Source organism: Apus apus, chromosome Z (assembly GCF_020740795.1).
Source record: "Apus apus isolate bApuApu2 chromosome Z, bApuApu2.pri.cur, whole genome shotgun sequence".
NCBI lineage: Eukaryota > Metazoa > Chordata > Aves > Apodiformes > Apodidae > Apus > Apus apus.
The window spans coordinates 52,246,303-52,534,660 of record NC_067312.1 but is presented as its reverse complement, the minus strand read 5'-3'; the positions used below and the strand labels follow the sequence as shown (position 1 = coordinate 52,534,660).

The following is a 288,358-nucleotide window of genomic DNA, read 5'->3' as shown; positions in this document are numbered from 1 at the left end:
GTCTCATCAAATGGAAAACCAGCCATATAGAAATAGATTAAATAGATGAAAAGAGAAAATACTTGTCCTGGGGTTTAAAGGACCTAGCCTCACCCAGCTCTGAATATTCCACCTAAGTGTGATCCAGACAACATGAGAAACAAGCAACATGCAACATTTTTGCCTTTGGTCAGGATTTGCCAACCTGGATGTTTCCCAGGCACAGCCTGCCTGCTGTTCTGTATGGCCATTATCTCTGCTCTGCTGGGCATGACAGAGGAGCTCTCACACTCCTGCCCTCCTACCCCCAGCACAGGCTCAATGTGTGAGAGGGAATTGCTGCTTGAAGGCTGTGACAGGCGGGCTGGCAGCAGAGGTTCTGCTAACAACGACGTGAATACCACCTCACCTCTCTGCACAGCCAGGGAAAAGCTGACAAAGAGCCAGGTTCAGAACTAGAAATTACACTGAAACATTTAAACAAACATTTGCAGAGAAGTAGTTACTTTTAAAGACCAATTAAGACTGGCTTGCATAGAAAATCTGTATGCGTGACTGCCATGGATTTGAGAAACACCTTTTAGTTACTGTGTGTAAAACAGATTGTGTTCTCAGAACCACTGTTTTGCTTATTTTTAACACAGAGTGTTCAATAATTGACTACTGTGACCTAGTGGTTACAAGAGTGGGAAGATTCCCTTCACTAACAGTAGCAATCAGGGCTACTTAAACCTCTAGACCGTGGAGCGGCATGGACTGAGGAATGCAGCAAGTACTGCAGCACCTGCTCTTCAGACAGCTGTGACTTTGATCCAGAGCATCTCTGCAACCGTTGAATGTTGCTGGGAGGTGGGAATTAACCGTACAAAATGCAGCATTTTGAGATCCTTCTAGTCGTCCCCATTGCGTCCTGCAGAAGAGCTAAGACTTTTCCTGCCAAGGTCAGTATGTTATTTCATTCTCCTTTCCTCACCACCTGGCCTATCAGCATGATGGTAGCTCTGATATTGGGTCTGTTTGCTGGCTGAGGTAGGAACTTCCTATCCATGCCTTGCACCACAGGTCATCATCATCACTTTTGGAAACAGGAGACCAGTAAAACCCAGAATGGAAAACAAATCTAGCTCTACGTTTATAAGCAGGAATGACTAATCAATCAAAAAAAGACAGAGGTAAGTAAACATCTGGAAAACATAATGGAAAGTAGATTTTAAGATGGAGAAAACCATTTATTGCCTCAGTTTATTACAATTTTTTGCACATACTAAGCAAGTGACTGCCTGCAAAGGCTCAGATACAGTTTTTTGCATTAAATACTCTGCTTGAAGAATCACAGTTCCTGTTTTCCAGTCCACATTTCTCAGAAAGACTGAATTAATCACATATCTCCAGAATTCCATCACTGTTTTGTACATTAACTGTCCTGGAAACACTTAAGAATGCTGAGAGCAAAATTACCAGGCCTTACAGCCCATCAGCTCCAAGCACACATTGCTGCACAAGAAGGGCCCTCCAAGCCCTGAACCAGTATCACTGCAGCTTTCCTGTTGTGCAGTGCTTGCAGCTGGAGTTGGAACAAAACCTTGGACTGGCAGATCAAAGGAGAAGTGCTAGAAAAAGGCTTGCATTAGTCCACTGTCAGTATGCAATCCCAATAGCAAGCTACACCACTGGGCTCTGAGCCTCAACATTCTTCCCATGAACAGAGCTGTTGTCCACCAGGACTCCATGATGCTTCTTCTGTATCAGAGGTATATATATCAGAGGTCCAAAGGTCCAGGATGTGGATTCTCATTTCACCTTGAAGGCTGACATTTGCTTCACTCAGGCCTATAAAGTATGGGTAGTAAAAGAGGATGAGTCACCCAGGGACACAAACAGAACAGGATCACAAAAATGCCAATCCCAATTTTAATTATAAATAAATAAATAAATAAATAAATAAATAAATAAATAAATAAATAAATAAAATTAGTCCCTGTAGGTCTCACCTTTCCCCTTATCTTCAGAGAAATTTTCTCATATTCCAGTCCCAAGAGCTATAAATCCATTTTGCCCATTCTTTAAAGTCTAAATTCAGACATCAAGTACCAGAAGGCTGGCAGTTACACTGCTAACACTGACAACACTGTGCTTCTTGGTGACTATCCTTGGAAGCAGCCCCTGGCCAAACCCAACCCAAACCTCCCCAGTGTAAAAGACTCAGCTTGATTTAGGTGAACCTGCCTACAGCTTCCCTTGATACCTTGCCTTCCTTCCTATAGCCTGTCCCTTCATCTTCTGGGGAGGCCATGTTTACATTGTATCACCATGCCCATTTTGGCCTGAAATGCTGTACCCATAGCAATGAGACAAAGAGCTGTGGTGGAGTCTCCCAGGAACACCCCATTAGCCTATGCTGAGCCATGTTCAGCCATGTCAAGAGAGAGGTAACCATGACAGAGATAGCCAATTTAAAGGGGACTTGGCTTTCTCTACTTAAAATCACTTATTCCTGGTCCCTTCATTGCTGCTGCAGATTAATTTGCACCAAAAGGACCATTTTACTCCACTAAACCACTTGTTGTGACTAGTTATAGAGCACTTTGCATTGACAAGGAAGTCCACTCCCTATCCTATCACACAGCATTTTTCAGAGGCAATCTTTCCCTGTAAAAGGCAGTAGTAAGATGTCCGTGGCCTTCCAAACTCTGCCTAAGCCTAGTCCATTAAGGAATCACTGAAGGACTCTCTTCTTCTTGCAACTTTTAGGATACAGCAGCACGTTTCCTCTGATGATCTCCTTAGATCATAGGGTCCTTATAGTCTTAGGAAATGTGTTTGTGTTCCTCCTCCCAAAAAGAAATTGGGCTCAAATGAATTGAAAGAGAGCAACTGAAAGCAGACAGAATCCCAGATACTTTATTTTTATTCTCTTATTCCCCAAAAACTTAATGGAGGATTTTGATGCCATGCATTTTAGAATGTTGTCATTCCTAGAGAGCAAATCCCTCCCTGATCGCTGGTGAAGGATGTAATACTGCTGTCCTGAAAGATGTATTGAAAGAGACACATTAAAGAACAAACACAACAAACCTTGGTTAAGGTATTGATTGACTAACAACAAACATTCCGGTGCAGATCATCTGTCGCTGCTGAAATGGAAAAGTGAGTCTCTTTCTTTGGGACAAATAAAACTTAAGGCCCTAGAGACAAGTTAATAAAAGATGACTAAAAGGAAGTTTCTAGTGCCAGTGGACATAGGATGTGGAAGGAAATGAAATAATTCCTGCTCCCACAGTCATTATTAATTACCTAACCAAATCTGGGTCAGGAGTGAATTATTTTTTCATTTGAAATGGAAAGACAATATCAAGACTTGGGTGGGGAGAGATGAGCACAGCATCTCCTGTAGAAGTGTGGTGAACAGCTCCTTGTGTTGTGTCCCCTGGGAGTTTTTAATTAACAGATCTCCGACTGCTTTTGACAACTGAGGTATTGTATTCTATGGTTCTAAAAGTGTCTATAAGTAGAAAACATTACTATTAATTCTGAAATGAATGCTATCACCTACCAATATGTTCTTCCCTGTGAACACAGTGATAAAATTGCATTAATAAGGCCATGTTATGCATGCACCTTTTTCTTTGTGCGTTTCAAGACCCACATCCTACAGTCACCAAATGGCCTTAGGAGGAGAAACCCTAAGGACTAAAAAGGATATGTAGAACTAATGTTGTAAGGTGTTCCCACACCATAGCTTTTCAAAGCTTCCTCAAAGAAGAGAGGCCCAACAGTACAACTAAAATGAAGATGAGTGAGCAACAACAGCCAGCAAATAGCAAGGTATGGATTTACTCCATACTAATTTCAACAGGAAATACATATATGCTTAGATTCAAGTAAGTTAAATTAAAAAGACTTCTACTCACTAAATCCAGCCAGCACAACTTGGACATGCAAATGCATACAAACTGGTGTCACAGTGATCTAGGGTTTGCTTGCATATGTGTCTAAACTAGGTCATAAGGACTAGCTATGGCAAAGAACAACCCCCTGTATAGTAGTGGTGGACATCCTTGGTGTGATGGAGAAGTGGCTGGAAGTTACCTGATCACCAGCAACCAGAGCAGGACATCTGACCACAGCCCTGCTCTTTGACCTGCCCACTCCTGAATGCTTGAAGCAGGTTCTGTGAGCTGTTTTTGACTCAGCTGTATTTTCCAACATGAGAAAGGGAAAAAAATGGTTTGTGTGAAGTATCATATGCTGCAGATTTTAGCCAAATAGTGGCAATCTGAAGTTGTTTTGGAGCTAGGCATGCTGCTCTTACACAAGTATTACAGCTTTGCTTATCCTTTGCTGCTCCTTTACTGACAGAATGACGCGCCTTTGAGTTTTGCAGCTTAAACAGAGCCCTAAGAAAAGCCAGCCATATGCAGGGAGTAAAAGTAGACCCCACTCCCTTCTCGTCTGTGTCATTAGACTGGCTGCAGAAGATGTAACAGCAGTTTGCTAAACACAGTGTTGCTGTGGGACTACATACCCAAGAGGATGGTGTTTGGGCTTGGTATGAGAACTGTTAACTCTTTGTAAAAGAAACTACATGACCTAAAGGAAAGAAGAGAGTAAATGTGCTGCTCGCCATGCTCTGTCTCCTGCTGTGTCATGACATGCCACCCCTGAAAGTCCTTTGACACAGAGGAAGAGGCAACAGCCCACACAGCAGATGCCAAGTCTCAAAGTCCTGCCAGCCCTTCTACAGGTTTGTTAATACTTCCCCTACCTTCAGCCAGGGCTGTAGTCCAGAATGACTACACCCTCAGTTTCTTAACAGCCTTAGAGCTCTCAGCTTTAGGGCAAAGCTGGACATGGCACCAACAGCTTCTCAAATACACTGCAGTCCCTGTGCATGGAGGAAGGTCTTGGTTGAGTTAGAACCCAATTGGCTATGTACTGGGAGGACAGGGAGTTCTGCATGTCAACACCTGCCAACACATATTGAGAAAACCCAGTAGTGTCCTTCTACATTTTAAGTGCCAAAGCAGCTTTAAAAAGTTATCCTCCCCTGTATAAAATTCAGCAAGACCTGGCTATTAAAAATGGCTTTCAAAACTAGGCTGAGGAGAATTCAGCTAGGCCTGCAATGTGTTTCAGCACCTCTGATTTCATTTGTTGTGCATAACTTGCTTAAACAAAACCTCTCTCAGTCTGAAAAGTTCTAGTCTGCTCTCTCAAAACTGATTTATTTTCCTCCTTTATGAAGTATTTCAGTTTGGCTATTTTGGAGTAATTAAAATACAAGGAATAAAACATTTTTAAAAACATTTTTCAGATACCAGAAAGACCATACATGAGCAATTACAAATCATATGAAGCTCTAAAATTTTTCAATAAGTTTAATGCTAGGAATGCTTGAAATTTGTGCACTCTACAAACGCCTTCTTATCCTCTCTAGAAGTACGCATGACATTTATGAAGATGGACACCCTGGGGCACCGAGAAGAGTCTCTTTTGAAGGCTTGGAGGGGGATTTACTTCAGGACTCTGTGCTGTTGCCAAAGCACTTTCCTGGTACGTTATGCTGTAGTTTGGATTAGCAAAGTGCAGAACTAAATATGGACTGGACTTGTTCTGGAGGTGTACTCAAAACAACTAGCTTCAATATGTATGCAAGATTTGCCTTTTCTGTGTAGAAGAGTTTCAGTCACATGCCTCACTGCAAATACCTTTGGCAGAACAGAAGGACCTACTCTGTCCTCTGCTCATCTCAAACATAAAGTATGAACTCACCTTCAGGGCTGCTCTCACACAGTATCATCAGTGCTGCTGCCCTTGCACTTAGTGCAAGAATAGTGACTTGCAAGAAGATGGCTCTGCCTTTCTGTTTTTAAAGGAAAACTTGTTTAACTAAACAAGTAGTCCTTTGAGTATTTATTCTCCCTTCTGCATAATACCCACAAATATGCCTACTCCATCCATTACACACAGGAAATCTGCATCATCTAGGGCTGCTTATTTTCCTACTCCTGGATTTTCAAAGATCTGTTTGAGGTGTAGACCCAGCACATTTCAGATCCAACACATTTCAGATTCTCACTTAAACTCTCATGACAGAATTAGGCCTTCTATTTTTTGGGCCTGCTCCAATAGTAAAAAAATATCATGAAAGGAAAGCAGTCCTGTCAGTCATAGTTTATACCTGGAAAAAGACCAAATCAATCAAAAAACTAAACTTGTCCACTGAGGAGAATCCAGTAATGTGGTATCTATTCCAGCAGCTTTCTGTTTCAGTCTAGCTTATAGTCAGGAACAGGCAGGATGACATGGCACTTGATCTAGGATGGGAAGACTGTGTGCCTATAGGCAACTGTAGCGTAATCCTGAACATTTTCTCTCATCAATAAGGGTTTTTTTTCTGCTATTCAGCAAACCCCAAATCCCAAATGACCCCTAACCTAGCCCCTCAGCTTAAAGACACAGTGCCCAGCCCTGATTTCAACTCTTCTATCAAAGTCTCCTTGCCCAGACTTCTCTCCAAAAGCATCGAGTACCAGACACTTGGCTTTGAGCCACCAAGACTGTAATCTCCACCTTTGAAGTATCACGCAGCAAAATGCAGATCTAGAAATGTATTTAGGCTCCCAGACCTTTTCTGTATTAATATTTGAGTTTCAGACTGTCCCTCACCACCATAAAAGCTAAACACACATCTGGTCCTACAAAGATCCAAACCACCAAACAATAGAATAAAAACCTGACCAAGAAAAAAAATACTAAAAAAACAACAATGTAGAAAGTTCATGCTTGGGGGAAAAAAAGCAGAAATTTCTGCAATGTGTCATTTGACACACCAAACAAACCAACACCTCTAAGTCAAATATCTTCTTCCTTTTCAACAGGATCCACATCCTGCCCCTGCCCTTCCACATATACAACACTCAGTGGAACAGGTTTGCTCTGTGAAGAAGTTACTGCCAAGACACACCCAAGGAGTATTTCATGCATTTAAACATTTCACACATTTAAATCATGTCTGATATAATTTTAGAGACCTTTAAGCATCCCTCATGGCCTTAAGCTGCCAGTACATGACCTGTACGATCTTTTTGCACATTTTTGATACTTCACAACATCTACTACAAGATCACAGAACACATGAGATTGGAAGAAGTTCTGGAGGTCATCTGGTTCAGTCACCCTGCTCAAGCAGGGCCACATAAAGCTGATTGCCAAGACTGTGTCCAAGCAGCTTAAGGAGGGAGATTCCACCAACTCTCTGGGCAACCTGTGCCTGTGCTACATCACACTATCTCAAATGTTCAGAGGGAACCCCTCATGTTTCAGTTTGTGACCAATGCCTGTCACTGGGCACCACTGAAAAGAGCCTGGCTCCCTCTTCTTTACACCCTCCCTTCAGATATTTGTACACATTTATGAGATTTCCTGCCCCTCTGAGCCTTCTCTGAGAGAGTACTTTTCTTCATATTAAAGATTCTCCAGTCCCTTAATCATTGTTGTGGCCATTTGCTGGACTCTGTCTCGTAGCTCTGTATCTCTCTTGTACTGAGCAGCCCACAACTTGACACAGTACTCCAGGTGTGACCCTATCAGTGCTGAACAGAGGGGAAAGATCACTCTCAACCTTCTGGCAACACTCCTCCTACTGTAGCTCAGGATACTATTTGCCTGCTTTGCCACAAGAGCACATTGCTGGCTCAAATTCATCATGGTATCCATCAGGAACCCAAGTCCTTTTCTGCAAAATTGCTTTCCAGGCAGTTGGGCATACTGGTGCATGGGGTTATTCCTCCTCAGGTGAAGATCTTTGCACTTCCCTTTGCTTAATTGTATAAGGTTGGGGTCCAGCTAAACAGCAACACAACCCTCTGGTGTTACCAGCTACCCCTCCCAGTTTTGTATCAGTAGCAACTGTGCTGAGAGTGTACTCTACCTCATCATCCAGATCATTAATGAAGATGTTGAAAAAGTATTGGACCCATTATTGTCCCTCTAACCACTAGTTACTGGCCTCAAACTTCATACTACTGATCACAGCCCTCTGGGCCCAGCTGTTCAGCTAGTTCACCTTACTGTCTGTTCATCCAGTCCATATGTCATCAGCTTTTTGGAGGATCTTGTGGGAGACAAGAAGCCTTACTGGAGTCAGCGTACGCAACATCTACTGTTCTCACTTCATCTACCAAGCCAGTCATTTTGTCATAGAAGGTTATTGGCTTCCTTAAGCAGGACTTCCTCTTGGTAAATCTATGCTAAATGATCCAAAAAAAACCTTCTTTCCAGGAATGAAAGCTTTCCAGGACTAGCTGTTCCATCACCTTCTCAGGAGTCAGGATGAGGATCACTGGCCTGTAGTTTCCTGGGTACTCCTTCTTGTCCTCTCTGAAGGCAGGAGTGACATTTGCTTTCCTCCAGTCCTCAGGAACCTTCCTCAATCACCATTATTATTCCAAGATAATTGAGAGTGGCCTCGCAGAGGCAATTGCTAGCTCCCTTAGCACACCTGGGTGCACCTCATCAAGGCCCATGGCCTTAGGAATGTGAGATTTACTTCAGTATTCCCTAACCTGGATCTCTTCCAACAAGAAGAAAACCAAGTCCTCCTTCCTTCAGATTTTTCCACAGTTTCCCAGACATTCAAGCCAAATCATTCCTGCAGTGCTTGATAAGCAAACAGCCAAACTAAAGCCAAACTGTTCCTTGCAAGCAATAAGGCAACCATTGTTTACTGAAGACAGAGAGGGGGGTGAATCCACAGGTCTGCTTTCTGACTGTTGATCTGTCAGGGAGCTCTCAGACCACTGCTAGAGTTCTCTCATGCTTAGTTACCTGACCACGGTGGTTCCTTTATAAAGAATCAACTCTGAAGAAAGAGGGTTTATTGGGAAGTGTTGGATCTTGGCTGATCTCCCTGCTAAATCCCATCACAGCAGTGAGTAGAAGGCAGGTAAAGGTATCTTCCCCAAGGCTAGTTAAGGCAGAGGATGTCCAAGGACCATCCTCTAACAGCCATGTACTGTAACAACCAAGTACTCTGTTCTGTGTGGGTTTTTTCATCAAAAATCACATGCAAGCTGGCCTATCAGTCACATGGACTGATTGCCTGGAGGATTAATTAGATGTTATGACCCCTGCGTATGGTCACAGGCCTCCTTAGAGAACACTGCAATCCACATGGCTTTCCCTGAGCTAATCACTCAACTCCTTCAACATATTTTTTTTCATATTTGCCTTTACTAGCACCACAGCAAGTGTCAGTCTGAGTCACCAAGGTATATAGAGATTTACAATCTTCCCAGATAAAAATACGTAACCAAAATGTGACCCTTTTTATAATACAGGACATCAGATGGGGCGTTCTTGTTTTCTAGGTAAACATCCCATGGCATCTCCAATGAATCCTACTTCCAGCCTGCTTCCATACATATTTAGCAATATAAACCTATTGTTTCTAGACTCCTGCTCCACAATAATGTAGCAAGAATCACTGTTGAATGCTCTCTGAACAGTCCGAAGACAACCAGCATTACCAATACTTCCCTAAACTCCATCTGTGCACGATCCTGCAGGTCAAGCAGAGCTTGAAACTTTTGAAATTAGAAAAGCAGGAGTAAACATGCTTTCTTCTAGCACCACATAGCTTGTGTACTAAACTATTACTCTGAGAACCTTAGTACATACAAACACATTACTGGGATTACAACAGAGGACGTGGCCAAAACTTGACTCAGGAGTAAAATCTGATTTCACCAAGTGTTGAAACTTGCTGTGGACATGTAAATAAATGTGATGTTTTGCTGTTGGTAGCAGAGAGGTACTATTATATTTCAGATGCTACTGATTTTACTTTCAATGAGTTGTGCCTAGCTAAATGTATTAGCCATTCACCACACTGTATGCCACTAGCCACTGAAAATAAGTGCTTTTTCCATGTCAATACCCTTGGACTTTTGGGTGGAGCTTTGACCTTTTTTTAAATACAAATGAGCTAATATTCATCAGCCATTTGAAACTGAACAAACTGCTTGGTCTTATTAAGCCTGCAAGCCTAGAGATTTTCCACACAGACCTTTCCCATTTGCTTCCCTTTCAACCCAGAGTCCCCACTGTTGTGGACCCAGGATCCCCTTCCACTCCTCTCAGGCAGTCTGGCCAGACTAATCTAATATAGGGAATGGAAAAAGGACAGTGGAAGGCTCCAGCTGGCCTGAGGAGTCCACAGTTTCTAACTGCAGTGATTAGCAGAAACCATCTCTTTTTCTGTCATTCTGGAAGTTCAGGCCTTTCCTTCCTCCTTCAGTAACTTTACTGTCCTAGTTGTTACACAGAATTCCTGCAGTGTTTGCAGTCACATTTTTGTAACTGAGCCTGCATGAACTACATTAAGAGTGTCTGCTCTTTTCTGAGTGGATTTTGCTTGTGTGCCATTTTCACAGGAACAGCCTGGAGGCAAATAAAGGGACAAAGAGGAGGGCAGAACAAGAAAAGCTAGTACAGCAAGGTTAATTGTTTAACCAGAGATTGCTTGAAAGGAAGTGCCTTCTATCCCTCCTTGCCCCAGAGCATCGAGAGGTAAGTTTATCCTAGAAGGGGTCAGAGGAGTTAACATTTACTCTCAGCTTCCTGCTATACCAGATCAGTACTCTGAATTCCCACAGAGGAGCAGAAAAAAACCTGCAAAGCTTCCAGGTACACATTTCAGTTTCCTTCATGCCCACTGCCTCCTCACTTGGTCAGGGCAGAGGACTGCAGATGGTATGAATGGCAAAAAGGAGACCAAGTAAACCTGCTAGCTGTTGTTGAAAGACCAGGCAAAATTAGCAAGGAAAGGGTGATGCAATCTGCTGCCTGTCTTCCAATAGGAAAGGCTGGTGGCATGGATGTTTGAAGCCATCAGTGTATATCCTATACATCACGGCACTATCCCTCATTTTGATATCCCATACAACTACTGTACAAAGGCAATGCCTTTTTTCTCCTCTCTCGTTACCTGACAGCCAGGCTGCTACCAGCTAAGTGCCAGCTGCCTGACCTGGTCAGCAATGCAAGCAGCACAGTTTGAGTTCACCAGGCAGCCTGTTGCTCAAAAGAACACCCTTGGTCGCTGGGGTTATCTCCATCCCCAAGCCACTGATCTGATCAAACGCAGGGAAGAGAGGGAGGAATCGAAACTTCTGCCAACTTGATAAAAAATTATCAGAATATTATTAAAAATGTAATAATTTCTTAGACTGTAGACTGAGAGGACATTGAGCAATAACATTTTACCAATATTTGTTCCCTAAAGGAGAGGCCAGAAGACAAGGCCAGATACGGCACTTTCTGTGAGAAGACAGGCACCCGGTTAGGCCCAAGTAACTTGTAATTCCTTAGGTGACTCACAAGCCCAGTCAAAATTAGGAACAATACAACCCTCTCCTCTTTGTCAATTGTGCAGAGAAGTAGTGGTGGACATATGACATAAATGACCTGTGGCTATTCTGAGGGAAAACCTTGTCAAAAGTTGACTTCATGCATCCAGCATCCATCCCCCTGGATGAAGCCTCACACTTAGGTGTCGCCGTGCCAAAACAGGCAGATCTGCAAAGTCTGCCTGAGAGCAGAGACCCAAAACAAAGGCACATAACAGTGGGCTACTTTGGTGCAGAGCCTCAAACACCATGGGGGTACTTTACTGCACCTCCAAAGCCTGTGGTCCTATTTTCCTGCACACTTGAGAGCAAGAACCTCTATAACTCATATGGCACAAGGGACAGGGATGAGAACACTTGACTGTCCCTGCAGGTACTTGACTGTTCTCATTTGTCTCAAGGCATTTGGTTATTTTCCAGAGCAGGCTTGAGAATGTCTCAGGCCAGTATCTGTGTTTTGGGGCTCCTGCTTTTGCAAAGTTTCAGGAAAACCAAAAGACAGAGACCTTATGCTGGGAGGTAAAGCTAACAAGGAAGTGTCCCAGCAGACACAGTTCCTGGCAAACTTCAAATATCCACAGTGCTACACAATACAGTACTAAAGGAACACCTGAGTTAAATCAATTTACTTGTATTAGTATTGAATCAAAACAAAGCCTCGTCATTCTGGAAGTGAATTAATCGTAAGGATAGTAGGAAGTAAAGATCCCATGCCAGACAAATTATCAATGAAATTTGGAGAAGCAGAATGCAAATGTCTGCTAAAGTGGAAAATTACAGTAAGAAGGGAATTGAGCTTGGGGAAACCCAAGGGAATTTGGGGTTTTCTTTCTATTTAATGTGGTCCCAGGAAAAAAACAGAGCCTAAGCTCCAAATTTAATGTCTTTTTTATTCAACAACAGAGGAATGTTAGAAGCTACATATGTAACACAAGGAAATTCGAATAAAGCTTGTTTTCTGAAATGTCCTACTGCTGGCAAACATGTTTAAAAACATATACCTATGTATATATTTATGTGCATGCATACACATATGCATATATATAATGGAGCCCTGGGAGAAGAAAATCTGTTAAGTTTCAGTGCTGAGAAGCAGTAGGAGCTGCAAACGTGTATGGAGGATGTGACTTCAGTAGAACTGAGTGTAACACTGGTGGGTTTCAGATTAGATTGCAGGCAGAAAAAAAAAAAAAAACAGCATTTTTTTTCGAAAGCAGAGAACAGCAAAATAACTCAGTTAAAATACATTGTGAAAGAAGAATCTGCAGATAGGTGAGTATGTGGAAAACGAGGGAAAATGCAACATATGGTTCACAGCAAACAAATGAAGTATCTCCTTGTTCTCTGATTCTACAAGTGCCAACTGATTTGAAGTATTTTGTTGCTGCTTTGTTGTTTGTCCTTTTCTTCTAATACTTTACTTAGCAGGCTACCTTGTAGGTACATAATAGGAAAAAATGAGCAGCTAAAACACACTGTGCTATGAGAATGTGGAAAGTTAAAAACTACAATGACTACAAATGGATGAATTAAAACATTATCAGCACAGCATGTTGATCTCTCAGCAATAGTCATGGCCACTACTGTTGATTTGTTGAATTGTGTACAGGCATAAATCTTCTCAAAGGGGAGTAGCCCATCAATAAAATGTACAGGTGATACCTCTTCCCAAGCTCCTTGTCCTTCAGACAGCTGAGGGTTCCTGTTGTTCTGAATGGATCTGGGTAGTCTTGGCAATGTTAAAAGCACAAGTGATATTAGCTGGTAATACCCACAGAGCAGTCTTAGCAGCAGTAAGGCTGCCTGGATCTCCTACCTGCTATGTGCATGAAGGTGGTACCCAGCAGGGAAACAGCTTTCTGAGGCACAGGAGCACACCACGAGGCAACACCTTGCCCTGGGCTGCATTAAAAGAAGTGTGACTAACAGGTCCGAGGCAGATGTTTCTCCCTCTCTACTATGTCCTTTTCTGGGGCCCCCAACACAGAAGGGACACGGAATCGAACCCAGAGAAGGGCGACAAAGGTGATCAGAAGGCTGGAGCACCTCTCCTATGGAGACAGGCTGAAAGAGTTAGGACTCTTCAGCCTGGAGAAGGCAAGGCTCTGGGGAGACCTTCCAGCACCTGAAGGGAACTACAGGAAAGTTGGGGGGGGGGACTTTTGACAAGGGTATGCAGCGATAGGATGAGAGGGAACAAATTTAAAAAGGGTAGATTTCTGTGAGGTATTAGGAAGACATTCATTCCTGTGAGGGGTGGTGAGATACTGGAAGAGGTTTCACGGACAAGCTGTGGCTGCCCCATCCCTGGAGGTGTTCAAGGCCAGGCTGGATGGGGCTTGGAGCAACCTGGTCTAGTGGGAGGTGTCCCTGCCCATGCATGGGGGTTGGAACTAGATCATCTTTAAGGTGCCTCCCAACCTAAACCGTCCTGTGACTCTATGAAATACCGCCCAACATACTGGGCACCCCGAGCACTGTTCCCCCGTTTCCCACCTTGCCCTGTAGGAACTCGGCCACGGCCTTGGCCACCGCGCTGCCCAAGCCCTGGTCACTGCCAGCGCCCGGTGCGGGGTCACCCCCCAGGAGCCGGCACGTCCCGACACCAGCCCAGCACCCCGCACACGAGACCGCCCCCACCCCCATCACGCCGGCGGGCGGGCGGTGCTTGCGGCGCGGGGCGGGCCCGGCGCGGCTCCGGCCTCGGGTGCCGCTCCCGCGGCTCCGGTCCGGCGGCTCCGGTCCGGCGGCTGCGGGGCAGCGGCTGCGGGGCAGCGGCTGCGGGGCAGCGGCAGGGGCACCCGGCTGAGCACCAGGAGGTCACCATGGGGACCAACGCGCCGCCGCGCCGGGAGCCGCTGGCCCGCGGCCCCCACGTAAGTCAGCGGCTGCGGGGTCCCGGGGGCAGGGCCCGGCGGTGCGGGCGTGCCCGCCGTGCGGCGCCGCCCTTTGCAGCGCTGTGCCCCGGGGGGCAGCGGCCGCGCTGCGGGCAGCGGCCGGGGGGCCGCGCCCTGTGCGGGGCAGCGGGTGCGGGGCAGCGCCCGGAGGGAGCAGCTCTGCCCGCTCGGCGAGGATGTGGCGGCAGGTGACAAGGCGGGACACGTCTCCGTGCTCCGCTTCTTCACCGTCCGGCTTCTGCGATTTGCGGCCGTGCGGGGCTCCTGGGCTGGGCGTTGAGAAGTTCTCTGGAGAGCGGTGCTAAATGGTTGGCTGTTTGTGCCCCCGTTCTCCGGATTCTCCTTGCGTTAGCTAAAGTCCTTAGCAAGCCACGGGGAGCTGCTGACCTTCCTGAAGCTAGCACTCTTCTTGTCGTGGTGACTTCCTTCCCGGTTATCTGGGAGATGAGAGGTTAGGTTTGGACGCTCCGACGTGAGGCTGTTGCCTGCGGGAGGGTCTCGGCAGGGTTTTAGGATTTTGATCACTCGTGTATAAGTGGCAGTGAAGACTGGTCCCACCACACCTGGTGCTGTACAGGCACAGTGGGGTGGAAGGCATGGTCCCTCAAAGGGTTCACATCCAAGCAGGGTATGGACAGGCAGTGAGAGAAAAGACATGAGTGGAAGCAGGGTTAACAAGGGGGCTTAATCTCAGTGGGGCAATTTTCTAGGTAGCTTTTCTCAGAGGCATTCATCTAACAAGTGAAAACGACATTGAGGGGGAGGCAGAGGAGAGGCAAGTTCAGAAAGGTTGGGAAGGTGGCATTGGAGAGGCCCGAAGAGCCAGCCAGGCCTGCCGGGGGTGGTCCTGATTCCTTGCCCCTTAGCCAGCACTCCCGTTGCAGGAAACAGTTCTGCCGATGCAGTTGCCCCAAGCTATAGAGGTAGTTTCGTGGCTGCCTGTCAGTTGTTTATGCTACCAGGGAATATGGTTGTGTGGACTGGAGGTTTGTAGGAAGGGCATTGGAAGTGATGTCTGCCAAAATACAAAACAAAAGGTGTGTGCCTATTACACAAAGGCAGTGATTTGAATCTGAATGTCTTATCATGTCAGTTGGACACGCCTCCCTTTGTGAAGTGTTTCTTTACATATCCTCTTCTTGCCTCCCAGCCATCTTCGGCTTCAAATTTGGCTCCAGGTCTCCCTGAGATCTGGAGGTGTTGAGAAATAAGATCACCTTGGATGTTCTCCAGTGAAGGCTTCCATCTAGGACCCTGATTTAGGCTTTAAAGAAATGGATTTCCAACAAGCACTGAAAATAGGTCTCTTGTCTTTCTTTATGTAAGAAATTAATCATTTTTGCCCCCTCTTATAGTAGTGATTCCCTATGGTGCTCTCAGTCTAAATGTGACACCATTGTGTCAGGACATCAGATGCTAAAGAGTAAACCAGCTTAGGGACAGACGTGAAAATAAACAAAGCTCCCCCTTCAATTTAAGGAAGTCAAGGGCATCAATGAAATTATAAAATGTTTGCATGTCCACCAAGGCTTTAAATTATAATGTTGGTACACAAAAACTAACTGGACTTTTTTACTTGAGAGCACTTTCACCTGAAAAGTTCTCACCTCTGCTCCTTTAGCATATCATGTTTAACAAGTCTGCCTGCAGCCTGGAAAACTTCAGCTAGTAAGAAGGTTGGTAGCCCACACTAACAGAAGTAATTAAGGAAAGGACATTCTCATCAACACTGTGCTGCTCAGAGAAAGGGGATTTTTGTGAGTTATTTGAAATGAGACTAGGGCAGAGTCAAGGATCCCTGTAATATTTTCCATAAAGCAGCATGATTTCATGTGGTAGAAGCCAATCACAGTGATTTTCCTGCTGACTTAGCTTCAAAAATACAAAATGCTCTGTTGAAAACCCTGTTTAAATTGGATCCTTTTTCTTACCATTTCATTGTAAAAGATGAAGATGGCTCATAGAACTTTGTATGAGAAGATAACAGGCGTAAGAGCCTGCTACACAACGTATTTCATAGGTGCCTTTTAGAGATACACAAGGAAGTTTCAGAAAGCACAGGAAAGGTAAGAAAGAGAGCTTCACAACATGGAGTCTCAGTAGCCAAATGCCAGGGACATTCAGGCAGAGTTTCTAAAAAATGCTGTTTCAGAAGCCAGGCCAGTCAGAAAATTATCTGCAACCACATGATTTTGAGTAACCTCCAGTATCCTGGTATGTAGAAGGCCTTGGGAACATAGACTGCTTGTCTCTCAGTGTTGCATGGTCTTTCCTGGAGGGACTTGGCATAGCCTGTGGTGGCGTGTGTTGAAGTTAGAACATCTGTTGGGAGAGCTGCCCTTCCTGCAAAATCAGAATATTTTAGCATTGCTTTTATTTCTTTGTAATTGTGCATCACGTTCCATTATCTAGTACTAAGTCAAAGTTTTAATAAATGAAGATGGATAGCAAATCCAGCTGAGTAAATTACACTGTCCTGACTTGCAGGACGCAGCAGAGGCACTGAGAGGAAGCCTCCGTTTTAGGAGATTCCTTAGTAGAGGCTGAGTGGGTGAGACAGTATCCATCTGAAGCCCACACAAAGCTCTGGAAAAAGCACTGGCATCCTCAACAGGATTTTTTTTTTTTTTTTTTTTTTCCAGTTCATTCAATCTCTGACAATTTCAGCAATAAAAGCTTGCTCAGACACTCTTCACATGATTTTTCCAGATAAGTACCAAAAGAAAGAAGGAAAGAAGTTAAATGGCCATTTAACATGAGGGTTTCTTTCTTTCCTCAATGTCATCCTGAACTCCACAGATTTGCTCTTCATCATTTACAAGGTCCTGGCTTTCTGTCTGAGTAAAGCACATTTACAGAAGGTTTGTTGGTTGAAGGCTTTCTATGCACTCTTTAGAGACAATTCCTCTTTTAAAGTTGTGTGCTTTCTTTTACTTTTCCTTAACTCTTGTTTCTTGTTTGGAAAAAAAACCCACAACATTTCTGGAGATTGCTGGTAATGGAAATAAAAGCTATAGATACTCCAAACAAAAAATGAGGACATTTTATTCTTGACTCAGAACTAAAAACAACTACGTACTTTTGTGTAATGCCTGATACAGAAGACACCGTGCTTTTGACTGGCATTGACCTTCTGCAAGCTTCCTAAAATGAAAATCTAAAATTCTTTCAAGAAATTATAATAGCCATGTAATAGTTAAGAATTTGAGATTGCTGTACAATCACATTTGAATAACTCAGCTAATGATCCTGGTGTCTTACAAGCTTCCAAGACAGGAGGATTTACCCCTAGTGAACAGCTTCAGCTACACTTCTTTGTCCATTTTATATTCTCTGCCTCTCAAAATTTCCTCATCTGTCTTTGAAACTGTAAACTGACTATATGCTTTGTACTGTAGCTATCTTTACAATGATATATTCTTATTTAATCATATTTTTGTCTTAGTGCAGTTAATAGCCAAAGTAAAAGTCCACAAACTACACACAAACCAAATTATTTTATTATGGAAAAATGTGGAAATACATGCTTATTATTATAATCCTTTAGTCCTGACATTGTATCTCTGTTTAACAGATTTCTTTGGTAATTATGTAGTAGCATTATTAGCCCCTATAATTAGAAATTAGGAATTACCAGTGGAGACATAATATTTCAAGTATTTGTCAGCAGACAGTCACATTGAAAACAGAGCTGCATGCAAGTAGGATGCCTTACAGCCTCAGAAGGGATAAGAAAGATGTAAAAGAGATACTAGTTGGTTCAGAAGAGCAAATAGGAACCTCTAGACCTGTTTGCAACACACAAGGTATTTACTAGTAGTGGCAAGAGTCCAGAATTTGATCCTAACTGGCAGCCATTTAACTTTCTTTTCAACACTGTAGGTCAATTTTCAGTGGAAAAATTAGGCAGTCTTCTTGCTAGATGTTAATCTGTGACTCCTTCCCTCCTTTTTTCCCAGCACCTGGCCTGCTAGACTTCTTTCTCCCAGACAGCAGAGCTCTTGCACCTTTGTTAGAGCTCACAAGCCTCCACAGACCCAGGTGCACTGCTGCTCCTCTCTGGATTGACAGCACAACCACCCTTAGTTCTCCTTGCAGCTACTGAAAGGAAGACTGACTTGAGGGCAGGGAGCTGCATGGTGCAGAACAGAACACTCGATTAGAACCACAGCACTACCAGAATACAGTAATTCTGGTATCTTCCATCTTTAAAAATGTGATAATACAGTAGGAATGAAGCAGAAACAATATAAGTTTAGCTGCTGCTGAAACCTAGGTAGAGAATTAAGCTCAGTCTTGCAAACTTGCCTCTTTAAAGAAAGATAATACAACTTGTTAATGTGATAAAAGCCCAAAACCGCTTAACGGAACTTACTTGCTTTCTAGCCTTTCACATATGAGAGCCATTTGAATTCAGATAACTTGGCTGTTCCTTCTGCATTGTCTTCTTGAACAAGTACACACAACAAACAACTCTCCCACCTGTAGCTGAGGTGGAAACTGTGATCTGGTATTTGGCAAACCTACCCACTGTTCTTACCTAGTGATGACAGTGTCCAGTCAAGTTGATTCCTCACTGGCTTTTGGCCAAATACTCTGAGCATATACGGCAGCTCTATTAATTCCTGTTTAAACATACCCTAAGTTGTTCTAAGTAAACTGTGTTGTCTGCTGATCAAGGGGTTTCAATGCACGGCACAGGTATCAGCACAGGAAGAATTCCATCACAAGAATCACCCCAGCCTACGCTGCCATCACTGTTCAAGACCAACTGGTTTGAAGGCAGCTTGGGTATGTTGAACTGTGTCATATTCCCCAGTGGGTTTTCAGTGTGTGTCAACAATCAGCAGTAGTAATCATGTCCTCTCCAGCAGAACCAAACAGAGTGGAGCTTCAGAAGAAACAGACAAACCATACCCTTAAGAGTTTTTAATCCAAGTAAGGAAAACAGACCCTTTTGAAGGACTAAACATCACATAAGCAGTGTGAATCACATGATGACAGCAAAAACTGGGTCAGTTCCACTATTTTATTTTCAGAGAGAGAGAGTGGAAAAGAAGAGTTTTGTCATTCTTTTCAGCTGAAATTAAGATAAAGGCTCAAGTTAGAGATTGAACAAACAGAAAAAAATCCTGTTGAGGTTGCCAGCACTCTGTGTAGGTTTGAAGTGGATATTAGCTCACCCTCCTGCCCCCAACCAAGGAATCCCCTAGAATAGAGGTTGCTTTTCATACCATGCCTTTGTTGTATCCTACAACTTGAACTGCTACTGGAAACTTTACTCAAATTTTATAGGATATAGGCAAATGCAATTCTCTTGAAATACACCAGGCATCAGTGTATGCCATCTTTCCAATAAAAAAGAAGCTGTTAATCTGTCAGAGAAAACTGACAGCTCTAAAGAAAATCCTGTGGGGTTCTTTTTTAGCTAATTCCTAATTATTTCAATGAGATTCACAACTCTGCTTGTTACCTGGAATTTGATGCACCTGGTTTTAGCATAAAATCATAGGATCATTTAGGTTGGAAAGGACCCTTAAGATCATCAAGCCCAACTGCTAGCCTAGCACTGCCAACTCCACCACTAAACCACGTCCCTGAGTACCACATGTACATGTTTTTTGAATAACCTCCAGGAGTGGTGACTCTGCCATGTCTGCACAGCCTGCTTCAATGCTTGATAACCCTTTTGGTGAAGAATTTTTTCCTAATATCCAATCTAAATCTCCACTGGTGCAACTTGAGGCTGTTTTCTCTCATACTATCACTTTTTATTTGGGAGAAGAGACCAAGCCCCACCTCACTACATGCTCCTTTCACGTAGTTGTAGAGAGCAATGTTTCCCCTCAGTCTGCTTTTCTCCAGGCTAAACAACCCCAGTTCCCTCAGCCACTCCTCATATTCCCCATCTTTGTTGCTCTTCTTTGGACACATCACCTCCCTGAGACAGGTAACACATTTTCACATAGTTTTGTATTTCCTTACCCTTGGCTGGGAATTTTATGCCCAACAGTCTTACCTACATGCAGGTCCTCTTTTTGTGTTAGAATAAGACACTGACCAAAGGTTAGTATGGTGGTTGTGTCTCTGTCATGGTGCAGACAGAATAAATCCCTAAATTTCCCTTTGTATAGCATGTATGTAATTGTCATATCTTCCATCTCTTCCCTTTCTCTGAAACGTCAGATACAGGCTGTAAGCTTAATTAAGCTTATATCAATGTTATACTGGCCTATCTAACACACTGCTGTGGTTGCTTGCAGTTACTATTAACTGCACAGCTCACCTGGTAGTTTTAACTTGGAAGAGCAAAGAAGAAAATGCAGGAAGTTAATAACTTGTTACAGTGTCCCTACTGCTTATATTTTCCTTACATCATATAGAGTGTGTTACTTGGTCTTTTCCTAAAAGGGATATTCATAGTTCAGTGCACTCATGGCAGCTGAGCACTGCTGTGCCAGAATCTTCAGAAGTTCTTAATTTGGCTGTGTCAGAAGGACCTGCTCTTCTGAAAGCACTGTGACCCTTACCTTTAAATTCAAGATGCTTTCGAGTATGTAATTGACATGGACAGCTGCTTCTAGTTCTAGTTCCAGTTTTGAAAAGCTAAGCCTAAGTTTTCACTTTCTCACTCAGCAGCTGGTTTTGACATAAATAAAGTGGATGTAAATGAAGAGTTAAGGAAAGAAGTAATTAAAGCTCTACCTCATGTAGATGTTGTACATCTACATGATGTACATGTAGACATACTCCTTTGCTCTCAGGAGGGAAGAAGTAACACAGTTCATTGTCTCTGAGCAGAAGATCACAGTCCTACTGACTCTTGTCTGTCCACTGTCCATCTCCTGGACAACAGTGATGCACTGACAAATCCCTTCAGACCAGTTTAGCACCTTTCATTTCTTTCAGGATGGGTTTCCAAAGAACCAGCTGCAAACCAAACCACATGATCTTGGTCTTTTTGTTCAAATCTTAAGCAGCATGATCGCTCTAGAAGGAAGCAATATCCCCTGAGAAGTGGGTGTGTTGCAATATTTTCAGAACACTGAGGTTTTCAGAAGCTATGATTCAGTAGACCACAGCTGTCAGGGCTTTCTGAATGTCACCATAAGATGTTTTTTCTGTCTCTCTTGGGAAGCACTCCATTCAAAATTTTAAATTACCCAGGGCAAGTCTTAATATTTTTTACTTTTTAAATTATATTTCCTCAATTGGCTTTTAAGATTTCTTCTTTTAGTTTAAAACTTTAGCATTTGTTTCTCAAAGTCTTTCTAAACAAATACTTGTAACTGCTAGAAAACTCAACATTTTCTTCCTAGTAAATGACAGGAATGCAACCATTCCCATTTCTTGCATCTGTTTCCTTTTAGGTGTCAGACACAGGAGTCAGTATTAAGGCTAATTTTTCAAATAAGTAGAGAGCAAAAGCAAAAGGGAGTTGAGACACATTATATGTTATATGGATGAACAAAGATACACTTTGGACTGACTGTGTCAGAACACAAGTGCCAAATAGCTAAACATGGCACAGGCTTGATCAGATGGGTGGTCCTACTGTATTAGACTGTCAGGTTTCAGCCACACTAATCTGAGATCAGAGGGAGAAAAATGGATGAAGAATTCTTATTTTACTAGGCTTGTGTGGCAGTAGCTGTGAAGATGCTTTCTTTAGGTGCCTTCATAACAAAATATAGTGGGCATAGGTTGCTCATGTTGCACATATTCAAACTCATTGCACTAATTAGAGACCGCTTTGACCCCTGAACACACCCAGTGTGAGAAAACAAAACTCAACTCTTTTGCAATCAACTGAAACACATAGATGATGATCAATACTTGGCAGCTGGTTAAACATCTAATTACATTGCATGCCAATGAAGTCAACAAGATTTAAGGAAATGCAGGCATTCTTGGTTGAATTAACACCAAAATAGTGTAATTCTGCAGCACACCCAGAAGCAATTCATGATTTGCAGGTGGGTGCTCCAACCGTAGAGGCCTACAGTTCCTCACAGCCTGCAAGTTTGGGCAACCTCCTTATTCTTTCATGCATTCCCACGGGATGTTTCTGTCCTCACTTTGCATCACCTGAAGGCAACCTCATAGTTTTCAGACAGCCCTCATTTTAAAAGCTGTTAATAGGATGGCCATCTCCACTGAAGCTGTAAGATCATTCAGCCGCTTTAACTGGAGTGATCTGATGCCTGTTGCATCAGGTCATTCCGTTCCACTCCGCTCTGGTGAGACCCCACCTGGCGTCCTGTGCTCTGTTAGGGAAGGACACGGGGAGGACGTAGAGCTGTTGCAGGAAGCCCAGAGGAGATGATGAGAAGAGGCTGGAGCACCTCTCCCATGAGGACAGGCTCAGCTGGGGATGTTCCGCCCGGAGAAGTCTTCAGGGACACCTTATAGTGGCCTTCTGGTACCTGAAGGGGCTACAGGAAAGCTGGGGAGGGGCTTTTTACAGGTGCATGAAGTGATAGGACGAGGGAGAACAGTTTTAAACTGAGAGAGGGTAGACTTAGGTTAGCCCTGCGAGCCCAGCGAGACGCTGGCCCAGGGAAGCTGGAACACATCCCTGGCAGTGCTGAAGGGCAGGTAGGACGGGGCGTGGAGCAGCCTGGGCTGGCGGGAGGTGTCCCTGCCAGGGTGGTTGGAGCGAGGTGATCTTTAAGTTTCCTTCCAACCCAAAACGCCTCACATCCTATGACAGTACGCTGTCCTGATACGAGGATGCGGCCCCTCGCTCCGGGAGCAAACCTCCCTGCCGCCGCCTGCCTCAGGCAGCACCAGCGCGGCCCGGCCCGGGCTGCGGCCGCGGCCCCGGCTCTGCGCAGCCGCGGGGCCTGCCTGCCTCCCTCCTCGGCGGGGCGGGCCGCCCTGCGCTGCGCCGCGCCGGGCCTCGGCGGGAGAGGTGACGGCGGGAGAGCTGACGGCCGGGCGGGGTGAGGGCCGGGCGGCCCGCGCCGGGTGCCCGGAGGGAGCGGGGCGGACCCGGAGGGCTGGGGTGTCGGGGCCGGGGCGCTGCGGAGGCGCCGGGAGCCACGCCGGGCCCGCGGCGGCGGGAGGGAGGGAGGAGGCGGGAGGCCGGGGCTGCGGGCGGGGGAGCGGCCCTGGCGCGGCCTGCGTGCTCGGGAGGCGCGGGGCTCTGCTCTGCCTGCCCCGGGAGGCGTCCGTGGGGGTTTGGGGGGGGGTGGGTGCGCCGGGAGGAGGGAGCGGTTCTCCCCACCCAGGCACCACCTGTGCGCCGTAGGGTCGGGGGTGCTGAGGGGCTGGGCCTGGCACGCCTGGGCTTGACAGGGCCGTGGGGGAAGTTATCGTAGACTCAGGAGTCGGACCTGAGGAGATTATCTGGTCCAAGCCTCTGCTAAAGCAGTTTTGCCTTGAGCAGGTTTCACAGGGCTGCATCCAGGCAGGTTTCGGGTATCTCCAGAGAGGGGGACTCTGGGCAGCCTGTCCCAGTGCTCTGCCGCACTTAAAAGAAGTTTTTCCTCGTGTTCAGATGGAGCTTTGTGTGTTCCAGCTTGTGCCCCTTTCCTCTGGTCCTGTCACTGGACACCACTGAAAGGAGTCTGGCCCTGTCATCTTTAGAGCCACCCTTTGATATTTATAAGCGTCAATGAAATCCTCTCTTGGTCTTCTCCAGGCTAAACAGACCCAGGTCTCTGAGTCATTCATAGAACCATAGAATGGTTTGAGTTGGAATGGACCTTAAAGTTCCTCTAGTTCCACCCCCCCTGTGTGGGCAGGGACGGCTCCCACTGGACCCGGTTGCTCCAAGCGCCATCCAACCTGGCCTTGAACACTTCCAGGGATAGGGCTTCCGCAGCTTCCCTGGGCAACCTGTTCCAGTGTCTCACCACCCTCATGGTGAATAATTTCCTCCTAATGTCTAACCTAAATCTTCCCTCTTCCAGTTTCAATCCATTACCCTTTGTCCTGTTAGTACAAGGTATTATAAAAAGGTCCCTCCCCAGCTTTCCTGTAGCCCCTTCAGGTACTGGAAAGCTGGAAAGCTGCTATGAGGTCTCCCTGGAGCCTTCTCTTCTCCAGGCTGAAACAACCCCAACTCTCTCAGCCTGTCTTCGTAGGAAAGGTGCTCCAGCCCTCGGATTGTCTTCGTGGCTCCAGAACTGGACATAGCACTCCAGGTGGGGTCTCATGAGAGCAGAGGGGAAGAATCACCTCCCTTGACCTGCTGGCCATACTTCTTTTCATGCAGGCTAGGACATGGTTGGCTTTCTGGCTTGCAAGACATTGATGACCTATGTTGAGCTTCTCATCTACCATCACCCCCAAGTCCTCCTCAGGCTGTTACCCATCCATTCTGCACCCAACCTGTGTTTGCTTGGGATTGCCCTGACCCAGGTGCAGAACCTTGCACTTGGCCTTGTTGAACCTCATCTAGTTTGTGCAAGCCCACTTCTCAAGCTTGTCAGAGTCCCTCTGGATGGCATCCCTTCTCTCCATCTCTTCCCTCATAGGAGAGGTGCTCCTGTTCCCTAGTCATCTTCATAGTCCTCCACCAGACTCTCTCCAGTAGCTCCTTGTCTTTCTTCTTGGGAGCCTGGAATTGTACTGAGCAGCACAGGTCCTGCACACAAACATGGGCACACATACATCTTGCACAGCAGAAGGGTTTTCCATGCAGAGGTGTGTGCTAGTGAATATTGGGGTGTATAGCAGGAATCATACTTTGCAGGTGTGGAAAGAAAGGAGGTGCAGTTGGGCAGACCCTGCACTGGCGTAATGTGTCTATGTGCTCGAGACACCTAAAGAGGGTGATCCCAAACACTCAAAAGGAAGTGGAGCAATAAAGAGATACATCCCAATCATTGGGGGGAAATGGTGGGAAGGGTTTCTCGCCTCAGCACGGGGTGATGTGTGCACAGGGTTTGGGGCCTCTCGCTGTAGAGACTGTAAAAAGAAGTGCTCCAGGTTCTTTGATTTTGAAAACCATCACTTTAGAAATGTGAATGTAGAACATGCAGGTGGTATAATTTATTTTTGAAACACTGATAAAGGGATGTCTCAAGCACTTGAGGCTGATAACAGTAGCTACTTGGTTGACGTAAAACCTGGTCCAGAATTCCCCAGTCATAAAAAGTCCTTGAACATCTAATAGTCTAAAAGCCTTAAGATGGAATATAGAAGAGCAGTAAACAAAAAGAAGAGATTAATTATTTCAAGGAGTCTTTCATGGAGTACTGTTTTATTTATTCTCCTTTCTGCTGAAGATTACCAGTCCCAGCAAGGTGGAAGGGGTAGAACACAAGGTCCCAGACTAGAGAAGACTGTAGATCAAATTCAGTATATTGTCAAACACCTGTAAACTAAGAGGAAACTGTTGGTGATTAATTATATTAAAGAATTTTAGTGGACAGGTCTAAAAAGAGATTATTAGCCTTCAAAAACTGTTAATAGTGAAATAATAGTGGCAACAAACTTAAAATTACATAGCTTAGACATTACAGCTCTCCTTGAAGGAATATACTGTTAATGGTTGAAGGGACTTCGCCAGTACTTGTTGATAGTGGATGCTGTCTGAAAATGCAGAATTATTTTTGCATTTACAGGCTCAGAATAGGTCAGAGTCAAGATAGGATTCTGTTTTTAAACTGTGATGTAGAAATACACCACAAACCTCTTTAGAAATCATCATCCAACTTAACCTGAAAAGCAACAGATCAGTTTAATTAGTGGTACATTTCTCTGTAGGTAACACTTATATTGGACTGTTATCAGTCCTTTTGCTAGGGTAAATATTTTGGTTCTTCAGAAAAACAGGTGTTAAAACTGAGAGCAGTAGAAAAGCTTTGCACCAAGGCCTGTGTGTGGCTTACTTGCAACTTTTTGAAACTTGCGTTTGAGAGGTTTAAGGCAGTACTAAAAATAATTCTGCTGTGAGGCTTACTGAAACCTTTTGTTAACACAAAGTAAAATGCACAAATAGCATTAATTCCTTTTGATTTTGGTCAGTTCACATGTCTGTGAACTGTCATCTTCACATCTACCAACAAAATAATTTCAAGAGACCAGTAGCAACTGTAGTTAAATGTGATCTGTGTGGCCTGAAAATATAGTAGTATTTTAAGAGATGGTATTTTCTGGATTTGGATTGAAAGGTTCTGGAATTTTAGACACTGTTTGAAGGTCAAGGAGAATGGAAAACTAGTCTGCTTTTTAAAAGCCTGCTTTGCATATATGCAAAGCTACCTGCTTTGTCAGAGGGAAAGTAATGGTTCTAGTTCAGGCAGGTAGGTAACTTGGAGTAAGCAGACTCTGAGCAGGCTGACTTTGTCACTTCCTTTTTCTGTGCCCTTTTACTTTTGCTTCTCAGTTTATACAGTTTAGAAATGCATGCAGCAGTGGCTGACTTGGAGAGGTTTGCTTCTAACTATACTAACATTATTCATGAAGTTTTAAAGACAAGCTTATAGGGAGGTCAGAAGTGGTCTTAACATCTTGAATACTATTTTGTTTTAACTGGGAGCGGTTTTTACATATGCAGTGACAGGATGTCCTGCTCAGAACCATCTCCAAGAAGAGGTTGGCTTAGAAATGGAAAAAGCAAGCAGTGGTTCTGTTAGATGTGAATCTAGCTGCTGTGATTCCAGGTTTCCCTCAGTGATACAGGTGATGTGCTCTCTCACCTACCTTTATATAGCATCTAAAATCTTGCAAAAGTCTCTCTCCATTTTCAACATGAGGTACTGAGTTGCTTACATACATTTAAAATATTTCAAGACTGTTGGATAAAAGACAAGATTAAATGAAAACAGTCATCATAGATGCAGATAACTGCAGATGTTTTCAGCATGAGGAAATAATTAATTCGCCTCATATAAACCAAATAATACCTATTACTTTATGGCTGGATCTGTATAACTAAGCCTAATTTGTCAAGATAGTAATCAAAGGTTGAAATTCCAGGTTATATCTTATCTACCACAGCTGGATTGCATAGCCCTATCTGCTTTCCTTGAGGAAATGGGAAATGCTATTTTTAATGAGCTTAGTCATGGCAGGCATCTTTGTGTTTTTGCCACTTCAGTTTTGTTCTAAAAGGCAGTGTAAACTACTCTCTCAGGAATCCTGGTTGTTGGAGTTAAACTAGAAAAAAACATCACTGCCATAGTTTTGCAGAGCAATAGTGGAGTGAAGGCAGAGACTAGAAATGTCTTTGACAACGTGGGATAGATTCTTGACCACCCTGTCATGACTGTTATACCAAAACATTGTTTCATTATGTGTAATAAAACCTAAGCTAATCTCTGTTAAAAATAGGGAAATCTTTGAAAAGGTGATGAATTTTTAAGTTTCCTAACAGTGGGATGTCACGGTAGCCTTTCTTTTAAAAATGTACTGAAAGAAATGAAGTGCAATATAAAAGGACTGTGAGATTAGATGTCAGTTTTTCACACTTGTGTAACAGCAAACCAGCAGGGGAATTGATACTGCTCTGTATGAGTCAGAGATGAGCAATCCCTATGCATTAAATCTGGAAAAAGTTTACTTCCCATTAAATAGAAGTAAAAATCTGACATAATATTAGATTTCATACCAAATGGATGGTACTTGCTTAAAATCCGGCTATTTTCAGAAAGAGAAAACCAGAAAACTATAAATAGCTGGTCTGATACCCTCTACTAACAACTTAGTAGTTTCTCTTTTTGGGGGACAGGACATTTGGGCTATTTTGGGGGAATTATTGATGTATTCTTTTTCTCAAAAATGTTTTTTCCAATTGCTAAATGAAAAAATACCTCACACTAAAAACAGCAGGGCAAAAGAGTATACATTAAAAATTATTAATTACATAGTTTAATAATCTACTAAACAAGCTGTAAAATTGCATTAGAGAAAACACTTGTTACAGTAACTGTTGATATTTCTTGTAAAAATACTGAGTGTCTGGCATTTCAATTTTCAGAACTTTTTTTTTTTCAATATCCGCCAAATTGCCCGATTCTAATAATTGTCCTTATTTCTCTACTTGTCTCCTAAAGCTGTTGCCTAGTAAGACAACATTTAAATTACACATTAGGAAGAATTCTTTAGTGTGAGGGTGGTGAGACACTGGAACAGGTTGCCCAGGGAGGTTGTGGAAGCCCTCTCCCTGGAAGTGTGCAAGTCCAGGTTGGAGGGGACTTTGAGCAACCTGGTCCAGTGGGAGGTGTCTCTGCCCATGCAAGGGGGTTGGAACTAGATGATATTTAATGTCTCTTCCAACCCAAACCATTGTATGATTCTATTGTTGTAATATTGAACATGTTTCTGTACTTTGGCCTGTGAAGTATGGAAAGGTTTAGAAGTCAATGTTTAACTCACGGTAGCTCACCAAAGTGTGTTTAACAGAAACATAAACTAACTTGAGCAGAAGCTTTCTCTTTTTGTTCACAAGGTCTGTCAGTGGATGCATCTTTCAGCAGTTTTTCCATTGTGTTGTTTTGGAACATGAGAATTTTTTTCTTTCATTTATGAAGGCATTGATAATTTTCCCACTTACACAGAAGTTTTCATCTGAATAGGGAAAAGTAATTTTACTGTTTTAATTACACTTGAGCTTCATAATACTTGAATTTTGTTTATAGAGGATTTGTATATATTATTTATAGAAATAGAGGTATGAAAAATAAGTGAATTTTAAGGAAAAAAGTATTAATAAATCTGTCATTTTCTAAAATCTTCTCATTTTAGGTACAGTAAGGTATAACTTGTCTGTTAACGATGGATGAGTTAGTATGTGTCCACATTTCTGGGCTGCACTTCTGTGAGCTGATCATGAAGCATACCATTTACTTGCTATAAAGATTATTACTAATGCACTTTTTCCCCCACCTCTGTCAATCCAGGAAGTGTATTTCAAGAATCTTTCAAAACAGAAACAAAAGGAAGTCATGGAGAAGAATGGAAACAACCAGAAACTTCGTGTTTGTGTTGCTACTTGCAACCGTGCTGATTATTCGAAATTAGCTCCCATTATGTTTGGTATTAAGGCAGAACCACAGTTCTTTGAGCTGGATGTTGTAGTGCTTGGTTCCCACCTGATTGATGATTATGGGTAAGGTGAATTTTTATATCTCTGCCAGTAGTCTGTTTTCTGGGTGTTAGCAAATAACATCCAGGTTATTGAATGTTATTGCTAAATAACACCAAAAATGCAGTCCTGTTTGTTCACTTGATTTTGACCTTTCAGAAAGAAAAGAATACAGGATAGAAGAAAGTTTTCTGAGTTAAATGCACATAGGGAAAAAGGAAGGTCTATGAAGGGTAATTGTAAAAGGAGTTTGAATTGTAACACAGTTTACGCTACAAAAATCAGAGCTACTTCACTCAGTTGCATGAAACGGATTTACCTTTTAAAAAAAAAAAAGTTGCCTGACAAGTTACTTGTAGGAATATATGCTGTGTTCTACAGTAGTGAGCAGAATTGAGATTGCTTCTTTACTTAACGTGGAGCACTTTACAGTCTTTGCTGTCTTTGCTTATCTTGCAGATAGTGAGATTTTCATTTGTAGAATCTGAGTAGCAGAGTGGATTTAATGAAAAATAAATCTGATTTAAATCAGTGAAAAAATGTAATCTTTTGAGTAAGATAATTAAAGTGTCAGATGGGTTGTGGACAAAATTTGAAACCTCTGGGGTTTTTTTCTCTCTTATTCCAGCCAGAGTGTGCAGACTACTTAAGTTAGGTTTAGTGAATGTGAAAGACAATCTTATACAGACATATGATCTTTCATATTTCAAGGATGTAACTGTAAACAATAATCGTTCTCAGACTTGAAGGAATGTTTTAATTTTCTCATTATGGACTGGAGCTTATAGTAGTTGTGGAAAACACTTCTTTAGTGGCAAAGACTGTTTCCTCTGAATGCAAGGCCTGTCTGTGCGGTGATTTCTTAAGTCTATGATTATGTAAGATGATGCAATTCAAATACAGAACCTGAAAAATGGATGCTAGCTGCATGATGTTTATCTTGAACATACAAGCTTCTGCTTTGCATCATATGTGTTGTATTTACATACCTGTCCAGTAAAGTCAATATATTTGTGAGGAGTCAACATAACTTTCTTGAAATTAAATCATGCCATACCTGTTCTCCTGAAAGCTCTGCAAACACATGAGCAAAAGGTTTGATTTCTGAGGGTTTCCAGAACATGTTCAGCAAAGCTTCTCACTAAAGTTGTCTAGAAAAACTTAATGCTTTAAATATGAGGGAGGACCTCCATATGAATGAGAACATTCTGTTAAAATCTTAAAACCTAGTTTCCTCAGTGAAGGAGATGTGGTAAGTGGGCCTTTGTTCAAACCCAGTACAAGTACTCTAGTATACAGTTACTTTGTCAAGCTGTGTTCCTGTAGAACCAAGTTGTATTTACTCTAACTCTTTTCCTCTTACCTTCAGTAACACCTATCGCATGATTGAACAAGATGACTTTGATATTCATACAAGACTGCACACCATTGTGAGAGGGGAGGATGAGGCAGCTATGGTGGAGTCAGTGGGCCTTGCCTTAGTCAAGCTACCAGATGTCCTGAACCGTCTGAAACCTGACATAATGATAGTTCATGGGGACAGATTTGATGCTTTGGCCCTGGCCACCTCTGCAGCCCTGATGAATATTCGCATTCTTCACATCGAAGGTGGGGAAGTCAGTGGGACCATTGATGACTCTATCAGACATGCTATAACCAAACTGGCCCATTACCATGTGTGCTGCACGAGGAGTGCAGAGCAGCACTTGATAGCCATGTGTGAAGACCATGACCGCATCCTTTTAGCAGGCTGTCCCTCATATGACAAGCTTCTCTCTGCCAGAAATAAGGACTACATGAGTGTTATACGCATGTGGCTAGGTAAGCAGTCCACCTTTTATGATTGTCATATGACTTTCAACACTAGACAAAGTCAATAACTAGGTTATCAGTCTGCAGGATCTGTTGACCAGTGGCTCTGAGAACAGTACAGGAGAGGAATAGATGTACTTGTCACTATTAAGTTTAAGTTTACTTAACTGGAGGTAATTATGAAGCATAAGTCTTTTTCTTCTCAAAAAACTAGTATATTTGATAATAGTATATAGTATTTCTTTCTTTCTTTCTTTCTACGTTTTTCTTTTGATCTGTGTTCTACCATATATAGTTGGAAAGCTAAAAATCTGTCCTAGTAAACACATCTGATCCTTTTGCCAAAAGAAAAAAATAACTCCTTGGAGGGGTAATTTCTCAAAGCTAAACAATTTAAAAACAAAACTGTTACAGGAACAGATTATTTTTGTGTAAATGATATATTTAAATAGAATCAGAGTTATTCAGGGCTAATCTAAAAATATCAAAGGGAATTTATATAGTGAACATTATTTTGAGGAATGCAGTGCAACAGGGCAGCACACAGCAAAGGCTTTTGACTTACAGATAATTCCTGTAAGCAACAGGGATTTGTGTTTGTTTTTTATGTTTCACAAAGCAGTCTCCTCTGTGGCACATTAACGTGTAGTTGAAAGCTAAAATCTTATATCAGTAGGTGATATTCTGCAGATACTTTTTTTAGCCAATGTACTAAAACATTGTATGACTGACTCTTTTATAGCAGTGGGAATTAAGTTTTTGCTTGAGGATGGAGAACTGACAGAAAAACTGAACAGCTTCAGGACTTTGATGTTATTCCGGCTTTACACTGGTATGAGAACAGGCTCTGACCCTGGCACAGTGTTGTAAAGTCTTAGATGTAGACCTGCCAGTTAGCAGTTTGTTAGGGTAGTGGTTTCTAAAGTTACAACACTTGCTTAGAGAGGCAGATAACAAGCTAGATGCTCCAGGTCGTCCCTTGAGTTTTATTTTAACCTTGAAATTTATGTGTTAGATATCCTATTCAGATCCTTCACTGTTCAGGCTTTCACACTAGTAGTTTCAAAATTATGTCCTCCCTTGATTTTACTATCCTATGACAATAAAAAACTTTTCTTGGGCTCCATTTGGACAGGTGAAGATGTCAAAACCCGAGATTACATAGTTGCTCTGCAGCATCCTGTAACCACAGATATTAAACATTCCATAAAGATGTTTGAGCTGACGCTAGATGCACTCATCTCCTTCAACAAGAGAACACTTGTTCTATTCCCTAATGTGGATGCAGGTGAGTAAAATACCTTCATGACTGAGGAATGCACAACAGATTGTCAAGCATACATTGGTTCGTATGGAGTGCCAGAGCATCCAGCCAGATGGGAATAGCTGGATGGTCTCAGCATCAGAGGTGCATCTCTGTTCACATTGCTGGAGGATATTTCAGCTTTTCAGTGTGGAGAGGAAAATGAAGGGAAACCATGTGACATGTAGAAGCAATACTAGTGCTTCTTACGTGAACTAAACACTACAAGAAGGGCTTTTGCAGTGGATTTGGGGATCAAACTTGGGCTTACATACCCAGCTCTGTAACTTACTCTGTGAGGATAAAAAGAGAACAAGAACATAGCAGAGCTGGCAACTCAATGAGCAGCTATTAGCTTCTTTGTGTGCTTGGACTCTCAGATTAACAGTAGAACTGAAGCATATATTCTACCTCTTGTTTTTCTGCAGGAAGCAAAGAGATGGTTCGGGTGATGAGGAAGAAGGGTATAGAACATCATCCCAACTTTCGGGCAGTAAAGCACGTCCCGTTTGACCAGTTCATTCAGCTAGTTGCTCACGCTGGCTGTATGATTGGTAACAGCAGCTGTGGTGTCAGAGAGGTGGGAGCATTCGGGACACCTGTAATCAATCTGGGGACACGTCAGACAGGAAGAGAAACAGGTACATGTTTGCTTAACTATAATTTCTTCATGGTTCTGAGGCTCTTGTTCCACAGGAACAATGAATGCTTGAGAGACTATCTTGCAGGATCAGGGCAACAAATTTTTCACCCATTTTACAGCTTCACTGGCTATTCCAGTATCATGTTAGTGCTGCTTGTGTGTTTTATGTAAGATGATGAGGCTTTTATCTAAATAGAAGGTAAAATTTGTCTCAATTTGCAGTGGATTCCATTTAGCAGAATACGCAACTAGTTGTTTTCTTCTGCAGCTAGTCTGGTGCTTGACATGTATTAAAATTTCACTTAAAAATATCTTTAAAAACTCTTTACTACTGTATTGTGGTATTTCATAGGTGCACAGATATTACACAAATAGCCACTTACCTCCTGTTTCCACTTGTGAATTTCAGAATTAATAATAATATTCTGTTGAGGGCTAATACTCTGCTCTCTAGTGTTTTGTAATGCATGACAGCTTATCATAGGAGTCACCATTGCTTTATTGGGATCAAGAGAAGGCACAGAACTGATGAAGAGTGATGTCAGTCTAGCTGAAGTCTTTCTTGCTGAGAGGAAACCAAAATAATTATTTCATTTCTAAATCATTTCCTACCCTCTAAGGTAATTTGAGGAGTAGGCCTGTCCAATTACATTAACGTTTGTCATCTAGGTGAAAATGTTCTTCATGTTCGTGATGCGGATACACAGGATAAGATTCTGCATGCTCTACAGCTGCAGTTTGGTAAACAGTATCCATGGTAAGTACATTCATCCTCCTTCATTGCAGGGTATGTTGAAGCAATAGAGTAAAAGGCATTTAATCCTGAGGTCATGATATTTGATTGGAGTGCTTTTAGTGCACTAACTTGAAGTTACAAATTATTTTTCATTTCACATGTCTCATTCAGAATAATAGTTCAATACACAGTATGCAGATTAGTATTTGTAGAGCAAAATATTACTGGTAATATTTTGATATAACTAGTAATTTAACAGCAAACAAAGTCAAGAGGATAAAATTCCTATGTTAGCTTAGACTAGCATGATTAAGAGAGCTTGTTCCATAGCAACAGCAGCAAGACATCCTGTCTTCCTACCTCTGCTTGTGCCTGAGGGACACATTCCTTTATATAGCTGGATCAACCTTAGGCATGACAGGTAGAAAGTCCTGAGTGCAAGCTTCCAGGGGAGCTGCAGGATTATAGCAAGATTTTTGTTACTCTTCAGCCATTCAGTAGTGAACTTCAGTTCTTCCACGTGTAAGTTCATAAAAATTTCAAGAGATAATATTTGTCTAAGTAAGGACAAGACTCAAAAGTATATTTCTTGATAACCTCAGTAGCGTAGTAAAACTGTTTTCTCTAATACTAAATGTCTGAAACCATATTTTAAAACCAGACTGATGCTTGAAACTCATGAAGGTACCATCAATATAGTGTCATCTGTGTGATGAGTACATCTTGTCTGGACATGTAGCACACACATAGACTTTCTGTCATTTGTGAGCTATATTATGTGGGTCCTTCCAATGAACTCTTAATTTACTTATTTTTTGGCATAATTAGCTTTCCAGTTTTATAGATTCTATGTTTCATGTTCCAAAATGGAGCTAATGCCCAACTTGCACAATCTACTGTTTGATCTTCAAACTACTAACACTATGTACCATATCCCATGACAGACTCAACTAGTGTGAGCAGTATTTTCCTAGTAGACATATCATGATTTTGTCATGACACAGTGCTACAGCCTTCTGTCATATGAAGAACTTTATAGGTTGCAGTGTTATTTCAAATTAAATTAATTTTTTTTTTCATATTCTAGCTCAAAAATATATGGAGATGGTAATGCTGTTCCAAGGATTTTGAAGTTCCTCAAATCTATTGACCTCAAAGAGCCACTGCAGAAGAAATTCTGTTTTCCTCCTGTCAAAGATAATATCTCTCAAGATATTGACCATATTCTAGAAACACAGAGTGCTCTGGCTGTGGATCTAGGTGGAACAAATCTCCGAGTAGCCATTGTCAGTATGAAGGTAAATATTCTGTTGTGCTTTTAGGTATTCTGCAGACTACTTAGGGCTTTGTGGTTTTGTTCCTACAGTTGCTTGTGATCCAAAAAAGCTGCAAAAGAAAGCAGTCCTATGGGCTTTTGCTCTTGAGGGGTAAAGTAGATTTTCCCTCATTTGCTGCACCTCTCATACAGTCCTGATGCAATCTGCCTGTGGATTTGCTATTCTAAGGCTGCTGTTAAACCAGCAGAGCCCATTGCTGGTGCAGGATCTTAGCTGCTCCCTCTCAGTGGGAAGTCATACAGGCCTCAAAGAAAAGGCTAACTTTCAGATGAGTTGGTTCCTTGTAAAAGCTGATTCAGTTTACCCGGTAACTTTTTATATGTCAAGCAAAAAAAGGAAAGGATCTAAAAGCAGTCTTTTTACTTTCCCACTGCTTTACACAGCCGTGTAATGGAGCAACAATTAGCATCTAGCACAGCAGATACTCAGGGAGAGTGATGGGATCATGCTGGGTGGGTATAGGATACAGAATTTTTAATCTCTTCTAACAAGAGAAGAACAGCCAGTAATCAAAATTCTCAGTATCTTCCTGCATAGAAGCACAATCAGTAAGACAATACCGAGCCTCAGCCAGAACAGTGTTCATTGTAATGCGTCACACCAGAGATACAGACCAGTTGGAAAGAGAATGAGGAGAAAAACAACGGTAATTATTGCAGACATGGAAAACAGATAAAAGTTGAAGAAACTAGAATTGTTTAGTCTAGAGAAGAGGAAACTGACTGGGGCATGGGAGTGGGAAGCCTTCAGCTATGTAGAAGCCTTTTCCCTGAAAAGAAAAAACAGATATACTTGCACATGAACAAGTAGTAAAGTATTAAAACAATAGAAGGGAAGATTATTTTAAAGTTTTTCTTATTATGCATCTTCACTGTCAATGCAAGAGAAGGCTGGACTAGATAGTCTGGAAGGGTTTGGTGTCTTCATTGTCAAAATATCAGTAACCATTTTAAAAAGGTGTCTTAAAACCAGCTGAATTATAGTTTGTTGATCTTGCATGTGAAAAGAGTGGTGAATTTGAGTTTTATGATGATCTTAGTCATGATGATCATAATCAGAACAGGTAGAATTTGATACATACACTTAAAATTCACAGACTTTAAAAATTGAGTGAGTTTTAAGTCTGAAGTGCCAGTCTTACAGTAGAAGTAATCACTTTGAAATACTGTGTGATTTAATTAATGGTCTCCATGCTTAGAAGTTCCTCAACCCGTATGTCTGGTAATGGCACAGCAGGAAGCTTTCCTTTGCCTGTATCATATCACTAAGAAGTATGCATTGCTTGTATAGTTCTGCCAGTAATAGACAACGTATTAAAAATGTTTGACAGCTAACTTAAAAAGATGACAGTTTATACTTGGCAAACATAACAAAAAAATCTTAAAAAACAGCAAGGGAGGCTACCAGATGGCATCAGTGTCAGTCTGGTGCCAGATCTCTTGCAGAGGCATCATACAGTGAAATAAGGAAATACACCCATGACCATCGTCTAATTATCAAGAAAAATGAAAAAAAAAACAAACCCACAAAATTTTAAATTTGTGAGCTTCAAGTTTATGGGATAAAAATTACTTATTGGTGGTCTTAAAACATTTGAAATCATTCTTAATCCAGGTTGGTAAATGACAGGACAGTTAAAACTGAAGAATTTTAACTCATTTAGATACCAGTCTTCCTGCCTGGGACTAGGGGGGAAGGAGAGCCCCATAAAAATTCTAAATTCTGCAACACCTAAAATACGTGAATAAAGCTCATGTTGAGTAGTCTTTGGCTTTTATTCTCATCAGTATTGGACAACTACTCCTACCATTACGTTGCATACTTTCAGATGACTAATGAGTTAGACATAGTTATCCAGAAAGAAAAGTAAAATGCCCTCAGAAAGATAAAGTGCTATGTGAATTGACCTGATGTGGTTCAGAATTTCTGCTGTCATTTAAAAGGAGATGTCTGGCATATCTTTAAGGTCTTAACTTTTTAAAATACAATTTTATTAGAAGTAAAATTGACACCCCATTTTCTGCCAACACTTTCATAATAAAATTTACACAACACATGTAAGCATTTAACAGGGAGTGGCAGAGGTGACGGCATGGTTTCCTTTTCATTAAAAAAATGAATTTTCAACAGCTCCCTTTAAAAGGTGTCTTCTGATAGTGTTTACTGCTGGCTTCCCTTCCAGAATAACTGCCTCTGATTCTCCACCCACCCGTAACCAAAATGAGGAAGAAACTATCATTAAATATCCCCAAACACTATTGCTGATGTGAGGCTGAGATGGTGGGATCTAAGAGTAAAACCATTGATGTGGTGGAATTTTCCAAGTTGTTTTTGGAGCAGTGACTCAGCCATGTTGCATATAAACTGTCTTTGTTCCTCCTTTTTGCTTACTTCTATTAATAAACTGCTGTTCACCTAGATGCATTGTAGAGTATTGGGTATTTCATAGGGAGAGCATATTTTCTGCAGTTTCCTGGCCTAATCCTGCAATATTAACATTACATTATTTCCTTAGTACCCACAGATTCAGGCACACAAAATGAATGCTTTCTTCCAACTGCCTGACTCTTAGGGCTGAAAATAATCTCTTCCTCCTGGAACCTCCCTCCCCATACATCATACATCTCAGTAGACAGTACTCCAGAAATACTTCAAGTGACTCAGAAGTATAATTGTGTGCAAGTTATTTCTGAAGGATAGTCTGTGTAGCCATGGAAAACTTCAATGTAGTCAAATTAAAAACATTTTAGGCTTCAAGCATTATGGATTTTCTTAGCAATTGCTACTCTTTTTTTTAACACTTCATAGTATTGAGCTTAAGTTCACTGCTGTATCATAGTTTACTCCTAACAACAATTCCAGTAGCTTCTGTGAGATTTCCTTACACAATTCATGTGTTCCTTAAAATAAGTATTTTATTCCAGACAGGGGAGGTTGATCACAAAAGCAGAATGTAATGCCTAATCTTGCAAACTTGTCCCCCAGACTTGTCAGGAATCTTGCACTGAAAAGCCTGTGGGACCAAGATCTAAGGCACGCATCCATATTTTTTTTTTAAAGAGAGACTCTATTTTCAAGTTGACCTCTGGTTTAAACTAAAGAGAAACTTCATCATGAAGTATATTTCTATAGGGCGTATTTTGTTGCTTTTAATTTCTAGGGTGAAATAGTTAAGAAGTACACCCAGCTCAACCCTAAAACTTATGAAGACAGACTAGAATTAATCCTGAAGATGTGTGTAGAGGCTGCATCAGAGGCAGTAAATGTGAACTGCAGAATTTTGGGAGTAGGTAAGTTAACAAATACTAACTTTGCCTTTTCATCTAAGTTTCATGGAATGAAACCACTACTTAGTTCTTTAGAACACCTTTCTAAAAAGACTCTTGAGTATTTTAAACTCTTAAATTATATTCTTAACACAAAAACTTCTTTAAATGTCTCTGAAAATGAGAAGCTGACTATAAAGACTGACAATGCCCCAGTCTGTAACAGCCATGAGAGCAAAGCAAGCTGCTAAGTTGCTCTCTAGACTATAGATTGCTTTCTAAACTGTATCTAAAATGTTAAGTTAGTTTCAATTTTGTTGGTTTTGTTGGGGTTTCCTCATGCAAAATATACATACTATAAACAGCTTTATGAAAATAAGAGAAAAGTAAAGACTATCAGTCCCAAAAAACAGTAGCAGCAGTTACTGAAATTATTTTTCACTCCTACAAAACACAAATCCTAAACCAAAGGACGCCTAGATCTATAAACAAATATTATATAGAGGTAGTTGTGAAAGCTATCTACTTACCATTATTAGGCAATATTTAAGTTATCTTTTTGGAACTGATAGTAGAGAAAAGAGGATGAAGTTACAGGTTCTGCTAATTCCCACAGTGATGTACATCTGTTAAAGAATTCTGGCATTTAGAAAAAGCAGACATGTTTTACTAAGCTATTGCTGAGTTGCCTACTAAGTACTAAGTAAGATTTCATTGCAATAAACATTTGGTTTTTAATCAGTGTCCAGTTCTGGAGCCCCCAACATAACAAGGAGATGGAGCTCATGGAGAGGGTCTAGAGGAGGGTCATGAAGATGATCCGAGGCCAGGACCACCTCTCCTACATGGCCGAGAGAGTTGGGGTGGCTCAGCCTGGAGAAGAGAAGGCTCCAGGGAGACCTTAGAGCACCTTCCTGTATCTGAAGGGGCTACAGGAAAGCAGGGTTGGGACTTTTTACAAGGGCTTGTAGTGAGAGGACAAGGGCTAATGGATCAAAACTGGAAGAGGAGAGATTTAGATCAGACATTAGGAGGAAATTCTTAAGTGTGAGGGTGGTGAGACACTGGCACAGGTTGCCCAGGGATGTTGTGGAAGCCCCATCCCTGGAACTGTTCAAGGTCAGGCTGGATGGTACTTTGAGCAGCGTGGCCTAGTGGGAGGTGTGCATGCCTATGCAGGGGGATTAGAACTAGATCATCATTTGAAGTCCCTTCCAACTCAAACTATTCAGCGATTCTATGAAAATCCTTGGGAGGCCTTCACAGATAGACAATGAGAATGTCATTTCGTTAAGGAATTTTGTGACAGGTTCTCAGATTATTTGCTTTTTACAAAGTGAGGTTTTTGGGGATCCTACAGCTTTGATGTTCAATTCAGCTGCTATTCTTACAGCTTTTGTGCTGCTTTCTATTATAAGGTTAACCCTGAGACTCTTTTTCCCCCCTGAATATCCTTAGATAACGGACACAACCATATAATACCTTTACAGGAATAATAGATAAAAATTTCAAACTTTGTTCTTTATACCTAAGTATCTCTATAATTGAGTGGCCTACTTTTCAAAGGTCCTGGCAGACTTCATGAACTTTGGAAGCCTTTCCAGACAGAGAAAACTGGTTTGGCTAATTGTGCCTATTACTAGCCGTTATTCCATTTGGTAGACAAATCTTTGAACACAGGCTTGATTTTTCTGGCAAACAGTGTAATTTTAAGTAGAAATTTCTACTCGAAAGTCCAGTGATTATTTTTAGTCATTATAAATCTTAAGAGTTACAGAAAATTTCAGGAACTTACACAGTTTCAGGGTTTGAACAATATGTTTAGTACAGTTTGCTACTGTACGTCTTTCCTATGTGACTAAAGAGAAATTCAAGTATTTGGTAACTTCACAGAATCAAAGAATCACAGAATTGTCAGAGTTGGAAGGGACCTCTAGAGATCATCTAGTCCAATTCCCCCACTAAAGCAGGATCACCTAGAGCACATTACTCAGGACTGGGTTTTTAATATCTCCAGAGAAAGGGACTCCACAACCTCCCTGGGCAGCCTGTTCCAGTGCTCTGTCACCCTCACCATAAGTTTTTCCTCATATTTAAATGGAACTTCCTGTGTTCCAGTTTGTGCCCATTACGCTTCATCCTGTCACTGGGAACTGCTGAAAGGAGTCTGGTTCCATCCTCCTTGCACCCACCCTATAAATACTTACAGGCATTAATAAGGTCTCCCCTCAGCTTTCTCTTCTCTAGGCTAAAGAGTCCCATCCTTCTCACCCTTTTCTCATAAAACAGATGCTCCAGTCCCCTGGTCATCTTTGTTGCCCTCCACTGGACTCTCTCCAGCAGTTCCCTGTGTCTCTTGAACTGGGGAGCCCAGAACTGGATGCAGTATTCCAGCTGTGGCCTCACCAGGGCAGTGTAGAGGGGGAGAATGACCTCCCTTGACCTATAGGCCACACTCATCCTTATGCACCCCAGGATTCCATTGTCCCTCTTGGCAACAAGGACACACTGCTGTCTCATGAATAATTTACTGTCTACCAGGACTCCCAGATCCTTCTCAGAACTGCTTTCCAGCAGGTCCACCCCTATCCTATGTCGGTGCATGGGGTTCTTCCTCCCCAGGCGCAGGACCCTACACTTGCCCTTGTTGAACCTCATTAGATTTTTCTCTGTCCAGTTCTCCAGTCTGTCCAGGTCAAACTGGATGGCAGCACAGTCCTGTGGAGTGTCACCAGCACTCCCAGTTTGGAATCATCAGTGAACTTGCTGAAGATACAGTCTGTCCCCTCGCCTAGGTCGTTGATGAATATGTTGTCAGGGTATTTGCTGCAGTCTTGCCTGAAGTCATAACATTAGCTCTCTGACTAACACTAACCATTACCCATCTAGTTAGTCAAGCTATTGGGTGAATTGTGATTAAAGCAATGGAGTTCTATTAATTGTCTTTGTAAGTCAGAAATTGCACTGCCTACTTAGAAATTCTTATTTTAATGTTCTGCTTCAAAGCCTGGCATTAGAAATAAAAATACTTGTCATCATGCATATTAAAAATGGATCTTTTACTTAAAGTATTACACTGACTTTGTTTTGATTTTTCCCTTCTGTATTTCTGGGACTTAGGTATTTCCACAGGTGGACGGGTAAACCCCCGAGAAGGAATTGTGCTTCACTCTACAAAACTCATTCAGGAGTGGAGCTCTGTGGATCTCAGAACTCCAATATCTGATGCTCTGCATCTGCCAGTCTGGGTGGACAATGATGGAAACTGTGCTGCTCTAGCAGAGAGGAAATTTGGACATGGAAAAGGAGTAGAAAATTTTGTAACGCTTATCACTGGTACAGGTGGGTGTGTTATAGTTAAGTGAAACTCAAAGTCAAAACACCAGGACGATCATTCAGAGGCTCAGTTGATCTTAAAAGCATAAACACCACCACTGTGCCTGGAAAACCCTAATACATTGCTCTCTTAAACCAAAATTCCTTTTGCCACTATATCTATTTGATTCTTGTAGGGTACTTTTTTATTTATTCAGGCAAGTGAAACTGTTTGTGCAGTATAACCTTCCTGATAAAATAATTTCTGCTGACAGAGCTATGCAGGCAAACTCTTTTCAAAATAAGGAAAGTACATCATTAAAAGATCTCTTCTGAAATGTGGAATTTTAAGGCCATTTGAAAGGTTAGTTTTGTGCATTTAGAGCATGACTCATAAGCTTAAAAGATCTGTCCTCAAACTTCAGTACCATCCCTAGGAAAGGAGAAGCATTACATACCATTTTGATACATAAATGAATAGGAGGGAGCTATAAGCTTGCTTATAAGGTGTGCCAAACAGGAGAGTTCAATAACTAGTCGTTTCTGGTTTCCAGCATGGAGGACCACTAATGCATATATTTTATCTTGTCTGTATTAAAATAAGCAAATACCAGTGTCCTGCAGAATAAGAGCCTTTGAAAACTGCACTTTAATTGTTGAAGATTTTGTATCTTTGCAGGAATCGGAGGTGGAATTGTTCATCAACATGAACTGATCCATGGCAGTTCTTTCTGTGCTGCTGAGCTTGGGCATATTGTTGTATCGTTAGATGGACCCGAGTGCCTGTGTGGTAGCCAAGGATGTATAGAAGCATATGCTTCTGGAATAGCATTACAGAGAGAAGCTAAGAAACTGCATGATGGTATCTACATACTTTATTTTTGTAAGCATGATGACTATAAATTGCAGTATAGGAAGAAATTTGCAAAGATGATATTAAGAAAAATAGAATTGCCGTATTTTTATGGGAGGAGTCAAAAGTAGGTGTACAGGCAACCAGGTAAGATTCCTGTGTATGGCCAGGGCAGGACCTGCCACAACCTGTGCAGTACAATTGAGTTCTTTTTCAGTGATGGCAATACCCAGGCAAAACTGTATTTGGAACCACTGGTCTGAAAATTGCCAGAAACATGTAGCAGAGTGTAGTCTCTTTAAGTGTACTGTAAGGTAATCTGACAAGCATTCTGTGAGTTTGATTTCACAGTGATTGTCTTTCAGCAATAGCCTCTCAGATAAGCTTGAGAACATTTATACTGTATTTTTTTAACTTTTGGGGCTGACAAGAATAGTGAATTACCATCCTGTAACTGTTCAAGTTTGATGCTCTGCTTCAACAAGTAGTTCCCTGAATAATGTGGATATGACACTTCAGTCAAACTCAGGGTTGAACAGGTTCTTCAAGATTCAGGCTTCAGTGTGCACATGAAATAAATATAAGGTCACCCTCCAATTACTGGCTTAACCATCCCACCATTAATTTCTCTTGGTTTTCTCTCCTCCTCTTCAAATAGAGGATCTGCTTTTAGTAGAAGGAATGTCGATGAAGAATGAGGAGGTTGTTAGTGCTGCACATCTCATTCAAGCAGCTAAACTTGGGAACACAAAAGCCAGCAGCATTCTCAGAACAGGTAAGAACATAGCCCAAAGTGTGTAACCCTCCCATTATGAGATTTTTGGGTATACAGAAACAGTAATGCAATGTGACACAACAAACACAACCGCATGTTGACAACCTCTCTCTGTAAAATTACTACTGGTAATGAAAGGTTAAATATAAATGTGGGAAGAAAGGTGAGTAGAAGTGTGTATTAGAAGTTCCTGTTCCAATGAATGAGAAGATGAAAAATGTCTGCAATGATCAGTTTGTATAAAGTGAGGTCTCGACATTCTCATACTGGAAATTTTGGATACATTTCTTTGTAGAGAAGTGAATGGCTTGTCTGAGTAAGCAAAGGCAATTTAGATGTTACTTTATATGGGATATTTTACTGTTTTGCTAGCTTTAAAAAAAAAATGGTCCTTGTTCTCATACATAGCTGATAGCACTAAGATGGTAGAATCATGCTTTTCCATTTTCTTTTAGCTTACAAGAGTGGTAACATATTGCTTTGTCTTTCACATCTGTATCATTGGATAATGCCTTATTGTGCAATAAAATTGTCTCTTTTTTTCTTTTACTTCTGAAAGAAAAAATGATATTGTCTGATAACAAACTCAAAACTGTCTGCCACATGGAATAGAATAGATTACTGACAGTGTCATTTGCTGCTAACAGACCTATTTCAACAACTGATGCTTGGACTGCTTAGAGTATTCTGCTTAATTTATTTTTATCTTTTCAGCTGGGACAGCATTAGGCCTTGGAGTTGTGAACATTCTGCACACCGTGAACCCCTCTCTTGTGATCCTTTCTGGAGTTCTAGCTAGCCACTACGTTAATGCTGTCAAAGATGTGATACATCGACAGGCTCTGTCCTCTGTTAAAACTGTGGATGTGGTTGTCTCAAATCTAGCAGATCCTGCTCTTCTTGGAGCTGCTAGCCTAGTACTGGATTATACTACACGTAGGATATACTAGGAACCTGGAAAAAACACAGAAATGGACTATTCAGATTCCTAATGGGTGGAGGGAATACTTTGCCCAAAATTTTTCTTTGATGAGCGCAGCTACTGAATCAGAGTAGTGTTCTGAATAGTTAGTGACTAATAGGGGTATGATCTTTTGTATTTGTATTTCCTAAATTTCATCTGACTTCATAGTAACTGTGCAATTCTGTTGTTTTTAATCACCTCTGTTGGTAAGGCCATATGTTGCTTTTAGTGCATTTGAATTATTTATGAGCATATCTTGATGCATGGTGCAGAATATATGTATGGTTTGTCAAACCATGGCTATCATTTGGGGATCCACATCTCATTTCCTGCTTGGGTGAAATGAGAAAAGTCTACAATGTGACCAGCTGCTCAATTTCCAGGCTTCTACCCACAAAGTAAGTATGATGTAATCATTAATAGCAGGTGGTAATTTCAGTGGGTAGAAACAAGAGAAGTTGCCTGTACAATCAAAAAGGCTGCATCTTAAAATTGTGGTTCATGAAGGACTTGGTGGAGGCAGTTACTTATTACATCATCTTTAGTTGGCAGAACCTCATTTTAGAAGCTTTGCATATGAAGGAAAATGAGCTTACAGCCTGCAGAGCTGTCCAAGCAAACTGACAAGTGTAGCATTTAGCATCTCTGTCTTCTGGCTACGGCCAACAGTAAATTATTTTAATTTTATTGTTTGGGGTTTTCTCAAGGGACTTAATCTACTGTTTTGTCTGCCAAATTAGCAGAGAGGGAACTGCTTATTCTTTGGTAGCCGGTTAGCTGAAATTCAGCTCTGTGGCATGTCTGAGCCTCAAGACTACCTTTCAAGACATCTGCCCACTGCAGGAAGACTTAGTGCATCTCCTCAGCAATTCTGGTTGCTGCGGGTACACTCTTGTCTTGCATTTACCCTCAGTTCACAGGATGGAAAGTCAAATCTGAGCCTCACCTTCAGCTTCCAGACATCTGGAAGCAACCAGGTGTCAGGTATGTCAAATACCAGTGAAGGCTTTCCTAGGTAAACCTAGTCCTTGATGTATAACTCGGTTATATATCTGTATCACCCAATTGCTTTTTAGCACACTTTCGAGATACTGTAGCAATGACAATAATTGGATGCAAGGAGAAACTGAAAAACAGACCCATCTAGCTGATCTGCTATCCCAGAAAGAAGAGACCTGTGGAGGAACAGTCACAAAACCATCCTCTGTCCTGCAGTTCATGGTCTATTTTGACACCTAACTTGGCCACCACTGATGGTACTCTTAGAAGGCCAGTAATCTACAGAATAAAAGGGGCCTTGAACTTACCCAACTAAAATGAAGCAACCTTCTGCAATCAGTGCTCTCTGATATACAGTAATCTTGGGCTGAAGACCTCCTGGTATAGTGAGCCACTCTACTGGCTAATGCTGGGATATAATCCATGAGTTGCCTTCACTTCATCCTGTCTTTAGCAAGGAATGCTTACTGACAACTCACATCTTCATAGGAGACTTTAAAAATACCACCAGGTCATTTTGATGTCTCCTGGGATAACTGCACAGCCTCTATACCTTAGTTTTTCTCAAAATCTGCAAATGCTGGGTCTTAGCCGTTTCCAAAGTTGTAGCAGGCTTTATGTCACATGGGTTCTTAGTTCCTTTTCCTGTGTGCCTTGGTTTACTTGGTGATTCCCAGTAACTTAAATACCAGAGCAGTAGCTCTAAGAGCAGGTCAAGCTGGCTTTGCTCTATGGTGATAGTAGCTCAGGTCAGGAGTAATAGTAGTGAGGCTCTAATACAGAAGCTGTCTGTCATTTGATCTTTCCATCCTCTAGCATCACAAGGAATGCCTGACTAAAAGTGGGACCAGGCTTTTGCTTTCCTCCTGAAGCTAGGATATTTCTGGTATCTCAGACTGCAGGTATGATTTTCCCTAGCAGGTCAAGGGAGGGTGTGGGGATAGAGGAAACATGGAAGACTGAAAAACACTTGAAAAGTTTACTTTGAATGTCTTTAATGTCTAGTCCTGTTACAAAAATGGTTCTTCAAATGCTTTTGAAAATGTATTTTTCTGTCAACTGGACAAGAAGCTGCTGTGTATGTGCAAGTGGTACAGAAGTCCTTGCAGTTTTCCCTGAGAAGTTTGTGGGTTTATAAAATAAAAAAGAATTTTAAAATCATATTTAAAGCATCATAGTGATTTTACTTGTTTGTTTCTCCTTCCTACCCTGTTCAGAAACCTCCCTCATGCTTCAGGCACTTTATTGTGGGCCAGAGACTTTATGGACACTATTTCCCAACTGTATCCAGTCCCAAGGGGAGCAAATACCAGATGTTTACACATTGGTAGTACTGTGCCATTTGGGTACTTGACACTGGCCCTGTGTCCTTTAGAGCAACCCATACTATGAAAATCATGGGTTCCAATGGGGGCAAAGCAGCTTTTATATCCATTACTGGGAGAGAAGAAGGAGACTGCAAGAACAAGACAACAGCTGAATGTCCTTTCCACGGCAGTTGTTAGCATTTCAGAGGCAAAGAAGCAGTACTTAAACTGCAGAGTGCCAAAAGGTTGGAAAGTGACTTAAAACTGGAATTCTTAATGCTGTAGCATATCATTCACATAACCAATGTATGTCCTTTATCAGTCCCTGTACCACATTGCTCCTCATCCTTGCATCTGATGGGGAAAAAAAACAAACTGCTTTGCCCGTTACAGCTCTGCCTAAGCATAGAAACCACCACCCCAGGCAGGACCTGGGCGGGACCATGAGAAGACCAACTGAGTTGTAGCTTTTTACAGAGCATTGCTGGTGCTTTTTGAGTGGTCATCAGTACAGCATCAAGGTTTGGAATTTCTTTTTGGTCTCCTGAGCAACAAACTTTAGTTATTCAGTAAATACTGAATTTTGATTCTTTCATCTGCCATCTAGACATTGAAAATAAACAAACACCTCAGCCTTCTGGTGGTGTTGAAGCGCTGTCCTTTGTCCATCTAAGTGCATCAATTGCCGTATTACCAATGGAGGCACTCTTAAGTTTGTATCACAGAAAATACATCACAGGTGCAGACAAGTTGATACTGTGAATCTGCATCAGCAAAATCTGATCACGGTATCCCATTCAAATGGTGTGGAGAGCTTAATGGCATTAGCAAGGGTAAAACACTTGGACTCTACACCCCTTGGACCATGGCAGATAATTGTTTTTAGAAAATGGTTTCTTCAAAAGCACTTTAGAACTTGTGCTTTGGCAGCTGAAATGTAGGTGCTAAGGCCATTTAGTACAATTTTTATAGACTGGCACCAAGCCCTGCTTACTCTAATTTGAAAGCAGATGCTTTGCACTGTGGGCACATGATGTGTTTTAGTAACTAAAAATTCTCATGAGATTCTGAAGAAAACAAGGCCAAATTTTTCTTAAGCCAGGTTTCAGTAGCACTTGCGGGTTGGTTCATTTGGCAAGTTCACACAAAGCAAGATCAAACCTTACATTTCACAGTGGTGCCCAAACCACCCACTAGTTGTGCATGGCATTTTGGTATAAAATCAGAAAAGAATGACTGCTCTTTCAAATTGAGCAAGGCAAGGAGAAGTGATAGAGCCAGTTCTTTCTGCTGCTGTCATAATTGCAGGAAGTGTTTCTGCAGGTGTTCTGAATACTAGGTCTTGCAGCCTGTTGGGTTTTTTGCATGAAACACATTACATAAATATTTTAAATGCAAATACATTGTGCCAAACTTGTGCTTAATTAAATGGAAAGTGAATTAAGACTGTATTTTGAAGAAACATCCTGATTTTTTTTCCCAAGATTCCTTTATTTTTAACTTCACATGCCTTAACTTTTTAATTTCACATGCCTGCTGTAAGTGTGGACACAGCACTTCTATAAAAGCTAGTAAGATTTTACTTCATCCATACCTCATGCCTTCAACCAGGTAGAATTTTTGCACATAGTAACCAGCTGTGACCAGTAAACAGCCACAGAGGAAGATTGTGTGTACCTGTAGCCAAAGGCATTGCAACACTAATCTTACGTGTCAGTGACAATTGCATCACTGATGCAAGACCCAGGAAACCCTCCTCTGTTGAACAGCGTTGAATAGCCCTTCCTTTCTTGGGAACACACCAAGCAGACAGTCAGATGACAAAGTTCTCAGTTATCAGTAACCTAACATCTGAGGATCCTGCAGACCTGGTGCAGCCCAAAAACACTACCACCCAGTGCCACAGTGTGCTGCTGCAGCACCACCCTTCTGAGGAACAACCCTCCCCATGTGACAGGCACTACTGAAGGAATCCCCTTTTGGCAGTAATGACACCCACCTTGTCCATTCTGAAATACAATAAACTATAAATTTCCCTCTTTACCAGCTGCTCAGAAAATAAGCATCAGCAAGAAACAAGAGAAGCTACAGCATGTTAGTTTATGGCCACTTGAACTGTTGCCCACATTCCTCAGGCTAAGAGGATGAAGCTGCACTGCTACTGTTTTCAGGCTCTCTGCTTTCTAATGAAGCCATGACTGTCTCTTCACGCCCCTGCTCTACAAATGCTCATTAACTTTTCAGACTGGCTGGCTTCTGGCTGCCATCTAATGACAAGCTAAACAAAGCAACTTCTCTATCACAATGATCATCTGTATCAGCAGAAGTCTGCAGCTTCTCTCTCAAGTGCTTCTGCACATAAGCCCCTCGGGTTCTGTTTGAAGGATAGGAAGTTTCAAGTTTTTCTCCTGCATGTCAAGGAAACACTTTTTCCACTGTGAGGGTGACCAAGCATTAGCACAGGTTGCCTAAAGAGATTGTGTAGTCTCCCTCCTTGTAAATCTTCAAAAGCTGTCTGGAATCGATCATGGGCAACCAGCTCTTAAGTGGCCCAGCTTGAGAAGGTGATTGGACCACATGACCTCAAGGTCCCTTCCAAACTCAGCCTTTCTGGGATTGTGTGACAGTACTGCTACAGGAGGTAGGGAGGAGACAATGAGATAGCATGTCTGAATATAAAATAAAGACAGAATCTACAAAATCTCAACCCAAGAGCTACAGGAGGTAACCAAAACACACAGAGCCACTTAATAAGTGTTCCAGCTAGACTGTGTACACACAAAAAGTTGCAGACATTGTTAGCCCCTACAAACCCAGGTTATAAAAACACTGCTTTAACTTCAACCATTTTCTGGGATTGTAGCTCAAACCCATGTCCTTAGCACAGATAAAAAGTTCTGTGAGACAGGACAATGTGATGGTTAATAAGTTCAATAACTTAGTGTGCAGGAACCCCTCTAATCTGCTGATCTGTCAAATTACAGTACATATTAACATTTTAAACATTATGTATTTAATACACTGGAGCTTTCTTTTTACCAATTCATTCTAGAAACCTTTTTTTGTAGAGGGTTGAGTTGAGTGGAAGGAAGTTTTCAGTCAGGGTGAATGCATAATTGGGCAAGGCTAGCACTGAGTATCAGTGTTCCATGGACTTGCTCTGTGCTTCAGCCCTACCAAACTTACCTGGGGTATTCCTGTGCAGTTCAGAAAATACTGTTCCTGCTTTAATCTTCAATAGAATTAAGCTTCCAAACCTGTCATATGTTATCATTTTCATCACCACTCATCAGTAGCTTGTAAATACACTCGCAAAAATTAAAACGGCTCCAGTCACTATAGACAACATCAACATTCAGCTTAACTACTGCAGCCCAAGGAGCAATCACTTACTCAGTATTTTGTCCACCAGACACAACTGCTAGTAAGACTGCTGGTGTACAGCCACTCCCTGAATCTTAGTAAATTCTAATCTGCATCTGCAGCGCTCTTCAAACTGTCTGGACTAACATCCAGACACAAAAGGTACTAAAGCAATTCTGCTACACAGGAGTTAAGCTACTGTCTCTGTGATAAAAATGGTGATATAGATGTGTGAGACTATTTTTACAAGACAGACAGCTAAGGTAAGTCTTACCAGAGAAAGGCTGGAGTACAGCCCCTGTGAATGCTGGGTGAGATTAGAGAGCCAAGGAAGCAGCAGAACAGATTTTTCTGGATCAATTTGTTTAAAATTCAATCACCAGACAGAGCTCCAAGCCAGAAGATGAGCAGCAGTAAGAGCAAGTCTTCCTTTCTCTTGCTCTCCAAATCCCCACTTCACTACCCTGGTGGGAGAAAGTGTCTGCAAGATTCAGTATGGACAAGGACACAGTTCAAAAACATGCAGACAGCCTCCGCACAACAGGACTTGGTGTACGAAGCCAACACTGAATGCAAGGCAGAGTGGAACATGCAGTAGAATAGCAAAGGCTTTAACTGTACAGTGCCCTGTACTGCACTTCTAGCCTAAGATGTGCAGCTGGAGTGACAGCAGGAAACTGCACGGAACTGCTTACCCGCAGAAGCCAGTGTCCTCAGTTTTACTAGAAGTGAGATAAGCTCCTTAACAAGCCTGCTGCTCCAGTTTCATAGAGCTTTTATCTTATGTGATAAATTGGATAGGGAGGCAATTTTTGAAACTAAAGCTCGCAAGAGCTTTAAGAAAGCTTAGAGAGACAAGCAGGACAGCCTCTCAGAGACTTGGGAGCATTGCTGGCTGGTCAGTCACCAGCAACATGAAATCACTGGCAATTAAGAGAAACATTTGCTCAACACTCAATTCAAACATCCCACGTCAAAAGGGAGCAGGAGAGCTTCTTAATTCATCCAAAGTCAACACATTTTGCTGTTTAACAGATCTTTAATATCAGTAATACGGGAAATGACACCTCAGTGCACAACAGCACAGAGACTACAGTTTTGGAGGTTCTCCCATTTCAGACACAGGAAGAAAACATGAGGAAGAACATGCAATCAAACAATGATCAGCTCTAGGTACATCATGAGTTTGGTCCAAAAAACAAAAACAAAAAGATCCCCATATTGAAACAATTAATCCAATTACTGCACATAGCTTCTCTGAGTAAGGTTAAGATATTGCATTTGTAGTGTTTCCATTATGTTTTCCTTCAGCGAACCAGCGGAGCCTGCTTGAGTGAGATGAGGACTGAACGCATGCGGGACACGTCTTTTGCCTGCTTGCTAGACTTGGGATTAAAGTCACAAAGCTGAGCCACACGTTCCCACTCAGTGCCTGGAAAAATGTCTTCTGCATCATTCACAAAGGCTTCTTCAGCTGCCCTAAAAGTAATGCAATGCACCTTGTGTTAATGCCCCAACATTTAAGGCACACCTTCTCTCTTACAAGATGCAGTTTCTTGCAGCATGTTTCATGTGACCTGACAGCTGCTTGTGAACATCATGGCTTCTTAAGCTCCCACTGCCCCAACCCTGGAGATGAAAGTTGGTTGCAGTAGTATGCTATGCACAAGCAGTGCAGAGGATTGCTGTGTAAAATGTTGGAATACAGGTGCTTGGTTTTAAAAATACTTATTGAGTATTTGCCTAAGGAGCCACCACACAAACTGCCAGGAAGATACTCGTATGTAGGTATTTTATTTATGGAAAACTGCCCAAGTTGGAACTAGTTATGCCTCTGCCACTTGATGGCTTATATTGGACACCTGCCAACTGGAAATTTACAGCTCCCTGCAAGCATGTCAATGTGAGCATTTAAATCAGCCCCAAGGCCTACAGGCCACCATAAAACTATCTGCTGATTATTCCCAATGCTGTAGTGAAGCAGCATGATTCAAAAGGAATTTATGTCACGAATCCCATGCTTGTGGGTGCTATAGACTAAAGCATAACTTGGCAGAGGAGATGACTTTTCTGAGGTTAGGTCACAGGATAAATACATTTCCCCTGCTCTCACCCTAAAGAGACTTTCAGGAGGCTTTTTACATTATGCACAGGTTAGTGCCAGTGGCTTCACAGCTGTATTATTTTGGCACTGCTATGCTGCCAACAGCATTGCTTCAATGCATGGATAACACTCCAGCATCTAGTTTATGTGAACTGTGGGGCCCTGGTAGCTGCCTGAGTGCAAGAGCAGTAAGCATCAGGAGATCAAACCAAATCCATCTACTCCAACAAGCAGTACAGAAAAAGCAGTGAAGATGAGTCTCCCATGGGGGTTCAGCACTGTTCACAGGGATGGAAAGGTTACAGACACCACTGAAGACAAGGGTCACTACAACACTTCTACTTTATGTGACATGACACTTTTAAGGGGCAGTGAAGATTTTTTTACTTAACTGTTCTAGGCTGTAGCAAGGATGATTTATGTTTGTGCTTAAAGGTGAAGAGAAGAAACAAGGAGAGAAAGTTTAAGTCAGATATAGAAAATGAGAATGAGTTTAATGCAGATGATCAGCTTGCTGAACATGCACTAGTAGCTTAGTCTACACTCAAGAAACAGGCTGCCAATTTCACTCTGCAGCTCTTATACTGCACATTTGCACTGGATGTATGAAAATAAGGGTTCTATTGGAAAAATGTATTAAAATCAACTCCAGAAGACTTCAGAAAAGTCAAACACCACCTGTAAATCCAGCATGTCATAAGTCTTGATTTACATCCACCTACAGTTATAGGTAACAAATTCCACACTGGACCTTCAATAGTAATACACTCAAAGCCAAACCATGGCTCACCAATACACCTTCTAAAGGTGTCACCTTAGAATCTGTGACATGGCCATCTTTCAATTCAACTCTACAAATTAAGGGAAGAAATTAAAACACATGAACAAGTCAATAAACATTGCAATCCTCCAGTCCCACAGAGACTAGCATACTCATGGAGGCTTGAAAGTCATGGCTGTATTCTCACTGATCCACAGGCTGGAAAAATTACTACACAAAGCTGAGCCTAAATCTTCTCCCAGCAGCTAATGCTGATTTTCCATTATCAACTTCTTGTACTTTTCATCTGTTCTCTTATTAGCATCCTAATTCTATATGCACACACCTCTTCTACCCTGATTTATGACAGATGAACCCTTTCCTTTCCTTGGCTTGCAGAGCTTTACCTGCAAGCACTGCTTGAATATTTTTCCAATTACATAGGTAAATGAGCACAGGTCAGGAGCTCAATGCCTGTTGCAGAGAATGCAGACTTAAACATCATGCCTCCCTGTGGAAGCGACTAGGGCTAAACACAGCACTCATACAAGACTGCAGACACTAACCCACAAACCCAGCAAAGCATCTTGCTAAGCAGTGTTCACTGCCCTGGAGGCAACTGTAAACCCCAACATCAAATGACTAATGAAGTCATTACCAAAAGTCCAGTAGTTTGTATACTACCTGACTTGATCTGAAAGTGCTGGATGTTGTGCAGTGTATGGGATTCTTACAGGAAAACTGCACTTAATACTGCAGATCAGACTCAGTCCAAAAAGTAAAGGCTACTTACGTATCTTAGCTTATACTGCCCTGAAACATTCAGAAGTCACCTTCAGACATTCAGCACTATTTCTGATCCTCCTCATTACCTAGTTGACTAGCAAACAGAATTAGTAGTTAAGCAACATACACATAACCAATCACGTCAGCGAAGGGTTGTTTGTAGAAAGCTTCATCTGCCACCCTAGGTAGCAAGTAGTCCAACAGGCAGGCAGGCAAGCAGGCAGGAGAAAAGAGATAAGGATGAGAAGTACGGAACAGAGCTGAAGGCAGTTCTAACAAGCACATTAACCTTGTATTACCTCGACTTACTGTAACAGGAAAGCAGCTACCACATGGAATGTATCAATTAGACCACTGACTTACAGGGGCAACACAAAAGCTCTGCTAGATCCTAGAAGCTGGGACCAGCTGGTTCAGGACTAGAGTCCTGGTGTTAGCATTAGGCTAGTTCCAGTGGACAGATACTACCAGCAGCGGAGAGATCTCACCGGGCTGATGAGAATGACAAATACCTTCTGTGCAACATTTGTTAAATGGACCCTTCTCCAGAATGCATACGCTGCACTCGCCACAATGAAGCTATGGGTGTATCATCATCTCTGGTCACCAATTAGAAGTGTGCCACTCCTGTTTCCAGGTCTGGGCCCAACCAAAAGACTGTATCTCAGTGAATGGAAGCATCAAATCCATCATTTTGTAGGAAGCGTGGGCCTCCTTTCTTCCTTTAGTAAGACGGAGAGTATGCCTAGGACTTTGCTTAAGACAAATCTGCTGGCCATTTTGAGAAGAAAAATGGTGTTTCAAAAAAAAAACAGTTCATCTTGAAGTCTGTGGGTTCCCAAAGTACAAACCAGCCCCGATTATTACCTGGACAGAATGACACTGGCAACCCTAGCTCAGAAGTAGAAATCTAAGCTGTATTAAGTCAGTACTATCTTACTTTATGTAGCTGGAAGGCAAAATTCCACAGGGAACCTCTAAGAAAGTGTAAGAGCTTATTAGGCAAGAAGCCAAATCATCAGTTTCTGCCTCAGGGCCCATAATTAGACAAAACCCAATACAGACACAGCATTTAATTCTTTAATATCAGAACTGAGTCAGGGTATTTCTGAAATGCTTCCAAACTGAGCAGACAAAGGTTTTAAGATATCTAATGAAATAACTTGTAGGAAAGACTAACTAGAAGGCCACTTCCATGTGTTCTAAAGATAACAAGTAAAATTGCTAGTCTCAAGGTAGGCAATTATAGTCACTGAAGACCTGTTCACCTAGTAGCGTGTAAACAAGTGAGGAGACTAAGGCTCCTTCTAGCAACATTCAAACTTCATGTCTTAAGAAATATTCAGTAATTCTGGTTCATTGTATTAATGTTTTCTGTTGCTATTGTTGGACATTTCATCTAGATTCTAAGAAAACTCCAGGAGACAGTGTACCACTAGTGACACATTTCTTAGTAGGAGAGGCTATTTTAATGACCTGAAGGATCACTGCCTTACGACACACTAGAAGTATTTTATCCTCTCTGTCCCTCATGACCTTCATATCCAATACCATAACTCTCCAGATGGCTGCAGAAACCTTACCTGTTGCTCGCTTTTGTTTTCTGGAGCTTTTCATCTTGCCTGGCATACCACTCCTCCAACTCCTTTATTGCTTTCTCTTTCCATTCTGCTTCCTGTTTTCGTGAGTTTGCATCTGAAGATTTAAGAACTGATTTGTCAGTCACATCTGTTCCAGCTGCATCTTGCTAACATTTCAGGTGATGGCTCAGAGAGCAATCTAGTGCAGACAGTTGCTTCATCTACAGATAAGGGTAGAACTCCTGATCTAGGTCATGAGAACTCTAAATACCACGAACATTCAGATAATTAGTTAAACAGAATGCCTGCAGAACCAGGACAGTCCACTTCGGTTTAGGATAGGCATTTGTAGACTTACTCAGATTAATAAGTCTGTTGGCCTGCAAACCGTTCAAAACCAGAAACAGTCACTTTGCTATGCTAGTGCTAAGACAAAGCTCAGTGAAGTCTCTCCAACGTGAGAGATCATGGCACTCAGCATGCTTTTACACTCAGCCTACAGCTCAGGACAAGCTCATCTGCTGTAACTAGCTCAGAAGAGGAGCTCTATCCAGAATCACACTGTACAGAAGGCTCTGCCCTAAGCAAAAGGCTCCTCCCTAATGCAAGTAGAAAGCATACCAGTTTGTAGCCTCTTAAATGCAGTGACACTCACCTGTGGACAGCTTCTCATAGCTGTACTTAGTTTAGTTACTAGTCCACTAGTAAGCTATTAGGTAATATCCGTGTGACAACAGTCTCAGCAATTACAAAATGAGCAACCTTTATCCTTTGAAAAAAGTACTGATTGGTATTTGTTCACTCTCTTCTGCTAATAAAAGCTGCTCATTTTCTGTCAGCTTATTTGTAAGTAAAGGGCAGGCCACAGGAATACTCCTGAGGTTCAGAGAGCCACTTGCTTGCTGATTCCTACGCCAGTATTAAGTCTGCTTACTGGAAGACTCATCCAGACTCACTGCTCAAACTCAAGAAGCGTATTAGATTCCCAAAAGCCAGAAGCCACAGTTAAGAATTCTGCTGCTTAAGAAGCTGCCGCTAAGTTACTCACAAGAGCACTACTGCAACAAAGAACCTCCTTACCAAGTTGCTCCAGGCGCTCCTTTTGCTCTTCTCTCCACTTACGAATACTCTCTGGTTCTGACTGCAGTCGGTCAGCTTGGGATATGGCAGCATACGAGTCTGTTGGACCATTACTCTCCTTCAAGGAAGGAACAATAACAGCATTTATGTATGACAACTGAGTATTTCAGATAACTGCCTGCAAGACAGATAAAATTTAACTCGATATGAACAAAGCACATAAAACATTCATCTGATGTTACACTGCATTTCATCACAATTAACATGAAGAACTTCTTGCAATAAACTACAGAATGACTGAAGCAAATTCATACAGGACTGCCTCTAGCAAGCAGGGATCAAACACAAATTCGAGTTGACTGGCAAGTCAGTGCCAGAGATTTATGCCTGAAGAAAACAGTAGACAATACCTAGCACCTCCCTATGCAGTTGTAGGCCTAGTTCATTTCACCTTAAGTATTTGCCATGAAAGTAATTTCTTTTTTTTACAGTTTTGTACATAAGACTTTAAAGTGTTCTCTGTAATAATTACCTCAGGGACATTTGCAAACTGAACTGATATTAAAAGCCAATGTCCTTTAAAGAATTCTTAAATTCTTTAACATACAGAATTTGGATTGCTGTTTGCAATTTGGAGCACAAGAGGCATTTCAATATTTAAGCATCAAAACAGTGTAAACTGTTTGCATCTTGCCCCTCTTTGGACCTCCTGAAGCCCTCCACAAAGGAATAATGCAAAAAGAAGGAGCTAGGCTGGAGTTAGCTTCACATTCAATCCAAAACAAAATAAACTGGCTGGTTGCAGACCCAAACTAGTTATAGGTAGCTAAAACAGAAGTTACATGTAGCCCACTCAGTCTGTTCTTCTTCTTTAGGAGGAAGCTGTATCAAACAAAGCAGCTGGTCACTTAGAATTGCAAACACAAAATCAAGGTATTTCTTTTACTTTCTGTTGTATAAGGAAGCACAAAGGGCCAGTAAGATACAGTTTTCCCATCAATCTCATAGCAATGGTGAGGATATAAAAATGTTAGCAGGAGTGCAATCTGCTTCTGTCTTCACAAAGCTCAGTGTTCAATTAAAACTGTGGTCCTCCACAGCTCCTATGCTGCCCACTTCCCAAGCATTCATTTAATCAGGGCTATCCAGCCCGCTCTGATACCAGGCAATGAAATGCCTTAGCCAGACTGGTGTGAAGTTCAGATACAACACAGTGATTGCTTTAGCATACCTCATTCGTCCCTGATGATTAAAAAGCAACTATCTCCTCCTTTTGTCATCACCATGGCTGACTAACATGCTTTATGTCACTAAGTATATAATGCCTTCAGTCAGTTCCTTGTAAGACACATCTTGGTAAGACAACCAGGACACATTAATTATCCTTAAGAAACAAACAATTTAGAAAACTCTGCTTTAAACTAGGTAGTCAGAGCATGCTTTCAGTTTATTAGTCAGTGGCAAGTCAATGTTAAGCCATACCACAGAGCCTGTCAGTCTGCTTATAGCAGTTACATCCTATTAAGCCCTGTAATTCAAAATGAACCAATGCTTTAAGTTGCCTGTAAGTTCAGAGGAGGGGCACATAAAGAGCATTAACAGCTTTTTATAAGATGAGCTATCAGAACAGAAGTCCCTCTTCAGAGATGAGACAGAAGTACATTAGAGGCAAGAAATGAGAAGTATTAGTCTAAAGTTCTCAGAGGAAAACACCACATTCCAAGTACAGAATATCTCTACCTTACCTCATATGCATCTCCATTAACCACTCCGTCAACAGCACCTGCAAAGAAGTGACTGTAGTTTAGCCATTTGAGAGAAGACAGAACAGCCAGATTTACTGATTTCAGTAACTTGTATGGAAAGCTTCACTGCAGTATCTAATGTGGGAGTTACAGAAGCTAGTGTTACTTGATACTCTGCAGGGTAACAAGACACCAAGTGAGCCGTTATTCTGCAAAACCAGTAAGACAAGGTAATTCCTTCATCATGAGATGGTGCTTCAGACTACCTAGCCAGCAGAGCTGATATTGCTGAGAAGCGACTACCGACAGTGTTCTGAAGTCACTCCCATTTTCTCCTCCCTGTCTTAGAAGCTGACTACTAGACAACTGTTCTGAAGTTAAGAAGCATGACTCTCACTGTTTTAACCTCTACCTGGAAAATTAACAACCCTGCAGCCAATACTTTGTAATTATTATCCTAGTTTGGCTGCTTCCTAATTTCTGATCAGCTCAAAAGCTACAGCTAACATTCCTAGCAAAGTGTCCTTTCTGTTACCTTCTGTGAAGGTATGTTTGATACCTCTCTACTTCAGCTGCAGCATTACTCCCTCTGAAGTGACACTGGCAGGAGAGCCTCAGCAACAGGATCAGCCAGGATTCCTTGCCACAGAACCCCAAAATTTATTCTTTTCCAAACACAGCTATAAGGAACATGTCAGTTATGAGGGAAAAAAAACAACAAAACACAACTGTGTTTGTGAAACAATTAAAATCTACAGACTAGACAAAACATGCAAAGATGTTTTTAAAACTGCTACATCTCAGCAAGGCATCTCTCTGAAACAGTGATACATAACATCTGCCTGCAAGATACAACAAATCCTGTTACTACTTCTGTCTCTCACCCATAATGCTACCATGGTTAAACTTCAGTGTCTCCCACCATGTTAATACACTCTTCAATGAAAGAACAGACTGTTACAAAGTCATCTAATAGCAGGCAAAAAATCAAGTTTGCACCACCCTCTTAAATAAGACAGGTAATTAATTTAAAACTAAGAGCATTATGCTGCTTGTATCCTCTATTTCTTTGTGGGTATGTGTGGCCCAGCTTCACACTAGTGTTAATGGCACAAAGGAAGCTCTTCATACTCCTTTATCATGGAACTAGGCAAGTATTAAGTCCTTATCTAAGAGCAGTGAACAGCAATAATTAACTGTGTTACGTAGAGAACAGTGAAGTCACCAATTCAAATATGGCAGTTCAGTTGGAAGATACTAGTCTCCAAGAACATTTCTACTGCCTCCAACAGGGGAAACTCAAGTTAAAACTAGCTTTTCAGTTACAAGAACCTAGCGTTTTATAACTAGACTCCTATGTCTGAAAGATGGTAGGTAGCTACTTCGTACAACTGCTACTCCTCCGCAAGTTGCAGTAGCCAAAAGAAACTGGCTTGAGAGGCACACAAAGTTAAAAGCATCTGTCTACTTCACAGCAGCTGCCCTGCACATCACTTAACATCAGTTTGGAAACACCCTCAAAGCAGAGTTGTAGAGAGCACTGAACATTCATGGACTCAGGCAGTTACAACTACAATTAACACTTCGGCTAAATAGGTTTATGAAGACTAAAGCCCACAAAGAAAACATGCTTACACTTCACTCTCCTTCAGTTTAAGCCCATCTGCACTATGCAGGCACACTGCAGCTGTCCAACCTTGTTTTGACAGGGCTGGAATTAAAGCTAAGCTGGGGTCTGTAACTCTTACTGACATTAGCAGCTTGAATAAGCCAGGTGCTCACTCTGCCTGCCTTGGAAGAGCAGAGAGCAACTAACATGTTCACAGAGAACACGTCTCTCAAGCTGGAGACAGTTTATTGCTACAATAGCCAAGAGAGGCTACCCTTTAAATATACATAGTTCTTTTCTCCATAAGGAAATCAGCTGCTTCATGGAAGAGATGTCTTGGGAAGCACTGACTAACCAGCTAGGTGAGGCTAACAGATCTTGCAGATTCTTCGAAGAACTGTGATAACAGGATTATGGTTTCTTATTAGACAAAAAAACAAAACAAAACAAAACAACATTAATTAAGGTCTTCAGTACTCAGGCTGGTAGTCTGCTGAGGTAAAAGGAACAACATCATTGCTGAGGGCTGCAGCTGAGTTAAAACAGATGTGTTTGTCTTCAGGTTGCTTTTCTTCTGAAAAGAAACAGTCCTAATAGGCACAGAGCTAAGTGTTGCCAGAGGGCACCCAGGTCAGATTCATTAGAAGTATTACAACAAACTTTCCATCTGTTTTGAGCTCCCTAGAACTTACGATTAAGATGCAGAGTCAGCATGCTGACTGAGCATACTGCACGCAGAAGAGGAAATGGCATTGTACCAGCATGCTGACACATGCCAATACAAGTATGCTAACTGGAATCAGATAAATAGTTCTCTCATTTCAGCTCCTCAGTCTAAGTATTTGTGTAATTCAGCAAGTCTAGTAAAACTATCTGCTTGCCAGCCTTCGTATCAAAAAACAGTGCTAGTTGTGTATCAGATCTCGTCCACAGAAAAAATGTACTTTTGTACCTGACTTCCCATGGAAAAAGCCTAAATACTGTTACTGGTACCTCCTTGTTTTCATTGGACATGAACAATGATATTTCTCTACTGGTTTCAGAGTCAATCCAATCCATCACTCCATCTTGAATCTCCTAAAGTCAACACTGTACGTTTAGAACTATTCTAGTTAGTAATGATCCATACTGCTTGGTGTCTGCTTCTGAACTTAAAATAAAGGTTTATTTCTAAGGATACTGTTGCAAAAGACATGTCCAAGCATCTATAGTTTTATAACATATGCTGACAACAATGTAATAATGATCTTACTCACAGTGTTGTCCCAAAGCAGAGTCCATTTACCCAGTGTGCAATACCAAACCACACACAGAATACTTGCTTTACTCTCGTGCAGAAAGCAGGGGCTAGGTGGTAAATCCACAAAGCTAGCAGACCTTCCCTGTAACACAGGACTTCTTTTATACACCAAGAAATGAAAAATCACCTTATATCTAAGTATACTAATATAATTTGCCTACATGACTGACTCAATAGTCCTTCTCCTTCCCTTAAAGTGGTATTGCTTCTACATTTTATGATGCATACTCAGAAGGTAGGGGACTATAATATTAGAGTAGAAGGTTCTTCCAGCCAAAGGCAAGGCATTTCAGCACACTAATGAGGTAAGTTCACATAGCCAGTGCTTTTTACTATCCATTCTACTTCTTATAACTAGTACTTAAGACTAAAGACATTTGTGATTAGTATATTTTATCCAACTCCTCTTCACACCAAGATAAACTCAGTAAACACTCCCTTCCATCAGTCATGCTGACCTGTCTTTGTCACCATCAAGAGCAACTCAGATAGTTTTTAGAGTCTGGAAGGGTTCAAAGAGGATAAGCCGTATCAGCTACCTTGCATTCCCAGAAGACAACCAACAGCCAAGCTTGTCAGAAACAGACAGCTAGAGTTAGTGCCCTCCACATGTATTACAGCTTACAACACAAAGTGCTGAGTAGCCTGAAGATAAAGACAACAGTTTCACCACTTCAGTCCTACAAGTCAACTTGCTTCACAGTATGACTTCAGAGGCTTATCACAGTGATCATCAACTACTCTGAGGGCAACCACTTGGCACTGATATTGGACTCAGTACTGCTTGGCATTAAAGGAAGTTTGCTTAGCCTTGTTCACTAGCCTTTCTGAAGTCCTACTCTCAATGCACAAGAAGAGGGCCATCAGAACAGCCAGAGGGAGGACTTTGCAGAGGTAGCTCTTCTAACACAAGTCCAACCATTTCCTATTGCATAGACTAGCTCCTCGTGAGGTCCTTCTGTCCAGGTATGCTTTGGACAATGTCCTCAGGCAGGAGAAAATAACCCCAGTATCACCATACCTTAAAGCATTTTTACGGAGCTACTTTCAGCACCTCTTCTAAATAATGAGTACACTACTTCTTCATTGCTACTTTGAGCAAACTAACTAGTAGCTATAGTTAAGCAGCCGAAGGATATAACCAAGTTTAATATATTCTAGTATAAAGTTATTTCACCATGCAAGGCCTTCCCATCCTTCTTCTTTTGGGCATGCTTCCCTTTCACCTACCTCTCATTCATAAGAGGATGAGAAAGAAGAATCTTCTCTAAAGTTTTTGTTTAGATAGTCATGCAAGAAACTGAGAAATAAATACTTTTCCTAGCCATAACTCATTCTTACACCTGTGTGCAAAATAAAGATAAGCAGGTCAGGAAGAGTGATTTTTCCTGGTTTATTTCTAATCTGTTGCCACATCAAAAGCCTCACTTTCTGCTATCTGCAACAATTACACCTTCTGAAACTTCACAATAAATGGAGTATTCTCTTGTAAACAGAAAATAACTTTTTCTGCTATGAGCTTCAGAATAATGCAGTATCACCATGAGACAGTAAAAACAAGTTAAACAGAAGCCATCCCTTTATTATACCTTTTTCAGTGCTACCTGAGCATGCTCTGAAGCCTTGAGCTACTGATTGTATGGCAAACCCCAGAACAAGGCTGATCAAACAAGAAAAAGTATCAATAGCCACAAGTAAATCTGTCTGCAGTGCTAACTAGAGAGACAGGAGGAAACAACTATGTCCTAATGGTATTTTCCAGATAATTAAGTCTTCAAATGGCTGTTAAATCTGGTTTATGGACAAAGCACCAAAGCAACTGAGTTTCTTAATTCCAAAAGAGGCTCATGAGCCTTTTCAGAAGATGGACAAACATCATTCATTCAAATTCATATTAAAATGACAGAACATAAAATTGTGAAGGCAACGCTTAAGACCAGGCAGCCTACATTAAACTTATGTGTACTTCCACGATTGATAAGACACAAAACTGCCTGTCTTTGAATGCAATTCTCCATAAGAAACAACCTGACAAGTTGTCACAAGGCTTTTATATTAACATACAGGTTCTAGAAGACATACGGTGCAACCTGAACCCACCTACTCAGAAGACACAGCAAGTGAACTGCTATAACCTGAAGATCTAGTACTGTCAAACTGGACAGAATTTAAGAATTTGACTGTAAATAAATGCAGGAATTGATTTATCACTGAAAATGAGATGCCATAGAAGACCAAGTTATTAACAACTAGGCAACAACACAGTATTTCTTGACCTATTCAGTTATCTTGGTTTGAGCCAGGATCAATTTGAAACAATTTTATTTTTAGTAATTTTAGTTTTCAATTAAGTCCCTTCTAAGTAACTTGCATTTCTCTGGTTTTTGATCAAGTCAATTGCACGAACACCTAGCTTTGCAGCTCTCCAGCAGCACATACCAGTGTTCTGCTTTGACCCAGGACAGAATCAATTTTCTTTTTAGTAATTTTACTTCTCAGTTAAGTCCCTTCTGCACTTGCTGAAATTAACAGCATGTTTTCCAAACAATGTCTGCTTCTAGCACCAGTGAGGCTCGATGTTTATAGTTCTAGCTGGAGAATGGTATGCAGAACCAAGGCCACGGGTTGGTTCTGCAAAACATCTCATGCTTATGAAATAAAAGGGAGTAAAGGGGTCACACCTGCAGCCCTCCTGCAGAAAGGAGCTGACAGGACAGGTGACCCAAAATTGGTCAAAGTATTTTGTCCCATACACATCACACTTGGTGTAAAGCTGAGAGATCACAAGCGTCTTTTCATCATGGCTGGCATACTGGGAGGACCCCATCAGTTCATCTGCCTTTGATCCCCATCCCTGTGTTCCTGCAGCCAGCTCCCATCTGCTGCTGACTCCAGGAGTCCAGTCTGGGACTTTTCCAGGGCCTGTCTGCAGCCTCAGTGGTGACATGAGTGTTATTGTCAGAGAGCACGATACTGGTTTTGTACATATTTGTACATATTCCCTCATTTTCCTTTTAATCATTATTGTTTCACTAAAGTTGTGCAGTTTAGCTTCCAACCCATAAGTCTCTCTTCTTTATTCTCTTTCCATTCCCTTTCTGGGAAGGGAGAGGGGTTAACAAAGAGCATCCATCAGCTGTTTAATTGCTGGCCCAGCCTTAAACCCTGACAACAGCATGTCCTGTCTTCTGAAGCAGCCATTATGCTTCACCATTCAAGGGCAGCAAGATTAGTTTTCACATGCCCAGAGGCTTTAACAGGATGGCTATTTACATAATAAATTACCTGCTGCTTCAGGCCAGTATTCCAATCCAAACCATGCCAAAATGAAGTGATGCAGAGTGAGACATGCAAGCCTGGCAACATTCAGCCATACTCCCCATATGCACCCAGTACCCACCATTACTGCAATTACCAGAAATACACACTAATACCAGTTTCCTGATATTAACAGTTCATGGAGTTCACTACTGTCCATGTATTTGACCAATCATTTTTTTAAGAGGCTGGAAGTTAAAAACTGTTGTATGAGACACCACATTTCTTACAAGTATATTTCAGTAAGTTGGTGACTGCTTCTCACAATATTTGAAGTTAAGATCTTCAAACTTCAGTTGAGAGCTGCCTGAGTTATGACTTTTGGCTGAGTATTTGGAAAGCAAAATTATCCAACAGACCTGGAAATAGAGAGTTCAAAAAGGTTACAGTTAAAAAAAGTAAATCCACAAATCCCTGACCATGATGCTTAAGGATTTACATAAGAATTTGTATTGCTTCAGGAAGAAATCTGCATTTAACTATTAACTTCATCACAAAGCAGTTTAATAAACTAATATGCACAAGAGACTAGAGCTGTCTGGTATTTGTCAAGACACTGATCAGACAATAAGAAATCTCAAACACAGATGGTAACAGAATTCATTAGTACATCTGTCACCCTGCCTGAGCCACTGTATTTTGCACTGCTGCAGTGTGAACTTTGTAACAGGCTCTGACAGTCAGAAATGCATGTTTTGTTAGAAAATGGGACCACCAAAAGTTGACAAGCACAATCTTCTAAGCTTATTTAATAGGCTACAGCATAAAAGCAATCCCAGTACATATAAGAAAGCAAGATTACCCAGAAATCACACCTAGACTTCCCAGATCGTATTATCAGATTGTTTTATGACTCTCTTTCTAGAGAGAGCTCTACAATAACAGTTTTAAATTCCATGGCAAGTGAACTCAAATAGATTAAGAAAAAAATCTCGAAAGCAGGTTAAGAACTCCTTTTCTATAAGTACTGGACAAGTTGAGTTTCTAACAAGGAATTCCTCTGCAATAGCCACATTGCATGCACATAGAGAAGGTATGAATCTAGCTGGTTCTCCCACTCTGTGAGAAAGACCAATATCAGAACACAGAAATTAGTCCTCAAAAAGCTACTTTAATGTTCCAGAGTGTTTGAAATGCAAAGACCGTACAAGGCATAATATATGCCTGAGGCTTTCAAAAGAGGGAAGTGTCCACTGTGCCTGTTTCTGGATTATACATAGACTGCAGAAGTCATGTCTGTTATGAAAACAGGATGGTGTTCTGAGAATTACTATCCTCATGTTCCAGTGCCTGAGCAAGTTCCTCCTCTGTAGAAGGAAGTATGTAGTCAGTCTGTTCTGAACTTCACAACCCAGATGACTCTAAGGGCTGAGCTACCACTGAACAAGCACTGAAAGCAAGAAGCTTCCAATACTCAGTTTATCTAATTGGGCTTTATTACAAGAGAGACTATAAACCTGCATCCTCTTATGTAAGATATGTCAGTAATGACAGAAATCAAATAAGCTTGAATAACGAAAACTTAATCCTAAAGATGTGAACACTACTCCAGAAGTGAACGGGGGAGCAAAGCTACTGAACTTAATCCGAGGAAAAGTAGCATCTTCCTGAAGTGACAAAGGAATGTCACACAACAGCAAAATGTGTTCCTACAGACCCAGTGACACACAAATACACTATTCCAGGAGTGCTGGAATATCAGTGAAGCACAGCATCATCCTACATGCACATCCTTTCCACACAGACTTCAGTTAGAGACCCCAAACCTTTTGTAATCAGAAGTGTTAATTCAGGGCTGCTGCAGCCACTGTCAAGGCTAATTGAAAACACACGAACCTCCGGTTGCCAACCCCCTTAGCCATTCTCCTCTGAACCAAGCAGGGTGCTCTGCCGTGTCAGTTTTCTCACATTCAGGACAAAGGTTACCGGGGAACAAAGGCTAGAGGCTCACTGAAATTAAATTAAACATTAGCTCAACTGCCAGCAGACTTCAGGCCGATCCCTGCCCCTGCAGGCAGAGCACAACGCATCGGCTCAGCCTACGCGCGGCGGCCCTACCCTGCCCTGCCCTGCCGGCAGCCCCGGCAGCAGACGGGACCGGAGCTGCTCAGCAGGCTGCACCCGGGCGGCCCGGAGCCCACCCGCGCCGCCGGGCCGGGCCGGGCCGGGCCGGGCAGGAGGCGAGACGCGGGCTCCGGCCGCGGAGGCCGCGCCGGGCCGGGCCCCGCCTCCCACCCCCCCGCCCGCCGGGCTCCGCGGCGGCAAGGCCCGGGGAGCGGGCCCGCCCTCCCTGCGCGCCTACCCGGGTCGGCGCCCGGCGGGCCCTGCAGCGCCGCCGGCACCTCGCCGCTCTCCAGGATGCTGAAGCCCTCGTCGTTCTCGATGCCCGCGATCTCGTTCTCCTGCTGCGCCAGGAAAGCGGCGGCGGGGTCCTCCTCGGGGCCATCCAGCGCCCCGTTATCCGCGGGCTGCTGCCCGGCGCCCAGGAGCTCCGCGTCGGCCATGGCGGGAGCGGCGGCAGCGGCGGCGGGAGCGGCGGCAGCGGGGGCGGCCTCGGCGCCTGCGCCCGGAGCCGCGCGGGGGGGCGGGGCCGCGCCTGGGCCAATGAGATCCCGGCAGCCCGGGCGGTGAGAGCCAATCAGCGAGCAGAGAAGGCGGGGATAGCGGGGCTGCGTGGGCCGGTCCGGCTGGCCGAGCCAATCAGCGCCGAGAGCGTCGCCGCACGCGGCGGGAGCGCGAGAGCCGGGGCGGGGCGCCGCGTCGCTGCGGCCGCCGGGGCAGTTGGGGCGGGCGGGGCGGCGCGGGCGGGCGGGGCCGCTGCCGCTGCCGCTGCCGCCCACGCTCTGCCCGGGGTCCCAGCCCTGCCGGCTGCTCCGGGCTCCGGCCCTGGGACCGGGACTGGGGCGTGCCCCGGGCAGCGCCCGGCCTGCCGGGCCCCGCCGGTAGCGCCAGGCCGCTGCCCCCGCGCCAGGCAGCGAGCAGCCTCGGGTCTGCCGCAGGGGCCGGTGCTCCGCGGCGTCTGTGTCGGCCCCGCTGCCCGGGGAAGCTGTGCTGCCTCCTGCCGCAGCAGGCAGCCCTCTGCAGCATAGCCCGGACCAGGCAGGGCTGCAGCGTCGAGCCGTCCGGGTGCTGGAACCAAGAGTCACCGAAGTCCGTGCAAATACCGGGTGCTTTCCGGTGTGGTGGTGTATGGCTGCTGCCTGGGGCTGGGAAGCTTGGATTGTGGGGACTTCACGTATTATACTGATCCTATATTGGCACAGGTGTTTATTGGGAAGGAAATGCTTTCTGATACACATTTTTTGAGAAAGTTACTTCCCATCAGTTTCTGTACCGAGTTTGTCGTACAGATCTGTAAAGATCTTACTGGCACAGTAGGGAGTAAGGAGAGGGGAAAATAACGGTGTAAACTGGTACAGTTGCTGCAAGAGACACTTTCTAAACCCCACTTTGCTGTTGCCCTCAAGCCTGTGTGTGTTTCATGGTACATTAGAGATGTGCTGTTCAGGTTTGCATTATAATCCCATCCAAACGTGTTTCAGGATGTGGCCACATCAGCAAGTGTAACTTTGCAAGTCGGTTGTTCCTATGTGAGTTTAGTAGTGTGAGATAAACAGCATCACGAGTCAAACTTTTTTTTCCTCCTCTCTCAACAAAAATTGCTAGAGAAAAAAAAAAGAGGGAGCAATCTCATGCTTTGTGACACAAGCTCTCTTCATCTCACCTAGTTGATTAGAAGACGTGCTGGGTTTCTCCTGTGAAAACTTGGACTCCAGTATGGCAGAAATCTGGACTTCCCAGAATTTTCTCTTCTCAGAGAAACACAGCAAAGGTGTTTATTTTTAATAACCTCCAGCAGCCACAGGAACAGTAAGGACTTAAAAATAACAGCAGTCAACAGGCCTATAATTCGCAACAGGAGAATGTAAAAATGAAATATTGCCATGAAGTGCATGCCATTGTCCTGGTTTGAGCCAGGATGAAGCCAATTTTTTCTTTTACTGGTTTATTGAAAGTAAGCTTTCTTTTAACTAGTAGCAGAGTGTTCCAGCTTGAAATTATAAAAAACAGTGGCATGTTTTTGTAACTGCTGGGTCTTCACTCTGCCGGCTCAGACACTACGAGGAGATCTATGATCCCCCCATAGGAGGTTGAGTTAGACTGCCAGCAAAACTGGCCAGAGATATTCCATTCCATGTATCTACGTAAGCTCAGAGGAAGGTCAGAGATCACAGAAGACAACTTCCTCCCTGCTTCTTCTGCCCTTCTCTTCTGTCCATAGGCGGCATCCAGGGAGGACTCCGTCCATCCATCACCACCGACCCCCAGGCTCGAGCTCTCCTGACCCTCATCACTCTCCGCTTTCTCCAGCAGCTCCGGGATTTTTCAGGACTGTTCCAGCTCAGGAGATGCTGTGGAAGTTACTGGGGGTGGGGAGAGGCAAGAGACTTTTGCACATACTGAACGTATTTGTATATAATTGTATATATTTTCTTATATCATTGGTGCTTAATTAAAGCTGTGTAGTTAAGTTTTCAATCCAGCCAAGTCTCTCTTTTTCTCTCTCTCCTTCCCTACCTGGGTGGGAGGGGGAGGGGATCAAGAGCGTTGTTGTCAACCTGAGTCAAACGGTGACAGCCATGCTCCCACTGAAACTTCCTGGCTTTGTTCCATAATTTCCTCTAACAACACACTTCCATGTGCATTTTCATCACTCTTCTTTCCTAATATGTAAGCAAAAGTGAAGTATCTCCTCTTTGAATAGTAAATTTTGGATGACAACCTAGAAACTTCCACTTTTGCTCTTCCACTCGTTTAGCCATGTGGTGGATTTCTGATGAGTTAATGCCACAAACACAAATACTGAGATTTAAAATGAGAAGCAAATCCGGTTAGATGCCTGCCTTGAAGCTGCAGAATAGGAATGAAGGCATATGAAATATAAGCAGAATTACAAGTTTGCAAATGGCCCAAGAAAAATTGTACCTGTATTCCATCAGAATGGGTAACTTAGTGTTATGGGCTTTAGACATAAAGGAAAATTAGATCTGTTTTGATAATGAATTCCAAATTATTTTCTTTCTAGAATTTAGGTGCACTATGAAATTCTTTTGCACTATCAAAACCATTATTTATTTCCTACTTTCTTACTCTGCAAAAGAAGTTGAGGTACCTCTTTTTCTAAAGGCCACTGCTTAGACACCACTACAGAACATAAGAGTAGTTCCCTTTGTAATTTGTCCATAGTGGTTTGTTGATGCATCACTCCAGATGTGATGAGTCCAGAGGAAGGAATACTTTCCTTGACATGCTGGCAATGGTCTTCCTAATACAGCCCAGGATGCTGATGGCCTTCTTCATCAGCCTTCTTCAACAGGCTGCCCAGGGAGGTTGTGGAGTCTCCTTCACTGGAGACATTCAAAACCCACCTGGATGCGTTCCTATGTGATGCACTCTAGGTGACCCTGCTCTGGCAGGGGGGGTTGGACTAGATGATCTTTCGAGGTCCCTTCCAACCCCTAGGATTCTATGATTCTATGATTCTATGATCAGGAAGGCATAATGCTGGTGGATGATCAGCTTCTTGTTCCCAAGGTCTTCCTTTGCAGAGCTACTCTTCAGATGCTCAGGCCCCAGCTGGTACTGAGGCCTGGAGTTATTCCTACCTCAGTGTAAGTCTTTGCATTTCCCATTGTTGACCTTCACGAGAGTCCTCTCTTCCCAATTCTCTACCTATTGGGATCCCTCTAAGTGGCAGCACAACCCTGTGGTGTAACAGCCACTCCTGGTTTTGCATAATCTGTGAATTTGCTGAAATGGCACTCTGCTCCATCATTCAGGTCATTAATCACAAATGTAAACAATATTTGCCCCAGTATCCATTCCTGAGGTGCACCACTAGTGACTTGCTTCTAACTGGACTTGGTGCCACTTATCACAACCTCTGGGCCTGGCTGTTCAGCCAATTTTCAACTCACCTTGTTGTCCATTTTTTTAACCCATATTTTTGTCAGCATGTATACTAGGATGTTGTGGAAGATACTGTTAAAAGCTCTTCTAAAGTCAAGGTAAACAACAGCCCACTGCTGTCCACTTGTCCAACAAGCTAGTTAGCACACTATGGAAGGTTATCAGATTGGTTAAGCATGACATCCCCTTTGTAAATCCATACTTACCACTCCTGGTGACTTTATTGTCCTTCCTGAGACTGGAAATGGTGTCCAGAGTTAGTTGTTCCAGCACCCTCCCACAAACTCATGTGAGGGTGGTTTGCCTGTCATTCTCCTGATCTTTCTTGCCCTTCTAGAAGATAAGTGTGACTTTTGTGCTCCTCCAGTCTGGAGGAACATTCCCAGTTGCCATGGCCTTTCAAAGGTTATCCAATGACAGCAGTCAGCTTTCTCAGCACTCATGGGTGCCACCCATCAGCCCCTGGGACTTATGTTTCTCATTTGTTTAAAAGCTCCCTACACCAATCCTCCTCCATCTAAGGTAAGCCTTCCTTGCTCCAGACTTTGTCTCTGGTTGCAAAGGCTTGGGTAATCTGCTTCCTGAACCTAATAAGGTGCTCTGAATTTATTCATAATCCAGAATGGAGTGTCTGATTTAGAAGCACACAAATCCAGTATAGAGGGATGTGTCTTCCTGATAGTGAAACAATAGCATGTGGCTCCCCACAATTCATATTTCCTGGCTTTTTTATGCCATTGCCATCTATTTTCTTAAAAACATCCACTTTTCTGAAAGAAGGAGGCAAAACCAGAGGAAATACACAGAAAATAAACCTACTCCTATGGCATGTTCTGTTTCCATAAAGACTGAAGTTCAACATTTTTATGCTGCTATTAGAGAGCTATACAAAAAAAAAGGTAAGACAGATTGAGGTTAAAGGGTCCATTTTAGTTCTTGATACAAAACCAATAAATTATCATGAAGAAACAGTATGTAGAGACAGAAGAAAATATTACTTATTTGCAGGCATTTCTGTAACACATTGGCAAGTCAGCTGACTGATTCCCCTTTTCAGGCTAAATGCTCTACGAGGAGGAAAAAAATCTTACCATGTAGAACAGCTGAAGCCTGTAAGAAGCCCCAAATCCTTGGCCTATTAATTTTGCTTAGTCTGCTCTCCTCTGGCATCCATGCTAACAAGGAAGATCACTGATGTCATTATGAAGCAACTCAATCTGGTGTAGTAATAAGGTATTTGGACTGAGAGAATATTCCTGAGGTCACCTTTCATCTGCGTAAAAAATGCCTCCATACAGGAGGGAATTCCTTGTGGTCTCCAACTGAGCATACTGCATGGAACAAATCTAGAGTGTGGGTATTTGGTAATATCACAATCACGTTCACTGATTTGCTGACTTCTTTTTCTAGAAGTTAATATCCAATTTTATTTTTTTTAAGCTGTTGTACACTCAGGATGTTTTCCTGCAGAAAGGCAACAACAGATTTATGGTTGAATTCAATACAGAAGGTGAGGTATTGTGACACCTTCCCTGTCTGAGTGTCAAAGTAACCTACTATCTCAACATACAGGAAGCACCCATTCAGCTGCCTTGTCACAATATCATTTAACTTCAGTTTTTCCTTGGTGATCAAGGCAGTAGCATCCATGGTAATTCTTATTTTCCCCATCAGAATCCCTTTCTCTTTCCTACCATCACCTTACTTGCAAGTAAGCCTTTTTGGCCTCCTAAAATCATTATAGAGTCAATGAATGACCCCTTCCTCTGAAAAAGAAAGCAGTCTTCAAGTACATTCTTGCTTCTTGACACTTAAAATAATTTCCATCTGAGCCAGAGGGCCAGAATGGCTGTTGAACAACAATATGTCATGGCTGGTAGCCACCCCTCTGTTGGTTGAGACCTCTAGTAAGTGGATACAGGCAAAAATCTTATTGGAATATGTTTATCTTTCTTCTTTCCTGAATTTCACTTACTAGGTCAGGGCAAGGAAAGCCTAGTCCTTATTCTGTATGTGAAGGTCATCCTCCTTGAGAAGCCTGCCATGTGCCCAACAGGGGCTGAACCTGAGTTCTGAAGTACTCACAAGTCCCTGCATAGGTGCTCTTCACCACCTCTTTGAGCTTACACATGTAGACTAAGGGCATGTAGAAGAGGCAACTTTTCTCCACAAGGGACCTGAGGATAAAAATAGAGCTGTGAGCTTTCACAGAATCACACATGAGCCACATTTGCCTTTCAGCAGTGCCTCCATGTTATTTTGATAGGTTTTTTTTCTGTGAACTGCATCTTCCCATATTCGGTCTTGCAAGCCCAAGGCAGAGATGACAGTATGAGGTTTCAGACACCAGTTGTCAGCGTGAGACACAGTGCCATATAATACAGCTGCTAGAACACAGTTCACTACAGATACTGAGGTGTTGAAAGCTATCTATCAGCTATGGCTATCTCTAACATTCTAGCATTAGAACACAGAGCAGGTCACATTAGGAGTTAGAAGAAAAAATAAAACTAAGGTCTTTTCTCATGAACCTCCTTTCTCAACAGTCTGGAGTAAAACAACTACAGCTATGTGTAGTGTGTCAGAGAAAATCAGTACTGCCCCACAGCAGGGAGCACAGGTTGAACACAGGTAAGAGCAGCATCTGGCACAGCATTGACAGGAACTGTGCATGCTGGCCTCTTAAGGAAGTAAATGTATTAGGTAACTGCTAGCAGGAAATACATTGTGTCTTCTGTTTGCCAAGTTATCTACCCAGCTGTGTTACTTTGCCCAGGAAATACTATGGTTTTGAAAGGCAACATGGAAGGAACCCGAACTGCACTCTAAAGATGCAGAACAAGTGAGAGATAACCTGCTAGAATGCTACTCTGCACTGCATTACAACAGTGGCAAGTATCTTTGAAAGGTGGGCAGAAATATGGCTAGTTCAAACCTCTCAGACTATCTCATCTTTACCAGCCATCATATGCATTTCAGCTGCCTCAAGAATAGCAGGTGCATTTCTGAGGTGGGTGCTGTGATCTGAATCTCTCCCCTCTATGTGCGTTCCATAGAGGTATTTAACTACCTGTCCATAAAGAGCAGGCCCAATTGACCTTCACCTCCAGGAAAAACAGTGCACAAGGATTTCTTTCCAAGGTGCTGGAAACCTGAACTTCCTGTCTGGCCCTGAAATTGTTGTTCATTGTGTCCTCTGATCTGTTGGATAAAAGCAACTGGATCCAGATTTAACATGTCCCTCTCACAGTGGGAGTGAATGGAAATTGGTGAGAACTTGTGACTAAACGCTACAAACCCAGGAACTTGACAGCAAATGCAAAGTGAATCAGAACTGACTCAAGTTAGGGACAAATTTTCTCTTCTCTAAAGCTTTGATCACTGTCAGCCTGAGATCTTATAAAACACAGAATAGGGAGACTTTGGGACAGTCAGCTCCACTACATTTGGCACAGCCTGGGGAAATACTCCTTTAGTGGAGATTTTTCTGACTGTAAGTATTCTAAAAGAGGCAAAGGTAGTGACTGAAAAACAATCTTAAAACTAGCAGGCCTTACCTTCTGAGGTTTTTGTAGCCCTAAATATGTGCTTTGTGTCATGGTCCTAATAATGTGCATTGTCAAACGAAAAAGCAGTGTGTCCCAGTGATACAGGGTTGGAACATCTAGATCTCTGCTCCTTCAGCACGGGAAATTTGTGCTGAAGAAAGGAGAAAATATGCTGATGACTGGCCTCTAGTTAAATTCAATATCTTTACCAATTTTGAAGGTGTTCTAATGGATCATAGTCCCTGTCGTGGTTTGGGCCCAACATGACACCACAGGAGCAGCCCCGTGGCCACTCACTTAAATTCCCCCCCCAACTCACACACACACACTCTCGGATGAGGAGGACAAAGCTCATGGGTTGAGACAAAGGACAAGGAGGGTTCTTCACTGATTAAGGTCCCGGGCAAAACAGACTCAACTTGCAGAAAAATGATAATAATTTAATTTCACACTAGTCAAACACACACAGGACACAGACAACACACAGAGCAGGGCTTGCATATGTTACCCCACCCCTCCCTTCTTCCTGGGCCCAAATCCCTTTGTTCCTGGTTTCTGTCCCTCCTTCCCCCCAGCAGCACAGGGGGACAGGGGATGGGGTTTAGAGTCAGTTCACAGGCTGGTGGTTCCTGCTGCTCCTTCCTCCTCAGGAAGAAGGATTCCTTACAGTCCTTCCCTGCTTCCCCACAGGGTCCCTCCCATGGGAGAGAGTCCTCCATGAACCTCTCCTTCATGAGTCCTTCCCACGAGGTCCAGAGCTGCTCCAGCTTGGGCTTCCCACAGAGTCAGGGGCTGCTTTGGGAACAAACTCCCCTGGCGCCGGGGTCTTCCAGAGCTGCGTAATCAGAGTCCACAGGCAGCAAATCCTCTGGCCACAGAATCCAAGTCCACTGACCAGGTTCACCCCTCCTGGCGCCTTCATGGAATGTTCCACCACGTTCCTCCACAAGTGCAGGGGGACAGCTGTCATCTCGCCATGGGCTGCGGGGAAACTTCTGCTTGGGCACCTCCTTCCCCTTCTTCCTCACCAACCACCAGCACCTCTCTTCTCCTCCAGCACAGCTCTTCTCCTTTAGGTGCTCCTCTGCTCAGCTCTTATCTCAGTTCTTTCATATGTTAATGGCTGAGGCACACCTATTGTCCCTCTAATGGCTCCTTGGCTGGGTTTGGAGCAGGGGGAGCTTCTCAGCTTCTCACCAGAGCCACTCCTGGGCTCTTCCCCCGTACCAAAAAACCCACCAAGCCAAACCAGCTCCCCTTAACCTGTGACTTTTTAGCAAAAAAACGTTCAACATCACCTGTTCTGTATCCTTCCCTGTCTCTCTCCTGTTTTTTTCCTTATTCAGACTCCTTATCTTAGTCCCATTTGTCTCGTAATACTCATCCCACTAGGGAAAGACTCTTTGCTTTTCAGAGCTCAGTCCCCTCAGCTGCTGTTTCCAGCAGCATTTCTCATGAAACCAATCACTTTCAAGTTCCCCTGTCCCATACATTCCCATCCAATTTCTTGGATTTCTTAGCTCTTAGGCTTCACCCCATTCTCTCCAGTTCACTGAACCAGTATTAGACAGGGCCACTATTAATTCCCTCACTATTCCCTTGTTTCTCTTTGTATCTGTTCCCTTCTGACTCCCTTCCCACCTCTGGTACACTTACTCACTGGCTGTCAGTCACGGTTCTTGCTCACACCATCTGAGCCATCCTCTCCAAATACTTAATCCAGGCTCAGTCTCCCCTTTTCTTTCCTGTGGAAATCACTTCAACTCTACAAGGTATGGTGGCAGGATAAGTCCATCCATTACTGCAATTTACTGAACTGCACATACGTCTACACTCATTCAAAATCCATGGGCTTGTTTTCAAACTGGCACTAAGCAAAAGGGAATCGTGCTGGCAATCTAGGCTGGTCAGAACTTGGGTGGAATGTTAAGTTCAGATGCTGTGCTGAAACAGAGAAAACCTACAGAAAATGAAATCTCGTTGTCACTGCAAGGAGGTATACTGCCTGTGACTGTTGTCTGGGTGGCTCCGTTTTTGATACTGCCATTGCTAGTAAGAAATTTAATACTAGTCTTGCAAGGTGTGGGAAATGGTCCATCTTCTTCCCCACAAGCCTGAACTAAACCAAATGCCTTTTAGGTCAGCAAAGGGCTTCTGCTGATTATTCCCAGCTAAGGGACAAAACCAGGCCTGCTGCTCAAGGACAAACAAAAGCAAAACCACAGGTGTGGTACAAGGCAGGAAGGATGGGCAACAGGTTATGAGTTGCCTCTAATGGTCACTGGGGCACAAAAGGCGATGGGTTCAGCAGGTGAAAAGTGCAGCCTGCTCGGGTGCTTCTTGTGTGGGACCCCCCTGTTGCTCCTCAGACTTGACCCGATGTGCAGCCTGGTGTTGGGGCTCTGCCTGCCCGGGGATCCAGCCGGAGCCGTGACGGTGCCGGCGGGTTCTGCCCCTGCCTGCTGGGCTCTGACCCTGCAGCCCCGGGGCCTTCCCGCAGCCCCTGGGGCCGGAGCCCCCCGTGTTGCTGCCGCTGAGGGGAGCAGCTGCGGAGCCGTGAGGGGCTGCCCCCCAGACCGCGGGGCCCTGCTGGGGGAGCAGCCGCTGCTGCCGCTGGGGCAGAAGCTGCCGGGGCTGCACAGGGGCTGCACCCCCCACAGCCAGCGGGCCCCGAAGGAGCCGCCGAGGGAACCGCTGCGGGAGGGCAACGACACCGCACAACCCCCTTTTGCCCCACCACGGTCCCACTCCCTGTACTCGCACACACATCGCGACCCCTTTTTGAGGAGGAATTTTGTGAGGCTTGCCCGCCTCCCTCCCTCTCCTTCGATCCGCAGCCCTCTCTCGGAGAGAGCATCCTAAGGGCACAGAGCTTTGCATCACTTCCCTGAAGGGCACAGTACTTTTGCATATATCCCTGGTAGCCATTTGCCGTTTTTAACATTTTTCCTGAACCTCATCCCTTAGTGTAACCGCTCTTCAATAAACTGGTTACTTCGTGAAGTAAATATTGGCCTCAGTACCAATCTGTGGCCGTGGTGAGGGTGGGATGCTAATCTCCACTCTAAGATATGGTCCCGCAGCGGCCGTTCCTCTGTGTGAGGTGAGTGCCACGTCTGCCCTCGGGTTCATTTAAAAACCCCTCCTTTTTTGGGGGAGGGAATCATGGAGGCATCCTGACAGCCAGTAGCCGCTCTGACAGCATCAGCTTGCAACACAAGGCAACTGATGTGCTGTTAGCGCCTTGTGTTAATTTGCGGTGCAAACTGAAGCTTCCTACCAAGTGTCTTTTGTTGTGATGCAGAGTTTAAGTGTGGGATAATGCCAGAGACCTTGAAAATAAGCACACTGGCTGAAAACAAGGCCACAAGTTTGTAAACATCTTACTGGCAGTCAGCTTCTGGTTATTGAAGAATTATGATCTCAAGAGCTGGGAGCACTACTTTAGACATAAGAAAGAGAACAAAGAAGCAGTCAAATAACAGGATAAGGCAGCTGGTGTGTCCAGAGGAAATTACCATCCACAGGTATTGCACAACATATAGTACAAAGAAAGGAGACCAAAGACTTAAAATCCACTGAGAGTCTCAAACATTTTATAAATAGACTAGATCTTGTTATTTGAAAGGAACTGCTGCTGTCAAATGGTCATAATCACTGGATCACCATGGAATTGTCTTTCTACGAACTGTGTCGAAGCTGCAAGCACATTACCTGCTTCAAGGACCATGACTCTTCAAGGGTCTTTTGTCACGCCAGATAAGCTCCAGGACTCTAAAAATCTGTTTGTATGTGAGTGCAGAAACTGCATAAACTTGTTATCTTAAGTTCTGTAATTCCTGAATTAGGTGTTATTCCATGTAAATTCAGTGTGGCTAGTGTGATAACTGTCAGTGCGACAACTATCTCACCCTGGTCAGCCCTGAAGTGTTCAGGGATTGGACTAGATGGTCATTATACATCCCTTCCAACTGGAACTGTTCTGTTATTCTGTTCTATCCTACCCCAAGTAGAATTCTCATTATTGTGCACAAATATATCCATAAAATCCTCAGTGTGGAATAGATCTCCCCCTGAAATAGAAGACAAACCCCCAATAGAACCAGGGTTTTAAACATTATGCAGAGTTTCACAGATGACAATATTGGAAGTAAGTGGTAAGTAGTATAAAGCTGTTAGAGCTGGAATCGTTATCTCACTGTTCCACAGTTTCTGCACTTTTGTTATTTGTTTTTTGCTTTTGTGCTTTATGTTAGAATTATATATGTATAGCTGCACATCCTCATACCTCCAATTCTACTGCTTTAATACAGCATAAAAAAAACCACAGGGCCCAAATTTTCTGTCATTTTAGGCTATGATAGTAAAAATAGTATTCTGCCATGGCAAAATTATTCCAGAAGTTAATTATCTTTTTTTCTGGAGGTATCTTTTTCCTGCATTTTTCCCTGATGGTTGAACAAGGAACTTGCCACAAGAGAAGGGTGTGTCTGTTCTGTGGAGCTGGTACTAAGCATTTCTGTAGCACGAACCCAGAGCACCTCATGAACTTCAAAGAACAAGTTGGGGCTTTGAGCTGCAAGCCATATTGTTCAGCTGAGGAGTGTCTTGTAGGTCAGTATAGTACATTAGAGTGTAAATTTAAATTCAAGTATTTAAATTAAGAGGTACTTTCTTAAAGAACTCCTCTTTCAATCAGCTAACTTTTGGGGGAAACGTAATTATAATTATTCTCAACATTTATATGTATTCTTTATTAAGGTTGTACTGAAAAATTGATTTGCACAGGCAATAAATGGTTACTTAGTGTTTACACTCTTAAAATTCAACAGATTATAGTATGGCTTTTAACCCCATATAATTCCTGAAATTGTGTTATTATGGCCCATTACATGGTGTATTAGTAATAACTGAAACAAACTTTTAATTTTTTTATTGTCTCTCTAGAAACAGTTCATGATGCTATTCCCTCCACATTCTTCAGGAGAAACTGGCTGCTCATGGTTTGAACAGGTGTAGTCTTTGCTGGAAATCTGGCCTGTTCCAAAGCGTTGTGGGGAATGGAGTTAAATCCAGCTGGTGGCTAGTCACAAGTGGTGTTGTCCAGGGCTCAGTGCTGGGGCCAGTTCTCATTAATAACTTTATCAATGATCTGGATGAGGAGCTCAAGTGCTCCCTCAGTCAATTTGAATATAACACCAAGTTGGGAGGGAGTGTTGATCTGCCTGAGGGTAGGAAGGCTCTGAAGAGGGACCTGGACAGGCTGGATCAATGGGCTGAGGCCAATTGTGTGAGGTTCAACAAGGTCAAGTGCTGGCTCCTGCACTTTGGTCACAACAATCCCATGCAAAGCTACAGGCTTGGGGATGAGTGGCTGGAAAGCTCCATGGTGGAGAAGGACCTGGGGGTGCTGGTTGACAGCTGACTTAACATGAGCCAGCAGTGTGCCCAGGTGGCCAAAAAGGCCAACAGCATCCTGGCCTGCATCAGGAATAGTGTGGCCAGCAGGACTAGGGAAGTGATTTTTGCCCTGTACTCAGCACTGGTGAGGCCACACCTTGAGTGCTGTGTTTAGTTCTGGGCCCCTCACTACAGGAAGGACATTGAGGTGCTGGACTGAGTCCAGAGAAGGGGAACACAGCTGATGAAGTGTCTGGAGAACAAGTCTTACATGAGGTATCTGAAGGAGCTGGGGCTGTTTAGCCTGGACAAAAGGAGGCTGAGGGGAGACTTTATCACTCTCTACCTGAAAGGATCTTGTGGCAGGGTGGGGCTCAGTCTCTTATCCCAAGTAGCACGTGTTAGAACCCTTGTTCTGTTTGCTTCAGGTTGTACCAGGTTCACCACCTTTAAATATACCATGACTGCATTTGTATCCACCTGTGACTGTAGTCCATGTCACTGACCAGTAGAAATGGCAGACTGATGATCCTTGAGGTCCCTTCCAACCTGACATTCTATGATTTTATGCGTTGAGACCTGCTAAACTAAAGGCAAAGTGCTAACTAAAAGGCAAGCTGGAACTACACAGGCAGTGGAAGTGGGGACAGGGAACCTGAGAAGAGTATAGGGATTTTGCCAGGTTGTGTAGGGATGAGGTCAGGAAGGCCAGGGCACAGCTGGAGCTGAACTTGGCAAGGGTTGTAAAGGAAAACAAGAAGGGCTTCTACAGGTATGTACACGAGAAAGGGAAGGTTAAAGAAAGCGAACCATCCCTGAAGAACAACAGTGGTGAACTAGTAAGGAGAAGGCTGAGATTCTCAGTCTTCACTGGCAAACTCTGTCCTCACAGCTCTCAAGTTGATGGCCCAGAAAACAGAGGTGAGTGAGACAAAACCCCTGCCATAATAAGTAAAGACAAAGTTCGTGACCATCTGAGGAGCCTGAACATACACAAGTCCATGGGACCTGATGAGACGCATCCCAGAGTCCTGAAGGAATTGGCTGATGCAGTTGCCAAGCTCCAGGATATTTGAAAAGCCATGGCAGTCAGGTGAAGTTCGTGGTGACCAGAAAAAGGGAAACATCACACCCATTTTTTAAAAGGGTAGAAAGGAGGACCCCAGGAGCTATCAACCTGTCAACCTCACCTCTGTGCCTGGGAAGATCATGGAACAGATCCTACTAGAATGTCTGACAAAGCACATGAAGGACAGAAGGGTGATTTGGAATAGCCGGCGTGGCTTTACTGAGAAGAGATGGCATGAAGTTGCAGCAGAGGGAGGTTTAGACTGGACATTAGGAAGAATTTCTTTATTGAAAGAGTGGTCAGGCAGTAGAACAGCCTTCCCAGGGAGATGGTGGAGTCACGATCCTTGGATGTATTCAAGAAATGTGTAGATGAGGAACTTAGGGCATGGCCTAGTGGCTGAGGTTGTGGGGCTTTTTTGGGGTGTGGCTTTGTGGAGTTTTGGGGTTTGATTGGTTTTGGGTTTGTGGGGTTTTTTGTTTGTTTGTTTTAGATTTTGTTGTTGTTGGCTTTGGCCTTTTTTACGGTTGGACGTGGTGATCTCAGAGGCCCTTTCCAACCATGACTATTCTGTGTGATTCTTTGCTGTAGGGGGGTTGGACTCGGTGACCTTTAGAGGTCCCTTTCAACCCAGTACATTCTGTGATTCTATGATTCTAATACAGGTTCAGTTATCATTAAACTTTCCTGGTCTGAAATAGCCTTCAAATTGACATGGCTCCTGAGAACTGGTTGTTTTGGGGCAGAAACACACATTCCTGCTTTTTGTATTATCTGCAATACTGAAGCAGACAAAGAAAAAAACCTGTGGTTATAGAGTGTCCTCTTTCCACCATTATTTACCTGTCTCAGTGCATGACACAAGACAACATCCATTTTGTGTGTCTCCTTAGCACTCATCTGTTGTGGTATACTGCTCCTCAAGGGCATTTTTGCTTTGAAATGTGGAATTTCTTATGCTGTCTCTCACATTGTACTGTTCAGTTGAGAGTGGTGGTTGGGTTCAAGTAGTCGCTGTTACTGCAGTTGCTCGTCAAGGAACAGCAGTAGGATGTAGCTCTCCTCAGGAAACAGCCAGTACCAGCAAATTTATGTACAACACTGCTATGACTGCATTTGTGCAAAGGATAATATGTGGTGCACATATTGTGTGTTGCTGAGGCCTTAAGACCTCCACCAGCTTCATCCCACAGGGCCATGTGGCAGAAAATAAAAATAAAAGCAATTACTGATTTTTCTGTTCCAATAAAACCTCACAGACAGACCCAGAATGTCAGAAGTGTGTATGCAGGTCTGTCAGAAGATTACTTTGAAATAAGATACTCCAGAAGCCACCTTCATCAGAGCACAGAAGTATATGTAAATTGTATTTCTTTTTGTTTGTTATTCTCCAGATCTTCCATATTGCCATGCCAACTGAGGCATGAATTTAGGAGTGCTGAGCAAATGTGCTAAATCCCTGAACAGGCAGGTTTTTGAAGAGTATCAAAACACTTGGCTATGATACAGACATTCCGGTCCTTGGAGACAGTAAACCTTACTCTGGCTTATTTGACCAACAGATACAACTCTGCTAATTAATTTTCCTTGTCTTGCCCATTGTTATTTTTAAGGAGAAAGTTATGTTCCTTTTTCTCCACCTCAGTAAGTTTTTTTTAACCGTTTTGCTTACCGGGTGTCGATGGCCCTCTCTTCTCTTGAACCTCTTGGGAGCTTTCACAGAATCACAGAATCACAGAATCTTAGGGTTTGGAAGTGACCTCTGGAGATCATTGAGTCCAACCCCCCCTGCCAGAGCAGGATCCCCTACAGCAGATCACACAGAAACAGGTCCAGGTGGGTTTTGAATGTCTCCAGAGATGCAGACTGCACAGCCTTCCTGGGCAACCTGCTACAGTGCTCTGTTACCCTCAGAGTAAAGAGTTATTTTCTCATATTCAGGTTAAATCTGCTGTGTACCAAGTTACGACCATTGTCCCTTGTTCTGTCACTGGACAACACAGGGAAGAGTCTGGGCCCATCCTCCTGACACCTGCCCTTTAGATACTTATAAATATTGATGAGATCCCCCTTCACCCTCCATTTCTCTAAGCTGAACAGGCCCAGCTCTCTCAGCCTCTCTTCATAGAAAAGATGCTCCCTTAATCATCTTAGTGGCCCTGGTACATATTTCAGGTATATTTTTGCACTTGTGTAGGATGGGTGCTAACAAATGTGTTACCTACTTCTCTAGTCTTATAAAGGGAAATCGAGATTTTTAAAAACCTAGCAAAGTGTTGCAGTTTCACTTCCTCTGGAGTAGTAAGTTTTCTTACAAAATCAATACAGTGCCATTACTTGAACTACCAAAGGAAAGCAAGCAAGAGCATCCTGCATGTAAAAATGCAGAACATTCTCTAGGTAGAAATGTTCAGCTTTCCAGAATATGTGCAAAAACACGCCAGCCTCTCACTTCTCATACTTTCTGAGAGTAAGAGTGGGGCTGAGAGGCTTTTTTTTGGGTTTTCTTTTCACGATATTGGGACCTGCAGCAGCAGAACTGTTGAGATTGCTGCCATTCTATGTTTTATATCACCATTTCAAGGAAACCTTCCTGTAATTCTCACTGTCTCATTTCCAGCTAACTCCGATCACCAGAAATCCACTGGTGTGGTCTCCTTTCCATTCTAGGAACCTGATACTTGCAGTCTGTTTGTGTTCTTCTGTTGTGTCAGGAGTTGATGTCTAGGGTCAACAGAAAAGAATGTAAGGATCCTTATATCTTCCAGTGATTTTGGTTGCTCAAATGAACTGGCATAACCAGTAACTTGAGCTCTTAACATAACAGAGTTAGAAGTTTCCAGTGGTGGTAACTCCGTATCACCTATATATATCCGTCATATCCACAACATTAGTGCTTGGCTTCTGGGGGTTTTGATGAAGTTGGTTGCAGCAACACCTTAGCTTTGCAGCATCTCCAGCAGCGTCTGCCAATGTCCTGCTTTGAGCTAGAACAGAGCCTCTTTTTTTTGTTTTTTTTGTTTGTTTTTTGTTTGTTTGTTTGTTTGTTTGTGTTTTTTTTTTAATTTTGCTTCTCAATGAAGTCTCTTCTGAGTAGCTGCAATTTCTTAATTGCTGGCCCAGCCTTAAACCCTGACAACAGCATGTCCTGTCTTCTGAAGCAGCCATTATGCTTCACCATTCAAGGGCAACAAGATTAGTTTTCACACGCCCAGAGGCTTGAACAGGATGGCTATTTACATAATAAATTACCTGCTGCTTCAGGCCAGTATTCCAATCCAGACCATGCCAAAATGAAGTGATGCAGAGTGAGACACGTGAGCCTGGCAACGTTCTGCCATTCTCCCCATATGCACCCAGTACCCACCGTTACTGCAGTTACCAGAAATACACACTAATACCAGTTTCCTGATATTTACCGTTCATGGAGCTCACTACTGTCCATGTTTAATTTTTTTGGACATTTCTATTTAGTTATCAAAAACAGGAATACAACAACAATTTCACCAGGGACTAATAACCTTCCGAATGTTCAGTGCAGGGAGAGCTCCATTGTAAATTATTTTATGTAGCTGTTTTAATGAGGTCTTGCTGCTGTTTAATTACCTCCCATGTGTGCCAGTAATGAGGCCCCTGAGTGCATGTCTTACAAATAATGTTTAGAGTCCAAGAGATTTTTCCAGAGTTTTGTTGTTACTGTTTTGGTTTCATTTTACAGGCCTGTACCTTTTTTAATTTTTGAAACATGGAAGAGATATTGGAAGGAGACAGAAAGTAAGCCATATATGCCCTGGAGGGATGGTGGGAGTATGGCACGTAAGTACATCTGAAGGCAGCATATTGTTTGCTTCAGAGCTGGTAACTCATCACATTTCACCAAAGATATATATTTGTATAGAAGGAACAAAAAACCTGTGATTAACGTAAATAAACAAGCAATTTAATGTTCCTAGTCTTACCAGCTTCAGCAGAGGGAAAACCGGAGGAAGGGAGAAGCAGAGACAATTTATTACCTTTTCTGAGGTCACACTGATCTCTGGGTGGATGCTGCCCCGCACAGCATCGTTTGGTTTGGTTCCATTCCTGACAGGTAACATGATCTTAAAACAGAGTTCTTGTTTTATTTTTATTTTAGTTAAAGTGTAGTTATCCAGTGGTTATGGTCAATAAAACATCACATGCAAGAAATGCAAACAGAATGCTCGTTAACCTGTTCCACTAGTATAACTGACCTGCAGAACCTGTTTTCAAATGAAAATGCACAGAAGTTTGCTCAGGCGTAGCAATGAACGTTTTATTTCAAACATACAGATTTTCATTAGAATGTTCTTTATTCCTAAAGCTCTGGAAGAAGTTAACTGCAGCCCTGGGCAAAATGTCAAAGGTAACTACAAAAGGTAGTTAATGAAGAAGGCAGAAGTTTGAGGGGAAGGAAGGGATATGTGTGTAGCATTGCTTAACACTGTTAAAATGTTTTTCTGTTACACACCTGTGTCTTGTTAGAACCCCAGCAACACATCCCATCTTGAGTCAATTTTGTGTCAAGAGAAAAGGAACTCAGACTTTTTTACCTACATACTTGGTCTAATTGTTGTTAGAATTGTACATGGATGCACACTTCACCTAATTTTTTTCTTACCAGTGGTCTTAGTTGGCCTCTCTACGCGTTTTAAGGCGAAATCAGGACGCGGTCACATGGAACACACTGACCCGTTACAATAACTTGTTTTGAAAAGTCTGAATACTTTTGCTGTGCCTTTCCTCGATCAGAAATCCCAGTTTCCACCAGGTGCGCTTCTGCGTCAGGCAAGAAAGCACAAGGACAGGTTAGGTGAGGAACCTGTGATGGGCTTGAGAGTAACTGCATGAAGCAGCCTCAGCCAGGGGCATTTGCGTCCAGTGGTATCCGCCGTAGCAGCCTTCGCAAATCCAGGCCATACGTGACCAACACACATCCCTCCTGCTAGGGAAAGAGTCTCTGTTCGGTTGGGGTTTTGTGTCTGCGTGTGTCTTGTTTTGTTTGTTCCGGGCTGGTTTTGTTTGGCTTGGGCACACCGTGAGACGGGAGACTTTGTGACAGGAAGCAGGAAGCGGAAAGAGTGAGCAAAGGGGGGGGTTAATCAGGAACGTTCGCCCAGTCTCCCCCCCCGTGTGCGCCCGCCGCAGCGCCGGGAGCGCCGGGAGCGCCGGGCGGCACGGCCGGGCCGCGCCGCAGGCCCCGCCCACCCCGGGAAGCGCCCAATCGGGAGGGCGGCAGGCCGGGCCCCGCCCACTCCCCGAGCGCGGATTGGCTGGGGGCAGGGCGGGGCGGGGCGGCCGCGGGGCCGGGGCGCAGGCGCGGGCGCGAGGCGCGGGGCGGGCGCCATCATGTCGCGGGAGTTCGAGCTGTGCCCGGGGCGCCGCGTGGGCGGCGAGCAGCCCTGCTTCGTCATCGCCGAGATCGGGCAGAACCACCAGGGCGACCTGGGCATCGCCAAGCGCATGATCCGCATGGCCAAGGTGAGCGCCGGGCTGCGCCGCCCGGGGACCGCGGCGGCGAGGGGCGGTGGGCGGAGGGGATGGCGAGGCTGGGGCGGCTGCGAGGAAGCGGTCCTGCTGAGGGCCAGGAGTGCGGGTGCCGGCTCCGGAGCCCTTGGGCTGTGCCTCGCAGCAGCCGTCACGTCGTAGGGGCTCCCAGGGCGCCCCGCCCCTCAGTGTGCAGGCGGGCGGGCGGACAGACACGGGCGGACAGACAGACACGGGCAGACAGACAGACACGGGCAGACAGACGGGCACGGGCAGACAGACAGACACGGGCAGACAGACAGACACGGGCAGACAGACAGACACGGGCAGACAGACGGGCACGGGCGGACAGACGGGCACGGGCAGAGGATGCCGGCTCCGGGGGCTCGCAGCAGCCCCTCGGCTGTGTCACGAGCTCACTGTGAATGTGGGAGTCCAGTAACTGCTGAACTGCCTCCGATGAGCCTCCAGTTTAACTCGGCTGCCCTTGGGGTTTTTTGGGGTAATACTTATGTCACGCGGTAAGACAACCAAGCTGTTTTAATATTTGGAATTATATACATGAGGATTGGTGTTATATGCGTTCTAGCTGTGTTAGAAAATGGCATCTCATCACTGAGGGAGTATCAGAGTCACAGAATGTCTTGGGTTGGAAGGGACCTCTAGAGGTCATCTAGTCCAACACCCTTACAACAAGCAGGGACTTCTCCAAATAGATGAGGTTGCTCAGAGCCCCATCAAGCCTGACCTTGGATGTCTCCAGGGATGGGGCCTCCACCACCTCTCTAGGCAACCCATTCCAGTGATCTACCACCCTCACATTAAAGAACTTTCTCCTGATGTCCAACCTAAATCTACCCTTTTCCAACTTGAAACCATTACCCCTTGTCCTGTCATTACGTGCTCTAGTGAACAGGTCTTCCCCAGCCTTCTTATGGGCTCCTTTCAGGTACTGGAAGGTCACTGTAAGGTCCCCTCACCACAGAAACCGACTCTGGAAATGAAAAAGCGGCATGCATAGCAAGAAGCAGTTCAGTTTGGTAGTTCTAGTGTGTTTTTTTTCTAGACTGCTGCTCAACCAAGTATGCAGGCATTCTGAAGTAAAAGGGTGCATGTGTGTGCAGGTCTCCTATCACTCTCTGTTCGTACCATTCCTGGGATTGCTGTGATGATAATGTGAAAACTCCACTGCAAATGGGCACACTCCTTGCACAGTCCGTGTTTTCAGACTTGAGGTGAGTGCAGTCACGCTTGCATTTCCCCTCAGAGTGCACCTGCTTGTTTTGCAGGACTGTGGAGCAGACTGTGCTAAGTTCCAGAAGAGTGAACTGGAGTACAAATTCAACAAGAAAGCCTTGGAAAGGCCCTATACCTCTAAACACTCCTGGGGAAAGACCTATGGGGAGCACAAGCGCCACTTGGAGTTTAGTCATGACCAATATAGAGAGCTGAAGAAATACGCAGAAGAGATTGGCATTTTCTTCACAGCTTCTGGTATGGATGAGGTATGTAAACCATACTGCAATAACAGGCAGAGTTCATCTGTTGTCTCTGTTGGTTATTTCTTACGTAAAAATACTGCTAAGTATTGGTGGACACTGAACTTCTAAATGAAGAAACTAGAGTAATTGTACTTCTGCCAGTTCATTTTTGACTCTACAGGGGTTGAGTAGGTGGTGTAAGATTTTGGAAAACCTGCCGTGGATGCTGAGGTGTTTATGCACAGTAAATCATATTAGAGACAATTGGTTGAGGTTGAACTCCATAAAGAAACATGGCTCTGAGAGTTTAGATTAAGACTGCAATCTGGTCACTATTCAGTGTTGTCTGATATATTGGCACTGTGCATTTCAAACTTACCTCTGTATTTATACTAGAGTCCTTTCTCAACTTAATCTGTATTATTTCCCTCTTTTTTTCCTTTGTGTTTACCAGCCACCAGTTGGTGTTTCTATGCAGCAGAAATGCTTATAAACTTTTTTTCTTTTGCTAATCTCATGGAGCGGATCTCCACACTGCCTGGTTACTCCTGAAGCTTTTACTGATTTTTGTCACTGGGCTCTTTAACAGTCACCAGCTTGTAAACTCCATTAAGCTATTCTGCAGCTGTTAAACCTCAGTAGAGATCACATACTGTTCTTGTTTTCTTTGTGGCCTAGAAAGTATAGAGAACCAAAAAGAAAGAAACTCTTCAGAAGTAAGCTAGCCACACAGCAGTATCCTTGTGTTTCTGCAAGTGGCCTTATCAGGATGGGACAAGGGTAGGATTTATTTAATTTTTTAACTTTATTTGTCCAGTGACTCAGACTCCTTTCTACTGGAAAGAATTCCTGATGCATCAACCTAACCTTCTTTCTCTTTTTTTTTTTTTTTGTTCTGCCTCATTTGACATAAAAGTTCATACTTTTCTTGTATCTCTGTGTATTTGAGCACCATTATCACATCTCTTTTCTGTTTTGTATTCTGCAGACTAAGCAATTTCAATTCCTTCGACCTTTCTGTGCTGTCTTTTCTAGTCCTCTAGCCATTCTCACTGCTTCTATCAACTTACCCTCCTATTGACCAAAATCCTTGAATTGCTGTGCCCCAGATGAGATCATGTGAGCACAAAATACCATAAAAAAGTAATTCAGATGTCAGAGAGAAAAAAAAGCTGTTTTGACTGCATTGCAATAGCGTGATGCCCTAGATTCAAATATATCTACGAGAAGTTCTATGTCATGATGTTTCTTTTAGTGTTATCTTCATGTCTAGGAGACCTGCTGAGCAACACCTACTTCCTTTAAGAAAAGAGTAATTATGTATCTGGTATCTTAAAAACCCCTCTGCCTTTGTGGTGAAAAAAAAAATAAAATCACACTCTTTCTTTGATGTTAAGACCTCCAGATGCTAAAGGCTTTGGTGTAATGCAGAGCACCTTTCACATGCAGCTGCTAAGATCACATTCTGCCTCTGGGATCCCTCTTTTTCTCAAGATACTGTGCTGCTTTGTGTGTGGCCTCATCAGCTGATTATTGGTACCAATACATGTTTGTGCCTTCTTTTTTTGAACAGTAATTACATTACACAGCTCCCAAGATTTCTGGTGGTATTTCTGCAAGGCATGAGTTTGGAACTGAGGGCGAACATTGTATAAACTGACATGCTAAGTCCTTGAGAACACATTAACTTCTGTAAATTGAACGTAACCTCTGCAGTGTCAGCTAGGTTGAAGAGGTTAAATTGTGTGTTTAACTACATGAGGAAATCAATGAAGTTGTGTGTGAAGTAAATACAAAGGCTATGAGAAATTCCTTTATGTACTTTGTTGCAGTATGTCCTGGAGACAAAACAGGATCCTGTTGAACCACTCCCTTTAATGTTGTCCCTATTATTTGAGATTACTTCATGTTCCTTGACTCTATTACAGAAAAGCTGCCTGTTTTCAAGAGATACTTATTTAATGAAGAGTGGCCTTAGATTAGATCTGTGACTTTTTAATATAGCGCATTCGTTGTCCTCATGCACAACACATCTTGGTGAATAAACTATGTTAAAGAGATGTTATGCCTCCTAGGTACAAAAAAATGAGTCTGTAGCATAATAGAAAAATCAGACTGAAGATGATACGTTTCTCTTTTAGACATTAGTGCTTTTTCTCTGGCACTAGGTAAATTTGCAACAATGAATAGTAAGAAGAAATTAAAAGTGTTTGTGGGTGGCTGCAAGTCAGTGTTTCCCTCGGATGTGAATGGAACGTTCACAGTATCTCTTGCCTGTGATAGCTTTTGAGATCCTCAAAAGTACCAAGTTTTAAAAGACCACTTACTGATGCAATACTGATTTCCATGGAGCCTCCAATAACTCCTGAATTACCTTCAATTTAGCACAATTTTTAGACGAAGGTAGAGTGTAATTAACATTTGAATAAACTGGTTTATAGTATTTTCTTTCACATATTTTGTATTAATTTCCTAGTATGCTAGAAGCAAATTCTTCTTGGATTTCTCTTTTTGAACACTTTTTTTCAGGTGCTTGTTCAGCATACTCATACAGTTTTTCCAGGGTGACAGACCTGTTGAGGAAAACTACCTGTAGTTTTGAACACTACAGTTTAGTATTTCTGACTTGCAGGAAGTATATGGCTGGAAGACTGCCTGCATACCTACAGTACATTTCTTCTTCAACAGGCAAGCTCCTGTCTGCAGGCAGTTGCTCTCTCTGGTAGTGCCAAAAAAAAAAAAAAAAAAAAGTGCTGTGGCCCACAAGTTCATCTTAAAGTTAGAGGAGCAGTGGAGCTCACTTCCACTAAGCAGCTTATAACTACAGCTGGCTTAATGAGCCATGTGTGGGAGACCAAAGAGACAGCCTTGAGACAAGGAGTCAAAAACCTGTGGAAAATTGTTTTCATAATAGAAGTATAACCTGGAGGGAAGTCAGAAGCTAGTATTCTTGGAAGAGTAAATGTTCTTTCAGAAGCAGTGTGTATATATATTTTTATATATATCTACACACATACAACCAGTTTAATTAAGCTTTGGCTTTTCTATTTTGAAGGGTAGTTCTTCATCTTTACATCCTGCTGGTGTGTTAAAATGCAGTAGTTTCTTTTCCTTTTAGATGGCTGTGGAATTTCTACATGAACTGGACGTTCCATTTTTCAAAGTGGGATCAGGAGATACAAACAATTTTCCGTATTTGGAAAAGACTGCAAAGAAAGGTAAGCATTTTCTTTTGAGTTGTCTTGGTGAACATCCCTGTGTCTCAGTAGATCCATTTTTAGATCTATCCAGTTGCTTTTGGAAAAAAATCTGAAGTACTCTTAGCAGAAAATCACCCTTGAAAGGTTCATCCAAATTCCTTTTCTTCTGAACTCATTTACTGGAAGAATTTAACTTGATCTTGTGTGTAGCTTTTTTACAGACGAGGGATGAGGGATGTGTATGTTTTCTAATGTCTAGGTCGCCCAATGGTGATTTCCAGTGGGATGCAGTCGATGAACACGATGCATCAGGTTTATCAGATCGTAAAGCCCATCAATCCAAATTTCTGCTTCCTGCAGTGCACCAGTGCATACCCACTTCAGCCAGAGGATGTCAACCTCCGTGTTATATCGGTCCGTGAGTAACCCCGGGTGTGCTGTGGGTGGGGTACCAGAGAAGGGTTATGCATTTTTATTGAGATACATTTCCTGGTCTCAGGCATGCTGGAATTTGCTTCTGAGAAGTCAAAGATGTATCATGATCCTTTAATTCATGCAAGTGGTGGAGTAAATTTACCCATTGGATCCTTTTTTAGCAGAACTCACCCTTGAGTAATACCATAAAAGCTGTTACAGGAGTATTCACAGTTAGATGGAGGAGAAGATGACATATGGGTAACAGGTTAACCCTGCACTTTGTAGTGCAAAGAAAAATTATGCAGACTGCTACCAATAAGAAAGTGTGTGGCTTTGAGAACACAATTGTACATAGGGGGATGGACTGGAAACTTTTGAAAAAACACTTCATGTGAGTATCAGAGCAATGAAGAAAATGGATTAGGCCCCTGTATGGTTTTCTTTGCTGAAAGTATTACTTGGATATACCTGATAATGATGCAGTAAAGCTTTCCCTAATTGGCCAGTGTTCAAGCACTTGCCTAGCTTTATGTGCATGTAGCATGGTATTTTAGTAGAACAGGACATGGCTGCATTTACTAATTGCCTTTAGGACTTGATGGCTGTCCCCTATGTGGGGCTGAAAGGCTTGCTTCACGTTTTAAATACGGGGTTGGATACAGGTTAAGCATAACCAATCCACTGGGTCCTTGGATGAAAGTAGAGCACTGTTCTATTACTGTCATTTACAGCGATGTAGTTGAAGAGCACAACTGAATTAAAAGGAAAAGCATAAGATGAGAAGTAGAATAGCACATACTCCAGTTTCTTTGTCAGTATTGATAATCCTAGAGAAATTGTTAAAACATGATGGTTGGTAATGCAGTGTGACTTTTTCAATATATATATATAAAAACATTCATTCTCAGCGTAACTAACTACTTGTTTTGTCGCACAGTAATTGTCTGTGTTTTTTATTGCAGTTACATCTGTTAAATTTGCTTCGTCTTTGAAATTGCTTCCTGGGTAATTCAGACCAACTCTGTTATGATTCCAGGCGTACCAGTCAGCTTTTCCTGATATCCCCATTGGCTATTCGGGACACGAAACTGGCATAGCCATTTCAGTGGCAGCTGTTGCTATGGGTGCTAAAGTACTGGAACGCCATGTGACTCTTGACAAAACATGGAAAGGAAGTGACCACCAGGCATCCTTGGAGCCAAATGAACTGGCAGAGTTAGTGAAAGCCATCCGTACAGTGGAAAAAGCAATGGGTTCTCCAGTCAAGCAGCTCTTGCCTTGTGAAATGGCTTGCAATGAAAAGGTGACTCTTGGTTTTGATTCATGTGTGGTTGTAATTATTTTAGATCTATAGCTAATAGCTGTATTCAGATAATAGCTCGCTAATTGTTTATTGCAGCAGTGATTCTGCCTCTGCATTCAATAATTTTTGCTGCTAAGTAGCAGTAAGCACAATGTGTGTGCTTAGTGCACTGTAACATTAGTTATGAAACCTGTCATTTTCTATAAACCACTGTTTCTGGCAGTCAGTAACAGTTTTTACCAAAGCATAACATTGGCAATTTTTAGTATAATGGAGTTCTACATATATCATCCAGTGGTTAGCTAAGTTGAGTAGCATCATAAAATAATATAGTTTGGAAAAGACCCTTAAGATCATTGAGTCCAACCATTAACCTAGCATAGTGCTAAGTCCACCACTGACCATCACCCTAAGTACCATGGCCACACATCTTTTAAATACCTTCTGGGATGGTGACTCAACCACTTCCTGGACAGCCTGTTCCAATGCTTTGCAACACTTTTGGTGAATAAATTATTCCTAATACCCAATTTAAACCTTCCCTGGCACAACTTGAGGCCATTTCCTCTTGTCCTATCACTTGTTACTTAGTAGAGGAGGCTGACCCCCAGTTTGCTTCAGCCTCCTTTCAGGTAGTTTTAGAGACATGAGATCTCCCCTCAGCCTCCTTTTATCCAGGCTAAACAACCCCAGCTCCCTCAGCTGCTCCTCATAAGACTTACTCTCCAGACACTTCACCAGGTTCCTTCTTCTTTCTCTGGACATGCTCCAGCACCTCAGTGTCCTTCTTGCACTGAGGGGCCCAGAACTGAACACAGTACTCAAGGTGCATTACTAAGTATTGGTAAGTACTTAGTAATAAGAGTAATAGGTCTTTATGACTGCATCCAAGTTGCTTTTACACTAAGCTAGAATAGTAGTCAGTCTAATCAGATTCCCTCCATTCTGATTCTGAAGAATTACAGTGAGCCATTATCTGATTTCAGAAAGTACCTGGATCATCCTATCACTCTAGTTACAGTGAAGGTTTTCAAGTTCAGTCAACTTTCATTTGGAATATGAAGTAATGAGGAGGGCAGTTCCACACAACCTGTTCCCAAGTAACTGCAGAATATTTTTTCGCCTTTTTTTTGGTGTGCTAAGCCTAGGAATGTGTTTGACTTAAACTTTTTTTTTTTTTTTTCTCCCCTGTAGCTGGGAAAGTCTGTTGTGGCGAGAGTGACAATTCCTGAAGGTGCGGTACTGACACTTGACATGCTGACAGTGAAAGTGGGAGAGCCCAAGGGCTTTCCCCCAGAGGCCATCTTTGATCTGGTGGGCCAAAAGGTTAAAAAAAAAATCGAAGCAGATGAAACCATCACTGAGGAAGCAGTGGAAAATCATGCCAAAAAAGTGAAGTGCTAAACCAAGGCACTCCATTCCCCATTTCGTGATGTAGTACTGCATTACTGCACAATGTATTTAAGTATAGCAGCATGGTAGAGTAGAAGAACGGGGTATAATTAAGAGGATCCAAGCAGGTTAGAATTTTCAGATTCTTATTAGCAGGAAGTTTCTGCAGCAACTAGGTATAAATTATGAAGAGCAATTTTATTTGAAACCATGAAGCATTGTATGTAGAAAATACCATGCTCCTCCTTTCTCCATTTCACATAACGCAGATTAATTTGGTGTTTTGCCAGATTTAAGACCACAGTGCTGCTTTCCAGCATCCCTTTTTTTCCCAGGATGCTAGTGTGAGTTGAATGCACGTTAAGGGAAAGTTTACATACAGTGAACATAAAATGACATGTTCAATGTGATGAGTTTTTTTCATGACGAAAGTCTGAAAATAAAAAGTCTCAAGATAAAGCAGTGGTCTGCAGGAAGCTGCACTCTCTGGAAAATGAGCTTCTTGAGAAACCTAGATTTTCAAGAGATGGTACCAAAAAGGGAAGCAAACAGGCTATGTAAAAGTCCCATTTAAGGGGCAAGAGAAAGAAACTTTTTGTACTTCTTGTGAACTGAAAGACAAGAAGGCAAGCCAGACAGATTAAGGGTTGGGGGCTGGGGAGGGAAGATCTGAGATGGACAGTGGAAATAACCCAGTCTTCAAAAAAGAGTCAGAAGTGTCTGTTGTGAGTTGAGTGAAGCCTGAAATCTTAAATCAGTTCTGCAGTGCATTTGGCTATCTCTGTTCATACCTGGGGGCAACTTCTCAGGTAGGAAGCCAAATGCTGCTAAAGATTTAGCAGCCTCCTTCCTCTACTAATCAAATAAGCTGGTTGGGTTTTTCCCCTCCAGCACTGGTGTTTGAGACAGCTGAGGCTGGCTGCTTAACTAGATCACAGGACTATGGTTCATTGTGATGGTCAGTGTTGCTCTTGTGTGCTCTGCTCTAGCATCACAGCTGCTCACTTTTCAAGTAAGAAAGGCAATCCTAATCCTGTCAGCCTGCTGCTCTTCCAGTTGTTCAGGGAGAAGCTGTATGGCAGGACCTGCATACCAGGCATCCCTTAATTAGTTTGGATAGGACAGAACTGCTTTGGTATAATTAATCTGCATTTTTCTGTGATGGAATTATTTTCTAGTAATGATTATTTGGAATGTTCTACCTCTTGGTCATGAGTTGGTGAAGTATCTTGAATTCGGTTGTGGTGTTTCTGTACCTGTGAGCTGTTTACTTTCAAAATGTTTACCCTTCTGAAATTCTGAGGAAACTGTATTCATATCTTTAAACTGGGAAGGAGAGGTTCTTTGAATCATGCTTGACTGTATGTGAGCTCTGATTGATGCAATATGCTTGCCTTACATTAAAAAACTACTCAATGGTTAAAAAGATTTTTTTATTTCAAATTTAAAAAATAAATTTAGCTTATAAAACAAACTGTTGTTTTTGCATTTCAGCCTATGGTCAGACTTTGCTTTTGCCAGCACCGGTGACGATTCCAGGGCCTTTAGTATTTGAACCCTGCAAGATTACCTGACGTGCTTCAACTAGCAGTGGTTCTTCACTCCAGCAGGGCTGGTCCTAGGGGCTGCTGTAAATGTAGGCTCCAAAAATTTTCAGGGCACAACTTGGTTTTCTTCCCCATACATTAATTATCCCAATACTGAAACTCACAAGCTGTTTCTTCTAGTTTTACATGAGCATGCCTTTATCCCACAGCAGTTAAAAAGCCTTTGCAAATAGGACATAAAAGTAAATTAAGCACAATGTCCTGCTGACCTAGTGGTTTTACTGCATTTGTGGGTCCTCCCACGAGGCATTTCCTTGTCTGTTGGAGGTGGTACATAATTGTTTATGCTTCCACTCTGTGTGAGAAGAAAGGGCCACCCAGAAGCCCAAGTCAGTCTTGGTCACAGGTAAGACCAGCTCATGGCTACAGAAGCACGTATTTCAGCTTTACTTGAACTTTTACAGCAGTCTGTCCCAGTCTTTGATTTTTCCTGAGACAATACTCAAGTGTGATCTTATTCACCTAGTGCATGTATTATCCAAATCTGACCTTGTCAACTAACAGTATGCAATATATGAACTTGAAGCTTGAACAAACTAAACCTACTACCCCTATACAATTGCAGCCTCTGCTGGCAGATGAGGGGAGAGGGCATAAAAAAAGATGGGAATAGCCAGGTTCAAATCTGAGTTGTTGTAGGCTTCTTTCAGCCAGACTGTTTCAATTTTGCAAGTTGAAAACAAGTACAAAAAAATGTACGTGGCACGTTAGGTGGTATATCAAGATCATTTACAAAAGCCAGATCCCCTGCCCCCACTGAAAAATGCATCTACATTAAAAATTACAGTCAGTTTTCTTGACCTTAACTATTGCCTTCTAAAAGTATCATAGTTACAACTTTCATGTCTAAGGTTCACGTAGATCATTGCCCAAGGGGCTTTCACAGAAAAAGCCTGAAACAGGAGGCTTTCTTTTGCCTTGGTCCTCATGTTAGTTTGCGTATCGCAATGGACCCTTCCCAGAGCCTGACAGCCGGGTAAACTGGTTCTGTGAACTTGCAGCGGAAGGTGTGCAAGTGAGCCATGCCATCAGTGACACTGTAGAATGAAAGGATTCCTGCTTCATAATCCAGAAAAATGCCAATGCAGTCGGGATCATCTTCTACCAGGACGGGGATTCTTTCCCCCTTGTGAAATGCCCAGTATTCATACTCAAACTTCTTAAGGCACCAAGACGCTGAATTCCAGCCCAGTCGAGAAGTTTCAGAGTCTCCTTTCCTGCCAATGGAAGGGTAGGCTGCACCAATCCACCATCCTGCTCCAGCATGGAGCAGGTCAACTTCCCAGTAATGGCTCCCAGAAAGGAATGCATCTCTGCTTAGCACTTGCCATAATTTATCAAATCTCTGGGGACCACAAGGGTACAATATCCTCCTCCAGCTGCAGCTCACTGCAAGGCGGTCATCAGACAACTTCAGCCTTGGGTGAAGGCTGTTGTATTCCCAGGTTGGTGATCTTGCATCTGCAGTCAGAACCATAAACACACTTACTACATTTATCACAGCTCTTGAAAGCAGTATGAGCTAACAAAAAACTGCAAAGGCAATGTCTTGGAACCTGCCATTTTGCAAGGAACAACCTGACATTTTTAACAGAAAACAGTGCACTCACTGCACTTTTAAGTTGCATAGCCACCCCAGGACTGAAAATCACAAAGCCAGGAAAAAATACAATAAAATTAAACAAGTTGTAATGACACAATCACATAGGACAGGTCAAAAAGCTATAGGATTTTTAAGATGAGATTTTTCTCTGAAGACAGTGTCCTACAGCTTCAATACTGAATTGCTTATGTCTCACTGAAGTTTTCATAATACACTAATCTCAGTAATTTACTGTGTTAGTATATGTTTCCTGAATTCATGTTCTAGAAATGTCCCAGATACTCCCTTTGAAAAAAGGATGTGGCATTCTTAAAGAATTGCATTCACTCTTTCTGTCAAGCCTGATAAAACTGGTGTCAGAGTTGGGTACCTATAAGAACACAGAGTGCTATGAATTACAGTACTGCTTAGAGTACTGCCGTAAGATGTAAACTTAACTTTTATCCAAATACTGAGCATATCTATTTTTTCTCGAGTGAGTAATGAAAACAAGGTGTAACAACACATCCAGACAAGAACTAACAGCATTATACTTGCAATAACAACTGCTGAGTCGTATTTTGTGCAGTTCATAGCTGGGTTTTTTTTTACTATTATTTTAATCTTAGTTTAGATAAACTTTGAAGCTTAGATATTTTAAATGCCAGATGACAAATACACTTAAGTTGCTTTTCAGAGTGAGTAACTTCCATTTTAAATGAAAGTTAGGGAGACAAGTGTTGATAATACTTTAAAATCCAGAGTGCTCTGATTTCTCTGCAGTGTTGTGTATCTGAACTATATGTTTGGACCTGTGGTCTCAGAGTACAGTCTTTCACTGTGCTTTACAGGCAGCATAGTACTAAATGAACACAAAACAGGGAGCAACAGACCCATTCAAACAAGAACTTCAATATTTTCTTTCCTCTTTGGTGTTGAGCTTAGAAATGAAAGGTAATTATATAGCAGGCTACCATGAGAAATCTGTCTTTACAACTGAAGTAACTTGTTGCTCATTTGACTTGGTTGCTATTTCCTCTCCTGTGTTCCCACATGGAACCTTCTCCCATAAATTAAACACGTCTGTCCTGGGCTAGCTGGCATATTCCGTAGTCTAAAGCCCAGAGGCTGTTTTCATTCAGGCTGGAATCCTCTTCTCTGCTATCAGAGCAATGTACAAGCCACTCAATTTCCTATTGGTCCTCTGTTGCCTTCCCAGAGTTCCCTGCCATGAGCAGGGAAGGCTAAATAAGTTGTCCCACAATTCACTGTGAAAGAACATAGACGTCTCACATTAAGGGAGGGTCCATTCACCGCACAGTTAATTGCAACAAAGACCCTCTATGCTCGTTGGTCATGTTTCAGAAAATAAAATAGTACACATACATTATACCTATAAGAATCATCTGGACCCCACATCTCCTCCTTGCCTTGCTCTGGCATCTAACACCAGCTATGTTTAAAACAGAGGAGCCAGTGATTAATAATTATCAGTTGTTTTGTATACAGCACCTTACTAACAGACCATCTTCATCTGTGCAGGATCACTGTGCACACCTGGGCACCAGAAATCAAGCACTTTCTTTTTTTTGAGGCAAAGACATATGGAGAGAGTTGCTGGTGTGTAAAATGCATGTCATGCTTCTAGAGGGCCCACTGCTGATACTCCTGTGCCCTGCAACATGCAACGCATGCTGCAAAAAAATGTAGAAGCAAATAGCACTGTACAAGCAGTGAGTGTTAACTGAAGCATCACCATTCTCTAAGCAAAAATAAAGCATTTGTGATTTTAATTTTGGTATTATGTCTGTCAACAATGTTAGGACTTTCGAAAGAGTACCACTACGGGGGTACATCTCCCACATGCAACATCTTAAAGCTCTGATGTCCACTACACTTTAGTTGGAAAAGCTATTATTGGCATTCCTGTGATCTGAATAGGTCCAAAGTCACATCTGTGTGCACAGCTGGTGACAAAAGACAGGGAACAGGAACTATTAATATATGTAAAACAGCAAGCTACAGGATTTTATCTTGTGAATGACTGACTGTTCTGAGTCTTTGTTCCAAGTCACTTCCAGCAGGTAAAGAATGGGGATGCTAAGTTTGTACAGAACACAGGTGACACCAAAAGACATGTGAAGCAGGGAGGATTTAAAAGGCCTGGCTTCAGTGTCTGTTTCTTCCAGTAAGCACTTGAAAAGGTGTAAGGATAATGCTACTGATAGTAATAATAAATAAATAAAAAGTAGCAGTAGTAGTAGTAGTGATGTCTGACAGTCAAACTTGCCTGAAAACCTAGACTTTTGTAAAATCCATAACTACTCAAGCAAATGGAAATGCCTCCATTGCTTTAGAAAGAGGACAAAAACCCAAGGACTGAACTGCATCCAGGTGTTCAGAAGCCTAAATGTGAACTTGACTAGAAAAAGAATGCAAAATACCTAGAGTTGTTTGTATTATTGGAGGACTGCCAATACTTCCACTTTTCCAAAGTTATGAAAATTTTAAATTAAGTCCAAATATTTATGACCAAGGTTTGTCAATTTCACTGGCCTATGAGTAGCTGCACATCTTTCTCAATGAGATGCTTTGTCACAGTTTGCTTTAACAGAGTTGAGAAATTGCCTTTTCAGCCCCTAAAGTGACGGCTCACATATGAAGGAAAATAGAGTGCTTTCTGCATTAATCCATTGTGAAGCAGCCTGAGTATATACAGGTCAGCAGTCATGTAACTCAGGAGCCTACTTCACTGCCAGCCAAATGATGCTGCAGTGCTCTCACAGGAGCAAGCACTCAGTGATGTGAACTAGCTGTCCTAGCACCTTAACAGGTTCCAGTTACTAACTCGATTTGGATCCTGCAGCACAGAAATGGTACAAGTGGGAAAGACCCACTTCAGCCAAGACAGACTTTGCTCATTGCACTCGTGATTTATTAACAGCTGCTGCATTTAAAAGTGCAACACCTGTTTGCTCATCTCCAGTTGAAATAACCTGTTTGTAATGAAAAAGCTGCAGTGTTCAGACTTTGAAGCTCACAGAGGAGAGCACAGAAACAAGATAAGAACACTGAAAAATGCTCCTCTCAGAACACAACAGGGACAGGATGTAAGCCACTCTACCAGCTCCCTGCTGTCCCTTGCCCTCCCTACTTAGTAACAGCACAAGTCAAATGTGCACTTGGCCACAGTCATGAGCTCCACAGGGATGGATCCAGGCGAGACAACAGGTCTGCTCTTACAACACCTACCATGGTAATAGGGAATGTCACAGCTTTGAGATTAAAAATAGCTGCAGCCCTCATCTACTGCAGGCCACATGAAATGTCCATGAGCCTCCCACCAGAGAGATGACTGTACAATTCAATGTACATCTCTCCTATCAACACCAGAGGAAAGGAGCACCTATTGACTGACCCTTAAAATATTACATGTTGGACATACAATTACAGACAGACCACAATAATCTGGAGAAAAGTCTTAAAAAACTAAACTAGCCACTAGCTGATTAACACACTAGCAGTTCTGAATAAAAACAAGGACCAAGACTTCACAGACAGAAAGTAAAATTTCTTTCCCAATGTGAGGTACAGAAGAGGGTAACAACTTTCAGGCAGCCCTGTACACTCGTTCCCTCTCAACACTATAAACATCGGAACACTGTCTAAGGTACCATTTTAAGATAGTGACAGCACATATTCATTGACTGTTTCAGTGACTGAGCTGTAAGTGTTCAGAGTGCTTCTAACTTTTGTTTGACTGTACTTACGCTTTAAGAAAAGAAAACGATCAACAGGAGACATGGTTTTCAACACTGTTCCAGGCTCCTTCTTTGCAGTGGCATTGAGGCTACTGAAAATGTCTGGGCAGAGATGAAAAGGGACAGTTTAGGGAGTTTTGCCTTTTTAGTGTGAACTCCCCCCATGTTCCCAAGGAGGGTCATACTGTCTCACTCCATTTTCCAACTTCATGGAACAAACGTTGGTACTTTGGCAGTGGAGGGGCTACTCTACTCTGTATGTTTTCAACCTTATGTTCTTTGGATAACGTGGAGATGTTGGATCCCAGTGTTACCAAGGAACTATGCAACTGAGCCCAACTCAAAGGAAGCACCTCCTGTTCCTCAAAAACACCCTCTATCAGATGGGAACAGTCAGGCAGCTGAAGACAACTCAGATGCCTAGCTACAGAGCACCTGCATGGTACTGCCCAGCAATTCCCCACACGTCCTGCAGTGGCCTTTCAGATCTGGTCTGAAGATTTTCCCCAGCACCATGCTGTATTGTTCTTGAGGGCAACTCTCTGAAAAGGGATTAAAAGATGCCTGGGTGAACTGTGATGGCTGGTGCTGGTCTGCTCACCTCTAACTCAGCAAGTGGCAGGGTTTCCCCATTTGGCTTTGTGGTCCTGCATCCCATTAGGTAATTCTTTGCCTTAATCATGCCATAGGTCACTTTAGGATGAAATTCCAGTTCAAAGACAAAAAGAGTTCTAAGCAGAACATGCTACCCCACCTTTAAAGTACCAAAATCCAGAGAATTTTTCACACTTCCTGAGATGGGAAGATCACCAAGTAGATCAACTAGAAAAAACTTTCAAATTTTACAGGTACCCAATGTTTCATGCCTGCCAGATGTCCTGCCAGAGCACTTACACCAAACAGTGACTGAGAGAACAGTTACACTGTGTAGGTGTGATGGCCTAGGGATATAAAAGCATGGTAAGCACTGCAGGAAGAAATAAGCACTGTTGAAATAACTGACAGAGCTGGAAAAAAGCATCAGACCAACTTTAAGGCACAAAAAACCATCTTCAGTGTTGAAAGATAAATTTCTTACGTTCCTGAATCACCACTGCTATAGCAATATTCCCCCAGTGCTGTCAGAGAACAGTACTCCTGACTGAAAAGCTGCCGTTTTCTCCAGCTGATAGAGTAAAAAGTCCTGCCCTTTCTTACAGACCACACTTTATTTAAAAAGAGAGCAGGAGAAAGCAACATTCATAACACCAGGTACCTTCTTTAAGCCGGGCTTCTAGTGGTTTCTGTAGAACGGACTGAAGAACTGTAACAAAGTGGTGGTAATGATTAAGGATGTGCTCAAAGGAGAGAGGTACCGGATGCCACTGCTCCAGCAGGCGCTGCCTGGGCTCCTGGATTTCCTTTGCAATTTCTGTGTACTTCTGAGGGCAGAAAGCCAAATCCTCCAATTAATAGCAACAGTGACATGAATAGACTCTTCCCTCCCAGCTCCCACAGACCAGAAAGCAAGAACAGCTCCAATCCTTAGGTAAACATACAGGCCATTACAGGCAAGCCTTGCTGTGATCAGCCAGCCCACTAGCTCATTTGCTTGCTCATTATCTCCTCCTGCCAGTGGAGCCAGGGACTATCCTAGAGATGGAGAGCCCAGCAGTCACGGATAAAACAGGGCCCTTCAGGACATTCCAAGACGGGAATGAGTTTAACCTAGCTAGGAGGTGGGAAATCCCAACCATGGGAAAATTTGATGACAAAGTTTTAAAAGCAATCTAATGATAAAACCAAACCTCCCCCACAAAAAAATCTCTCCAAAACCATGAAGGCAAGCTTCCCATGTGGAAATATATTCCTAGGACACACAGCAGAATGCCAGGGCCATATCACTCACAACAGTGCAAACTCTCGAGTCTGCTAAGTTGCAAGGATGTGAAAACACACCACAGGCCTTCCCACGAGAAATGCCATCCTCTGCCTCAGGTCAGGGCAACATACCCTTCCCAAGGAAAGTGAAGATCTTTAGGAAAGAGGCTGACACTTATCTGCAGACAAGAAGAAAAACACGCCACCCTCCAGTAAAATGATGGCTATTGCTCAGAGTGATTAGGACCTCTTGCAAGAAATGAGACAATTCAGCCTTCCTCCTAAGGTTCCCAAGAGGGCTGCCTTTCCTCAGACCTTCATATTGCAGTGCACAAGAAAAGACTTGATACAGTCTCTGTCTTCAAGATGAAGAGACATCCATAACTGTTTCACATATGCTTAAAATTAACATTAATTTCATACAGACATGAAGTTAATGCCATAGCAGGAACAACTGACAGCTCAAAAGTCAGGAACCAAACTGGTTCACCAACATACCAACAGAAAGAAGATAAAAAGCAGTGAGAAAAATGCTGCTTACATACAGAGAGATATACAGAGGAGATCACTAGATCACTTTACCAAGTAATAGAGGATAAGAGGCAGAAAGAGACTGTAAAATACCACCTCCAGCAACTGAACAGGGTCACTATACTGTTGTATTTGTCTGATTCGATGCGAGAAGGTGTCCAGGGCTGCAATCTCTTCTTGACAGGACTCCAACTGCTGATTATGTACTTCCACAGCTTGCTGAGTCTTTTCATCAATGTAGTTTTTTGCCAGACTCTCCTCCTCCCGAAGCAGTAGCTGGAGCTCAGCCACTCTGTCTGACAGCTGCCTTTTGCTCAAAATGGCATGTGCCTGTAGATTAAGCAAAAGAGTGTCTCCCCCATAATCAACAGACCATAAACATTTCAAGTATTTCTCTCCCAGACTTTTAATGTTATGTTTTGATTGAATTTTACTGATCTGCTACATCACTTGAGAAACAGCTGTTTAACCTCTAAGGGAGTGCAGCCAGGGTTTTCCAGCTGATGTCCTGAATGAAAAATCTCAAGGGCAGATTCCAAGATGCTTATTTATGCAGAAAATGCTGTTTTCAGCTGGAATGTAACAGGACCAGGTACTAAATGTTACAAGCAGAAAACCTGGGGCTTCAGTGGGTGGACTTTACTCCTTTTTAAAACAAGCTAGGGACAGAAAGGTGCTAGGAAAAGAAAGCCTCCAAAACAAAGTGACAGCAAACCACAATGTCCCAGCCCTCTACAGAGCTCCTTCCAGCTCTTACTGACTTTTCTGTAACAGAAACAGTAAGAGATCTTAGAGCAAAAACTATTCATGCTCTACAAGTGAGGTGGAGCTTAGCATACATTCCCATTCTTAAGACAGAATCAATAGGACTGTTCCTGTGCTCACTTAACTCTGAAGTCAGCCTATTAAATAATGCAGTTGAGTGCAATGCAACATACATCAGTGAAGCCAGAAGAATACTGTATGCTGCGGGGGCTATTTACTATTCCTCTCCACAAGAAAATTAACATCATTCTTCCAGGGAGTTCTTCCATTATTCTGATCAGGGAGTGAGGGCACATCTTCAGAGACTCTTGCCCTCTTCTCTCCCTTTCATAGTAATATGCTGTGATGCATACAGAGAATACACTCTTTTCTTGAGAAGCAGTAACTGCCTGGGCCTTCGAACAGCTACAGAGAAAGTAAAATGTCTCTCCTTGGAAAATGACCATCCAGTGGAGATGGAAACCACACTTTACCTTCAGATCATTAGCAGCCTGCTCTACATTCCTTCTGTTAACACCTTCTTGCTCTTTTCTGTCTTCAAGATCCTTCAAACACGATGCCATGAGTTCCTAAACAGCAATGAAAAACAAAACCAAAAACAAACACAGCTTCAGAACATCTGTAAAAAACAGAAATCGGTATCCACCTTGCATTCCATGCAGGGGACTATGCTACTGAAACAGTTCATGAGGCTTATTAAGGCCAGTGGAGATGAAACAAATGATTGCAACATTTCACCTGCTCCTGGGGATCATACTGGCAAGATTCAGAGAGCTGTACCGTCCTGGTTTGAGTCAGGATGAAGCCAATTTTCCTTTTTACTGATTTTTTTTTCCTTCAGTAAGCTTTCTTTTAACTAGCAACATTCTGTTCTAGCTAGGCTGATAAGACAGTGGAATGTTTTTCTAACTGCTGGGGCTTCAAGGTTGCACCTCCAGTCTGCTGGCTCAGACACTACTGGGAGATCTGTGACCCCCCCGTAGGAGGCTGAGTTAGACAGACAGCAAAACTGGCCAGAGATATTCCATTCCATACATCTACATAAGCTCAGAGGAAGGTCAGAGATCACAGAAGACAACTTCCTCCCTGCTTCTTCTTCCCTTCTCTTCTGTCCGTGGCCGGCATCCGGGGAGGACTCCGTCCATCCAGCACCATCGACCCCCAGGCTTGAGCTCTCCTGACCCTCATCACTTTGTGCTTTCTCCGGCAGCAGCTCCAGGATTTCTTGGAACTGCTCCAGCTCAGGGGAGTGTGGTGGGAGTTGCTGGGGTTGGGGGGAGGCGAGAGGCTCTTGCACATACCTGAACATATCTGTATATAATTGTATATATTTTCTTATATCATTAGTGTTTAATTAAAGCTGTGTAGTTTAGTTTTCAATCCAGCCACGTCTCTCACTTTTCCTCTCTCTCCTTCCCTACCTGGGTGGGAGGGGGAGGGAATCGAGAGCGTTGTTGTCGGACCTGAGTCAAACGGTGACATGTACAAATTAGTACCACCTTCATAAGAACAGGAAAACCTACAGCGAAAAAAACATTTTCATCTTTAAATCTATGGCACTATGCATTTCACTATGTTTGTGCATTTAGCAGCCGAAGGGCAGCTAACCAAGGACTTTTATTCAGAGGATCAGTAAGAGGCCCTGTCTATAGTGTCAGAATCCAATTAATGTCCAGGATGCTTCCCAGTTTACAGAAGTGCAACAGTTTGCATTTCTGACATGCTTCCTTTGAAGACACATGCAATTTTTCATTTGATTATGACAAAGTCAGAAGAAAATGGGCTCCCAGCCCGAGAGTCTGAAAGTCCCTTGGCACAGGCACATCCACGCTGGCAGATAAATTTTCTTGCATGGAGCAAGACACTAGTGTTATGCTACCCATTCCAGCCACAGATTCCCAGTCTTGTCCCTGAGGGACCAGGAGGGTTCTGTACCATTTGAAGATTCAGGAGTCATTCTAGGTTATCAGCCTTCCTCAACTTAGTCTGCAGCCTAGACCTCATTCCCTTCCTCAAAGACTGACAAAGACCAGGAGCAAAACTCAGCCCTCCTTCTCTGCTAGTAAAATGCCTCAGGTACTCACTCCCTCACAACATCCATCATATGCAAATACTTCTGCCAGTCCCAAGCATTTCTGGTTAAGCATTACTTTCTTTACTGAGGTAAACAAAAGAGCCAAGAGCTGCTACCAACACTGGCAGATAACCCGTGTCATTCACCCTTCAGAACCAACTCCAAAACCATTCCTTTAAGGACTGCCTGGATGCCCCAACTCATGTATGTGAAAACACTGTAAAAGCAAGGATTACAGAGAAATTAAGAGTCCTAGCTCCAGACAGGCTCATGGGACATGTATCAAGAGCACAGCATGCTGATCCTATGTCCTGCATTCAGGAGCACAGGGAGTGTTCTTCCTTTATACAATCTTAGATCCCAGGATGAACCAGCTGATGGACCTTGCACAATGTTTCTTGTATCTTCTTAGCATCCTCAGCTTGTATTTGCTAAAAGCACTGAGGAAGACCCTCAGAGGCTGCCTGGTTGATGTCACATAACAAGGGCTTCACGGAATAACTGCTCCCAGCAAGCAAAACCACTGGTTAAAAGATCATCTCTTAGGTTACAAACTACTCCTGGTAGTTTATTCCTGAAACCTCTGCAGTCCTAAGCCAGGAGATGCCACTAGGGACTTCCTAGGAGTAGAGTGTCACATGGGGACACAAATTTCTATTCTGCTCACATCCTCTTTTGGCACAAAGACAAATAACTAGTTACCAATAGCACTTGCTCCCCTCTGTCCAGCAGACCCCTGGGGAACCAGCCCACCTTGTTGCTTTCTGCACTTTGCCCCGAATCAAACCATGCAAACGCTGCAGTCAGTTCCCAGCTGCAAGAGGGCATGACAGCACACCAGCCAGCTGCAACAGTGCCCTGTGTTGCTCTGACATCTTCAGCGCTGCTGTTTACTTGCAGCCTAGTGTACTGCCCTCTGCTTTTCTACTGCTCTCTAACACGAAGTGCAGTAACATGGCAGAGGAATTTATTTGCTCACATCTGTGGGAATCACAGAATCATAGAATCATAGAATCGTAGGGGTTGGAAGGGACCTCGAAACGATGAAACTTCCTAGTAACACTGCTCCAAAATACCAGAGGAGTGGAAAGGAGAAAAAAAAAAAAAAGCTCCTGAATATCAAATCTCTGTGTTATTACTTTTTAAGCCTCCCAAGCTTAGCACCACAGAATGCAGGCCTCAGCAAGCCTCCTGGCAGGCTCTCTGGAGTGAAACAAAGCACCAGCAGAAAGTGGTGGGCAAGCTTGCCAAGCCTCCTGGGGCTGCTCAATGGACAGCTAAGCAGAGATGAAAAAAAAAAAAAACAAGCTTCGGGAAGAACTCCTGTGTTGGTTGTGGCTGGGATCACAGAATCACAGAATCACAGAATCTTAGGGCTTGGAAGAGACCTCGAAAGATCATCTAGTTCAACCCCCCTGCTAGAGCAGGGTCACCCAGAGCACATCACACAGAATCATAGAATCATAGAATCCTAGGGGTTGGAAGGGACCTCGAAAGATCATCTAGTCCAACCCCCCTGCCAGAGCAGGGTCATCTAGAGCACATCACACAGGAAAGCATCCAGGTGGGTTTTGAATGTCTCCAGAGAAGGAGACTCCACAACCTCTCTGGGCAGCCTGTTCCAGTGCTCTGTCACTCTCACAGGAAAGAAGTTTTTCCTCACATTTCATGGAACCTCCTATGCACCCGTTGCCCCTTGTCCTATCACTAGACATCACTGAGAAGAACTTGGCACCATCCTCCTGACACTCATCCTTTAAGTATTTGTAAACATTGATGAGGTGACCCCTCAGTCTCCTCCAAGCTAAAGAGACCCAGCTCCCTCAGTCTCTCCTCATAAGGAAGATGTTCCACTCCCTTCATCATCTTTGTGGCTCTGCACTGGACTCTTTCAAGCACTTCCCTGTCCTTCCTGAACTGAGGGGCCAGAACTGGACACAATATTCCAGATGTGGCCTCACCAATGCAGAATAGAGGGGGAGGAGAACCTCTCTTGACCTACTAACACACCCTGTCTAATACACCCCAGGATGCCATTGGCCTTCTTGGCCACAAGGGCACATTGCTGGCTCATGGTCATCCTCCTGTCCACCAGGACCCTCAGGTCCCTTTCTCCTACACTGCTCTCCAGCAGGTCAGCCCCCAACCTGTACTGGTACATGGGGCTGTTCTTCCCCAGATGCAAGACTCTACACTTGCCCCTGTTGTGTTTCATTCAGTTCTCCCCGCCCAGCTCTTCAGCCTGTCTAGGGCTCACTGAGTGGCAGCACAGCCTTCTGGTGTTAACTTTCCTTCTAGCAGCTCTGTGGTGCTGTGTTTCAGATGTGACTATACTGTGAGTGCAGAGGAGGTTGCGTGGGGAAACAAGCAGCCAACGATCTGAACTGACCAAAGGGGTATTCCATGCCACGTAACAAAATGCAGGGCAGGGGTAGGTGGGTTTGTCATCTTCTGCTCAGGAACATGCTGCACATTGGATTAGCCATGGCAGGTGGTGAGTGAGAGCCTTCGCATCACTTGTTTTGTTCTTTCTTCTTTCACTTCCTCTTTGCTTCTTGAATGTTTTTTAGCTCAACCCACAAGTCTTCTTGGGTTATTCTTCCTTTTCCTCCTCCCTTGTCTCACCGGGAATGAGAGGCAGACTGAGCAGGCAGCTGTGTGGTGCTTGGTTGCCTTTGTTAACCCACAACAGCTCCTGCTCCCCAGAGAACAGGCTCCGTGCATGCACAGCCAGTGACCTAGCAATCCACAGAGACAGGGGAAGGGAATAAAAGGAAGTGGCCTTTTCCCTGTAACATCCATGTTTCTGTCAAAGGTACTTCCAGCCTAGCAATGAAAGCAAGTCTCCCCGGGCCACCAAGCTTCTCTGATTCCCTGCACAAGGTCTGAGGAGAAACCGCCGCTGTGTCTGACCTGGCGATGTCACCTCCTCGTTGCCCTTTGATTTGTACCCGTGCTGTGCGGGCTCTCGGGGTGTGGCCGGGCAGCTCCCTCCTGCCCAGCTGCGGCCCTGGGCAGGGGCAGCGCGCTGACGCCGGACGTGTACAAGCAAAGAAAGTTTGCCCTGCTGTCCAGCAGAGCCTACAAAACTGATGCGACAACAAAACCTGGGGCTCCACCAGCTACTCAGAAGGCAAGCAAGGCAAGGCTGAAGAGACTCGGCTTGCCGCTGCGCTCTCGGCTCCGGGCTGCCACCAGCTCACCCTGGCAAAAGAAAGGAGGGAAACACCGGCAAAGACACCAACCACACCGGGCTTCGCCTCCGTGCCCCGAAGCCCTTCCCGGCTCCTGGGCATACCCAGCCCCAGGGCGGGGCACACCGGGGCTCACCGGGACACACCGGGACACACCGGGACACAGCGGGGCAGGGCACAGCGGGACACACCGGGGCAGGACACACCGGGGCTCACCGGGACACACCGGGACACAGCGGGACACAGCGGGACACACCGGGACACAGCGGGACACACCGGGACACACCGGGGCTGACCGGGACACACCGGGACGGGGCAGACCGGGGCTCACCGGGACACACCGGGACACACCGGGACGGGGCACACCGGGGCTCACCGGGACACAGCGGGGCAGGGCACAGCGGGGCAGGACACACCGGGGCTCACCGGGACACACCGGGACAGGGCAGACCGGGGCACAGCGGGGCTCACCGGGACACACCGGGGCTCACCGGGACACACCGGGACGGGGCAGACCGGGGCTCACCGGGGCAGGGCACAGCGGGACACAGCGGGGCACAGCGGGGTGGCTCAGGTACCTGCTTGCGGCGGACGGCCTGGGGCAGGAGCAGGGCGCGATGGCCGCGGTGCGGGCCCAGGGCCGGGCAGAGGGCGCAGACGCAGCGCCCGCAGTCCTCGCAGAACAGCTCCAGGGGTCGTCCCGCGTGGAGGCCGCACGCGCGCGGGACCCCCGGCTCCGCCTGCGCCATGGCGGCCGCGCTGCCGCTCCCGCCCGCCCCGCCCCGCCTGCCCGGAACGGGCCGGGGAGCGGGCCGCGGAGGCCCCGCCCGAGCTGCTGCCCCGGGGCAGGGGCAGGGCAGGGCAGGGCAGGGCAGGGCAGGGCAGGGCAGGGGAGGGCAGGGCTGCCCGCGGGCACCGCAGCCTCTGGAGCCTGCCCGGGGAGACCGAGCGGCCCGCGGCGTCTCGGCTGCCTCGGTGAGGAGCACCCGCAGCTTCGTCGCCGAGAGCAACGCTAAGCCTGGTTAAAAAAATGCAGCCGCTCTTCAGGATGTGCTTTTTCTCTTCCGCGGTTTTCATTTTTGTCCTGTGTAACGTCTCGTTTACAGAAATCAAACTGCTCTCACTCTTACAAAGTCTGCACAGGTACTTAATGTCTTTGGCCAAAAGTCTTAGCTACATTCAGCCAAAGTCACAAGGTTGTTGGGGTTTTTTTAGTCTTATTTCTTTTTATTAATAAAAGCGATCCAATATATTGGGGGAGAGGGCAGGGGGATGGAAGTGAAAAAATAGGAAGATATTTTAAAACAAGCATTTCAGTGGCAAAGTCTGAGTCGCGTATGTATTAATACATGAGGTTGTGGAGCTCCGAGGAGCCAGGGCAGTCCCACTGAAAACGGGTGGAATCTCCTTCCTGCCAAAGAGCTGGCGTTTAGAAATATTTTCTCCAAAAGTGCCTTGCTCAGCCCCCAGGCTGGAGTATTGGAATTACAAGGATAGTTAGGGATATCTGGGAACTATTCACTCTCATCTCCACACACAAAAAAGCACTAGTGCCTACTCTAAAATGTGTAAAGATGATGATTTCACAACCTCTTTGGGACACTGCTCCAGCTTTCAGCTTCTCACAGAGACAACTTTTCCTGGTGTGAAATCAACATTTTCCTCATTATAACTTGTGCCATGTTGTTTCGCTGCGTCCTTCCAAGGGGAATTGCCTCATCCCTGTCTGCTACAATGAGAGAGTTACAGACAGTGCTGAGTTCTCTGCTGGAGATCAATCAAGCCCACTTCCTTCCATGTCTCTTTGGACATGCTGTGCTTCAGCTCTGTTACTGGAGGTGGATTCTGCAGGAGAGTCTTGCCCTGGAAGTGTGGGGCTGGTTTTCATCACCAAAAAGTTACACTGTTGGAAGACACTCAGCCCAGCACCTGGTTCTAGCAAAGTTGCTCCCAAGCCTGTTGGTGCCCAGCCTTAACTGTTGAAGTTACTTCATGGGATGGATAAGCCCAGAGGCCTGTCCTGATCTTTGTGAGGCTCATGATGGTGCATTTCTGCAGCTTGTCACAGCCCCTCAGAAGGGCGGCCCTGCCTGCTGCTCTGCTATTCCTCACCCTCTACTCCACCCCATCCTGGTGTGTGATCAACAGCAAACTCACGGAGGACATAGTCCATCCTGTTGCCCTGGTTGGTAAACAGTGTTAAAGAGCTTTGGGCTCTGCATCGATCCCTGAGGAGCAGCACTAGCACTCAGCTACCATCTGGACTTTGTACATCTAATGATGCCGCTTAGTTCCTAGCAGTCCAGGCAGTTTTCCATCCACTCTGAAAAACAGCTCCTAAGTTTGTCTGTAAGAACTCCATTGAGGTTCATGACTTAACATGTTAGAATTCGCAGGTTATTAGTACCTAGGGCATTATTTCCCATTTCACATGTGACTTTGCAAAGGAATTACTGAGCTAGACCTTCTGAACTTTTCAGTGCGGCTTTCCTGAGAGGAGAGAGTTACAGTCAATGTTTGCACAAAGACTAGTGGATGGTGAAGTGCTGCTACCGTGCACTAAAATGAGAATACTTTCACCTTGGCTCTTTACTGCCTAACGATGTGGGGAAAAACGCTGCTGCCCTGTGGTTGTGAAAGGTCAGAAGATCAGGAGAGGCCCTGGTCTTTGCATGCAGCTCCTACATTCCTCTTTCTGGATGGGAACTGTAAAAAAATGCCTCAGAGCATGTGTCAGGCTGTTCTTGGCCAAGAAGAATTACCTCCAACACAGACAGTGGGAACAAGTAGTTAATTCAAGAAGAAAACAAGAAGGCATAATGTTTTCCTGCTTAAGCACCATCTCATGGTGAAAGACAGTTGAGGAAGAGGGTGGGGTGTGGTGGGCTGGTGGGGTCAAAAGGGAGTCTTCACCTGTTAGGTTTGAGGTGAATCAACACTCTCTTTTGCTTGACTTTGGCCACAAACCACTCAATTACAAAAAAAGGAAAGTTATTTCCAAATTTCTGGGTTTTGCCAGCACGTTTAATTTCAGTTTTTAATCCAGTGACCAGAAAAAATACCAAACTGGAGTGAGACGTCAAGTTATCTGAATAGGTGCCCCACATTATTATGCTGTCATGTGGGGCTCTGAAAAGCAGTCCCAAGGAGCTATCAGAGCCCCACAGCTGCTCTGGCACTCTCAGCTGAGACCCTCCACACACTCCAGCTTGCAGTGGCACATCTGCCCCAGGAGGAATCCCAGGCACCAGCCCAGGTCACAGAAAGCCTGCATCCAGTTCTCACAAGCCTAGGCTGGACGTTGGCTGGCCTACACTACATCTTTCTCTGCAGCCTTCTTATCCAGCAACAACACGTACTCTTGCCAGAGTCATCCTGCATGCTGAAGGCCCTGGGCTGTAGCCTTGAGATTTATCTTTGGATGATGCTGGTCTTGGCCTACAGAATAGTCTGTATAAAGGAGAGTGACACACCAGAGTTTGGGAAAAGAGCAGCTACATCAGTTTTGACTTTCCTTGTCAAAGAACTCTCAAGACTGACCGTCTCAGCCTCAGAGACCAAAACCCATCAAAGACTGTGGTCATCAGAACCAAAAATGCAGCAACTGCTGGATGAAAAGCTGTACATGAGCTGGCAATGTGCACTTGCAGCCCAGAAGGCCAACACTGGCACAGGTTGCCCACAGAGGATGTAGATGGTAGATGTCACACTCTTCCTTATGCACCCCAGGATTCCACTGGCCCTCTTGGCAACAAGGGCACATGGCTGGCTCGTGGATAATTTACTGTCTGCCAGGACTCCCAGATCCTTCTCCTCAGAACTGCTTTCCAGCACGTCCACCCCTAACTTATGTTGGTGCATGGGGTTCTTCCTCCCCAGGTGCAGGACCCTACTTGCCCTTGTTGAACCTCATTAGGTTCCTCTCTGCCCAGTTCTCCAGTCTGTCCAGGTCAAACTGGATGGCAGCACAGCCCTCTGGTATGTCACCACCACTCCCCTTTTGGAATCATCAGTGAACTTGCTGAGGGTACACTCTGTCCCCTCGCTCAGGTCGTTGATGAATATGTTTGTGCTGGTTTGGATGGGCGGTATTTTTGGTAATGCGGGAAGGGTCCCAAGATGGCTTGGGTAAGAAGGTGAAAAGCTTCCCCTGCTCCAAAACCAGCCAAGGAGCCATTAGAGGGACAATAGATGCGCCTCAGCCGTTAACATACAAAAGAAATGAGACCAGAGCAGAGCTTAGGGAGAAAGAAGAGCTGAGCCAGAGAGGTGAAAGGCAGTGCCAGGGTGAAGATCCCAGTGGTTGGTGCAGAAGAAGGGTAAGAAGGTGCCCAAGCAGAAGTTTCCCTGCAACCCATGGCGAGATGGCAGCTGTCCCCCTGCACTTGTGGAGGAACGTGGTGGAACATTCCCTGAAGGCGCCAGGAGGGGTGAACCTGGTCAGTGGACTTGGATTCTGTGGCCAGAGGATTTGCTGCCTGTGGACTCTGATTACGCAGCTCTGGAAGACCCCGGTGCCAGGGGAGTTTGTTCCCAAAGCAGCCCGTGACTCTGTGGGAAGCCCAGGCTGGAGCAGCTCCGGACCTCGTGGGAAGGACTCATGAAGGAGAGGTTCGTGGAGGACTCTCTCCCATGGGAGGGACCCTGTGGGGAAGCAGGGAAGGACTGTAAGGAATCCTTCTCCCTCAGGAGGAAGGAGCAGCAGGAACCACCAGCCTGTGAACTGACTCTAAACCCCATCCCCTGTCCCCCTGTGCTGCTGGAGGGAAGGAGGGAGAGAGACCGGGAACAAAGTGATTTGGGCCTGGGAAGAAGGGAGGGGTGGGTAACATGTGCAAGCCCTGCTCTTTGTGTTGTCTGTGTCCTGTGTGTGTGTGATTAGTGTGAAATAAATTATTATTTTTCCCCAACTTGAATCTGTTTTGCCTGGGACCTTAATCAGTGAAGAACCCTCCTTGTCCTTTGTCTCAGCCCATGAGCTTTGTCCTCCTCATCCCAGAGTGTGTGTGTGGGGAAGTTGAGTGAGTGGCCATGGGGCTGTTCCTTTGTTGTCGTGTTGGGCACAGACCACAACATTGTTGAACAAAACCAGATCTACTACTGACCACTGGGGGACACCACTGGTTAGAGGCTTCCAACTCGACCCTGCTCCATTGATCACAACCTTCTGAGTTCTCTCACACAGTCAGCTCTCCATCCACCTCACTGTCCCCTCATCTAGCCCATGCTCCCTTGGTTTCCTAATGAGGATGCTATGGAAGACAGTGTCAAAAGCCTTCCTGAAGTCAAGGTAGATGACATCTGCTGCTCTCCCCTCATCCAGTGAACAAGTTATGTCATCATAGAAGGCTAAAAGATGGGTCAACTGTGATTTACCCTTGGTAAGTCCATGTTGACCTCTCCTAAACCTTCCTGTTCTTCAACATGTTTCGAGATGTCTGATGCTCAGGGACACTGTGATCTAAGACACTTGATGCTGAGTTTCTTCTTGGCATCAGTTCCAGCAAAATTCATTGGAAGCAAAATTATGGGCTCACTTTGGAGAGATCAACTGCAAAATCACACTTCTGAGGCAATTCCCAGGTAGGCAGGCAGCCCAGGGGTGTTTGGTACACAGAGATTCCCAAGGAATATGCTCCTTAATCAGCATGAGCAAATCTCATCTGTGCTCCAAAGTTCTGATACCCCAAAAAGATATATATCAAGGCAGATAATCAGCTGTTTTCTTAACAGATTAGGAGAGATTATAGCTTTCAGTTCAGGCACTGAGTTCTTGCAAAACAGCACTTCTACCTCCTATTTCAGGATGAATTCAGCAGTCAACCTTTTCACAGTGACTTTTGGCTACCTTGAAGGCTTCTGCTCTGGGTTTTTTCCTGCCACAGTCCCTTGGGGTAAATTCAAGTCACACAACAATTCTCTATTTGTTACAGTTTTCTTCTGTTAGTGAATCGATGAAACATGACTTCTTGAGGACACTGCACAAACATGAAGGTATGCAGAACTGGGTTACTTACAAATACATGATTATAATTAATACTTGTGTTCTCTGTGACATTCTCAGCATATGGTATTGATACTGGTTATTAAATGTCAAACCCTACAAAAGTTTTATGATTTCCTGGCCTTTTGTGTACAGTTAATGAGTTTGTGAATTGCAGAAGCTCACTAGATATTATGCTAACACCATTCATTTTTTGAACATGACACCCCATCAATAACACAGACAGATGGTCTGGTGATAGAATTATTTTATTATGTGAGTGAGCAATTATCCAAGACTAAAGCTGACATCTGTATTTCTCTCTTACATCTGTAGTTTTCAACAGCATTTATTCCTTTTATGGCTAACTGCTTATTCTCCATGTAGAAGTCTTAAAAATGAAGAGCAACCCTTTTCTTTCATGCTTTACAACCTCCATTCCCTCCTATGCCTCCTTTAATCTGATCATGCTGTCTCAAGCTGCTGTGGTGTACAAATGAAGTGCAGTTTGCAGTAAATATATTTTGATTTTATTTTGGCCTTGCTCTTTAGAAGGAAAAAGACATATGAAAATGTCGTAAGACCAGGCAAACTGGTTCACAGCCTGAAATTATACAGAACCAAAGTGCTCCTGGCTGTCTGTGATGGACTAGATTTAGGTGAAAAGCAGCATATGTTGCAAAAGAGAAGCAATAAACCTCCCAACACAGATGGGATATGGCCTATGATCAATAGCAGGTCATATTCCGTAAACTGCAGAGCAAGACCAAGTTGTAGGAGAATTAATACTTTGTATGTTGCAAAGCTCCATGTTCTAGAAGCACAACTATGAATAATTACCTCTTTCTATTAATATTATTATTATATGAATAATTAAATAAATACTTTCTAATTACTACGCAAAACTAACTGGTAAGGGTACTTTTTTCTTTTTTAAGGAAGATAAGCCATTAAACATTGTGCTCTGTATCTCATTTAATTATTAGTCTCTTGCATGAAAAAATATTTCCATTCCCTGTTTTGAATATAGCTCCTTCAACATTACTATGACTCCAGGATGGATTGACATAAATGACTGGTACTATATGAGGTTTATTGCTTTTTTTCTGCTACAGAATTGCCACCTCTGAAAGATCTATAGTATAAAGGCAGGATAATTTTGCAAAACAGAAGATAACTGGTTTGAGAAATCTAGTTGGTAGTTACTTTTGCTAGCTGAAGAATGATTATAGTTGCCTATGTTATTGCCATCTGCATAAAATAAAAAAGTACAAATGCAGCTGACTATACCAGTGGGGAAATTACTGGAATCATAGGATCATAAAATGGTTTGGGCTGGAAGGGAGCTTAAATGTCATCTAGTTCCAACACTCTTGCCATGGGCTTGAACACCTCGCACTAGACCAGGCTGCTCCAAGCCCCATGCAGCTTGGCCTTGAACACTTCCAGGGAGGGAGCATTCACAGCTTCTGTGGGCTGTCTGTTCCAGTGTCTCACCAACATCACATATGAAGTGTGAGAGGAAATATGGAAATAAGGGTGAGATGAGGGGATAAAGTGCCTAGCTTAACTGCTTATCTGACACACAACATACCAGCAGCTTCTGCTGCTCCAGCTGGTAGTCTTCACAGCTGTTAAGATTCCTCTAGTGGTGCCAGTACAGTGCTTTATGTCTTCAAGTTGTCCATCAGCTTCATTTCAAAATGAACATCTGCTAAATTTGGTTCTAGGTGCCAGAAGCCTGGTGGTGCACAAGGTCTTTCAGAAAGTGAGACTGCACCGGAAGACACAGGAATGTCTAAGTGGCACAGTGCAATCCACTGCAAAAAGCAGCAACTAAGACTGAGTTAGGCAGAACGTGTATTTTAGAACTGATGACTCACATTCTGTCTGCAAGTTTGAAAAAGCTTTGCGGATGCAGATGTAGAAAGGGGAAGACCCTTATGCTGTTAACTAAAGCAATCTAAACCTACCAAGACTAGCAAACGCTAGAATTGCACAGCAGCTGTAGCAATGTCACTGCCTCTGAAAAGCAAAGGCCATCTGTAGCATATGTAAGACTAAATCAGTAACAGGGAACTCCATCTGTTCTCAAGCATACCATAATTCCTAAATGAGTTGATAAGCACTGTGGGCATGAAAGGCATGAATCTGATGCAAGGAGATACCACGTTTGAAGGTCACATGGTTTTGTGCACCATGGTGTGATCTGTGGGGGAAGGAGGGTTTACTGCAAGCACACAAGATGGAGAGGCTGGAGTTGTGGCCCAGAGTTGCAAGTATGACAGGATAAAAGTACCACAAAAAAAACATACAAGACATGGAATCTGGAGGCAGTGATATGATTTACTAAAAAAACTAGTCACAAAAATTGTCAGATAGTTATTGAGAATGCCAGAAGACACAAATGCCGTAGTAAAGTAGGATCAGCAAAGACAGCTATTTAACAGGCTGAGGAAAAGAGATGCTGTGGTACAAACAGGGTGGGAGGACAAAGCAGATCAGGAAAGAAAGATCTGAGTGCAACTCTGCTCTGCAGGCTAGCACCAGTAAGGTCTCTTCAGAGCCTTCTTTTCTCCAGGCTTAACAATCCCAACACTCCCAGCCTTTCTTCATGAGAGGGGTCTTCCAGTGATCAGATTTTTGTGGCCCTCATCTGCCCTCACTCTAACAAGTTGTAAACAGTTTGACTCAGGATTGGCAGTTAAACCACAGACAACAACACTCTTGATCCCCTCCCCCTTCCACCCAGGTAGGGAAGGAAAGAGAGAAAAAAAGAGACTTGGCTGGATTGAAAATTAAACTACACAGCTTTAATTAAGCGCTAATGATAAAATATGTACAATTACATACAAATGTGTTCAGGAATTAAAGATATTTGCCTCCCTCCACCCCCAGCAGCTCCCCCTGCATCTCCTGAGCTGTGAACAGTTCCGAAATGTCCCAGAACTGCTGGAGAGAGGGGCAGAGCAAACAGGAGCTGAGGGGAGAGTGATGAGGGATGCATGAGCCTGGGGATCAATGGTGATGAATAGATGGAATCCTGCCTGGACACAAGCCATGGATGGAAGAGAAGGGAAGAAGAAGCAGGAAGGAAGTTGTCTTTTGTGATCTCTGACCTTACAACAAGCTTACGCAGATGTATGGAATGAAATACTTTGGTCAGTTTTGCTGTCCATACAACCCACTTTTCCCTATGGGAGGGCTGCAAATACAACTTTTCTACTCCTCTGGCACCTGAGGTTGCAGAGCAAAATGTCCTTGGTGTCTCAGCAGTAACATAAACATTCCAATGTTATCAGTCCAGTACTTGGAACACTTGCTGCTAGTTAAAAGAGAGCTCAATGAAGAAAAAAAAAAAATCAATAAAAAGAAAATTGGCTTCATCCTGGCTCAAACCAGGACACAGGCCTTTCTTGTACTGAGGACCCCAGAGCTGGATGCAGTACTCCAGGTAGGTCCCACCAGAGCAGAGCAGAGGGGTAGAATCACCTCCCACCTCGACCTGCTGGCCATGCTTCTTTTGGAGCAATCCAGGACATAGTTGGCTTTCTGGACTGGGAGTGAACATTGCCAGCTTTTCATCCACCAGTATCCTTAAATCCTCCACAGGGCTGCTTATAATCCCTTCATCCCCCAGCCAGTGTTTATACTGGAGATTAGCCTCACCCAGATGCAAGACCTTGTACTTGGTGTCATTGAACCTCTTGATGTTCACATGGGCCCACTCCTCAAGCCTGTTAAGGTCCATCTGCATGGCATCCCTTCATTCAAGCCTATCAATCAACTGCATCACTCAGCCTGGTGTCATTCATAAACTTGCTGACAGTGCACTCAGTCCCACTGTACCAGCAATAAAGATACAAAATAGTACTGGTCCCAGTATGGACCCCTGAGGGACACCAATTGTTACTGGTTTTCATGTGGACATTGAGTCATTGACTGTAAATATTCGGACATGGCCACCCACTCAATTCCTTCTCCATAAAATGTTCCGCCCATCAAATCTTTATCTCTCCAATTTAGCAGCCAGAATGTTGTGTGGGACCATTCCAAAAGCCTTACGGAAGGTAAGCATTTCACTTGTCCACTGATGCAGTCACTCCACTGTAGAAGGCCATTAAATCAGTCAGGCACAACTTGCCCTTGGTGAAGTCTCTAATTTAGCTGTCTCTACTCACCTTCCTGCTACCCATGTTCTGATGTAAATTCCAGGAGGATCTGTTCCATCACCTTACTGGGCACTCAGGTGAGACCAATGAAAGAACTGTGAGCAGGAATAACAGAACATATGCTTCACCCTGTGGGACCAGAAGGGCAGTATTTCCTCCACACTTTTCTACACCTTTCTCCTACAGTCCCATCCCCAGTTGCCTCTCTGCCCTGTGTAGGCTCCTCTGCCTAACCTGATGCTAGCAGATGCCAGAGGGGAGCTGAAGCTTGTTTGCTTTAGAAAGAGTATAGCATTCTTGAATCCTCCTCCCCAGCCTGAAAGTTTAAACAAAAAGGTGAAAGACCAGCAAGTGAGCTGCTGTTAGAAGCAAGAAGCCTCCAGCAAAGTCAGCACTGGGATTGTACCATTGTTACTAAGCAATCACTGCCCATGGTATGATAAAGAAAGTTCCTGACAAAACCTCGAAGTGTCCACCTTGGATAACAAATGCTATTAGATGGGTCCTATTTATTGCTGACCTTGCTACAAGAGAATTAGACAAAGAGATGTTACAACCCAAGTTCAAAATCCTGCTTTGACAATGATGCGGAGCAACAAGGCTGCAAAAGGTTATACAGAGGACACATGAGTATGTGATATTTTTCAAGCAGACATACACTTGCTCAGCCTACTGCCCTTAGAGTTCAGTAGCTGCATGGATCAGATAGGATATAGAAGCTTCTGATCAGTGCTTTCTTCCTTTATTACATCTGCAAAGGCAATAATATGGGACTCGTGGTGGTTACTGAAGCAACAAGCTGGCCAGGCTTTAAGAAGTGGTGTCGCAAGCCGGTACCGGGGGCTACCGGCGGTCAGGTGCTTTTGCGACTCCCCCTCTCACTGTGGAGGGGCTTGTGAATGAGCCCGAGGGTCACACGCGGCGCTGCCTCTCACGGAGCAACGGCCGCCGTGGGACCGTGTTTCCGGGTGGTAGCTAGACAGTACCCCCACCCCTCCACGCTCAGAAATTGCCTCTAAAGCCAAGATTTACTCCACAAACTAATAGGTTTATTAAGGGTTAACACAAACCGAGGGATGATGTTCAGGGACAATGCAGGTGTGAATGGCTACCAGGGATATCAGTATGTATGAGGTGAGAAAGTGTCCTTTAGGGAGGCAATGCAAAGGTGCTTTTAAGGGAGAGGATTAAGGATCAAAGGGAGGAGGGAGGAGGGAAGGAAACCCGACGCCAGTCCTCCTTAATGAGGAAAGGAGTGTGTGTGTGTGTGTGTGTGTGTGTGTGTGCGCAGCGGCAGCAACACGGGGAGGGGGCTCCGACCCCAGGGCTCGGGACCCCGGCACGCTCGGCGCTGAGGCTCAGGCTGGACCCGGGGCAGGCGGGCAGGGTCGCAGCACCAGTGTCCGCAGCAGGGGGGTGTCCCAGGCAGAAAGCGTCCGAACGGGCCTCAGGGAGGAGGGAAGGACCCACCTGCTGCCCTCGCCACCTTTTATACCCCCTGACCCACCGGTCCAGTCAGTGTCACTGTCCAGAGCCAATGAGCGTCCGTGAGCCCCACTTTAAGGCGGTGACTGCCAGGGGCACAGGATGGCTTGTCGCCCATCCTTTCTGTCCCGGACCACATCTGTTGTTTTGGGTTCAGTTGTCCTTGAGAAGCAAGTCTGTTTTAGTTCGTTAGCTGGGGATAATCAGGAGAGGCCTTCGCTGGCTTAAAAGACATTTTGTTTAGACTTAGGTGGGGAAGAAAAGAACAGTTTCCCACAAGTGGAAAGACTGCGTCCAACAAAGTACTGTATGAAAATATCCTAGGGAAATGAGACAAAGTCTCATAAACACTGGAATGGAGATATATATATATTCCCAGGAAACATGAAGAAGAGAACTTCACAGCTGGCCAAAATTAAGGACAATTTCAGGGTTACAAGTTACATGCTACTCAGCCATGACAGAATGGCTAGATTTGCCTTAATATTTGTTTCAAGATTAAGTGATTTAGATTTTTGAAGTGGTTGTGTTTGGGACAGGATAGGGAGTGAACAGTATACTCAACAGGACACAAATGCAGAAAATCTACAGATTTGTCAGTGAGAAGACAGCCTGGCAAGGGAAACAGGCTTTGTCCTTCACCCACTCGTTGACAAGTATGGTTTCTGAGCCTTACTTCCTCACGCAGAAGCTTCCAGTCAAATATCACCCTTTCTTTTGAATGGAAAGGTACAGCAGGAAGCTGGCTAGGGATCAGCTGCCTTTCTGTGAAAGCAGTTGCACAAAATGTGATGTACTACAAAACATGCCCCTGCTACAGTATAAACTGTACCATCTGGATGCATAGTGAGTGCATGGTGAGTTTAGATGAACTCTGTGGAAAAAAAAAAACTTTGGTTGCTGCCTGTTCATCTTTTCACTAGAAGGGTTCTGCACAGCTCAGGTTTAGGGCCTGTGCTCTTCAATGCTTTTATAACTGATCTGGATGGAGGAATTTAATGTACATTAAATGAGTTTGCTGATAATCTAAATTAGGGAGAGCTGCAGACTCCCTTGAGTGTAGAGAGCACCCTCCCCCCCCCCTCCCCGAGGTTTGCATAGGCTACAGAGCTGGGCCATCACCAACCCTACGGGATTCAACAAGAGCAGGGGCCAGATTCTCCACCTGGGACAGGGAAACCCCGTGGTAACCCTGGGGGACAAGAGACTGGAAAGCACCCCTGCAGAAAGGTATCTGGGGGTTTGGGTTGATGGTAGGTGGTGTGTAAGTCAACAGCATGCCCTGGCAGCCAAAAGGGCCAGCCATGTCCTTGGGGTGCATCAAGCTCAGCACAACCAGCTGGTTGAGGGAGGTGATTGTCCCATTCTGCACAGCACTGGTGTGGCCCCAGCTCAAGGACTGTGTGCAGTTTTGGGCACCTCAGTATAGGAAGGACATTGGGCTACAGGAATGTGTCTGGAGGAGGGAAGCCAAGAAGGGGAAAGGTCTCCAGGGCAAGAATTGGGATGAGCACCTGAGGTCAAACGGCTTGTTCAGCTTGGAGACCAGGCTGAGCGGTAGCCTCATGGCAGCCTACAACTTCCTCAAGGCAGGCAGCAAATGGGGAGGTGCTGATCTCCAACTTCTGTTGTCCAGGGACAGGACATGAGGAAATGGCATGAACCTGCATCAGGAGAAGTTCTGATTGGATGCTAGGAAAAGATTCTTCACTAAGACAGTGGTCGGTCAATGGAACAGTCTCTCCAGGGAGTGGTCCTACTCACTGTCAAGAGTTCAAAGAGCATCTGGATGGCACTATTAGTCATATCGTTTAGTTTCAGGTAGTCCTGAGAAGAGCAGGGAGTTGGATTCGATGATCCTTATGGGTCCCTTCCAAGCTGAGATATTCTCTTATCTTTATGAGGAAGCCCTGCTCTGCTCTCAGAATCTTGCTGATACAGGCTCTAAGCCAGCCACCAATATTTTCACTTATCATAATTGAAGCTAGGCAGCCGACTACCTTAGCTTAGCAAGTACTACTGGCAGCACTGTCCATTTTCAGTGGTGTAATTAATAATTGACACATGGTGTATGGGAGACAAAACTCGTTGTTATCCAGCATTATACATCCAAAGTACACGTATATGAATCTTTGCATAAGGATTCCTGAAGCACCAATGGACCTTCAAATATGTTTGAGTACCAATAACACCTGCTATTCATGACACTATTAAATGCCATGAAAGCCTTTTAAATAATGACACCTTAGGTTACAACTTAGGTTACATCATCTCATTAAAAAAAACCCCAAGCTCTGTTTTTGTTGTTTAACCACCAGCTTCTTGTGTGACTCTGGCTAATCCAGCTCCTTATAATCCAGTTTCATCCTTCACTCAGGAAGCATTTTTTTACCACCGTTAGGGCACTGCAAAGTATAACATCTTCAGCTGACACAGTGCCAACAGTATGTGAAAGATGCACCTCCCTCCCCACTATTTTCCTTTGACTAAGTAACATTTTTAGAGAGCTTATCTTTTAGGCAAGGCTTTGCGTTCCACGAATTATAGTTATTTTACACTTTCAAAAATATTACATGACATTTAATATTGTTCTCTTATGATCTCATGAGGTAGATTTTAAAAAGTTTGCCAGGCACTACAATTAAGGTGTTGCATTATCATGCTCCACAGCACGAGTCTGTTGCCAAGATCTAAAGTTGTGTGATCACGCATGTAACTATGCAAAGCAACAAAAGGAAACAATGCACCTCTTTCTAGGAGAAAGGACAGGGCAGAACTGTGTAAGTGTACATCATACATTTATTACTGAACAATTCTCTCAACTCCAAAATTGGGCACAGGGATTAAAAATAAAAATTCATTGCACTACCTAGTAAAGCATTACTAGTAACTCTCATAAAAAACGTACAAATTTTGTTAAAAATTTATCAAGCCTTCAAATGATTTGGTTACAGGTATTTATAATACATTTAAAACTACACGTTATACAATAAAGTATGATTTAAAGAAAACACCTGACAAAATATGATTCCAACAAAACCCATAAACTTTCATAAACATTAGCAAACCTGAAACACAAGTAGCACATGAGGTAACAATGTACCAAAGAAAAACAAACACAGCTTTTACAAAGGCCCAAAGATAACTCAGTCAAAAATGTGTTTTCTATAGTTAAAAGGGTTGGTAAATCTCATCCCAGGTATTACACAATGTGTTAACAACTGTGAAATCACATTCAAGAGCCTTTACAAAATGGCATACAGAAAAGGTTTTATTATTATTATTTTTTTAAAGAAAGCCAAAAAAACCGAGACACTGGAATTACCTGCAGGCCTTGATATCCACTAAAACATCAAATTAAATCAACAGTTTATGCAAAAAAAAACACAGCAGTGCCAATATGACAAAGAAAACGTATTACAGGTTGCTTCTGTTTTTTTTGGAGAAAGAGCCAGGTGATGACAGAAAGGCAACAAACATAAAAAATACCTTGCTTCAGGTGCTGCCAGGCACCATGGCAGGGTGTAGAAATACACACAAATGTGCCTAACACATGGCAGTTAAGAGCTGAAAACGAATCCCCTTTCTTTGACAGCCACAACAGAGAGGACTTGATTGTAGCTTGTCTGATTCAGAACATAGATGTGTGCTGTTTATACACACTAACCACAGGCAGCAAGTCCACATACATCTGCAAGAGTCCCATGCAAACGAAAGAAACGTTCCAGAAGAGATGAACCATAAGAGTGCAACAATTAATTCCAGGATTTTACCAACTTAGACCCTCCATCTCCTAGATCTCCCACTGCTTCACAGAGTTTACTGGGGAAGAAGGGACATTACACATCAAGATTTCTCCAATTCCAGAAAGAGGAATACCTTCTCTTGGCTTCAGAAGAATGTGTCTTGTTCATTTGTATCTAGCTTAGAAAAAGTGCCTTTTTTCCATGCCTCAAACTGAACACTGAGCTCAGTAGTGTTAGTTATGCTTAAGTCTGTACACGTGTAATTTTTTTTGGTAGCTATATAAAAGAGCTTAAGTTTTGCAAGACATATGTGGCATAGGCTTTTTAAACAACATCATTTTGCTTTAAAAATATATATATTTTATTACATGTAATTTAACCTGCTAGGCATTATTCTGAAAAGCCCATTCTTTAACTCCACTGGAAGAGAGGAGAAATTCTAATATTTTGAAATGGATGTAACAGCATTTTTATTTATTTAGTGTTCTTAAGTATGGATAAGTATGGACTGACTCACTGTTTTTGAGAATTACCTGCATAACTAAACAGAGGGAAGAACATCTGAAATAGGGCAAAATTGTGCTTTTATTTAATCTGCACCAAGAGCTGTGACTGGTTTGTAGAATCTTTAAAGAGGGAATCAGCATGGGTAACATCTAACACTGTTTGAAATTATAGCTGATACTAAAGCATAGCAGCATACAAAAGCATCAGAAATGATAAAAAATAAACTTAAAGCCAAAACTGGCAGCAAGTTGCAGCAGTATTGCTAATTGTGCCACTTGTGCTGCTGCAACCAAAGTAATGACACTGGATTTAGGTGAAGATTTTTTTTTTGCAAAAAGTGCATCCTTTGAATAACTATGGTATATGTAGACCTAAGTATTTTGCTAGAACATACTGAGTATGTTAACAGTCTGAACGTTATAAATTAAGCTTTTTGTTTTTCACTAGCTCAAATAAAGCATTATACAGAGCACTTGAATGGAGGTTATCACCTCCTGTTTCACGATTGATCTGGAAGGTGCTCCGTTCAACTCCTATAGCAGAGCTTGGGAAACTTGATTGCAAAAAACAAGGGAGTTCCTTCTTCATCTTACACTCATCATGAAACAGGAAGGGCAAGAAGCAGCATCAGGGCAACTGAATTCTGCAGTTAGTGACCAAACCCCACCTTCTCTTGTGATACAATGAAAAAAAAAAAATAGAAGTTCTACTTCTCTAAGAAAATGCTAACAATTTTATTTTATTCATGAAATTGCAGGAATAAAATTGTAACTTTTTACAAGTTATTTCAGTTGTATACAAACTCCCTTGTAGATGACAAAGAATGTGTGTGATTAAAGCCAATGTTTATGAGCTAAAAGATTACATCCTTAGCAAATACAAAAGCCAAAGTGAAGAGCTGTTTGCACAAGATCCTCAGTGTCCTTTCTGCTTCCTTTCATGGAAGAAACACCTAACTGGCAAACCCAGCTAGAAAAACTTAAAAGGAGAACAGAAAAGTATTGATATTCATTTTAGCGTTTGAAAATGTTAATATTGCTAAGTGATTTGTGCGATATTGCAACTTTACATTGATAAAATAACTTGTAAATCAGCTACTTAAAAATCCCAACTCTGTAACAAATGCTAAAACCCCCAAGGTAACTCATGTTTGAACAATCAATGCACTCTTTAGTGGTACACATTTAAAGCCTCCAAGGGAAGCATAACAGCTGTTTGAATAGTAGGTAGAAAGGTCTTTATACCTGTAAGTACATTGGGGAGGAAATACTACGTTTGTAATTGCTGCACCCATTGCATTCAGTGTGCAACTGCAAACACAAGGAAAAGAACCAGTGTACAGTACTAGTACTGTTTAAATAACACACAAGATTATACATTGCAGCATAATTATTACTACACACATACATTCTCAGTACATGCTGGTATATAGGTTCTCAAACACACATGCACGCTCAGTCACAAGCACACTTCACACATCCTCTCACAAGCAAACACACATTCACACCATTCATTCCCACTCACAGTATCTGAAGGCTCTATATAAGGTAGATTGCTATATTGTTTGGAGCTACCACTTTTTTTTTTTCTTTTTCTTTTCTATAAAAGCACATGCTAAAAGATCACATCCACAGTAACCTTGCAGCAACACTCAGAATGATCACACAAAACCAGGGAATGTTAGTGCACACAAAATTAAGCTAAAAAAAATAAAAATCTTTGGAGTTCCAATCACACTGTTAGTATAACAATCCTGTAACTGTGAAGACTAGTTATAAGCTTTGTAATTGATTAAGTCACACAGTGCAAACTTAAGGTCCATTGACCCCTTTGTGTAAAGGGTAGGCTGGAAGCCACATGGGTAAGTTCAATAGATAGTCCATATATACATGTGACCAGGAATACCCAAGCCAGATTTGTGCTCTTAGATTGGTCATTCTGAATCACGATGCACTTCCGAAGCATCAGCTCTACAAATTGGGCAGGTACGATTTGCCTGTAAAATCATAAACAGAAGAGGATTTACTATACTGACAAAGACATTGTTAAGGTCATGTGTATCTATGATCCTGAACATCTGTGACCATCATGAGGTTGCCACCTTCAGCTCAAGCTCTATAAAGCAATTCAAGAGTACTCAAGAGAAAAAAATAAGTGTGCTTATGCCTTTTTTTAGTTTATTTTGTAACAGAATGGTGTGGTAAGTTTCAAAACTATGTTTAAAAAAAAATCGTGCCTTTTTAAAGATAAAGCAAACCAGCAAACTAGGCTGGTGCTGGTGGTTCTATTAACGCAGATTCATAATTACAGCATATTGCAATCAGATGTACACAACTAAGAAGCTGTTTCTCTGAGTGTTGTGGAGAAACCCACCAACACCAGACTAGCAGCCCTGGGATGCAAAAATGTCCTATAGGAGTGTGTCATGTTGTCAGAAGCTCTACTGATCAGTGATCACATCTCTTCATACTCTATTTATTCAATTATTCTCAGAGAAACCCATTCTATAGACTTGGTCAAAGCTGAAAGCAGACTAGGGAAAAAGGAAAGGGGTTTTAGTAAAGAGAAAGGAGGAAAGAAAGAAAGAAAGAAAAAAAAAAAGAAAAAAGAAAAAGAGACATGACCTGACAGAACAGGTATCCAAGTAACACAAACAAGCAGGACTAAATCTAGCCCTTCAGTAAAGCACTCACTGAAAATATGTTCTATGACTCTTTACAGCTTCCTTTAAAATATCAGACAGATGAGAAGTAACTGTCTGTAAGCTACTGGGAAAGTATTTCTGCCTACTTGTTCTCCTTTTCAAACAGAGGCTGATTTCATTTTAGCAAACTATGAGAAAAAGCCCAAAACAAATGTGTAACACCTATGATAAAACATTTCCTTTGCAAAAAGCAGAGAAAAAAGAACTCTTCCCTGCCTCAAATTCTGTATTTTGCAGTTCCCAAAACTGCAGGACCAACCACTGTCAACTCCAAGTTCTCCTAAGATAGCCAGACTTTTCAATTAAAATACAAGTCAGAGCATCAAGAAATGTGGCTCTGAAGGTCAGAGTTCAAATATTATTGCCACAAATTTTGAAACCAAACAACAAATGCCAATGAAAAGTAACAAGTTACTACTGAAAAACTTAACTTAGAAATGCAAGTTAAAATGACCATACATTTTTTCTGTCAATTACTACTGTTTTATATGTTATATGTTTAATAGTTTGTATTGCTGTTTTTATTGCTGTATAGTTTTTTGTAATCCCTGTATTGGAGATTTGATTCAAAATTTATTTCTTGCTCTTTCACTAGAAATGCTGAAACCACTTGAGGACAATGCCACTTGGTCACTAGTCTGTATGTGCAGATACAGCTCAGCTAATACGATTTTTAAAATGAAAATACATGGTCTTCAAAATTTGATGTATTAATGAATCAGTAGGTATTCCCTTAGACAAATAATTAAGTATCTACCATTTGTAGCAGAAACAGAGTATTCAGTGGGAGTAATTTCCTAAAAGGCATCACAGAAATGAATCAAATGTGCCAGAATAAAATGAATTCTCATGGACACTGCAGCAGTGCTTTTTAAGTCACTTCTCAAGTTTCTACATGAACATCTGTTTTAAATTCAATTTAATTCTTGTACCTTTCATTAAATTCATTCCCTCTTCCTGGCATTTAACATGACTCTTTGGTGCAAAAAAAGGAGCAAGGACATAATACTGACCTTCTAAAGTAGGTACTTATTTTTTGTTCTTTAAGGAGAGAAAGCTACACAATGCACTAACAGATCTACTTTTTTTGGAATAGACAATGTTAATACAATAAGTTTTAGATGGATATAATTACACCCTCTTTAGGTTCAGGTTGTATATCTTTCACCCCATTCCCCCATTTATCTGATATTTTTACACTCATGGAATTTGTTTGTGAAACAACCTTTAGAAAATGCCACACTTGAAACATGTTAGAAAATACATAGCTTCTAAGCTGGAACAGGAACATCAAAAAAACAGCTGTGTCACCACACATAATTATGAAAATAAAGACTAAACTAAATCTGCTTTTTTCACTTTACTATTCTGAATTCAATTGCCAGTTCATTACCAGTTGAAAGTATTAAATCTATCTGTAGAATTGCCACACTGAGTCCCAAAAAAGCTTAATTCAACAGACTTGTCTGACTCTTGAGCCCAACCATCAGGTAAGAATGAGCATAAGAACAGGACAAGCATGTGTGATACTTCCCTGACATGTTCTTCTAACTTACAGCAATCTGCAGATCAGTAACTCTAACATTTTTATCTAGCAGGGGTTTTTTTAATTATTCTTTTGTTTTGTTGGTTTTTCCCCCCCTTAATAGCCTGGGAAGAGCTGCCTGTTACAAAAAACAATATAATCAATTTAACCTATATAATTAATTTAACCGACAGCATCCAGTGTCTCGCAGGCTGTGTCAAGTGATCTTAGCTCTTTTTTCATAAAAAAGAGTAATACTATCTCTGGATACTTTGTCAATATCACAAATGACTGAAAAGTTTCAGGCAATGAGAAGACAAATCTAGTATGAATAGTCCTCCAGAGAGCACGACACTGTAGTACACTACTTAAATAAATAGTCTATTTGCAGTTACTGAACGAAACAGCATACATTTAACATAGATACATTGATACTACCATATATGCGGCTTTTTAATCTGACAACAACTAGCTGTTTACATTCCTTTTACTGATTCTCAAATATGTACATGGATAGATTCACATATTGAAGAACACCTATTCTACTGAAAATTCTGAGCACTGTTGTGGTAACATTTACACTGGCCTTAGATTTCATAGAAGCCTTAGACTACCACAGGTACTACAACCCAAGGGCAATTTCATATCCCAGTTTTTAAAATCCTTCTCACTATTCTTGCTATCTTGGTAGCCACAAGAACGTTGTCAATGTTAACATAATAATAATAATCATCATCATCATTATTATTACTATAAGTAATTAATCTGCACTGAACATTTTGGTGTCTGCCAAATATGCATTTTCTTACTTTTATGAAGCCATCAAGGCAAGCATTTTTTATTTCTTTTTCCAAAACAACAGACACCATGCACAATTCTCTAGGGGCTGTATCCTGTATTAACACAAGATCATTGCAGTTTCAAGTGTTCTATGCAACAGACTACACACAGATTAAACTAAAGCTGAACAGAATAAAATACTGAAAAAAGGTGAGGGATGGGGCTCAATACCTTGTTGGCAATGTATCTGCCTAATGCCACTTGTAGAGATGTCAGTGTATCATCACCTACTTATTTGTATTTCCTGTTCTTCATACCTTCTGCACTGCTGCTATTTTCTGTCCTCTTACTGGGTTGCCCTGATTCTAGATCCTTTATTTTCTGCTCAAATTCTCTTGGAAGGGTATATGCTAATTTGTAAAATTGTAATTTCTATTTGTATGTATTACATTCCTATATATATGCATACACATATATGTACACACATAAAACATTTTATTTGTCCCAGAACCTAACATCAATAGCAAAGTGGGGGAGGAAGGTACCAGTACTCATTCTTGCTATGCAGGGTATCTAAAACAGTGAAAAGTTACCATCATTAGAGAAACTCTAATTCATACTTCCTATATTATTATGTCAGTCTTTTTAAAAGTATTTAATTTCACAGAGAAATTGAATTCCCAGTCATTGTTTAGTGCAAATGGAAAACACAGTAAGATATACCAGTAAAATAAATTATCTTCATACTAATTTTCCTTTGTTCCAAAGATTATAAAGAAATTTCCTTCATCAATCAAAATAAAAATATCATAAGTAGGCTGTGCCTCCACTTCGTTGGCATTTCTAGGCTAAGTATTAGAAACGCGAGACAAGAGGAAACGAAGTGGAACAGCAAAATTACCTCCCCACCCCAGCTGCATAATGAACTCCCTATAAGATAGGAATTGTTATTTATTTTTTACCTTCAGCCATTTATCGACACACTTGGCATGGAACTCATGGTTACAGGGTAAGACTCTAAGTAGCTGCCTTGACTCAAAATCACACATGCACACCACACACCTAAAAAAGACAACAAAGTTCAAATGTATCTGCTATGTAAGAAAAACCCAAACTAACCATATTTTTACTGTGCTGATGACTGCAGCTTGGTAGCTCTTTTACCCCTTGGGCAGCTACAGTTACCTGTATCTGTGATTAAAGATGTGTAGTGTGACAATGTACTAATGTACAGCTAATGAGATTTGCTGTTGCTGGGTTATGTTTTGTGTGTGTGCTTTCAAACCACAAAGCAAGTGCTCCTACTCACAGGATTTCACAGACCCAACCAACAGAACAGATGTTACATCAAAAAAGAAAAATGGCAGAGCAAATGATCTATAAAGTTCACTCTCTATTGATACTAGTAAGTCACGCTGCGGGTCAGTAAAACTGGAACATCAGAGGAAAATCCTTACACTGAAGTTCAAACATTAGACAGCATTTGGTACTAAGTCACTTTAACTACCTTCATACCTATACTGCCCTTTCCACTTGGTTGTGCACGTCTTTCAAACACAGTAAGTTAACAGTTTTTAAAAACAAGAAGATGCACTCTTAAACTGCTGACCAAGCTGTATCACTTGCAACATTAACACCTGAAGCTATTTTAACACAGCAGGCATTCCAAGTTGACTAAGTCACTTCAATGTCTAGAATGCTGAAAAAAACCTTGGAATGCCTTTCTCTCAATTTAATTTTTTTTATGCTGTGGAACTAAATTGAATTGTAGCTAAATGATGTGAGACTAGATGGATGTTTTGAAGTAAGGTTAAGCAGTGTTTGATCTGGAATGCAATCCAAGAAACAAAAAAAATTAAGCTGCTTACTGATGTGACTGCTTTTAAAGCCCTTTTGGCCTAGCTGAGGCTGCAAGTTAACAAAATTACAGCCACCACAATTACAGACCTTTGAAAGAGACCAATGTACTTACAATGTCTGCTCTGACTGGTGGTTGTTTGGATTGAACCTGTAGGATGGAAGCTGCTCAATGTCTGCCTTTGTCAATCCCCGTGGTTTGGCTTCTCCGAGACGTTCTGCCAAATTCAGAAGTGCCTGCAAAACATGGACATTGGACATTTAAAAACTCACTGCTCAAGCTGGCTGTGATTTAACTAGAGGTGAGGCTGCCCCACCTGGTGGAACAAAACACCATTCTATCAAGAAATGTTCAAAACCTTAGTTCTCCCTACAACAAAAGCCTCATGGAAAGTCTTTCAGAACTGAACCATCTTTCTAATTATGTAAGATACTCCTTTTGTGATTTCAAAGCCTCCCAGATACAACCTCCAACCAGTCTTGTGGCTGCATGCACAACTTGCTTTTGAAGGACTGCCTCACACTGCTATGAAATTAACAGTGCTGGTAACCAGAAAAACAAAACAAAACAAAACAAACCCAAAAAAACCCACAACTTGCTTCCTAAGAGTATGGGAGTCTGGTCTTGTAAGATAAATCAATAATTTCATGGGAAAGGTTCTGATTGCCATTCCACATTCTGGGCTAGCTGAAGTGAAATACAAAGATTTTATCTGGAAAACAAATACATGCCACAAATCTTTAAGCACTTTTTTTGCTAAATGTTATGTTCATTTTGCATAAGACAAGCACTGCAATAAATAATTTTGCATTCCCGCACAAGAGGCCTAGGAAAAATTATCACCGCAAGTGCAATGAAGAACCAAGGCATAGAAAAGTTAAAAGACTTGGTGGAAGCTGCAAACAGTTCCGACCACAAGTGTCTGTCAAACCTAGGGCCCAAATTCTCAGATGTAAGATGATGTTTGTTCAGAACTACAGCAGAAGTTATTACAGAAGTGTTAAACTGAAAACATGCAACTACACAGAGCTCTTAAGGGGAGCACAGGCAAAGAGATGCAAAAGCAAGGGTTGATGATGACTTGAAGATGATTTGAAGAAAAATCCAACCACATTCTATAGTCTCAGAACCAGCAAAGATGCTACAATTGGGACTGCTCCATAATTATCTAGGATATTACAGAGGGTGAACTACTATACCCTCCTGAGGGCCAAGAAGTAAAGTCAGAAAGGTAGTTTTATAAACATTACATTTAGATTAATTAATCAATCCTATGACATTAACACTATCCTGTATTAAAACTATTCTGCAAATTTATGCACAAAACCCAGTAACTTACCCTGTTCTTTTGAAAGTGTTTCCCTTCTGTGTGATATTTAAGGAAATCACTTCCAATATCCCCCCCCCAAAATCCAAAAGGATGGCTTCTGGATTCCGTCTAAATAGTCATTACATTTATTTGAAAGATAAAAGACAAAAGTAGGATTAAAAGCAAAATATAATAAAATTTTATGTATTGCTTCAGCTAACATCTGTTCTTTAAAGGTAGTTGTAGTTTACACACCAACCTCATAGTTTTCTACCTCTCCATCTTCCACATCCAACTCAAAGCTGAAAGCTGGTCCAACTGCAGGTGGCACTGGAAGCATTGATCTACCATGAGAGCAAACAATTATAAGGTTCAGCATCTTACTGAAGGAAAGCACAGGAACATCTAGCAGAGGTATAAAGTTACCTTGTTTACCCCTCTCATATGAACAGGTTCTCAGAACTTGTAAAAATGTTCAAATGTCTATTCTTGACTTCAAAATTAAGTGAAAGAGTCATGTGAAAAAGCTAACTGTGCCATTTTTTGATTCTGAGAGTGTTGTTGCCTTTTTAATTGCATGCATGTCTCAACTGATACTTCCAACCAAGTTCAGCATTATTTCTAAAACTAATATCTTGATAAACACAGATTATGGAGAGCTAATACTGACACTGATTTGACCTTCTGGTTTTAAACATGCTTTATATCTTTAAGCAGACAAAATATCAAGAAAGATAAGGAATACTAAGTTCAGTTAACTCTTCACTACAAATGCCTTGAAACTTTTGTAAGCATAAAACACACAATGGAGATAAATGGGATATGCTACTGGACCAACTTCCACACTTAAGGCAAGTACAAAGTCATCTTCTCACACACTGTGATGCTGGTCAAAGCAGAATCTCTTCAGGTAGAGAGGCAAGAGAGAAATGTTCTGGTTTTATATTCAACAAGTTTTTTTACTCTCCAAGATTGTCCTATAGGTCAAACCTCACAGATACAGAATTAACAAATTCACAGAACTAAAATATATTAAAATACCACTGAAGTAATCAGGAATTACTATGCCACATTGTGTCCTCAATGGACAGGCAAGAAGCTATGACATCACTCTCAGACTGTAAGACACAAAGTTGAATTAACTTCACTGGATCAGATCTCTGGTGCCATTTTCATGCCACATCTGAAAATGCACAGAAAGAAACTACAGATCTGGTGTCAATGTTTGAGTATTAACTTGTCAATATCACTTTTGCCACCAGGAGATCTTTGTTTTCCAAACATTTAATACTTATTTCCAAAACAGGAGAGAAGAGCAATAAATCTCATGTCATATGCCCAAACTCAGCCACAGAGGGTCTACCACAACACACAAAGGGTAATTCCTAAATTTTAATTGTCCCACATTTTTCCAGGAACAGCTTATCAGAAGCAGAAAACAAATTCAACACTTGTAACAGATTAGCAGTTCAGCCAATACAGAGTAATGCATCACAGAAAGCTCCTGCCCTACTGTTTGAGAAAAGAATGAAATCAAATTAATTTATTCAGTAAGTGAAGACTCTTAGAACTTTATCCTTCCACAAAACTATGCCTCTGTAAGAGTATCCAAGAATGAAAGTTTTAAAATTTGTTTAAGATTTTAGGAATGAGTTCAGAAACAATGGGCTACTGTACCTCAAAAGACCCATAAAACTACATTGGATAAAACTGTTAAATTGTATCTTTCCTTGCTCAAGGGTGTATGTTATTAAAAAATAAGCTGAAAAATTTACACAGAAGTGGAGGTTTTCCTCCTCTCCAAGATATCCAAATGACGCCTGTTCTCTAGCAGAGTTCAACCATAAAAAGTGCAGTCTCTTATTAAGAGTCACGTGACTTCTTAATAGTCTAATGGAAGCAAATGTACTTTGAACTTACAGCACATAAGGCAATAGGCTGGGATGGTAGGGGTGTGGTGGCATTGGCTGCTGCGATCGGTATCTGCTGCGCCCTGTGAGTCTTCGAGACATAAAAGGTGGGTAAGGCTGCAAGAAAGAAGAAAATAAGCTTCAACTGGAACTTGTGAAACTGGAACTTATGTCCAGTTCTGGGCTCCCCAGCACAAGAGAGACACGGACATGCTGGAGCAAGTCCAACAAAGGGCTACTAAGATGGGGCTGGAGCATCTCACAAATGAGGAAAGGCTGAGAGAGATGGGACTGTTCAGCCTGGAGAAGAAAAGGCTCAGGGGGATCTTATCAATGCATACAAATACCTGCAGGGAGGGTGCAAAGAAGACGGAGCCAGGCTCTTTTCAGTGGTGCCCAGTGACAAGACCAGAGGCAGTGGGCACAAACTGAAACACAGGAGGCTCCGTCTGAACATCAAGAAACACTTCTTTACCGTGAGGGTGACTGAGCACTGGCACAGGTTGCCCAGAGAGGTGGTGGAGTCTCTATCCTTGGAAATAATCAAAAGCTGAGTGGACATGGTCCCAGGCAACCGACTTTAGATAGCCCTGCTTGAGCAGGGGGATTGGACCAGTTGACCTCCCTTTCAATCTCATCCAGTCTGTGAGTCTGTGATTCAACATTTTGCTTCTTAATAATGAAATAAAATGAAATCTGAATATTGAAATCCACTTTCAATAAAGCATTATTAAAAAAATTCAGGCTCTGCTCAAATCCAAAAGAGCCTCAGTCTCAATATGAAACAATTCCCATCAGTTACCTGCCATCATACCATTCTACGTGAAAAAGTAGTAATACACAACAGAAATCCTTGCAAGCTCTTGTGCACTTAGTCTACCTGTAGGCTGGTTTGGGAAACAGGACAAGAACTGCTGACTCTCTTGTAAGTTTAAAAGACCAGGCTTTAGGCCTGGTGCTGTTACGCAGGCTTGCACAAAAGCAGTTAACTTTAAAAATTATTAAAAAAAAATCTTAAAATAAAAACACTTTTAAAGAGTGATGTATATGTACATTTAGGTTAAAGAAGGGTTAAAGACTTTCAAGTCTATGTGGAGAGTTTAATCAGCACAATTTCTATGGCTGGACAATGCTTAAAGAGGCAGCCGAGCCTAAATTTTCAATGCATTTTTTTCAGGGCTAAAACAGGGCTTTACTGTCATACTTTTTTTCATTTGCACTCTAAGATCTTGTATATTTAAGTTTTCATTATAATTGTTCAAAATTCCTTGCATTACCTACTAAGATGGGGAAAACATGGTTCAGTAGTACCACTTAAATGCAAACTCTTTTTCAAGAGATACTCGGAGTGCTACCAATTTTTTAGCAATTTTTAAAACTAAAAATTCATGTAGCACTATTGAATTAATATTTTAAGGCCTTGAGACTTCTTTTTTGAAACAAAGAACATTCAGTCTTCAGTAAGATGTTTTTCTTCTTTCATGTTTGGAATTTAATAAAATGCAAAAGCCCAGCACCACCTATTACTAATCTAAACCCCCTGACTTTACAATGGAAACATTATTAATAGGTAGCTATGGTCATACATAAAATTTACATTGAAGTAAACAGAATGTGAAGACCCAGGGTCTTTTTCTCAAAAGTAAGATCTCAAACAGACACACCAATTATCAGTTTTACTGTTTGTGAATTCTGCAATCCAAAAACAGAATCAGAAATTGTTGTTCACTTAATGAAAGAATCAGATAACCATATTAATTTTAATATAAATAAAACTGTATTAAGATTTAGGATTGCTGTATAAAAGACCATATGATTACTTACAGTACACCTTTGCTCTACTCCTCAGTGATATACAACCCGGAACTGAAGCATCAGAGAGGAAAAATGCTACATATTCTGCACAAACATGGTACTCTTTTCCTTATCTACTGTAAAGGCTGAACTTGGAAATCAAGAAAGCCTAACTCCAACCAAAATGTTTGTGATTAGACTGTAATTCATCTAACAAGCACATTGAATAGAATACAAGCAGTTTATGGAAGTTTTTAAGTGTCTTGTCTCCAGAGTGACTCACAGGGACTAAAAAATTCACTGAAAATCTGTACATCTTTAGTTTAACAGGGAGTTGACTTTTTTTTTTTTTTGAAGTGGTGGAAACTTACTTGAATTTTTCTAAAAATTGCAGCAAGCATTTTGCTAGGTTGTTTGACTTCAAGGAGACTAAGTGGAAGTTATCTGTGTATTCTGTAGTCACGGGGCCTAGCATTCCATTCTGATTTAAAATTTATGTAACAATGTGCCTCTAAAACGTTCTGTTAAGTTGATGCACAGGTCAAACATAAAAAATACTTCAGAGCCTGTACCTGACTTCTATTTCTTTCTTGAAGCATTACACAGACAGGACAGGTTTTTCTAAAAAAAGCCAAAACAAGCAAAACAAACAACAAGAAAATCTCAGGACTAATAAAATCGCAGATTAAAGCTCAACACAAAGATCCTAGAAGTAGCACTGATACAGGACACAACACAGAAGCACAAAATTCCACACAGACTTTATCCTGCACCAGGTTTATTGCATTTTTTTTTTTTCGTACTTCTGCATTTGAATTACCTGTAGGTCCCTAGAAACTTGGCTTAAAGCAAGCTTGGCTGTCTTAATTACAGAAAAAAAATTATGGAAGCACTCAATACCACTGTTGTCTGCAAACACTCTGTACAAGAAGTATTTTTAAAGCATTCTAGCTTTCCTGATTTGTGGAAACTCAACACACAATGAAGAATTAGGTGAAAATAACTTTTCTAAACTATACAAACTATTTTTCGCAGCAGAAGTCCTGGATTCTGTGGCAATGTGGCATGTTTTCTAAGTAACTGCTATGACACTTTGCAGTTAATGTTATCAGAAATAATTTGCTGGTGTCATCAAGTTATGCTTAGCTTGATTAAAACAAGATTAAAAAAATAACATGGTATGCAGCTATAGCCAATAATGGAATAAAACTGCAAGCTGTGCCACTCTTCAACAAAATGTACCATAAAGGTCTAGAATCTTAATGTAGCATGAATGAGAAAATAGCACAGAAAAAAATACTTACTACACCAAATGACACCTCCTGGTGTAAAGGATCGTGGGTTAAGAATTGGAGAGGAGCTGAGGGAGGCAATGTTGGTGGATGGGCTGAGGGAGGGTATGTAAAACCTCCTACAGGAAGATGTTCCCCAAGTAGTTCTACTTCATTTTCTATCCTTTGAAGTGGCTGAAAAGAAAAATAATAAAGATACAGGCTTTGCTGGAATAATAGAGATGCAATTTTTTTCCCCAGTAAAGAACTGCAATCCCAGCTGTATATTCTGAGTGGCTGTGTTCAATTTTATAGGGCAAAGAAAAAAATAATTACAGGTATAATTGTACTCAGTTTCATATAGTATTTCTCGGAACGATTCCTGTGCCATTAACACTACCAAAAAGCAAAGACAACACTACACATTTGATATAAATTCACCTTTTCCAGCTAGCCATGCTTATAGACCAGGAATTTATGCGATCTAGCAAATATAGGAGTGGCTGTAATTTCCTGTGTCTTGCATTTTTCAGGACAAATATTTGCTCTCCTTCTTGCCAGGCTGCTCTCACTGTACAACTATGCGAGAGAAAAAAATAGACAACCATAGACAAGAACTGAAATTGTGCCAGAAAATCTGAAGATTGGAGAGGAAACGTCGACTCCAATAACCAAAACTGCTAATGATACTCAGTAACCAAGCAGAGGCTCTCCTAGGAGGGTCATGCAAGCAGTTGTACTAAGAACACACTGTCAAGGTTTCAGAATCATGAGATCCCAGTTCAGTATCATTATCTATTCAACTTTAGTACACGAGTTAGGTGCAAAAGTGCTCAAGAATTAACCAGGAATTGTAATTGTTTCATCAATACACCCTTCTGTTTGTGACACTGAATTCGACAATTTCAAGAAATCCATCTGTGAAAGCCACCTTGTGCAATCAAAGGAATATTTTGTTTCCCTGTTATGCAGAGTAAACTTTAAAGACAAGGTTATCTTAGACCACAAATATACAAGCTTTCAGCCAGAGCTGGAAGCTGACAGGCAAGCCTAGTCAATAACCTAAGCAGGCAACCAAAGCTAAAACCTGAGCCCATACATTTTCTAAAGGAAAAGTCATATAAAGACTATCACTGAAAACTGTATTTTCTCAGATATTCTCCCACTACCATAATGAAGTTAATACAACCCTACCCACACATGAAAGATGGCATGGAGAAGCCTCAGCAGTGTTTGCATGTAACAGTGAAGGTGTTTTCTACTTCTGCTTTAGTGACATACTGGTATTTTCTAGTCAGAGGCAAACAAATGGACACGAGTATACAGATCAATACCACAGTAAGAGCTGTAGGCCACAACCGAAAATGTAGCATCTCCCCAAAATCCAAACTAGGTCACATTTTCCCATGTTTACATAGTCCTTATCAGTAAGCCAAGACTGCTTAAGCAGAAGGCATATACGTTTTTAAGTGGGGAAAAAAAAATAAATACAAGTATGTCAGAGTATGTCTGAATGACCTAAGGTCACTATATTTTGGGAAAAGCACTGGTCATTTAAAAATTAACTGAGAAGTAATACAAAAGACACGTGTAATGAAAGTAACATTCCACACTACTCTACCCGCTATACAACCTTCTCTGGATTCTCCTCTCATTCCTGGGAAAGAAATACCTGAAGTAATAGTTGGTGAAGCAAATACACATCTTTTTGACAGAGGTAAAGGTCTATGAAGAAACAGCATAGACAACAGTTGATGAAATCTGAAGAGAAATACGGTGAACTTTACATTATTTTTTTCTCTTCATACTAAGTGGTTATAGATGTACTAAGGAAGCATAAGTGCAAAAACCTATTACGTTAAACAAAATCCTTCTGTTTCCTCAATCAGGTATCAGCACTCTTTGCTCATCCAGCCCCACCAATTCTACAGAGAGAGAGGGTAAGAAGCTTTACTTACCGACCGTGACTGCTGTGCTTGGAAAGGAACAAACTGTCCTGGAGGAGGCAAGTGAGGAGGGTGGTGTGGAGAGATATGAGGAGGATGCAAAAGGAATGGGTCACTAGAAATGAGGGGTGGAAATGCTGCATACGGTACAGGTAGATGCTGGACTGAGCATGCCTGAAGCACCTGAAATAAAATGAAAACAACGTATTTTTATCTCTAGCACAAACATTCCATATAGCACATTCTATATTTATTATGGAAAGGTATCATTAAAACAAAGCAGCTCTCTTGCTTCCTTGGAAAAATCTCAGACACACATAAAAAGGAACTCATTCAAATACACATAGAACAGTGATTAGGACAGAACAGGCTCTGGAAGTACCATAGTGTGACATCTGCATCTCTCATGACGTCAGAGGGAGTTGGGGTTTGCAATAATCCAGGATTACACAAACTCCTAAATGGTGAACAGACACATTTATCCTAGTTTATTTTCTGCAGATACTACCTTCAAAACAGCATGCCAAAGCAATGGCCTTGCAAACATTTTAAGCTCTAGATGGAGCAGAGGGTCTCCCAGCTGTCAGTCTGTGCCTTAAAAACTCAGTTGCCTCATATACTAAAAATTATTCATAAGTGCTACTCAGTTCTGCATTTTGAGGGGAGCCTCATGCTCTAAAGGCAGCTCCCTAAGTGACAGCTACTGTGGAAAACAGCCCTTTTTCTCTCCTCTTTGAAAATCCTCTTATTAAAGCAACCTTGAGTGCTAATGTTTTAACAATAAAGTGATGAAGGCACTGCAGGAGAGCAGGACTGTGCCTTGTAGAAGTGTTGGTTTTACTTCCAACTCCAAATACAGAGGAGCAAGACATCTTGCATTCTCTTGTGCTTGCTGTTTCATCCGTCATCAGAAAGTCAGGCATTTCTTACATTTCTGACAACTAGTGAGCAGTTAATAAGATACGTGTTACCAAATCTTACAAAGAAAAGAGGACCAGTTCTGATCTCTCACTTTGTCTTTTTCTCTTGAGTTGTGTCACACAATATATATTGTGCATACTTAATACAATGGCATAAAATGGTAGAGAGATCTAGTTTAAAACCAGATTACAGTAGTGGAGGTAGAACTATCTCCTCAATTTACTGTGGTAATGACCAAACATGAATCTTTACATGCTCTGAAACAGTAGCAGAGTAATTTGATCTGACTACTCTTTTTTTCTTAAAAGTTGGCTATTTTTGCCCCTTTTGGCTACTACATCATTTCTCTAAAAAATAAATACAACAGGCTAGTGTTTCCATTAACGTGTTAAAATATTTTTTTTTAATTGTATTTTACTAAATGGGAAACTGTTTTCTGAAATAGCTGAAAATAAATTTGCAGGTAGAACATCACATAGTGTTTTTCAAAACAGAAAGTGATTTGGAGAACACATTAAAATAGATTTAAACCCAAGATTCGGTATGGTAACGATCTGTGCTGTGACCACAGTGCTTCTTAAGTTACAGCAAATGAGGCTGCATTATCTGTCAAGTGGAAAGAAATGAGAACTACCCGATAATTATTATTATTTATCAATAGTATTTGCTATTAATTTTTTAAAACTTCTGCTGTTTGAACATGTTTCCTGGAAGTTTTAAAACTCATTATGATATTTAATAAATATATTTGTTTATTTTATAGTTATATACATGGCAAGGCAAATACTGTGAAAGTAACAAGAATACTGGGAAGTTCACAGATTAACTTGGTGAGCCAGCTGCCATGCTGGAGGGTAGGGCTACCTGTCAGATGTACTTTTATAAACTGAAGAAACTACCTGAAATGATCCATGTGAAACTCTAAGGCAACTGTGAAGCCTGGCACTGGGAGAGAGTAACTCCACAGAGCAGGACATTTTGAGATTAGTTACTTAGCAGATTTGCTGAAAAAAAAATAAATGGTTGGGTCTGGTGGACATGTCAAATGGGAGTACACAAAAGCTGTAGTGTACTCCTGCAGTCAAAAAGGCCTACTGCATGCTGGGTTGCATTACTGAGAATGTAACTAATGGGTCCCCCAAAGTGATTCTGCATCTCTATTTGGAACTTTTGAAACTGTATCTCAAGTCCAGTGTCCAGTTTTGGCCACCCCAGTGCCCAAGACAGGCAGTGACATACAGAAATGAGTCCACTGAAAGACATCATTATCACCACCACCGAAGGATGAAATATTAAATGAATTGCATTGGTAATATATCTGTTCAAAGCAGGGAGTAAGATTATTAGTATCTGTTGTTTTGATTTCCCTAAGCACAAATATAGTTTCAGCTTTTTCTCTGTTGTTGTTTCTTGGGACAATGTTGCTTTCATGCCTTGTGTAATTAACTATGCAAGTACTGTTCCAATCTTTGGGTATCCAGTCTGAGATTGCTTTGCTCCACTAACACCACCACTAAATAGGAGGAAGAAGTTGCCTCTCATCCTGCCTCAGGGATACACACTGACTCATGTAAAAGATTTTCACCAATTGAAACATAAGGGGAAACACTGCCCACAGATATTCCAGTCTGGCCAACAGAATGCTGCAGAACTTGTCTCCCATGTGGATAAATGGCACTTGGACAAGATGAATGCAAACTTTCCCCACACTTCAATGAGTAGCTTAAAGAAATAGGTGGTCACATCAAAGGTTTTATTTCAGAGTCATAGGCTTGTTCAAGCTCTTAGGCCACAGAGTGGGCAACAGAAAAAGTCATGTTATGCAGTGCTGGCAAATGCACAGCTGGCAGAGACCAATTTTTATCCCGACATTATAAATTGTTACTGGACCCTATATATAGTCTTAATGTATGGCAGAAGAGATTTATACTAGAAAAAGGAGTGGGGTGTGAAAGGAGTCTTCTACCAGGTTCTGTAACCTTTGTCTGTACAGTTGAAACTTCTTGGGGTGCACTTCTTCAGCTCTGGATCCTGTTAGCACTTAATGATGAAATTCCACTGAATAGCAGCATCAGAATGCTATGACCTGGAAAGCGGCATCTCCAAGCTCATGCATTAAAATGTCTGAAAACACAGTTCAAATTCTTTCAGTTTTAATGCTAGTACATTAGCCAGTCAAGGCAGTTTACTCTCAGAAGACACAAAGAGTCATCATTACTAGGTAATATTTTGATTAATTTTATGAGAGCACTTTGAGACAGAAGAACCCCTCTCAGCTTTTGGTGATCTTTCAGGATGCTATTATTCCTCAGAGTAAAACTGACATTGGACTATCAGACCTTTTTGTATCCAAAGTCTGAACAAGGACTCTACTAAGTAAGATTTTTCCCTAGGCGAGCTGCCTCATAAAAACTTTAGGTATCTTCCTCTTACTATCTGGAAGTATGCAAAATAGCTGCTGATAAGAAGTCAGTTCATAAACTGGCATTTAAATGGAGTTAAAACCCAACAAGACTCTATACTATAAACAGTAATACCAGGTCTAAGGCTTACACTGCTATGCCACTGAAATTTAACAGAGGGAAATAATAGAAGAGGTTATTTCCAACACAATTAAAGCCACACAGACACTGAAGCTTCGAGGTGCCAATTCAAAGCCTGAAGCTGGTGTAATTATAGAGACCCACTTACTGGGGGAGGCACACTGCAAACTGGAAGGTGTTGCCCACTGAAAACCACTGAACACCCTGGGACCTGCTGTGTGCTGCAGGCTGGGATGTGCTGGCCTGTGCAAAGCGGTATCCCATGTGGAGCCACTGTTGTCACTGTGTATGAGACAGGAACTGTGCCCTGATGGATCTGCAGCAAAAGGGAAAAAAATATTGTTAACTTACTGTAAACTCTTAACAGTATTGTACAGATAACAAGCTATTACCTACATTTTGGAAAAAAAATACTCGCTATGAAACTGTAAAAGGAGATATATGCTTGTAATTCCTGTTCATTAAAATATTAATTCTCAATGGAATATTACTGACCGTTTTGCGGTTTTTGGGGAAAGACAAGAGGGAACTCCCAGCTTTAAATGTTAAAACTTCCAAAGCACCTCACAGTCACTCAGAAGCATCTCAGACTATTAAGCCTGCCCCTCTCCATATGCTAATGTAAATCATTACAAAATAAGAAGGCAATTATACCCATATGAAAACTAATCTACAAGTAGCTAAAGAATCTTATCAGCTCTGAATAGACTGATTCAAAAATCTAATTTAAAAAAATCTAATAACTCTAGCTAAGTCTCCTAACCTAAATGTACCAGAATTGTTAACCAGAAAGTTGAAAAGAAAAGGTAAAGATGACTATGAGGCAGCAGTCCCGAAATAACGACATTTATACTAGGAAACACACCCATGTAACTCAATATGCAAGATTATGTAACCCATAATCTTGCAACACAAAGCAAGAGCATGGTTCAAATTTTTGAGATGCTGCAGCAGTAAAATTGTTCATCAAAATGTAAGGTTGTGAGATGGCTAGAATAGCGTTAGCTTCCACCTTTGCACTTGGTCCCAAATGCAACTTCTTCCCTACTGAGAAATGCTCTGCACACCTAATACAACACACCAGTGGCACGCAGCTGCACTGAAAGCAAACCAGTTTTTAAGCAGGGATGTTAGAGCTGCATTTTATGCATGTGTATTGTGAGAAGTGGACATCTGTATAACCAGTTCTATTCCCCAGTTCATGACTTTGTAGCAACTAAAGCACTTGTACTGCAGCCTTCTCACATAGATAGTTAATTTGGCTACTCAACAATACTATCAGGAGTTCTGCTGTCATGCAGGCAATTATACATATTGTGAACTCTACTTCTAAATAATGTACTTTAACTATTTAAAGACTCCTAAAGAGGTATTTCACATGAAACAAAATACAATCCTAATTATGGTAGCACACCTTTATGACAGTAAATTAACTTCAAAAGCAAAATAGCTGCAATTCAAAGGTTTGAGCCAAAGGCTTACAGAACTATGCCAATATATGAATTGCCAAATTGTTGTCTGGACCTTCCTTTTTGTTTTTTTTCACTGCCTACTGCAGTGGTCCATACACCAATAATATTCAACTAGAAACATGCTCTGTAAACTGGCAAACAGAATTTAGTGTTATATGACTTTTTTGGCTAACTCACTTTGGGAAACAGTAAAGATTTGGGAAAAAAGCCCCAAATAAACAAAGCAAATCTTCAACAACTTATGTTTGTACTCTACAATTCTTACCTGATCATGAATGTCAACCACCACTGCATTCTGCTGTGGTGGGTGAGCAGCTGGGTGCAACATACGAGGAGATACATTCGGTGGGTGAAAGGCTCGGGGCTCTTCTATTGCTTGCTGCTGTCCATAGGAGAGGTGGTGATAGTTTTCATCCTGGCTAATGGAATTATGTCTAGACAAACGATCTCTCCTTGTTCTCTGACGTCGAACAGGAGGACTGGAAACACATTAAAAAAAAATCAGAGATTACATAAAGGATACAAATCCTTCTTAATAAACCACCAAGAAAATGAAGTACAAGAAAAAAATTTCATGGGAAAAAATTACTAAAACAGGTTTATTAGAATTGAATAAAACTTCTTACTGACAAAACTGCTAAAAGCCTTGAAAGAGGACACTTTTCTCAGAATTAAAGTGCCTAACACAGCATAGCTTAATTCTGTAAATGAAACCAGGAGAAGAACTTTAATGCAAGCATTAAAATGTTAAAAAAATGGCATTGGATAGCCAAAGTAAGTGCTTGAAAGTAAAGACAGCAAACTTCAAGAGATTTCCATCCATTTATTCTATGTAAAAATCCTTAATTACATGATCACAGATTTCCCCAGGGTCCTTGATCCAACCAGGCCACCGAATGGTTGCTCACTTAGTGATGGCAGAAGAAGTAGTAGACTCCTCTGAAGAAACTAATTTTTCAGCTCTCACATACTCACTACATAACTGAGTGCCTCATAGAAATATTCTCTCCAGAGGATCCCAGGAAACTGAGATTGTGGTAAACTTTCTGAGTGGAGAACTATTGTGTAGATTGATTTAGAGCAGAGAAACCATTTCTTCTGAGCAACTGATCTACAGGCATAGTATTTGATGATGTATTCTTGTATAATTGTGTGCATGTTCTGAACAGAGCTGCTAATTGAGCCAAGAAGTCTTGAGCCAAGACTGTAAATCAGAGACCAGCCACACACACTTCTCATTCATTTGGAAGGGAAAAGAACTGAAAGAACAAAATCATCACCCAATACTTTAAATACATGCCTCCCAATCTCCACAACATACAAAGTACAGGTCCCACAGGCAACAGCAAATTAAAGCTACACAGGTTGAAAAGGTTTCCCATTTATGGAACAGGCAGAAGGAACTAAAATGCAAAGAGATAAGAAGGGTCTGTGACCATTAGAACTTGTCTTCTCCAACAATCCATGGAAGAGAATGTAAAATCCTTCACTCTCATTCCAATTGCTCCTACCTCTTGACAAATCCCAGACATTCCTCAAGTTGAGTCCAACTTTAGTGTTGCATGAAACAGAAATATTCTGGGGAAGGGAGAGTGTATCTCCAGCTATTCAGATGATTCTGTGGATATACGATATAATGTCTCAAGCCACTATTTGTCTGCCTTACCTCACTGGGACAGTATGCCATTATTAGAACTGAAACAAATGCCAACTCATGACAAGTCAGACAGCAGTCGTAACACCAGACTGTAACACTGTGTTCTTAAAAACATAACAAAAAGCATAGCCTTCTATTTCTTTACAAATTATCAAGTCAGAACACAAAAGCCATGTTTTCTTCTAAGAACTGAGAATAGAGAACCTAAATATACAGTCTTACTAATGTACTTGCTTTAATTCCAGTCACCTTTCTCAGAGTTTTTACTGCACTTTTCACCTCTCTATTACTAGTAATGATACGAACTCATTAGGTACAACTGACATATATGATTTCTAACCACAGAGCTATTAATGCAAAAGATGCCCTATTTTTTTGAGCACTAGGGTTGCTTTAATGTTGCTGTTTCTGCTATGAAACAGATATGCTCTGAATACTTCACCATCAAATGTTGATTCTAGGAATTTTGTTTGGAAAAGCTCCAAGAAAGTTACAAAAGACAGCTTCAATGCTTTGAACAAAGTACAGAAATTCTCTTACTGCCACCAGGACTTAAGACAAGATAGCTTAACACAAAAATACTCTTAACCCCTATCTTTGTAAAACTGTCTGGCTTTACATTTTCATGAACCTGGAATTATGAGAAAGCACAGCCAGGGATAGCTGGCAAAACTTCTCAAGTGTTTTTTTTTAAGTAACTGGAGTATCCTTCTTTAGAAAAAGGAAAACTGGATTTTTTTCCCACTCCAGAACCTATTCTTTTCATTCAGTGTAATTCAGAGCATCCAGGTACAAAGCACTGCATGCTTCCTGAATTGCTGAAAACTACTTCAGAAGAATTGTCAAGCTATGGGTCTAAATTATTATTTAATGTCAGTAATGAACTTGTGCTTGAAGTCTTTAAAAAATATCCACAAACCCACTCCTCCAGTTCTACATGCACAGCATGAACATGGCTACTGCTCAGCTAAAACAAAGTGACTAGATGGAAGAGGTGGGAAAAAAATGCAGGAATTCCCACCCTCAGGTAGAAATAGCTACGAAAAGCTAACCATAGCTGCAGAGTACTTACAGATCTTAGTATTTTCTAACAAGGGTAACTTCTTTGCAGTAATACATTCTGTTAGTTCAGAATTACATTAAATACAAGGAGTAAAGAAAGCACAGGTGAAAGGTGAGGCACAACAATGGTACAAGTCTCCTCACTTCACAATGACAGGTAAAGGCAAACTGGAATGGCCTTCTGTTTCATATATGTATGCATTATGCTTTTACATTCAGAATTTATCTGTACTATAAGTAGCTGAACAAAAATAATGTCTTTCTACAAATTCATACCAGGCAGCTACCCTTCTAAATGCAATATTTATTTGCTTACAATGTATCTGAAAAAACCCACAATGAATTGGGGCATTGTTGTGCTAGACACAGTACAAAGTCCCTGACACAAAGTAGTAAGGCCTAACTAGTAACCCAGCTAATGGAAAAAATTCAGATAATAACCAGCACAGCCTGTGCCGACCACCAGGAGTGAAATGGTATGATAGAAGAGTTAATGCTGATGACATTGGGTCAGGGTGATGTCCACACTACATACACCTCACAGGTTTTGTTTGCACTTGTCCTAGTGTGTTCCCTTGAGCTGAATGACCATCTGAAATTGCAGCACACCTTTCATCTTACCTTAATCTGAAAACCTTGTTAACTCTGAGACAACTCTTTGAAGGGAAAGAGAAAAAGCAGGGAAAACAGGAAATCAACTTCAAAAGCCCATGCATAACCTCATCTAAAGCATTAATAACAGATGCCCCCACAATGATCTTCAGGAATCAAGATTTGATCCTTGAGAGCGGTTATTAGTTCTGATATGGCTCCCAGAGCATTCTACAACTCAAAAACACTCCTGGAAAATAAGAGACATGTATGTGTTGTTCTCCATAACTATCCTGTTCTAGCAGAGGAGAGTGGCTGCAGTACTGTTCTGGAATTGATACAGAGCCAGCTCAAATGCAAGAGTGCACCCAAGCTAAAAAACGCCCTGATTCAAGTACAGGAAGGTACTGACATGTCTCTGACTAAAGCAAAAGCAGGCTTTATTACCCAAAGAAAGAGTAATGCTTTGTGTCCTCAACAGTGCAGCCAGCCTAACAACTCCTGGTAGGGTTAAGATGGCTGTGTACTGACGTGTCTCTATCTGCAGCATGGTTTACTTGCAAGCCACAGGCCACTACCTCGATAACACCTGACTGCATCTGAGTGTCTGACACTTGTCTCATGCACATTCACCTCCTACACACCCCATTCTTCTCCTTCATCCCACACTATATCCAAGTTGCCTAGATTCAGCTACCTGCTATTTATCTTGTTAAGCACTCCCCTCACTCCACAGGAGATGTTAATTAATATTGCAAAGAAATCTGTGTAGGCTGGCTGGACAACAAGCAAAAGTAGCTAACCACAGCATATTCCAGGCATCTCAGCTCAAACCATTTTAAGGTAAAGGACACTCTGTGGACCAAATGCCCCTATAAAGCATCCCTGTACCAAATTGTACAAAAGGTCTGATCTTCAGTCTTCACAATGACCACTGCAAGTTCACAATTCCTAGAATCATAGAATGCATGGGGTTAGAAGGGACCTTTAAAGGTCATCTTGTCCAGCCCCCCTCCCCTGCAGTATGCAGAATTCAACTTCTTTCTTAAGTTCAATAAGCTGCTTTGAGAGCTGTGTATCCTGAATGATGCTGACTGAAAGCTTTCATGGACTTGAAGCAAAGATACAAAACCGCATATTTAAGGTCTCTCATCTCAAAACTTCCCCTGCCTGATCATAGCTGACAAACCTGATTTGCGGAATCAGGAGAAAACCTAGTATTTTATATTCATGAAAAAGCCTGAACACTTAAAATTTTAGTACAAACCAAGCCACGTTTTTTCTCAGAGACAGAGTGACAGTGTGTTTTATTCATAGAATCATGGAATGGTTAAGGCTGGAAAGGATCTTATAGATGATCTAGATTCAAACCCCCTGTGTGGGCACCTCTCCCTAGATCAGGTTACCCAAAGCCTCATCCAACCTGCCTTTGAACATTTCCAGGGACGGGTTAGCCAGAAGTTCCCTGGGCAACCTCTTCCAGTGCCTCACCACCCTCACAGAAATAATCTCTTTCTCCTATCTAACCTAAATTTCCCCTCTTCCAGTTTTAATCCATTGCCTGTTTTCCTCTCACTACAAGCCCTTGTCAAAAGTCCCTCCCCAGCTTTCCTGTACCCCCTTCAGGTACTGCAAGGCAACTATGAGGTCTCCCCAGAGCCTCCTCTTCTCCAGGTTTAGCAACCCTAACCCCAACTGTCTCGGCCTGTCTCTCTTCATAGGAGAGGTGCTCCATCCCTCTGATCAACTTCGTGGCCCTCCTCTGGACTTGCTCCAGGAGCTCCCTGTTCTTTTTATGTCTGGGGCTCAAGCACTGGACACAATGCTCCAGGTGGGGTCTCACAAGAGCAGAGTAGAGGGGGAGAATTGCCTCCCTCAACCTGATGGCCATGCTTGTTTAGATGCAGCCCAGGACACAGCTGGCGCTCTGGGCTGCAAGCACACACTGCCAGCTCATGTTGAGCTTCCCGTCGACCATCACTCCCAAGTCCTTCTCCTCAGGACTGTTACTGAAGTTAACTTACATTAGATGACTCAGCATTTTTGAAGGAGAATGTAAGGCAATGAAAGTTTGTGGTTTGGGTGAGTAGTTTAACTAGCATAGTTAGGAAGTCTATGGTTTCATGGTTTTCTATCCTATCACCCATCCAGGCACCAGTTCAACCTGGCCATTCAAATATCTACTCTTCCAAGACTATGAGAACTTATTCCAAAGAGACGTTAATGAGCCACAAGTGAAAACAAATACCAAAATCTAAATCCTTTCACATGTGAATTACACACCTCAGCAACCACTCAAAACACAAACTCCTCACTCTCCCTAGACAGTATCCCTCATCTTTATTTAGATTGTTTTTATGTACAAAAGTAGTTATGACTGCAGTGAAAGTTACAGTACTGCATCAGTAACTCTTAATATCTTTAGAAGTACCATGATGAGTTTTCCTAGCATTCTTTTAAATGCTTATTGCTCCAGTGCAGAGTGAAAGAGAATCTAGCTCTTAATTTAAAATGTTAATGAGCACCCCTTCCCCAGGTTGTCTATTCTCACAAATCATGGGACAATGTGCCAGCCTCAATTACTTTCAGTAACTTTTCAGTTAACAGCTATAATCACTTGCAGCTCAAAGGAAATGTTAACATGTTTACCACATGTGATCTAGTCAGTGCTGCCTGAAAGACACCTTCCTTGAGCTGAAATCAGGAAGAACGAGAAATTGTATCTGTGTAAGCTTGCTTACCTCCTCCTGTTTCGTGCAGGTGTGTTGCATCGTTCCCCTGAGAAGTGGTGTTGGTTGGGTCGAGCCACAGAAGGCTGCCTATTTGATGTCATCTCCCATGGTCGCATTGGTGGTGATGGGGCTGGTGATGCTGCAGTATAGTCAAAGACGGAATGGGAAAGACGCTGTCGCTTGGGACTAGGACTGTCTTCACTCTACGCGAGTGCAAAAAAAACCAAAACAAAAACAAAACCCACCTCCAGATGAGTGAATTACAATTCACACTTCAGCTCTGGTTTGCAGCTAGCATTAGGAAGGACTTACTGAAGACTGCACTAAAATATCATTAAACACCTGCAAATAATTCCCTATTTATTATAACCCATATTCATGGTGGTTCCCCAACCCCTACAAGAACTGCTACTGAGTTATGTTGTAGCAGCATTAAAAGATACGAATTCTAAAATCCTTGCAAAACCAAAACTATATCAGAAAAGAGAGTAACATGAAGAAAATAAGACATATCCCTTCTGTCCTAGTGCTTAGAGGCTACAGAAGCATAAAAAGACATAAAAAGTATATTTCTCACAACAACGGAATCTGTACTCATCGGTAAGCAGATGTCATATAGAGCCTGCATCCTGCATTGTGTCTCTTTCCTATCAGGTCTGCACTCAAATAGCTCATCAGATATTTGGTGTGTACTGCAGGCTATTTAAGTTCTGCTAACTCAGCAAAGAGGTGCCTCATCCTTCTACTTATTAGTATAATAATGGTCATTGAAAAGTACTTACACATAACCAGAAAAAAACCTAATCACCAATCTCTGACCAAGCCTGTGTATTTACTACTTAAACAACTGCACTTGAATTTTACAGACAAAAATAGGTCAAGAGCCAGGTTTTCACTTGAAGGTTCATGAAAATAGATGTCATGAAAATAGAGGCAAAGGGTGCCTCTTCCAGAAGGCTGCCTGCCCACAGGAGCTCAACACCCAAAAATTGGCAGAGTTACCAGAGAATTGTGGCTTGAGAGTCAATGTTCTCTGAAAAATATGTATTTTGTTAAATTTCAGAGAACCTTGCTCCAGGACAAATAGTAAATAAACTATGCTATATAGATTCTGCCATTCAGAGTTGCTTATTTACTTTGTTTTACTGTCGTGGCAGAATGAGTCAGAGAGAAGGATGGTTTGTGGTGCCACTGGGATCTTTCAGGACGGGAGAATTTTTTAAAAGTCATTATAACTGAAGCCTATTAAAACAGAAACACCAGTAATAAAAAGGCAGGCAAACAAATGCTGGGGGTCTTAAGAGTACAAAAGGAAAAGTCAAATGGAAGAAGGAAACATAGGGTTTAGTGAAGCTAGCAGAAAACAAAACACTGAAGTAGCAAAATCACTACTGCTGTAATTATGTCCCTCTCTGTACTGAAAAAGAAGTAACCTGAAGCTAAGCCAAACTTATTTGCAAACAGATGAACTTAAAACTCAAAGAAGACTCAGTTTTTTATCTGTTAGGAGACGCATTTTCATGTGATGATTGTAGAAAGGTAATATTAGCATGTGGAAAACTACAAGGAGCTAATGACAGGCACGTATCCTGTAAAATTTAAGGTTTTCATGTAATTTTCAAAAAGCATGTAGAGTTAATTCAACAAAAAGAGCACAATTAACACAAATACAGATCACTCCATACTTAAAGGCAACAGTATCAGGACAAAGGCATCAGATTGTTAATAACAAAAGAAGGAACTTAAATCAGGACACTAAAACCTACAATCTCATCCCTCAAAGTCAGCATTTCAGACATCCCCCGTAGTTTTGCCCCATTCTCATCTATGTACCCTATACATTCTCATAGAATCATGGTAATAAAGGTGATTGAACTGTGCTTATTTGTAAAACATTCTTTAAGGATTTAAAAAAAATAATAAAAAAATCTGTTATACCTCTGTGTATGTTTCTTATAGTACTTTTTTAAACATTTGTCTCAATGCTGTTTCATTTAATTTGAGAAAGACTAGATATTTTCATCAAGACAACACCCTTTGATGTATTTCTTTTCCATTCTCCTCTTCCAGTCTAATTATCATAGAATCATTAAGGTTGGAAGAGACCTTCAAAGACCATCAAGTTCAACCATAATCCAAGAACCACAACCACTAAACTATATCCTGAAGTGCCACATCTAAACGCTTCTTGAACACATCCAGGGATGGTGACCCCACCACCTCCCTGGGCAGCCCATTCTGATGCCTCACGACTCTGTCTGTGAAGAAACTTTTCCTAATATTCAACCCAAACCTCCCCTGGCACAACTTAAACCCATTTCCTCTTGTCCTATCAATAGTCACTTTGGAGAAGTGAACAACACCAGCCTCCCTACAACCTCCCTGCAGGTAGTTGTAGAGAGCACTAAAATCTCCCCTGAGCCTTCTCTTCTTCAACCCCAGTTCCCTCAGCCTCTTCTCATATGACATGCACTTCAAACCCCTCCCCAGATTGCGCACACACACACAATCAATAACCACAGAAAGGAATTCCTTACCAAAACAATGGTTGCCAATATCTGAGCATCACTCTCCTCTCCAACCATCTGCATATTCTCACTTAACAGTCCTGGGAAGTACAACAAGAAACTACTCCACACCCTCAATCTCACATTTAGGGAATAAACGCCACCTACACTGTGGCCCCTGAAGACCTTTCTTTTAGAAGTTATCTAATACTTGAAGAGTATTTTCATGCATAGCCTTTTCCTTTTAAGTTCTTACACAGTAAGTACAACCAGATGAATACACCCTACTTAAGTCTACCAGGCTGACAGGAAATCTGCAGCTGTATGTTTCCTCTTCATGAATGTACGCTGAAAAGGCAATGAATCTTCCCATGACACAAACTAGTGAATATTAAAGTTTATACCCACTATCAAATTTAACTGTAGGCATCTAATGGGCTCATAAACTAGGCATTTTTTCATATCCTACCTGCAAAGGATCTAAAAGCTCCTACAAGAGTGATCCAATTTACATTTCAATGTTTCTTATACTCTGATCATACCTACAATAATAGATAATTCTTGAGTTGAACAAACCAGTTCTGTCCAAATGCAGTGGCTTATTCATAGGTCAGGGCTAATGTGATTTTAAGCACATCATATTGCTCAGGTCTAGTTAGTGCCGATGAGCTGTGCCTCAAGACGCTAGAACCAAGACAAAGAAAGTCACTTAAAGTGACTGGATGGAGTCACTGAGGCTCAAATAGTCTTGTAAGCATTACTGTTGTCTTCCTTCTCACCCCCAGAAAGCAGCAGAGGCAGAAGCTGAACTCAGGTGTGGCAATACACCACAAAGTTCGGAAGCCAACTCAGTGAAGAGCTGTATTTAACTAAACTGTTGCTCTTGAAAGTGCACTGTGCAGTATAGTTGAGATTCTTTGTCATCAGGTGTCTGCACGTCTCGGGTAATGAGTTTTTTCCGATGTCTAACCAATTCACCTAATTCACCTAATTATTGTTCTAATTAGTGAAGAAATATGAAATATGTAATCTCTTCACCAAAGAGATTACATATCACTCTCACCCTCACAAAATTGTACTAACTCATCAATTAGCTCCAACGGAAATTAATAAACTCCTTAAAAAAATTCTGACAAAAAATCAGCATCCGGTAAAAGAGAGAAGTGTTATTTCCAGTGAGGAAAAGGTACATAAAACTCAACTGTTACACACGACCAATGACAAAATGTACATGGGATAATAAACAAATGCAGGATGGGTATTAGAGACAATGCTCTTGTCTTCACTGTAGTTTGCCTATCAGAGAAACTGGAACACAAATCATGCTGCAAAGGACACCAGTCTTGTTCCCAAACATATTTTATTTCTGCTGTGAGAACAGCAGCCATGTATTTCCCCACAATTACTGTACATTAATTCTCCTGTTAAATTTCTCTGTATAAAACTTAGCTCACAGACTAAAAGGGTTTTCTATATTTGTCTAGAATTTCCAAACACCTTTTAAGCTATCCACAGCAAAACACACTTACCTCTTTTTAAAAAGCAATGATAAAATCAACATATAAAGTAAAAAATACCCCATATCTGCAGTTCAGTAAACATCCAATACTCTACTCTTACCCAATATAACCCTCAGAAGCAGTTCACGCAGCATGTTTTCATGGACTGTTAGCTCAGGAATATGCTGTAACCAATAACCTGTACCAATGATTACCTACTCAGATATTCTGATAGCCACAACCACTATAGCAATTGATTACATCAAACTTCCATTACATCAGGCCTCAAAGCTACAGGCTCCCTAGGTCCATGTAGACTGTTGCCCACAGACACTTCTACATCAATAAGTTTTGAATAGATGCGGACATTTCTTAAAGGAAGAAAGCTTCCTAACGACACCATTTATTTCTAAGATGCAAAGGAACAGATGTGTAAAAACAATCTGAGACAGATATGCATCACCTCATGAAAAAAAGACCTTTGAAAAATCAATACCAGCACACTGGTACTAGAACTTGGCAGTTAACAACTGCGATTTTCCAGGCAAATGGAGCTTTGCTTTAGAAACCTGCAGTTTTCCTGCCTTCAGAATCAAAGCCCACACAAGAAGAAAATTGTTTCAAAACATCCTCTACTTTTCATTTTTACATTAATGGTAAAACGTAACTAGTACTTTTCTTTTTGAAAAAGGAAATAGCTTCTACATGTGATTGGACTACGACTTTGAAGATTGTTTTCATCTACCTACAACTGCATTTCATCCACTTTTAATGCATTAAAAAGTTAGTTTTAATCTGATACCAAAAAAAAGACAACATAGGCCACAAAGGCTGAAGCATTAATTACATCATCTTTTGTTGTGTGTTGACAGCCAAACTAGATTCATTATAGATACAAATTAGGTTTAGGTTGGTTCCCCCCCAAGCCCTTGCCAGCAGTCTGCCAGCTGTTTAGAAGAGCGAGCTAGAGCCAGATCAGCAAGCAAATTTTTGTTAAAACATACAGAAACACTGCCTAATGTGTCATTTCAAGAGCTAAGCTGTCAGACTGATTAATAAAAAAATTACCAGTCCCTCAAATGCACTCTCAAAGAGCACTTTGTATACTCTGTCAACTCCAAAAATAGTATTTTCTTCCCATGTTTGGTTCACATATGTAGTAACTGCGTAATAAATATGGTTTGATCATTATCCACCTTCCGTCTAACTAAGGAATTTCTTTAGAGAAAGGTACTAGTAGTTAAAAAATTAGTAACAAAACTAATTTTTACACTACTTGCTCTTCCAGTGTATTGACAAGTCATCACTACATTAACACATCTCATGGTTTTTCACCATAGTGACAGAGCTCTTGGTTCCTTCCACTCTAGAGACTGCGAATCTAAACATCAGGTGCCAAAGCAAGAAAAGGAAATCTCTTCTTTGAACAGCAAGGAAAAGAAACTTAAGGAACACTATGTAAGAAGAACACATCCCTTTTAGGCCCAGAAATTCTTCCTGCACAGTCACAGAATCACAGATTGTTAGGGGTTGGAAGGGATCTCTGAAGATCATCAAGTTCAACCCCTCTGCCAGAGCAGGACCAACAGAATCTAGGGCAGGTCACACAGAAACGTATCCAGACAGGCCTTGAAAGTCTGCAGAGGACACTCCACAACCCCTCCAGGCAGCCTGTTCCAGTGCTCTGTAATCCTTATAGTAAAGAAGTTCTTCCTCATGTTGAAGTCCATTGTGCCCAAGGAGCAGGGTGGTAGTTGTCTCTCCAACCAAGGCTGGGGGTATCACAGCTGCTGCTTTTCTGTTTGCAGGTTCAACCAGTATCAACCACTTTGCAGGTTAGACCAGTTGTAAAGGTATGTATCCCACAGACATAACACACAGACAGCATTCACGTGGTCAGCCACAGGCACTGCCACAGCCCAGGTACTACCTTCAACAGCACCCACAGACAGGACTCAGATGAACACAAGCACCAACAGCCCCTCCTCCTGTGGGCTGGCAGAGACGGAAGGTCACTAGTGCAGCACATACGTGGCACTCTCCAGGTTCACAAGCACACACATGGTCATGGATATCCCAAGCACCATCACAGCCCCTATATCCACCCCACACCCCTGCTCCGTTATCAGGCTCCCTTACCTGCTCTTCGGGTCCTGGACTCGCTGGCTGATCCAGCTTGGTGCTCACAGCAGCCACACAGCACTCACACACTTGTCTCACTGGCACCCCACACTTGGCCCCCCAAAACACCAGCAGGGACCCTCAACCAACCTGGCATGCAAGGCTGGTCCCAAGGCCCCACAGCTTGCCAACTGGCCCAGCTTGAAGATGGCCAGTAAATAACAACACCCCTGCCCTCCCCCATGCACAGCAGTCTCAGGGAAGATACAAGCTCCACTCCACCAGCCAGCACCAGGCACATGGGCTGTCACCTGCAGCCTCGCATTGTGACCTGCAGCCCCAGATCCTGCCACTGTCTCCAAGACCCCCAATAGCTCATTTTGGGTCACATGCTGTTCCTGCTTCAGAGGCTGGCAGCAGACACACTCATCCATCCCAGTAGCTGATACTTAAAACTCTCCTTGCTCCACTGACACAGGCTAAGGGTGCTCACATCATCACTGGCTTGACTCCAGTAGCTGGCACTCAGTCCACTCACATCAGTCCCCCAGTAGCTGGCACTATGGAGACGAACACTGTAGGAAACCAACAAGGTAATCCAGAGAGTTACAGCCCCTCCAACTTCTGACACTGAGACCCTCACTCACTTCCACTGCTGGCACCACAGGCACCGTTGTGCCTACACCTCCAGTGAAAGATGCCAGTAGCTAGCCTAGCCTCCACTCAGGCTGGTCTCACTTAGTCCCTGCAGCACTCACACACAAGAAATAGAGCATGAGATTACAGAGAGATGGTTAAGAATAGATCTAATAAAATAGGACAGACTGCAGTGATCAGGCACAAGGATTGGCCACACAAGTGTAAAGACTGGCCACGTTTTACATAAATGGCCCCTTTTCTGCCTGGTCCCATTTTGTCTCTCCCCAACTCCCTTCCCCTTCACTTTGCCTCCTGAGCTTGCATAGTCCCACTGACCCCCTCCAACAACTTGGACCCTCAGGTTTGCATCTTTACCAGTCACACAGTCGTTTGCATGTGGTTTCTTGACAGTCTATCAGTTTATGTAACTGACAAGGTTTGTTTCCTGCCTTTGTCTTCATTAGGTTTGTTTGGCAGGTTTGTGTCTCTGTACTTCGGTTATGGTTTCCCCTTTTTACTTATAATCCCATTTGACAAACTCTTTGATTAAATAATCTCACTAAACCAAACATTCTCACATTCCACATACCCTCATCAATTAGTGATTGACCATGTTTGGTCCTTGTTACTACCTCAGTTTTGTTAATCAGGTTTGTCTCTCAGAGTGCTCCTATTTATTGCCCGTTTTGGCACCATAAAGGCCCTTGAACAGACACACACAAGCTGATGCTCCATCTTTCCACATACCCTTACAGAAATCACACAACTTTTTCCACTAATGGTACACAGAAAAGTACGCTGTCAGAACTACAGTCCAGGAAGAGTGGAATGAAGATGACCTCTGAAAACATTAAAAGCTATGGAGAAAATGCAAAAAATGAACCACCCCTCACCCCTTGACCTAAAGGTGGTGGGCTTAGGGCACAAGAAGACTTTGTTACAGTAACCCAGGACAGCTTGCCTCCACCATTGGAGTATGTAGAGTCCTGAGCATAGAATCATAGACTCATAGAATCATAGGGGTTGGAAGGGACCTCGAAAGATCATCTAGTCCAACCCCCCCTGCCAGAGCAGGGTCACCTAGAGTGCATCACACAGGAAGGCGTCCAGGCGGGTTTTGAATGTCTCCAGAGAAGGAGACTCCACAACCTCTCTGGGCAGCCTGTTCCAGTGCTCTGTCACTCTCACAGTAAAAAAAATAATTCTGATATTCACCTTAAACCTCCTATGCTCCAATTTGTATCCATTACTCCTTGTCCTATCACTGGTCAGCACTGAAAAAAGCTTAACTCCATCTTCTTGACACTCACCCTTTACGTATTTGTAAACATTGATGAGGTCACCCCTCAGTCTCCTTTTCTCCAAACTAAAGAGACCCAGCTCTCTCAGCCTTTCCTCATAAGGGAGATGTTCCACTCCCTTCATCATCTTTGTGGCTCTGTGCTGGACTCTTTCAAGCAGTTCCCTGTCCTTGAACTGAGGGGCCCAGAACTGGACACAATACTCCAGATGCAGCCTCACCAATGCAGAATAGAGGGGGAGGAGAACCTCTCTTGACCTACTAACCATACCCTTTCTAATACACCCCAGGATGCCACTGGCCTTCTTAGCCACAAGGGCACATTGCTGGCTCATGGTCATCCAGCATGCCCTACCTTCTTATGACAACCTGGGACAACCTGGGACAACCTGCTTTCCTGCACCTCCCACCCCCATCCTCCCCCTCCATCTGCACCTACTTCTGCACAGGTGCCAACTGCAGTGTCCAGCTGTGGATCTCAGAATTCAGACAACAGCACCCACACTACAAAAGTGATTTGTTAATAAGCAAAACAAGGCACTGAATATGTATGGTACGTTAATCAGCACAGGTGTTATTATGCACACCTTAGGTGCTTTCCCTTGAGCTTCATCCCTGAGCCAGGCCCCATGACATCAGTTCCCTCCAACAAGCATCAGTGTCCGGGGGCTCTCACTGTGGTAACACCAGGCTTTCATTACAGCCCAGGCTTTCACTTGCTGAGTATTGTGCCTCACCCTGAGGAATCTGCACCTGCATTTTGCTTGTTACAGCTAGGAAGAAGAAAGAGGAAAAGAAAATAGTCTTATCACACTAATTTGCAAGCTGACAGATTAAAAGCTCTTGGGGTTTATAAATAAAGTTCAACATTTCCTTTAAATATATTCTTAAAATTCTAGCTCTAAATAAATCTAGGAAGAAGCTACTACAAAAGAAGCAAAAATGTGCAATAAATTAAGAGCCTTGTGCCACAAGTGGCAAAAAAGTTACAAATCTTATGGAAGGATGGAGCATTTCCAAGGCTAACTGCTGTGCTTTTTCAAGACAAAATAAACAAATAATATCCAGTAGCAGAGAGTTGCATGACACAGGACCTGCCTATGTACAGAGATTTGCCAGCAGAATTATACTGTGATGACACACAGCTCTTACTGGCAAAAGCTCTTTAGAGGAACTCCAGTTGGCAGAATAAACATCAGCAGTAACCATCTTTTACCAGTATAATTGGGTTTGCCTAAAGAATTTTGCTGACTAAGTTGCTGTGGTTAATGTTGTGATCTTTTTTATTCTGCCAACTGTATGCCAGTTCAGCTAGAGCACAAAACACTGCTTGCTCAACCTCTGCAGTGTTGACCAGGATTCACAACCTCTGTTACAACCCTAATATTACCATTCACATCACCATTTCAACTGTTCTCATGAATAAAAGAGCATCTAAACCAGACACCGTTACTTCTCTGGTAACAACTGGAAAATTTTATGGCTGTTGTTAATAAGCAGCCTGGTACAACAAAGCAGTAAAGTGGATACATGGTGAGAATACGGCTGTCCATACCCAGCATCCTCCAGGCACCAAATACAGACACTAGAATGTAAACGTTCAAGACAACTGCTTTAAACAACGCGCCACATATTTTCTAAGTCCCATTCAGATTCTACTGAAAAAGCTCAGTATCACTCATATTCAGAGCCATTTATTTCTAGACAAGCTTTGATTTCCGAGTTGTGCCCAAGAGACAACTTGGAAACATGGCTGGCTGAGCATAAAAAAGACAACTTAGAGAAAAATGAACACAAATATGAATTAGATCTAATGAAAAACTGGCAAAAAAATACAGTCCTATCCAAACTTGTAAGCTGGCTCAAACAAACCAGGTAGCTGAAAGGAGGCCAAAATGAGCCAATTCTTGGGGTACATCCAAAAGTCCTAGGAGATATCACCTGGAGTACTATGTCCAGTTCTGGGCTCCCCAGCACAAAAGAGACACGGACATGCTGGAGCGAGTCCAACAAAGGGCTACTAAGATGGGGCTGGAGCATCTCACAAATGAGGAAAGGCTGAGAGAGATGGGACTGTTCAGCCTGGAGAAGAAAAGGCTCAGGGGGATCTTATCAATGCATACAAATACCTGCAGGGAGGGTGCAAAGAAGACGGAGCCAGGCTCTTTTCAGTGGTGCCTAGTGACAAGACCAGAGGCAGTGGACACAAACTGAAACACAGGAGGCTCTGTCTGAACATCAGGAAACACTTCTTTACCATGAGGGTGACTGAGCACTGGCACAGGTTGCCCAGAGAGGTGGTGGAGTCTCTATCCTTGGAGATAATCAAAAGCTGAGTGGACATGGTCCCAGGCAACCAGCTTTAGGTGACTCTGCTTGAGAAGGGATTAGACCAAATGATCTCAGGAGGTCCCTTCCAACATCACCATTCTGTGATTCTGCAACAGCAAAAAGGAAAGCAATAACTGATTTTCACTCCATGCTAAATACCAGGCTTTTAGAAATGTTCTCCTATGAAAGAAAACAGCAACTTCAACAGTACTTCAGGTTAGAGCTCCAAGAACTACGCTTGAGACACAAAGTATCTCTGCAAGTACACATGCTTTACCACTAAATATCAGATAAATCTGAGTATTTGAAATCATAGACTCACAGAACCATTTGGGTTGGAAGGGACCTTAAAGATCATCTAGTTCCAACCCCCCTGCATGGGCAGGGACACCTCCCACTAGACCAAGTTGCTCAAAGCCCCATCCAGCCTGCCCTTGGACACTTCCAGGGATGGGGCAGCCATAACTTCCCTGGGCAACCTCTTCCAGTGTCTCACCACCCTCGCAATAAATAATTTCTTCCTCACCTCTAATCTAAATATACCCTCTTTCAGCTCAAGACTGCTCCCCCTCATCTTCTTGCTACATGTCCTTCTAAAAAGTCCCTCCCCAGCTTTTCTGTAGCCCCTTCAGAAACAGAAAGGCCATTATGAGGTCTCCCCAGAGCCTCCTCTTCTCCAGGCTGAACAACCCCAACCCTATCCCAACTGTCTCAGCCTGTCTTCATAGGAGAGGTGCTCCAGCTCTCTGATCATATTCGTGGCCCTTCTCTGCCTCACTGCTGGAGGTCCATGTCGTTCTTATGTTGGGGTCTTCAGAACTGGACACAGCACTCCAGGTGGGGTCTCATGAGAGCAGAGAGGGAGAATCACCTTCCTTGGCCTGCTGGCCCCACTTCTTCTGGCACAGCACAGGACGTGGGTGGCTTTCTAGGCCCATTGATCTTGAGCTTCCTGTCCACCATCACTCCCAAGTCCTTCTCCTCAGAGCTGTTACCGATCCATCCTATGCCCATTCTGTATCTGTGCTTGGGATTGCCCCATCACAATTGCAAGACCTTTCAGCTGGCCTTGTTGAACTTCATGCAGATAATATTTCCCTCTGCTCTTCCGAAAAAATATACAAGAATTAAGAAAATCAATACATAATTAGTAGCTGGGATTAAAATTTCAGAAATAGAAATTAAAAAAACTCCTAAGCATGACTCTAACTCTTCCTATGGCTATAGCAAAAGACATTGACAAAAAAGTAGTTCAGAAGTAAACACATCTTGGCTCCTTCCCTATGGAATTAGGGAGAAAATATTCTCTATTTCAATAACCTAGAGACAGAAAAGTCCTTATCAAGGCGTCTAATTCTGAAAAGAAGCCTACTCTATTCCAGGAAAAAGACCTGGAAGTGTTGGACTCTCAGTCAAGGACGTAAGGGCTTGTATCACAAACAGTGTGGCCAGCAGGATTAGGGAAATGATTGTCCCCCTGTACACGGCACTGGTGAGGCTGCACCTTGAGTGCTGTGTTTAGTTCTGGGCACCTCAGAGTCCTGAGAACAGCAACAAAGCTGGCGGAGATCCCTGTGTCTAGTGGAGCTCTCCAGGGGTCGGTACTGGCTCCAGCCCTGTTCAGTATATTCTTTAATTACCTTGACAAAGGGACAGACTGCATCATTAGCAAGTTTGTTGATGGTACAAAGGTGGGAGGAGTGGCTGACACATCAGAAGGCTGTGCTGTCATTCAGCATGACCTGGACAGGGTGGAGATCTGGGCAGGGGAAAACTGAATGAAATTCAAGAAGGGCAACTGTAGAGTACTGCATCTGAGGAGGAACAACCCCCTGTGTCTGTACAGGCTGGGGGCTGACCTGCTGGAGAGCAGCTCTGGGGAGGACCTTGCACTCCTGGTGGAGAACAGGCTGACCACGAGCCAACAATGTGCTTTCACAGCCAAGAACGCCAATGGCATCCTAGGGTGCATTAAGGAGAGTGTAGCCAGCAGGTCAAAGGAGGTTATGCTCCCTCTCTACTCTGTCCTGGTGGTGCCACACCTGGAATACTGCATCCAGTTCTGGGCTCTGCAATTCGTAAAAGATAAGGAACTACTAGAAAGAGTTCAGAGCAGGGCCACAAAGGTGACTGAGGGAGTGGAACATCTCTCTTATGAGGAAAGGCTGAGAGAGCTGGGTCTGTTTAGCCTGGAGAAGAAAAGACTGAGGGAGGACTCTCATGACTGCTCATAAATATCTAAAGGGCAGGTTTCAGAAGGATGCATCCAGTCTCTTTTCCACAGTGTCCAACAACAGGACAAGGGGCCAGTTAAGAAGATTCAAGTTAAAACTAAGGAAAAACTTCTTTACTGTGAGATTAATGAGAACTGGAACAGGATGCTCATAAACAATGTGGAGTCTCCTTCTCTGGACACATTAAAAAAACCATCTGGACATATTCCTGTGTGATCTACTGTAGGTAATCCTGCCTAGCAGTGGGATTGGACTAGATGACCTTCAGAGGTCCCATCCAACCCTGATGGCTCTGTCTCTAAGGGTCTAGAACAAGTCTTATGAGGAGCAGCTGAGAGAACCAGCACAGCTATGAACTGTTCAGTCACAATTTAACTAGAGATACACAGGAACACCCATACGTTGAAGGCAAAGTGACAGATTACACACACTATACTAGGTCTCTGTATTTGCTGGCTGCTCTCTGATACAATAAGGAAACAAATAAGGAAAGCTTCACATGTGATCCTTACCCTGTGCTCAGTAGAGATTCATATACAAAATGACCAAATGCGTACTGGTCTTACCAAGGTCTGTGTGTTCACACCTAAACATTTTTCTCAAATCCATACTCATTCACTTGGAACTTTGCTACTCATATTCACAAGCTCCTTCCACAACATTATTTAAAATGAGTACCTGTTTCTTCTTTTTTATGCCTCAAATCTCTTTATTTCCCCTTGTTTTATATTAATTTCCAATCTTTTCACAGCAAACCTGCACACAGAGAACATGAAAACAAAAATGGCCTCCTTCAGTACTTCACCACCAAAAGTTTTAAATGTCTTTGCAATAAATTGATTTCTAACAATCAGATTTTGAAAATGCAGCTGAAATATATTCAGAACATCACAGATTTTCTGAAGAACAGTCCCAACACAGATTATCTGAAGAAATAACCTGAATCAGGAAGAAAAAGCCTTTTTATTTGTCTAGAGAGAAGACCATCTCCTCTAGCCTTCATGAAGACTGGCAGACAGCAACTGCTCAGCAGCACCGTAAGTTGTGCCAAGAATGCTATATTCCCTGCCCACATAATAATTTGGTCAGTTTTGTTCAGAAATGAACAGAGCTGGGACCAAAAGGCTAGGATAAGAGGCTCAGGAGAAAGGATGGTGTTGAGTTCATGCAATTGCTGAGCTTGCCTAGTTCAGAGGTGTGCATGGATTTCAGGGACAGGAACAAAACTGCAACATTGCCAAGGTTAAAGGGCTACTTGAACAGAAAGCAAGCAAAATACAGCTATGTGGTGGCACTCATACAGATGAGTAGTGGGAAAAAGAAAAAGCAATGTCATTGCAAGTGAACTACGAGATAAAAAGTTCTAGGATAGCAATTCTGACACGTGGCTCACTGAGAACCAGGAACTGTGGATATGAAAATGCAAAAAGATAGGAGAAAAACAAAGGCACCAGTCTTTTTACAGCTAGAATGCCTACAGAAGACACTAGGTCAGGCAGATTTATGATGCTTAACTATTTTTGCACCAGGAGAGGGACGATTCCACTGCAATCCAGACAAACCGGTTGGTTAGCAACCAGCAAAATGCTTAAGGTGCAAAAGAGCTTCCTTTGTCTTTTTCCTTCACACTGTTTTTAAAGAGCTGCTGCTATTAGCATTTTAGTGCTGTGAAAAAAGTTCGAGCTTTCCATGTGCTGACAAACAAAAATCAGTAGAGGGCACCAAAAAGCAATGCAAGTTCCCTTGATCTTTCAAGAACTTAGTAAAAAGAGAAATCTACCTATTCCCAAGTGAAGCCAAGCAGTAAAAACTGTAAGTTTAACCAGACACCCAGATAAGCTTTGCCCACAACGGAGTTTAAATACTATTTATTAGATTTTTTTTTAAACTTGGTATACGTGCTTAAAGAAGAAAACCACAAGCAGTTCTTGTGTGTGAACTGACTAAACCCAACCTGTATCTTTCCAGAAGTTTCAAGAATCAGTCCTCCAGTTAAAACAACTCTCTGACTAAATGTAGGAAAAAAAGAAGTTTCACATTCTACCTGTACTCCTACCTTTCAAATCCTTCTGGGGTGGAGGGGGAGGGTGGGGGAAGGGGTGTGGAGCTACATATAGATTAAATAATAAAACTTTGGAAAGTCTAAGACTTGCTCTGTAAAAATTCCCATTAGGTTCACCAGCAATTTATCCCACATAGCTTCCATAGACAAACACATAAAACAGCTCTGAAATGTGCCAAGGCTACAGTTTAAGTTTCAACTCAATAGCAGCCCTGAAGAAGTAACTTGTCTTCCTAACAGCACAACTTTTTATAGTCTAGGAAGAGTTTGCATGGAAACCATTTGATTCTTACAGACTTTCTTAGTAAAGAGCTGAAAAAGTAACTTGACTTCGTCAACAATACCACTTTGTATCATCCAAATTATCTTCTTTTATTATGTCAATAAACTATTTTGAACAAGTGTGTTTAGATAAGCTGGTGCATAAACTACACAAATGACAAGAGCACTGATGCCACTGATAGCAGCTTTAGAGCCAAAACTATATATTGCAGAAAAAGACAATTATATGCTGTGACCCCTACACCACTGCAGGTGCGGAGCAAGGACCGGTCAACTTGCAACTTCAATTTAGTATTACACTTTCATTAAACAAATCAAAGCGAACCAAATGTGAATCAAATGAAGTTTAATCAGCTCTGTAAGTCAGGGATACACAGGAGAATCTTGTGAACTGTAATTTATAAGCCACTTTCATTTAAATGCTGCTTCTCTGCTTGCAATTACCTTTCTTAACATGTACCATTTCCTGGTAACAATGCTCTGGAAACTCCTTCACATTGTTATTCTATGCATACATAGGGCTTCTTCCTAGAGATTCAGTTGCCTCAGCAAACACAATTTAAGAAAGAGCACATCAGCATCATCACCCTAAACAAATAGTAAGCAACACTTGAATAAGGTGGACTTTCAGTAATTGTGTTCATCTTACTGTTCCAGTTACCTCACTACATATTTGAAGAACTTACCAGAGCACTGTATATTTGCTCCAAATACTATCAAAAATCCTTTTCAAATGCAAAACATTCATAAACATTCCCAATATATGCATAAAAATTCTCATTACTTAGATTTCAGTTACTATTTGCATAAGGAACAACTAAATTACACGCTGTGAACCATTACAACTAGAAGTGGATGTCTCCAGAAAACGTTTCAATGCACAGTCAGTTTTATAATACAAATCTTTAAGAAACAAGGCGCATTTTTCTGGTCCAAGTGTAAGAAAATCTCTTTCGTATTATACAGGACTAGGATCTCATAAATAGTGAGAAACGCAAACAATGCTATGAAATGCATGCGAACATCAACACGTTTCCTTGAGTAGCTCTTCTTCATCTAACTTGAGAGGATTAAAGACACTCAGAGACTCGATTCTACTGCAGAACTGGGAGGGTAACCAGCTGTTCGGTGCCTGCTGCCTGCCCGCAGGCGGGAGGGACATCGAACCCCCCTGCTTTTCTGAGGACAGCCCGCAGCAACTCACTTCTGCAAAGCAAGCTTTCGGGGTTCCAGTTCTACGTTCTGCCAAAGCAGGGAACCCAGTTTTAACAGGATTACATGCTTCATGCCCCCAGAACGCAACTCGTGGAGCTTCCGTGCCCCGGGCAGGCCGCCTCCCTCGCCCCCCGCACGCAGCGCGGGGCCTCCCGGCCCGCACCGCCCGCGCCTGAAGGGCTCCGCGGACCCCGGGCAGTGCGGGGGAGGCCCCGCCCCGAGCGGGCCCACCGCCCTCCTCCATCCCAGCCCTACCTGCCATCCCCGCGGCCGCGCCCCCGCCTCCTCCGGGCCTCCCGCAGCCACCGCCGGGGCTCCCGCGCTGCCTCCTCCCGTCTCGGCCGGTGGCCCCGCCGGGCCTGCGCGGCCCGCCCGCACCGCCGCTTCCGGGAGCGTGGGCCTGGCCCCCTCCGCCCATCACAGGCCGAGCCTCCGCCGCGCCCCCCGCCCGGCCCCGCGGGACCCCCGCCCGCCCGCCCGCCCGCCCGGCCCGCGCAGCCCGCGCCGCCCCCGCCTTTGTTCGCAGCGGCAGCGCGGCCCGCCCACCGCGCCGGGGCAGCCGGGCCCGCCGCCTCCGCCGCGCCTGCGCCTCGGGCGGGGCCCGGGGCGGGGCTCCCGCCTCCTCCGCTCCGCGAGGGCGCCGGGCAGCGCCGCAGCGCCCCGGCCGGACCCCGGGCCCCGCGCTCCGCCGCGCCTGCCGGCGAGGGCGCTCGGGGCAGCCCGTCCCTCCGGGCTCCGGCTCCTCACCTGCCGCCCCGGCGGCGGCGCCGGGAGGACGAGGAGACGAAGGGCGGCCACAGCGCGGCGCCGGCCCCTGGCAAAGCCATGGGAGGGACGCGACCGGCCGCCGGGAGGCCGCGCTGGTGCAGAGCTGCCCCGCCAAGGGAACAGCGGAGGTGTCAGAGAACGGAGCGGCTGACGCCATCGCCCGCCGGTAAAACATCACGGCTCCGCTGTCAGCTTCCGAACTCGCCTCAGGTCTCTGCGCTTCCAGGCTTTCCGAAATCTGAGCCCGAAAAACAAAACGAACCACCTGGAGGAGACAATTCCACAGAGGCGAAAGGGGTTTGAAACCAGCAGACGGTATCTTGGCAGCTGCCGGGTGTGCGACGGGGAAGGCAGGGAGCGGCTCCGCAAGAGCAGGCGGAGCCAGCGGAGGGGGCGGGAACAGGCACCGAGCGGCAGGAACTGGGGTCGCCCGACCTGTACAGGAAGAATTTGCCACTACTGAAAGGGGAGGGGGCTAAATAAATTCCATCTCATATTCCAGATTGTCCATGTATTATCCTACGCACAGTCCCCACAAGAGAGGTATATACAGTCTTATTTTATAGAGCGCGTATTAATAAATGCGATTAACCTTAAAATACCTGAATTCCAGAATAATTTTGAGTCCAGCTATGCATGGGTCGCTTACGCTTATCCTACCTCACTCTGCACCACCCGAAGAGGAAAAGAAAGAGGAGGATATATGTATTTAGGATTAGAACTTACAAAATACTTCTTGTCTTGTGAAAAAAACCCCATCTTTTTAAAGGGTTGACAAAAGCCCTCTGGATTACAGACTGAGGACTCGGTGCCCATTGAGACAGACAAGACTGAATTCTGGAATAACTAAAATTAGTAAAAAAATGTAAGACGTAATAACTATACCTGGCAAATTTAAAGGTTAGAAATAGTGAATCAAATCATGTAGTTAGTTATATGGGTCATAAGTATGAAGCAAAGAGAAATTCCTTACATAGTAGAAAGCAAATCTAATCGGAGCAGTACTACGAATGTAATATAAATGAAAATAAGTTAAAAACGAGCGAAACAAGGCAAATATCTGGAAATACTACTGATTTCCAACCCCTCAGTGCTAGTGAAAAAATTCCACTGGATTGCTTACACGGTGCTTTATTTTTGCACTACTACTGAGTGGTCAGTTTGGAACTGCAGGAGGACTGAGATCTGCAGAAAGAGATGTCCCAGGTGTAGTTAAGAGCTGCAAATTTGGAGTTTCCAGTCAAGCTGAGCAAGCATTCTTTAATGGAAGTACACCAAACAATGACCCCAAAGACAGAAACATATTTTAAAAGCTCGATTAACTGAATTAACTCTCAGTTTAACATGAGTGTTAAACCATTGTTTGGGCATTAAAGCAATGCAATATTCTAAGAAATAATTGTTCCTTGTTACAAATAACTGTCCTTAAATGCAGTGTTGAAAAAATGTACTCAGTTCTGCTATTTAATATCCCAAGAATGAAAATTCCAGCTCTAAGTATTTCATTCGTTAAAAAATCAGTTATGCAGCATGTTATACTTAAAAAAAATTACAAATATAAAAAAGGGTCCCCCGACTCATGAACTGAAGCTTCTATGTTCCAACCTCCAAAGAAACAATGATTTTAACATATATGTCAATTACAGTAACTTTGCAGCACCAAGTGAAATGGAAAATGTACTCTGTTACCTGTGCTGTACTAGACCTTTTTGTAAGACAAGGCAAAGTACTGTTTTAAATGCTACAAAATTAAACAGGTTCTCAGTACTGCCAATGATGCTCTCAACAATGACACATCCTTCTTAAGATGGTGAGGCCACAGATGAAAAAGCTTAAATTTTGGTTTCCTGCTGATGTCACTGATAATGAATTCAAGACTCTCATGTGCCAAGTCAACAGAATCAAGGAACTGGGGTGGAAGCCTGGAAATTGTTTTCATTAAGACTGCAACATTCCTTTAGCATGTGTTGTGTGGAAATTTTCTCATGCTGTTGTCCAGGAAAAGATGACTGGGCTTTTGGAAAACCTACTGTAAATATATATACAGACTGCCAGTCCAATACGTTTCAACTGTGATGCAAAAACTGGTTACACACAGTCAGGCACAGAGCAGTAAGTTATTTCAATGAAACATGCATATTGACTAACCAAAGATATGTCAAAATAGTCTGAAGGCATGCTTTTCATAAAGTATTCATAAAGAAAGAACACAAAGAAGTCAAATAAATCAATTAAATCCGGCATTTTACCTTTACATGGTATTTCCACCAAAAGGACCAGCTACTGTCTCTTAGTAATGGGAAAATAGAATGGAACTCTCATTTTGGAAGTAATTCAAACTGGAAACTAATACCTGGTTCTAAAAATGACATAAAAATATAGGCATATGTGAAATACAAGCAAAGAGTGGTAGAGAACTGCAGTTGTACCCTAGTACTATGATAGTGCTTTTAGGAAGCACTACTTGAAATTTTTTTACAAGTATGTCCATATACACAAGCCCTTAAAAATATTTAAAAAACCAAATAACAGACATCCAAGTTTATGGGTTAAGATCAAGGGGAAGAAAGGCCAAGGTGACATCACGGTGGGGGTTTGCTGCAGGTCGCCTGAGCAGGAGGATAATATAGACAAGGCACTATACAGACAGACGGGAGCAGCTTCACATTCACAAGCCATGGTGCTCATGGGAGACTCCGACCACCCTGACATCTGTAGGAAGAACAACTCCGCTAAACACAAACAATCCAGGAGGTTCCCAGAGTGCCAGGATGACAACTTCCTTTTCCAAGTAATCGAGGAACCAACAAGAGAGGTGCTATGCTGGATCTTGTCCTCACCAATGAGGAAGGGCTGGTGAGGGATGTTAAGGTCAAGGGCAGCCTTGGTTGTAGTGACCACGAAATGGTGGAGTTCAAGGTCCTTAGGGCAGCAAGGAGGGCTCACAGCAAGCTTACTACCCTTGACTTCAGAAGGGCAGATTTCAGCCTCTTCAGGGATCTGCTTGCGAGAGTGTCTTGGGATAACATCCTGGAGGGTAGAGGGGCCCATGAAAGCTGGCTGATATTTAAGGATCACCTTCTCCAGGCCCAAGGGCAATGAATCCCTATTAAGAGAAAGTCAGGTAGAAACTCCAGCAGGCTGGTGTGGATAAGCAAGCAGATCCTCGAAAAGCTCAAACTGAAGAAGAAAGCACACAGGGGTTGGAAGCTTGGGCAGGTATCCTGGGAGGATTACAGAGAGGTTGTCTGAGCAGCTAGGGATGAGGTGAGGAGAGCCAAATCCCTGCAAGAATTAAATCTTGCCAGAGATGTTAAGAACAATTAGAAAATATTCTTTAGGTATGCTGGGGAGAAAAAGACATCCAAGGAGAGTGTAGACCCTCTCCTGAAGGAAACGGGCAAGGTAGCAACACAGGATATTGAGAAGGCTGAGGTCCTCAATGACTTCTTTGCTTCAGTCTTCTCTGGCAAGTGCTCCAACCTCAACGCAAAGGCCACAGCAGGTGAAAGCTGGGACTGGGAGAGTGAATTACCCCCCACCATAGGTGTAGAGTAGGTTTATGACCACCTAAAGAACCTGAAGGTGCATAAATGTATGAGACCTGGTGGGATTCACCCATGGTCCTGAGCGAGCTGGCAGGTGCAATTGCTAAGCCTCTGTCCATCATATTTGAGAGGTCATGGAGGTCTGGTGAGGTTCCTGCTGACTGGAAAAAAGGGAACATAGACCCTGTTTTTAAAAAGGGGAAAAAAGAAGACCCAGGGAACTACAGGCCAGGCAGTCTCACCTCTGTGCCTGGCAAGGTCATGGAGCAGATCCTCCTGGAAAGTCTGCTAAGGCATATGGAAAATAAAGAGGTGACTGGTGACTGCCAACATGGATCACTAAGGGCAAGTCATGCCTGACCAATCTGGTGGCCTTCTACAACAAGGCTACAGAGATGGTGGATGGTGGCAGAGCAACTGACATATCTACCTGGATTTGTGCAAAGCATTTGACACTGTCCCACATGACATCCTCGTCTCCAAACTGAGACGTCTCCAAACACCTCCAAACTGACCTCCAAACTGTCAAATCCAAGGCATAGAATTGAGAGACGGACCACTTGGTGGATAAGAAACTGGCTGGATGGCTGCACCCAGAGAGTTGTGGTCAATGGCTCAATGTCCAAGTGGAGGCAGGTGACGAGTGGTGTTCCTCAGGGGTCAGTATTGGGACCAGTGCTGTTTAAGATCTTTGTTGGAGACATGGACAGTGGGATTGAGTGTATCCTCAGCAAGTTTGCTGATGATACCAGGCTGTGTGGTGTGGTGGACACCCTAGAGGGAAAGGAGGCCATCCAGAGGGACCTTGACAGGCTGGAGAGGTGGGTCAGAGCCAACCTCATGAAGTTTAACAAGGCCAAGTGCAGGGTCCTGCACCTGGGTTGGTGCAACCCCAGGCACAAATACAGGCTGGGGGGAGAATGGCTGGAGAGCAGCCCTGAGGAGAAGGAACTGGGTGTGGTAGGAGATGAGAAGCTTGACATGAGCCACCAGTGTGTGCTGGAGCCCAGAGAGCCAGTTGTGTCCTGGGCTGCATCAAGTGTGGCCAGCAGGGCCAGGGAGGGGATTCCGTCCCTCTGCTCCGCTCTGGTGAGACCCCACCTGGAGTGCTGTGTACAGTTCTGGTGCCCTCAGCACAAGAAAGATACAGACCTGTTGGAGAGGGTCCAGAGAAGGGCCACCAAGATGATCACAGGGCCTGGAGCACCTCTCATATGAAGACAGGCTGAGAGAGTTGGGGCTGCTCAGCCTAGAGAAGAGAAGGCTCCAGGGAGACCTTATGGCACCTTCCAGTACCTGAAGGGGCTACAGAAAAGCTGGGGAGGGGCTTTTCATCAGAGAAGGTAGTGATAGGACAAGGGGTAATGGTTTTAAACTGAGAGAGGGGAGATTTAGGTTAGATATTAGGAAGAAATTCTTCACTATAAGGGTGGTGAGGAACTGGAAATGGTTGCCCAGGGAGGCTGTTGATGCCCCATCCCTGGAATCTTTTAAGGCCAGGTTGGACGAGGTTTTGTGCAACCTGGTCTAGAGGTAGGGTTCCCTGCTCATGGCAGGGGGGGTGGAACTTGATGATCTTTAAGGTCCCTTCCAACCTTACTGATTCTATGAAAAAAAAAAAATTAACATCAAAGCTCCTACCAAATAAAACTGACATTTGAAGGAAAACATATTTTCAGTTTTTATGCTAGTTTCACTATAGCCAGGTTTTACAGTTGGGAGTTCTCATCTGGTGCAGAACCAATACTAGTGAGAAAGATTGTTTTCTCCTACCATTCCTCCCCTCAACATGCAAAAAAGTAAATTTGTTGCCCAGTTTCTGTATTAATATGGAGGCAGGTGTCGAACAACTCAAAAGGCTGTGCACTCTTTGAAATTTAAACCAGGCAAGCTGCCATAGCCCTTTCCACTCTCTCCTCCCACACTTGTGAAACACCTAACAAACAGAATTTTCAACAATAATTTTAACACTTTTAACTTCCTCATATGAAATAGAACTAAGGGAAGACTATCAACCTAACAAAGAGGTGATCTTCCATGTAATGACAGGAAAGGAGGAGTATTAAAAGGGAATGCCAGTATTAAGTTTGTGTACCAGGATAGCTCTGAAAGGAAAAAAAAAAAAAAAAAAGGAAGCAGTGAATACTATTACAAATAATTCAAATAGAAATAGTTAACCAGTTAATCAACTGGAAACTTAAAATAATTTTGCTGTGTTCTGGACAGCATGTTTCACTAACACATGGAGGCTAAACCAGGCCCCAAATCTAGGACACTACCTTAAAATTAAATTATAAAAAGAGGCAGTAGAGCATTAAAATAAACTTACACTGAAAAGCAATCTAACACTGGGATAAGCTAAAACAACTATAAAATTAACTTACTCCAGAATTTCAAAATATACTGCCATGCAGGTCACATTCCACTTCCCAAGAAAGATCACTTAAATTTTGCCTAACAAATTCTTTCTTCCAGGCATGTGAAGCTAAAATGTTAGTTTACTATAAAGTGTCATGTGTACAAACAATGTAACACATGTTACATTTTTAAAGTAATGTGAATCAACTTGCATTATTTAGGGACAGTAAAGCTGAAGGTAAAATCATCAATAACAAGGTGAACATGAAAGCAAGTCTCAGACCTTCCAGTTCTGTATGGCACACTTACAGTGCTGACTGAACCATCCCTGTGGTTTTAACTCACCCGGCCACCAAACACCACACAGCCACACGCTCACCCTGCCCCCTCCCAGGGCATGGGGAACAGCATTGGAAAAGCAAGGAGACGCATAGGTTGAGATAAAAACAATTTAATGATTGAAATTAAATAAAATGTAGTAATACTAAATATTAATAACAGTAGCAGTAGAAGAATATACAAATGATGCACAGTACAACTGCTCATCACCCTGCTGATCAATGCCCAGCCCATTCCTGACTACCAATCCTGGAGGAGACAAAAACCCAAAACAACAATTGTAGAAGAGAGAGACAGACAGCTTCCTGGCCAGCCCTCATATATGTACTGAGCATGATGTTGCATGATACAGGATATTGCATTAGCCAATACGGATCTATTGATCCGGCTATGCTCCCTCCCAGCTTCTTATGCATCTGCATGGGAAGTTGAAAAGTAGTGGATTTCTTAGCAACTACCCAAAACACCAGTGTATTATCAACATTCTTCTCATACCAAATTCCACACTGAATCCAAAATGCAGTGCTATTCCAGCTACTAAGAAGAATTTGTTCTGTCCCAGCTGAAACCAGGACAAACATCAAGCACTCTTACTGACTCCATGCAAGCCAATCTGAGAATACACCAAAAAAACGTTAGGAAAATGCTTCTACATAATTAAAGAAGTCAGTATTTTAAGGTTGCTGTACTGAACAGAAGCTTCCTATAAGTAAAACCTTAAGTTCCCAACTCCAAAACAAGAAAATACAGCTAATGCAAGAAGGCTTTGAACACTTAGCTAGGCTCTCACCTCTGAAGTCAGAAGTAACATGACATCCTCTCTTTCCAAAAGATTAGCAAAAATATTGCTGTTCTTTATTAACTGACAGTGTCAATATGGCAACTCACACATGTTTAGAATAGCAAAGGAACACAAGTAAAAACAAAAATACATTACTGCAGACAAGCCTGTCCTTAACTGACTAAAAGATTTTCTTAAGTAGGATTTTTATTTCTCAATATGCCAGACATAGTTAAACGAGTAACTCTGAAAATTCACTGCTATGCCTACAAAACAATCACTGTAGAGTAAAAGCAATAAATAAAAAAAACCTCATTGCATATGCATCTTGTGAAGGAAACATTTTTGTAAGCCTCACCTTGTCACTGTCATCATTACAAATATGATCTTGATGGATTGAGTGCCACTGAAAGGATGTACCAATGCTACCTACAAAAGAAGGTAGGAAAAAAAAAAAACAAGAAATCATTAAAATGATAACCCAATTCCTGTGAATGCTAAAAATAAAGATAAATTTAGCACACATTCTTTTTTTCTCCCACACACAAGAGAGACTTAGTTGCCAGACAGCTACATCTGGCAAGTAATTAATTTAATTCTGATAAAGCAGTGAGACATTTTGCACAGTATGCCAACCATGTCTTCATGTATATTTTTTCTAAACATTTAAACAGAGTAAAATTAGAGCTAGATCATCAATTCAAAACAAACATATGCCACAAAGTACACACACTCACATACAAATAAGGAAAAGCTACACACTTCACGCTTAGTATAGTTCTGCCCTATATTCTTTACTACAGAAAATTTTCAGCACCCTGGGTAGCCACAAAACAACACAGCCTCTTTCCAGCATTATGTTTAGAGTAAGAGTGGAAAATCCAAGGTCAAAGCAGAAAAGATGTAAAGGTATCTGCTTTGTTTGTAGCAGAATTCCTGTCTGCTTAAGGTCTTTCCACAGGTTTCTTTACGCATCGGATAAAAGGGACAGCACACCTCTGCAAAGGCTCACACCAGTCATGAGCCTTCGTCCAAGGAGGGAGACAAAATAATGTTTGGTTGTATCCATAAAGATTCTAAAACAGAATTACATGAAACATGACAGTGGGAGAATGAGCTATTTGATGTGCTGCTTCCTTGCTGAGAAAGCACAGGAGAGGGGTAACTGCTATTGTTGAATTTATGCCTCCATAAGATGACTTCTTCCTGCAAATACTGAGCTAAATTATTTTAAAAAACAAACAAACAAAACAAAAAAACAAAATGAGAAAAAAAGTCTAATTTGTAAAGCTACACCATTTAATTATTTTACTTTAAAAAGATCTACCTAGAACTTTTTTCCACAAGTTTCCTGTGGTCCTTCTGTTAAAATTTTGAAATGTTAGTAGTCCTACACTGTGACATTCACAAAAAATTCCATACAAAAATTTTGTCATAAAGCTTTGCAGTCCACTTGTTCTTTTGGACATGGACAGAACTGATCAAAAAAGATAAATGTTTAAGCAGGCAGCCAGCTATATCCAGGAATCACAGCCAAGTAGTGCAAGTTCCCCCAAAATCCCTCTGTATTTTGGGCGAGGGTTGAAAGAAGAATTTGCACTGCTTATTGCCATCACTACCTCAGGTAAGAAACAATATATTTAGCATTAAAATTGCATTTCCCCCTTGATTTCTAAAACAGAAAGTAAATAATGGGAGGGAGGGAAAATCCATTTCCTTCTTCACTCCTTTGCATATGTGTTTTTACACGCACACACACCGTCTCTAAGCAGTCTGGACGTTCTTGAAGAACATGCTGCTAACTCCAAGGAATATACTGTCTAATTGCCAGCACTATAATTATGCCATGTGAATTCTACTGAAGTTGGTTTAGGTAAATTTCCCTTCTTATCTTAGCCGTAGTACAAAGCTTAGAAAAAACAGTACTGTACTGCACAGGCACTATCCCAGCAGTCAGCAAAAACATGTTGAGCTCTATCCAGCACACAGCACCTGGATGCTGTTCATTCATGAGCCTGAGCCAATTCACATCATCGTAGGTTTGCTTCACACCAGTTGGAACTAGCTGGCTTTGCCATAGCTACTGGGAAATGATTCACATCACAGCAGCACACAGATACGAGCCTGGGGCTTCCAAGTTCACAGGACAGCTAACAGCGGTCAGTTTTTCCATCTGAATGTTTGAAGGTACAAATGCTGTTTGAACACCACTTAATCAGGCAAACTTCTAAATAAGTTTATTCATCCACTTAATATCTTTTTTTCAAAGCAAAATGTCTCCATCAAATCAGATTTAATCCACAAGAATATTCCAACATACCCTGACCTTATTAAAAGGAATAGATAATTTAATGTCATTTTCCTGAAAGTTCTAATAGAACCTTTAATCCCAACATGCGACACACTTATGAGTTCCTTCTTTTCCACACGTGAGTTGCTTCTACACCAAACAATTCTTAAATTAGTTTTTAATCTGCAAGAGTGCATGAAAGTTCACCAGTAGCATATTTTATTACACATACTACATAAATCCCTTAAAAGGGGTGGTCTCAAAAGATCCCACAGGCTAGGCAATATATAGCTCTATATCAGACTCTCATTTGTAGTTTACTCGCTTTCATTTTTATACCAAGACACAGTGTCTCTAAGTCTTGATGTGGGGGAGGGCCAGCAGAAGTGATAGACACCTCAATGCTTATAGAATTGTAATTCAATAGTCAGACATCATTCATTACAGTTCAGACCTATAACTAGCAGCTTTATTGATAAGTGTAGTAACATGCATCGTAATATAATGACAGATTGATTTGATGCTACACCACTGGCTATCCTACTGCTCTACCAATAATGCTGTGTTTTTTAATTAATAAACTTCTTAATTGCTTTGCATCAATTATATCTCAAGTCTTCAGTCACAAGGTTGAACTCAAATTCCATCCTGAGGCAGACAAAGCATAATTAGACATCAATGCCATCTATTTCTGCATGTCCCTTCCTTTTAATGTGCTCGTAGTTCTGCAGTGTCTTGGGGTGCCAGTGCACAGTGACCCAGAACTGTGAGCTGACAAATATTTCAGATTTCATTATATTTATTATATTCTGGTTTTAAATTTATGGAAAATATACTTGTGAAGAAAAGCATAAAAAACCCTCTGAATACAGGATTTTTTTGGGGGGGAAAAACACAAGAGAAAAAAAAATATACCCCACCACAATTCTATTTAAGATCCCTTTTTAAAGGAAATGCCTGGGTTTTTTGTGATCAACTTAATTTTTCAGAAATTTTGACATTGCTGTGGAGTAAATTTAAGCAAAAGTATTAAAACCCAAAGCTTTTATGTATTTTAGTAGAGATTTCTATTAGACAAATAATGGATTGTGGAAATGAATATAATTTATGTGTTTTTGTAAAACATATGTATATATATGCACACACACACATTTGTACATACCTATGCATATGTACAGATATGTATGTGTGTATGTATATATACACATACATGGAAATACAGTTTGTTATTCTATTATTTCTAGAAAATATTATATTAATTATAAATAGCCACTATTTAGAAGTGTTCACTCTTGCAAATTCAGAACATTCAAAATATTACAAGATTAGAAGATAGTGGGATATGAAAGACATCATTCAGACATTAGAAGACAACATTTCTGGAATAAGTTTAGTATAAAAGATTTGGCACATAAAATGAGGATGGGTACAGTGAAGTAGAAAGGTCTTACTTTTCTTTATCATTTTGTGCAAAAACCACACACTAGCAATATTATCTCAAACTTGTGAAAACAGAACTAGTAACTTCCCTATATTTACTTTTCTCATCATTACGCCAAATATTCTGTACTTTTTTCACAGTGGGAATCACAATACTGAGCATATCTATTAAATAAAAATTAAATAAAAAAAATCCTTTCTTGCTTGGTCTGGTAAAGGCATCTTTGCTGTTTTGCTTACAGATGCACATTTTTTAGCAAATGGATCAGCAGTGCAGAGGCTAAGGCAACACACATCTAAGTTCACTCCTCTGTCATGTCTTGTAAGATAGCAAGTAACTACACTCAACTTCTACAGTACCATTGAACTAATACATTATCCATTATGGTTTCTGTTTTAATTTTTTTCTGGAGTTGACGATGAAGCAAACCCACTTTGTTGTTGTTGTTTAAACTATTTGTTTATTTAGAATTCTGCTGGAGATCATGATGCAGCAAAACTCTGGCTGCTGAAAATTCATCTGCACTTCTGCACTAACCTGCACTTCGGAGATTCCAGAGTTACCTTAAAGACACCAAGAAAGTTTAATAAATAATGTCCTGAGAAGAGAAAAAAAGAAACCAACTGAATCCTGGAGAAGAAAAGCCAACAACAGTCAGCCCGAGGGACTTTTCTTATTGTCACACAACCAACAAGACACATAAAAACATTAAGTTTACTTAGTCCTTTTCATTGACGGGGAGGATGGGGCACGGAATCCCTTAACCTCAAACTGAAAATCCCACAAAGACAGGCTGAGAGAGTTGGGGCTGTTCAGTCTGGAGAAGAGAAGGCTCTGGGAAGACCTCATAGCAGCCTTCCAGCACCTGAAGGGGCTACAGGAAAGCTGGAGAGGGGCTTTTTACATGGGCTTGTAGTGAGAGAACAAAGGGAAATGGCCTTAAACTCAAAGAGGGGAGATTTAGGTTAGACATTAGGAGGAAATTCTTTCCTGTGAGGTTGGTAAGACACCGAAGAAGGTTGCCCAGGGAAGATGCCCCATCCCTGTAAGTGTTCGAGGCCAGGCTGGATGGGGCTTGGAGCAACCTGATCTAGCGAGAGGTGTCCATGCCTGAGCAGGCGGGTTGGAGCTAGATGATCTTTAAAGTCCCTTCCAAATCAAACCATCCTATGATTCTACAATTTTTGGACAAAACACTACTTCCTCTCCACAAATGTATCAGTATTGGACAGAATCAAGACTTGTATCACCATTATATAAGGAATGCCAAATAGGTTCCTTGGTGAAACTTTTTATCAATGCAGATGTCAGGATTCATTAAGATAAGGAAAGACATGAGTTCATGAGTTACTAGGGAGATAGCTGGTCTCTTTAGATAGAATTGACAGTGTAGAGGGGAAAAAAAAGAAAGGGAGGGAGAACAAAGTAAAAAGCACTATAGAGTTGAAGTCTTGAGATGGGAAGGCAAAAAAGGACTAGTTTTAAGTATTCAAAACACGCAGAACTCCTATCCCATTTGATTTACACTTATGCAAAACAAGCGTTTTCACTAAGAATGCTCCATATATTTTTTTTTTAAATTTGGAACCAATTCAAGCTCAAAGGCAAGCTAAAAAACCCCAAAGGGAACACAGTGTTAGGGATAAAGCTTGTCAGCTTTCTGCCCATTACCTCAGAGCAAAACTAAAGCAAAATATGACCTCTTGGATTAGGCTAAGATAAAAAAGATAGGCTGCAAAATAGCTCAGTTCTGCCAAATTAGAACAAATACATATGAATTGTTTAAAGCATCTATGCATTTGGATAATAAAACAAATATCCAGAGGTAGAGCTTCTGTATGACCTCCACATCACCTAAAACTTGTTCTCAAGCAAATTAAACTCATACATGGTGACCTTGCATTACAGGCTACATTATAGGCATTTACTGATAGGCTTTTCAAGAACAGCCATCACATACACAGTCACAAGTTGGTTTTGGTCCCTCTATAATGGATATCAGCAGCAGCAACACAGATGCAATAGAGCAGCTTTAGTTAGTAAATACAAGGCAGGAAACCTGGGAAACCCATCAGGATTAATTTTGACATAGCTTCAACTTTAACACTATTCACGTTACCAAGAAAAAAAAACAAACAAGTAGCTTGAGTTTTATCTACAAGATTCAATCATACTCAGCAGTTCTACAAAGAGAGCCAGAGACAACCAAACACAGCAGAGGATATGGAACTGCTTTATTTTTATTTTTTTCTTCTTCCCCTGCCCTATGCCCAAATGGAGTCTTTCAGGGTCTTCACAACAGATTTGTGTAATTTCTGGTGAACTACTTACCAACACCCTACAGTACAACAACAGTAAGACATAAGACACAATCCTGTAACTGTCAAAGATTTTACAGACATCTCAGCTGCTTTGTGCCAATTAGCTGGCTGCTATCACCAATAGTCTCACCAACAGCAGCCCTGAGCTTCTTTCAAAGACAGCACTGATAACGCGTTGGCCCAGCAGATGTAACAGATCCAGGAGCACTGATACTAAGGATTACCAGCTAAAGGCTCTGCTCCACAGCAACACAATCTGCAATACCCAGTTACAAAGCCAGGAAATCCTGTAGGTTTCGCCTTACTTTAATATTTAAAAAAACGCAACAACCCAGCCCAGAAGAGGCATTTTTTTGTAACTGAGGTATCATGTTTTTAAAGCATTTTCTTTCCAAGAAACAGATTACGATGAGACAAATATGAAGGTTTATCACCTTTCCCCCACCATCAAGAAAAATCAGTAGTCAGAATCCCAGAGGTGACCTCAGCAGCTTTCTAGTCTCTATCATCAATTTTCAACTGCAGTTTAACAAGGAAACACTGCTGGCAAGCTGAAAGGAACTATAAGACAATTTACAGTGTCCTGACTGCAGGGAGTAGATAAAAACCACCTTCATATCCCCAAACTTACACTGATTTTCAGACCAACTCAAGACTAATTGCACCTTAGGGCTAGAAGGTCCCATGCCTATTATAAGATGGCTTTAATTCTGACTGAAGCATTATCTCTGCTATAAAGCTGATTGAGTGCAGGGAAAAATGCCAGGAAGACTCTTATGTAAGCAACAGAATGTGACATGTGGGCCACTGTCCACAGCAGCTTTCCAAACCTGTTTCCTTGCTGCAGTGCTCAGGAGATGCAACTGTGAGGTCTAATGCCATCATCTCAAGCAATATCACTCCCTCTCCTGCAATCCAAGCAGTCTCCCTCCTGTGCAAGTAACAGGGCACTTATAACAGCCAGCTTTCCTGAGACTCAGCTTCTAACAACTAGGTGACAAAACTGTAGCCTCAAGTTACACTGTGACAACTCCAAGAAATGTCAGACCAGCCACCCCTTCACCACTGCCAATATCAGGACAATGTAGAGTAGCACCCTCCAAATGATGCACAAAAAAACAGGAGTTTGTATGTCTGTGACCATGTGTTGTCCTGAAAGTGGGGTCTTTTACCCAGTGTGAAAGGAGCCAATCCACACACTGAGTCCAGATATTTGCTTTAATATCCAGTTCTGCACAGAACAGGGAGGAGGGTGTTCCACGAAGCAAACCAAATTTACTGTAACACAAGGGCTACTTTTATACCCAGAAATGTGAGAAAGAACTTTATCTCCAACACTGTTCTATCACTGGCACTCACGAGTTGCCAACCAATCCCTCGCTTCCATTTAAAGTGATAATGCTCAGGAATTTCACTATGCATGCTCAAAGAGTAAGGAGCTTTTTATGAGTAGCGGGTCCCTCTGGTCTGTAGGTGTGAATGTTAGTATGCTAATAGCTCATTAATATAATGGTACAGTGATTTCAATTACTCAGTGTTTTTCCCCCCAGTGCCACAGGCTGTAACCAAGGCAAACTGTGGGGGTTGCTCTGTTCCCACCCCTTCCATCTGTCCAGCAGGCCTGTCTCCAGGCCGAGCTGGTGACTACTTGGGATATATTCTTCTCTAAGTCGAAGCTGGTTTTGTCAAATTCTTACTGTTTCACTGTGACCTATTTTTATTCTGTGTGTGCCTTATGTTCTCTTTTCTTTGATTTTTTCCAAAACGCAATTTCCCCCCCCCTCCCCAATTTTACTTATTACAATTAATAACTACACATCCCATATATCTGTATGCAATACACAGACATATACAAAGTCTCGATGCAGAAACTTGAGTTTGCCTTTTAGCTCTTAAATACAGTTAAACTGTTCACTCCCTTTTTCAAATTAAAGTGATAGACTCAGCTTAACATTGTATCTTGAACTCAGGGAAAAACAAACTCTTTCCTAATAAGCAAGCAAGCAAGAGTGCTGCTCTCCACAGCTACGACAAGAAAGGGATTGCTTTCCTTCTAAATCCACACATTAAATTGAACAGCAAAAAGAATCTTCAGAACCTTATGGTTTCTACCTAACTTTGATTTGTAATAAAAAGAGCATCAACAGCAGGTTTGAATGGCTTACTTGAAGCCTGCCAATATTTAACTGTCCAAACTCATACAATGTTAGTCCAACTAAAAAGAGATGCGAGTACAATCCTTCTAATTCAGTCATTTCAGAGCTACTGCAAATATCTCACTGCTTAAATAAATGACACTTGTACACTCATTGCCTCCCCAGAACCAGTCTGATTAGGAAAACATTTGTATATGCCACCTGTACTATTTCATTCATTTTATCTATAGCAATGCTCTTAAGCCTAACTTGCCTGAATCAGAAGAGTTCTAGGGCAAGAGTTGTATTTTCAGACTAGTGTTTGCAAAGTAGAAAATGCACAGAAACAATTAATGTTTTAATTTGGAGAGGAGCTTAGACTCTTTAATGATCTGCTCCCTTTAAAAAACCTGTGAGTTGAGTATATATTTTCTGGTGAGATACAGCCCTAAAATGCCCAACATACTTCAAAAGATGAAACCAAGAGAATAAGGAGGTTACATTATCAGTGATCTAGGTGACTTAACATCCAAAAATGTGATGCAACCCACTTCTACAGATGGCTGTCATCTAATAATCAACAATACTCTTCTGTTTGCAGCATACTATTTAGATTTTAGATGCTCTCTTCTAATTCAAGTGCCTTTCAAACTGCAGTGAAGAAGTTACTTAATAGTTAAACAGAATATTTTGCTACTTAGGCTGGTCAAGTAAGAGATGGTTGCAAAGTAAGTATATTATAGCAGTATTCTGGTTTGAGCCAGGACAGAACCGATTTTCTTCAGTGAAGTCTCTTCTAAGTGACTGCACCTGCTGAAATTAACAGCATGTTGTTCAGTCAGTGTCTGCTCCTAGGATGGATAATAGAGCCTGTCAGTTGTTTCATGTTGGCTCAGTGTTAAACCTTGCCAAGCTCTGAGAAGTATTTATTTTCCTATGCATGCAATTCTGACTGAGAAGAAGAAACATTGCATCTTGTCTAGGAGTTGCAGCTATGCTAGCTGCATATACTGCATATTAGGATTACCACTCTTCCCTCTTTTCCTCCACTCTTCTTTTTATAAACTCCAACAAACTGAAATTCCACAGGTTTCCAAATAATATACATTCACTTTGATTTCTGTTGTGGAAAGAACTTACTCCATGCTGGTAAGAGGTAGTACTTTTCAGCTGTTTTGTATGACTTACTACTGGCAACTTTTAAGGAATTCCTGAGCACACAGCACATGTACCCAAGAGGCTTGTGTTAAGTCCCTGGATGACATCCTAGCCAGGAAGCAGCCTAAGTCACCAAAGAAGAAAAAAGAAAGTAAAATACCTCCTGAACTTCCCTCCTTCCTTTTCCTCCTGCTTCCTCTACTTGGCAAGAAGCATGCTCCATGGTCCTGCTCAATAGTATACAGTGCAGGGCTACTGGTGTTTTCTGACTTCTGGTTTTCCCTTCCACCTTCTGGCCTGAGTCAGGCTCAGACCCATTATAAGGCTACTCTAAGAAAAACGCTGCCCCAATGATGCATGTATTTATGGGTATAGAGTATTCTCTGCCAAATGGCATTTTAGTTTTCAGTCAAGGCCTACTTTAAAGTAGAAATTTGGAGCCATTCAGTCAAGTAGCCATTAATTCAATCTGGATACAAAATGATACTGTTTATAACATCATTCATACTTGGTTTGCTACTTCAGAGTGAAACTTTAATTGTACGTATTTAATATACACGGTTTAAAAATAGTAGCTGCTCAAAGACAGGCTTGATTGCAGGACAGAGTAAGAAGATTCCCTGGCTCTGTTATCTTTGTGTCCTCCTGACTCTGATCAACTGAGTTCATAAAAACCACACTGTTTCTGGCTATCTGATGGAAGCACCAAACGTGCTGCAGATAATTATCATGCAACTGGGGACAAGGTCTACAGATTCAGAAGATGTTGTTCCCACTCGACTTGGAAGTCAGATACTTCAGCCTAATGAACAACCCAAGAATCATTTCCACCTGTCTGAGAAGTCATTCTCCTTAGATCTCTTAATACAAAAATCACTCTGAGGTTATTTTCTGTGAAACTGGCATCAACTTAAACTGCAGCTTGAAACATACTTCTTCTGCTCCTAGAGTACAAAAACATACTTTCTCTTAGCTGCTGTATTACAGGACTCCTGTGAGACTTACCTACACAGAAACTGATATTAGATAGTTTTTCATAGGCTGATAGTTCAAGAGACAAAGATTAAAGACAAACAATGTTTTATTTTCTATTCTCCTCTCCCTTGCTGTACAGTAGGATTCACAGCTCCCACAATGGAATTGGCTCTGATATGTATCAAGTAGAATTCAAAATTCATTAACAAACTAAAAGGAACCTAATTTTCTGCATTAAAACTCTGTGAGAGACTGGCACTATTGTCAACACGATCTGAACAGCATCTCCAGTTATGGTGTCTGGCCCACGTGGCAGCTTTACTTGGAGGTTAGTCACACAGTGCCCTCACTGCTCCCTGGTAGCTACTTCAGCAGGTGTGCTTCTGCACAAGTAGAGTCTAATAGATGACCTTACCCTGCATATACACATTTGACACAGTTCCAGAGTGAAGCTAACATTTATTTATACATACAAATAGTGGCGTGAGACTCACCACAGAAAATACTATCCAGGAGTCAAAACATAACATTGCCTTTTAAGATAAAGCCCCTCCTCTAGGAACTTGAGAATTCACTAGAAAAGAAGGCAACTTTCTTCCTGTTTTTGTTATCTTACAAAAGGAGGCTTACAGCAGTACCATAAGTCCAAAAGATATCTAAACAGTTATCTGAAAGCATACACAAACAGATATAGAAGAAAGAAAACAAGTATTTCAAAAACTGAAGGTGGTTCTCAGAACACAAATTAAAGCTGGCAAGCCACAAAACATTTTAAAAAATAATAATATTTTAATCTTTTCAGATTTTATCATCAGCTATGTGTGGCTGAAGTAAGAGATGCAGACAAATACCCAGAACAACTACATTAAAAGCCAGGTACGAGCAGACAAGAGCATACAGATACCCTTAAGAGTGCTATATTCCCATCCCTTTAGCACTTTATGCTAGTGGTTTTGAAGATCCAGCTCTCTTGAGCTTCTGAGTCTCCTGAATGCAAGTTATTTTCCAAAGATACCTGAAACTTCAAGCCATTTGTTTTCCTCTATTTGTATGACACTATTAAACTAATTCCCTTGAAATTCATCTTCTCTTGAGAACCTCAGTAAGACTCTGTAAAACCACAGATTGCTTATCCAAACTGCCTAGGACCTTCTTTTTGGATACAGTGAAAAAATGCTTTCTTTGTCTTAAATTATTTGTCACCATTACAACATAAAGTTGTTATCATCATTACAATAAAAAACAAGCACAGAAGTTAAACTCTAAACCTTAGCTTATTGCCTCCCTCCACTTTCTTTATGGCATCACTCTCCAAATCAGCAAATCCAGCATTACTTTGCACCAAGTTTTGTTTTGCTTTAAAAAAAACCCAAACCTTAAAGCTCCCACACATCCTAGTCTGAAGAAGAGAAAGCTTCTGTGGTAAAAATATTGCTAGTCCTGCCTGACTCATACAGACTGTAACACAGACAGGAAACAGCAATCCAGACTATGCATTTGTGATCAGCATTTTCCAGTTTTGTAATGAAAAAATGTCAGAGAAATCCTGGAACCAACATTTTGAATATATCTCATTTAATAAATAAATACATATTTTCACTGCATGTCAAGGCACTGCATACTTAGGAACTGACTTGAACACAATTAGGATTTGTTTTGAGAGAAGCAAGAGTTAAGAAGTACTTTGTTACTGTGTATGAGCTTTCCAAAACCCCAATCTCCCTGCAGCTGGTAAGTGCTTACTACTGCAATGTACATTAATTATCAGTTTGAGTGGCTTGCTGAGACAAAATTAAAAAGTTAACTTATATTTTGTGGGCCATGAAATAACTTTTTCTTTTCCTGTCTTTCTTGGTCTCATTCCAGTTGGTAAGCATTTGTCCTAATCTTGTTTCCAAGAAGTAACCACTTTAACTTCAACATTTTATTTATGTCTTTTCCTCTTAGATGTGCAGAGTAATACCAACAGTAGCCAGAGACACCACATCAAAATTTTTTAAAAATAAAGAAAATATTTTGTAACATTTTTGCTCCCTGAACAAATCAGGTTATGATGATAATACCCAGGTTACTTGGAATGAAAAGAAGGAAAGGTTGACAGCCCACCTCTTTTATCCCAGTGCTGCAGGTTTAGGATAAAGGAGATTTCAGTTCCACAGTATATCAGAGTTTTCCTCCCTTTCTGAATATATCATGCCTCCATCCCATAAGGTTTTCATAAAGAGATAAATTTGCTGAGGAACCTCAACTTGCTTTATCACGAGCAGAACTATTATTGTAATCAATGAGACAAAGATTCTGAGCAAGTAAGAGGCATAATCTACACAGCTGAATTTTCCTCTGAAAAAGTGGGTTCTGTTTTTCTGGAGTACAGAAAGTACTGGAGTAAGGAAATTACATCAAGCTTTACAGCACAGCAATTCTGTGCTAATTTGTTGTGCCTCTCATGGGGAAATGCTGCAATTCCTTCCAACTCTCTTCTTCTTCTCTGGCTTTTGAAACCAAGGTTACTACCAAATACTTTATCCTGTCTTGGTATTCCTTTCCCAGATACTCCCTCTAACTTCTCTTGCATAGACATTTCCCAGCCCCTGACTCTATCTAGACCCCACTTGCTCATGTCCACACTTTGCTCATTTGCAAAAACCTTTTTCTCCCACACTGTCTATTCTGAGAAGGAAGGACATCAGTGGGTATACCAAGTCCCTAATTTAGCTCCAGTGCAAATTAGGGACACAGTTGTTACAGTCTTAACTTGTAGTTAAAACTACATGTGAATCACCCAGCAACCAGCTATGAAGAAAGCACCATGTTTGTTGCTTTCAATTTCCAGAATTTCTGAATTCTGCTTATTGTTTTTATGATTTTGATTTTTAAAGGCTCTCCCTTACTCTAGTGGAAATGGATTTCCATAAAGATGGTAAGTCAGAACACTGGCACAAGAGTTCAGGCTTCTGCCAAGTTCCACATGTTACGTAACTAGAAAATTTCACATTCAGAAATACTCTGAGAAACTTACCTAACCAGCTAAAATGTAATTCTGTCTGCCTTGGTGTCGTGGTTTGGGCCCAACACAACAAATAAGGAATACCCACATGGCTGCTCACTTAACTCCCCCCCACACCCACACACTCTGGGATGAGGAGGACAAAGCTCATTGGTCGAGACAAAGGACAAGGAGGGTTCTTCACCGATTAAGGTCCCGGGCAAAACAGACTCAGCTTGGGGAAAAAACAGCAATTTAATTTCATACTAATCAAACACACACAGGACACAGACACAGACAGAGCAGAGCTTGCATATGTTACCCCACCCCTCCCTTCTTCCCAGGCCCAAATAACTTTGTTCCCGGTTTCTCTCCCTCCTTCCCCCCAGCGGCACAGGGGGACAGGGGATGGGGTTCAGAGTCAGTTCACAGGCTGGTGGTTCCTGCTGCTCCTTCCTCCTCAGGAAGAAGGATTCCTTACAGTCCTGCCCTGCTTCCCCATGGGAGAGAGTCCTCCACCAACCTCTCCTTCATGAGTCCTTCCCACCAGGTCCGGAGCTGCTCCAGCCTGGGCTTCCCACAGAGTCACGGGTGCTTTGGGAACAGTCGCCTCCCCTGGTGCCGGGGTCTTCCAAAGCTGTGTGATCAGAGTCCACTGGCAGCAAGTCCTCTGGCCACAAAATCCAAGGCCACTGGCCAAGTTCACGCCTCCTGGAGCCTTCAGGGAATGTTCCACCACGTTCCTCCATGAGTGCAGGGAGACAGCTCCCATCTCGCCATGGGCTGCAGGGAAACTTCTGCTTGGAGACCTTCCTCCCCTTCTTCCTCACCAACCACCAGCACCGCTCTCCTCCTCCAGCACAGCTCTTCTCCTTCAGGTGCTCCTCTGCTCAGCTCTGGTCTCAGTTCTTTCGTATGTTAATGGCTGAGGTGCATCTATTGTCCCTCTAATGGCTCCTTGGCTGGGTTTGGAGCAGGGGGAGCTTCTCAGCTTCTCACCAGAGCCCCTCCTGGGCCCTTCCCCCGCTACCAAAAAACCCACCAAACCAGAACACCTGGACCTTGGAGATAACAGAACATTTCTTCTGAAGTCTTCCCAAATGTTGTGCTGGTAAAATTCCATCTAGCACATCACTATTTGGGAAAAAAGGTATGAAAAACTAAATACCATCTTCAGGTTTTGAGGGAACTATTGAATTTTGACCAGCTCAGCTATCAGAGAATTAGACATATATATGTGTGTGTGTGTATATATATATATCAGTATATATGTAACAAGTGACATTCCTCGGGGGTCAGTACTGGGACCAGTGCTGTTCAACATTTTTGTTGGAGACATGGACAGTGGGATTGAGTGTGTCCTCAGCAGATTTGCTGATGATACCAAATGGTGTGGAGTAGTTGATACCTTGGAGGGAAGGGACCATCCAGAGGCACCTTGACAGGCTGGAGAGGTGGGCCAGTGACAACCTCATGAAGTTCAACAAAGCCAAGTGCAAGGTCCTGCACCTGGGTCAGCACAACCCCAGGCACAAACACAGGCTGGTGGAGAATGGATGGAGAGCAGCCCTGAGGAGAAGGACTTGGGAGTGGTAGGAGATGAGAAGCTTGACATGAGCTGCCAGTGTGTGCTGGAGCCCAGAGAGCCAATTGTGTCCTGGGCTGCAGCAAAAGAAGTGTGGCCAGCGGGCCAGGGAGGGGATTCTGCCCCTCTACTCTGCTCTGGTGAGACCCCACTTGGAGTGCTGTGTACAGTTCTGGTGCCCTCAGCACAAGAAAGATATAGACCTGTTGGAGAGGGCCCAGAGAAGGGCCACCAAGATGATCACAGGGCCTGGAGCACCTCTCATATGAAGACAGGCTGAGAGAGTTGGGGCTGTTCAGCCTAGAGAAGAGAAGGCTCCGGGGAGACCTTATGGCACCTTCCAGTACCTGAAGGGGCTACAGGAAAGCTGGGGAGGGGCTTTTCATCAGAGAAGACAGTGATAGGACAAGGGGTAGTGGTTTTTAACTGAAAGAGGGGAGATTCAGGTTAGGTATCAGGAAGAAATTCTTCACTATGAGGGTGAGTAGACACTGGAATAGGCTGCCCAGGGAGGTTATGGATGCCCCCTCCCTGGAGGTGCTCAAGGCCAGGTTGGATGAGTTTTTGTGCAGTGTGGTCTAGTGGTAGGGTTCCCTGCTCCTGGCAGGTAGGTTGGAACCTGATGATCTTTAAGGTCTCTTCCAACCTTAACCATTCTATGATTCCATGATACACTTCCCCTATATAATTCCCTTTTCAAATAACAGCAATCTCTAGGACCTTCATCTTCTAATTCCATTATAAAATTAAAAAAAAAACAACAAATAATTTTTTTTTTTCTCCATTGCATCTCACTGAATCTGTTTGAAAATGCGGCCAGTCAACATTAAATGCACATGCTACCCAACACCATGGCCTGCCTTCCAGGCTGCTGATCTGATCCTACCATTTCTTCCTTTATTTAGAGAGAAGTTAACTCACTTTACATTCTCCAGCAATACTGGCAAGACAGAAAAATTCCTCTAAATTGTATAAAAATAACTGTATGACCTAGGGTGGAGGCAAAAAGCATTCAGGGATAAACAGGTTTCTTTTTCAGTGCCAGGAAAATACCTGCACTGCCCTATTGAGTGGCAATAAAAGAAATTTTCAGTAATGTCACGCACTATTTTCTTTTTAAGAAATATGAAAGTCCTTTGGCTGTAGCAGGTTCATTAAATGTTAAGAGAAGCACTCTTTAGATACATATCCAACACTCAGATTAGAAACCTGCCAGCCATGGAATGGGCTTATTTTGTAGACTGGAGCAAATGGAGAACTAAACAAAAATTTGATTTTTACATTTATTTTGCCTTTGTTAGACATTAGTAACTCTAGCAAGGGCACTTTGGAAGCTTACTGTGTAAGTACAAACACTCAGGCTTAGATGGATGGCCTTGTTTCAGTGCTAGTCAATAACAAATCTGTCTGGAGTGAGCACAGAGAGAGCACTTTATTTCCCCTATCCACTCCAACCTATCACCTCACAGCAGCCAGCAGTTCTAGGATCCATGACGTGCAGGTTGCATGTGGAGTGTTGATTAAAGAACAGTGATGGATCCACCCCTCATTAATTTTTCCAACCATTTTGGGACCACTATTTTTCATAAAAAATTTGAACTTCATTCAAATACTCCCTTCTGATAATCCTTGCGCCTTCCAAAAATCACCTACAATTCTCAAGGCTCTCAGCAGAAAAGAATTTTGTCCAAAGGGTACATTTTAAAAATTAGCTCTGACTAATATGCTTTCCTGTACTCATAAACACACTATTCATTTCAGCAGCTAAAGACATGCAGAAGCCAAAGCCTAATGTGATAAAGGAATATGGTTACAAAGAACTCTGAATTTCCATTTACTTCTCAGTTATTTGGAATGAACTGTTTTAGGTGAATCTGAAATCAATACTGTTAATATCCATCAAAGAATTCATTTACCTTTCTATTCAAGCAAAATAAGCTGGTGCACCCACACAACTGTGTTAAAGATTTGGAACCAAGTGGCCTAACATTATCAAGATTATAATCAGTAGGGTGGATAATACCAAAGCTAAATGTAAGGTCCCTTTTGCTTCTGTAAAATATGCAGCATACAGTCAGGTTCTCATTAATTCACAGCATACAAAAAGATTCTTCCATCTTGACCTCTCCTGAGACTCAAATAACCACACAGCCCCACTTTTGAGACTGGATATTCAACTTCAAGTGTTGTAAAAGATAAGATCACTCAGGAGTTCTCAAGTCAGCATCTTCATTCCAAACCCTTCATAATAAAGGAAGAAAAATGCAGAACAATGAAATTCCATAGTAATACACTGCCCCAGAAAAATCAAGATGGACCAAAATAATGTTTACATGCACAACCTTGATTCCAATCCCTGATCCAAGTAGGAGTCTTTGAACATCACAAACCAGCAGCTGAAGAGACGTCAATTTAAAATAATGCACTGAATTTAAACATAATCAAAGCTATTTTAAAAGATACTTGAAATTAAAGCCCAAGTTGTCTTCAATTTTTTAAAAAAATGACTGAATATTTATAGGATTATATGTTAGTCCTGAAGTCTTAGGATCAACCAAGACTCCGGAGGAAGTCCTCGGTTAACCAAATGAAGTTAGAATTTTTATGGGTGTTCCTTCAAAAGCTGAAGCCTTTTTTTCCAGTTTCAGTTGAAAACAGAGTAATTTCTCTCAGTTTAATAGCTTCCTATCTCAAAGATAGGAAATTTATTCTGAATTGTAGGAGAACACAGTCTAATTTTTGTAGACTGGAAAAAGAAGGCAGAGTGCAAGTGAATGCTAAATCACTAGTTTTATAAATATTATTTACCAAGAAAAAAATTTGCAACTCCCCTAAACATTTTTGGTTTATTTTCCTAAGATGTTTTATTCTCAGCACACTGACATGTTAACATATATCTGGCTTTTAAGACTGTTTTAACAAGCTTGTTTTCTAAAGTTAATTTCATTAAATTCCTACTCAACAGGAGCCCAACATCAATTAAGAAATAAAAAAATAATCATATAAAGGAAAAAACAAAACTAACCGCCTTTCTTTGCTGCCTCATACCTCCTCCTACAGCCATCAGCACAAGCAACCTAGCACGCATACCATGACAAGTGTTCTGTGATCAAGAATGCGCGCAGGAAGTCTTGGACCTTGCTGCTACCTGCCTTCATCAGTATTTAACTGACCTGCTTGGGGACTCATCGGCACAAAAAAGCCCTTTCCATGCATCATCTATGTTCATGCTCAGCAGTCACCAAAGGACCAGAAGGGATGTAATCTGAAAAGGTGGCTTAATATTACCAACTTCAACTGTAAATAAGATTTACCAAATTTCACCAAAGTTGCCACAGTTCAACTCTCTGGTATGGGTCAGAGAGCATTTTTCTCCCCCGCTCTCTTTACCAACCTACTATACAGAGAGGTATAATGAGAAGTATAATTTAAACCACTGTTAAAGCATCAAAAGTATGCTCAGGATAAGGAATAATTTTCTCTTTGTCCTGAGGACTACATCCACTTTGATTTTAAGTCTGTAACTTAGAATAATTGATTAACATAAATTTCCCAATATAGACCTGTCCTTTGATGTAATTAAAACATTCCTATAATTTCCTTATTCTTTGAAAAAACAAAGGGACAGAAAATCAAGCAGCCACAAATCCTTCTTTCACAAAACATGTGCAGCACAGAGCTTGCCTCTTAGCATTTCCCTGTGCTGTTCTACTCTGTGTTACAAGGAAACTGAAGTGCATAATAAAGCTAGGAGTATCATGTATTAGACAGGTTTATCAAAGATTAGGCAGAAGGCAAAGTGCCTTAAGCTACTAAACAAGTAAAATAAAATCCTAAATGGACCACAGTGCACTTATTTTTTTTCCTTTTCTTAACAGCAAGAGCATAACTATACTGGCCTGTTTGATAGTTTGGAAAACTTGGGGAGCTACCTGAACATAGTGCACAGTGTGACACAAATTGTAACTTGATTTATTTACTATCAGCTTTAAATGGACATGTTTACATGTATAAATATGAACTTATTTTTTAAAAAATCATACACTATGCTTTGTTTCAAAAGCAAACAAAGGTTAAAGCTAACTTTTATATATGAGACTGAGGCATTTTTTTCTGGCAAAATAGGACTTGGCCAATATAAACTGCCTTAGTGCTAAGGATTTGGTTACTAATAAACTCATACTAGCTGAACTCTGTCATACAACACCTCTACAACTCCCTACAAAACAGTCTTGTTGATAGCCTACTCCAGCTATTTCTTCAAACCTTGACTCTAAAGCCCACTTAAGAGTACACAGGGTTCACCTGCACTTTTCCAAAACTGTTGAAGCCAGCAAGCAAAACCAGAACCAGGTAAAATGCTACCTATAGTATCTCCTGAATGGGCTTCTCTCAAAAACACCGTATTGCAAAGTAATTCACAAATAGAGACTGTCTTTCAATCACTTCCTTGAACTTGCTGGAGGATTTTAACTACCCCGGCATTTGCCGGAAGGCCTACACAGCCAGCCATTCACAGTCTAGGAGGTTCCTCCAGTGCATCAACGATAACTTCTTGATGCAAATGGTGGACACACCAACTAGGAAAGGAGCACTGCTGGATCTTGTGCTCACCAACAAGGAGGGTCAGGTTGAAGTGGTGATGGTCAATGGCTGCCTTGGCTGCAGTGACCACAAGATGGTGGAGTTCAGGATCCTGTGTGGAAGAAACAGAATACCTAGCATGACCAGAACCCTGGACTTCCGCAGGGCCAACTTTGTCTTCTTCAAACAATTATTAAGAGAAGTCCCATGGGACAGGGTGCTAGATGATAAAGGGGCTCAAGATAGTGGGTCAACATTCAAGGACCACTTATTGCAAGCTCAGGATCAGAGCATCCCAAGGGGTAGGAAATCAAGTAAGGGAGCCAGGAGACCCACATGGTTAAAAAAGGAACTGCTGGGCAAACTCAAGTGGAAAAAGAGAATCTATGGATCATGGAAGGAGGGGCTGGCCACTTGGGGGGAACATAGGACTGTTGTTAGAGAATGTAGGGAGGCAACTAGGAAAGCTAAGGCCTCCTTGGAACTTAACCTTGCTAGTGAGGTCAAAGACAATAGAAAGGGCTTCTTCAAATACATTGCAGGAAGAACTAACACTAGAGGCAATATAGACCTTCTGCTGAATGAGGTGGGTGCCCTGGTGACAGAGGATATAAAGAAGGCAGAGGTACTGAATGCCTTCTTTGCCTCTGTCTTTACTGCTGCAGACTCTCCCCAGGAGCCCCAGATCCCTAAAGTCCCAGAAGAAGTCAGGATGAAGGAGGACCTTGCTTTGGTAGATGAGGATTGGGTTAGGGATCAGTTAAGCAATCTGGACATCCATAACTCGATGGGTCCGGATGGAATACAGCCGTGGATGCTGAGGGAACTGGCAGAGGTCATTGCTAGGCCACTCTCCATCATCTTTGGTAAGTCGTGTGCAACAGGAGAGGTGCCTGAGGACTGGAGGAAAGCAAATGTCACTCCAGTCTGTAAGAAGGTCAAGAAAGAGGAGCCGGGTAACTATAGACCAGTCAGCCTAACCTCCATCCCTGGAAAGGTTATGGAACAACTTGTTCTTGGCACTATCTCTAGGCATATCAAGGACGAAGGGGTCATCAAGAGCAGTCAGCATAGTTTTACCAAGGGAAAGTCACGTTTGACCAACCTTATAGGCTTCTGTGAGGAAGTAACTAGGTGGATGGATGATGGTAGGGTGGTAGATATGGTTTATCTTGATTTCAGTAAAGCATTTGGCACTATCTCCCACAGCATCCTCATAGATAAACTGAGGAAGTGTGGTCTTGATGATCAGGTAGTGAGGTGGATCATGAACTGGTTGAAAGGAAGAAGTCAGAGAGTTGTGGTCAATGGGACAAAATCTAGTTGGAGGTCTGTGACTAGAGGAGTCCCTCAGGGGTCGGTACTGGGACTGATACTATTCAATATTTTCATCAACAACCTGGATGAGGCAACAGAGTGTGCCCTCAGCAAGTTTGCTGATGACACTAAACTGGGAGGGGTGGCTGACACACCAGAAGGCTGTGCTGCCATTCAGTGAGACCTCGACAAGCTGCAGAGTTGGGCAGGGAGAAACTTGATGAAATTCAACAGGAGCATGTGTAGATTCTTGCATCTGGGGAAGAACAACCCCATGGACCAGTACAGGTTGGGGGCTGATCTGCTGGAGAGCAGTGTAGGAGAAAGGGACCTGGGGGTCCTGGTGGACAGGAGGATGCCCAGGAGCCAGCAATGGGCCCTTGTAGCCAAGAAGGCCAATGGCATCCTGGGGTGCATTAGAAAGGGTGTGGTTAGTAGGTCAAGGGAGGTTCTCCTGCCCCTCTATTCTGCCTTGGTGAGGCCACATCTGGAATATTGTGTCCAGTTCTGGGCCCCTGAGTTCAAGAAGGACAGGGAACTGCTTGAAAGAGTCCAGTGCAGAGCCACAAAGATGATGGAGGGAGTGGAACATCTCCCTTATGAGGAAAGGCTGAGGGAGCTGGGTCCCTTTAGTTTGGAGGAGACTGAGGGGCAACCTCATCAATGTTTACAAATATGTTAAGGCTGAGTGTCAGGAGGACAGAGCCAGGCTTTTTTCAGTGATGACCAATGATAGGACAAGGGACAATGGGTACAAACTGGAACACAGGAGGTTCCACATAAACATCAGAAAAAACTTCTTTCCTGTGAGAGTGACAGAGCACTGGAACAGGCTGCCCACAGAGGTTGTGGAGTCTCCTTCACTGGAGACATTCAAAACTTGCCTGGACAATTCCTGTGTGATGTGCTCTAGGTGATCCTGCTCTGGCAGGGGGGTTGGACTGGATGATCTTTCGAGGTCCCTTCCAACCCCTAAGATTCTATGATTCTGTGAATCACTGGGATCATTGCACGATGTCTGCAGCAAGAGCTGAACAGAATGAAAAATAATCAGAAGTGAGCACAAAATCACATGGCAGGAGACCCAGTTGAGAAAGGCTAAGCTAAGCTATTAATCTCACTGAAATCTGTCGAGATTTCAGGTTTTGCCTGTGCAAAAACCAAGATCACCAAAGTCATGCCTCTGTTTTTTTCAACTATGACAAACTGACTGTTCGTGCACAGTCTGTCTTCTGTGTTTGTGTGTTTCCAGGAAAGCTTTGAATAGTATTAAAATGGATATAGATTAAATCTCTAACATGTTTTCTTGACCTAAGTTTTACTGTTAATTAACAGTAAACAATTAAGTAAAATTTTAAGACTGTGTACATATAATGGAAACAAATTATATGGAAATGTTGTTGAATTAATAACCCAGCAAATTATATAAACAAAACATAGCCGTAGGAAACACAAATGCCAAATCCACAAAACCTCTACTACTTGATCTCTTACAAATTAAAATTAAATATTTAAAAAGAAACAAAGAAACAAAACATTAGTATTTCCTGTGGCCAGGAATGCCAAGTTCTATTGCCTGTAGTGTGTCTTCACCACAGAGTAATAAATTCTGCCATGGATGAGGTTACAGTTGCAGCAGAAATTTTTAGCTACAAGTACTAAAAATGGCTACAGCTTTTAACGGGTTTCATGAAACTACTAATTCCATTTTAAGATTTGAATTTACTAACCAAACATTTTTCCTATCCTTTTCTTGAGCAGTCTTTAAAGAAGCCAAACACCAAAACCAACAAACAAACCCAAAAAATCAAAACCAACCCAGCAAGACTTTGGCAAGGAAGGTAACAGTGTATGCGAAGGGCAGAAGGTAGCCACCATGAACAGATGCAGGATATTATGTTTTCCACTGACTAGCACAGCAACATCAGTGAAGGCAATACATACTTTTTTTTTTTCTGTTAAATTACTTTTAAACTCACATCACCTGCAATCTGAAAGGCAGAATTTGTGCCACAGTTAAGTGAAGAACTGGGGGATAGCAGCAGAAAGTAAAGGACTTGGAGTGACAGGGAAAAGAGGCACTTCAGAAGTGACATTACAGGCTGAAGGGACACCTATCTGAAGTGCACATGTACGAATACATGCAGCCTGGGAACAGAAGCTCTGCATCCAGTCACAACACAACATGATGTGAATACCTGAGACAAAGCAGGAATGACTAGGTTGTGATGGCCAGAGAGCAGCTCTTCAGGAAATGCAGAAAAGAAAGATGAAGGTGAAGAACAGAAGTTTGGATATACGGAGCTCTTTCAGGGGAAGACAGTTGTGTGAGAGCTTGTGGGTCCACATCAGAAAAAGAGGCCAGTAAGTGTGGCATCAGAGCAAAAATGGCTTTCTTACAGACCTCTCAAGCAGATGAAGCACCCCAAACAACTTAAGGGCTGCTCTTGATCACAGCCCTGGCTTTTATGAAGAATTTCAATCTCCCTGACATCTCCTGGAAAGGCAACAGAGCAGATGAGACAAACACTGGCAAGGACATTTCTAGAAAGAATATCTGGATAGGCTCACCTGGGATGGCGCACAGCTAAGGACATCTGCTCTTCACTGGAAGGGAAGTACTGATTAAGGACATTAAAAAAAAAAAAAATCACTGGCAACCTCAGTGGTAGTGACCATGACACAGGGGAGCTCGAGATCATAAGGGCAGAGAGGAAGGAGAGTGGCAGAGCACACGGACTTCAGGAAAGCAGACTTGGGGAGTGGTGTGTTCCCATTGGAAGCCACAATGACAGATAAACCAGAACAACAGCTCAGCCAAGAAAGGAACTCATAGTGAAACTCCACTGCAAAAAAACAACATTAAGGAGGTGAAAGGTTAGGATACAAAGGAAAAGTTCAGGAACTTTGTCTGTCCATGCAAAAATGGTAAGACGTGCAAGCATCATAAGGATAATAAGATGAGCTTTTATTGCTACAATAGCAGTAAAAGTCTGAACAAGGAAAATGTGGGAGAGTTACTGAATGGAGTAGGTAATTTAGTGACAACAGAAACAGATGAGGCAGAGGTACTAAATTTAAATTTTTTGCCTTTGCTTTTCACCAGCAAGGTCTTCCACTGTTCATTCTCACAGACAAGGTTCAAGGAGGGAAATGAGAGCCAACAGTTGATGATGACTTAGTCAGGAACTGCTTAACAGGAATTGATCCTTACAAGTCTATGGGATCAGGGTAGTGAGAGAGACGGGCAATGGCAGGACAAGGCTGCTCTCTTTCCCATCTGTAGTATCATGGGAGATCACAGAGGACCCTGACAACTAGGAAAATGTTGCATCAATTTTAACAACAAACAGAAGGCCAAAAAAGGACAACTTGGGAAACTGGAGGATGGTCAAACTCACTTTCATCCTTAGTGAAATCATGGGTCAAGTGAATTATTTTTGAGCATGCTTCTGAACATATGAATGAAAAGCTGCTTGTGAGCAGGTAAAGTTTATTCCTTTCCTTATTCCTTATTCCAGTCCTCACTCTATTGCTAGTCACCACACAGAAAGTTAATACAGGCGCCCATGCATATCTGCACCTGTGGCTGAAATAAACTAAGAAGCATGGAGGAATGGGAGAGGAGGATGAATAGGAGTCAAAAGCACACACCTCTATCTGGAAACTTCCACTTGAGAGATGGCTATGTATGTACAAATCCAGATCCTAAAGCTGAAAACCTCTTTGAACACTTTTTTTAAGCAAACCTGTGAAGCAGCAATGACATAAGAAAGACAAATGTCCAGGAGAGCCCATCCTTAGAGATAAAGTTTTATCACAAGCTCCAATGCAAGAAGAACAGAAAAATCTCAACTGGGTACTCAGAGAAACCTCAATTATTTAGAAAACACTCTTTTAAATATAAAAAAATGCAAGATGAAACAATAACATGCTATCTGACAGCCCACTGTGATTCACAAAAAAACCAAACTCTGTTCAGTTCATGTACCCTCTCTCCATTACTACAAGGCAAACAATTTGCCATTGAAATCCACCAACTACCATCATCTAGACTGCCACACAAATTCTGAACAGAAAGAAAGGGCTGTCCTTTTTAAACACTGGAGTATTTGCACATGTTCCTGAAAATTACTGTTGAAGCTCCCACTGGCAGCTGTATGTAGCTCTGAAGAACTCAGCTGCAACTGACAGGCCATCAGCTCCAGCATCCCCCCTAGTCTCAAAGCATGACATGACTGCATTCCTCAGGTCCAGGGTTATGACAAGCACCTCAGAGTCACGCTTCCACAGATCTATTCTTGGTGTGTTGGCCACAGAGAGGGTCACAAACCATGACAGCATATGCTTCACAACAGACATCAAGAGAAGGTAAGTTAGGAGCCACAAAACTTAAGGCAGATTAGATCCATCACAGGTTTTTGTCCCAAGGGAATATGAGGCTACTGCATTAACCACACATATGCATGTCAAGCCACAAGAGGATTGAGAGGCCTAGAGAACTGATGATACAACCAACACCTGATGGCAAACACGTCCTGCCTGGATGAAATCTGAGAGTCTGGAGATCAGGTTCATATGATACCTTTTCACTAGTAGATCCATTTGAAGGAGACATGACCCTTACCCGTAGATAATTGTGCCAAAACCAACACACAGAATGTATGCAGCAATACCAGCAAAATTGTTTTACCAGTACCTGACTTTTTTTTTTTTTTTTTTTTTTTTCAGAGACAACCTTTGTCATTACTGCAGCATTCATCCAAAAGCACTTTGCCATTTCAGCATACTAGAATAGTAACTTTTGCCAAGCACTCTGAGGGAGCTAGACATGGCGCCAGGTAACTCAGTAGATGCACAAACCAGCTGGACATGGGCAACAGGCCAGGAAATGCAGAGCAGACTGCAGGGCTGGACACTAAGGACTGGATTTCACTGTCTACCACTCAAACACATAAGGCAAAGAAAGCATCCACATTAATAATAGTTCACAGAAATCACAGAATCACAGAATTACCTTGGTTGAAAAAGACCTTCAAGATCATTGACTGAGTCTAACCGTCAACCTAATACTAACAAATCCTTAACTAAACCACATTCCTAAGTATTATGTCTATATGATTCTTAAATTCCTCCAGGGATGGTGACTCCACCACTGCCCTGGGCAGCCTGCTCCAATGCCTTATAACTTTTCTGGTAAAGAATCCAATCTAAACAACTTAAGGCCATTGCCTCTTGTCACTTGCAACTTCATTGAACAGATTGATCCCCATCTCACTACAACCTCCTTTCAGGTGGCTGTAAATAGCAATAAGGTCTCCCCTCTGCCTCCTTTTCTCCAGGCTCAACAACCCCAGCTCCCTCAGCAGCTCCTCATAAAACAGATGCTCTAAAGCCTTCATCAGCTTTGTTATCCTTCTCTGGTCATGCTCTAGTAGCTCCATGTCTTTTCTGCAGTGAGAGGCCCAAACTGCACAGAGTACTTAAGGTGTGGCCTCACCAAGGCCAAGTACAGGGGCAGGATCACCTCCCTGGTCCTGCTGGCCACACTACTCCTTATACAGGCCAGGATGCCATTGGCCCTCTTGGCCACCTGGGCACACTGCTGGCTCATGTTCAACCGGTTGTCAATCAGCACGCTCAGGGCAAAACAAGACATTGTGCAGAGGATTCTCATGGAAACCACCTTGTTAATGCCCCAAACAACCAGCCAGTGAGACTGCCCTGCCCACAGAACGGAAGGCACATGTACATGGCTGCAGAAAGAGGGTGCAGAGCATAACAATGAACAGTCTCACACACTATGTCCTAGGAGAATGCAACAACTTCAGGAGTCCATTTGTAAGGGCTTTCTGTGATCAGATTCTCAAGTTACATGTTCCAAGTTACAAAACTTGTTTTGTAGTACAGTGTCACAACAAAAGCACACCAGTGAGTCTGAAATAATTTGGTAGAGTGAGGCTGGGTGAGGGTTCTGAGTTAAAGACCCAACAACAACAAACAAGCTGTTATGGAGCAGGCATTCTTTATTGCAGCACTGGGGATTCTCCACCGTAAGTGCTCACATGAGTTACCAAAATACCTCAACTAATATAGACCAAAACCATTCATATTCATATTTTATGTCAATGAGTTCCTAGAATTATTTTACATAGAATAGGAATAGGCTATCTTCGTAATTATGCATGCTCGAGGGCCTCCTGGGGGGGTCTTTTTTGATTCTAGTCCTTTGGCACCTTTGTCCTGTCTCCCACCCGTTCCGTCTCCAGTCTCCTGCTGGTAGATTGCCCAGATGGGTCATAATCAACATGAGTGTTGTCTGTAGGTGCCACAGGTTCTTAGAAGACTTGATGTTATCACAACCTACAGGATGCTTGGCATAGTTGGCTGACAGTTTCACAAAGCACATTGTTTTAAAAGTAACCTGTTCGGGTAACTTAATACAGCAAATTAATTATTTTAGTAAATTTTTATTAGGCTATATTTCTATTGAATCTACTAACAAGCACCCTATGACTATCCAGGTCCTGGGCAAAACAGACTCAACTTGGGGAAAAAATAATAATTTATTTCACACTAATCAAACACACACAGGACAAAGACAACACAAAGAGCAGGGCTTGCACATGTTACCCACCCCTCCCTTCTTCCCAGGCCCAAATCACTTTGTTCCCGGTTTCTCTCCCTCCTTCCCCCCAGTGGCACAGGGGGACAGGGGATGGGGTTCAGAGTCAGTTCACAGGCTGGTGGTTCCTGCTGCTCCTTCCTCCTCAGGAAGAAGGATTCCTTACAGTCCTGCCCTGCTTCCCCATGGGAGAGAGTCCTCCACCAACCTCTCCTCCATGAGTCCTTCCCACCAGGTCCAGAGCTGCTCCAGCCTGGGCTTCCCACAGAGTCACGGGTGCTTTGGGAACAGTCGCCTCCCCTGGTGCCGGGGTCTTCCAAAGCTGTGTGATCAGAGTCCACTGGCAGCAAGTCCTCTGGCCACAAAATCCAAGGCCACTGGCCAGGTTCAGCCCTCCTGGAGCCTTCAGGGAATGTTCCACCACGTTCCTTCACGAGTGCAGGGAGACAGCTCCCATCTCGCCATGGGCTGCAGGGAAACTTCTGCTTGGAGACCTTCCTCCCCTTCTTCCTCACCAACCACCAGCACCGCTCTCCTCCTCCAGCACAGCTCTTCTCCTTCAAGTGCTCCTCTGCTCAGCTCTGGTCTCAGTTCTTTCGTATGTTAATGGCTGAGGTGCATCTATTGTCCCTCTAATGGCTCCTTGGCTGGGTTTGGAGCAGGGGGAGCTTCTCAGCTTCTCACCAGAGCCCCTCCTGGGCCCTTCCCCCGCTACCAAAACACCCACCAAACCAGAAGGGGAAAGAATATCCTCTTGCCATTGCCATTGAAGGGGCTAAATGCTCACAACCCTCACAATGCTCCATGCTGTGCATATAGAAGTAGAAGCCTCTAAGTTAGTAGACACCCATTAATAACACCACCAAAATGGTCCTGCCAAAACACAGCCATACTTGACACACAACCTAGGCAGCAAACACACTTTTTCACTCCCCTTTCAGACCCAGAAAATACCAGTAAATTGTATCTATACACTAAAGTCAGACTCCTTTTTATTTGTGTTAAAACCACAAGTCTACCCATTTCCCTACCTCTGTAGCTAAGGAACAGCACAGAAGTTTGACTCCTTGTCTTTTCAATAGTTAGATACATTTCAGCTATTAAGACTTAATGATCATACCTTAAGACAAAACTTTCATGTCACGTTAAGAAATGACACTCAATTTTAATTAGAGAAGAATGCATGGAAATCACTACTAGGTTTTGTGCAGACACCTACACCAGCTGCTAAGCAGAATTTGTGACTGTTTTTTTGTAGTTTTTTGGGGTTCTTTTGGTTGATTCTTTCTCCTCTGTAACAGTGAGCCAAGCAACAACTTCTTAAGACTATGTGATTCTTAAGCAGTTCCAGTGCTACCACATATAAAAACTGGCATCTTATTTATTAATTCTATCACACAGGCAACAGCTATAAAAACTTTAAAAATGCTGACTACCATTTATTATTATCAATATAGATAATTTAAAAAATTTTAAATGTACAGTATGCTCCACCATTTTTCTGTGCAAAGCTGACCATATTTAACTGTTGAGGATCACATCCTTCTCCCATTGGGAAGAAAACAAAAGCTAAGAAAAATTTCCCTGATCAATACAGAACAGTTCAGTAACAGAAAAACAGCCTGATCTTGCAAATTCATTCATCCACGTCACTCCACAAGGATCAGAAAGAAACATTCTGCAAAAAATGCATTCTGTTCACATACTATGGGAGAAAGAGCAAGTAATTTCTTTCTCTGCCTCCAGAGAACTCAATAGTAATCAAACCACACAAAAAGCTAGAATTATAGGTTGGGGAAAAGCATTGGGTTAAACACTGAAAGTCCAACACAAATGAAGAATCAAAATGGGTCTGACCTAGTTTGTAAAAGTTTTGTTCTGTTTGGCTCACTAATACATAATTCAGCATTTTTCCACAAGAGTTGTGCTAGCACAGAGAGGCCTTGTATCCATAACAAAATTCACAGCAGTAGCTATCATGAAACAGGTTTCAGGATCTGGAGATACTCAAAATCCAACTGGACGGTATCCTGGGAAACCTGCTCTAGATGACCCTGCTTGAATGCTGAAATTGGACTACATGATTAAAAAAAACAATGATCAAAAATAGTTTAAAATACTCAATTTCTGACCTGATTCAATTAATGATTGCTGTCTCTCCTTCTCCTCCTGAACATACCCGTTTTTAGCTTACCCCTTTGCAGATACAGGCAGACTGCTGCTACCTACCCCTGATCCACAGTTACTTTTTCTCCAGATCAAGTAAGCCTCAGTCCCTCAGCCCCAGCTCAGGGGGCAAGCAAGCACTCAGGCTTCTGCAGTACTTCACCATCTTCTGCTGAGCTTGGTCCAGTTCTTCAGTGCTTTTTCTAGTACTGGAGGGTCAAAAGCAGATGCAACACTCCAGATACAACCTAGTAAGTAAAGAGGATCACCTGATCTGCTTGCTGTGTTCCAGCCAATACAGCCCAGGATGCTGTTAGCCTTCATCACTCCAGAGTGTACTCCTTTTCCATGTGTAGCCCATCCTCCTCCAGGGCCTTCAGAAGATCTTCATGATCTTTTCTTAGTCAGCCTCAACCTCTACTGTTTCAGGGAGATGGCATGTCCTGGGGCATTTGTCTTTGCTGAATTTTATAATCGTGCCTGTTGCTCCACTTCCCTAGCCTGTCCAGACTGGTCTGGATGGCAGCCCTTACCTGAAGTGTATAAACTACAAACTCAGATTGGAGTAATTCATTGACTTGGTGAGATGCATTAGAAATACCCTTGACAAGGAGATGTAAAGACATTGAACAGATCCTAGGTTAGACCTCTGTGACATTATCTGTAGGCCAGTAGTGAGTATTACCCACTAACCACCATTTTTGGAGCTCAAACATCTAGCCAGTTTTTCAGTCATCTAGTAGTTTTACACCCATCCAGACCTTACCATCCCAACATGGATGCAAGGATACCACGTGAGACCACAGCAATTACCTTGCTAGGAATCAAGGCAGATGACAAGACAGCCTCTACCATCTCATCATCCACAGTTCTAGTAATTTAATCACAGAAGACAATCAGCCTGATTTAACCTTTTCCCCCTTCCTGTACCCAGAAAAGGTATCCAAGAAGATTTATTCCACTCAGACCAATGTAGTTTACTTTTTTCAAAAACAAATAATACATTCATACAACATGTTGTCCAGGGAGCCTGTGGCTGCCCCCTCCCTGAAAGTGTTCAAAGCCAGGTTGGACGGGGCTCTCAGCAAACTGGTCTAGTGGCAGGTGTCCCTGCCCATGGCAGGGTGGTTGGAACTAGATGATCTTTAAGATCCCCTCCAACCCAAACCATCTATGATTCTATGAATACTGTGCTGTTTGTTTTCACAGCTCATTGAAGATCAAGCTCACCGGGTGAGAAGGTATTAATTCTCCAGCCAAGGTGATGGGGGTGCTATAAATGTTTTAGGAGGCTTGCATGATCACAGAAGTAAACTTGCTATGCAGAAATAATTAAAAAAGAATATTTTTTGCTAAAGACACCCCACCCCTCCACATTGCATTAAAACTTCTAAGTCAGCACCTCCCACAATTTTACAGATTCTGTATTTGTTGGTACTGCAAGGATTTGCAACTTCTCTTGGTGTATCACTCAGAGCTCTAACATGACCTTGCTGTGCTTTAGTTTTCAGCTTGCATTTAGAGAAGCAAATGCCTGTGCTTTTGGCCAGCAGACATTGTGAGTGAAGGAATTCATTCACAGCTTAAACTAACTCCAGACAACAGGGGTCAGTTATTCAATGTTCTGCACTGTAAAAACTGGAGTTTACACCTAATGTAACAGAAGTTGCTTTAACGGCACTCTGGGAATATTTAAAACCTTCTAATAAGAAAAAAACCAAAACCTACAATGTGCCCAGTAGCCCCTTGAGCAGGTGTCTCATTTAACTGCTCTGTAATGATTGAGAACTCCCTGCACAAGCAAAGACTGCCACAATAAACACAGAATTGACCTCTCCTAGTTTTTAAGTTTCCACAGTCTCCAAAGAAAAAAATCAACAGTATTTTGAACTACACAACTACTATTGTCAAGCATATTTGACTTCTAGACAATTTTCAAAAAGACTTCTGATTAGAGCCCAGCTTATTCAAGTCTTCATGGATTTTTCTTTTAAATGTGTTTTTCCTCACAGAGCAACATGTTAATAAAAAGCAAGACTTCCAACAAATTAGAACAATATATAACCCTGTGCCACCCCAGCACTCAAAACAACACATAAACCCATGGGATGGTTACCCAGCCTCAAGAGAGTTCACTCAACTTAAGACTGGAGTGACAACTATTTTTCCTGTTTTCTGCTAGACAGAAAATGCTAAGCCTACAAAACAAAAAGATAATAAAAAGAGGACTTGACCAAAAAATGCAAAGGCTTTAATAGTTGCAAATACTGCAGCTGTTGTAGAAAGTCCTCACATATTACTAGTGGGACACTGGAAATCAGTTACCGAGGTCAACCACTGAGGCAGATTGGAAGCAGAAGAGCATTAAGACAACACAAATCACAAAGCATGATTTGAAGGCCAGAAGTAGAACAGATGAGGAAAAACTCTGATTCAGCATTAGATTAGAATATGCAAAAACAATCTGGTTTTGACACTGCTTCAGTGAGTTCCGTTGGTCTTCCACCACAGCGATACCCTGCTCCTCGCCAGCCAGGTTCTACAGGAGCCTGTACCACAACACCCACAGGCTGGGCACACGGGTCTACCAGCAGAACTACCCCGAAGCTACTGCCTATGCATAAACTCTACAGTAAACAAATCCTCAACAAAACCCCAACTTCCTCCTCCCCAACTCATCCACAAATCCCTTGATTAGGGAGGAAATGGATATAGTAACTACCATCAAAGAATGCGTCTACTGTCAGATCTGCTCCTGCATGCCTCAGAACTAAGGGCAAAAGTAAGGTAATGGGGAAAAACCCCACAAATATAAAATTCTAAAGTGTAGCAATACCAACATACATAAAACATCATGGCAAATCTAACAAGGTATCTGTTACGAACATGATCTGACTAGTCAGAGGGTAAAGACATCTGCGAACAGGAGGGTAGATCAAAGGCGAAGTTTTTGATTGCTTTTGGAGAAGGACAAGTTGTTTTTGCAACAGATGGGGAAATTTTTGCTTTATTTTTGGATGAAAATATATCCCATGCAAAGAAGAAAGTTCACAAAAACATTCCAAAAACCTAAGTACATTTTACCTTTGGGGAAAAACTAAGAATTTCTGCACTCACATCCTAAAGCTAGACTGTAGCACTCTAGATTATTTTGACAGAGTCCTTTTCACTCCAGCCAAGATTCCAAACATTAAAAAAAGGTTTGACACTGACACAGAACAATATCAGAAATACACTGAGTAACATGACACAGACTGGTGTTTTTCAAAATCATTAACACTTCCCAAGCAATTCAGATACTAGAGTAACATTTTCCAATACAAGACAGACTCTCCCACTGGAAGAAGTAGAGGCTGTATTGGTAAGGAGCAGTAACACTACAAAAATTTGATCTAATTCCTTTAAAATATAATAGGACACACACAGCACTTCATCTGCAACACTGTCTTTTAAAAGCTGCTCTACTATGGCATTGGTGAGTCACTGCACAGCAGCTGTAGTGTACAAGACTGAGGCTGGCTGCTGGAAATTCCATGGCTTGAAAAAAGTGTTAGTGGGCCTACCACGAAAAAGAAGGGCACTGGCCATGGGAAACATTAACTGCTAAATGCAAATCAAATAACCATGTATGTGATGTGCTGGTGGGCAGGAAAACCTCAGGGAGCAGCCTTTGAGAGAGCTCAGCCAAGTCTCTGGCACTGTACTCCTGATCAGCAGGAGCTCCAATTTAGCTAAAAGGCAATTAATATTGCTGGACTGTTGGTGCAGAATTTTGACTGCATGTTGTTAGGGTGAGAGCTCAAAGAAAATACTGGTACAACAGCATTATGAAGTATTTCAATTCGCTTGACTTCCAAATCACAGCACAGAGTGTACTGTAGCAGTTTGACATAAATCATCAAAGTTGTTGCAAATCATGAACATTTGGTTTCTAAAAAGAATAAAATGCTTTAGATTATTTCCAACACAAATCTATCCTTAACCAACTTTCCCAGCATTTGATTACATAAACCAAACCATGTCAGGAAGTTAGAAGTGTATCACAAAGATGCTGAGGACCAACAACCACACACAAACACAGTAACAACAAAACCCTGTGTTTTCCTTATGTCTTCTGAACAACTTTCAGAATCAGAGCAGCTGCCATGGCCGTTTACCAAACTAACAGGCCTCCAGGTTGGCAACAATGCACAAAACAACCAGGCCTAAAGTGACCAGTGGATTTACAAGGCACAGAAAAGGTATTCACCCTACTCAGTAACACAATGTTCACTAACCCAGGTGAATTTGTTATGACTTCAAGGGAAAACCTAGTAGCTGTCGCAAGGTGTGATGTGGCTAATTTTTGCCAGGAATTCTTCTGTACAGTTATTCTTCTGCCAGTGTCCCAGGCTAGTTCTGGAAGAACGTCCAGAGTTTATTTCCTTATGAAAGCTCTGGAGAAGAGGCTGCCTCTGCCATCTCCAGACAACAAACTGCTTCACACTCCCCACTCATCCTCTCCCCCAATAATTTTTGGTGCCAAAACCTAAAAATGTTACGTATGGTATTTCAAAAAAGCTACGTGAAGAAGTGATAGTATTTTAAAAACTGGCAAAATTTCTCTGCAACAGCATGGGTTTCTTTTTGTAGCAGTTCTTATTTCACACTGAAGGGAGAAAGTTCTTGCAAACTGAAGTGCTACCTCAGCACTGAATTAAAGAACAAATTTTCCTCAATGATCAGCAATTTACAGTGCTGACACATCTGAATGTGTGTCTTGGGTTCAGACCACCTCATCTATTTGCTACTCCAGAGACAGAATTTGCATTTTCACTTCACAGATTCATCTGTAATACCTCATTTTTCAAAGAACTTGTTTCTTTTTTTTGTCTTTCCTAAAAGCTACTTTTCCCCACCTTTAAAACTAAATAGCTTTAAAACCTCATAATCTCAGCCTTGCAAAACTTCAGACCCAGATGCCACCTATTTCTTGACAACACAGAATGGGTCAGCAAGCATACCACCTTGCCTTCAAATAGATGGTAATAACAAAACAAGATGTTTCTGCAATAAAGCCAGCTGTTTTTTGAGCCAGCTAAAAGCTTAGAAGGTTTCTGTGGTTCCCAAAGGAGTAGTTCTCACTCTTGTCATAGGAAATCTTGCATCACTCCCTTTCTGTTCATGGAGTGGGAGTTTTTCCAGAGTGCTAAAAGTAGGCAACACCTGCATACTGACAAAGCTTTAGAAGGATTATGCTTTTCAGCAACAGAAAAAGTTACTAACAGGACGATGAAGCCAGTCATGCAAAAGAAAGCACACCTTTATGAAATTCATCTGTTACAAGAGACAGTCAGAAAACAGAAATATGTATTTGCTTTTTGTTTTTCAAAGAAGTTACTATGGGAAGATGTCTTCCACATCTGCTATTACAATAATGCATACAGTTCAGAGCCAGCAGAAAGTGATCTTCTGCAAGAGAGCTTCCAACTACAAAGCAGATGCTGAGGTGCTACCTAAACTGATATTTATCTACAGCCTTCAATTGGAACCTAAGAATATTTTCACTTTATTAAATTAGTTTTAAGTAAATTCCTGGCCAACTGATTTTGTTTTGGGTTTTTTAACACATTAAAATCACTTTCAACTATAAGAGACAGCATTTCTGGAACAAAGAGAACATTTCTGGAGGTAGCAAGTTCTCATTTCATGCTTCAAAGCAAAATGTTGACAGTCTTTTTAACGTGGAAGAAATTACCCATTATGATTCTATGATTACTATGGAAACTGTGAAAAAGACCAAAGAATCACAGAATAGTTGAGGCTTGAAGGGGAAGGGACCTCCGGAGGTCATCTTGTCCAACTCCCCTACTCAAGCAGGACCACCTAGAGCAGGTTGCCCAGGATGACATCCAGACAGCTTCTGGGAGATTCCACAATCTCCCCAGGTGACCTGTGCCAAAGCTCAGTCACTTTTGCAGTCTCCTGATGTTCAGAAGGAACCTCCTGTGTTTCACTTTCTGCTCACTGCACTGCCTTTCTTCCTCAATCCCAGAGTCTTCCCAACTGATGGCAATGCAATTACAAATTTTGGGTGGTTTGTCCATTTATCAAGCTAGCATGTAACCCACAAATGAGGATACAAGAACATTAATACACCATCCACTTGCTTTAGAATATATTGAGAATGTACTGAGGCAATAGAAAATGAAAATATTCCAAAACCACAGGGCTGTCTGCCTAGTTGGAGAAGAATGAAGAAAATCCAATGTGCATTGAATATATAGTCACATTAAAACACGAATAAGATCTTCAGTAGGAGGTAAGTATACTGGAGGAAAAGAAACGTACAAAGATCAGCTCCCCAACTACACCTATTCAGACAATAAAAAGTCATTGATACAAAAAGAGTGTTTCTAATTTCTGTTCCATTTAAACTTAGTGAAGTTCTTGCATTGAACTAGTAATAACTATGCCTTAATTCTTCTTTCATTGTAAAAAAAAATATAATTAGGGAGAAACTTCCTGACCTTCCTGGGTTGTAGTAAAAGTTCTGAACCCACCATTTTAAGTATGCAGGATCTATTAAGTTTGGTGTGTATGAGACAGAAACAGGAGGGCCTACAAGTTTGAACTACCATTGTTCATTAGAACTTGGAAACCTTATGAAGGCCTTCCACAAAATGCTCCCTTTTTTTTGTCCTTTTGTTTCTCATGAGCTTAAAAGCCCTTAAAAGTAGAAAACCTAAAGATACTGTGCTCTAAGAGGAGTAAAGCGATTTAGGGCCCACACTACCCAGAGAACGTAGTCGAGTGCTATTTCTTGCACCACTGTTTGCTAGTTCAGACTGAGAAAACATTATTGTGACACCACATACGGGCAATAGAGAAATTAATGTGCCCTTCATTATTTATTAGTAGGCAAAATTAAGAAAGAATTCAAAGACGTTTTGAGTTCAGGGTGAATTTCGCTTGCAGTCAAGAAAGTCTGCACCCTCCAACTGACTACATTTTAGAAGAACATGAAGAAATGGAGAAATCAATTGTGCAACCTTCCTAGACTTAGTACGCTGAATCATTCCCTATATGGAAAAACATGTACAATTAATGAAGCTAATCATCAAGGTAGGGGGATAAGCACCTGTGTACATATTTGCCTGGTTTTCAGTACAGCATATCCATGACAGGCATCAGCCTACACAAATCTACTACCTCAGGCTGGGCTGGCTGAGGGCTATCACATTTACTGGGAAGTTTTAACAGCTCATCCACAAAAAGGATGCCAGAGCAGGGCTTGAAACATTAGGAAAGAGTAAGCTGGTAGCAGCAACTTACACACATGTATACCTCTTCCCACTTGCATTCACGGAATGATGTGTGAAGACTACAATAGGGCTAAATTTGTGGCTATGACTCAAACCTGGAGACTTGCAGCAAGAATGATCAGGACATGAAATGAACATAAAACTACCAGTACATTTCAGCTTAGAGTACACTTAACTAAGGAGCATTACACTTAAGCCTCACAATATTTGTGTGATGAAACTGACTACTTCTCTCAGGGTAACTGTCAATTGTCAAGTTTTACAGTTACATAGCAATTTTCCTAGAGAATCCCTCTCTCAGCTGTGGAACTTTTTGCAAAAGGATGCCACAGACAGCTGATTCTAAAGTGACTACAGACCAGGGGATCACCACCTGTTACTAGTTGTCAAAAGCTGGAAGCACAGACAAAATATCCTTCACTGCTTCTTTTGCCCCTAAGCTTCTCCTGAAACACCCACTAGTTGCTATTCATTGAAATGAAAGACTAAGGAAGAGGGACTTAGCCCAAGGGACTCATGGACATTTGCTCCCACACAAACAGAGATAATAATCTCACTCTTTCACGGCCACAGCCAGCACATGCCAAAAGAAAGGCAACAACTTGCACACCCTGCTTTGAACTCCACTCATTTAAAGTCAATCCCAATGGCAAACTACATAACTTCCTACGGTAGCTTGGCAACTTCAGCGCACAAATGCCCAACTTCCACGGAGTGGGGACTACAGCTTTTCTCCAACAACTGGTTCACCAGTTCATTCAAAATATTAACTCTAGAGAGCACCACCCCCAGACCAGTTCATTTCCACTGGAAATCCTGGGTAATTCACAATTTGGTGTTTCCTTTTGGTTCATCTCTGTCTGCCAGCGTGAAGACTGAGAAATGAGATGAGCTGCATCAGGTTCTCTCTGTTCCTGGATAGTTTATTACAGCAGAAGTACTCAGCTGCTAAGCCATTAAAGCAGCTTTAAGCAGAATGAGAGATACTAAAGATTCTTAATTAAATTGTTGTAAGAACATACATAACGAAGAAGGAAAGGCAGTACAGAATGTTTTCCTTAAGGTGCTTACACAACATGTCTGTAGATTCTGAAGGTTTTCAAAATAACCAGGAGGTGACCCTCTACTTTCAAACGCTGAGATCTGTCAAAATAACAGTGTTGAGCTTGAGGGAACAAGATTATATACCTTAGAAGAAAGAAATATGAGCAGTCCATTGCTTTGTATGAAAGACCAGAAATAAAACTTACAGCTCCAAAACATTTTAGAGAGCTATGAGAATGTTCTTGCCACAGCAAAAATAATGGTAATGAAATTGCTCTGATAAACAAAAAACCCTCTGGACTAAAACTGTAAAAGCAATAAAATGGGCAAGGCACAAGAGAACAACATGCAATATTATAGTCAAATTTGGCATAAATCTTAGAAGACATGAAGAACAACTTTTGTGAATTACAAAGTTAGATTTCTCTTAGTGCAGCAACTACAGACTTCATGGAAAGGAACCAGTATATAACACTGTAGTAATGAGCTTTACACATGAACCTAGAAATTCCGCATCTTAAGCACTTCAAAGGTTAGACACCATCATGTGTTACAGTTTCTACTTTAACTGACACTTCAAGGGAAAAGTCCCAAGAACTGCTCCCCAAACCATTCTCTTCAAAACCTATCACCACCTAGACACTTACAGCTGATGCAGTTTTCCTTCAATGGTGAATAAATTAAAATTTAAAAATAAATTAGGTACTTAAAAGGTAAATAAATTCTTAAGCAACATTCACAGCAGACAGGAAAACGGGCACCTAAGGGAAACCTAGTAGTATGCACAACTCCAAAAAACTCAATAATTTAAGGAAAAGCATAATAAAGCATTTGGCTACTTCGTTATGTACTAATTATGAAATCTAACAAAAAAACACATCAGATAATTCCAATTAATTTCCAACAAATGTATGAGAGGAGTTTAACTAAAACCCTGAAATTGACTAACAATGCTTAACTGAGAAGAAATAAACATGTTTTGAAATGAAAAATTGCAAATGGACCCTTTTACCACTCTCTTTTACCATTATTCTTTCAATTTGCCTTTGAACTTCCTTGTTTCTGTTCTTACAGTCTCTTTCTGAACTCTCCACAAAAAAACCTGTTCCTAAATTCCTTTGTGTTTCTCCGACAGTGGTAGTCACCACAAAGAACAAATGCTTTCATCATGACAAAACCTTCTGCAAAGCTGCATCTCATTATATGGCAACTTCTGATCCTGCTGTCCAGACACAAGTAACATGCTTCAATATACAACACTCTGTTTGAAACTCCATTCCCTGGAGACCTTTGCACCTCACCAAAATCACAGTTTTATTTCTCTCAGAAGGGAAAGAGGATGCAAAACATCTTGCTCTTTAGTGAAGGCTCACAATGTATTTCATACCTAGACTTTCAAGCTTGTGATCCAAGACAAGCATACCTAGTTCAGAGAAAGCAAAGGGAACAATGCACCAAAACTATCAAACACAGTCTGACTGCTAAGCATTGCCTTCCCGGAGTCACATTTTCACTAAAATGGTCAAAGAGTTGTCAGTAAAGTTGGATGTTTTAAAGGCAGTAAAATCTATACAGATGTACACTAATTGACTAAGCCAGAAGAAAATGGCCAAAGCACTTTGCATACTGAGGACTTGTTTCAGTCTTGCAAGACAGTGCCAGCTGTACTGGTAGTAGCATGTTACTTACCACCCCTAAACTCTCGTAACTGTTAGGCAGGCTCTGAAATCATGACAGTGGCACTAAGCCAGACATAGCCTCCTTTCTGATAGACAAACAACAAAGCACAGTTTTTCTGCTTCATCCCTCTCCTGTGCAAGGACAGGTTTATTGTCCAGCACTTCTCCAAGTTCCTGCGAAGACAGACTGGTTAAACTGGCAGCATTTTCCCCTATCTCTACACTTACTCCCACAGGTCTCCCTGTGCTGTCATTTCTGCTTACACTTCTTACAAGATAACTGTGCAGTTAAGTTTTTAATACTGAGCACCCTGTAACAATATTATTCTCCAATACTGAAACCAAAATGCATGCATACAGAGCTGTATAATACAGAAGTATTGCATTAAAACTGAAGCTAAGACAGCAGTTAAACCTTTTCTGGTTTTTAACATGGTTTTGAATGATCACAGAATGTTAGAGGTTAGAAGGGAATTCCGAAGGTCATTGAGCACAACCCCCCTGTCAGAGCAGAACCAAAAACGAGGGCAGATCACTCAGAAAGGCATCCAGACAGGTCATGAAAGTCTCCAGAGAAGGAGACTCCACAACCTCTCTGGGGAGCGTGTTCCAGTGCTCTGTAACTCTCACAGTAAATAAGTTCTTCCTCATGTTGACGTGAAACCTCCTATGCTCGAGTTTGAGTCCATTGCCCCTCATTTTATAACAGGGCACCAGTGAAAATAGGTTGTCTCTGCCTTCTTGATGCCCACTCCTCATTTATTTATAGGCATTAATTAGATCCCCCCTCAGTCTTCTCCTCTCTAGACTGAAAAGCCCCAGGTCTCTAAGCCTTTCCTTGTAAGGCAGGTGTTCCAGTCTCTTAATCATCCTTGTAGCCTCTGTTGGACTCTCTCAAGTAGATCCCTGTCCCTGTTGAACTAGGGAGCCCAGAACTGGACACAATATTCCAAGTGAGGTCTCACCAGGGCAGAGTAGAGGGGGTGGAGAACCTCCCTTGATCTGCTGGAGACACTCCTCTTAATGCACCCCAAGATACCACTGGCCTGCTTGGCCACAGGGGCACATTGCTGTCCCATGGATAACTTATTGTCTACCAGGACTCCAGGGTCCTTCTCCACAGAGCTGCTTTCTAGCAGATCACCTCCTACCCTGGTGCATTTTGTTGTTCCTTCCCAGGTGAAGGACTCTGCATTTGTTGAACCTCACTAGGTTCCTCTGTGCCCAGCTCTCCAGCCTGTCCAAATTTTGCTGAATGGCTGCACAGCCTTCAGGTGAATCAGCAAAACCTCCCAGCTTTGTGTCATCAGAAACTTGCTGAGGACACACTGTCCTGTCATCAAGGTCATTGATAAAGATGTTGAACAGGACTGCTGCTGGACCCAGCACTGGTCCCTGGGGGACTCCCCTAGTTACAGGTCTCCAGCTGGACTCTGCACCATTGATCACCACTCTTTGGGCTCTATTGTGTAGCCAGTTCTTAATCCATCTCACTATCCATTCTTTTATCCCACATATCCTGAGCTTGCTCACAGGGATCTTACGGGAGACTGTGTCAACAGCCTTGTTAAGGTCAAGGTAGACTACATCCACTGGTCTGCCTCCATCTGTCCATTCAGTCACAACATCACAGCAGGCTACCAGGTTAGTCAAGAATGATTTCCCCTTGGTAAATCCATGCTGACTACTCCTGATAACCTTCTTCTCTTCCATGTGCTTAGAGCTGACCTCCAAAATGAGCTGCTCCATCATTTTTCCAGGGATGGAGGTGAGGCTGACTGGTCTGTAATTTCCTGCATCTTCCTTCTTGCCCTCCTGTTTGAAGACTGGAGTGACACTGGCTTTCTTCCAGTCCTCAGGTACCTCTCCTGTTTGCCATGATATTTCAAAAATGATGAAGAGTGGTAGGGCAATAACATCAGCCAGCTGTCTCAGCACTGTTGGGTGCATCTCATCAGGGCCCATGGACTTGTGCACATTCAATTTACATAACTGATCTCTGACCCACTCTTCATTGACTAGTGGAGAATCTTCCCTCCTCCAGGCTTCCTCTCCTATATCCAGGGTCTGAAGCTCATAAGGGCTGGTCTTAGTAAAGATTGAAGCAAAGAAGGCATTCAGCAACTCTGTCTTCTCTGCATCCTCTGTTACCAAGGCTCCCACCTCGTTCAGCAGTGGGCACACATTTTCCATATTTTTCATTTTACTACTGATATATTTGAAAAAGCTCTTTTTGTTTTCTTTTACTTTCCAGTTTGAGTTCTAAGAGGGCTTCGGCCTTTCTTGTTGCCTTCTTACATACTCTGACAATGTCCCTATAGTTCTCCCAAGGGACAAGTCCCTTCTTCCACGAACTGTACATTTCTTTCTTCAAAGAGACTTTCTTTAGAAGATCCTTGCTTATCCATGCAGGTTGTTTACCACCTCTACCAAATTTTTTACTCAAAGGAATGCATCTATCCTGGGCTTGGAGGAAGTGGTATTGAAAAACTGACCAGCTTTCCTGAGCTCTTTACTTCCAGAGTCTTAGCCAATGGGATTCCTGCAAGTAGATCTTTGAAGAGTCCAAAGTTAGTCCCTACGGAAGTAGGGTTGTAATCCTACTTATTGCCCTGCTTCTTCCTTGTACAATACTAAACTCCACCATGTCATGAATACCATTAACATATCAGACAGCACAAAAAAAAAAAATTAAGAAAATCTAATTGCTTAGAAGGCTTTGTAGTCCAAGTCCAAGGAGGAATAGACAAGTTTCAAAGAGAAAAACTGAAAACCCAGAAATCAGGACAATTTAGTTACATGGTAGGCATAGACATAAATCAAATTAGTCTGCAGTAAAAATTTACGAGAGAAACATTTCAGCGTAGTAAGTTTAAATACCAATCTGAAAGTCAGTGATTAGACAAGGCAGAATGTCTCCGAAAACTACAGGAAAGACAAATCAGTAGAAAAGCCAGAAGTTCAAAGGAGAACATGGCAAAAGTTCGAAAAGAAATGTATGCAGAAAAAGTTTTGATACAGGAGGAACTGGAAAAAACACAAAACACGTCATGACACAATGGTTGTAACAATTATATTGGTAAATAATATCATATAACAAAGATAACAACTTCTGGGATAATCACACATAACAATATTTAACCTGTAGTTTTCTAAGTTACAGAAGGTGTTTCAAAAGTTAAAGACTTTACAGGGATAAGAAGCTGCTGATGTCACTCAGAAGAAAAGCAGTAGTGTTAAAAAACCGAAAAAAACGTCATGTAACTGCCTTAACACTGAGGAGCTGAACTGTGTCCATGAAACAGTCTTTTCTTACCCAGAACTGACAGAAAAGCTATCCTTTTCATATCCATATGTTTGTATGGCTCTAGTGAAAACTAAACCACAGCACTGAAGTTTCCTGAGCATTCTTGGAAGCTCACCAGTTAACCATGCAGTGGTTCAGTACCACACATACTGCTCTAACTGTTCAATTTTCTTTCTCTCTTAACTCTAAATGTGTCAGAGTTCTTTACTACTACAAGTAGACCTACCAATCACATCAAACACAAAATATCCATTTTTCTCCTCGCTCCAGCCTTTTTTTTTTTTTTTTGTCTTCCACTCATCCTTCTTTCAGCTTGGGTATTGCTGACTACCTGAGGCATACTGCCAAACAACACAAGATATGTAACATGAAGTTAAACATGCAGCCAATCACCTTGGCCAACAGGTATGCTAACGATAATCTACATCTCCCTGGGGACTTATTAATAGAAAGCATTAACCCTGTCCAGACAGGACACTTCCCCATCTATTAGAAGACTCAAATATTCACTCATTTCTTGAGCTGGACAGCAAGCACACGTCATGAATCAGAAAGCTTGTAACTCTAGTGAAAGCTTGTTTGGGAAACCAGAACATGGTAAAAACACTGATGAAGTACAGTCACTCACCAGGTGAATCCTTGTGGTTTTTTTTCTCTTCCCACCAGCTCAACCACAGATGCAAAATACGAATTCTGCTTCCAGTATTTCCACGACTGCAAAAGCCCCCAAGGACTCAGTCCATCCTTCTTTGTGAAACCACTTCAATGAGAAGTCAATGTATTCTCAAGAATACTGTCAGAACATACTCTACTTTGCCTCTGAAAAGCAAAGCTCTTAGAGCAGGGAGACTGCCCACCATGTGCCACCATCACAGTCAGTTACAATCAGGATACTCTTCCTCAACAGCATTGTTTAGACCTTATTCAAGAAATGTACACAGCACTCAGGATAATTACCCCATTGAAAGGATTATTTTTTTTCTGTTTAAAAGAAAACAAAGCAGACTTGAGACCTGCTTTTTGGTGTTCTAACTTCAAGGAAGCAGCAAGTTGCATTAGCTAGGGGATGGAACCCAGGCTTACCAAGCAGCTGCGCTAAAATTGGAAGGCAGCAAACAGTTGGAAACACTCCTCACAGAAAAACACTAGATTTGTACAAGTATTTTAAAATCTTCCAATGTCCATCCACCTCTAAAGAAATTACACTATCTGACTTTACAGCAAGAATTTCTCTTAGGCTTTCTCTAAGAATTACATGGAGAAAAGGCAATCCCAGCAATGTAATATGGAGTAGACAGTTCCAGAAAGCACGGGAAAGAGGAATGAGTAGATTGAGGCTTCATGCAGCCTGGTCTAGTGCGAGGTGTCCCTGCTCACAGCAGAGAGGTTGGAACCTGATGATCTTTAAGGTCCCTTCCAACATTAACCATCCTGTGACTCTATGATTCGTAAGTAATCTTGAATAATCAGTGAGAGCTTCTTGATTATTCATAGCAATTAAAATCAAGGCCGTTTACCAGAAAAATGAGTTACTTAGGATTTTTAGGAGGAAAAAGGGTTTAACTAAATTTCAGAAGTAAAAGCAGGGAGAGGGCCAAAAAATACCCTCAAGGAGATAAAAAGGGGAGCAAGAGAACAGAATAATGAGTGAAGTCACAGAGAACTTCCTCTGCTGCAGGCCTCTGTCCTCCTTGCCAGGGCACTACCTCCACATTTTCTGAATATCCTCAGGACATGCTCTGTTCATAAGCAGGCAAAGCAGCACACTGCCAATAAAGAAAACACAGGAGACATGACCCAGTCAGTTCCACACCAACATGCAAATGTGTTGAATGAAGTGTGGGCAGAACTGTTCATCTAAGGTGTGCTTATCCTCATCTGTCTATCATAATTCAGTAATACTGGACAAGACATGAAGTTTCAAAGCAATCCTCATTTTCTAGTCTATTAACAGCAGTAACAGAAAGAACCTGGGGTCAAATGGAAAAGAAACAGAACAGATTTATGACAGAATTGAACTACAGCAAGTGAGGGGCAAATAAAGTGACAGATAAATTTCAGTGCCTAAAGAACCCACACAAGAAGAAAAATAATCTCAGATACACTTGTACACCAAAAGCTTTCTTTTGCTTCCTACCCTTAAATGGAAATGGTCTCTTTGCAAAGCTTCCGATATAATTAACAGATGAACAATTCAGGAACAGCAGAAAATGATTACAGAATAAGACTCAGAATTCCATACACTGTGGGTTTGCTAGCACCTTGAAAATTGCATTCTTAAGAGCCTGTCATTTGCCACAGAGCAGTGATAAAGTGATGGGGTGGAGACTGGGGTGGGGACAACACATAGAGCTGAGACGTGGACAGCCTAGAAATTAAGATGACTGAATGAATCACGAGTGCCACAGATAAGGTGGGCAAAGGAAAGTTACTCACTGTGCCTCAAAAAACCACCCCACTGCATTGAATGCAATGTGCCTGATAAAACTTCCAGCTCAGAAAGTCCATGACCGGGACTTCCTACAGCCTGGGTGGTATGATGGGAAAAATTACTTACTTTGTGCCTCACTCAAACTCCATTCTTAAGCATCTACTGAGGGCCACAAATAGCAACCAGGTACAATCTAGGCTGACCTAGGACCAACCTGTACCTGGCAATACAAGAACCACAGTTGACTTTCCACAGATGTTCCTCTAAACTTTAAAGTCCAGTTGTAGATAGCTTTCCAAATGTTTGTGGAAAGCATTTCAGTATTGTTGTGTGGCCTCAGTAAGGCAGCAAGACAGAGCAAGACAACACAAGCAGGATCAACAGCAGTCTCTCTCAGTGTAGGAAACCCATTAAGAGACATCATGTGGCTTACTGGGCACAGTATTCCATACCCCTAATAGTCCTATTACATACTGTAAGTGCCTGAACAGAGCAAAAGAAACCTCCAGGCACCATAGACTGCATCTATACAAGATTTTCTCCCTCCTCTGAAAGTAGTCTGCTTGACTTGCCAGTTTTTCTTTTTGCATTATCAGTTTATAGCATTTTGCAAAATACAGCCTCCACCCGTACAACAGCAATGAAAGTGAAAGGATTCTGCCGCATGAAGCAATAAAGAAAGGCACATTCTTTCCTGGTTCAGAAGCCAGCTACCAAGATTATGACCAAGGGTCAGATATTGATTTCTAGCAGGATCCAAGGACTGAGGAAAGTCTGTCTTTAGACTTCGTAACACTCCACACATGACAGATCTTCTGTGCTCAGGTACCTGGAAACTGAAACCAAAGGAAGGAAGAGCAGGGGCTGGAGAAGTTAAAAGAGAAAAAAGCACTAAACAAAATACTTCTAACATCCTCTGGAAATTATGTCTTTTTTCCTCTGGCTACTCAAGACACCTAGAGGTAAGGAAGGTAAGAGGAGCTGGAATATAGGGCAATATTATTAGGAGTACCAAGGAAATAAACAAGGGTGTTGTGTGGCCAACATTAAACATTAGAAAAAGGAACTAGAGAGGACACCTCCTAGATACAAGCTCAATCCACAGAACATCTAATAGTAAGATTCCTACTTCTGGGGTGTTGTTACAATTACAGTATTAAAAGTATTCTCTAACAAGAACCTAACAGCAAGCAGCAACTACAGTAAGTGCTCTTACTACAGGCAGACTCTCAGAATCCATCAGAGGGACTGGAAGACCCTGCTTAATGCTCCTAAATAGTCCTACGTCTTCAACAGTCTTATGTTTTCAAGGGCTACTTTGAGAGAGATGAGCACAATCCAAAATTTGTGATTTACCTACTATCAGCAGCCTGCTTCAATAAACCATTTAATGTTAAATCTCCTGGAGTCAAATGGATTTCTAGGCACAGATCCTCATTTGTCCAGCTGCCAATGTTTTCTACACTATTTTCATAACAGAAGCAGCATTCCATAATGAGAAAATCTCCCAGTTTTACAAGAAATTGTTTCTCTCCAATACTGGGAACCATACTACAAAACTTAAGAGAATAATGGCAATGCTAAAATGTTTTTAATGAACAGTTCAGCTGGAAAAAAAAAAAAGTGTAGTCAGATGTTTAGTTCTGTAGAACAGGATTAACACGCTACTGTGAAATTATAACACGTTATTGGCTGATACGGCAAATTCAGGATTTCTGCTTATTACTTGCTAAGAAAGAAAAGCTAATATTCATCATATGCCTTGAACACAGTTTACATCGTATTTGCCTGTGCATATCAACCATTAGGCAAAAAGCACCAGACATATACTACTACTGTAAGTACAGGAGAAAAGCAATGGGGCTACGTGAGCAAACCATACCACAGAGCTGGATAAAAGCGACATTCAGCAGCTGAGGCTGGCACCAACCAGCCAAGCTCGTTCTTTAGGTGGAAAGGATCTCTATCCTAAAAATGAGAGAGGCCTCTAGCTTCAGTCTCTGGAAGAATGAGGATTACTCAAAACTGCACAAAGAAAGTGGAAACTAACCTAATTTTTAAATTCATGAACAATCACATGAAGTTCAAAGAAATATCTGCACATTGAGGCCACTGCATCTGTGAAATATTTTATTCACTTTGCATTACTTTAGAGCCACACACAACAGAGAATAAAACCTTCTGTTTCTGAAATGCCAAGTTATTATATGTTCTCCGCTTCCCAACTGTATGTTCCCTCATCATTCATGCTGTCTCTACCGTCATCTGCACATGGGGAATTTCTTTTACAGCCAAAGATATAAATAAATCAATGCTATCACTATTTAATTTTACCAAGGACTTGTTTACTGTATGGGTTCATGAAATTTGATTTCTATATCCTAATAACCCCCTAAAGACTATAAAAATAGATTGCTAGTTACAGGAAAGAATTTTTCAGATTACTGAAAAAACAGAAGCTCTATATTCAACATTGTACTAGCTAGCAGCCGCCCCTGTTATTCTCTGCTCCTAGCAATCTACATCACAGGTACAATGGGTGAAAAGAGGTGGAAACAAAAGTGACCTGGAACTTACTATGCAGACTGAAAAGAAGTGGCTGTAATCTCTTTGCTTGCATTTCTTGATCCCATGTTAGGGCAGCACTTCCACTGAGGCAAACACTTCCAGCTCTCCCACCTACTGTAGGTATGCATCTTTAAGAACATCCAGTGAAGCTGAACAAGGGATTCACCTCAGTTAACACCTAATGCTAGTGTTAAAATACAGTTCATTCATCCAGCCTAGGAGAGAGGTGGTCAGAAGTAAGGTGATAATAGGCAGCTTTTTCTGCTATTCCAGCTGCAGCTTAAATGAGCATGAAGCTATGATAACCTTAGAAACACAGTTAAATTTTAGGACACTACTTACACTGTTTCTAGACAGCTAATAAGGGACTGCAAGCCTGATTCAGAGACTCATAACACGAACTACAGAAAACACATACATGAAGCAAATGCTTTGTCAACTCTGAAAAGACCACAACTCTCCTTATCCGCCTTTATTCAACCAATGCCAGTTAAACACTCAAAAAACCCCAACACAAAAAGGCTCTTGCAGCACGTCCTGATTCCACCTTCCTCTCCTGTTTTGCCAGAAAGGTCCTACAGCCTTACACTCAGTACAAAGAAAGGGACTGTCTAATATTGAAACACTGCTAGCAATGGATAGTGTTCTTCACTCTGAAGAGACTGTGCAACACCACGGTGAAAGGTTCCTGGAGTGTCCGCCCATATAGGACTTGTTCATTAAAAGGTCCCACAGCCTCTCATTTCAGTGAAAAATCGATCCCTTCAAGTGTATTTAAAAAAACTTTCTTCAAGCAATACTGATGTCTCAGATAAGCATCTGGATGACTTTGGAAAGGCTCAAAATGGGCCCATTTTGACCACAGCACAAAATACAAGATGGGTCACATAGAGCAATACCAACTAATCCTCCTCACAAATACAAGTTCTTGGTACATGAACCAAATACTACTCAGAAAGGAGCAGCTCCTTACAAGCACAAGGTCAGAAGCCATCTTCCTTTTCTCCTTACTTGTGAACTCCATGAATTCTTTCAGAGACGCGGTTTCCTTGACAAGCAATGTTTATTACTCTGTATTCCTGCCAATGGCCTTTCTGACCTTTATTCTTACATTAAAATACTTAAAGATCACTCTGTGATGAATGCGGCTGCTTTCTGAAGTTTACTCTGAACATCAGTCATCAAATTTGACCGCAATATATGTATTAGAGAGATGTAATCCACTTAAAATCTCTGTAAAAGTACACACAAAAATCTAGGTACCGCTTTTACAGGAAAACAGACACAGTGTAGCAAATTTATCAAATGACAAAGAGCAGGTCACTTATAAGAAATTTTACTGCAAATCATAGATCAGTCTGAACACTACTCTTTACTTTGCATTTATACAGCTGGATTATTCCTGCATCTTTATTAGTCCTGCAGTAGCTTTCTGCTGTGTGGAGGGGAAAAAAAAATTAAAAAAATCCAACAACCACCACCAACACAAAACCCTCACAACTTTCCGGAAACCTTCTGGGTAAAGTTAAAAATCTGCAATTCCCCGAAAGCTAAGCAATGTATTAATCTCTCTCTACATCAAGGGATTTTGATTTAGCATTTCATTTGGGATTTGACAATTTTCTTTATAATTTGGACTTTTCCCCCATGGCAAGCTTACAAGTATATACAGTATCTTAAGATTTCTGACTAGTGAGTCATCTAAAGAACATCAGTAGGATTCATAGCCTTTACCTATATCCCTCTGTACATACATGCCTTTATCCAAAATAAGGGCTGCTGTGCAGCTCATTTTCAATTTTAGATGGAAGCTACAGGATGAGGAATCCAGAGAACCTACCTTTGGGGTCAACCACATTACTCTTTTCAACTATGGAACTCATCTTGGCAGCAAACTAAGTCATAAGAAATCACACACAAAACACAAGGCGCCGAGTTCACTCTGCTCCTTTGCAGTAACTTTTTCACCTAAGTCTAACTGTCTTGTCTCGGGACACACAATGGATGCGTTTCCTTCTTCAAGCACTTGCCTCGGTGTTGTGACAAAACTATGATCTCAAATTCCTTGTGTAGTCAAAGAAGAGATAAGCACATACAGATAGACAATGTTTGTCTGCATTGGTTATCTATGATATTAATTCCAAATATCTCTGTTCCAGGCCATCTTGTATTTGGATTACATAGCAAGGTTTTGCTAGCTGGGGACAAGCAGGGTGGCTTTTGCGAGATGTCAGAAGCTTCTCCTATGCCTGATGCAACCAGTGCCAATAGTTCCAAGATGGTCCCACTGCTAACCAAAGCGGAGTCAACTAGTGATGGTGGTAGTGTCTTTGCAGTAACCTATTTAAGAAGGGGGAAAAACTGCTGCACAATAGCAGTCAAGAGAGGAATGAGAGAAACAACTCTTCAGACATCAGGGTCAGTGATGAAGGATGTGCTCCAGGTACCAGAGGAGAGATACCTCTGCAGCTCATGGTGAAGATGCTGGAGCAGGTGGATGTGCCTGGTGAAGGCTGTGACCTCCATGAAGAGCTCATACTGGTGCAGGTCTTCTGGCATGACCTGTGGCCCCAAGGAGGACCCATGCTGGAGCAGTCCATTCCTGAAGGGCTGCACCCTGTAGAAGGGAGCCATGCTGGAGAAGTTCATGAAGAACTGCAGCCTGTGGCAAGGACTCTTGTTAATGTTCATGGAGGACTGTCTCCCGAGGGAGGGACCCCGTGATGGAGCAGGGGAAGAGTGTGAGGAGTCCTCCCCCCGAGGAGGAAAGAGCAGCAGAAAAAATGAGTGATAAACTGACCACAACCCAAATCCCCCATTCCCCTGTGCCATTGGTGGGGGGAGCAGGTAGAGAAATCAAGAGGTAAGCTGGGCCCACCAAGAAGGGAGGGGTGGCGGAGAGGTGTTCTAAGGTTTTATTTCATTTCTCATTATCCTACCCTAACTTTAGATGGGCAATGAATTAATTTTCATGAGCCAAGTCTGTTTGTCCTGTGACTGTAATGACTGTCCTTATCACGACTCACAAGTCTTTTGTTCTATTTTCTCTACCCTGTCCAGTTCAGCAGTGGGAGTGACAGAGCTGCTTGGTGAGCAACCGGCATCCAGCCAATGTTAACTGACCCCAACATGATAATCTTCATTCTCCACAGGATTTCATTTCAGTTTCCATAGCTTCTAATTATTTATGTTCAGTGCAAAAAACTGCACTCTGGAATTTTTCTTCATGTGTCCTAATTCAGTAATAGGCTACAGAAGTAATCAGTTCACCCTCCTTTCTTATGTATTTCTTAGGGTTTCCTTCTCTGTAGTTGCCAATTCTCAACTTCTGGTATTTTTTTCTTTGAATTTAGTAAGGTATCTCATTTCCTGGTGGTCTTGTCTGGATGGTTATCACCCACTCTCACTCTGTTCCATCAGGAGATCCCACAATCCCATCACACTCTTACCTTTCTCAAGTAAACAAGACCCAGCTCTCCCAAACACTCCTATTACCATAGCTCCTTGTGCTCGAACTGATACTCATGGTAACATCTGAAAGCAAAAGCAGCAACACAGATGCATGTCAGCCAGTACCTGTGACATATCCACATAGCTCAGCAGTTTTCAGTTGTTCATCTAGCAGCGTTAACAACAAAAATACCCATTTGAATTCAAACTCTATCAGATCCAAGAAAACATTGAGAAAGAGGGCAAGTCACATGGTAATTTTATGTTACCTTCTGTCAGGGACTGCTATTACCAGTATCTTAATATAACGGAACACATTACCACTTTTGCTTGTAATGAAGGCATACCTCTACCCAATCCAGAACAGAGGGCACTCAGATTCCCACACAATATACATACACAGACCTAAAAACATATATATAGTCTAGTTTACTTCTAGGCATATTTCACTTGAAGCCCAGATCTCATGAAGTAGTGTGCAGAAATGGAAGAGAAGTACCTAAGTAGCCAGGTCATATGGCCCCTACAACAAGGCACTAGCTAGCAGAGTTATATATTAGATACAATTTCACAAAAGAACCCTGTAAAGTTTACACTGCATTCGACACATGTAAATCTAGGATGCTGCAGAGCCAGTATTATACCTTAAATAATGCACCGAGGCAATTACAAGTCAAGGAATGTGACCACAGCCAAACTGCAGATCTTTTTAAGAAATACAGAGGTGACTGGTTTAAATACCGAGGTATGTCAGTTCGTGTGCCTGCCTATGAGCATTCCCACATTCAGGGGGTGTTTGTGTTTAGCAGCAAGTGAACAACTGAAAATATGCATGGCAAAAGACAGTTAGAACCTAGGCACTGGATTTATCACCAGCTGTGTTTATTCCAAACTCTCAACCTTTCTTTGAAAGCATCAATATGCTAACAGCAGTAATAATAGCAAGTGGGAAAATAGAGAATACTCAATAGAAATGTAAATATATGTAATTAGAGGAGACTTTGAATGAACAGTGACCTATGACTTGTGCAATATCCATCTTTGTTTCAGCACACCACCTTTTTCTCAGGGCTGCTCCTACTTCATCTTCCTCTGGGATCCCCAAAAGCCAAAGGAATCCTTCTAGTAGCCTCTCTATAGTAATGAAGATCATCCACTTTACTTCTGGAAGTCTATGGGAGTTTTGTCTCTTGCATCTCCCTTTCCAAATGCAGACCTTGCAGTAGAAGACCACATATGCCTCCTTCAATGTAGGCATAAACAGTGAAACCAACAAACTGAGACCAGAATATCACAGATAAATTCTGTTTTCCTGATATTTGATTTGCAAAGTTGAAGCATGGGTGTTTGAGGGTGATGATGAGAATCATGCCTACATGTCTATAAACGTAGAGAAAATCTGCTCCTGAAAACCTCCCTGCATCTGCTGTTTCACAGTGTCTTCTGGAAAGCAGTATCTGCATAGTCTGGGTCAATAAACTGGGAATTCAAGCTCTCACTACCCAAGTTTTTTGCAACACAAAAGTGCCACATCCAGAAGAACTCTGTGAGTTCAGACATAACCAGAGATCAAACTGACACTTTTTTTTTTTTTTTTTTTACATATGCACCAAGATTAACTTCCCCTTCTTTTTGAGAGTCATAGATTCACAACAATAGCACTTTGCTTCACGTGCAAAAAACCTTTTTTCTTAACACCGTAAAAACAAAGTTCTATGTCCAGTTTTGCTGGTTTTCATACAAAATCCTCACAGGGAATCCAAGCAGTTGGAGCAAAACAGTGTTTTGTTTATCAGAGCTCAGAATCACTTTCACATCCCAGAAACACATCTCCCAGAGGTGTTTCTTCAAACTCAGCCTGCTAATCGTATTTTCCGTATGACCTCTGAACAGCCCTGGAGAACACAGATATTCACATGGCCCAGTTTTCCCTCTCCTGAGGCTATATGATAGCTCTCCCATTTTGATGCTATTGCTCCTATGACATCACAAAAAGCTTCAGTGGCCACAAGAATGCTAAACACAATAACCTGCAAGAAGTTCAATTCAGCCAAGCAAACTATTTTTATTACACTTTGAAATTTGTTCCTTGAGCAAGAGCCTTGAAAAGGACAAGCTTAATTGAGTCAGGAGGTACCAAAGCAAGGAAAAAGCCTGGAAAGCCATGAGATCAATTCAGAAAGCTCCAGCATAACTTGTCAAATGAGCTGAGAGGAGCACGAAATTTTTTAACGCAACAAAACCATACAGCAACAAGTTAGGTAAAGCAAGATAGAAGCATAAAACCACAAATGTTTTGGAGGAAATCAGCTCTTAATTTCATCATATAGACTACCAGGACAAGGAGGCTGAAGCACTTCAAAAAAGGTACCACAGGGGCCCCCAACATGGCTGGAAATTTCAATACCAAACTGTACTAAAAAGTATTCAAGTATTTTCACATACTGCTGTCTACAGAGAATACAAAATCTCTAGTGCTTATTCCAGGACCTTGCTCTACAGAGATGCAATAAACTTGAGCCAGCATTCCTTCTCCAAATTGTATAAATTCAAGTTCTCCAGAAGATCAAAACTAAAAATAATTCAATAGGCAATAATTCTGGTATTCCTTTGCTGGACAATCTGCCTTAATTTGAAAATCCCTGGAGTCATAAAAGGCCTCCAAAACTAGACATGGTGGCTTGAAAACAAAGCTCTCCTACAGCCTTGGACAATGATAGATTGACTTCCTATTTCTTGCCCTTTGATGCACACTATTAGACTTCTTTGCTATTCCTCTTTTTGTCACTATTAAACTTCAGGAAAAAAAACAAAACACAAACGGGTAAAGCCGCAGAAAAAGGAGAAACATTAAGAGAAGTAAGATCTAAGCCACTAGAAATGGCTCCCTTGAGCCATCACTTCACAAGACTGCAACCCTAGTTCCCTCTACCTTCTCTCCTCACTGGGCACACACTCCAGCCCGTTCATTGTCTTGGTATCCTCAAGCAATCTCACTGCACCAGGTCAGTATCTGCCTTTTCTGCAGAGCTTCTACCCACCCACTCAGCCACCAGTCTGACCTTCTGCACACAGGTACTCTGCCTTGGCCCAAGACTTTGTATCTGCCTATGTTGAATGCCATGAGTTTTTCCCCCCTCCTTCAACCCGTCAAGGTCCCTATGAATAGCACACCTGCCTGCCAGCGCCCTGACTGGTCCCCACAGTATGGTGTAACCTGTGGACTAGCTGGAGGACCACTACTACATCAGAGAGATACATTGTTCAGTAATAGGAGAGGTTTTGTTCAAGTTTGTAAGGTGACACCATCCTAGTCATTTTTGTCACATCAATTTAACCACATTTACCACTTTCACAGCTCTCCCTTAATCCCTTATTTTCACTATGCAGCCAAAATGCAACAAGGCCTTTAAGTTATTTTTCCTCAGTGGTAGAACTCTTCATTATTGGTACTTTTTGTATCTCACTGCATAAAAGCAGGATCAATAAGATTTATGTCCCATGCCTTCCTCCCCTCCCTCCTGCTCTTCTCAAGAAAAGCACAGAATATCTCTTTTCCCAGACTAGGAGCTAACCAGCATAACATGAATTTACAGACCGGCTAAATACTTCCTCCTGGAAACTCCAGTGAGGGTTTCAGAATCTAGCTGATTCAACCACCAAATTAAGGGTCATTCAGGATGACCAAATTTCCCTTAGACTAATTTAAAATTAGAAAGAGAAATATTAATCCATTTAACATTTCATTGATCCAAAACCGTTGCAGATTATTGGTTTAAACAAGGATTTATATATACACTTATGGCTTAGGGTCATGGACGACCAGCCAAAGCAAAAGAAAAGAACTTACACTTACTGTGCAAGTAAAACTATGGACACAAGAGACTGCCCATGTTTTAAAAATAAAATTAAGTTTTAATGAAGAAAGGAATCTTTTTCTGGGTGTGTCTCACTTTCAGTCCAACTCAACAGACACCTACAAACAACATCTAATGTATCTTGACTCCCACTTTCTTGGAATATGCTATCGCAGCATGTACCAGTTTTCTCCATTACTTCTTTAGAAGCAGTTAGATTTCTTCCATTTCAACACACTCCTCTTACCAGTGGCTAAAAGCCTTCACTCTCAAGCCTCCAAAAATCATAAGCAATTTCTGAAACTGCTCAGAAATCTAACACGTATCCAACATCCAAAATTATCTGAAAACACAGTTTTCAGATTGTATCATAAACACTTCATGTAATCTTGCACACACCGCAAGGATCACAGACTTTCTGAGCCAAAAGGCCCAACAACGTACTACTAAATCTGCACAAAAATTATCTCCAAGAGCTACCTGCTTACTCCTGCTCGGCTTGCTGCTATATCAGCTTACAAACAGGAAAAAAAGTAAAGTCATTGAAAAGATACATATACAAATCCTGCACACTCTAAAAAGGGGCAGATAAACATGTTTCAGAGGGGAATAAAATTCACTTCAAAATGTCAACCTGTAGGTGAGGAAAGAAAACCACCAGAGTTCAGATCCTGCAAGTATTCGCACATGCCCTTCATGAAAGCAGAATTATCCATGTGCCCAAAACCAAATATTTGCTGAGCAATATCCTGAGCAGATAGTAAACTTAAGTCTCTAATGTTTTCACATTGGAACCTGAATATACTCCAGGTGCATGGCAGCTGAATGGGTACAGTTACAGATGGGTAACTTTCAGCTGTGCTGAAAAAACACACAGCTAACATTTGCGAACTTTCTGCTGCAGTTCCTTGGTGCAGGTTCAGACACACGGCATACATCCATCTATTCTCCAACAGACCCAACTGTTTTATACACACAGTTAACACTACCAGGCCTACTTTGTGGTTTAAGAGCTACTCCCCAGGCTCTCATACAAAAAGAAGTGACGTGAACAAATACACGTATGGCTTTTAGCAATTTTTAGACTGTTTAAGAGTAATCATTTTACCAGACAATTTTCCATGGATGCAGATTATGAAGTATTTTAATAAGATTCACAGAATTCATACTTCTCAACACAAAGACTAGCAGAAAATACATAATGTAACTATAACATACTTCAACAATGTACCTGATGTTCTTTTTTAACTGGTTGCATACCCTTGCACTGCAGTTGTGTACAACACACAAAATAATAAAAATTAAAGATTTAAGCAAGCTTTTCTGATTTTTTTTTTTTTTTTTGCAACCTAAGTGATTAAGTATATCATATTATATCATATTATAATGATTAATCATATTATATGATTAAGACTGTTTGCCATTTGGGGTTGTCCTGGAAGCTGGTGACCAAGCCCAAACACTTCAGAGTTGTGAGCTCTGAAATACTACAGTGTTTTATTAAAGGCTGATTATTCTGACAACCCACCTTCAAGAAAACCACACCAGCTGCTGGACAACTTGGCTCGCAACATAGATTATCTGTGTGGATACAGAACCCCGGTTGCTACAAGAGAAGTTAGGGAAACATCTTGTCATACTTTACCATCAGATTGATCACAGATGTTACTTTTTCATTCGTCAAGGCTTGCATGTAAAGGGCTTGCATGAGAGGGAGGATGCAGAAGCTCAACCTGAACCCAGTGCCAGTGATAAAGGAAAGAGCAACCCAGGAGCTTTACAGCTGGGATGCCAGGCTCTCCACTGAGGAAAATCTAGGGAAGTGTTTTGAGAATGAACATTTGGAGAATGTATGTGCATTCGAGAAGCATGGAAAACAAAAAGGCTGTACATTATCATTGCTTCCGAAAATACCTATGACTAACTATTTCAAAAACCACTTCCTGCACTTTTCCTAAATAAAGCAAAGAACGCATTCTTCACTCTACGTTACACATCAAGTAACTTCTAGAGGGAAACTTTATTTTAAGCCATCAGAGCAGAAGAACAACTGTACTTCCCCCCCCCCCCAAGAATGGAGAATCTTTTCCTCATTCAGGGAATTCTAACAACTAAGCATTTACCATACTTCACACAAAGAAGAAAAAAAAAAATTAGAACAAGCACAGAAGAATGCAAACTGAAGCTGTTAAAAAAAACCCCAACAAACCCAACAAAAAACAGCACCAAAAACAAACAAGCAAAAAAAAAAAAAAGCCAGACACAACAAAGCAAATAAAACCCAGAAACACAAAGGTGGGAGAAAGCAGGAGCATCATGTTGGAATATTCATGCAAAGGGAGCTCCCACTGCAGACTTCATAAGATGCTCTCTGATGTTTTTGTACTCTACCTTCTTATTACCCTACCTGCATCTTGCATCACATTCACACTTTCAACCCTTATGTTTAGATGACACATCTTCCATCTGAACTTCTGACATGAAGCAGATGCCATACAAGAAAACACCTGATGTGCAAGAACTAAGAAAAAAAAATACACAATTGTGTGGGCTGGAAAAGATTTAAGGCCTGCCTTTCTTAGGAAAAAAACATGGGTCAAAAAGATTTTGTGAACATCTGGATTCCATTTTGCCAAGATAATATGTGGGTGAAAACAAGGGCTGTATAAGCAGCAAAACTAAATATTAAAAGGAAAGAAAAAGTTGGGGTTTTTTTTAAATTGAGGTCAGCTTTTTCAGGGATTTACAATGTTCACAACTGTGTTTATTAAAATTCTTCAAAGCAATTTCTCATTTTAACCTTTTTGTGTCAGGGCAAACATATTCTAAAACTGTGCTGAGAAAAGCGTTGGCTTTTCAGGTTCTACATCTGTCTGAAAGCATGGTAAAGCAGTGAGAGTACAAAGAAGTAAAGACTACAAAATAAATCCTGCTGCCTAACTTTTTCATGTAGTAATTTCATCTTGGAAAGAACAGCTCAAGGCTCAAATAACACATGTAATGTGCCTGGGATGCCAACTTCAGATGGATATGACAATGCAAATTTTGTAGCAAAGTCATTAAATACAGAAAAATCACGCAGGCATAAGAGAGAACTGTTTAGGACATGAGCCAAGCTAACACAAACACATACAAATATATGTGTACTTGTAATTTTTTACGTTCCTTTTCTTTCAACTGACTCTCTTATTGCACAGGTGATACCAAGCTGTGTGGTGTGGTTGACACCCAAAAGGGAAGGGACACCATCCAGAGGCACCTTGACAGGCTGGAGAGGTGGGCCAGTGACAACCTCATGAAGTTCAACAAAGCCAAGTGCAAGGTCCTGCACCTGGGTCGGTACAAACCCAGGCACAAATACAGGCTGGTGGAGATTGGATGGAGAGCAGCCCTGAGGAGAAGGACTTGGGAGTGGTAGGAGATGAGAAGCTTGACATGAGCTGCCAGTGTGTGCTGGAGCCCAGAGAGCCAATTGTGTCCTGGGCTGCAGCAAAAGAAGTGTGGCCAGCAGGGCCAGGGAGGGGATTCTGCCCCTCTACTCTGCTCTGGTGAGACACCACTTGGAGTACTGTGTACAGTTCTGGTGCCCTCAGCACAAGAAAGATATGGAGCTGTTGGAAAGGGTCCAGAGAAGGGCCACCAAGATGATCAAAGGCCTGGAGCACTTCTCATATGAAGACAGGCTGAGAGAATTGGGGCTGCTCAGCCTAGAGAAGAGAAGGCTCCAGGGAGACCTTATGGCACCTTCCAGTACCTGAAGGGGCTACAGGAAAGCTGGGGAGGGGCTTTTCATCAGAGAAGGTAGTGATAGGACAAGGGGTAATGGTTTTAAACTGAGAGAGGGGAGATTTAGGTTAGATATTAGGAAGAAATTCTTCACTATAAGGGTGGTGAGGAACTGGAAATAGTTGCTCAGGGAGGTTGTTGATGCCCCATCCCTGGGGGTTATTAAGGCCAGGTTGGATGAGGTTTTGTGCAACCTGGTCTAGAGGTGGGGTTCCCTGCTCATGGCAGGGGGGTTGGAACTTGATGATCTTTAAGGTCCCTTCCAACCTTACTGATTCTATGATTGAATCATCACTTTAACTGAGGAGACCATCAGTTTCAAAACCAGACAATCTCTAACCAAAAACTGCGCAAGACATCAGACCTAAACTGCTTTTCAAATGCAAAACCATGTCATCCTCACTAATGCCTGTGGAGCAACCAGTAGAAAAATCAACCCACACTGGTATCTAGCACTTCCTCTCTTAAGGAAAATTAATCTCTCCCCCATTTTCAGGCAACTAACAATTTTTAGCCAACACAGTAGCTAATAAAAGACAGGTGAGTTTACAAACCTAATCAATGGCCAGCTACACTGCAGTTCCGTATTCCGCTTTTCTGAGTAGTGCCCCCAACCCACAGTCCCTCTGACAGATGAAGGATCAGTTCCAGTATATCATTCAGTTAAAAGTAACAGATACTGACAATAGCCAACATCTTGATGGATTAGAACAAAATAATAATTTAGATTATTTCATAAACAGATGTTGCAAAGTACAGCACGCACTTCAAAATCAAATGCTTGTCTCTGGTCTTCTTCCCATAATTACACTGAAATTTGTACTGTAGAGAGAATTTGGAATTTTTCATTCCTCTGCTTGCATATTTTACATTTGTAACATGCCATCATAAGCAAGGGTAAAGTTGTTCATGCTGAAAGAACAACAATTAAAAGCTCGTAGAACAGTTTGAGCTGGAAGGGACCTTAAAGATCATCTAGTTCCAACCCCTCTGCATGGGCAGGGACACCTCCCACCAGACCAGGTTGCTCAAAGCCCCATCCAACCTGCCCTTGAACACTTCCAGGGAGGGGGAAGCCACAACCTCCCTGGGCAACCTGTGCCAGTATCTCACCACCCTCATAGGGAAGAACTTCTTCCTAATGTCTAACCTAAATCTCCCCTCTTCCAAGTTTAGGTTATTTGTCCCTTGTCCTATCACTACATGCCCATGTAAAAAAATCTACATGTTCATTTTATGTTATTAATTTGTCTTAATACATTTATCTCAGTCCCACATTATCTTTAAATACTTACATGGGGGTAAGTATTAACATTTCCTAGCATTCACTTGACCTGGTCGGTGCGAGTAGCTAAAAAGCATACCTCCACAGAATCACCTGGTTGGAAAAGAACATTAAGATCGTCAAGCCCAACCATAACCTAACTCCACAAACCATTAACCTAACTCTGTCAAGTTCAGTACTTATACCATGCACCTAAGCACCGTATCTACATATTTTAAACAACTCCAGAGATGATGATTCAACCACTTTCTTGGGCAGCCTATTCCAGTATTTAATTCCCATTTCAGTAAAGAAGTTTCTTCTAATATCTGATCTAAATCTCCCCTTCACACAGTAGATTCATGGCATAGAACAATTTCAGACCATAAAATTATTATTTCCAGTTCATATAAGCACTGTATATTAATTTACCAATGAAAATCATTTAAATAAAAAAAGTATGATAAAGCAGTCACAGAGAATTACTTAAAATGGATGTACACTATCTGAAAATAATTTTTAAGGAAGTACATTTTCTTTTATTTCCCAAATCAATCCAAACAATATGCAACTTATTTACATTTTACCTCGCTTCCCGAAAAAAACATTCAATGTCCACTAACATTAATGCCACAATTACTAAAATCTACTGAGAATACAACTACTTCATGTAAAAAACAAAGATGTCCATCTTCCCTTATAATTCTAAACCAGCAAAACTAACACACCAACATTACAATAAATAATTCTGAGATACTAAAGGTAATTACAATCTAGTGTTCAAGACAGACTAGTTCTCTCCAACATGCACAGAGACAGATTTACAATATTGTAGTAATTCTAACCAAGAACTACGACCAAGCCACTTCTTCACTTACCAACATCACACTGTAGCCAAATTTGAATAAAGGTGTTGCAATACCAGTTTCCAGTTTGGAGGTTTTTTCTTTGTTTTTAGTCTATCAAAATCAATCAACAACTCTTGTCAACCATCAACATATTTAATGTGTTTTCCTTGTTCTTACTAAGAAGTCATTCTTCCACCTTTATTTTACACGGCTACAAAGCCGCCAAGGCATCACTGTGACATAAATCAGAAAACTCACATCCATCTCCAGGCATGCCAGAATTAAGTATGACAGTCACTTTAAAGCCACAGTGACAAAATTCCAGCTTGAGAACAAGACCATACACATAGCATGCATAGATGGCATAACTATGCACAACTGCTAAAGGCACCAAAGCTCACACATGCCAATACAAACATACAAGGAGCTTTGGTCCTTAGCTGACAACGGCTCAGCACACGTAGCATTAGGCAGAATCACTACAAATGCCAACAGCAACAGCTTTCTGCAGCACTTCATTGACACACTAGTACTACCTTTACAAGCAAGCCCATCCCTCCGCATCCCACAGTCATGTGTATGTTGGAAAGCTGGTACTGACCCTTTCAACAGCAGTTTCAGCTTCTCAGAACTGAAAGCCTTAGCAGATGCCTATGTATCTGCTTAGGTAACTTCACCTCATGTGCATCTGAAACAATAATTTCATTTTCAAAGTTATTCTAACTAAAGACTTTGCAACATAAAGAAGGCAAGCAGTATTGATTAAATTTAGCAGTTTACAAGATGATGTCCAAAACACTGACATGCACAACTGAGTTGTTTAAGAGAAAAGGTGCTTTCACCGGCTATAGACATGACACCAGTATCTTAAATACACTGTAACTTTCAAAAGCCATCTTTCGTTTCCAAATACTGCAAAACCTAAGAATATTAATTCTTAACATAAAAAAAAAAAAAATTCCACTATGGACACATTTTATCTTCCTAGCCAACAACCTTGCCTCTAGCTGGGCTTTTCTTCGTCCCTAAGACATGTAGCCCCGGAGGATGCAAAGTATGTTAAGGAAGGTGAAGTGGCTCTTAAGACCAGGATCAATTTCCTGAATGAAACAAAGAACCAGTTCTCCAGTGCAGCATTTTCTAGTCTGATATTCTTTCACTAATTTGACAGCCATGAATAGAAATTTCCTCTTCTGTTGATACACACAGTTTGGGAGAAAAATACAAAAAGAAACAACAACAACAAAAAGAACAGGCCATCAGTAAATGTTTTTCTGCTAGGGGAAAAAGAAACAGTAAATATGCTCTCAGTCTTACTACTATAAAAATTTCACTAACCCTTAATGTTTGAAGATCAGGTCACAATACAGGATTTTATCAAAAGTTAGTGTAATGGGACCACCAACAGGAGACATCCAGGAGGATGCTTAGCGAAACAACCCAAGTTCCACCTGATGCCGGAATTTGATGCATTATTTTTTAGTCTGATGGCAAATACTGGAATGAAATTGGTAGGCTTTCACAAAGTCAAAGCAACAGTCTTTCCCTTCAGAGAAAAAAAAAACAAACAACGTACAATTCTCACCTCCAATTTAGAAATCACCTGAATTTATCTGTAAATTATGAGGTTATCTCACAATTGGAAGACACATCAGGGATATACTACATGAAAACATTTTATATATTTTTCAGATCACAACTAATATTCAACTGCCGCTGTAACTTTAGTACATTTTAAAACTTCATACTTTCACTTAGGCACGAGCAAGAGCTCTTTTGAGCAAACTGCTTCTGACTATTCCAATAACCATTAACCACAAGGCTTTTAGGCACAGGATTTGTGCTAGTGAATATCAAAACTTCAGGACAGACCCTAAAAGCCCCTTTCGTTCCTGAAGAAAAGGCTCAGCATTCCTTAATTCAACAGTCAGGTTTTTGTGCACTACGCCTGTGATGAATTCATTTTATGGTAAGTGTTACCAGCTATTTTCTTTACCAAGATCTTTCATATCACAGGAAATACAAAAGCTTTTATCTCCCAACAGTAGCCTACTAGGTCAGTATGCCTATCAGATTAAGAGCATGAGAAGGTTAGGAGACGTTTTGAGATCAAGCTTTAAGATAAGGTTATCACTTAAACCAGGAATGTCCACAGAATTTTAAAACAAAAAGCTGAAATACAGTTTCCACATGACCTATATTAAAAGAATATTTTCCTCCTATATATTTTATTTGGAAAGCTCAAATAGCTAGACAGGAGAGACTGATCTTCCCCATGTGCTATATGGTCTCAGCACCCAGGAAAGGCTATTTTTGAGCTATATAATAAAATTCAAAGGTAAAAATTCAAGTTCTTCCTCAACTTTCTGCATGGCACCACTAAAAATGCATTCTAAGAAAAGACTAGTTAGGTATCTCATTTCTTCACCCTCCAGGCCCATAGAATGATGTCTTGTTTTCTGCTGTTCTCCCATACCATTTCCTCATTACTAAGTTAATATATACATAAACTGCTTCATTCTTGACACCATTCACAAACAACAGCTTAGGATAACATCTAAGGCCCCATTCCTGAAACCACACATACACCCGTTTATGTGTACGCATGGAGGAAACTCCACTGCAGACCTGGAAGCAGCTCGGGTGCTGTAACAATACGCACATCAAACCAGATGTTGGGACCTCAGTCCTGAGAACGTCGTAGCTCCAGGACAAGTGAATCCCATACCCAAAACCAGTTCCGAGGAGAGACCTTGCAGCTGGCTGTTGCTAATAGGAAACTCAGGGCTTTCAAGGGGCAGGTGTTTCGGGCCCCGAAGGCACTGAGCCGAGGTTTTCTCAGACCTGCACCGACTTTCAAAGTATTTTGGTACTACACGCAGGTGACTTGCCCCTGTAAAACAGCCATTTCCATACATATGGGCACCCTGCTGGGAGGGGCTGCGCCTGATCCAGGGACACGGACACGTTTCCCCCCGCCCCCACCCCACAAACCCTCCAGTGCAAGGACCGGCTGCAGGAGGCGGCTGAGGGAGGGCGGGCAGGGCCAGCCAGGCCCCGGCGCTGCCCAGGGCACACCGAAGCCTCGCACGGGACGCGACGGAAGGCGAGCCAGCCCCGACACCCTAAGCAGCTCAACCCCTCCGGCTGCACCGGCGGCGAGCAGCCGGGAACGCAGGGCGAGGAAGCGCTGGCAGCGGTACAACACCGACGGCGACAGCCCCAGCAATGCGGGCTGCCCCCGCTTCGCAACGCCGCGTCCCGACCCTCGGGGGAAAAGCCGCGGCCGCGCCGGTCCCCGCCGCGCAGGGGACCCGTGGGACCCCGCGGCAGCCCCCGGGAACCCCATGGCTGCCCGAGTGACACGCGGCCTGTCGGCAGCCGCCGCGACTGACCTCTGCGGTGACCGTCGCGAGTTTCTCCTCCGTCCCGTCCCGCCCCCGACCGAGAACAGACAGCCCCCCCACCCCCTCCCGCGGCGGCCACGACGCTGGGAGCTGCCAAGGACAACTTGGAAGCCCTCCGGGCGGGCTGCGCTGCCGGGCGGGGGTGAGACGCCCGCAGCTCCTCCTCCTCCCCCCGGGGCCCCCTTCCCGCTCACCTGGCGGCGGGCCTCGGGCGCCCGGGGCGGCGCGGGGGGCGCCGTGGCCCGGGGGGCTTCCCCTGCTGTGGCTGCGCGCTCCCAGGTCCGGCAGGCTCGGCCCGTGGAGGGGCGGCGGCGGCGGGCGGAGGGCGGGGGGCGGCGGCAGGCGAGCGGCACCGCCGCTCATGGCGAGACCGGGGACACCGGAGCGAGGGAGAGGGGGTGCCGGGAGGAGGAAGGCGGCCGAGGGGGAGGCGGAGGCAGCGGCGGCCTCGGCGGCGGGGGAGGAGGCAGCGGAGGAGGCGGGGGGCGGCGGAGGGGAGGAGGGGAAGGAAGGCAGGAAGAGGGCGGCGGAAGCAGCCACCCATCTGCCGCGCCGGCCCGCCTCGCTCGGCGGGCGGAGGCGCTGGGGCTGCTCGCCGCCCCTCTCGTCCCCGGTGTCAGGCGGCGTCCCGCGGGGCGCGCAGCGGGCGGCCACCGGCATTGCTCCTCGCCCGGGCCAGCCGGCGGCGCTCGCCCCCCTTAGCGCGGCGGCAGGGGAGCGCTCAGCCCCCGCGGAGGCAAGGGAGCGGCATGGCCGACGGGGGAGCCTCCCACCGGGGCGCAGCCCTCAGCCGGGCAGCGGGAGCCGGTGCCCAACCGCGCCGGCTGCCGCGGAGGAGAAGCCAGAGCCGCCGTCCGGCTCGCTCCTGGTGGGAAGGAAGTCTCCCCGGCCGCTTCCTCTCTCCCTCTCTCCGCCCCGTCCCGGGCCCGGCGGGCGGGAGGGCTCATCGCTGCCGGCTGCCCCGCGTCTCCCCACGGCCGCTCGCCTCCCGCGGCGCGGAGCGTGCCCGCAACAGGGATGCCGCAGGGCGCGGCGACCGGTCACCCTTTATTCTGGTGGTGACCCCGCCATCCCTTCGGCCGGGCGGGGGATGGGGAGCGGGACCCGCGCCGCCGTGGGCCGGGGCCCAGCCGGCCTCAGCCCGCCCCGAGCAGACCAGTCCCGCAGAGCGCGGAATCATCCTCGCCCCGTTCCGCTTCCCGCCCCTGCGGGCCGCCGTGGACCTGCCGCCTTTGCGGAGCGCAGGGGGCTGGCGGCACGCCCGTCGCCCGCGTCCCCCGCCCCGCAGCGCTGTGCGGTGCCCCGGCGGGGGCAACAGGTCGGCTGGAGGGGACAAAAGCTGCTATCGATTGGGCGGCGGGGCGATTGCAGGGGCTGCGCTGGACCCGCTGGTCCAGAACGCGGCGCAGCGGCGGCCCGGGAGCCACGACGGGGCGGGGAGGGGCGGCCCGTCCAGCGGCACCGGGCGGTGCCCGGGGGGGCGGCCCTTCCCGGCACGGGTAGGAGCGGGGACCGCCCCGCCTGCTGCCCGCGGGGCCAGGGCTGCTGCGAGCTGGTCGGCAGCTGGCGCCGAACATCAGAGGTGGCGGTAAACTTTCGCTCGTCATGGGAAAGACGGTTTGCTGTTTTGTTTTCGGATAAAGGTGATTCCCCTTGCACGGGGAGAGATGCTGGGAATGCAACGAAGGGTTTCTCCTAACGTGGTGAAGGTGTCTCTGCGTGCACGCCTGCGTCTCTGTGCTGAAGCAAAAAGTTAGGTTTGCCAAACTGATTTTAGCTACATTGGGTTTTCAGGAAAAGTAAAATGATGGTACAACTGCTATGTACATACCCAAGGGAAAATAACTGTTTTGTTAAATTTACTACCTAGAGCGATACATTTGCTGTTGTCAGTAGAACCACAACAATTCTGTGAGATCTCAAATGTGCAGATGGAGAATTTGTTCCATTTTGCACTTCACAGCAGTGCCACCTTCTATGCGATGCTGTGAGTGGGAAAGGTTTCCACAAATCCTGCCTTTGCCAGCGTTACCCTGGCTGTGCCATGCTTTTCCCTCACTCCTTCATTTAATTTGATTGAGGTTTTCACCTAGTGGAGGAAAAGGTGGCCATGACCCCAGAGGGCAGCACCTATGGGACCTGTAGCCTCCTATTGGCATGCTTCCTGTGTCTCTGCAATTACAGAAGGCCATGCAAAGCCCTGCTAGATTTGTTTGCTTGAACTCCACACAGCTGACCCTTCATGGCTCCATCCCTGAATCAGGAAACTTCAGCAGCTCTATCTTGTGATCCTGTGGAACACAAAAGGTCTAAAGTACTTTCCAGTCACATCCTGTGCTTGTGTCTTCCGAGGTGTCTGCACCTCTCAGGTTGCTGCTATAGGGCAAGCAAATGCAGACTGCATGAAACTCCTGGCAATACTCAGCAGTAAAAGATGAACGCAGCCACTGATGCTTTATGATGATTCATTTGTCACTCACTTCCTGGGGGAAAGTTGCTTTAAAACTACTCCCATACTGAAAATACTACACAAGACTGCATTTTGGCACACACTCTTCTTAATGCACTTGGTGCAGCCCAGGGTATGGTTGGCTTCCTAGGCTGTAAGTGCACATTGCTGGCTCATATCCAGCTTTTCATTCACCGGTATGCCCACATCTTTCTCAATGGGGCTGCTCTTGCTTAATTTATCTGCCAGTCTGTATTGATACTTGGGCTTGCTCCAACTCAGGTGCAGGATCTTCTACTTGTTCCTGTTGACCTTCACAACGTTCACAGGGGCCCACTCCTCAAGCCTGTCCAGGTCCCTCTGGATAGCAACCCTTCCCTCAAGTCCATCAACTGCACCACTCGGCTTGGTGTCACCCATAAACCTGCTGAGGTTGCACTTAATCCCACTATCTGTGTCATTAATAAAAATATTCAACAGTACCAGTCCCTGTACAGACATCTGACAGATACCTGACTGATCTCCATTTGGATATTGAGCCATTGACTGTAACTCTTATCCATAATACCACTATTTTCAACACTGGACCACAGTAAGAACCCTGAAAATCCTAACAGTCAACTGATTCTGGCAGACGTGTGGAGATACAGAAATCTAGATTCAAATTTGCTGTTGTTTTTTTGGCAGAATTAGTTATGATGTTGGAAGAAGAAAGCACTCCTGGTCTGCAAGAAAACTTGCATCAGTGTCAGATGTTCCTGTAGTGATTGTTCTGGCTCCAACCCGTGAGGTCTGAATTCACCCAAAGAGAAAAGAAGTCTACAATACCAAGTGTAGTAGCTTTCTGATCATTGCAGTATTTCAAGTTTGTAAACTTTAAAACAAAAATAAAAGCCACAACAGAGAACAATAAATAAAAAAATCACTTGTTATAAGTTCTCCCTGGATCTGTTTGATGTAAACTATCAACAAGTTTAACTCTGGACATTTGTTGATGTTTCTGTTTAGAAAAATGAGTTAAGATACCCGTTGTTTTAAACTTGAAGACCGTAAGCCGACCTGAAGAAGGCTTTCAGTACACTGCCAAAAGCTTGTCTGTTTTCCAAATATGGTAATTACCCTAATAAAATATTAGGCTAAAGGTATTACCTCTTGTTCTACTTAAGTTAAAAGACACTTGGAAAAAAATCTGGGTGTAGCTCTTGTAATTATATTATCTTGAAATGTTTAATTTAAATTTAGAACCAACAGGAAAATGGAAAACTCCAGCTCCAGAAGTAAATTAAGTGCAAGGGACCAGTGCTGTCAGGTTACAAGTCTGCAAGACTGCTGAGCCATACTGTGCAGAAACAGCCTTCCTGAACTGCCAGGTAGTGTGCAGTCTAGAGTGCATGTTAGTCTCTTCTTCCTGGTATCCAGTGACAGGGTGTATGGGAATGGTTCAAAGCTGCGTCAGAGAAGCTTTGGACTTGACATTGCAAATAATTTCTGTACCAAGAGGGTGTTCAAACAATGGAACAGGCTTCCTAGAGATGTGGTTGATGCTCCAAGACTGTCAGTGTTTTAAGGGGCATTTGAACAATGCCCTTAATAATGTGCTTTAACTTTTGGTTAGCTCTGGTCACCAGCTGGACTAGGTGATCACTGTAGGTCCCCTCCTATTGAACTGTTCTAATTACAGGAGGAAATCTTCCAGTGCTTTCATGCATCTCTAGAGAACCTCTGATGTTGGTACAAATTAATTTTTGTCTCTAGCAGAGAGTTCTCCATTGTCCAAGTAATGGAGCTATCCTTGCTGGACTCTTTTTTTTTTTTTTTAAGATCCTGTTATCACAGGACATGGTATGCCTTGAAAATAAGTAATACTGTCTCCTGAGAATGTCACCAAAGAAGTGGAGAACTGGATAGATTTCCATAGTCTATTTAACTGAAGTGACCTGCTGTTCTCTGTAGAAAAAGATGGGCTTCTACTCAAATTTACTGCTGTTATTGAGACACCTGCACAGGACATTAGCAGAGCAATTAATTTGTCTATAAATGAATGGCAAGAGCTCTTTTAGCTCATCGTAAGCTACCCTAAATGTACAGCGCATGGCAATAGTACCAGATTTTCTCTTTTCCACTGCCTGAGTGCTGCAAGACTGGCTCCATTGCAGGGAGATAAACTGTGCATATAATGTCTCAGTACCTGCCTCTGTGAGGCTTTTTGAAAGGTCCAGACTCTCCAAACTAGCAGGACTGAAACAGCCTCGGGATTGTTCTGTATCTCATCAGAGACCCATGTTACCTACAGGACAGAGGATGCCAAGCTCATCACCATTGCCCTGCATTCTGCCAGGTGCACTGTGAGCATTGGCACAGTAGCCCAGCAAAGAGGCTGAGCTCCCCAGTTATTTGTTGGATTTAAAATAAAATCTGATCTTACAAGATGGCTTGTTTCCTGTTTCTTTTTCAAGGATGGAAGGTCTTGTTCTGGGGAGAAGCTGAGGAAAAGTCACATTCCCAAACTCACAGCTATACTTACAGAATCAAAGAATCGCAGAATGTTAGGGGTTGAAAGGGACCTCTAGAGATCATCGAGTCCAACATCCCTGCCAGAGCAGGATCACCTACAGCGGGGTCACACAGAAACAGATCCAGACAGGTCTTGAAAGTCTCCAGAGAAGGCGACTCCACAACCTCCCTGGGCAGCCTGTTCCAGTGCTCTGTAACCCTCACAGTAAAGAAGATTCTTCTTGTGTTGAGGTGGAATTCCCTGTGTTCTAGCTTGCATCCACTGCCCCATGTCCTGTCACAGGGCATGACTGGAGATTGGCCCCTCTTTTTTGAGACCCACTCTTCAGATATTTATATACATTAATATGATCCCCTCTCAGTCTTCTCAAGACTAAACAGACCCAGGTCTCTCAACCTTTCCTCATAAGACAGGTGTTCCAGTTCCTAGATCATCCTTGTAGCCCACTGCTGGACTCTCAAGTAAATCCCTGTCCCTCATGAAATTGGGAGCCCAGAACTGGACACAATACTCCAGATGTGGTCTCACTAGGGAAGAGTAGAGGGGGAGGAGGATCTCCCTCTATCTGCTGGACACTCTTCTTAATGCACCCCAGAATACTTTTGCCGTCTTGGCCACAAGGGCACATTGCTGTCCCATGGATTTCTTCACGAGGACTCCAAGGTCCTTTGCCACACAGCTGCTTGCTAGGAGGACAATTCCTAGTATGTATTGGTGCATGGTGTTATTATTCCCCATGTGTAGGACTCTACATTTACATTACATTACACTCTACATCTATATTCTTCTTGAACTTCTTTGCTCATCTCTCCAGTCTGTCCAAATCTTGCTGAATGACTGCACAGCCTTCTGGTGAACCACCAATTCAACAGCCATGGGATGACTACATGGAGCATGTCATCACACTGCCTGGAACACCAGGCATAATCCACCAGGTGGGCAGAGCTTCCAGGCACCCAGCCACCCACAACCTCCATCACCCTGAAACACCCCAACTGCAGAAGGGCTGCAGAAGGGGTGTCCACATGTTCTGGTTTAAATATAAAAGGTGAAACCCCAAAAAAACAGAGTACAGAATTGCTCTCTCTTTCCCCCTCCTCCACCCTCTCAAGGGAAGACAGAAGGGGAATAAGGAAGAGAAACTTCAGAAACTGAAACAGATTTACTACAACACAAGGAAAAAGGGTAAAACGTGGAGGAAGAACAGGTCAGTGTCTATATACAAAACCGATCTCAAGGATGGCAGGGATACAGGAAAGGCAGGAATATGCGAAAGGCAGGGCCGCTCCAAGGGAAGGTCCATGGCTCCTCCCAGCACCCGATGCATTGGATTCTGGAGCAAGCACGTGGGAAGCCGAAGGAACCAGCAGCAGTCCCAGCAAGGAGAAGGGAGCACGAAGGGAGAGGGGCTACATTCCAGCTCTCCTAGCTTTTATAGATTGTGACAGGAAGTGGGTGGGAATACTGACACTTCCAGTCTGTCAGGGGCCTTCCAGTCTTCAGGGGAAGAAAAACACCAGGTACCAGTACAGGTTGCGGGCTGACCTGCTGCAGAGCAGTGTAGGTGAAAGGGACCTGGGGGTCCTGGTAGACAGGAGGATGACCATGAGCCAGCAGCGTGCCCTTGTGGCTAAGAGGGCCAATGGCATCCTGGGGTGCATTAGAAAGGGTGTGGTTAGTCGGTCAAGAGAGGTTCTCCTCCCCCTCTATTCTGCATTGGTGAGGCCGCATCTGGAATATTGTGTCCAGTTCTGGGCCCCTCAGTTCAGGAAGAACAGGGAACTGCTTGAGAGAGTCCAGCACAGAGCCACAAAGATGATGAAGGGAGTGGAACATCTCCCTTATGAGGAAAGGCTGAGGGAGCTGGGTCTCTTTAGTTTGGAGAAAGGGAGACTGAGGGGTGACCTCATCAATGTTTACAAATACGTAAAGGGTGAGTGTCAAGAAGATGGAGTTAAGCTTTTTTCAGTGCTGACCAGTGATAGGACAAGGAGTAATGGATACAAATTGGAGCATAGGAGGTTTAAGGTGAATATCAGAATTTATTTTTTTTTTACTGTGAGAGTGACAGAGCACTGGAACAGGCTGCCCAGAGAGGTTGTGGAGTCTTCTTCACTGGAGACATTCAAAACCCGCCTAGACGCATTCCTGTGTGATGTGCTCTGGGTGACCCTGCTCTGGCAGGGGGGTTGGACTAGATGATCTTTTGAGGTCTCTTCCAATCCCTAGGATTCTATGATTCTATGATTCTGAAACAAAAAAGAAGTGCTTGGACTGATGACTCTGAACGACTGTAAAAGCTAGAGGCAGGAACGGATGATGGGATGGCACAGCCCACACGGTGATGGATCCTGGGCTCCCCAGATGTGTGATCAGGATGCCTGAGGCCCTTCTACTGTGCTCCCACAGGGACAGCAACAACAGTTGCTTCCTGCAGGTACAGGCTCAGGCTGCACGGCTGGTGCTTTTGAGGACCACCAAGGCAAGAGCAGGACAGGAGCACATGTTGGCCAGGAGCACCAGCAAACTTGCTAAGTCCAGAGGGGCCTGGCATTGTGGGCGAGTGCCAGCGGGAGTGGATGGGGCTGAAGCAAAATGCCCCTTTGGGCTTCTCCCTGCCGGTGGAGGCTACGGCCTCAAGGGTTGGGAGACTCTCAGCCAGGGCTGGCCACTGAACACCCAGATCCTCCTTGCAGATCCTGGCATTGCGCAGCCAGCGGGGGGAGGCGTCATCCAGCCACGGGCAGTCCCCACTGCCTGGTCCCACCACGCTTGTCCTCGCAGGAGAGCTCTGCAAGGCATCGGGAGTGGGGACGAACACACAGTCACAGGCGTGTGTTGCAGGGGACCAGACTAGAGCAGCAGGGAAATGTAGAAGCTGAACACAAGAAATGGTGTGTTTTCTTCTCTCCTCCTGCCTGCAGGAGAGGCTTCCAGAGACTTGGAGGGAGATGTCACAAAGCGGTCGTCGTGATGGCAGCAGCTGATGGATTGTGACCTCGCGTCCCTCGCTGCTTCTGCTCAGGTGCTGGCAGCGCCCAGCTCAGTCTGCCTGGTGCTTGGCCTCCAGCGGAGCGTGCCTGTGAAGTGTGGAGGATCGAGCAAGGCTTTTCCTGGTGCTGGGTGGTGCTTTGAGGGCTGCTGTTGGCAGCTCTTGGTGCCTATCCCGGAGCCAAACCCCGTTTCCCCCGGCCCTGGCTGCTTCAGGCCGCTGAGCACTGCCGAGCCCTGCCGAGCTTGCTTGCAGCAGCAGAGACGAGCTGAGGAGCAAACGTGCCCTGGTGCTGCCACGGGCTCAAGGAGCTGGGATTGTGTCCTTCACGAGAGGCCTGGGCTTTTCTTCCTCCTCTCCCTTCCCTGGCACAAGGAGTGACCGTGGCCTCTCTCCAGGCTGCAGCACAGGACACGTGCCACTGCGGCACCAGCAGCGGAACCAGCTTCTCATCCTCAGCGTGCCCAAGCTCCCTGCAGGGCCTACGGAGCATGGCTGCCGAGAGCAGCTGGAGCTGCCCCATCTGCCACGACGCTCCGACGGACGCTGGCTTCCTGTTACCCTGCCGCCACCAGTTTTGCTTGGGCTGTGCAGTGCGCTGCGTGTTGCGGAAGCGTAGCTGTTCCCTGTGCGGCTCGCAGACAAGGAGCACCTTGTTCTCCGTGCGGTTAGACAGCAGCTACATTCTGTTCGACCTGCCCGGCCTTGCAGAGCCACCAGCTGAAGACCAGCGGCATGAGCAGGGGGCAGCAGCCCCGGGGCCCAGGGCTCTGGTGGGCGGCTTCCCCCCTGAGGTCTGGGCAGACTTTTTCAAAGGCCACCCAAATAACATCAGGCCTCTGGTGCGCTGGATGCGACAGGAGCTCGAGGTGCTCTTCGAGGGGCAGTGGTGGAAGGTGGCTGTGTGCGTGGGGAGACTTGTGGGCCAGCTGTACCTCCGTGGGCTGGACGCGGGGCTGCTGGCGCAGGAGATGCAGACCTGCCTGCAGGAACAGCCCTGGCCCTTCGTCCTGCGGCTCATCGGTGCCGCCGTGCGCCTGTGCGGCAAGAAGATCCGCCAGCAGCTGGGCCAGAAGGACGTGGGCGCTGCCCAGGGGGAGGATGACAGCCCTGCATCCCCCTGCAGCCCCTCCTGGGCAGAGGCTCCCAAGCCCAGCAGCCCTGCAGGCTCCAGGGTGGAGAAGAGAGCAGGCAGCCCCAGCGGGGGTCCCGCACCGCGCGGGGATCCCGCTCGCCCCCCGTTTGCGGCCTGGCGTGCAGAGCAGGCGCGGCCTCGGCAGGAGGCGGGAGACGTGGCGGCAGCAGGTTCCTCAGCCCTTGGCCGGGGCAGGGACGGCTTTCCCGGGAAGCCGCGGCGCCCCCCAAAGAGGAGGGCTGCCAGCCCCCTGGCCTCTCCCCAGCCCTGCAAGAGGCCGCGCCTTTCAGCCAGCCCCAGGCCCAGCTCCTCCAGCAGCTCTGCGCTCTCCCAGGGGACAGCGGCAGCAGGTCCCTCTCCTGGGGGGTGCAGGGACCGCTCCCTGGGGGGACCCTGCCGCCCGCTGAAGAGGAAGGCCCTCGCTCTCCTGGACTGCCCCCAGCCCTGCAAGGCACCACACATCCAGAGGCACTAGCAGGGCAGCAGCAACTCTTTATTCAGAAAACATTGGAGAAATTCCTTTTTCCCTGACAGCCTCTGGATGCTGCGTTCCAGCACCTCTCCAAGTGACTTTCCGTGCCCCCTGCTCCCCGCCCTGGTTGGCACCAGCCTGCAACTGGTACATTGCATCTTATGTTACATCCTGTGATAATTGTACTATTGTCGTCTTTTTGATTGCATTGTTAATTATTACGCTTGTATGTATCATTATATACAAGATAATGCTGGTTTATACAGTATATGTGCTTGTTTGTCATTTATCTGACCGTGTTGAAAACGTCCCATCAATTATGAGAAACAGGAAGGGATGGACCATAGTTGCAGATCTCTCCAGCATCCTTTGGTGATGTTAAAGCAGAACACATGCTTCTTGCCATGTCCCAAACAAGTGAGTACTGCTATCAAGCCTGATACTGGCTGGATTGTCAGAATCACAACAGAAATGGAAGAAACACCTGGGTGTTATTGGTGTGACGTTTTTATGTGATACACACCGTCTGCAACTGGTACATTGCGTCTTATGTTACATCCTGTGATAATTGTAATATTGTGGTCTTTTTAATTGCATTTTGAATTGTTATGCTTGTATGTATCATCATATAAAATATAATGCTGGTTTATACAATATATGTGCTTGTTTGTCATTTATCTGACCGTGTTGAAAACATGTCCTATTAATTATGACCTGATTACAAACTGAACGTGAGCTTCAGTGCAAGTGCTCAGAGCTTTCCCTTACCCTCACCCCAGTGAGGCAAGAGGAGCATCAGTGCCTCCAGTTACCCACGTAATGGTACCGAGTGTGACTGTTCACTTAACTCTGCTCACATTTTGGCTGACGCACAGCCCGTGCTAAGGCCTGATGGATGCTGGGAGCAGCACCATTAGATCCAGGTGAGGGCAACACATGGCCAGGACACAATGGCCAGAAAAGTTCTAAAGCTGCAGCCATGGCCGCCTGCAGCTTGCTGTCTCCTGCGGCCATAATGCCTGCATACTGGTTGTCTGGCAGTTTCTTCAGAATCTGCTGACTCAAGGAAGTGGCATAGACTGTAGTCTTCATGGTAGGGTTTCCCAGTGCTATTTTAAGAAGAGTGATTATTCTCATTTCATGTTTGTTGTTGCTCCTGAGGAGTAACTCCCACCCCCCCACCCACCTGTGGACGGCTGACACAGCACCCTTCATTCACACAGTCACACCGAAAATAACTGCCAGTGCTCTTCTCTTGTGAGAGTGAAATAGATTGGCGGAGCCAAACCCTGAGGCAAGGGCAGAAGGAAGAGGTTGTAGAACAAGTGATGGATCCCCTCCCCTCCTGTCATCAGACAGAAGGAGAGAACTTTAGAGACATGGAGGAATGGAGGGAGGTCCGTACTCGGAGAGGCAAGCAAAAACCCTCCCAACCCCCTCCGCCCTCCGAATTGCCTTTGAAGAATAGGTATGAGGCCTTGGAACTTCAAGGACAGGAAAATGAAGTTGGAGTGATAGATCTGTCTAGTGAAGCACCTAGGATTTGTCGCTCAGCTCCACGCCTTAAGACTTCTTCAACTAAGAAGGAAAGGAAGGTAATTGTGGTGGGTGACTCCCTTCTGAGGGGAACAGAAGGGCCCATCTGTCGACCAGACCCATCCCACAGGGAGGTCTGCTGCCTCCCTGGGGCTCGAATTAGAGATGTTAAAAGGAAACTCCCTAATCTTGTAAATTCCTCCGATTACTACCCACTGCTGATTTTTCAGGTTGGCAGTGACTAAATTATTACAAGAAATGTAAGGGCAATGAAGAGAGACTTCAGGGCCCTGGGACGGCTAGTTAGGGGGTCTGGAGCGCAAGTAGTGTTTGCCTCCATACCTCCTGTAAGAATGGGTGGAGAGGTAAACAGGAAGAGTTTACTGATCAATGAACGGCTACGAGACTGGTGCCAAAGGCAGGGCTTTGGTTTTTTTGATCATGGGCTGCTATATGAGACACCTGGCCTGATGGTGGCAGGTGGGATGCACCTGTCCCAGGGGGGGAAAAGGCTTTTGGGGCAGGACTTAGCAGGGCTCATTGAGAGAGCTTTAAACTAGATGTGAGGGGGGAAGGGGAGAAAACTGGGTCTGTTAGGGACAAGCCCAAGAGGAGCATACCAGGGCCTGAAGGAAGGTGGTCTAAGGAGGATTTGGTCCCACCAGTGTGCTCTGCTTGCTTCCTGAAATGCCTGTACACCAATGCACGCAGCATGGGGAATAAACAGGAAGAGTTAGAGGTCTGTGTGCAGTCTAAGGGTTATGATCTGGTAGCAATAACAGAGACATGGTGGGACAGCTCACACGACTGGAATGTGGCCATGGATGGCTGTGTGCTTTTTAGGAAAGATCAGTCAGTGAAGCGAGGTGGTGGAGTTGCTCTTTATGTGAGAGAGCAACTAGAATGTACCGTGTTTTGTGCAGGGGCTGATGAGGGGCAAGTTGAAAGTCTGTGGGTAAGAATTAAAGGGCAGGGTTAAAAAAGGAACTGCTGGGCAAACTCAAGTGGAAAAGGAAAATCTATAGATCGTGGAAGGAGGGGCTAGTCACTTGGGAGGAATATAGGTCTGTTGTCAGAGAATGTAGGGAGGCAACTAGGAAAGCTAAGGCCCCCTTGGAACTTAACCTTGCAAGTCGGGTTAAGGATAATAGAAAGGGCTTTTTCAAATACATAGCCGACAAAACTAACACCAGAGGCAATACAGGCCCACTGTTGAATGAGGCGGGTGCCCTGGTGACAGAGGATATAAAGAAGGCAGAGGTGCTGAATGCCTTCTTTGCCTCTGTCTTTACTCCTGGAGGCTTTCCCCATGAGCCCCAGATTCATATAGCCCCAGTAGAAGTCAAGATAAAGGAGGAGTTTGCCCAGGTAGATGAGGATTGGGTTAGGGATCAGTTGAGTAATCTGGACATCCATAAATCGATGGGTCTGGATGAAATGCATCCAAGGGTGCTGCGGGAGCTGGCGGAGGTCATTGCTAGGCCACTCTCCATCGTCTTCGGTAAGTCATGGGTAACAGGAGAGGTGCCTGAGGACTGGAGGATGGCAAATGTCACTCCAGTCTACAAGAAGGGCAAGAAGGAGGACCCGGGTAACTATAGACCGGTCAGCCTCACCTCCATCCCTGGAAAGGTGATGGAACAACTTGTCCTTGGCACTATCTCTAGGCATATCAAGGACATGGGGGTCATCAAGAGCAGTCAGCATGGTTTTACCAAGGGTAAGTCATGTTTGACTAACCTCATAGCCTTCTATGAGGAAATTACTAGGTGGATAGATGATGGTAGAGCGGTAGATGTGGTCTATCTTGATTTCAGTAGAGCATTTGACACCGTCTCCCACAGCATCCTTGTAGATAAGTTGATCAAGTATGGGTTTGATGATCAGGCAGTGAGGTGGATCAAGAACTGGTTGAAAGGAAGAAGTCAGAGAGTCGTAGTCAATGGGGCAGAAACTAGTTGGAGGCCTGTGACTAGTGGAGTCCCTCAGGGGTCGGTACTGGGACCGGTGTTGTTCAACATCTTCATCAATGACCTGGATGAGGGTACAGAATGTACCCTCAGCAAGTTTGCTGATGACACCAAGCTGGGAGGAGTGGCTGACACACCAGAAGGCTGTGCTGCCATTCAGAGAGACCTAGACAGGCTGGAGACTTGGGCGGGGAAAAACCTGATGAAGTTCAACAAGGGCAAGTGTAGAGTTTTGCATTTGGGGAAGAAAAACACCAGGTACCAGTACAGGTTGCGGGCTGACCTGCTGCAGAGCAGTGTAGGTGAAAGGGACCTGGGGGTCCTGGTAGACAGGAGGATGACCATGAGCCAGCAGCGTGCCCTTGTGGCTAAGAGGGCCAATGGCATCCTGGGGTGCATTAGAAAGGGTGTGGTTAGTCGGTCAAGAGAGGTTCTCCTCCCCCTCTATTCTGCATTGGTGAGGCCGCATCTGGAATATTGTGTCCAGTTCTGGGCCCCTCAGTTCAGGAAGAACAGGGAACTGCTTGAGAGAGTCCAGCACAGAGCCACAAAGATGATGAAGGGAGTGGAACATCTCCCTTATGAGGAAAGGCTGAGGGAGCTGGGTCTCTTTAGTTTGGAGAAAGGGAGACTGAGGGGTGACCTCATCAATGTTTACAAATACGTAAAGGGTGAGTGTCAAGAAGATGGAGTTAAGCTTTTTTCAGTGCTGACCAGTGATAGGACAAGGAGTAATGGATACAAATTGGAGCATAGGAGGTTTAAGGTGAATATCAGAATTTATTTTTTTTTTACTGTGAGAGTGACAGAGCACTGGAACAGGCTGCCCAGAGAGGTTGTGGAGTCTTCTTCACTGGAGACATTCAAAACCCGCCTAGACGCATTCCTGTGTGATGTGCTCTGGGTGACCCTGCTCTGGCAGGGGGGTTGGACTAGATGATCTTTTGAGGTCTCTTCCAATCCCTAGGATTCTATGATTCTATGATTCTGAAACAAAAAAGAAGTGCTTGGACTGATGACTCTGAACGACTGTAAAAGCTAGAGGCAGGAACGGATGATGGGATGGCACAGCCCACACGGTGATGGATCCTGGGCTCCCCAGATGTGTGATCAGGATGCCTGAGGCCCTTCTACTGTGCTCCCACAGGGACAGCAACAACAGTTGCTTCCTGCAGGTACAGGCTCAGGCTGCACGGCTGGTGCTTTTGAGGACCACCAAGGCAAGAGCAGGACAGGAGCACATGTTGGCCAGGAGCACCAGCAAACTTGCTAAGTCCAGAGGGGCCTGGCATTGTGGGCGAGTGCCAGCGGGAGTGGATGGGGCTGAAGCAAAATGCCCCTTTGGGCTTCTCCCTGCCGGTGGAGGCTACGGCCTCAAGGGTTGGGAGACTCTCAGCCAGGGCTGGCCACTGAACACCCAGATCCTCCTTGCAGATCCTGGCATTGCGCAGCCAGCGGGGGGAGGCGTCATCCAGCCACGGGCAGTCCCCACTGCCTGGTCCCACCACGCTTGTCCTCGCAGGAGAGCTCTGCAAGGCATCGGGAGTGGGGACGAACACACAGTCACAGGCGTGTGTTGCAGGGGACCAGACTAGAGCAGCAGGGAAATGTAGAAGCTGAACACAAGAAATGGTGTGTTTTCTTCTCTCCTCCTGCCTGCAGGAGAGGCTTCCAGAGACTTGGAGGGAGATGTCACAAAGCGGTCGTCGTGATGGCAGCAGCTGATGGATTGTGACCTCGCGTCCCTCGCTGCTTCTGCTCAGGTGCTGGCAGCGCCCAGCTCAGTCTGCCTGGTGCTTGGCCTCCAGCGGAGCGTGCCTGTGAAGTGTGGAGGATCGAGCAAGGCTTTTCCTGGTGCTGGGTGGTGCTTTGAGGGCTGCTGTTGGCAGCTCTTGGTGCCTATCCCGGAGCCAAACCCCGTTTCCCCGGCCCTGGCTGCTTCAGGCCGCTGAGCACTGCCGAGCCCTGCCGAGCTTGCTTGCAGCAGCAGAGACGAGCTGAGGAGCAAACGTGCCCTGGTGCTGCCACGGGCTCAAGGAGCTGGGATTGTGTCCTTCACGAGAGGCCTGGGCTTTTCTTCCTCCTCTCCCTTCCCTGGCACAAGGAGTGACCGTGGCCTCTCTCCAGGCTGCAGCACAGGACACGTGCCACTGCGGCACCAGCAGCGGAACCAGCTTCTCATCCTCAGCGTGCCCAAGCTCCCTGCAGGGCCTACGGAGCATGGCTGCCGAGAGCAGCTGGAGCTGCCCCATCTGCCACGACGCTCCGACGGACGCTGGCTTCCTGTTACCCTGCCGCCACCAGTTTTGCTTGGGCTGTGCAGTGCGCTGCGTGTTGCGGAAGCGTAGCTGTTCCCTGTGCGGCTCGCAGACAAGGAGCACCTTGTTCTCCGTGCGGTTAGACAGCAGCTACATTCTGTTCGACCTGCCCGGCCTTGCAGAGCCACCAGCTGAAGACCAGCGGCATGAGCAGGGGGCAGCAGCCCCGGAGCCCAGGGCTCTGGTGGGCGGCTTCCCCCCTGAGGTCTGGGCAGACTTTTTCAAAGGCCACCCAAATAACATCAGGCCTCTGGTGCGCTGGATGCGACAGGAGCTCGAGGTGCTCTTCGAGGGGCAGTGGTGGAAGGTGGCTGTGTGCGTGGGGAGACTTGTGGGCCAGCTGTACCTCCGTGGGCTGGACGCGGGGCTGCTGGCGCAGGAGATGCAGACCTGCCTGCAGGAACAGCCCTGGCCCTTCGTCCTGCGGCTCATCGGTGCCGCCGTGCGCCTGTGCGGCAAGAAGATCCGCCAGCAGCTGGGCCAGAAGGACGTGGGCGCTGCCCAGGGGGAGGATGACAGCCCTGCATCCCCCTGCAGCCCCTCCTGGGCAGAGGCTCCCAAGCCCAGCAGCCCTGCAGGCTCCAGGGTGGAGAAGAGAGCAGGCAGCCCCAGCGGGGGTCCCGCACCGCGCGGGGATCCCGCTCGCCCCCCGTTTGCGGCCTGGCGTGCAGAGCAGGCGCGGCCTCGGCAGGAGGCGGGAGACGTGGCGGCAGCAGGTTCCTCAGCCCTTGGCCGGGGCAGGGACGGCTTTCCCGGGAAGCCGCGGCGCCCCCCAAAGAGGAGGGCTGCCAGCCCCCTGGCCTCTCCCCAGCCCTGCAAGAGGCCGCGCCTTTCAGCCAGCCCCAGGCCCAGCTCCTCCAGCAGCTCTGCGCTCTCCCAGGGGACAGCGGCAGCAGGTCCCTCTCCTGGGGGGTGCAGGGACCGCTCCCTGGGGGGACCCTGCCGCCCGCTGAAGAGGAAGGCCCTCGCTCTCCTGGACTGCCCCCAGCCCTGCAAGGCACCACACATCCAGAGGCACTAGCAGGGCAGCAGCAACTCTTTATTCAGAAAACATTGGAGAAATTCCTTTTTCCCTGACAGCCTCTGGATGCTGCGTTCCAGCACCTCTCCAAGTGACTTTCCGTGCCCCCTGCTCCCCGCCCTGGTTGGCACCAGCCTGCAACTGGTACATTGCATCTTATGTTACATCCTGTGATAATTGTACTATTGTCGTCTTTTTGATTGCATTGTTAATTATTACGCTTGTATGTATCATTATATACAAGATAATGCTGGTTTATACAGTATATGTGCTTGTTTGTCATTTATCTGACCGTGTTGAAAACGTCCCATCAATTATGAGAAACAGGAAGGGATGGACCATAGTTGCAGATCTCTCCAGCATCCTTTGGTGATGTTAAAGCAGAACACATGCTTCTTGCCATGTCCCAAACAAGTGAGTACTGCTATCAAGCCTGATACTGGCTGGATTGTCAGAATCACAACAGAAATGGAAGAAACACCTGGGTGTTATTGGTGTGACGTTTTTATGTGATACACACCGTCTGCAACTGGTACATTGCGTCTTATGTTACATCCTGTGATAATTGTAATATTGTGGTCTTTTTAATTGCATTTTGAATTGTTATGCTTGTATGTATCATCATATAAAATATAATGCTGGTTTATACAATATATGTGCTTGTTTGTCATTTATCTGACCGTGTTGAAAACATGTCCTATTAATTATGACCTGATTACAAACTGAACGTGAGCTTCAGTGCAAGTGCTCAGAGCTTTCCCTTACCCTCACCCCAGTGAGGCAAGAGGAGCATCAGTGCCTCCAGTTACCCACGTAATGGTACCGAGTGTGACTGTTCACTTAACTCTGCTCACATTTTGGCTGACGCACAGCCCGTGCTAAGGCCTGATGGATGCTGGGAGCAGCACCATTAGATCCAGGTGAGGGCAACACATGGCCAGGACACAATGGCCAGAAAAGTTCTAAAGCTGCAGCCATGGCCGCCTGCAGCTTGCTGTCTCCTGCGGCCATAATGCCTGCATACTGGTTGTCTGGCAGTTTCTTCAGAATCTGCTGACTCAAGGAAGTGGCATAGACTGTAGTCTTCATGGTAGGGTTTCCCAGTGCTATTTTAAGAAGAGTGATTATTCTCATTTCATGTTTGTTGTTGCTCCTGAGGAGTAACTCCCACCCCCCCACCCACCTGTGGACGGCTGACACAGCACCCTTCATTCACACAGTCACACCGAAAATAACTGCCAGTGCTCTTCTCTTGTGAGAGTGAAATAGATTGGCGGAGCCAAACCCTGAGGCAAGGGCAGAAGGAAGAGGTTGTAGAACAAGTGATGGATCCCCTCCCCTCCTGTCATCAGACAGAAGGAGAGAACTTTAGAGACATGGAGGAATGGAGGGAGGTCCGTACTCGGAGAGGCAAGCAAAAACCCTCACAACCCCCTCCGCCCTCCGAATTGCCCTTGAAGAATAGGTATGAGGCCTTGGAAATTCAAGGACAGGAAAATGAAGTTGGAGTGATAGATCTGTCTAGTGAAGCACCTAGGACTTGTCGCTCAGCTCGACGCATTAGGACTTCTTCAACTAAGAAGGAAAGGAGGGTAATTGTGGTGGGTGACTCCCTTCTGAGGGGAACAGAAGGGCCCATCTGTCGACCAGACCCATCCCACAGGGAGGTCTGCTGCCTCCCTGGGGCTCGAATTAGAGATGTTAAAAGGAAACTCCCTAATCTTGTAAATTCCTCCGATTACTACCCACTGCTGATTTTTCAGGTTGGCAGTGACTAAATTATTACAAGAAATGTAAGGGCAATGAAGAGAGACTTCAGGGCCCTGGGACGGCTAGTTAGGGGGTCTGGAGCGCAAGTAGTGTTTGCCTCCATACCTCCTGTAAGAATGGGTGGAGAGGTAAACAGGAAGAGTTTACTGATCAATGAACGGCTACGAGACTGGTGCCAAAGGCAGGGCTTTGGTTTTTTTGATCATGGGCTGCTATATGAGACACCTGGCCTGATGGTGGCAGGTGGGATGCACCTGTCCCAGGGGGGGAAAAGGCTTTTGGGGCAGGACTTAGCAGGGCTCATTGAGAGAGCTTTAAACTAGATGTGAGGGGGGAAGGGGAGAAAACTGGGTCTGTTAGGGACAAGCCCAAGAGGAGCATACCAGGGCCTGAAGGAAGGTGGTCTAAGGAGGATTTGGTCCCACCAGTGTGCTCTGCTTGCTTCCTGAAATGCCTGTACACCAATGCACGCAGCATGGGGAATAAACAGGAAGAGTTAGAGGTCTGTGTGCAGTCTAAGGGTTATGATCTGGTAGCAATAACAGAGACATGGTGGGACAGCTCACACGACTGGAATGTGGCCATGGATGGCTGTGTGCTTTTTAGGAAAGATCAGTCAGTGAAGCGAGGTGGTGGAGTTGCTCTTTATGTGAGAGAGCAACTAGAATGTACCGCGTTTTGTGCAGGGGCTGATGAGGGGCAAGTTGAAAGTCTGTGGGTAAGAATTAAAGGGCAGGGTTAAAAAAGGAACTGCTGGGCAAACTCAAGTGGAAAAGGAAAATCTATAGATCGTGGAAGGAGGGGCTAGTCACTTGGGAGGAATATAGGTCTGTTGTCAGAGAATGTAGGGAGGCAACTAGGAAAGCTAAGGCCCCCTTGGAACTTAACCTTGCAAGTCGGGTTAAGGATAATAGAAAGGGCTTTTTCAAATACATAGCCGACAAAACTAACACCAGAGGCAATACAGGCCCACTGTTGAATGAGGCGGGTGCCCTGGTGACAGAGGATATAAAGAAGGCAGAGGTGCTGAATGCCTTCTTTGCCTCTGTCTTTACTCCTGGAGGCTTTCCCCATGAGCCCCAGATTCATATAGCCCCAGTAGAAGTCAAGATAAAGGAGGAGTTTGCCCAGGTAGATGAGGATTGGGTTAGGGATCAGTTGAGTAATCTGGACATCCATAAATCGATGGGTCTGGATGAAATGCATCCAAGGGTGCTGCGGGAGCTGGCGGAGGTCATTGCTAGGCCACTCTCCATCGTCTTCGGTAAGTCATGGGTAACAGGAGAGGTGCCTGAGGACTGGAGGATGGCAAATGTCACTCCAGTCTACAAGAAGGGCAAGAAGGAGGACCCGGGTAACTATAGACCGGTCAGCCTCACCTCCATCCCTGGAAAGGTGATGGAACAACTTGTCCTTGGCACTATCTCTAGGCATATCAAGGACATGGGGGTCATCAAGAGCAGTCAGCATGGTTTTACCAAGGGTAAGTCATGTTTGACTAACCTCATAGCCTTCTATGAGGAAATTACTAGGTGGATAGATGATGGTAGAGCGGTAGATGTGGTCTATCTTGATTTCAGTAGAGCATTTGACACCGTCTCCCACAGCATCCTTGTAGATAAGTTGATCAAGTATGGGTTTGATGATCAGGCAGTGAGGTGGATCAAGAACTGGTTGAAAGGAAGAAGTCAGAGAGTCGTAGTCAATGGGGCAGAAACTAGTTGGAGGCCTGTGACTAGTGGAGTCCCTCAGGGGTCGGTACTGGGACCGGTGTTGTTCAACATCTTCATCAATGACCTGGATGAGGGTACAGAATGTACCCTCAGCAAGTTTGCTGATGACACCAAGCTGGGAGGAGTGGCTGACACACCAGAAGGCTGTGCTGCCATTCAGAGAGACCTAGACAGGCTGGAGACTTGGGCGGGGAAAAACCTGATGAAGTTCAACAAGGGCAAGTGTAGAGTTTTGCATTTGGGGAAGAAAAACACCAGGTACCAGTACAGGTTGCGGGCTGACCTGCTGCAGAGCAGTGTAGGTGAAAGGGACCTGGGGGTCCTGGTAGACAGGAGGATGACCATGAGCCAGCAGCGTGCCCTTGTGGCTAAGAGGGCCAATGGCATCCTGGGGTGCATTAGAAAGGGTGTGGTTAGTCGGTCAAGAGAGGTTCTCCTCCCCCTCTATTCTGCATTGGTGAGGCCGCATCTGGAATATTGTGTCCAGTTCTGGGCCCCTCAGTTCAGGAAGAACAGGGAACTGCTTGAGAGAGTCCAGCACAGAGCCACAAAGATGATGAAGGGAGTGGAACATCTCCCTTATGAGGAAAGGCTGAGGGAGCTGGGTCTCTTTAGTTTGGAGAAAGGGAGACTGAGGGGTGACCTCATCAATGTTTACAAATACGTAAAGGGTGAGTGTCAAGAAGATGGAGTTAAGCTTTTTTCAGTGCTGACCAGTGATAGGACAAGGAGTAATGGATACAAATTGGAGCATAGGAGGTTTAAGGTGAATATCAGAATTTATTTTTTTTTTACTGTGAGAGTGACAGAGCACTGGAACAGGCTGCCCAGAGAGGTTGTGGAGTCTTCTTCACTGGAGACATTCAAAACCCGCCTAGACGCATTCCTGTGTGATGTGCTCTGGGTGACCCTGCTCTGGCAGGGGGGTTGGACTAGATGATCTTTTGAGGTCTCTTCCAATCCCTAGGATTCTATGATTCTATGATTCTGAAACAAAAAAGAAGTGCTTGGACTGATGACTCTGAACGACTGTAAAAGCTAGAGGCAGGAACGGATGATGGGATGGCACAGCCCACACGGTGATGGATCCTGGGCTCCCCAGATGTGTGATCAGGATGCCTGAGGCCCTTCTACTGTGCTCCCACAGGGACAGCAACAACAGTTGCTTCCTGCAGGTACAGGCTCAGGCTGCACGGCTGGTGCTTTTGAGGACCACCAAGGCAAGAGCAGGACAGGAGCACATGTTGGCCAGGAGCACCAGCAAACTTGCTAAGTCCAGAGGGGCCTGGCATTGTGGGCGAGTGCCAGCGGGAGTGGATGGGGCTGAAGCAAAATGCCCCTTTGGGCTTCTCCCTGCCGGTGGAGGCTACGGCCTCAAGGGTTGGGAGACTCTCAGCCAGGGCTGGCCACTGAACACCCAGATCCTCCTTGCAGATCCTGGCATTGCGCAGCCAGCGGGGGGAGGCGTCATCCAGCCACGGGCAGTCCCCACTGCCTGGTCCCACCACGCTTGTCCTCGCAGGAGAGCTCTGCAAGGCATCGGGAGTGGGGACGAACACACAGTCACAGGCGTGTGTTGCAGGGGACCAGACTAGAGCAGCAGGGAAATGTAGAAGCTGAACACAAGAAATGGTGTGTTTTCTTCTCTCCTCCTGCCTGCAGGAGAGGCTTCCAGAGACTTGGAGGGAGATGTCACAAAGCGGTCGTCGTGATGGCAGCAGCTGATGGATTGTGACCTCGCGTCCCTCGCTGCTTCTGCTCAGGTGCTGGCAGCGCCCAGCTCAGTCTGCCTGGTGCTTGGCCTCCAGCGGAGCGTGCCTGTGAAGTGTGGAGGATCGAGCAAGGCTTTTCCTGGTGCTGGGTGGTGCTTTGAGGGCTGCTGTTGGCAGCTCTTGGTGCCTATCCCGGAGCCAAACCCCGTTTCCCCGGCCCTGGCTGCTTCAGGCCGCTGAGCACTGCCGAGCCCTGCCGAGCTTGCTTGCAGCAGCAGAGACGAGCTGAGGAGCAAACGTGCCCTGGTGCTGCCACGGGCTCAAGGAGCTGGGATTGTGTCCTTCACGAGAGGCCTGGGCTTTTCTTCCTCCTCTCCCTTCCCTGGCACAAGGAGTGACCGTGGCCTCTCTCCAGGCTGCAGCACAGGACACGTGCCACTGCGGCACCAGCAGCGGAACCAGCTTCTCATCCTCAGCGTGCCCAAGCTCCCTGCAGGGCCTACGGAGCATGGCTGCCGAGAGCAGCTGGAGCTGCCCCATCTGCCACGACGCTCCGACGGACGCTGGCTTCCTGTTACCCTGCCGCCACCAGTTTTGCTTGGGCTGTGCAGTGCGCTGCGTGTTGCGGAAGCGTAGCTGTTCCCTGTGCGGCTCGCAGACAAGGAGCACCTTGTTCTCCGTGCGGTTAGACAGCAGCTACATTCTGTTCGACCTGCCCGGCCTTGCAGAGCCACCAGCTGAAGACCAGCGGCATGAGCAGGGGGCAGCAGCCCCGGGGCCCAGGGCTCTGGTGGGCGGCTTCCCCCCTGAGGTCTGGGCAGACTTTTTCAAAGGCCACCCAAATAACATCAGGCCTCTGGTGCGCTGGATGCGACAGGAGCTCGAGGTGCTCTTCGAGGGGCAGTGGTGGAAGGTGGCTGTGTGCGTGGGGAGACTTGTGGGCCAGCTGTACCTCCGTGGGCTGGACGCGGGGCTGCTGGCGCAGGAGATGCAGACCTGCCTGCAGGAACAGCCCTGGCCCTTCGTCCTGCGGCTCATCGGTGCCGCCGTGCGCCTGTGCGGCAAGAAGATCCGCCAGCAGCTGGGCCAGAAGGACGTGGGCGCTGCCCAGGGGGAGGATGACAGCCCTGCATCCCCCTGCAGCCCCTCCTGGGCAGAGGCTCCCAAGCCCAGCAGCCCTGCAGGCTCCAGGGTGGAGAAGAGAGCAGGCAGCCCCAGCGGGGGTCCCGCACCGCGCGGGGATCCCGCTCGCCCCCCGTTTGCGGCCTGGCGTGCAGAGCAGGCGCGGCCTCGGCAGGAGGCGGGAGACGTGGCGGCAGCAGGTTCCTCAGCCCTTGGCCGGGGCAGGGACGGCTTTCCCGGGAAGCCGCGGCGCCCCCCAAAGAGGAGGGCTGCCAGCCCCCTGGCCTCTCCCCAGCCCTGCAAGAGGCCGCGCCTTTCAGCCAGCCCCAGGCCCAGCTCCTCCAGCAGCTCTGCGCTCTCCCAGGGGACAGCGGCAGCAGGTCCCTCTCCTGGGGGGTGCAGGGACCGCTCCCTGGGGGGACCCTGCCGCCCGCTGAAGAGGAAGGCCCTCGCTCTCCTGGACTGCCCCCAGCCCTGCAAGGCACCACACATCCAGAGGCACTAGCAGGGCAGCAGCAACTCTTTATTCAGAAAACATTGGAGAAATTCCTTTTTCCCTGACAGCCTCTGGATGCTGCATTCCAGCACCTCTCCAAGTGACTTTCCGTGCCCCCTGCTCCCCGCCCTGGTTGGCACCAGCCTGCAACTGGTACATTGCATCTTATGTTACATCCTGTGATAATTGTACTATTGTCGTCTTTTTGATTGCATTGTTAATTATTACGCTTGTATGTATCATTATATACAAGATAATGCTGGTTTATACAGTATATGTGCTTGTTTGTCATTTATCTGACCGTGTTGAAAACGTCCCATCAATTATGAGAAACAGGAAGGGATGGACCATAGTTGCAGATCTCTCCAGCATCCTTTGGTGATGTTAAAGCAGAACACATGCTTCTTGCCATGTCCCAAACAAGTGAGTACTGCTATCAAGCCTGATACTGGCTGGATTGTCAGAATCACAACAGAAATGGAAGAAACACCTGGGTGTTATCGGTGTGACGTTTTTATGTGATACACACCGTCTGCAACTGGTACATTGCGTCTTATGTTACATCCTGTGATAATTGTAATATTGTGGTCTTTTTAATTGCATTTTGAATTGTTATGCTTGTATGTATCATCATATAAAATATAATGCTGGTTTATACAATATATGTGCTTGTTTGTCATTTATCTGACCGTGTTGAAAACATGTCCTATTAATTATGACCTGATTACAAACTGAACGTGAGCTTCAGTGCAAGTGCTCAGAGCTTTCCCTTACCCTCACCCCAGTGAGGCAAGAGGAGCATCAGTGCCTCCAGTTACCCACGTAATGGTACCGAGTGTGACTGTTCACTTAACTCTGCTCACATTTTGGCTGACGCACAGCCCGTGCTAAGGCCTGATGGATGCTGGGAGCAGCACCATTAGATCCAGGTGAGGGCAACACATGGCCAGGACACAATGGCCAGAAAAGTTCTAAAGCTGCAGCCATGGCCGCCTGCAGCTTGCTGTCTCCTGCGGCCATAATGCCTGCATACTGGTTGTCTGGCAGTTTCTTCAGAATCTGCTGACTCAAGGAAGTGGCATAGACTGTAGTCTTCATGGTAGGGTTTCCCAGTGCTATTTTAAGAAGAGTGATTATTCTCATTTCATGTTTGTTGTTGCTCCTGAGGAGTAACTCCCACCCCCCCACCCACCTGTGGACGGCTGACACAGCACCCTTCATTCACACAGTCACACCGAAAATAACTGCCAGTGCTCTTCTCTTGTGAGAGTGAAATAGATTGGCGGAGCCAAACCCTGAGGCAAGGGCAGAAGGAAGAGGTTGTAGAACAAGTGATGGATCCCCTCCCCTCCTGTCATCAGACAGAAGGAGAGAACTTTAGAGACATGGAGGAATGGAGGGAGGTCCGTACTCGGAGAGGCAAGCAAAAACCCTCCCAACCCCCTCCGCCCTCCGAATTGCCTTTGAAGAATAGGTATGAGGCCTTGGAACTTCAAGGACAGGAAAATGAAGTTGGAGTGATAGATCTGTCTAGTGAAGCACCTAGGATTTGTCGCTCAGCTCCACGCCTTAAGACTTCTTCAACTAAGAAGGAAAGGAAGGTAATTGTGGTGGGTGACTCCCTTCTGAGGGGAACAGAAGGGCCCATCTGTCGACCAGACCCATCCCACAGGGAGGTCTGCTGCCTCCCTGGGGCTCGAATTAGAGATGTTAAAAGGAAACTCCCTAATCTTGTAAATTCCTCCGATTACTACCCACTGCTGATTTTTCAGGTTGGCAGTGACTAAATTATTACAAGAAATGTAAGGGCAATGAAGAGAGACTTCAGGGCCCTGGGACGGCTAGTTAGGGGGTCTGGAGCGCAAGTAGTGTTTGCCTCCATACCTCGTACTAGTGTCATCTTTTTAATTGCATTATTAATTATTATGCTTGTATGTATCATCATATAAAATATAATGCTGGTTTATACAATATATGTGCTTGTTTGTCATTTATCTGACCGTGTTGAAAATATGTCCCATCAATTATAACCTGATTACAAACTAAACACCAGCTTCAGTGCAAGTGCTCAAAGCTTTCCCTTACCCTCACCCCAGTGAGGCAAGAGGAGCATCAGTGCCTCCAGTTACCCATGTAATGCTACCGAGTGTGACTGTTCACTTAACTCTGCTCACATTTTGGCTTACAGACACTTGCATCTGCACCCATCATGTGAGTGTTGGCGTCGGGTGCCTCAGCCAAGCTTTTGCTTAATCCCCCAATACCAGCTCTGTTCAGTAGAAGTGCACCCTGAGCACTCACATTACACAATCTTTTAAGATAATACTGCAGCAGTTTTTTTCTCACCAGCAAGGGAATCCTCACTGCCTTATATGGTGATGTTCTGCCTCATTTCTGCTTCCATCCAGTTTAACTGGTTCTGCAGTTAAGCCTTTTTTTTTTCTCACACCAGGTCATTCCTCTGTCACAAATTACCATTGCTGAGCAGTTAGTTTGAATTTCCCCTTCATGACAAAAAACCTCCAGATTATCACAGGAAATTGTAAACGTGGCCCCAGACTCTGACTGTTTGGGACTATGGGTGTGGAAGTGTTGTACATATGCAAACATGGGGCATCTACATAGTTCTGTGGGGTGGTAGAATATACTGTCTGGTATGACTTTAGGGTGTATTAGATGCAAAACCCCTGAGCTGTATTCACTCAACATATGGAGACAGTTACGCAATCAAGTTTCCTATGCCTTACCAAACTTCTCAATATTTCTCTCTGTGAGCAGCCATATCTCTTTTGTAAAGCCATCTCCAAAGCAAAATATTTCCTGTAGTTTGATTTAAGGATGCAAGACAGGGTTCTATAAAGAGAGTCCCCCAGTGGCTGCCGTGCTTCAGATGTGGTTTATATCATAATTTCTCTTTGACTGAGGTGCCTTCCCTCTTGGCCAGTATAGCTCTGCTGTTTCCCTCTTAAAATAGCAGATTTTCTGGATGGACTGGGTCAAACCAAGGCCTCTTTGCCTAAGGTAGTTGGAATTACTGTCAATTACTAAGTCATTGGCCTGTTTTTCCACTGAAACCTTTCAAAGCCCCTCAGCTGGGCATACGAATGAGACATGCTGGAGGACTCGAGTTCATCAGTTAATAACTAAAAAAAAAAAGTAGTTTGTCACTTTACCAGCACTTTCTAAGAGCAACATGTTTTCATAGTGACTAGTGAAGAAGGAGATGAAACAGTTCCCATCCCTCAGATGCTTGCTAGAATTCTAGTGACTTTGCAGACTGCTCTGAGCACTAGACTGGCACTGCTTCTGCATGGAGCAGAGGTTCTCAGGTTCTGAAGCAGTCCATGGACCCTGTGGGAGCCAGATGTATTGTTTCTTAAAGATGCACTGGCTAGGACCTGCTTCAGCAGCAGGCCCTGGAAGCTCAGCATTTCCTGATGTCAGGTTCTAGGAGAGGTGGTCCTAACCAAAGTTCCTGTAATCACATTACTGTCTACATGTTCGTGCTTTCACTAGACTAAACTGTGTAAGAGTCTGTTAGTACTTTCTCTTGTGTGATAACACGTGCATTATATCTACTAGTAACCTCTACTACTACATTGTTTTGTTTGAAGTAAAAAATCAGCAGGCTACAGGTCCTTAAACTAAAGCCAGAAAGATTCTTTGTCTTTGCACTTGTCCTGGCTTGTAGTATACCCTCCTATACTGAGATTTCTTTGAATTTCAAGGCTAATTCATTCCAAAGGCAAAGCAGTTGATAGCAATTCCCATTGACTGTATTTTCACTGTGAACTGGGCTGTTATACTTTACGAGCTTACACCCAGAAACCAGCATGTGACTGAGGAGTCGTACCTGGAGGTAAACACACCACTTCTTTCCTGCACCCGCTGAGCTTGTTTTGCAATGTTGAGGGGCTATCTGTTTGTCATAGTACTCAAGACTACTTCCACCTGTCACCACCAGCTCTACTGTTACTTGCAAAGGCTACACAAAGAAAACACCTCTAGGACACACCTCACCCTCTGAAGCTCCCCCTACAAGATAAAATACTGTGCTTTGATCTTCGTGTCTGAGACTTAGCATCCTGGGTTTGATCTACAATTTGAAAATTGCATATTTTGGCTCTGCAGACATTTGTTACAGAGTTTCATTTTGTATAACCCCCATAAACTTCAAATGAACTCCTTACAACAGAAACACCCCTCAGGAGACTGAGCTGTGTTCAGCTGACTCTTCCTTTTGTTTGGTGGGGTTGGGTTGTCCCTTGTAAGTTTTTCATGGCTATTCCCATTGCCATTGCTACTGCTGTTCCTGTTCAGCTGGGCCGGTGATTGTCTTTGAAGTCTGTTGCTGTGACTGTGAATAACACACTTTGTCCCCTAGCATATCCTTGTGAGTAGTCCCAGGGGAGGGACAGCCTGTTATGTACTATGTGTTAAATACTATTGACAAAGACAGGGCTTCTTTTTGGCAGGAAGGTAAGGAGAGTAGGGCAAGCTGCTCAGTTAATCTACAAGAAAACAGTATTCAGTGTTGCTGATTTTAAAAAGGGACTGGTGTCACAGGACACAATTCCTCTCAAAGCAGCCTAACGTGGGGATGGGACAAAGGACATAATTACATAAAAAAATCTCTTCTCTGTGACATGGCCTTATTTTCTTCCTATGGCATGTGGCCTATGAACTTCAATCAAATAACCTCATGCAACTACTTCATTAGAGGCCTATGAACATAGCAAAGCTACTGCAGCACATCTGGAAATGTGATAAATCAATAATCTGGAAATTCAGAATGGTGTTCCTGCACACCTTTGGAAGGAAAAAGACCAGCAGAACTGAAAAAAGCGCTATAAAATGAAACTAGGAGACAATCTGTAGTGAACATTACCAGGTATTACAATCTATTGTTGCAAATCTCCTTTCAACACATTGAACATCGGAGAAAGAAACATTTTCAAAATATTTTTTTAGCTGACAAATTAATAGAAGAGGGTCTAAGGGTTGTCTGACAGTCTGCTAGCTAAACTGACCAACATCCTTCTGTCCAAGAGCTTAGAATCATTTATCAGAATCCATAGTCAGATCTTGCAGGATGTCAGCTTGGAAACATTTTTTTACTGTTATTTTAGCACTGCCAACTAATCCAACTTAGTCTCTGATTTGACCGTATTTTATATAATTATACATTTAAACTGGCGCTCTATTCTAATTAACCCTAGCTATAGTACTGGTATTTCTGTATGTCCAGAGCACCATACCTTTCTAATGTTCTGAGGAAATCAGTTGATGCACAGGTTCATTGTGAGGCTGACTATAATCATAGAATCATAGAACCATAGAATATGCAGAGTTGGAAGGGACCCATCAGGATAATTAAGTCCAACTCCTGTCCCTGTGTAGGGCACCCTAAGAATCACACCGTGTGCCTGAGAGCATCATCCAGACACTTCTTGAACTCAAGCAGGCTTGGTGCTGTGGCCAGTTCCCTGGGGAACTTGCTCCAGTGCTCAGCCACCCTCTGAGTGAAAACCTTTTCTTGGTATCTAACCTAAACCTCCTCTGTTTCAGCTTCCTGCCATTCCCCCAAGTCCTGTCATTGGTCACAGGAGTGAAGAGACCAGTACCTGCCCCATCTCTTCCCCTCGTGAGGAAGCCACAGACTTCAATGAGGTCACCCCTCAGCCTCCTCTTCTCCAGGCTGAATAATCCAAGTGACCTCAGCCACTCCTCATAAGACATCCCATCCAGATCCTTCACCATCCTTGTGGTTCTCCTTTGGACACTCTCCAGTAGCTTGATGTCCTTTTTATATTGTGGTGCCCAAAACTGCACACAGTACTCAAGGTGAGGCTGTATCAGTGCAGAGCAGAGTGGGACAATCACCTCCCTTGACCAGCTGGCAATGCTGTGCTTGATGCACCCCAGGACATGGTTGTCCCTCCTGGCTGCCTCAAGCAAGGAGCAACAGAGTCACTTTGCCTCCAAAGAGCAAACTGGGTCTCAGGTTCTCAAATGTGACCTAGCCCCCATGACCTGGACATTTCTGAGCTATGTGACTTGGCAGAATGAAATAAAGGGCTAGTTCCTTACATTGGCAGCCCTGTGTCTTCTCACATCTTCTGTGGAAGTAAGGAAGTATATTTGCTACCCATCCCTGCAGAAACCACAGTCTGCTCATACACACTCAGGGAGAGAGTGTGCTAGGAATAGTGTGCTTTCCAATGAGTGTTGCTTGAATAATGAATGTCAAGAACCTGGTTGGTTCCACTTTCTATCATCAGCTTCTGGTGCACTGCTAAAACACATCCTTCAGTCTTAATTTCTTCAGTGTAGTTAGTAATATTACATTATTAAGTATTATACATTACATGCACTACATTCAGCACATGGCCAAGCAAGAAGTGCTTCCAATCAGCAATTCTTTATGAAATACCAGAAGTTGCACTCCTAAGAAAACAATCACTCCTGTATCGTGACTTAAAAATCAGAAGGGGGAGCAATTTCACAGCTTCAATATTATAGTAAACTAAGAAAAGAAAGAACAAATCTTCTCTTTTATAATTCTTTCTACTGTCATAGTTCACTAGGCAGAAATGTAATTTCATCAATACAAGCTAGGAAACTACACATCCTTGTTTCTTCATTTAAAGCCAGAAAGACTTGTACATCTAAAAAGAAAAAATTCCAGAATACTTTGTCTACCAAATTCCAAGTAGATCATAATGGATCTTTATTTTCCTTTGTGGCTCAGCTTCTGCCTAACCTTGTAGGTGCTTGTTTCCACTGCTAGGCAGCTGACTAACCGTGCACCACGTTACTGCTAACGAGCAGCTCAGACTCCATCTCAAGCATAGTTTCAGGAGAGGATTCCACGAGGAGGCATTTTCTTCACCTTAGCAGCATGGTCCTCCCTTAGGCACAGTCACAGGGAACAAAGATTTGGTTATTTGTATGTTCTACCTTTTCCCAAACTTAGAATCCTGAAAGGATTAGTAGTTTGGCTGTCAAATCCATTCCCAGGAATGCAGGCAGGTTGAAATTTAAGCCTTTACTGTGATTTATTTGTGACAGACTCAAAACCAATAGAGTGCCATACTCGATAAACAGATAAGCGAGAAATTCTGAGTCTAATACTTCACCATATAAGAGGAAGCTTTAGCACCAGACTTGCACTGTGAGTATTGCAACTAAAAAAACTACTGCTTTAAATATCCAAGAGCAACTACAGGAGTGCTCCTTTATGAGACTGATTTTGAGCCATATTATAAAAAATAATATACATGTGACTAAAACACATCTTGCTATGCACTAAATCTGAGCAGACTGCAGGGAATGCCTTCCTGTCAAGGATTCATGATTCACTCCAACTTCTCTCTCTAGATTACATCACTGAGAGGGCTATCTTTCCAGCAAAAAAAGTAACAGAGGTTAGATATATTTTAGACTTTGGAATAACTAGCTGCTTAGAGAACATGCAGTTTCAGACCCTGGCTTTATTTGTTAGAAAAATCAGTAGTTTGCAAAGATTTTCACCCACTACTGGTGTAATGCTTGAACTTGCTTGTAGAAAAGAGATGGCACTCTGTGAACATTTTAATAATCTGGCTGTTAAAAAACCCCACAAACTTGAAAAAAGATACACTCCTGCTTAAGACTGTAGTGCTGCCTTGAACTTGTTCTTGTGTATTATGGTTTTCGGAAGAATATGGTTGAGATGTTCAAGAGATCCAACATGTTGGACTAATTTTCAAGACATATGGAAAATTTTAGATATTTATGTTCTTGTGGGTTTTTCTGTGTGCAGGAGCAGGCTGCACAGACAGCAGAGTCATGACAAGTGATAGGTATCTTGGTATTTGTTTTTAATTTCTTCTTTCCTGGGTTATTCTATGCCACTATCTGAAATTCTATCTGCAAGATGGAGTCCTTTTGATAGATTCTTTAAGTGTGCCTCTGTCAAGGATATATCTTTAAAAAATAAAATAAAAGGAAAATCACATATGCTGAATGGAAATAAGACAGAAAGAAACAAAAACTTCACTGCAGTGAAAGAATTCAGAGATATTTGTAATCCTGTTCCAAACTATTGCAAAATATGTGCTAATTTTTTATGTTAGCGATGTATCCATATGTAAATCTACCTTGTAATTATTATTTTTTTTTTCTCAGACATGCAAGTTTTTTCTGTGAAAACCTTTCATAGATTTTAAAAACTGAAGGAACCACTTTGGTGATTTATTCTGACCTTTATATAGCCCAGGCTGGAGAACTCCCCTCAGTAAGCCATGAGCAGAAGGAACTATTCTGTCTTCCTCCTTAAGTGACATTCTTTAACTCTATTACATGTGGTTGCATTGGGTCCTATTCTACACAACTGCTTTCTCACTAAACCCAGTCAAAACTTCCTGCATAGTGAGATGGCAAAATTTTTGCAGAAAAAAGTAACAGCCTTATAGACCTTCATTTACCTAAGGCTTCATTCTGTGACTTTTCTTAACCAGTTGGGTATAATTCAACAAATAGCTCATCTGAAGCCACTAGAACTATTTGAAGTAGAAGTTACTGATCAATATGCATGTCCCAATATCCATAGACCAGCTACTGTTTCAATAGCCTGTGGCTCCTTAGTGGTTTGAGGATCTTTTACTTGATGCTTCAGACCTCACATCTTTAGGAAGGTCACAGTCTTGCATAAAACCTGTTAGTCAGCAATGGATACATATAATCATCTGGCCATCTGCAAACTGTTCATAATTGTTTACCGTTACCCCTGCCAGAGGTTTTAACAGTCTGACCTCTGGCTAGGGTACTTATCTGTACTGCAAGAAGTTTTGGATTAACAACATAAGCAGTTCAATTTGTAGTCTAAATGTTACTGGTAGCCTGTACATAAATGGAGTGATTAAGTACAAATTGTCTTAACTTGGAAGTCTGTTGAGACAAAAGCAATAACCCTGTAAGATAATGCACATGTATAACTTCAGGCTGAGGTTTGTACTCCTCTGGATTCCTTGGGGCTCCTTGCAGGGATATGTGAATGTCATAAGTTTCAACAAAGCCAAATGCAAGGTCCAGCACCTGGGTCAGGGCGCTCCCCTGTATCACTGCAGGCTGGAGAAGGAGGGGATTAAGAGCAGCCCTGAGGTTAAGGACTTGGGGGTATTGGTAGGTTAAAAACTGAATATGAGCTGGGAATGTGCACTTGCAGCCCAGAGAGCCAGCCATAGCCTGGGCTGCATCAAAAGAAATGTGGCCAGCAGGTCAAGGCAAGTGTTTCTCTCCCTCTGCTCTGCTCTAATGAGACTCCACCTGGAGTACTGTGTCCAGCCCCCAACACAAGAATGACATGGAGCTGTTGGATGGAGTCCAGAGGAGGGCCATGGAGATGTTCCAAGTGCTGAAACAGCTCTCCTTTGAAGACAGGCTGAGGGAATAGAGGTTGTTCAGCCTGAAGAAGAGAAGGCTCTGGGGACTTTTTAATGGGGCCTTTCTTATAAGAAAGACGGGGAAGACTTTTTATTAGGGCCTATAGCAATAGGAAAAGGAGTAATAATTTTAAACTAAAAAAGGGTAGATTCAGACTAGATATAAAGAAAAACTTTTTTACTATGGGAATTGTGAAACATCAGAACAGGTTGCCCATGCCCCATCCTTGGAAACATTCAAGGAGAGGTTTGATGGGGCTTTGAACAATGTTATCTAGTGGAAGATGTCACGGATTACTGCTGGGGAGATGATCTAGATGACCTCTAAAGGTGCCTCCCAGCTCAGACTGTTCTATGATTTTGTGATTCTATGATAAAGCTCTGTTATCTTCAGTTTCCCTTCCAACACGACAAGAATGGGTCAGTATCTTGCTGCCTGTACAAAAAACACTTCAGCACAACAATAAATCTTTTTCATCATCGAATCTCATTGAAAAAACTGAGGCAAAACTGCATTTCAATTGGGGCATAATTTCAGTTTGTCAATCAAAAAAATTGACATACTATTTTCTTCTTGTTGTGCTAGTCTCTTTTCCTTTACAACTCGTTTTTGCACCTGATGTGTTTCTGCTCAAGTACAAGTCAGGCAGAGACCCTCCTGCTGCACCATGGTAGCAAGCAAAGAAACTGCAATGTGTAATCATAGAATCATAGAAGTATTTAGGTTGGAAAAAACCCTTGGGATCACTGAGTCCAACCATCATCCCTACTCTACAAAGTTCTCCCCTAAACCATATCCATCAACACCACATCCAAATGACTCTTAAACACATCCAGGGATGGTGACTCAACCACCTCCCTGGGCAGCCTATTCCAGTGTCTGACCACTCTTTCTGTGAAAACATTTTTCCTAATGTCCAGTCTAAACCTACTTTGTTGCAGCTTGAAGCCATTCCCTCTTGTTCTGCTGCTAAAAAGAAACCAGCACCCATCTCTCTACAATGACCTTTCAGGTAGCTGTAGAGACTGATGAAGTCTCCCCTCAGCCTCCTCTTCCTCAAACTAAACATTCCCAGCTCCTTCAGGTGTTTTTCATAAGATTTATTCTCTAAGCCCTTCACCAGCTTTGTTGTCCTCCTCTGTATGAAACATGAAGTACAACTAAGAAGATTTACCTTCTCCAGGAAGCTCATGCAGTAGAGCTGTGACTCCAAGAAGCAACACAGAGATGTTCTCCAAAATTTAAGCTTTGACCAAAGACAAAACACAACACTGACAGCTGACCTGCCTACATGGGAAGCTTGTGTTTTCTCTTGCTCTGATTAAAACCCCATTGATCTGCTCAGCACTTGCAGAGGAAGTGTTTATATAGCTTGAGTGAGGATCATTAGCATTTTTGTCCAAAATACAAAAGGAGAAGAAGGTAGCCTGGCAGTGATCAAGGAATCTTGTTTTGATAGTTACACTTGCATGGAAATAAGTCTGATATTACAGACTCTAGATTGCAGGTAGCTAACAAGACTGAATAAGGCTGATTAAAAACATCTGTTTGCATACAGATACCACCTTCTGGCAATGAACACAGAAGTAAAGGAGAGAGGTTGAATTTGAATGAGGTTTGATAGTTGTTTGCCTGATTGTGGTACTGTATTTACTTTGTGCTCAGATGCTCCTGTTCCTGCTTTGAATAAATATGTAGAGTTTCTCTCTTGACACAAGAAAAAACCTGGATAGGATGTGGCACAATATCCGTGATTGTTCATATTGATACTGAGGACAAACCTGCAAGCCTAACAGGCATTTACAGAAAACAGGAAATACTATGAGTCACTTAGGAGTGAGAGATGTATGTTGTTTAAACCACCTATACTCTGGCACAAAACATGCAGCACAGTCCCTATTTTAGCATGAACACCATTGAAAAGGACAAGCTAAGCCAATCACACCATATTGCTATGATTTGACATGACTGTGCAAAATGTGAAACATCCAGCAGTGACAACACCCTGGATCACACAGCTGTACTACAGCTTTCTGCAAATGATTGCTCCTTTACATAGTGTCTCTTAACACAATCCTTTGGGAAAAATAGGAAAATATCTTAAGAAATGTAAATTTTCTAGAGCACTGACTATGAAATGCTATATGCATTCCAGGTGAGTAATTTTCTTTATCTATAATAGCCATACATTATTTACTATTACTTTTGAAAAAACCCTTTTGTTACAATCATTATTAATTAAACACTTTCGGTGTAAACAACTTGGAGCTGCAAGAAGCTGGAGCTTTTGTGTTTTACTTTCTGGATGAAAATAACACTGCTTTTAAGTAACACAACCCATGTGTGGGTGTTATTGCATAATATGACCTGATCTAGTCAAGAGGTCTTTAACCATTTTTAAACTTTTTTAACCACTATTATTTTTTTACCAAATTTACTCATTTACCAACCCATGCTATCATGAATCTGCAAGGATCACGTAAGGACTATAGTTGTTGTTTAATTTTTACATATTTTTTTTTCCAATCATTCCAGAAGGTGTGAGAGACCATGATTGTTTCAGAACTGTCCAAAAGTTAGAGTGGGAAAAATGTGAGATATTCCTCAGAGCCAGCCTTTGCTCTTCACATTCTAGTTGTATTACTCCTGGCTGGGGTGATAATATCTGGTAGTGGTCACTTCGGTCTGGCTGGCTGGAGATTTTGCTCCAAGGTGTGAGATGGATTTAGAAACTTCTTGCACAAAACCTACCTTCATCTGCTCTGCTAACCAAGTTCCTACTGAGGTTCATACAAACACTTCCATGAGGGCGAGGAAGGAGGTTTCACCTGGCTAATTTTCAGCCACTGAGTTTCTTATAATTTCTTCCTGAATTGATAAAAAATCATCTAGATTAAATACCCAGCTACCCTCAAAACATGGACTGCTCAAACCCCACCTCAACTTGAACTCCTGTGATACTCAGGTACAACCTGCATTTAAGATCTACTTTCCACAAGAGACAAAGAGAAGAGCTCTGACAAGAGCAAGATGCTGTGTTGGCATGTTGGCCACTCTGACGTAGTTCTGCCCTTAGCACAAGTAAAAGTATCAGGCTCAACAGGAGATGGCTGCCTAACTCCCTTGAGGTTCATGGGAGTTCATCAGGTTCAGGAGTCTCATGCAAGATGAGTGTCTTGACAGAGATTTGTCTGTCTTGCACACTTCTTTGTGGATTGCTTTCTGTTCTGAGTATGCTGTGAGATGGGGCCTAGGATCTCTGGGTTCTGTGGCTCATAACCACGAAGTGATGGTTAAGACTGATTTGAATTCTACAAGTCTAGAGATACTGTGAAAACTAACAAAGAAGAGCCTTGCTAAAGGCCCACTCTCAGTCACATACTGCAAGTCTGTTAGGAAAAGCAGTTAGGTTAAGAAGTTTGAGAATAGAAAATTAACATTTCCCCTTCTGTCTTCAGGGATCACTGAAGGTAACAGTGATAACTCAGCCAGGGTTGGCATGCAGAGCACAATTCCTGAAGAAGTAAAAGTGTTAGGGCACAAACGGTCAGACTGAGGGAAACTTGGGGCTTTTCAAAGCAGCTTGTAAACTGCTTTTTCTCCAAGACCAAAGCACTGGCTAGTGTAGAGGGTGTCCTTGACAGAGCCTTGGGACCCAGGATCTGGTCCCTCCCTGTTGCTAAGTACAATGTGTTTCCCAGATGGGGCCAATGTCATACTGGTCCTATGAGGAAACTTACCCTCACTGTCACATTCCTACTTGTAGTCCTCATACTTTACCTGTGAGAAAAACTTTTTAAAGGCAAAGATTCTGTGGAAGACTTTCTTTCAGCTCATGATGAGGAACTTGTACCATGAAAGTGAGCGAGAGACGGCTACACCCTGCTGTGCTCATGTTTCTGCAGAGAAGGGTGATAGATTTTTCCCAAACACATATGAATACCACATGTTTATTTTAATACTGAAAAATCAGATGTATGACTCATGCAGGCATAACAAACACTGCTATACTCACAATGCTGAAGGAAATGTAGTCCTTTTAAACAAGGAGTTGAGGGTAACCTGGCTGCAAGACTTAAATCAGACAGAGAAACTCTTCCCGTTGTTGTCCCTTACAAACTGATGGTGTGAATTCTGTAGCTACTGTGACAGGAAAGTCACAAAACAGCAATAGAGGCATGAAGATGTGCATGTCTCTGTGACAGAACATATATTCACTGCTTGACAGTTAGTGATGGCAGCTGCCAGCATGGCCTCATGGCTGATCACAGTGGTTGGACAGACTACTGGCACTGAAATAGCTCAGAGGTCTGCATTTCAGGCTGCCACCAATAACATGACCTAGGACAAACCGTGTGTGAAAATATCTTGTATATATCACTTCCAGTTAGTAACTCCTGAAAAAGGAGCACATTATTTGAAGTGTTCAGATGATAGCAAGGAAATTGTGTTTGGTCTCCACTACCACTACTGTATTTTGAATATAGGAATCTATAATTACCATATATTGGAGTGGCAATCAAGCATTTTAAGTCAAGAGATGCCTTTGATGATACACTTTGAAGTAAGGAACCCAGATGGGGCAGAAACCTCTGGCTTAGGAGACTTCATTCCTGCTGCTTTAGGCACCACATCAAACTCCCCTCTGCAAAATCCAGCCATGCTCCTTTCTAGAGCCTGACCACCACCCTTTATGACTCCTATGGGCAGGCACTGCTAGAACCTCTGTGCTCCAGTGGTTAGAAATCTCCCTTAATTTCTAGCATTAACTTACTCATATCAAGATGGTATTAATTTGTTCTTATGAGAGCATTGTGTTTTAGCTCAAGAAGTTCCTCATCTACCATCATCTTATGTTTTTACAGGAAGTAATCAAAGAACTTCAGGCTTTCTCTCAAATGGAAAAAAACACTGGGCTATTTTTGTCTCCTTTCTAACCAATTGTGATTCCTCCCAGAACCCTGACTCTAGCACTGAACAGGATAGGATGTGTCAGGAATTGTGTAAGACTAGGTCTGAATCATGGATCTATGTATTTCTTAAGAGACACTTCCTAATTTGAAATCTGCCAGAATGTTGTGTCCAAAAATGACTTTCATAGACAGTAAAGTGCCCAAGAAATAGTTATGATTTGGAAATGTTAGGCAACTGCCCCTAGCCACATTTAATCCAATTAGTTTTATAGTCCAAATTCACCTTCTACCCTGGAGCAAAACTTTTTTGGTTTTCAGCTCTCCTGTCCTTATTTGACTGTCAGCCCTGGGCTCCCTCTCCTCTTCTTCAAAGTGAAGTCCTGTCTCAAGACTTCAAAGATATTAACACAACAGCTGCTGACACTGGTTTCACAGGGTGGTGCTTCTTTTAGATGACATCTGAGGCTGGAAAGGGCTTCGGGTCATAAGCCCAGCACCCTGCTCAAAGCAGATTCAGCTTTGGAGTCACACCAGGTTGCTCAGGGCTTTATCCAGATGTGACTTCCCAATTTTGCAACAATAAAGACTATACAATCTCTCTTGACAACCTGTTTCAATACTTAACTGTTCACATAGGTAAAAGTGTTTCATTAGATGCAGCCAGAAGCTTTCCAGCTTTGTACTGTCTTTTCAGACTTCCTTCACTCTACTTATCTTCCTTCCTGCTCCTTTCTCTGCATAATGGGAAGCAGGAAAGGAGAGACAGAAGAGACAAAAATACCCAACCCTTCAATCAACTAAATCCAACATATTGAAAACTACTGTGAATCTCAGAATAAACATTGCATTAAAGTGATTTATTTTTATTTTTTTTAAATGAGTAGTGGAAAAAAGTTTATAAGTTTTCCAGCGAGCAAAGCCAAGCCAAGCAATCGGAAACACAAGGAGGGCAGCTGAATCTCACCATTGCATTTTCAGACATGTGCCTTCTAACTTTTTCCAGCCATTTGTTGTACCTAACTCTCTCTGCCTCTTCAAGAGGTCCCTGATTTCTGGATAAGTATCTAGAAGTAAGCTATCCTCTAGGGAACAGGGAATGGCAAATGAACTCCAGTGAGTTTAATTCTGTCTGTAGGGAAGAATACAGGTAGTATTTCACAATGCTGTACATGTTATGTCCTGTTCTGCACATGTTATGTACATGATATGAAAATGTTATGTACAACACTGTGTGTATGTTGTGTCTTCATGTTGCATGAATGAAGCAACCAATTTTCTTTCTGCTGTCACATGAATAACAATCACAAAGCAGCTGAAAGGGAACATCCAAGCATGGGAACAAGATTGAGGAGATTACAAGATCAGAACCCCTTAAGCTGAAACTGACCATGACACCTGATACTTGCTCCTTGCGCAGCGTACAGTCTGTATCAGTGCACAAAACTCCCCAGGGGATACATATCCATAGGTTTTGGCTGAGGCATTTGATGGCTCTGAAAGTACAGACTGGGGAAGAGGGCCTCAACTAGCAGGAACTTCATTGACCAGCCTGACATACCACATCTTCTGCTTCCACAAAATAAGCAGAATAAAGCTCCAGAACTGAGAATAATTACACCGACCAGGTCTGCAAGCCTGGAAGGTCTCAACAGTATTTAAACTTGAGAAGGAGCCTCAGGTCTTAGCACAAAGGGCATAATCCATCTTTCCTCCTCTCACAGAGACTCCAAAAGCCACATTCTGCTATGTTGCTCAGTTTGCCGTCTAGATAGTGTGCTTCTGTAACTTCAGCATCATTATTGTGTCTTCAAATGTAACTGCTTAGAGGAAGGTGAGGAAAGACCCACAGAAGAAAAAAGGCAGCCAGTCTCTATGCACTGCTTCTGTACAAAGCAGACCCAGGAGTGTCTCTGCACCTCCCTTGTCTCATCACTTACAACACTCAGTGTAATTCTGCTTCCAGGCTATATGCTAAATCACAGCAGATTATTAATGAGTAAAGTGCCATCACGCAGCACCTCTGTGAAGTTAATACTAAGTAGTTGTGTGGGGCCTCTGTCCCAGTGCAGACAGACTGAGTGGGGACTGAAAGTAGGAATCAGCAACCATCTCTAGCTCAATGCCTATGGAAGGGTGTGAAGCCATATGAGGGCTGCTGGGAGTTGCAGCTGAACAAGCCACAACAAGATATCCACCATTAAAAGCACACAGAGTGCAAAATCTACCAGGCAGACAGGAGAAAAATGTGCCCTTCTAGGCACCTGTGCTTTTCCCTCTGATTCTTGATTATTTGTCTTTTTGTGCTATACTGTGCAAATTATGCACCACTGCAAAGCCACTATGAAGCAGAAGAGGCAAGCTGCAGCAGAGGAGTGAGTCACAAACTTGCTAAAGGTCTTTTTAAATGAGTGATCTTAATTGAGCTACAGATTAGCTGATCTGAAAGCAGCCTGAAAAACTGAAAGACCCAGCTTTTCACCCGGATGTGTGTGTTGTACTGGTTATCTGGTTGATATCCTTATCCATATGAATAAGCTCTGGTTTTATCCTTGTAACATGGACATGCAATATAGAGAATCAAAATAGGGAAAAATGAATAAAATAATTTATCACTGTAAAAAAAAATCCCTGGTATTATAGGTCTCCATTCCTCACTAGGTCTTACTGTGTATAACAGGATCTTCTCTTTTGCTCATGCAATATCAATAAAAATCAAACCATAACCTAAAGATACACTGACATCCAGATTTTTAAAGCCCTTGCAATTACTGTATCCTGTTTTTGACTCATTAGGATAGGCGAGGGAAGAATGTTCTCCATTGTTCTCAGTGGGAGGTGCTAGGTTGTGAGTTAAATCCTGCAGTATGAGTTCTGTAAAAACTGAGTCTCTTATTTATGAGTGAGAATGCTTGGGAGCTAATTCCCTGCCCCTGAAAATACATTCACCAAATAATCCCAAAGCTTCTGTGATCCAGAAAAGGCTCTAGTGCGTGCCTCTGCAGGAGAATTTGCATGCTTGGTTGGCTACTCAGACTGGAGCCAAGCAGTGAAAAGAAAATTTCACCACAAACAAGGTGTGCTGCACAAGAGAATTGCTCTGTGGTACTATCCTGGAGTGGACTTTCACCTGTGTTTTTCTGTAGCATAGCTCCTACTCAGGCTTCTGATTGTCTTACCTGAAATCAGATTCATGCCTGTAGTAAAGGCAAAGGTTGATGTCAGGGGAAGGTGACAAGCACTTACATAACCTGTCCAGTTGCTTCTCATGCCTCTCCATGACACAAAGAAGGAGAGTGGCTCATGAAACTGTAGTGGTTCCATGCTGTGCCAGGTTTCTGTCTTCCCCAGGAAAGCTGGTAAGCAAAATACCATTATATGAATGGAAACTTGAGAGTAGGCTTGCAGAAGCCGAACTAAGAATTTTCCCATAGTTTTTGTTGCCAGGGAAACTCACTCTCTTTTATTGTTTCCTGGTTTTTATATCATTTCAGGAAAAACAACAGTGACCTGGACTTCGCCAGACACACCAAGGTTTTGTTGCTATACTAACTTTCACCTTCTATATTTTCTTGTCCCATAGACAGGCTTTCCACCATGTTATCTAGACCTAGAATATCAGGTCTTTAAGGGAAGAATTTTTTAAAATTTTTTTTTAAATTTTATATAGCACACCTCCATCCTGGAGTCTGACCAGGCATCTAAGAAATAAGTGATAACAGAAGGTAGAAATTTCAATTAAAAATGGAAGTGGTGAATGTCAATGATGTCTAATTCATTATGTTCACATTCCTGATTTTATTTTACAACTCAGCTCCTAATCTACAGCTGTGTGCTTAGGTACATTCGAGGCTTATTTAGGAATATGGCATGGGCCACTGTAATGATCCTGACCAGAAGATTTTTGTTCAGAGCCAATGATCCACAAAAAAATCTATCTTGTGTAGATCCTACTTGAAAACCATATTTCTCATGGATGTCTTTAATATTTGTCCTAGGACATTCCTGAGCTCTGAATTTGTACTAGTGTAGTTCTCTTCTGTATAGGTAAAAAGCAGTGAAAAAAACCACATCTGTGAGGGCAGGGGAGAGAGGGAGGCCAAAAGACATGAATAGTGAGCATATGAGGCCTCAAGAGAATCTGGTCTCTCTGCTTGTCTATGCATCTTCTTTCCCAGCATTTAGCTGCCTGAGATGTTATGGCCCTATGTATCTATTTGAACCTACACTATGCAGGATAGACACCACGGATTGTTGTGACTATAAAGGCAATGCCAACGTGCAGCAATCAACATCCCTGGGCAACCTCTTCCAGTGTCTCCACCCTCACAGGAAATAATATCCTCCTAATGTCTAATCTAAACCTCCCCTCTTCAAGTTTGAACCCATTACCCCTTGTCCTCTCACTACAAGCTCTTGTAAAAAGTCCTTCCCTGCTTTCCTGTAGCCCCTGCAGGTACTGGAAGGCTGTACTCCTGGAGCCTTCTCTTCTCCAGGCTGAACAGCCCCAACTCTCTCAGTCTGTCTTCATAGCAGAGGTGCTCCAGCCCTGTGACCCACATATCCTTTCTCCCTCACAGCAGGGCCTGAGAGGGCAGCTGAACTCAATGGTGTGGGGGCTTATTTAGCTTCTTTGGCTTCTCTCTCTTCAGCTGTCTGTGCAGTTGCAGCAGTGTAGCAGGGTTTGATGAAACTGCTCCAATGTAAATTTTTCATGGTGCTTCCATGTTGATTGGGATACAGCTGATTTTATGAACTCTCCAGACTTGCACAGACATTAAATTGGGCAGATATGAGTTCCTGGGAGAAAGTATTTCTAGTTCTACAGAACGCTGCAGCACGTCCACTGGCCTGATTTATACCACACTGAAGTTACCTAAACTGTCATGCTTTGTTCTTGCATTACTGTTCACTGCCTGACAGATGACATTGCCTTTGTACACAGTATAGCAGGACATACACACCTGCTTGGCATTCTTCTCTGGCTCATTATTTTACATCTGCTGGTTCTCATTCAAAGCTCTTTCACATCTGAATGCATATACTCACTAGGAATCAGTCACCAAAAGTTGCTTGGGAGTGCCATTCTAAAGATGGAAATGGTTGGATGGGATGCTTTTCAAAGCAAAGTATTGTCCATGCTGCCGTGAGGAAACTCGCACAAGGAAAAAAAATCCTCCTTGTATATGGCTATACTGCATGACTTCCCCTTTATTGTAATTTTAAACTGTCATTTTCAAACTTTTCTGACCCTTGTTCTGTAACATCCCACCTTTGACATTTTTCTTCAAGCACCTAATTTTAAGAAACTCTCATAAATCTGAACATCTGTCTTGCATCATTGCAGTGCCTGCTTTGAAGAAGCCATGTGGTTTATTCTTTATTAAATCCTGCTTGTCCACATTTTCCTTATTAGCATATTTAACACTTTTTTTGACCTGCTGTGTTTTTCCAGAAGGATTCTGGAGCTTGCTTTTTAAAACTGACATTATGCTGGAACCTTCTCAAGTTCACAAAGGTCTCTGTCAAACAGCAAAAGCTTATAACAACCCTTCCTTATGCTAAACATCCTACTTAGCCCTTTCAGATATGTATTTTTTTATTCAGTCCTCCTTCCCAGTTTTTAAAACTAACAATTAGGGTTGGGTAAAACCCAGTTAGGCTCTTTTGAGAGAAAATCCTAAGCAGAACACTTCTACATCCGATCATTCAGTTGAACCTGGAGCCTCAAATGGCCCTGCTGAACACTGCCCCATGAGGGAGCTCTCTTTCCAGGACAAGAAATTATTCTGAGTGGGATATTTCCCCAGTGTGTCAGCCCTTGGGATCTTGAATGAGGCTGGAGGAAATTCTCCCTTCTTTCTTCCAGCATTTCCTGCCCAGAAGGTCTATTACACAGGCTTTAGTTGTGCCACATATGGAGAGATACAGAGGGGGAACATGGGGATTCAGGGCTGTGGGGCATAGGACAGGGGCAGGTGAGAACAGAGGAGCAAGGGTCACTGCTTTTGAGAGGGCTCTACCCCTGGAGGTGGCTCTACCCCTCATGCTCTGTCCCTATGTCAAACAGAGCCCCATTTCAGGCCAACCCAGGGGAGTTCAGTCTCCAGTCCCTGTCCCCTGCAGCCCAGCAGTGTTTGTGCCCATCCTAGCCTGGAGAGTGTCAACAGTTCTGGGAAAAGCATGCAACTCTCCCCACTTCAGGCCTCCCAAGTCCCAGGGGCTGCACTGTCTGACTGTCCCCATCAAGAGCTGGGAGTGGCCAGGCTGGTCTGGAGAAGATGAAATAAATTAAGGGCAACATTTTCATTCATACATCAAAAAATGCATATTTTTTAAATTTCCCAAAACTGAAATGAAATTATTTGGCAGTTAGATTTGAGATTTTCCTGTTGGTTGCAAAAGGAGAAGGAATGGGAAGTCAAAAGGACGGAAGAAAAGGAAAAAGGCAGCTGGAGAGACAAACTGCAAAAACTGAAATAACAACAAGCAGACATAGTTTCTGTTTCCATGTTGATATTGTTGAAATAACAAATGCTAGGATTCAGTAACAAAAAATCTCAATGTGAAGAAAAAACTGTCATATGACAAACATTACATTAACACTAAGCTTAAATTAAAAAAAAAAAAGAGGCAACAACCAACCATAATAGCAATAGTCTCTGCTATAATTGCTCTGGACTTGCTTGTTTCTTTAAAAGCAGGAAAACTTCATTTTGCACATGAACCAGCCTCCATTTTCAGCAGTGGCCCCTTGGCTGCATGTTATACAAACTGTGCGGGAAGGATGCACATATGAGCTGCAGGTAGCTCCATGTTGAAAAAAAACACAGCAGCTCCACAGCTTTGATGAAGTCAAAATACTGTCAGAAGGTCTGTTTTCAGGAAGTGTTTGGGCTTTGCAGAATGTTGAGAAAATGAAGGTAGAGCTACACTTAAGAACTCTGTGAATCACTTGCAGTGTGCCTGATGGTGTGGGGAAGGGCTGAGATGGTGACTGATGCTGTGTTTGTTGGTTGTTCTCCATACTCCTGCTCTCTGCTAACACCTTCAGTGCTACATAGCTCTGGAAACAACAAGAATCAAGCAAAAAAACATCAGAATAAACAAGGCAAAAAGAAGTTGACCCTGATTTGCATTATTTCAGTTCAGTGTCACACTTTTAAAATGACAAAAGGTATGATTCCACTCTCATTTGCACAGAATTGAATCAGGAGAAACAGAAGCTAATGCAGAAAAATTAAAAAGGACAAGCACAACTCAACACACATGCAAGCAGCCTAAGTTAAAGTTTCAAGGTCAACAGTTTTGTGTTGAGTCTCTCATCTGCTGAATACTGTCTTCTGCATTTGAAATTTGACCTGAAACAACTGCCATGTACAGGCAGACACTGACAGAATATTGTCAGCCATTTGACATAATTGCAGAGGCAAGCTCACTTTAAACAAGCAAGCTAACAAGCAATCAATCAAAATCCAACCAACCAAATCAGCTTTCATCATTGTAATAGTTTACTTCAATCTTGAAAAATTAAACTTAGGAACTATTATAACAGGAAAAATCATACTGTATATAGTTCCTCTTGAGCAGAGTTTCTCCTTGCCTAGTTTTCTGCCTCCTCAGAACCAGCAATGTTAAGCAAAAAGAAAAAAAAAAAAAAGAAAAAAGAAAAAAAGAGACCAAAGACAGCAGTTTACTAGAGTTGCTCTAGACTGAGAAAAAAATACTGTTGCTTCTGGTGCCACCAGAATAATTACAGTAGTTTTCATCAAGCCTTACCTGCAAACAGAAAGGAAGAACAAGGCAATGTTGGAAGAATGTTTTTTCTCTCCAGTTGCTGCCTAGAGGGCTGTTTCTAAGAATTGTTATCATTCTTTAGTGAAATGCAATCACACATCCAGGAAAACCTCCTTGGTGAGTGACCTTGTTCAGGCTGCAGTTATAGTCCTGTAAATGAGAACTGAGTTTCTGAGTTAGTGAAGTTGAACTGGATCTTGCTCAGAATTACAAGATACAGCACAGTAGATCCTGTAAATGTGGATGGGCTCAAACCATTGAAAAGAGAGGAGAAGAATAGCCAGCAGGAGAACAAGGCAGGGGGAAGAAGAGAACCGTTAAACTAGGTGAATGATAATGAGGGCTGCCTGAATGCCCCTCTCCTGCTTGGCAGAGTGTGCTCATTGCAGTCCAGGCTTCCAAAAGTGTGTTGAAACTCGTGACGTATGTTATAGGTGAATCATGAAATTAATTTGCTGATCAAATGTGAATGTATATGGTTGAATGTTAAACTGCAATGTTTGTTAAAATGCTGGAGGTTATGTTTGCTATATGTTGGAAGTTATGTTAAATGCTGGTTGTTAAGTGTTAGGAGTTATGTTCATGTTTGTAAAGTATTGAATGTTATGGTTATGTGAGGGTTAATGTTGGAAGCTATACCCTGTCATGTATCGAACCATAAGTTATATAACATTTTGAGTGACTGCGCATGTCCTGAAGAGCGGCAACCACCACGCAGAGGATGGAATTTTCCAAGAAGGGGCGGAGCCTTGCACTGGCGGGAAAAAGAACTCTGTAAGAAAGGACCCCGCGAGGACCCGAGTGCGCGTGCCCAGCGCTGGATCTCGGCTGCCCAGCGCTGTTTGCTCACTTACCTCAAATAAATAAATTAATTCTATTTTTTTTTTTTCTGGCTGGTTATTGCCTATTACAACGTATTTTTCTGCTGCCACAGCTGCTTTTTGGACAAGATGACCAGTTTTCAAGGCTGAGGGCAGTCCTGCTCTGCACCGTGGCAGAAGGTTGCAGTGACCAAGATGGAGAACACACACAGGGTAGTTGGATCTCTGGCTTTTTCACACCACTTTTTCTTCCACCTCTGCTACAACAGCACGTGATGTGTTTCAGTTGTGACAAGCAGCAAATCCAGGTGCCTTTTAATGCCTGTCTTGACACTGTTTTCTTCAGCTTCTCTCCACTCCCACTGATTCTGGTTCTGGTTTCATTCACCCCCTCCCAATTCAAGTAAGTGTAACAAACACAGACTGTGCCAACTACACCAAACTATTCCTTTCTCACTGCACAAAAAGGATAAGGATTAGTAACTAGTGCAATGGGGAGGGCTACAGTGCTGAAATCTTCTCTGTCAGTGCATGGAGAACCCTTTGTTGAACATGGGTTGAGGACATGGCATTGTGTGGGATTAACAAGGAGATTTTCCATCATATGGCTAGATTAACTCTTCAAGTGCTATCAGAAGAAAAGGGTGGGAGTGTGTGTGGGGAAAGAGAGAAGCACTAACGGAAAATAAAAGTCTTTTTGATTTACAATAAGAAAGAAGACCTCCTTATCTTGTTCTCAGTGAAGACATCTTTCAGTACAGCCAAAATCCAGAACTTGCTTTGGACCAGATTTCTGGGGAGGCTCAGCATGGGATAAAGTTCTCCTTTCCCTCCTTGCACAGACACAGGAACGTCAGCCTCAGTTCTGTACTTTTGGTTTCTTTTTGGAAAGCAAAGCTGAAATAAAACTGTAACTATACTCACCATTATTTGCTTTTCCAAACAGCTTCAGACTTAGTGCAGAAGATTCAATTCTGTAAGTGAATTGTAAATGTAGGCCTATGTAAACATGTATTTGATCTCACATATCAAGGATGTAAGGCTTTTATGGAAAGCTTGCTGTTGATCTGGTTACATACTACTTATCTGCCCCATCACAGTGTGCTGTGGTGGCTCTTCCACAGTACCACATGTATGTACCTTGGTATACTTGCACTAATTTAGAAAGATGTGTATTGCCTTGGCCTTGCTCATAGATCAGTGTGTACTGAGGTGACTTTTTGAAGCTGAGGAATATTGTTGTGGATTAACAGGAATCTTTCACCATACAAAGCCTGGAACAGTGGTGATCTTCAGCCAACTAGAATGAATAGCATTTGCATGGCTTTCTTCATGCTGTAGGGATTAGCAGAAGCTTGCAACTCGAGGAATTCTACACTGATGCGAGCCGATGCCGGGGGGCTACCGGCTGTCAGGTGCTTCCGCGACTTCCCCCAGTCTGGAGGGGCTGCTGGATGAGCCCGAGGGTCACACGTGGCGCTGCCTCCCACAGAGGAGCGGCCGCTGCAGGACCGTGTCTTAGAGGGGAGGTTAGAATGCAGCCCCACCGCGCCCACACATTGCTGCTGAGACCAGCGTTAGTTTGCGAATTAACCGGTTCATTACGGGTCAACACAAACTGAGGGATGAGGTTTACGGAAAACATAAATGTAAATGGCTACCAGGGATATATACATATATGCAGTAAGAACTTGTCCTTTAGGGAGGTAATGCAAAAGGTCCTGTGATTTCAAGGCGTTCTCTCCGAGAGGGAGGAGGGAAGGAAGCTCGACGTCAGTCCTCCTGAAGAGGTCGTGGTGTGTGTGCGGGTCTGGGGAGAGGAGAGTGAGTGTGTCTGTGTCTGTGTCTATGTGTGTGTGTCCGTGTGTGTGTGTGTGTGTGTCTGTGTCTATGTGTGTGTGTGTATGTGTCTGTGTCTGTGTCTGTGTGTCTGTGTGTCTGTGTGTGTGTGTGTGTGTGAGAGAGAGAGAGAGAGAGAGAGAGAGAGAGAGTGTCCAGGAAGGCTGGAACTTTTATTTGGTTACTGCAGTAAAGGCACTAAAATGTTTCTATAAATACATTAACTGGATTGGAAGACAGAAACAGGGAGCATAATGATGCTCTCATAATCTAATAGGAAAAGTTAGCTGCCTGCTACACCACTTAAGACACACACAAGTCTATAGGGCTTGAGGGGATCCACCCAAGGGTACTGAGGGAGCTGGTGGAAGTGCTCACCAAGCCACACATTCAGTAATTTGTCAGCAGTCCTGGGTAACTGGGGAGGTTCCAGTTGACTGGAGATTAGCAAATCGGATACTTATCTACAAGGAGCAGAAGAAGGGGATCCAGGGAACTACAGGCCTTCCAGCCTGACCTTGGTGCTGGGGAAGGTTATGGAGCAGATAATCTTGAGTGCCACTATGCTGCATGTGCAGGACAACCAGGTGATCAGGCCCAGTCAGCATGGGTTCATGAAAGGCAGGTCCCACTTGACTAACCTGATCTCCTTCTATGACAAGGTGACCTACTTAGTGGCTGAGGGAAAGGATGTGAATGTTCTTTACTTGGATTTTACTAAAGCCTTTAGCACTGTTTCCCTATGCATTCTCCTGGAGACACTGACTGCTCATGGCTTGGACAGGTGTACACTTCACTGGGTAAAACACTGGCTGGATGGCCTGTCCCAAAGAGTTGTGGTCCATGGAGTGAAATCCAGCTGGCAGCTGGTCACATGTGGTGTTCCCCAGGGCTCAGTGTTGG

The 288,358-nt window shown here is 43.3% G+C and overlaps 5 protein-coding genes across 12 annotated transcripts; 2 read left to right on the top strand and 3 right to left on the bottom strand.

Annotated features, from left to right (window-relative positions):
* Nucleotides 1-14,213: 14,213 nt before the first annotated feature.
* GNE (glucosamine (UDP-N-acetyl)-2-epimerase/N-acetylmannosamine kinase) lies at nucleotides 14,214-46,493 on the top strand. 3 transcript variants are annotated; one of them, XM_051643000.1, is made up of 12 exons: nucleotides 14,214-14,266; nucleotides 29,143-29,351; nucleotides 30,697-31,148; nucleotides 32,275-32,427; nucleotides 32,871-33,083; nucleotides 33,755-33,842; nucleotides 34,909-35,119; nucleotides 38,319-38,448; nucleotides 41,545-41,766; nucleotides 42,419-42,601; nucleotides 43,251-43,367; nucleotides 44,082-46,493. In XM_051643000.1, exons 1-12 carry the CDS (start codon nucleotides 14,216-14,218, stop codon nucleotides 44,315-44,317), a joined length of 2,265 nt encoding a protein of 754 aa, XP_051498960.1. In that variant the 5' UTR covers nucleotides 14,214-14,215; the 3' UTR covers nucleotides 44,318-46,493. The 3 variants fall into 3 exon arrangements, with proteins under 3 accessions (XP_051498960.1, XP_051498961.1, XP_051498962.1); XM_051643001.1 differs by lacking the exon at nucleotides 14,214-14,266 and adding an exon at nucleotides 23,154-23,232; XM_051643002.1 differs by lacking the exon at nucleotides 14,214-14,266 and adding an exon at nucleotides 23,172-23,201.
* A 4,526-nt stretch (nucleotides 46,494-51,019) lies between these two features.
* Nucleotides 51,020-66,845, bottom strand: CLTA (clathrin light chain A). Of its 3 annotated transcripts, XM_051643041.1 has the most exons (7): nucleotides 66,585-66,845; nucleotides 58,056-58,093; nucleotides 56,311-56,428; nucleotides 55,234-55,345; nucleotides 53,778-53,831; nucleotides 52,497-52,532; nucleotides 51,020-51,479 (listed from the first exon to the last, which is right to left on the bottom strand). In XM_051643041.1, the coding sequence occupies exons 1-7, from the start codon at nucleotides 66,784-66,786 to the stop codon at nucleotides 51,308-51,310; spliced, it is 732 nt and encodes a 243-aa protein (XP_051499001.1). In that variant the 5' UTR covers nucleotides 66,787-66,845; the 3' UTR covers nucleotides 51,020-51,307. The 3 variants fall into 3 exon arrangements, with proteins under 3 accessions (XP_051499001.1, XP_051499002.1, XP_051499003.1); XM_051643042.1 differs by lacking the exon at nucleotides 52,497-52,532; XM_051643043.1 differs by lacking the exons at nucleotides 52,497-52,532; nucleotides 53,778-53,831.
* An 18,761-nt stretch (nucleotides 66,846-85,606) lies between these two features.
* On the top strand, nucleotides 85,607-95,041 carry NANS (N-acetylneuraminate synthase). The gene is made up of 6 exons (XM_051642614.1): nucleotides 85,607-85,768; nucleotides 87,064-87,279; nucleotides 90,374-90,473; nucleotides 90,715-90,869; nucleotides 91,909-92,175; nucleotides 93,370-95,041. The coding sequence occupies exons 1-6, from the start codon at nucleotides 85,637-85,639 to the stop codon at nucleotides 93,577-93,579; spliced, it is 1,080 nt and encodes a 359-aa protein (XP_051498574.1). The 5' UTR covers nucleotides 85,607-85,636; the 3' UTR covers nucleotides 93,580-95,041.
* TRIM14 (tripartite motif containing 14) lies at nucleotides 94,984-109,710 on the bottom strand. Of its 2 annotated transcripts, none has more exons than XM_051642612.1 (6): nucleotides 109,520-109,710; nucleotides 104,147-104,242; nucleotides 102,960-103,238; nucleotides 101,773-101,938; nucleotides 100,527-100,619; nucleotides 94,984-96,635 (listed from the first exon to the last, which is right to left on the bottom strand). In XM_051642612.1, exons 1-6 carry the CDS (start codon nucleotides 109,688-109,690, stop codon nucleotides 96,100-96,102), a joined length of 1,341 nt encoding a protein of 446 aa, XP_051498572.1. In that variant the 5' UTR covers nucleotides 109,691-109,710; the 3' UTR covers nucleotides 94,984-96,099. The 2 variants fall into 2 exon arrangements, with proteins under 2 accessions (XP_051498572.1, XP_051498573.1); XM_051642613.1 differs by having other exon boundaries at nucleotides 103,005-103,238.
* Nucleotides 109,711-123,358: 13,648 nt separating this feature from the next.
* RNF38 (ring finger protein 38) lies at nucleotides 123,359-239,867 on the bottom strand. 3 transcript variants are annotated; one of them, XM_051642701.1, is made up of 12 exons: nucleotides 239,616-239,867; nucleotides 175,252-175,322; nucleotides 150,919-151,112; nucleotides 145,133-145,346; nucleotides 143,544-143,711; nucleotides 139,944-140,114; nucleotides 138,019-138,180; nucleotides 134,931-135,037; nucleotides 133,270-133,354; nucleotides 131,816-131,937; nucleotides 130,806-130,905; nucleotides 123,359-126,830 (listed from the first exon to the last, which is right to left on the bottom strand). In XM_051642701.1, exons 1-12 carry the CDS (start codon nucleotides 239,782-239,784, stop codon nucleotides 126,768-126,770), a joined length of 1,626 nt encoding a protein of 541 aa, XP_051498661.1. In that variant the 5' UTR covers nucleotides 239,785-239,867; the 3' UTR covers nucleotides 123,359-126,767. The 3 variants fall into 3 exon arrangements, with proteins under 3 accessions (XP_051498661.1, XP_051498659.1, XP_051498662.1); XM_051642699.1 differs by lacking the exon at nucleotides 130,806-130,905; XM_051642702.1 differs by lacking the exons at nucleotides 130,806-130,905; nucleotides 239,616-239,867 and adding an exon at nucleotides 226,259-226,307.
* Between the last annotated feature and the right edge of the window lie 48,491 nt (nucleotides 239,868-288,358).

Excerpts from the sequence above, each read along its gene's own strand:
- GNE (XM_051643000.1), top strand. The coding sequence starts at position 14,216 with ATGGGGACCAACGCGCCGCCGCGCCGGGAGCCGCTGGCCCGCGGCCCC. Across the intron at positions 14,267-29,142 it reads CGCTGGCCCGCGGCCCCCAC|GAAGTGTATTTCAAGAATCT; the intron begins GTAAGTCAGCGG and ends CTGTCAATCCAG. Across the intron at positions 42,602-43,250 it reads AGCTAAGAAACTGCATGATG|AGGATCTGCTTTTAGTAGAA; the intron begins GTATCTACATAC and ends CTCTTCAAATAG.
- CLTA (XM_051643041.1), bottom strand. The coding sequence starts at position 66,786 with ATGGCCGACGCGGAGCTCCTGGGCGCCGGGCAGCAGCCCGCGGATAAC. Across the intron at positions 58,094-66,584 it reads CCCGCCGGGCGCCGACCCGG|GTGCTGTTGACGGAGTGGTT; the intron begins GTAGGCGCGCAG and ends ACTTCTTTGCAG. Across the intron at positions 51,480-52,496 it reads CCTTGCTACAGCCTAGAACA|GGCAGCTGAAGAAGCCTTTG; the intron begins GTTAAGTAAAAA and ends CATTACTTTTAG.
- NANS (XM_051642614.1), top strand. The coding sequence starts at position 85,637 with ATGTCGCGGGAGTTCGAGCTGTGCCCGGGGCGCCGCGTGGGCGGCGAG. Across the intron at positions 85,769-87,063 it reads GCATGATCCGCATGGCCAAG|GACTGTGGAGCAGACTGTGC; the intron begins GTGAGCGCCGGG and ends CTTGTTTTGCAG. Across the intron at positions 87,280-90,373 it reads CAGCTTCTGGTATGGATGAG|ATGGCTGTGGAATTTCTACA; the intron begins GTATGTAAACCA and ends TTTTCCTTTTAG.
- TRIM14 (XM_051642612.1), bottom strand. The coding sequence starts at position 109,690 with ATGGCGCAGGCGGAGCCGGGGGTCCCGCGCGCGTGCGGCCTCCACGCG. Across the intron at positions 104,243-109,519 it reads AGGCCGTCCGCCGCAAGCAG|GAACTCATGGCATCGTGTTT; the intron begins GTACCTGAGCCA and ends ATTGCTGTTTAG. Across the intron at positions 103,239-104,146 it reads AGGCTGCTAATGATCTGAAG|GCACATGCCATTTTGAGCAA; the intron begins GTAAAGTGTGGT and ends CTTAATCTACAG.
- RNF38 (XM_051642699.1), bottom strand. The coding sequence starts at position 239,784 with ATGAGCGGCGGTGCCGCTCGCCTGCCGCCGCCCCCCGCCCTCCGCCCG. Across the intron at positions 138,181-139,943 it reads AAGCACAGCAGTCACGGTCG|CCACTTCAAAGGATAGAAAA; the intron begins GTAAGTAAAGCT and ends TTTTCTTTTCAG. Across the intron at positions 131,938-133,269 it reads GAGAGGTAGAAAACTATGAG|GCACTTCTGAATTTGGCAGA; the intron begins GTTGGTGTGTAA and ends CATGTTTTGCAG.